General features: G+C 32.9%; 14 protein-coding genes and 3 long non-coding RNA genes across 31 annotated transcripts; 8 read left to right on the top strand and 9 right to left on the bottom strand.

The window, feature by feature from the left end:
• Positions 1-14,507: 14,507 nt before the first annotated feature.
• Positions 14,508-16,660, bottom strand: LOC123692043. Its single transcript, XR_006751471.1, has 3 exons — positions 16,361-16,660; positions 15,817-16,004; positions 14,508-15,157 (listed from the first exon to the last, which is right to left on the bottom strand). It is a non-coding gene; the product is annotated as an uncharacterized LOC123692043 (long non-coding RNA).
• A 6,240-nt stretch (positions 16,661-22,900) lies between these two features.
• On the top strand, positions 22,901-36,994 carry LOC123691898. The gene is made up of 4 exons (XM_045636484.1): positions 22,901-22,991; positions 32,081-32,204; positions 32,429-32,601; positions 36,694-36,994. Exons 2-4 carry the CDS (start codon positions 32,100-32,102, stop codon positions 36,992-36,994), a joined length of 579 nt encoding a protein of 192 aa, XP_045492440.1. The 5' UTR covers positions 22,901-22,991; positions 32,081-32,099.
• An 8,747-nt stretch (positions 36,995-45,741) lies between these two features.
• On the bottom strand, positions 45,742-57,810 carry LOC123692044. The gene is made up of 4 exons (XR_006751472.1): positions 57,715-57,810; positions 57,281-57,452; positions 53,137-53,345; positions 45,742-46,099 (listed from the first exon to the last, which is right to left on the bottom strand). It is a non-coding gene; the product is annotated as an uncharacterized LOC123692044 (long non-coding RNA).
• Positions 57,811-58,604: 794 nt separating this feature from the next.
• Positions 58,605-59,442, bottom strand: LOC123692039. Its single transcript, XR_006751469.1, has 2 exons — positions 59,214-59,442; positions 58,605-58,766 (listed from the first exon to the last, which is right to left on the bottom strand). It is a non-coding gene; the product is annotated as an uncharacterized LOC123692039 (long non-coding RNA).
• Positions 59,443-60,299: 857 nt separating this feature from the next.
• On the top strand, positions 60,300-90,865 carry LOC123692005 (gamma-tubulin complex component 2-like). Of its 2 annotated transcripts, XM_045636605.1 has the most exons (16): positions 60,300-60,477; positions 60,558-60,725; positions 60,799-60,943; positions 61,256-61,442; positions 61,777-62,072; positions 62,395-62,523; positions 63,083-63,256; positions 65,266-65,443; positions 65,813-66,101; positions 66,369-66,484; positions 66,810-66,981; positions 67,463-67,631; positions 81,396-81,539; positions 82,443-82,520; positions 88,621-88,784; positions 89,398-90,865. In XM_045636605.1, the coding sequence occupies exons 1-16, from the start codon at positions 60,407-60,409 to the stop codon at positions 89,486-89,488; spliced, it is 2,571 nt and encodes an 856-aa protein (XP_045492561.1). In that variant the 5' UTR covers positions 60,300-60,406; the 3' UTR covers positions 89,489-90,865. The 2 variants fall into 2 exon arrangements, with proteins under 2 accessions (XP_045492561.1, XP_045492562.1); XM_045636606.1 differs by lacking the exon at positions 82,443-82,520.
• On the bottom strand, positions 68,958-80,379 carry LOC123692003 (transient receptor potential cation channel protein painless). The gene is made up of 2 exons (XM_045636604.1): positions 80,222-80,379; positions 68,958-71,964 (listed from the first exon to the last, which is right to left on the bottom strand). The coding sequence occupies exon 2, from the start codon at positions 71,942-71,944 to the stop codon at positions 69,098-69,100; it is 2,847 nt and encodes a 948-aa protein (XP_045492560.1). The 5' UTR covers positions 71,945-71,964; positions 80,222-80,379; the 3' UTR covers positions 68,958-69,097.
• Positions 84,495-87,382, top strand: LOC123692018 (uncharacterized protein K02A2.6-like). The gene is made up of 2 exons (XM_045636641.1): positions 84,495-84,603; positions 85,773-87,382. Exon 2 carries the CDS (start codon positions 85,802-85,804, stop codon positions 87,185-87,187), a length of 1,386 nt encoding a protein of 461 aa, XP_045492597.1. The 5' UTR covers positions 84,495-84,603; positions 85,773-85,801; the 3' UTR covers positions 87,188-87,382.
• Positions 90,866-94,454: 3,589 nt separating the features above from the next.
• Positions 94,455-111,838, bottom strand: LOC123692007 (dynamin-1-like protein). Of its 13 annotated transcripts, none has more exons than XM_045636610.1 (17): positions 111,584-111,838; positions 111,192-111,336; positions 110,101-110,309; positions 109,752-109,962; positions 108,939-109,048; positions 108,518-108,655; positions 107,760-108,000; positions 107,383-107,528; positions 105,391-105,447; positions 105,016-105,246; positions 103,781-103,942; positions 101,313-101,387; positions 100,846-100,917; positions 98,866-98,989; positions 98,022-98,117; positions 96,377-96,588; positions 94,455-95,967 (listed from the first exon to the last, which is right to left on the bottom strand). In XM_045636610.1, the coding sequence occupies exons 1-17, from the start codon at positions 111,683-111,685 to the stop codon at positions 95,911-95,913; spliced, it is 2,388 nt and encodes a 795-aa protein (XP_045492566.1). In that variant the 5' UTR covers positions 111,686-111,838; the 3' UTR covers positions 94,455-95,910. The 13 variants fall into 13 exon arrangements, with proteins under 13 accessions (XP_045492566.1, XP_045492567.1, XP_045492568.1 ...); XM_045636611.1 differs by having other exon boundaries at positions 105,016-105,258; positions 105,403-105,447; XM_045636612.1 differs by lacking the exon at positions 100,846-100,917.
• Positions 111,839-112,245: 407 nt separating this feature from the next.
• LOC123692029 (TIP41-like protein) lies at positions 112,246-114,924 on the top strand. Its single transcript, XM_045636652.1, has 6 exons — positions 112,246-112,395; positions 112,475-112,632; positions 112,868-113,047; positions 113,379-113,592; positions 114,194-114,352; positions 114,742-114,924. The coding sequence occupies exons 1-6, from the start codon at positions 112,360-112,362 to the stop codon at positions 114,844-114,846; spliced, it is 852 nt and encodes a 283-aa protein (XP_045492608.1). The 5' UTR covers positions 112,246-112,359; the 3' UTR covers positions 114,847-114,924.
• Positions 114,925-115,281: 357 nt separating this feature from the next.
• Positions 115,282-128,786, top strand: LOC123692012. 2 transcript variants are annotated; one of them, XM_045636631.1, is made up of 10 exons: positions 115,282-115,352; positions 115,542-115,758; positions 118,218-118,348; positions 118,739-118,993; positions 119,562-119,727; positions 120,718-120,884; positions 121,713-121,893; positions 122,348-122,656; positions 124,441-124,613; positions 128,677-128,786. In XM_045636631.1, the coding sequence occupies exons 1-10, from the start codon at positions 115,322-115,324 to the stop codon at positions 128,691-128,693; spliced, it is 1,647 nt and encodes a 548-aa protein (XP_045492587.1). In that variant the 5' UTR covers positions 115,282-115,321; the 3' UTR covers positions 128,694-128,786. The 2 variants fall into 2 exon arrangements, with proteins under 2 accessions (XP_045492587.1, XP_045492586.1); XM_045636630.1 differs by lacking the exon at positions 128,677-128,786 and adding an exon at positions 125,614-125,924.
• LOC123692030 (circadian clock-controlled protein daywake-like) lies at positions 127,100-134,263 on the bottom strand. Its single transcript, XM_045636653.1, has 5 exons — positions 134,101-134,263; positions 129,562-129,790; positions 128,686-128,822; positions 128,081-128,230; positions 127,100-127,646 (listed from the first exon to the last, which is right to left on the bottom strand). The coding sequence occupies exons 1-5, from the start codon at positions 134,168-134,170 to the stop codon at positions 127,483-127,485; spliced, it is 750 nt and encodes a 249-aa protein (XP_045492609.1). The 5' UTR covers positions 134,171-134,263; the 3' UTR covers positions 127,100-127,482.
• Positions 134,264-144,332: 10,069 nt separating this feature from the next.
• On the top strand, positions 144,333-156,534 carry LOC123692023 (TWiK family of potassium channels protein 9). Its single transcript, XM_045636645.1, has 7 exons — positions 144,333-144,574; positions 151,196-151,369; positions 151,554-151,677; positions 151,801-151,959; positions 152,084-152,284; positions 152,390-152,607; positions 154,779-156,534. Exons 1-7 carry the CDS (start codon positions 144,419-144,421, stop codon positions 154,941-154,943), a joined length of 1,197 nt encoding a protein of 398 aa, XP_045492601.1. The 5' UTR covers positions 144,333-144,418; the 3' UTR covers positions 154,944-156,534.
• Positions 146,620-147,875, bottom strand: LOC123692024 (cAMP-dependent protein kinase catalytic subunit alpha-like). The gene has a single exon (XM_045636646.1). It carries the CDS (start codon positions 147,818-147,820, stop codon positions 146,738-146,740), a length of 1,083 nt encoding a protein of 360 aa, XP_045492602.1. The 5' UTR covers positions 147,821-147,875; the 3' UTR covers positions 146,620-146,737.
• On the top strand, positions 148,349-149,449 carry LOC123692027 (cAMP-dependent protein kinase catalytic subunit 1-like). The gene has a single exon (XM_045636650.1). The coding sequence runs from the start codon at positions 148,410-148,412 to the stop codon at positions 149,400-149,402; it is 993 nt and encodes a 330-aa protein (XP_045492606.1). The 5' UTR covers positions 148,349-148,409; the 3' UTR covers positions 149,403-149,449.
• LOC123691897 lies at positions 155,402-189,078 on the top strand. The gene is made up of 11 exons (XM_045636483.1): positions 155,402-155,488; positions 181,196-181,338; positions 182,436-182,647; positions 183,051-183,242; positions 183,313-183,380; positions 183,538-183,715; positions 184,062-184,239; positions 184,578-184,767; positions 187,146-187,281; positions 188,261-188,441; positions 188,913-189,078. The coding sequence occupies exons 2-11, from the start codon at positions 181,202-181,204 to the stop codon at positions 189,076-189,078; spliced, it is 1,638 nt and encodes a 545-aa protein (XP_045492439.1). The 5' UTR covers positions 155,402-155,488; positions 181,196-181,201.
• LOC123692015 (cytochrome P450 4g15) lies at positions 189,075-194,741 on the bottom strand. The gene is made up of 9 exons (XM_045636633.1): positions 194,643-194,741; positions 193,426-193,651; positions 192,842-193,042; positions 192,099-192,278; positions 190,650-190,846; positions 190,255-190,533; positions 189,935-190,172; positions 189,664-189,849; positions 189,075-189,575 (listed from the first exon to the last, which is right to left on the bottom strand). Exons 2-9 carry the CDS (start codon positions 193,634-193,636, stop codon positions 189,397-189,399), a joined length of 1,671 nt encoding a protein of 556 aa, XP_045492589.1. The 5' UTR covers positions 193,637-193,651; positions 194,643-194,741; the 3' UTR covers positions 189,075-189,396.
• A 32,009-nt stretch (positions 194,742-226,750) lies between these two features.
• Positions 226,751-257,513, bottom strand: LOC123691896. Its single transcript, XM_045636481.1, has 3 exons — positions 257,454-257,513; positions 228,345-229,418; positions 226,751-228,169 (listed from the first exon to the last, which is right to left on the bottom strand). Exons 1-3 carry the CDS (start codon positions 257,511-257,513, stop codon positions 226,751-226,753), a joined length of 2,553 nt encoding a protein of 850 aa, XP_045492437.1.
• Between the last annotated feature and the right edge of the window lie 4,273 nt (positions 257,514-261,786).

Genomic DNA, 261,786 nt, shown 5'->3' with positions numbered 1-261,786 from the left:
CGTAACGGGCTCGCGGGTAACGGCAGGCTAGGTCGCTAGCGGGATGAGCTACGCGGAAGTGGGATTGTGGACATTGATATACAAAAACCTAGATTCATACTACTCAAATGCTCTCAGTTTTGATTGTATGGAATTGTGTGTGTCGATTAGTATTTAAACGCGATTGTGGGTTTAAATGCGAGTAATATTGTTTTACAGTATGAATCAACGTATGAATAAATTTGTAAATTTTACACGATTTCTGCAAAATGATGAGGTACATTAAAACAAAATAATAATTAAGTACATATCTATTTTTTAATAAAATATTATACTTCTATGTGACTATGGACTGAAGGGATTTAGAACTCCTTTAAATTCAAAAACCTGGTTTTGATCGACATTAAGGATTGTAAAATCACTATGAACTATCTATTTGTAAAACACATACCTAACATGGTAACAAATAACAATGCGAAGTTTACTTTCATCTCAACGCAATGTGTATTTCAATAATAAAAACAAATGTAATTGTCAACACGCAACATCCAAGCCGTTATGTTTGATTACTTATTGGTGTTTCTATTTTTTTTTTTGTGTGGTGTCTCTCAATGTTAGCCAGAAGGGCTTCTACATTTTAACGCGGACGCGGGGGTGAACTGAAGGTTCACCCTGGTAGCGACATGCACAAGGGCGTCCCCCCTTGACGGGGACCACGAACCTCGGCTTGAGCTGTCGCTTGAGTGGAGGAGGCCAGAAGGGCCCTAATCGGACGGGCGCTCACCCGGGTGGGCGCGGGAACGCGGAACAAGGGACCTCGTCTTCGCCGGCGAAGACGGTGTACGCTTTCTGCTGTGGTGTGTGCGGTGTCGCGGTTTGTTCGACTTTGGGCTTCAATCGCCGAGTCTAGCCGTGCGTTAGCTTTGGTAATATCACAGTATTACCATATTTCCTACAGTATGGCGACGAATGTACTTGTGCAGAGAAACGGAGGGGAAATGGCGGGGGGTCGGGCGACGCGGGCCGCTTAATGCAATCACGCTGAGTTTGCATTAACTATCGCGAAAGGACGACGCAGTCGTATTTTTTGTGTAATAATTTTATTATACATAGGTACTTACATATTCTATTATGGCGCGCAAAAACTGTTCCGTTTTCGGATGTAAATCTACATTGAAATCCCAGAAGGAAACAATATTTCAGAAAGATTGTATTAATTGTATCTGTTGAATTAAAATCAAAGCTATGTATAATGTATATGTTGTCCTCATTATTTTCTAATCAGATTGTACATCCCAATGCGCATGCATTACTTAGTTAAATGGTATAATATACAATTAAGAACATCCAAAAATAAAGTGTCCACGTAAATAATATTTAGCAGTGCAATATCTGTAATTATATATTTATGAACAAATAATTACATCAGATTTAATAATCGCAATTATTTTGAATGTACATATGAATAAATGATTTCATCATAATATTAATAATCACAATTGTTTTATTTCCCATTTGTAGCAACCCTAGCGTATTTTCGTGTGGCAGCGTAAGTACCTACGCTGGCGGCGGCATCGCGCGACATCAAAGGCGTTTCCTTACTGTAGGAAATAATATTGTAATACTGTGGTAATATCATCGTCGGAGTCGTCCAAGACATGTCTCGGCCGCCTACGACGATGAGTGGGATCGGGTTTCGCGACGTATGCGATGGCCTTTGTCACCAATGGGTTAGGGTGGTTTTTAGCCTTGTCGAAGTAGCGCTTAGACGCTTGCTTCATCTATTGGGCTATGGTGGGGAGTTCTAGGTCCCTATGTAGGTCCACGTTACGCACGAACCAGGGCGCTCCAGTCGCTGTTCTCATGAACCGTGACTGAATCGTCTGGAGCTTGTGTATGGAGCTGGGAGCGCAATGCGCGAAAACTACACTACTATAAGTGAGGATTGGACGGACCACCGTTTTGTAAAGTGTCACCTTATTTCTAAGGGACATTTTACTGCGTCTGTTAATAAGGTAATAGAGCCGGCTAAGAACATAGCTGGCTTTCTTACGGACTGCCTTAATGTGGGCTTTAAATGACATGTGTGCGTCTAGAGTGACGCCTAAGAATTTAGTGTGCTTTTGCCACGGAATGGCTTGGCCATAGAGTTTGACATTATCTATGGCCTCGGGGCCGCCGCGCCTGAAGAGCACGGCGGCGCTCTTGTCGGGGTTCACAGTGATGCCCCATTTGCGAAACCATTTGCCTAATGCATCGGTCGCGGATTGTAGGAGTGGAGCTATTCTTTTGCGGTATGGACTCGACACGTAGAGTGCCGTGTCGTCCGCGAAGAGGGATAGTTGCACTTTATAGTGCTTTGGGATGTCGCTAGTGTATAGCGCGAATAGAAGGGGCATTGGTGTTTCTAGTTTCATCTACATTAGCTGCTTGTATGAGGCTTATTATCCAGTAAGCTAAGTTATATCGATGATTACATTACACATCGTTACTGTGGTTACGTCACACGCAGTTCCGAGTAACTAATATAATGTTGTGTTTATTAGTAAATATATGAGATACAAGTGTGGGTATCGTGTAAATTTCCTATTATATAAATTTAGGAATCGTTCATATTTTGTACCTATTTCTTATCTTTTTTTAAATCTAATTAAATAAAATGTCGATCGATAAATTGTTGTAAAATGGTCGTTGTCTCGATACATTTTCTTAAACGACGTTCTGGACGTATTGTTAAAAGTATACATCGACAACATTCGACTACTTATGTTTAACGAATAACCTTGGGCACATAACCTTTGCGATCCACGCAAGTAATTAATGTCAATACATAGGTACCTACTTAGTTTTTGCAGCATTTAAATACATCCGCACTGAAAATGCTACGGAATCAAACGAATGACAATAAGCAATTAATTATTGGAACAAAAAATTAGTTGTTATCGATACGATTTACGTTTTTCGTATGTACTCTGTAATATATTACTTCTCGATCGATACATTTTCCATTCTTACAATTAAACATTTACTAAATATGGACCTACATCTGCATCGATCGTTCGGTCTGGCACTTGTCTGGCAGAGTTATAAACAAACATCTTATTGTCACTGCAAACAACGGAAAAAAATATTTATGTTTTAAACCCGTCCACTTTATGCTTTATCTGTTTTTTTAATTTAATATTATTCACTAAACAAAAACTTTTTTACTCAAATTTATTTATCCGTGAATATCTAGTGTAGGAAGTAGGTAGTGCTCTAAGACAAGGAAGTAGAGCATTTATTTTTATTTCCGATAAAGTATATAATTAAAAATGGGTCTCCGTATTCTGTATCGAATGAACCCAGTTTGATAAATGAACCTGGAGTGAGTGTTTTGTTGTGTACAGCATATTATCGCTTTTGTAATTAAAAATAAGCCGTCTGACCGAATTGAACTGCTTTTCTTTAATTGTTAGTTCTGGGAAATAAATATAAAATCGTAACTCATTTCAACAATTCATGAATACACTTATGTGGATCTGATACATATATATAAAGTTCACTCCACTTCTCACAAAATCGATCGGAATTTAAATGCAAATATAATCTTATATTAACTACCTATATTGATTTTACTGAAAATATCTAAGTGTGGTAGTGTGTCAAATCCGGCACCATATTATGTAGTCGTAACACAATTAAATATACCTAACGACAGGGACCTATGACTTTCCTCATGCAACACTCTAATAACATAAAAAAATATCTAACTTGTAAATATGACTCAGAGATAAATGAATAGTGAGTAATCAGATAATAGATAATAACTTTTAAATTGATGTTGAAATGGTTTCACGGTTAGTGGGAGCGAGTCGCGGGAAGTAACATCGAAGAAAGCCAAGCCAAGTTCAGTGCCACGGCCGCCGGTGCGACAACCTTGCCCGTTTACCTTCGCCTCGCTAATGTCATTAAAACTTATCTAGTGCCAAACGATACTTTTACATTCATGTGAGATTTATTCGATCGCGAACGGAAATCGTTAAGAAAAATGTGTCTGGCTTTAAATTCTATTTAATATTGCATATTTTAAGTGTTTTGTAAATATGCTTTGAATAATATATCCGGTTAACCCGATCTTTATATTTAGTATTTTCTAGTTTTTAAATCTAGATGGTGAAAGTTGGATCATTGTTTCAATAATTCAGCACTTGCATGACACATATCTGGGAGCTCTATTCGATTCTTCTTATTATCGATTGTTATGTTTCATGATACGTAATTATAGTGAATTAATTAATTATACTCTTTTTTACGTCTACGTCAGATAATGTATTATTTCTAAAATCTTTTGCTTTTAGTAGTAAGTGTACCTAATATGTAATGTATGGCAGCTAGCTGATACTAAACTGAATTGTAGCGTCAAAATATATGTATATAAAAAATACCTGCTGTATTTGTCGCAAACCTGTTTCGATTGTTATTTACACTTTACACAGTTTAAATAGTAATTAATTCACCTACTTTGTTTGTATAAGGCAAGCAGCGTGCATATAAAAGGATTGCTACTTTATTGGCGCGGCTGCATCTTTGAAGACGTGTAAGTTGCTAATTAAGATAACTAGGTTGTCTAATAATTGTAGTCTTGTGTGTGTAATTGGATGTTTTTACCTAGCTGGTGTCTCGTCTCCACTTTTTGTATCTTGTGTTAAATTGTTTGTGTATTCTGCTGAAATATCTCATTTTTTTTATTAATGTTCTTAAAAGCTACTAGGCATTAGGTATGACGATCATTTGTATTAATCCTCTCGAAGATCATAAAAAACAAGTTTCTATGTAAGTTTTAGCTATATTTTAAGGAACATTATTATAAGCAGATACCTATATTTAAACATATTTGCGATGCTATTTAACACTTCTTCACAGCACTACATATTTAAAGATTTCTTATAATATTTATTTATCTTGTAACTACGGAAAAGTTTGGACGGTGCGCCGTGCGGTGTATAAACTGGTTTGTGTAAACTGTATAACGCGTATGTCTGCTAGATTCGGACAGACGAGCGGGCATCTGAAATCAACAACGGGACCTTGAGTTATTGCCAGACAACGAATTCCAAAACGCTTCGGTTGGTGGACACCTACAATCTACATGTTGCGTAAGGCTGAATCACGGCGCAGAAATGCAGTGAGTAAGCCAGAGTCAGCCATCACATGTAAAATCGGCACGGCCGGAAACTTCGCCATGTTGGCTCACCGACGCCATGTTTACTTGCGCTCCGGAAGTTGCGCGCGCGCCGACCGTCTTTAGCCATCATTTCCACGAGTAGATCGTAATACAAGTCGGAAATATTCTCCAGTTATTTTGGGTGTCGACGTTTTTCCGCTTCGTGCAGACATCGGTAGAGTTAATCATACGTTTGACGACAGAGTGTGTGGTATTTTTAGAGAAAACTGCCTCGGCACGTATTTATATACTCGTAACTTTGTCTAAGCGGTTGTTTGTGGCAATACGTGCGTAAATATCGCTCGTTTGTATTTTATTTTCTATATAAATTATAAGCTGAGCTTTAATTTTGACAATACCAATTAATTCATGTGATTTGTTGAAAAGTAATTTATTTTTAGGTACACATAGTCGACGTAGATAACAGGAAACAATTTTCAATAATAACGATATCGACGTAGGTAGTACCTTTAATTAGTATCCTGCAAGTGAGCCGTGATATATTATTTACATAACATATCTCGTGTGAATTACTTTACCAATAATCGTGACAAAACGGATCTATATATTTATTCCAAATACGCAAAAAACAGGGAAACGTTTTTAAACGACTGATGTTTTTGTCTTCCATCTTTAGATCTCATCGTATTACGGCTTTGCATAAAATACAAAAGGTAACTACTTCCGACTATAAACATGTAGTAAGTACGTGATATGCCTGTTAATAGCTTTAAAGAATAATCAATGGATTATAATTAGATTTTTAATATATTATTGTCGACATTTTTATGTTATCCTAGCCATCGTCTGCGACCTTGTCTGACTCAAATGTCGTGATCCTGTCTGAATGCAAAGATTTGCAATAATATAATTGTACCTACTTATATTACCAAATTTTCAGTGTTCAGCTTTATTGTGACCAAAATATCAATGTGAAGGTTTTTGTAAGCTTATTATTGTTGCTAGTTTTTTGAATTGAATATTATATTTAATTGAGGATTAAAATGTAACATAATAAATAGTTACACCTTATTCATGAAACGTGTGACGTTGTACATCTAAAAAATATACCGGCCGAATTGATAACCTCCTCCTTTTTTTTGAAGTCGGGGATTCGTAAGTATCAGCGCCAGCGCAGAGGTTGTGTTGGAATGTTGTTGGACTGGGAGTGCGGGATGCGACGGGAGGTTGAGGGACAAAGGCCCTGAAACTGGTTTCGCTTCCTGTACGTGTCGGATGTCCTGCGGCTTCCTGCCCCCGCCCGCTCGCGACGCAACGGGTTAAAAGAACATAGGGCTGTCGATGTTGGGAAAATAGTTATATAAATCATAATATGTAAAAAAAACGTGATTTGGAGGATAAGTTAAGTGATCAAGGCTAAATAGTATGAGAGTAGACGCGCGTGTAAAACTTTAAAAATTTCCATTTATATAAGCATACAGGTCACATTCACAAATCACAATATTAATGCTCCCATCGTTAAAGGAAAAGTTTCATCATCATAAAATCATTTAATGATGGAACTTGTATGTCGTAGAATCTTATAAAGTTTTTTTACAATGGACTGATTATCACAGATAGATGTTTTGTACAAACATAAAGACGTCGGTATTGTTTCCATTACACGTAACAAGTTACGTTGAATTATGGATTGAAACGATAACATATCGTTATCGAATATATTTATATTAACAAAACAAGCCAAGTTTAACTCAGTTCAAAGAGATGATTATAAGCAGCGTCATAATTTCTGATATTTATATTTAATTACTAGCTTCAGCCCGCGACTCAGTCCGCGCGAAAAAATTAAGAAAAATTAAGATTTTTTTTTCTTCGTATTTTTCCGGGATAAAAAGTATCCTATTTTATGCCCAGGATAATAAGGTATAATTATACCAAGTTTCATCGAAATCGAACCGTTAGTTTTCACGTGATGCCTTCACGTACATACACACAGACAGGAGACAAACAATTTTTTAATCACATAGGTTTGGTATCGATCCGGTAACAAATGCTATTTATTTTTTCAACATGAAGTTATTATACATTACAAAGGTAAAGGAATTCTTAGGATAATTATTGACTTGTTGATGGAAATTTCGTTTCCTATTATTAGGTAGGTATCTATACTCTATAGTATGCTTATGGCTAGATGCAGTAATGTGAAATAGCCGAGCATCTAAATCCTTGAATCCTTACCAACTTCTAAATCTAAAAATACACACTGCGTTCCAAAATCTACCATGTTATAATAATTGAAATAAATATACTGAAGCAAAGCCCTATGGCAGCAGGACACGCACGATTGAGGACATTCTCTCGGTTTGTTTTTGTTGCGTTGCGGTCACTGTAATACAAGACGAGCGCTGTCTTTAGGCCCGACTACTATATTACAATTTACTGACTCTATATAATATATAAAGACTATCCGATTTTAAACATGAAAGTTATATATCAAACAGGAACTTGAAGCAGTTTACAGTAAAAACCATTTATTATTGGACTTTCAGATTAGAAACGTTACGTCTATTAATATATTTACTTAACGAACTAAAGAACTTATATATTCAATACATACTTGTAACATATTTTATAGGAACATAATTCAAATAAAATTTCTATATTAGGTAAGTGAAATGAAACGTAAAATAAACCCACACTTATCATCGATAATATATTATTTTTTAAATAAATTATCTAATGGCCTCAAAAGACAAAGGAGGATAAATCTCAAGAAAAATCGTGTAAGTATCTAGAGATAGAGTTTTCTAGTTGATGATATCATGAACTCTTCGGTTAAATTACTCGAGTGGCGCAGTATATTGTGGGGCATTACTTGACCTACATGGTGATTAGTTGGATGCTTTTTATATGACATTTTGTACTCTATATGTGAAGATTACTTCAGAAAATAATGCGAGAAATTTTGAGGCATAAATTTTTTTAGTTTAATGAGATAGGTACTAATAATAATCTCCCCTAGTAACTAACACTTTTGTAATAAAAAATGCATTATTTATAGATTTCCAATGCCGTGTACGATCGAACGAAACATAGTTTTTGTGGCAATTTAACTGTTGTTATGCACAACAAAATTACTGATAGACTGCACATCGTTGTTATAGCATTTCTTTATAATTTCATTATTCTTGATCTTAACGTTTCCACTAACCGTGACTACAATTATCGCAAAAATTCAAAGCACGTGCAAACACAAACAGGTAACGATTACAAAATCAATAAATAACAATTTATTATGAAACCATTGTTATTGGAATCTGAGTAGTTATTTATTTATATATGCAAGTTATAACAATGCATTAATAATATAAAGATCACCTTACAGAATGCACAATCACTTTCATACTATCGCGATCGTAACGTTGCATTCTTTTATCAAAATGTATAGAAATATTGTAACATTTTGCTTTGTTTTTTAATTTTTCCTTTTGCTATGACCCCACCACATTCGCCTATAGTATAGTTACAATACATATTACCAATTACCATGTTTCCATATTATCTGAACTCTGTTATGCAATTAGAAAAATGTAAACACCGAATTAATCATTTCAACTGCATCAGCCTACTAAAGAAAAAATGGCTTTTGAGTGTCGACCCATGACATGCATCAGCAAACGGCTGTTGATTATTGTCATTGTTATTTTACTTATCACACGTACAAAAGCATTTTTCAAAATAAATGGACCACTGACTTCAGTATGTTCGAGCGCAGTAGAGCAGTAATTAATTCAGAGATATGAGCTGTTTCTTCATTTATCGAGCAACTTGTCGGACACCCCCTCTCCCCCGCCCCTCCCACAGTTCGCTGATCTACGCTAAAACAATGCGCGGGCGCTTCCTCATCGGCGCCCGCGCCGCTCATTTTCCATACACAAGGCTAATGCCAAGGTCTTTGCTTTCTACACGAAGATGCCGTATATATTTTATCTCACTGAATTGTCTTAATTGATTAAGAACCTGATATTTCTTAAGGAAGGCAAGATAAATAACTTGAATTTTTATAGATTTCCATTGTTAACATACTGATTTAAATATATTATCTTGACTTATGTTATAACTTATAACAAATGTTTTGTTAAAAAATTGTTGAAATGAAAAAGTGGTAATCAATTCCTGTTCGGATAACAATTAATAATTGAGGACATGAAACATCCGCGATTGCATCACGACATGAGAAAAACAACGAGTCGATGGAAAATGAATGGAATCGAAGCCGGACATGGCTCTTCACACAATTAATGCTATTGCTCCCTTCGCAACACAGACTCATTATTGCCCGTTTGACGGCTCGTGTACTTCCTTGTATTGCAAGTTGCGATCTCGTGTGACGGGACACGGTGTAATTAACATTATACGAACAGGTTTATATTGGACAATGCTATTCAATTGTGATCATCGTGTCCCTTCTTTGAAATGTCATTATTATTACGTTTTGAACAAAGAACGGATTTACGAACGCCTTATCTCGACTTTGTTTGCTGATAAACTCCTTAATCGTAATGTTGTTCTTAGGAAATAATTCCAATAACGGATGTCTTCATTTATCCTCAATTGAGCTATTTGTTTACAATGGATTGTTATCAGTATGTATTACTCAGTATATACGTGTGCATAGTTCCCTTATTACCTAATAAAAATAGGCTTATTTTTAGTTAGACCTCTCCAGACTATTTTTCTTTAGACCGTACTCAACTTTGTATTATGTTTTGAAATGCACTGAACTTCACCTGACCTGTTGAGTGTTTACCTATGTTATCTTTGTTTCACAATCTATTTCTTTCTATGATATTAAGTGTGATAGAACTAGTGTAAGTGGTGTTTCAAACAAATGTCTCCGAGTTCATTGTCACGAGTTTCGCAAGAGTCGCTCACGTGAAATTCCTGCCGCTCAGAAAGTGGTGTTATGAAGTGCGCCCATCCGACCGGAACGAGGTAAGAGCTGTGATTCATTGAAAACGTAATTATAGTCTTATTAAATGTCTATTAATATCAGACACAACGAAGAGTGAAAAGAGATTTATATTTATTGCATGAATCGACATTGCGTTCCAGAATAAATGCTAACCTAATCTTCACTTACCAATGTATCTTTTATGATGATAGCGATTAGGTGTATCGCAATTCTTGTTAATAAATATATTTATACTGTGATAATACTATCCATTTTCCAAACTTATCACATATAAATGATTATGAAACAAACGTTGGTACCATATTCAAGGAGATAGATAATTGCTACTGTATACGATCGGAATTTTTATAAAAAATAATTCGCAATCGGTTTATTATTTTTTATCTGAGCCGCAAAGCGCTACTCGATGCCTTCCACGATAAGGCACCGATAGAGAAGAAAAAGGAAAATAATTTATCGATTGTTACGATAAGTGGTATTATTGGCGGACATATTTAGTTAAGATAAGTGACATCCTGTGAACGTGAACGGAAATCGTTTATTTTGCCTTAATTTGCGATTATATTAAAACCAAAGGCATTGTTTAATCGGTCCGATTGAATGGTCACGCATGCTGGCTGTAGAAACCCGGGGGCGTCGACTGGCGCACGCGAGAACACTGTCACTCTCTTCTGTCCCGAGAGGAAAACAATGTAAATTTCATTGTAATTGTTCTGAATAAAGAGATCATGTGAGCCAGTTAAGATACACTAACACGCCAACAGCGTTCCATTTTATTCGTACTTTTTATTAAACGTGATAGATTCTTAACGAGACAACGTTAAATTAGAAGTTTCTACTCGCGTTCAAGATATTAATTTTATAGATCTTATTATTCATTTTATTATGAAAGCAAATGATGAATTCTTATATAGGTACGTAGTTACCTCTTTATATGGCGAAACGAAATAACGATTTATGTTAGGTAGGTACTTCTTTTAGATATTTTATTTATGTAAGATTGCTACAATCATTTTAAATCATCATCATAATTAATTATCATCATTACAGAATAATTAATTAATTGTTTCTTACTATCTCAAATCCTGGCTGATGACTATCTATTAAAACTTATATAATAAAGACGGCATAAGCACACAAACGTAATAACTGAAAATGATTTACTTAAATAGCCCACTGCCCAATCCGGATAAATATAATATTTTGTGAATCGATGGAACACTGTACTTTTAAATTAAGTAATTATCTAAATACTAATATATAATATCTGTGTTGCGGATATGCTGATAAAGTTGAATATTATTCATTTTAATTGCGTTGCTTGCAATTTTTCTTATCAAGCGCATGCAAACAAAGTTAACGCAATCGGAATATATTATGTAGACATTAATAGAGTGTTGAACTTTGTGTGTTCATAAATAAAGTAACCTAAGACCCTGCGTTTTGATCTTTGTCAAACAAGTACACGACAATTATTGAATACCTATCATCACAAGTGTGTCATACACTTGATACTATATTATGATTAAGTAGGTACCTATTTTATATACATTATAAAAAAATTAAATAATATACAACCAGAATCCTACTATGTAAATAGTTACTATGTCCCATAGTCAGGTACTCTATTTTTCTTTCTACTTGATTAAACCAACTTTATTTTTTCTATTAACAAAAATAAATAAATTACAATAAATAATTGCCACGTGTGGCTGTTGACGTATCTGTATCAGCGCATATCATTTACATAATTACGATATTGAACAAAATTTTACGGAACTATATCACGTGCTTGCTTTAATTCAATTCTTTGTCCTTTTTCACGTGTGGTTGACTCATTAGCTGAATATAATTAATATGTATGAAATAAATAATTTAAATTATTACTTTTAAAGTAGCTTTGACGATATGAAAATACATGTCCAACGTAATATCGATCATCCGACTGGGTGCCGATGTCGCATGGCGTTGTTGATAAGCGCTATCAGCACAGCCGGCTGTCCCGGAAATTGAGCGAATATTGCGCCTTGACGTCATCACACTTCGCAATTTGAGGAAAATTTGAATAGCATTATATCAGTGTTACATAATGCTTTACTTTTCCTTGTGTGATACGAGCAAACAGAAAATTTAATAACATTAAACCTGGTATATTAACATTTGTACGAGTATTCCTTATTTACCTACTACCTATTTTGTTTGTATATCTACGAAATCGTGCAATTTTTAAAGACTAACAATCATGATGAATAATAGTTTTAAAGTTAGTTTGTTATTTTTTCACACACACAGTTCTGTCTCAAGTTTTAATGTTATGTTTTCACTTTTCTATGATATTTGTACAATCTGTAATGTAGGTATTTAATTATTTATGAATTACGGGCAACTTGTGTCTTTTGTCTATCACAATAATTCACAAGAATTATACATTAAAAGGTTCTTTAGCAGGCTTCTTTTCTTTTTGATATTTTTTTTTCGACTGATAATTGTTATTTATTTCTTCTGCACATACCTATCTACCTACTACCTAGTGTATTATCTATAAAATAGATTATAGACCAGCAATAAACAAACAACTGATATACTTAATCATATTATCTGTTTCTGCTGAAAGGTCTGAATTATTCAAATAAAACAAATATTGAAATGAGAAAAGTAGTAAATATAAGTTACCTATAAACCGGAAAATTATGAGTCGTATTTTTCTTTAAAAATATACTTTATCGGTCGCAAGATAAGGTACGACCTTGGTATTAGTCATGCAACTTTACTAAATTGGAAAATATAAAACCTTAGTATAAAACTATTTTCACCTTCACCGTTCACATAGTGTTACAACCATTTTATACTTACATATTTCATATAAAATGTTGGGATGAAAAAAATAGAAAAATAAAATTTGAGTTGTGAATAATTACATCACTGGCCCCCCCCAAACAAAGCTAAACATGGCGCTTTTTTATAGGAGCCTACCTTCTGAGGGCATGGATTAATTTTACTGATCAGACACCGTACCTACTTTCTGCCTATTTCTTTATTAACAATAAAATAATATAAATACATCTTAGAGTAATAGGTTTTGTGTAACAACCATTATCGATCAAAACAGTGATCGATACTGACCGGATCTGTACAATTATGTGCTTTAGCCTGCATTATACGAATTTATTTCATACGTGTGGCTGTGGAATAAACAGAATTAGCGCGGCTAAATTCGAAGAACTTAATTATTAATATTTTTTAAAAATAAAAAAGGTACAAAAGTAGGTATATTTAAAATCAGTTATTTACACATGTGTTTTTAACAGAATTTTTAAAGAAGGTTTTTGGAACTGCTTTGACATAAATTATAATAATCGGTTAGCAAAAATTAAAATTAGTGTTGCCCAAATGCAAGAACAAGACCAGACTTAGCCAGTCTTGGTCTTGGTCTTGCGCCAATACACCTGGTCTTGGTCTTGCGCTCCCAGTCTTGGTCTTGGTCTTGGTCTTGCAGCAAGAGTCTCGCAAGTCTTGCAAGTCTTGCAATTACCTATTAGTCTATTACTATTTATTAAAGTTTACTTTAAATCTTAGAAAAACGTATTAGAATTGGAACATTGTGAGCTTGAATTAATATAGCCATAGTAAAGATCAAGCAGATTAATAAATAACTGAAGATTTGATAAGAAATTCGAAAAATCAACTGACCTATATGTCGTTTTCCATGGAAGTAACTGTTTCTTAATAAACATTTATGATTTATTTTTGGAACACCTGTAGGTACTCTTAAAAAAATTCGAAATTATTTTGCATGAGTATACCTACGCCCTATGGCGGCAATCAAATAGTGTCAAATGTTGTGATTTCGGCGTGGCGACAACTATTGTTTTAGATTTCAAAAGAAGCCGCCGGCGCGTGTATCATAACCATATACTTCCGAAAAGCGGCAAATTTCTTTGAGAAGCAAGTACAAAACCTTTGATGCCGGCATGCCGCATTATCAAAGTGCCGATGGTTAAAACATAACTATGCATGCACTCAGTTTGATTTTAATAGATATTTTTTATTCGCTATTAGTAGTAGCGGTATTAGTCGTAATGCGCATAGGTCCAGTTTTTCATATTCTTTGATACAGTTTTTTGCGTCTCATAGAATTCCTAAGCGTACCTACCTATACACCGAACTGTTTACACCTAACTACTCAGTGAAATAGCGCTAAGTCCTAGCTGCAAGACGCAAGAGTCTTGCAGGCTATGTCTTGTTCTTGCTCAAGTCTTGCACGGTCAGTCTTGGTCTTGGTCTTGCTAAAAATACGCGGTCTTGTTCTTGGTCTTGGTCTTGCAAAAACGCAAGAACAAGACCAAGACTGCAAGACCAAGACTGAATTTGGGCAACACTAATTAAAATAAACTCTATTTTAGAGACCAGATTGGGAATTAGGGCCCGGGACTTGAGGGGGAAGGGGGACGTGGGCAGATTGTGATAATTCCACAAAACATATATAGAGAGGTTCTTTTTTATTGGCTTACTTTTACGTCAACATGAAGTTTCTGAGAGAGACGTGGATAAACGTATACATAATATAATAAATACACTTAAAACTAAACAGTTATATGAGATCCAGCGATTCCAGCAGTATAACCATCTTCAAGAGTGTGTTTTTTTTCAATGAAACTGAAAAAATATATCCCCAGTAAACATAGCCAAAAAAAAGCTAAGAAAAGTTACTTCCATACGAAAGATTAGGTTAGTCTACTAAACAAACTTATGGCCTCTGGCTTCAAATTCAATTCAGCTAATTGTTGATCAGAAATTAATTTATTTTTCTTTAAAATGTTTAAAATGTTACCCATATTTTCTACTTTCTTTAATAGCCTATTGTTTTTTTTAATTAAAATGTTATTTTTATTGATAAGATTTTGTTTATCAATAATTAATTTTCGTACACGCAATTTAGGTGCTGATTTTCGTGGGTCCTCATGATGTTCTTCTTGGAGGCTGTTCGGACTTCCCCGTGATGGCGACGTATTTAGAGGTGAAAGGCGGCTTTCCTCCTAAAACAAAAGGTTATATTGATAACCTTTTAAGGAAAGTAAAGTAGCAAGTAGGTAGGTTACAGTAGTAAAAATAACTTCCTTCATACGACATTTCGTCAGCCACTAAAAGTGAACTACTGAATACGGGCCTCTCCTGAACAGGAGGTACTTGCCACCGCATCGCCACGCTGAGGAGACGGTTTGACCAGAGACCGGATTACCGGATAAATTACCCCTTCAGTTGATAGGGTATGACGTATATACGAATAACAATAATTAAAATAAATATGTTTATCATTTATTGATAGGGTTAAAATAATATTTTTATCATCTTCATAATAAGAGTACGAGATATCGTCTATCACAATCGTTAGGGCTCCGGTCCCTGGGTTTGTGTAGCGAGGAGCAGCATCATCCTGTGCAATTAATAAAAGCTGTTTTTGCCACGAGTCATTTAAGATGGATTATTAACAATCCCTCGAGTAATCTCAACATACCACTAAAATGTTAGGTAAGTCTTTGTTTTCAAATATTCGTGTCAAATTGATAACCTTCTTTTTCTTAATTAAAACTGTAGTAACTCAGGCCCCGGAACCACAGACACAATAGAAAATCTATTGTGTCTGGGACCGATCAGGCAGCTTGGGGCTCAATGGGTTAATATAAAAAAATATTACCTTAAGTATCGGCACTGCTCCTTTCTTTAAAACTGTGTAGCCCTTCTGTGATATATGTATCTTTATCTTTATTTTTAAAATGGTTAGAGCATATTTTGCTATATTTAGTGGGCATCCAATCATCTTCTCTTCTTTGTTGACGGACAATTTTCACCCATTTATCTCGTTTCAAATCGTTTAATGGAAACCTTTAAAAATAAAAGCAAATTATAACTATAGGTAAGTACCTATTTCTTTAAAAAAATCGTCCAAAAAACTGTCACCTAATGACGCACCCTGGAACTTCATATTATCTTTATATTTTTTTAGAGAACTACCTACTAATCAAACTTATCATTTGAGAAATTAACAATATTAGATACAAAACAATTGTTGTGTCGTGTCTGACGCAAGTTTAATATTCCTTGATAGCGAGCATTTCATTGTCTCTGTCGCACAGGTTAGTTAAAGCGTTTTTTGTCGCTTTCGGATAATTATAATAGTGATTTGACCTTGTTTTCGAAAGATATTCGATAAATATCAAAAAATAAACAATAATACTTACAGGTGATAAGTGATCCCTTGACTTTTAGACATCTTTGACGAATAGTTTGTACAGAATCTCATCACACAAGAAGGCATTTTTGATTGTTTTTACTTGTGCACACGAAACGAGAGTTGACACGACGCGACCGGGTACAAAGACGCTTCCGGAGCGACTGACTGAAATCGGGTCATTTGGCCCCATCTTCGTGAGCACGTTTACAGTGCATGGATCAAACCAAGATCAAACGAACACCATACTGCACCGTAATGGTGGCCATACACCATACTTCCTATCGTCTATTCGGCATGACGCTACCGATTGGATCAGTTAGAATTGACCATGTGTGGGAGTGGATTGGCATTATTTGGCATGATAGTTATACTTGACGGAACAATCGAATTTCGATTCTTTTGGCTTGATCATGGTGATTGGATCATGTCGATTGGACCGTGTGTGGCGGTATGCGATCTTCACTTCAGTCTGGTCAAGATTTTTCGTCTAAGCTGAAGCATAGGTTCTTCGCTTGCTTGGTCGATAAATATGAAAGTATATGGATGTTTAGATGTCAACGCGGTTACGGATTTGGATATGATTTGTTTGGGAGATAGATGAAGTATGTACCAGATTACTTAACACATTGGGTACTTCTCATTAAATAGGTGTATATATTATATATATAACAACAATCCTCCCGGCTTATAATCCTTTTTTTGTTTCATTTTTACGAATAAAACACCCAAAACGGCTAAAACATCGTCGTCTGTCACCGGTGACGCCATGGCTTCAACTGAACGTTGCTGCCGATTGGACAATTCAAACGTTGTGTGTGTGGTCTCTATGGACTAACTGCAGATTGGATCAAGCTGCAGCGTCATGCCGATTGGACGATAGAAAGTATGGTGTATGGCCAGCATAACGCATTTACGCCCTTTTATCTATTACATAGATATTATATCGTTGTTTCTTTTAATATGATTTCAATATCACGTTTTCCCTATATATAATTACCCATTTCGATTATAATCGAAATGCTCTATAGAGCAACATATTATTATGTGTATAAATTATGACATGTTAAACAACAAGCAAGTCATTTATAATAGCATGATAATGAACTTATACACGTGCACGGAAATACACGATTCTCTCGGACGATATCTATACCAGCGGATATTAAAATTATTACTCTTTATCGACTATTGTTAGCTAATTCGTGTTACATAAAGGCATTATGTTTAACGACGTAATTAATATGTAGTCATACTTTAATACATAACTTTCATATAAATTTTACTTTATCCTTGAAATGAAAACGTGCAATGGCTATTCAATTCTATTGTTTAGTGCGATTGTTTATTGTGCAAATAGACTTATGTTATAAGGTTTTTTCGTAAATGGATATGTCATTTCTAGATAATGTTTCACCGTGGTTTCACCACAATACAATCATATCCCTACAATAGGTATTATATTTTGTTTTTTTTAGTACCTACCTTTATAGTTTTGTAAGTAATTATGATTCACTATTTACGTAATTTTATCTTTTCTTATGATATTTTTTTTTACAATGTTTAAAATCACAGGCATGAATAGTTTTAAAAAACAGCGCCATCTATCGTTGAGTAACCGTCTATATTTATGTACAAATGTATATCCAGCGGTGCAAAGGCAAATGTATTTTTTGTTATATATTATAAATAATTTATGAAAATTTATTGATTCTTCTGGTATAGTAATAATGCATTGTTACAATAAAAAAAAGTTTTCAAATATGTATATTGAGCTTCGTCGTGTCAGCCACTGTTGGACCAAGGCTTCCCTCAAGGTATTGCACCACGACCGGTCACCGGCAGCCTATTTATTGAGCTTGTTATCATCTTATAATAAAGGTAATTGCAGGATTAAACTTACATTGAATGACAAAAGCTTTTTGAGTTTGTTAAAGAGTCACATATTTAAAACGGAAGGGTGTCGGACTGGTGACCGCAGTCAATTGAAGCAATTGCGAAAAGAAATCAAACGCTCAACTGTATTTGAGTGTGTGCGCTTGTGCTAGTTGAGCTTAATTTGTGATAGACAGCTGTTCAACTAATTTTAAAGATGTCGTCAGCCTATTAGTTTTACTAACATTTTAGATATGCACGAGGTCAAAACTCAGAATAGCGTACCTAAACTAGCTCACCATATAAGTACAGCTAGGTAGTTGGAGTCGCAATCTATCCTAGTGAATTATGCCTTTTAATGTCAAACACCACAATAATCTCTAGACATTCTTTAGATATATAACATTTTAATATGAATTCTGAATCTGCTTATTATCGCATTATTAACCTACCCAAGCAGGTGATCACTCCTTATACCTACCTACGTTCAGCTCAAAAGAAAAGAAGACTAACTAGGCTATTTACGAATTTACTTTTCTAATTTTCCTAATAAAGTCTGTCTCATTTATGAGGATTTATTACCGTGATTTAAAAAGACATCGGCCATACCTATCGTTTTAAATCTTGGTCCTTCTCTTCTGTGTATAAAAGATAATTAATGTATTTGTTCATTTTGTTTCGACTTGATCTTGCTAAACTTAATCAGAAAGCATTTTGCATTTTGTTTTCATTTTCAAAATGCAAAATGGGTTTTTCAAATAAAATACACAATGTTTTTTTGAAAAAGGTATTTAAAAATACAAAATAGGTATTTTGTATTTGTTTTTTAAATACAAGTATTTTCTTAAACACAAGTAATTCAATTAGGTCGAATCTCTGGATATATCAGCATATTTTTATAAAAAAAAAAATAAAAGAATGTAAAATATAAGTTACTAATAGCCAGACCGAACACGTAGGTATAGATTATATGCATGTAATATGTACACGCTGTATGCACAATATTACGAAGGGTAGCTCTCATCACTGCGCGCTACGCTTCAAACTGGACGTTAAAATAATCGATAACGAAATAAAAACTAGTTTGAATTGTGATAAGCGGCAGATGTTCGTATCGCGAGATGACGCCGATCGAAAGCGGAAGGGTGGCGGTGTTCAATTGGCACAATTGGGTGTAATTGTGGGCGGAATGTCCGGGCGAGCGCGACCCGACACATGCCCATATGAAACGAGATACAAATTGTGTTGTTCATTGCAACTTGTGGCTCTTTTATTTAGTGATTACTGATCACCTATGAGTGAGTTTTATATATGTACTTACATAATTATAATAAGATAGGTGGATATAAAGTACTAAGAAGAATAACAAAACAAGAGATTTTTTAAAAGCTTCCGACACATGCCCATATGAAACGAGATACAAATTGTGTTGTTCATTGCAACTTGTGGCTCTTTTATTTAGTGATCACTGATCACCTATGAGTGAGTTTTATATACTTACTTACATAATTATAATAATATAGGTGGATATAAAGTACTAAGAAGAATTACAAAACAAGAGATTTTTTAAAAGCTTGATTTCAGAGGTCCGTTTTTGAGGGAAATAAAATAGGTAAGTTTGACAAAGGTTGATGGAAAGCAGGTTTAATCTGTAAAACATCCAGCGTTTTGGTAACATTGGTTAAAAAATAAAGACGATTTTTTTTAAATAAACACGTAACTTTTGTATTACAATAATGATCTAGTACTCTCTTTAATTATAATTTTATTTGATAATATCAGAGAACAGGAAGCGAAGTCAGAGTCTAATGTTAGTATTAAATAAGATGTTAATGACAAACTTATAAGGCGGAGTAGGAGGAAGGAGACCAAGTTTATAATAAAAGGAAATACCTCATAAGTCATAGTCTACTTTTATTTACCCTTCAATGTTATAATCTGATTTATGTAATACATAATTATGTATTTCAATTATTATCCAGTATTGTTTTTATCTCTCTGCTCTGTTATTTCTGTAGAATTCTTAAATACGTATTATTTGTTATTACCATGATAGAAGTTGATTATTTGAGATTTTTATATTAAACTTCAGTTTGTTCTACTGTAGGTAGGTACCTACTTGTCTAGGATGTGTCCTACGCATTTAAAGTTCATAATTTGATAGATGTAATGCAGAAAATCTCCTGAACATCACCGCAATAATATAATATAGTACTTCATAATGTAATATAATCGGCAAATAATTAAGTAGAGCCTACACTTGAGACGATCTTGGTGACATTCTAAGCGATTGTATCATAAATCCTCCTTATAGGAAGGTAAGCATAGCGACATTTTACGTAGTTACATAAATATATCTAGTGCTTAATTCAATATCCTGGTACAATTTCTTCCTCAATACTAAATCTCTAAAAGTAAAACAAGCTAAATTCAAACCCAGGAACTCACGATTGTTAAGTAAACCTTTCACCTCTGTGCCAACTATGATAAGAAATAGTTGATACCCTTACTTACCACATACATACGTACCAGAAACTAAAATTATGTAAGCCAAACTAGTCTTTGTGCAAGTGTAAACTGGCTCTCAAAATTAAATTAACGCTAATCAATTATTTTTATCTCAGATTATAATTGGATCTTAAGCATTATGTAGCGTAGGTATACAATCTGTGTAGCGATAATTTTTCTTATCTCCATAAGCAGAAACAATAATATGAATGTATGGCGGTTTTCCCTATCTATTTATCCATTAAGTATGGCCTCAAAAACGGATGAACTTGATAGGTGTCATCAAGTCTATTCCCCTTCAGACGTAGGTACATACCTATAGGTAAAGCCATTATAATATTAGGTAGGTATATGTTAAAATAATTTTCTTTGCTACTGTGTCAGTCATTGCATAGATGTTATCGTATTTAAGATAATTTTTGTTATTTTAGGTGCTTGAGTAAACGCTCATTATTTTCTTTAGTTAATTTCTTATGTCTCATGATGTACCTACCTAACCTTGAACTACGCTTAAATCCTGGTGAGAAAAATATGGAGGCATCGTTATAAGCCCGATGCACAATTTGCAAAGTATCAACCGGTTAATAATGCATCATGTAGCAGTCACGAGTCGAACGCACGCAGCGCAGGGCGACGCGGAAGTCACACACACTTCCGCGTACCGCCATCTTGGCTTGCGAGATTCGCGCCTGATCTTGCTGTTGGACGTCCGATAATGCGTTAAACAGAACGAGTTATAATTATGGGATATGCTTGATTTATAGTAATGGATTTAACATTTCTTGACATATAAATTATTTTTGTAATAAACACATGCATCTTGCGTAGGTATTAATGATGATTTGTTTCCGTAGTAGTAATTAGGTATTAAAATGTGCAATCTTACATTACAATTTTCATGAATGCTTTTATGAGCTGATATTTTTGTTATGATTTTACGTTTTTATTTGCTATCTTTCTTGATCTAAACGGAAGAAATAAATAGGTACGTAATACTGAACAAAAAGTGTGCAATGTAGAGTCTATATCGCTAACAGCATAACGAAATTAACATAAATTAAGTAATTTACATTGATCGCAATAGGAACGTGCAATCGATAAAGAAATTTACATGCGTCGTAATACTCGCAAACGCATTGTATTGTGCGAACCGAACGTCGGCATCCTCACCCTTAGTTACGGAATACCGTGGTGGAACAAAAAGAGATGACCCACATTCGGGACCGGTTGTACGAGATCGGGTGCGCACCGTTGCACACATTACGTGTTAGAAGATGAGGTTATGCACAGACAGAACAAATGCGCTGTAACGGAATACAGCGATGTGAATTTTCTCGCCCTAAAAGCTTTTTTGTTCTGTTTTAACAATTTTACGCGCAACATGACGACTGTCGTGACTTGTGTAACTGTTGTCTCGGTTGCATTTTCGATTACTTTTCTAGAATACGTCCTCGATTTGAAAGATTGACATCGCACGTTGCATTCAACTTTTACATGAATATTCCCCCGCGTTATGTCAGGGATTTCATAATATTCTCGTTTAAAGCGCGAATCTATAGACTTAGGTAACGTTAACTTTGCATACTTCCGATAACGGACAACTAGGAACTTTATGAATACAATAAGTAATAAGATTTACAAAATGTACTTCTGATATCATTTGCATAGTATTATTGCAACAATTTACGGAAAGAATTTTTGGGTATTAGTGCTGATTTACACAGGGTCAGTAACTGACTACAAATTCGAGGCAAATCAGTGCTGACCCGAAAAAAAACCCTGTGTAAACAGATTTGAAGTCAGTACAGAGGCTTGAAGTCTATGGAAACAGTTTAGAGAACCGAATTTCGGCGTCGCGACTGACTTGTCTACTGACCCTGTGTAAATCAGCACTTATATTTTGTACATTTTACACCTGTTTTGAGACCACTTTTAGTTTTAGTTTTATCAAATCCAGCTAGTTGTTCTATGGTTAGGTAACAGATTACATAAAGAGGAATGCTTATTACAAACAATTGCGATACATGGAGCACCGGCAGGCAACAGATCCCGAAATGTCAAACAGGCGCGAGGAGAGGCAGAGCGGCGCGGGGGCAAGCCTCGCGGCTGCGTAATCCCTCTGCAACAGCACTCAGCACTTCCTGAAGGTGGCGCAAGCGTGCGAATGTCGGCCGTCGAGCATTTCGCGCTACTTTCGTAATTCGTTGCGTGGTGCGACCGGCCGCCTCGCCTGGCCCGCAGGAAGTAAAAGTTCGAAGGTAAGAAAGTAGGTCTCCGCTGTAATTGGCAGCGGGCCTGCATACTGATGTCTACGGTATAAATAGGCTGCGGGCACCTGCGCCCGTCTACCGACAGGACGTGAAAAATGACATTCTTGCAGTTTAAACAACAGGTAAAATAATATAATGCATAGGTATTTTATACGTTTTACATTTTAACCTTTCGCTTGCTATTTGTGGAAACGTTAATAGATACCAATACTGAGAGTATTTGTATCCAGTCTGCTGACACTTCCGCATAAGACAACATTCATTTAATGCTTACCATATTGTACCAGTTTATTCCTTCGTATTTTTATTTACTTATGAAGTGAATACGATTTACTCGGTATGGTAAGTTGAATATTATTACATGGATCATCAACATTTTGTACTTTGTTGATAGACGATACGGGATCTCGACCATCTTTATGAACGTCGAGAATGAAGAGTGAGGAGACGTTGCAGTGTTACACAAAACACCGTAACGTCTCAACAAAGACTTATTTCAATGTTAAAAAGTTGATCAAGACAATGTGTAATTTTGCTCCACTATATGGTGTGTACGTACACGTGTGTTACGCACACAGTATGACATAAGTTGCGTAGGCAGCGCAACTGACCCAATCCGCTTCATAACTCTTTATTATGCTCTGGCGCCATGAACTGGGTCGCCACTCGCCACTCGCGAGATGCTCTGTAACTAATTGTTTGCGCAATTTTACACTTTGGAAGGCAACGTTTATTTTATTGTTTCGAGTGAACTGTTTCTCATTAGACCAGGATGTTATATTGCTTACTCCGTAACTCGTATACATCAAAGTATAAATTCTGCATGCATTTTTGCAAGTATTTTTTTTCTTTTATTATCATTTACAAATAATACAAGCAAATGATGAACATAGTTATTTACATACACGGCATTTTCAATGGTCCATCAGCAATGATCTTACAATATAGAGAAAACTTCAAATGAATATGTGCAAATATTATCAGTGATGATGCCAGTTGATGAAATTGGGCGGCACTTCCCCGCAATAGAGGAAGTATTGCTATGATGAGTAACTCTTACGACAGCTCCCGCCAGCCTTATGAAACCTCCGCCGCTGTATGAAATTGTTTCTAACACAAATTCTTTCGAAAGGTACTCATTGGGTAGTGGGTTCCACGGTGTTGCAGAAACCGATGGAGTAGGTTATGAGGAGATTCTTTCTTAACTTTTGATTGACATAACTACAGTTGGCAGGTTTGATGTGCAGTGCAAATGAGAAGAATATTATGAATTCAGTCAAAATCCCCCACGAATGTTATCAGGAGTGATACCATATTCTATAGTGTTATGCGGAAGGAAGCTTTTACGAAATATCCGAAAATATGTTTTTGTGAAACAAATATTGTTGATATTAGCTTATATATTTGCAAAAATCACATTATTGAACATGTACTTACATATTGTAGGTATATTCAATACAATACATAATATTATGTTTTGCAGTTACATTGAAGCTTAAAACACACATCCTTCTGAAAGTTTGTTGTTTTTTTTTGTGAAGTCCCATGTCCCCTAGTGGGGTAAGGGCCAGATGCATTATACATCTGTTTCACTGATCGATTTTCTTTAGGGACAAGTAGGTGATCAGCCTTCTGTGTTCTGCCAGACCGAGACATTTTTTTTCTTCTTCGTCTCCACCGGGAATCGAACCCAGGACCCCTCGGTGCTACGCTCACGCGTCAATCACTGTACCAACGAGGCGGTCAATTCTGAAAGTTTGCTAGTGTGCAAGTTATTTTTTAGGTAAATTATAAATTGTTTTATTAAGGAAAAGTTGCGTATCTAATAAAAATTAAAAATTGTTTATCCAATATAAACAAGATGTTCAATGGGTAATTTACACTTTTGTTTTTTTTTTACTTCTTATCCTTATTTTTATGTTCAAGAAAATAGCGTTACTGAACTCTAAACTAGTAGGAAATTCGCTGACATCAAAGGAAATCGGAAACCGGAAACACGGTAAGGGTTAGACCGGAGACGAGGCCCGTTTCCGGCGGAAGTGCGGCGCCAGGAAGGTGGGTAGATAGAGAAAATAAATAAATCGACGCCATATTGCCGGTCGAGAATCAATAATTCCGTTTTGCATGTTTGTTACACTGCTTCCGTCTCCTGTTTACTAGATGTAGATAGGTTATTAATTATTATTTAAAATTATTTACTATTTATAAAACAAATACATGCATATTTTATAAATCTTCTTTGCGAATATTTAAATAAGAATGTTATAATTTTTAATTTCATGAATACCGAATATAAACTGGCTTCTTACCAAATGAAATGAAGAAGGAAAAACAAGTCATTAAATATAAACAATATCGTTTCATCTAGTTTATCGTAAATATAAATTACATAAGATATTTAATAATAAAATGTTCGTGACGTTGTTATTTAAAAATTATTTATAAGATTCCTGTTCCTGTTTATACACTTGAACTAACATAGGATTAAATTATAATTTAAAAAGATTGGTGCACGTTTTTTGTCGTATGATATGCCGTACGTACAATAAACGCGGAAGAGGAAACAAAAAAAACAGTATTTAATTACCAAACCCGAATTTAGTTAAAGAAATATATAAATGATAACATTAAAATACAACAAAGATGAGCATAACTATGCGATATCTAAAATTTAATACGTTACTAATGTGTATATTATCCATCTGTAGGTATACGAGGAAGGAAACAAGTTGATATTTGGCATCATACAAGTCGTGAACTGGTTCTGCAAGTGGTATTCCGAAAACGAGATGGCTCTGGACTTTCCGGCTTTGTTATTCTTACTTATGTTCACATTATCGCTACTTAAACGGCATGAGTCTTATACAGATATACTAGATAGGCCGATTTAATTTTGTCCTGATTTATTCAATTTCAATTCTTTTCATGTTAAATATTACATGTGAAATTAAGCTTGATGATCCTTTAATATCAAATCTACTATTTCTAGGCTTAAACCTATCTAAGTACTAAAGATTATACAAATGAAAGTGTATCTCATATCATCTCTCTTATAATATACAATATTCTAGTATCTTTATGTCCACGAAGATGAGCACTCACTGGAGGACAAACATGTTTCGGTGACGGACATATTATGTGAAGGTCACATCACAGCGACACGGAATGAACGAGAACTATTATGGAAGTTGAAGAAGATACTATAGCTTTATTAATTACGCTTGTTATTAACGCATGCGTTCTTAAAAAAGCTAGTAACATCATCAAGTTATTGTTGATAATATGATTATTCTTTAAGTTCCAATATTATTGATCAAGTTAACATGAAAGTTAGGTTTGGAGGGAATTGGTAAGAACTGTGATGGCGGGACTGTATACCGAATCGGTGGTTTAAAATGAGTCTTTCATAAATAAGTATCTCGTTGAAACATTTTAAATGTAAATGTAAGTTTTAAGTTAGAACTTGAGTTTGTGATGTACTCAAATAATTGACCTTTTTCCTTTATAATTTTAATAGGTCACTTAACAGGTAATGAAATACATAGTCAGTTCCCCCAACAGTTATAAATACATATATGTATCGTTATAATAACATCTAGGTATAAAGGTTTTCTACTATTTTAAAATTGCTTTAGTAGTTAGGTACATTTGAGTACATCGGTCAACAAACAAACAGAAATCAAATATGTCGTGGCCATATCGTAGATATGCTCATTCATCATCAGATCGTCGATCTGGCCAAACGTGGATGACCAAATTGTGAAACGTTGACGATTCAACGATAAGTATGGCCAAACTAAATTGGCCATTTCATGAAATGAACAATCGACATTTCATTTCAATAAAGAACAATCGTGAATCGACAAATAAAAGTAATCAACCCTCAATCAATAAAAGTAATCAATGTCATTAAAGCAGAATACATTTTATATATGGAAAGAGGTCGCGATGAACGCTCTAGGGGTCAATATCGAATAAAAGATGTCTGTTGGAATGTTTTAATATTTTATTGAATATTCTCACATAGGTATTGCTTTTCTTCTATTTTTTGTATAAAATTGTTGTTATGTTTAGAAGTATTTGTTGCACACACTAATCGAAGCAATTTTACTGAATGCTGTTACGCAATACGCGCAAAATGTGATCTAGACAGACCATGACATTGAATGAAATGTGAATCATTTCAATTTGAACTCAATTAATTTCTTGCGTCTCTTACTTTTTGTGATAGAATCCGAAGTAACCTTACTTACTCATTCACCATTTAAATAAACGCTTCCTCCTTTCAAAGTATAGGGAAATCTGTTTAATTATTCTGACGTCACTTATTCACTATAAAAAGGTACAATAATTATTTTCCTATACATATTTTTGCGCTATAAATATAGCATATCTCTACACTCGATAAGCATATCATTTGCTATCTATTTGATGGGAAACAGATCGTTCAGAAACTTCGCAAGGATTACTGATATTTCGATCAGCGACAGCTATCACGATTCCGCAATTGGGGAAAATGTAACATCGATTTATATCTATAAAGACTTACTTATCTTTTTTGCGTACGATAATCAAGCGAAATATACGAAGAATAATAAATGTAACAGTTAGCATGTGCATACAGCGTGAACGAGTTGTCCAATTGGTAGAGATTGCGCGTTTCCGCTGCGGACACTTCCTTCGATAACCAAGACCGAGGTACTCACATACCACCGCACTTAACGGTCAACGTACTCGTAACTAACAACCTCTGAGAAATAAATTCAGCCTAGGTCATAGACGCCGACGAAATAAGAAAATGATTAGTCTCAACTCTCAATGCACTCGTTTTCCGCTAAAGTTACTATACTTAAACGTTTATAAACTGTACTATTTATGTATGTTAAGAGAAAGAATGAGGAAGAGGAAAATACAATTGGTATTTCATGGTTGATATGATCATTATAGGTACTATTTTGCAATGATTTGCGAATATATCTTGCTTTATCGCCGTGAGGCAAATTTCCTTTGATTAAATTAATCAAATACTTTTAACCTCATTTTAACAGATATCTAATTGATGTCTCTGGATGTACTAAAACAGAAATAAAAACATGTCGTAAAATACCTATTTAAAACTATATGTTATAAAATGTGGTGGACATTAAAAACGGTTCTAGATTGCAATACAGACGTTCCGTTAATAAAACTAGAGGGACCAGAATACATGATATCACCGGCTGGATCGTCACTTTATCTTATTTTTAATAACCTTTTTAAATACCAATACTGCTCCGATGAAAAAATAAACTTACGGACATAGATCGATCTTATTATTTTCGAGGCGGATCCAAGATAACGAAAAACATGGAAAGGTCAAAGATTTCTGATAAATTATCTCAAGCATTTTATACCTGTCATAATATTATATTTGAATAAGAAAATCACGGTTGTACAGTTTGTGCAGGAATACTGATTTACAGTCTAGTTTATTGAGTGTTGAGTTATAGAAATATTTAACCAAGATATTACCAATGTAAAGTTTTTTATCAAGCCCATGTTTTATAATACCCGTTACTTCGATGCGTGGTTCGATTTAATAAACTTAATCTAATCTTTTATATTGAATTTGAAAGAAAACAAACGAAACACGTAATAAAATGCACTTATTCAGTTTATGTTAATTGGATAGCATACAAAGCCAAAACTATTTTATTAGACCTCAATAAGAATAGCATCAAATTTGTCTGTTTCGTCATTTTTTATGAATAATTACCTAATTTTTTCTTCCTACATTTTTGTTTTTCTTTTGTTGAGCAGTTAATTTACTATTGCACCTGTTTTTAAAAATACTACTCAAAAATGTATTGTTTGATATGAGAGATTTGAGTGTTAAATAAATCATTGGTACCCTACATAAAGGAAATAGCTGAGAGTGGCGAGGTGCGAGCCAACGAGCGGAAGTGGCGGCCGTTCCCACGACACTCATCCGTTACTTCACCTCGCCTGCATGTCTTGCACTGCTTGCATACCATGACTTCCCTCTGTCCAACATTCCGGAACAAATGTACGTTTATAATTGTACTAACTCTGCCCTATTTCGATTATAAATATCTACATCCAAGTTTTTCTCTTTGTATCTAATCTAATCCACAAACTTTCGTGCAATCTTCAGCTTACTATGTTGTGTCTGTTAATAAAACTATTTTTAAAAGTGGTTGCTTTATAATGAAACTTGATTAATAAAGGACTTTGAAATGAAGATGTTCTTATAATAAGTCATGCGGCATTGTTTCAACGAAAAATTTCGTTAGCTTCAGGGCTGATATGTGGTTATCGTTTCAATTTAGATTGTTTATAGTATGAATATTATCCGGTTCAATTGATGTCGTTGTTAGACTTTATGAACAGTGCCCACAAACCAACAGCTGATCTCATTGTTTAGTCTACATTCAATCGCAACAGTCCCGTCTGATTCAAATAATAAAGCAACATTGTGATTCCTGCTTGAGGAAATCATAATTCATAACGTTTTTGTGTCCATTAGGATTGAACTCAATCGCGTCGTCTTTCGATTAGTGCATGTATAAACCTGATTGATATAGATTACTTTTATTTCGGTATATAGATTTAATTTAATATCTTTATCTTCTTTTAGTTCTTATCTAGATTAAATTAAAGAGTCCACTTCCTTGTTTGCTGATTAATAAATTATGCCATTAAAATGAAATATTATTTATTTATTTATTTAACTTTCTTCGGATACGATCATTATTTAAATGGATAAGCCAATAAAAATGTTAATTAAATACTAAACGAACTTAATATTTTCACGTTTGCTCCACAATAAGATAGAGCTATCGCTTTGTATCTATAAATTACTTTTGTAAGGAATTTAACATACATAAAAGAACAGAGTATCTACTTACCTACATTTTACCAAAAGTTTACATAAAACATTTAACAATTACAAATAATTTGTCATTTACCTATCTATAGGTGTAAGTTCACCTTTGGGTGTAACCACAGGGTGTAACGAAATGGGTTGCAGAAATAGTTACTTAGTAGAAAATTTTATTTTGCAACTAGCTTCCGCCCGCGACTCCGTCCGCGCGGATGTCGGTCTTCGCGTGGATGGTTCTCCATTTTGAGTAGGTACCTCTGACAATAAAATCTTATAAATATCTATTGGACCCAATTCCCAAATACGGCTAGGCCTATAATAATACGCAACGTGTGTTCGCGGTTCTACGGAACAACGTCTATGGATAAAACTGAAAAATTAAGATTAATTTTTTTCTACGTATTTTTCCAGGATAAAAAGTATCCTATTTTACGCCCAGGATAATAAGGTATACCAAGGTATACCAAGTTTCATCGAAATCGAACCGCTAGTTTTCACGTGATGCCTTCACATACAGACAGACAGACAGACAAAAATTTTTTTAATCACATATTTGGGTTTGGTATCGATCCAGTAACACCCCCTGCTATTTATTTTTTCAATATTTTCAATGTACAGAATTGACCCTTCTACAGATTTATTATATGTACCTATAGATGACGAATAGAAGGCGATATGAATTAATTATAAAACTTCAGAAAAATGAACAAAATATTCAATATCAATAGACAATCTTATCAATTACCTTTTCAACATTATTGTATAAAATTATGAATACATTTTTATATAGATTTCCAATTGCCATTTCCCTTTACAATTAATCACGAATTACGGAAATTAGCTTTGAATGCAACTCTAATGAAGGCATCACGAGTTGATTTAAAACAATTGTAATAATCAGTGGAGGTGCCAGCGAAGCGTGACCGTTGTTCCCGAAGGAACGGAAGTCTTGCGCACTTCCGTAGCCACGACCCGGAGATCCGGCCGACGCTTGCCACCAGCCACTGCCCAACCGTTTCTTTTTAAATTATGTCGCTATTACAGTATCGTACGAATAAATATGTATTTCTAGATATCGCGTATGTTATGAAATTTTATTATTATCAGTATTCGGGTATTTCCACTATACATATCCATTGTTCTCTGTTTGAGCGAGAACCCGGTAAATTACGTCATGCATCTTGAATGAGATTTGGGTAGCATATACTTATAAGCTTTTTAACCGACTTCAAAAAAAAGGAGGAGGTTATCAATTCGGCCGGTATATTTTTTATTTTATTTTTATGTATGTACACCGATTACTCCGAGGTTTCTGAACCGATTTACGTGATTCTTTTTTTGTTCGATGCGGGATGGTGTCGAATTGGTCCCATAAAAATTTTATTCGGATAGGCCCAGTAGTTTTTATTTTATGAGCATTTTTGTCTGTAGGTTTTTGTAAATTTTGCAAGTGCAAGTTTGAAGTCGGTTGTTTCTAACGCAGTTATCACTTGTATTCTTCAAATCAACACAAGTTTCATATTACAATTATTTGTAACTAGCTTCCGCCCGCGACTCCGTCCGCGCGGATGTCGGTCTTTGCGTAGATGGTTTATTCATGTATTAGATAATAATTAATTACATCCACAGATTACATCGATAAATAAAATTGTAACACATTGAAAAACCTTTCAAATAGCTGTATAATAGGCAGTTCTATTTCAAAATATTTTTTTAATAGAGCCAACGCATATTCTAAAGTTAGCCAAAAAGCCGTCTTGAAATTGATTTACTTTTTCAGTACCTAGATTTTGATCTGCAAATATGTAAATAAAATCACAGATAAACAATACATGTACCCACCTTCTTGGTACCCACATACCCATTTGATATTTATGGATATTTTATAATTCTGTGAAAAAACTGTAACAATTATCAAAAAATCTATGTCAGTTTGATAGATCGAGAAAGGATCGAGATAGCAGGATAAAAAATATAAGGAAATAACCCTGATTCGAAATTATTATGTATTTTACCTACAATTGAATATCATTACACTACTAAACGCAATTTCCTTCCTCTTTAAGCGGGAAAAATCAAGATTAAGATAATTTCCTTTTTTAAATTATCATTTTGTGATTTATCACTGTAATTTCCGTAGTACCTAGTTGATTGAAAATTCTAATTGAATATTTGTATTTTTCTATATTTGTAGTGATCTTTGTCACGAGTGTATGGCGTCAGTAACGGATAACATTGCAGGTGCAGGGTCAGAAATATTTAACCCACTTCCACCAGTGTTATGTCATAATCCTCGACTTAAAGTGGAGCCAGAAAAGGTTTGCTGTTTGAATTGGTTTAATTTCTCTGAAACAACAAAATATTTTCTTTCTATTTAAAAACCGATGTATTACCACTTTTTTACTTTTCTATTCTTTAGTAATAAATACCATATCACTATTGTATCAAGTAAGGTAAAATGTGAGAGTGAATACGAGGTATATTATTAAAATTCTTAAAATAAATCAATTCATACCTGCAAGTTGCAACTGTATTGTTTCAGGTATCACTAAGAAATGTATTTGCTGAAAAGTTGCCACATCAACATAAATCAGAGATTGTTATCAAAGAAGAGACTAAAAAGGATCCTGTTCCAAAGTTTCCTTTACATATAAGTTGGTCACCTAGTCATTTTTGTTTTGACCTTAATGGCGAAGTAATGATATGTAAATTACGGTAGGTATATACGGTCTATGAGTGTGCATTATTTTGTAGTATGTACGAAAAAGATTTTTGAAACCAGCTCGTATAGAGTATATCAATATATCAATCACGTAATCGCAAAAATTATATTGACAATTCGCACATTTTTCAAATTAGGAAGAATTCTAGTTAAGACCGATACGAGTTTGTAATGCAAATTTGTGACCAATTCATTTATTTATTTATTTATTTATTTTATTCTTTATTGTACATAATATACCAACATAAATAAGCTAAACTAAAATTAAATACAATGAAAACACACGGCAAATACGTACTAAAAGGCGGCCTTATTGCTCAAAAGCAATCTCTTCCAGGCAACCCTGATTGGTAAGGAATGTATGCTAGAACGCGACTTGGCGCCAATTCTATAAATAAATTAAGCATTACATACAATATAAATAATAAAAATGATATATATACAATAATATACATATATAATATATATTTATATAAATATAATATATACTTACATATTCTATAAATATACATACACATAATAGTACATAATCTACTAAATACACTACAAAAATACAGTACGGAAAAAAAAAACAGACAAACTATTATATAATATAAAATAAATATAAGCAACACATTATAAAGACAGGAAATGATTTTTGACAAGAGCTTTAAAACTTTTGACATTTTGCGCCCGCCTAATGGATTCAGGCAGAGCGTTCCAAAGTTGAATAGAGCGAGCAGTAAATGAAGATCCATAGAAATTAGTGCGGCGAACCGGTGTAGAAAGAAGCAGAAGATTAGAAGAGCGAAGAGAGAGTGAGTTATTTGAACTAAGGTAATTAAATTGAGTTTTAAGATACCCTGGCGTTTTAGGATCAAACAGAACACAGTACAGAAGGTTAAGTATGTGGGCATCCCGGCGAAGACGGATGGGAAGCCAATTAAGTTTTTTGCGAAATTCGGTGACATGATCAAATTTACGTAAGCCAAAAATAAATCTGATGCAGAAATTTTGCACCCTCTCAAGGATGTCTAGCTGATACTCAAAAAGATCGGGAAATGAGGAATCGGCATAGTCAAGGAAAGGAAGTAGAAGGGATTGGGCTAACGCAATTTTGGTGGAAATCGGCAGAAAGTTTCGCAAACGGCGCAAATAGGATGCAGTAGCAAACACTTTTTTCCGAATTTGCTTGATGTGTTCTGTCCAGGATAAGTGCTGGTCGAGGTGCAATCCAAGACTTTTAACGGATTTGCAGATGGGGATGCGAGTACCATCGACCACTACATCCGGCAAACAATCCCAATTAACTTTGCTCATAAGCGGCTTGCTACCAATTATAATGACTTTAGTTTTTGAGGGGTTTACCTTTAAACCATGTTCCTTGCTCCAATTGACGATGGCTGCGAGTTCAGTGTTAGTACGAAAAATCGCTTCAGAAAGTTCAGGCAGGGCCACGTGCGAATATAGTTGGAAATCGTCTGCGTACATATGATAAGGAGAAGTAATGTTATTGGAGATAGAGTTAATAAAGATTGAGAATAAGAGAGGAGACAACACGCCACCTTGCGGAACCCCGGCATGAACATTGCTCCAGGAAGAGGTTAGGTTCTCCACCAGAACACGCTGCCGACGTCCCTGCAAGTAACTTTGAAACCAGTCAATAGCCGTTGGAGATATGTTAATAGAGCGTAGCATGGCCAACAATACCTCATGGTCGACGGTGTTAAAAGCATTGCTAAAGTCAAGCAATGAAAGGATTGTTAACTGCTTATTGTCAAAACCCAGGCGTATGTCATCAGTGATTTTAATAAGTGCAGTGGTCGTGCTATGACCTGGGTGGAATCCAGATTGATAGGGGTTAAGGAGATTATGGGAATTAAGGAAGCGACTTAACTGCTCCTGCACCAGCCGTTCTAACACTTTCGACAGGAAAGGAAGAATAGCAATGGGGCGGAAGTCAGAAGCAGAGACAGGATTCAAGGTTTTAGGAAGAGGTAAGATATGAGCATCTTTCCAAATAACAGGAAATGTACTCGAGGAAATAGAAAAGTTTAGGATGTGTGTGATGACAGGATTAACGATGGATAAAATAGGAATAATCATGCTCCGACCAATGCAATCACTACCAACAGCCTTCGAGGTTATAGACAATATGCTCTTCTTAACACCACACTCGGAAAATTGACTTAGAATAAACGGAGGATAGCCAGAAGAAGATAAAGAATTTAGAAAACTTAAGGTGCGAGCTTTAGAATTTGTGTTAAAATCCAAGAGAGGATTAGAAAAGTGAGAATTTAGTTCATCGATAGTAACCGTGTCTGGAATGGAATTTTGCGCAGCCTTTCCAATACCGAGGGATTTGAGAAATTTCCACGTTTTGCTTGGGTCGCCGTTTTCGACCGATGTAGAAATGTGACGTCGTTGTGCATCCCTACATAATGTATTGCAGCGATTTCGAATACTCTGATACTTTTCCCTGTTAACATCAGAATCATGCATCTTTAATTTAGTTTTCGCACGGGCTTTCTTTTTTAAAAGTGATTTCAGTTCAGCCGTCATCCAAGGCGCGGGCAAATGCTTCAACTTGACTGGGCGCAAGGGAGCATGTTTGTCAAATAGGTTCAGAAGTAAAGAGTTAAATAACGCAACCTTCTCATCAATGGAACCAGCAGAATAAATGGCCGACCAGTCGGTATCAGCGGCATCGTCACAAAGACGATCTACATCGATTTTACCAAAATTGCGCCGCATAATAATTCTAGGCTTGGCTTTAGGAGGCTTTAATTTATAGGAAAGGAAGATTAAATCGTGGAAGGAGAACAAATCAGCTGAGCACTGACCATGCTTAGCGACAAGTTCAGGAGAGGAAACTATGATAAGGTCAAGAAGAGAAGGAGTACAGTTGGGAAGGGAATGGGTAGCGCTGAGAGGAAGGATTTTTAGGTTAAAGGAATCAACGATAGACGTTAACTTTTTGCTACGTAGATCATCCTTGAGAAGGCAGGTGTTGAAGTCGCCCATAAATATTATATGTTTATAGGCAGGGGTATGAATATCAAGGAGGTGGTCAAAAGACGAAAAGTAGTTAACGGTTAAATTGGGAGAGTAGAAAACACCAAGAAGAATTTTCGTGTTCGATAAGGATACCTCAAGTAAAAGGTGCTCAGCCGCATCAGCAGGTGGTGGTTGAGGAGAGCTACTAATTATGGAAAAAGGAATATGCGAACGTAAATAGATAGCTACTCCACCCCCGGTCCTACCAATGCGGTCATTGCGAATTAATTGGAACCCTGGGAGAGTATAAGATAAAGAAGGTAAGCAAGGTTTTAGCCAGGATTCCGAAATTAAAATGGCATGAAGAGAATTACAATCAAAAGAAGCTAATAGTTCGGGAAAGTGAGCCGGGATACTTTGAGCATTGATGTGAACAACGTTAAAGTTCTTAAGACCATTGTCGAAAAGGGAGGGGACATTTAAAGGAGATGATGTACTGTGAAAGCTGTCTTCACCTGATTGCTCTTCGATCGACGAAACTGAAACAAATGTGTCGCTAGAAATGCTGATGTCTAAAGACATTTTTAGAAAAAATTAAATAAATAAAATATAAAATATAAAATACTACAAATATATGAATAAAATAATAAAATTACATAAATATACAAGAAAAATAAAATAAGCGTGACCAGTAAACACTCCATTACCACCAGTTTCGTAAAACGTGAGACACTTAAATTTGCTACAAAAGTAATCGAAACCAAAAGACAAGTATCCAAAACTAGAAAATTACAAACAACAATAATTCACAAAGACATTGCGTTGACATTTGACATTGCTATCACTTGTCATAATATTATTACAGTCAGAATTATTGTGATAGTGACGTGATAGAATAAAAATAATCGAGTACTATACTATTATTAATACCTACAATTACTGTTTACAAACTACTTACCAAGTAGACTAATTATTTAGTTACAACATATAACAATTTAGATATTAGCCACGGAAGAGAAATGAAAAATACATTAGGTATATATTGTATAAATATGATACTACAAGGGAAATTAAGATTGAAGTAAAAACAAAATACATATTCATTTCAGAATTTGGAATCCAGGCAACCGCACCATTTATACCCGATGTTGTGGTTTATGGGATGACTCAGCACGACTAGGAGCGAGCTGGAAAACTTATCCTCGAACGAGATTCCGCTTAGTTCCAGGTCAAGAGGGCATACTATACATAAAAGCCACACCTAGAGATCGTTCTCCGATACCATTAGCTCATATTGGCTTGCAAATAACTTCGGCTCATTTGAGGGATAATGTTGTCGGGTACTTTTTAGTACCCATACTGGTCAAATTTATGACGTACGTACCTCCCTGTCTTATGGCAGATGAATAAGGTTCAATTTTAGAAAGATATTAGTTGTTCATCTTCAGACTTTTACTTTTAATAAATTATATCTACTCATTATTGTTTAATTTCAAATATTTGATTATGTTATCTTAATACTTTTATATTTTAATTACCTACCTAAAATAGCTTGATATTTCTACGACGTTGTTCGACAACTTTTTTCTTTGCAGTCGACCGCGATGTCATTTTTTATCCGGTATATTATCGAGCGTCTCCTCGTTTTGTATTCAAGTTTCCTTAGGACTTACGTCATGTTTGGAAATATTTCTCAAATACCTACCCAGGAGAGTCGACGCTCGGAATAGCAATCAAGACAAATCACGAGTCGAGACCCTCGGCTTTGTGTGTTCATGTGTTATATTAGACTTAATAATCTGGTCGGTGACTCAGAGACCCGTCCGCCTTTGTTCACGTGTAGAAAGCTCCTGTAAGTGGCTGTGACTGATGAGGCGAAACGGATGTCTTCCACTGCACAGTTATTATGAAACTTCAAACAAAAACAAAGTTCGAATGAATTAAAATGGTGTCATTATTTTTATCTAGCATTCTATTTAGTATAAAACAATGGCTACGTATAAGTGAAATTGAACCACTATTTGATAACTTCATCACATACAAAAATAGTTCGATTATGTTTATACAAAAAAAAATCTCTTTCTTGTAGTAGGTTCTGGTGTGGTGCGAGAAATAGATTTTACGAGTGCGTGCGGCGCGATATTTACGCATGTTTACACTTTGGACATTTTATAGGCTCAACGACACCGTCACTGCATCGTAGTAACATTTTGAGAATGTTGATACACAGCTTACTTGCCTCAAGCTGCAGTCTATACTTAGGTACATACGCTAATTTTCACGGACTACATTATATTATGACCTCTGATTTGTTATTTGCTGTTCTTATAAACCTTTATAGCTGGACACAATATCAAGTACAAAGAACAAAATATTCTGATTACTAGTAAGTACCTATTTATTTTTGTCGTATATTTATTAACATGTAAAGTTTACCTACATTAAATCATTCCAAATAACCCACTCGTTCAAATGGGTTACTTCCAATTATTCCACTTACAAATATAAAACAAGTAAGGCAGTCTTGTTAAGAACAACATAAACTAATATAATCATGACCGCGAAGAACCGAGAAGGGACAATCACTCTGTCCAGCTATAAGGCTTCCGGGTGCAGATTGATGCTGATTGGTATTGATTCCTGTTATTATTAACCCGCCCCACCACTTGCCAACGAACACGATCAGATAGAGCACTGACCGCTTAAACTTAATTGGCATAAACCATTTATAAAACTACATTATGAAAATCAACAATAACGATGAACTCTCTTTGATCTATCCACTATCTGATGTCCAGATAAATTGAAAACTCTCCGAGACCGTTAATGAAAAAAAATGTCTTTGGACGTTTAGATTTACCACGTCGCCTCTGATGTTCTACCGTTCCACACAAATTATCGACTCAGTTTGATCCCACAGCTAAAATAAAATATCATATTTCCTGTCAGACGGGCGAGCTTCAGCATACGAGTGTCTTTTTTCTACATTTTTTCAGGTCGCCGCATTTTTTAAAGAACTGAGTCGCACATGTTTGTTCAACAAATGTGACGCCTCCTTTTGATTTGTATTTTTTACCGTCTAGGCGGGAGTAAGCGTCAGGATTACGAAATGATTGTTGCGAGAGCGACGTAACAAATCTCAGTGCAATTCTAATATAATTGGAAGGAACTAGTTAGTTAGTGATCAATATAGTATTGTTTATTGCCGTTACAACAAGCGTGCAAGCGCCGAGCGGGTGTGTAAGATATGTTGTATTGTGTGTTGCACTGCTTCTCACGGCGGGTTGCGCGTCGGTTCCGTGCGCCTTGCATAACGGCCGAAGCACGTAATACTCCGTAACACCGCGCATTATGCATGTAGGGCGCGTGTCTAGTACGCGTAAGCCCGCTATGAGGCGCTAATCTACCATCAAAACACCCACAGACGACTACTTGCTATGATAGTCTAATGTAATATTCGTATAACTTCCTTGTATTTCGACAAATTAGGAGTTGAATCAGATATACGACATTCGTAATAAAATTGAATGTGTGAATTTTATGTTGCCAAATTATATTAGTACCTATATACCTAAAACGAATGTTGCGATAGAGAATCTCATCTTTGTAACTAAGCAATATATTTATTTATTTATTTTATTATTTATTGCACACACAAAAGAAATAGAGACACAAGACGCAATAAAGTTGTTTTGATCATGCTTTTTAATGAATTATTTTTTTACTTTATATAAATTGACAACGAAAAATTACATTTGGTTGGTTTGTAACACGGGTTTTATATTCTTTCACATCCAATCTATATTTTCCATTCGATAAGGTGAGTAATATTAATTTATTTAATATGAACTTACCGATCTCTAGCAGATAGTGGCGATGACACTTTAGACAAGTTTATCTAGTCAGATGGCACATGCTGCTATTGTAAGCTACCACAATGGGCACCCCGTCTAGAGTTACGAAGATGACTAGCGCACGAGACACGTCAGATCAGCAGATAAATACCCAAATATCGCTTCTGACAACAAAAGATCGAATTGCGAGGTTGCAATCGAATCCGCAACCATTCCTCGGAAGCTACGGCGCCAGCTGCCGAGCTGGTATCAAGTTGCTTGCAGATAATAAAGGATTCTTTAATACGAAAAACGTTGAACGAATCGGAGGCATGTTCGAAACGTTTTTACGCTAAATCGAGTGCAAACAGAGGCCCAGTTGTAACGTACACCGGGTACGTCTTAAGTCAATTCGAAATTCTCTTTGCCTCTCAGAGCAATCTCATGTTACGCGTAACTAATTCACGTTTTAATCTTCGAATTCAAAGACTATTGCAGATACGAACATTTAAATGATTCGTTGTTATAGTGAAAAAAGTTTTGAATACCTACCATATTCGTTCAATCAAATAAACAATTAACATTCTAGTCTAGTCCAGAGACAAAAATATAGAAACAAAACATTATTAAATAGAAGCTAAAGCGAAATCAGGATTGATATTGCAATGAAAATAGGGTGCGGAAGTGTCGACCCGGATAACCGGGGGCGGATGAGTTCGGCAGGATCCGGTCTTCTCTCGCATCCGGACTGTTCGTAATTACAACCTTTTCACTGGCTTATTGCTAGGCGGGAATACCCGTTTAAATATATTCTATCTGTATTTAATCTATTTGTATTATTTGTATTAGCCTCCTACCGACACTGATTAACGTACTAGAGAGCCAATAGGATCCGGTAATGTGTTTATAAGACCACAGAATAAGACTGACAAAAGCTGCCCGGAAAACAATTTCTTTTTATGGAATATAAATAATATATTTTATTGCAAAAAGCAGTTATAACTTTTCGACTAAAATGCGAACAGCCGAAGTCGTTTCATGAAGTTCCTTTCCAGGAACTGTAGTTTCCCGCGGAGTAGGTATTCAATTGTTTACGCTTCGAGATTAATGTTGATATTAAGCAGTTCTCGCTCAATCTCATACATTTTTGAAACTATTTATAACTATTATAAATAAAATTTAATGCGAATTTACTATTTCTACTTTTATTATCAACTGCATAGATTTTTAATTGACTTTCACCAGGCGGGGGTTAAGAACTAAAGTGTGGTTATATAATACGTTATTGATATCATAAAGTCAGCATAAAAGTTCTTTAATAATCTTGTTACTCATCTAATATAATAACAGTATCTACTTACTTATAATTATAATCCATATAAATTTTATGGGAAGCCGCGGGAGGGCGCGTGTTTTATAAATATTATTACGGCCATTACGGCTGAAACGGAATGTATTGACTATTCGAAGATTCCTTACAGATGCTGATTGAACAAATTAGTAGCTAATAGAGTTCAATAAACTGAAGTAGTAAATGAGTAGCAATTACAATGAGATAAACAAAATGTGAGTGCCACTTGTTTAATTGGCGATTAATTGGGACATGAAGTGTGGAGTGTTAATAAATAAATGTTAAGAATATTTTAAATAAATGGATCATAATATACCGTATAAATCGAATGTAAAGATACTTTAATTTAAGTATTTAAAATATTTTCTTTATTAAATGTATTATTTAATTATTTTAAACGTATAAAAAAGTATTTTCAGCTATATTAATCTACAGTTTACAAATATGAAATAAGTAGATCCGATAAGGAATAAGCTAAGTGTCCACACGTGTGGCGGGTGGGCAGGACGACTGCACTAGCAGAATGTTTCTGTTCTCGGAATCGGTTTAATTCGGTACATGACGTCAGTTCCCTGTCGTCCGACCACTGCTGTTTCCTCAGTCTTCCGTATCTAATGATTATTATTGACTATTTAAGTCTTCCTGTAATTAGACGCCGGCCGGTTATAAGCTAATTATTGTTACTTAATAATAATTATAATGTGCTATGTCTATCACATTTTGATAAAAACTCCAAGTCGAATTTAAAAAAATTATAGAATTGACAGATTGTTTGTATTTTGCTAAAGATGAATGTTGCTCTTTCACGTAAAGTACCTACCTAAAAACCACTGATCATATTAATTAAAATTTTGTCTATAAATTGTTAAATATGCGGTAATACTTATACATTTTTCACATGTATAAGGATTACCGCAGTTATACCTATCTAGCTGCTAATGCAGATATTATGTTTTGAAATAGTTAATAATTCAATATGATTAATAGGTACCTATGCATACCTAATTTTTTTTTATAAATGCATAATCTCTACATTTTTATTGCTTCGTTTTACTATAAGAATAGCTTAACCATGTCTTAAACATTGCCTAATGTAGAAAATACTATAATCCGCGGTAAATCAATAATGCTCCATTGCTAAGATAAATATCGCCCGCAGTGCCATAATAAGCAACAAGGAACTAAACACAGGGCGATAATAAATAGCTGCTTCACGACACGACAGATGTAGGAACAATCGCACCGCGGGACGTCCGAGGTTATGACGCCTCATTGACTCTACAATCGATGTACATTCACTAACAACCCATTATTTTAGCCTTTAAAAGTAAACAAAGATACTTCATTCAATGCATAGATTTTTGACATTTCATTGATCAATACTTTTATGGAATTTTTAATGCTTAATGTTTCTATGATAATGACAATATCAAATACCTGTTGAGTTAACCCAGTAAATTCACACTTACCTATATCTACTGATGTTTGCGGAATGTATATTGGTATCTTAGAAATGTGTATGCATTTAAATACTTTTTTCTGAAATGCTTTTTATCCCTAATGCACTAATATAGCTGTAAAATATTGGTATAAAAACGCTAAAAGGCTTGTCGAGCTCTGATTGGAAACACATGTCGCCACCGAACTATGGAATAAATTAAAAAACAATCACCAGATCATTTGAGTAAACAGAAAAAAGGTTAGGCGTCGCTGCAAACGAGACATTTGCTGCCGTAAACAGACGTGGTTAAGTTTCAAAGCGAATCAGGTTGGAACGGAGTTTTCGGTAAGTCATATTATTGTAGAGCTACGTATACGTAAATGTTTTTGTTCCAAGGGCTTCGAGAATCTCAGCGTGGGAAAGTTCGGTAAGGTCAGGTGGCAGCACATGTGTTCCTTAAATGTTTGGAGGTTTAAAAATAATATTTAACAAAATACGAATGTAGGTGCTGAGCAGACATGAACATTTTATCTTCGCAGGGAGATAGGGCGCCTCACTCTCGCCTGGTGGTCCGTTAACAATAACAAAGCATTATTTTGTCTTAGTTATGATGAGCATGGTTTATTTTATATTTGAGCGTCTTTAAATGTGCGGTTGCGTCCTAATCAAATTACCTGCAATGTGCACACGCTTAATCGGCAATTCTGTGGTATTAACGCAATAATATCTACACGTAGGTAAGTAGGTACTTAACATCTGTATCGATGTTATAAATAAGCACATAAAGACTGTTCTTTATAGTTATTATATACAAAACCAAGATCCGTGTATGTATGATGTAGCCTGTAGGCCGTAGCCCGTAGGTATATTCGTAGAATACTATTAGGTATGTATTAAATAATGAAAGGTAATTTCGACTTCTAGGAATAATGCATAGATGCGGCATAGACGCTGTTCATTCTTGTCGAGTGATATATTAAGAAGAATGTCTTTTACACAAAAAGTTAATCTTCGCGTCCAGACAACGCCCAGTATTGGCTCCCGTTGGATACTCGAGCCCGTGGGATTGAACTTATAATGGACTGGAATTTGCAACGTGGGTGTTCGTTTTGCACGCATAATGCACAATTTTTTATATCCGCATACTCTTCATGCTTTTTAAACTCATTGATGCGTTATAATATTGGTTTTGTGAATGAAAGCTTAATGTAAACACGGTCAGTGCAGTGTAAACTGTAAGCTTACTTCTACAAGATGCAACGCGTGTACACTCTTTCATTCACCGCTGAAATGTTGGCGACATTTTTAATACGAAAATAATACAGGGCTGAATGGAAGAAGCTTTTTATATTTTGAAGAATGTGGATATATTTATATTTAATGTAACCGTTACGTACCTATAGTTATACACTAATAGCATTTAAGCAATTTTTACAACGGTTTAAAATTTAAATGTTATGGTTAATAAAATTTAATAGTGTCACTGCGGAAGACAAAATACCACGCGGCAGTGAGAGTGTTAGTCAGAATCTGACAACAATGATTAATACTTCCTATTGACATGTACTTGACGCCTACATAACATAAGCTTTAAATATAAAAGTTTATGCATAAAACTTGCATAAAACGACACATCACACAACTCAAATTTCCCAACAATTAAAAAAATATAGTGAGTTAGACTACATTTTTAATTAAATATTTAAGATATGTGCAATGCATGTACATACATAGGTAAAGTAGAGGGTAAAAAATTGATGTTCAGATTCTATTTTGAAAAAAAAAAATTTAGTAGGTAATCAATATTACTTTTAAAATTAATGCCATTCCATTTTTAAATCATCGGATATTATTTTTATTCTAATTTCAATAACAACTTTGATTTCCAAACAATTTTTACGCATACAAAATTACTATTGATAAATTGAATTTATCACCATAAAATACGGAAGCAATCGTCATTTTAAATTAAAGTTTAGGTCAAGAACAACAGCTTCATTCATATCTTATATTACCTCAACTACGGTTGACGGAAACCCTTTTAAAGTTTTTATTAATTACCTAATTTAAATAGGAAACTCTCCAAGGTCCATCTCTATTAAGCGCACGCTTATAATCGTCTAATAAATTACCGTTAACTAAGGTAAACTGGATATAAAGGGTATGAGACCTTCGTAGTAACCTTAAAGAATATAATCTATTCCTGAAATACACAATAACAGTTATAATCTTCCATAATCTGCGAAACAATGGTTCCAAAAACTTGTCGTAATACTTGTAGGTGATAATAACTGTAACGATATGGTTTTACAAAGCAGGACAGTAGTTGTCGGAATCGATATTCATTAAAGTGTTACATAAATGCGATAATAGTTACACAAGTTGAGAGCTGCGAGTTACGTGGAGAAAGCAAGGTGGCCTTGGCAGTGAAGCGAGCGGTTACGCGAGCTACGTCGCGCAACGGCCGCGCCCCGCCTCTATCCAGTAACAAGATTTTTTTTTTAAAGATACAATTAGATCCTGTTTTTGGCGCGTAACTGCAGCTACCTATTCTATGGAGTTGGTGATACGTCAGTTCTATATACAAATTTATAGTTGGAAAAATTTTTGATCAACGCACGATATCGTGATATGTATTTTATTTTGTCATTTTTAGGGTTTTGCTAACTCGGTATTATCCAACCATTTTAACCTGTAGTGTTAAATGAGCAAAATGACTTGTCAATTTATCGTTTTGCTTATAACTACGTTATTATAGCTTAATAAATCATTTAAATATACAAAATTCCAAAAGTAAATTTGAACGCAAATGAAAACCGAATCGTATAACAAACAAGCAATTTCGCGTAGCGACCAATACCTGAACAAATAAAGGCATATAATAATTATTTAGTTAGAATATTCACCTAGCAGAATAGCTATTACGTAATATACTTTGAAATTATTTTAATAAATAATAGACTATTACGCCTTACATCGTGATATCATCATCATAACTCAATCGGCGCGACCAAAATTTCATTCGCCCATATTAATATCGTTACTGCTAAAAGATGCTGCGATGTGCACTTGTTTTCACGCAAACAATACTTTCATTGTCAATGAACTTGGAAAGCGGGGATGTTCATTGTCATTAGATAGCTGAGAATGCACTCTCGCTCCGTTACGTGCAAAAGCATACACGCAAATGATGCAATTATCTCGTGTTATGTGGATTCTTATAACAAAATTATGTTAACGAATTCATTTTGTGTAGGTATATGGATTAAGTGATTCTTGGAAATCCATGCACGTGGTTTTATAATTATCCATCTTATGTCTAAATAATGCTCTAGATTGAACACTAATAATTTCGCAGAGCGCCGTTTAAGCCAGTATTTATTTAAATTTAAGAGCTATTTTTACATTAAAATATTCAATATATGTAGAATAGAAGCATAATTAAATACGAATTACAATAATAGCTCAAAAAATTTATTTCAAAACGCAGGAAAGAAACATGTTTTCAAATATTTTTTATTCTAAGGAAAATCTAGGTACTAATAGATTGTGAATAATCATCAACTTAGTTTAGTTTGATAGACCTTCACATAGTGTTTTGAAACTACTTATTACGTATTTTGATAAAATATAACGTACGCTCAAAATTCTCAAAAATGTGTTCAACGTAACGGGGAACATTTTTTGCAGCAAGCCTCATAATGCAGGCACTCAGCTTTAAAAATACACTTGTTCTTAGTTTTTTGCAAGATAGTGTGGATTAATTACCCTTTAATAAGGCTTCAGGTGACATGCTACTCCTTTGAACTGTGGGAAATCGTGGGTGTAGTACCCTTGGCTCTCTCGCTTGACGCTCCAATGACCACGAAAACTGCTTTGTGACGAGATTTCTAAAAAAACATAGAGTAGCTTTTATATCCACAATAAAAGTCATTATTATGGTGATTGTCATATTGTTATGATGTTAATATTTTGTAGTAGGTATGTCATTTTGGGCTAAAGTTACTCAATGGGTACAGGATTTTTAAAAAGTATTCTGAATAATTAAGTTATTAATTATTATTGTGTAATGTTAAAATTCTTAATGCATTATCCTAGAGTTATCTGTACTATATTATAAGTAAGTCCTTAATTAGCATAATATAGGTATTAGTTCTCCTTCAGAAATACAGTAACAGAATTTGCCTTGCCTTTGCATCATTATGATTTATGATTATGTTGCAGTTAGCTTCTAATTTTGTAAAAAAGTTACACAGTAAAACATCTCCACTCAGTCAACAGTTTTCCCTGTTCTCAAATCAGTGTTCACAATAAGAAAGGCTCAGGAAGCTCGCTCCATTGGCGTCGTCGTTACGCCAGCCCTTGAATGTAATCCGGACGCCATCTGACGACTTTAAGTGAACCTACTATTGTTTACATGTTTAAATTAACTAATAAACGTTTGTTTAACCTTAATACATGAATAGAAACTATTAAACAAAATTTAAAAGCAGCACTGTTGATATTTTTAACAATCCTTTATTTTATTATGTAGAGTTTAAAAAAAGCTCTATGTACACTTTATTAAAGTTTTACAAACTATAAATTAATCTGAAATATTTTCTCATATTTTTATCTTCCGTGTCAAATTTCGTCATGTTTTCGTGAAAAAAAAAAATATTTCCAGGTTTATTTTGAGTTCGATCACTGATGGGAGTTTCAAACGATTTAAAAGTGTATTTTTACCTTAAACTCTATAAGTAGAGTCATAAACTATTTACTTTTATTTACATTACTTAAATTAAATACAAAAAAGTTTTAATTATTTCCACCTTTAGCGCTACAATTTATACCTACAGCCTGCTTCCGCTCAGTTAAGTCATTTAAAAGTCAAGTCTATAAAAATAAAGCGATGTGGGTCAAATTACAGCGAATGTACAACTTCCAGTTATTACGTCAAATCTAAATACTTTTCAAGCGATTTCCGTACAACTTACAAGTCGAAATTAACTCCGCTCAGAGGCAATTAATCATGGACCTTGACAATCTCTTATCGTACAGGGAAATACGTTGAAAATTACTTAATCCGCTCACATCCGCACAACCCATCGATTAGGTTATTATTTTATTAAAAGTAATGGCTCATCTATACAAACAATACAGACAATGCACTAATATTGTAATACTATGTACAATGTCTTGAAAAATTCGTAGACGATAAAGGCACGGTATTCAAAATAGAAGCATGCAAATGAAGATGGTAGGTAGATATAGTTTGGTTACATATGTATTTACCAAGAGGTAAATGAACTATGTGAGATCCTGTAGATATAAATGTTATTCCAATTTTATTTAATTTTATTCCCAAACATCATTTAATTTAATTATTTTGATTTAACTATATTAAATTTTTTCAATTTTCAATAATTCATCTTCGCGTAATGCGTTTATAAGATTTTAACTATCTCATTTAATTTTGATAATGATAAATTGAGTTCAATATTTATTGAGCAATTATTATTATTTATTTAATTCCTACTTTGACATTGTAACAAAATTGCAGCCGGGAAACTAGCCATAATTATTTTTAATTGTAGTATGTATTTAAAAACATTTAAAGCTGCGTCATAACGAAATTATCCAGTACCTAGTTATCTAATAACTTATTATTATCAAATCTTAATACTAACGACATTATGATAACATTCAAAATATTAATCCAAAGAAATTGCTAATCTAATCAATTTACCTACAGGTAGGTACAATCTTCAATTCTTAAAAAAATATTTTGACTTTTACGTTTTTGTGTGATTTTCCGCATCAGTAGTGGACACTACCACGTTATTTGTATATTTCCATCGGGGAACTTTAATGGCAGTTGGCACAAGTACTGAGAAGCAGAGGAAGTGAGCGGACGCAACCTTGACATTTCCCGCCAACAATCGTAGACGCAGCCGTTACTAGGAAGTGGCAGTGAACAGATCATTGACCAAATTACTAGTTTAAATCCAAAACCTAAACATAAGACCTAAATTAGGATGTTGAAAAAAGAGTCCTAACTATGAACCAAAAGGTACCTACATTAAGTTAGTACATACTTATATTTTACCGATTGTACATAATGTTAATTTCTATCATTACTAATTTTATTTTCTTAATTTGGCACATGCAACCAGTACTTTTCGCCCAATAAATAAGCGTAGACGTGAGTCAGAACATTGAATCGTAAATTATTGTTGGCGGTGGCAGATGGAAGTGTAATTCCATACTTCCAATGATGTCTCAATAACAAAATAAAAAGTCAATCTACATCTGAGCTCGAGTGTATTAATGCGAAGCACAATGTGCCCGCAGACCGCAACCACTTGAATCGGAGTACGTTCACGTTGTATTGAAAAAACCCTTTATGTAAATTTAAAAACACATTTTACTTTCGGATATGGCCACTGAGGAAGATAAGGAAGACAAAATAATTTTTAGATTTTATTATTCATGCTCTTATTCTTTATTAAACTCAAAAATATTTATTTTGCTTTACGTAATAATTAGGCCCTCATAAAAAAATCTTAAGTATAAAATAAAATAATATTGATTTAAATGGATATGGAGTTATGGATCCTTTATGGTCTTAGTGATATATCCGGTAGTCTATAATATATGGTAGGTAGCAGACTAATGCGGTTAATATTGTTTCTCATATTTTGCAATATCTATTAGGATTATTATATCCATACTAATATTATAAATGCGAAAGTAACTCTGTCTGTCTGTCTGTTACTCAATCACGCCTAAACTACTGAACCAATTTGCATGAAATTTGGTATGGAGATATTTTGATACACGAGAAAGGCTACCTTTTATTGCGAAATATGTACCACGGGCGAAGCCGGGGCGGACCACTAGTACATATATAAAGTACATATAAAATAATAATAATATTTGCTTAATTTGTAGAGTAAAAAGTAATTTAAGGAAATATGAATGATACAGGAATTCAATTTATGTTGCGTTATAATCAAGTTTACGTGGTCATTACTTCTAGCGCCATCTACTATAATTATGAAGATAAACTTTGATTTTCCTACTCCTCAGCAGATGGCAATATTTCAAAAAACAAATGCAACATTAATCTTAACAATAATAATTTATTTGTATTGTCATCATTTTTGTGTTCATGTTATGGGAATATTATATTACTAAATGTTACCTTTCATAAGACCCCCTTATAACGTACAATATAATATCTTAAATTAATACATATTATAATATGTGAGTTTCGCATGTATAAACGCACTAGGTATATACGTTTCGTCACATAGTTAATGTAATTTTTATTTCCTATACTTAATTAAAAATTAAAAATTATATATACTATACGTAACGAAATAAGCTAAAAGCAAAACATACTCTAGAATTTATGTAACTATTTCAAACCACTTAAACTAAATGTCTTTTTCATAAGGGCTATCTTTATCAATCATTAATCCACCATCGAAGTGTATACTCAATAAAACATATTACTTATAGCTACTGCATACCTACACGTTCATACTGAAGTTAAGGCCGGAAGCAATTATGTTAGCGTTCTCAGTACCTACTAATTCCCATACAGTGATTTTCACATGGTCTACGTGACATATAGAATAAGTAACGTCACCGTGCGCTACGGTCATAAATTTTCTTAGGTGTTCTGTTGCTTTGACCGTCAAATATCATCATTTGTATTCATGAACCGTTCTTAACAACAAGTCCGCATAGTAAAACGCTACTTACATTTGCTTTTGTGTCATTTGAACAATTTCATTTTAATGTTTTCGATTGTCTAGCTGTAGCGGTTGATGGAGTTTTAATTTTAATTTTTGTAGAGCCACGAATAAAAGTTGTTTTTAAAACATAACAGATTAATCAATTGTATCAACTAAATGACTATAGTATTTGTTTTGACTTGGATCTTTATGGTTTGGTAAATTTTGCTACGAAAATGTGGCTACCTCATCATCATCATCATCATCAGCCCATATTATACGTTCCAACTGCTGGGACACGGGCCTCCTATGAGGTTACAGGCCATAATCCACCGCGCTGGCCAAGTGCGTGTTGGCGGATGACACATGTCGTCGAACTTTTTTATTCTTCGACATGTCGGTTTCCTCACGATGTTTTCCTTCACCGTTCGAGCAGTGGTGATGTTACAACATGCGCAGATAAATTGAAAAATCAATTTATTTCCTGCGCGCTCACCTGGTCTCGAACCTCGGACTTATCGATTCGAAGTCCGAGGTCTCACCACTGAGCCACCACACACACACACACACGAAAATGTGGCTACCTACATAATATTAATTGTAAACTAAACCGGCGAACAAGCAAGAAAAATAGGCAGGTAATGCAAAATTGCAAAACTGATTGTAGGTAATCTAGGTAGTTACGTTATTGATAGACAGAAATTTTTAGTTGATTCGATCCGTTTGGTACCTAATACTTAATATATTTAGTTTACTTTACAAGACGTGTTAACATCTTTTACCAATAGGAACTTCAATGAAAATAATGTCATGTAAACTTGAGATAAAATTAATTGCAGCAACTTTAAAAGATATGCATTTTAAATTTAAGAGTCATATTTCCTTATTTTTATTATTGTCTTTATTTATATAAATAATTTAAGAACGTTGAACAAGGAAGAAAATATGAAATATCTACCTACAAGAGCTTTCATGCGTTTTCATCGCGATAAAAATAATTGAATACATAGCTAGTTTGAATAACATCAACGAACAGGATTCTGAATACATTTCTTGTGACGTGTGAGGGTCTCTAGTCTCCTGCATAGTTATTATTCACATTTGGCATAGTATCGGCCGGTGTCATCGCCCCTGCGTAGGGCTCACGTACTTACACATACACAGCTACGGGGAAACCCAACAACTATTATTTTTTTAATTTTCTACTTAATTATAAGATTTATGGAATAAGATATCCATAAATAGGTATGTTAGTAGTAATATAAAATTTTGCTTCTTGGTGGCTAGAAATATCTTTTGTCCAGCACCTACTTATCACAAATTGACTTTGATTGAGATTTATTTGAATTGTGTAAAGCTTAACCGGTAACCCTGTTTATGCAATTTTAATAAGAAAAAATGGGAAGGAGAAGGGAGAACGGTTTTATTTAATTTTCTTGGCAATATAAAGCATATTCTTTCATAAAGAATAGCATAATAGTTTCTGGTTACAAATGTATAATATCCCCCATCTATAAGCGGGTAAGAAAAAGTATTTAGGTAAACATAATATTTCTAGACATAGAGTTGACACAACAAGAATTTAGGTTTTTATAGAGACGTTAAGATACATTCTCTACATTCCTTTTAGTGATGCGAAGAGTTCCGGGTTATATGTTTTTGTAACTGATTACGGTTGCCAAGCTCACGTCAAATTATACAATTAAATGACCATAGAAGCCGGGAACTCGGCCAGCAGGAAGCGACTCTGTCTGCCGCATACTGATACCAAGCCCTGTGCCTACTGTTTGCTGTTATCGCATCAGATATCATCTTTGTATACCCTCACCCCCCTACCCCTTTAATTTAACGGCCACCGTAACTAGCATTATATCACAAACTTTTGGAAATTCATGTCAAATAATACTTTGTTTACTTGTAAGTTTAATGTCACACTGTCTCACGTTACACAGTAGAGTCGCAATGCAGTCCATGCCCTATTTGGAATGTGCTTTATCGTATTCATACTATAATCCTCATTAATATTTAAAACCATTGTAATAGCAATCAAACAATTTTGGCGGTCGATTTCATTGTAATCATAAAAAATTCACAAAGGTGAGTGCCCCTCATTATTATGTCGATCGTAGAAAAATGACAATGGTAAAACATACACTAGTTGGTGTCGAAAATAGTTTCGCACCATTCCAGCTAGTTAGGAGTCCGTAGCCATACACGAATACAAAGGCGACTTGACAAGGCTCAATGCTTATGCAAGACGACGCTCGCGGTCACCGACTCTATCTACCGAGTAACCCTTCCCTCCTACCACGTGGTAACTGGCATACGAGCGCGCGTCCGCGGCTTGGTACCGCGAAAATGGGCATTTCCACGAACCAGCCGGAACTGGGAACGGTGACAAAAATACATTATGCTCGTGACAACTGTCTATTTGTGTTTGCTTCTCAGAATATAATATGTAGTCGTTGGTCTTTTGATATAGGTATAATGTACTCTGATTTTGAGACAAGTTCAAAATGAGCGCTGTTCATAGCCGTTATAATATAAATGAGTAGCTTCTACCAAGTGGGCATTAAAAATAAACTCTTTTGATCTTTTATATTGTTTTTTGTTTACAACTCAAATAATATCTCGAGTGCAAGACGATCGGCAGGCAGGTAGGTATTAAAAATGTTATGAATAATCTGTCAAACTGTCAAGCAAAACAGATTTATAACGAAGCGGAAGAGATCTTATTACCCAATATGGGAACAGGATTTCGCGTTTATCTCTGTGTTACTAGTGTTGTTGAGTAACTGGGAGGCGTTAGCAACACTTGATGTAACCACTAATGCCGCAACCTTTCCGCTGACGCAACGTTCAGCTGGTCCTACGGAGGTATTAAATAGTGTCAGTCTTACCGATGCGGAAATAATTAGACTATTACGTAATCGCTTTGAACAGGTTTCGTAAATCCGTACACTTTGAATACTTATACATTATACGAGATTACCAATTTCTTCCAGGTTTATTATATAGTTAATTATATGCATTGCATACAATGCATTCTTGTGCTGTCGTAAGTCGTTTAACGATTATTATGGATGTTTATCATAAAAAATATACTATAAAACATAAATAGACTTTAAAACACAAAGAGCTGGTTCCCATATAAAATAAACACTTCTAGAGCTCCTCAGTTGTTTAGTAAAAGCTACACTCACCCATTTAAAATGCAGGCAGCACACGATGCCTCCACAATTCTCGATACGAAGTAATGGTCATTATTTAAAAACAGTACGCACACGTTGACATAATCGCGCTTCCATATTGGGCGAAAATACTTTGTTCGTTGTATGTTCCCGAACAATAGTTAACAGTAAGGCTGTTTCTTATTCCGCTCGGATACGGACACAGAGGGACCGGTTGAAGTCTGTAAATTCCGTACATTGTAATTCAGATTGGATGTCGAAATGCACGAGTCGGCATGCGGCTATGCGGATGCCTCGACTAAGGGTTTAACGCACTTTGATGTGTTAACCACAAATAAATATTACTTTAAAGATATTTTACTTAGAGTACATAAATAATAAAGTGTATTTAAATAATTTTCTCTAACGTACCATAGGGGACAATACCAATAGGAACTCATGATCATCGTAATTCGTAAGTATAAGAAAGTTTAAAACAATTTAGTTACCCGATAAATAGTGGAAGTATCTAATATTGGAATTTGAAATAATGTTACATAATATTAACTCAGTTCAAACATACCCAAAAATTTAAAATATATATATTAGAAAGAAAATTGTATAAATACAATTCACGCATGTATAAAGCTCTATAAATCAAATTTATTCTAGGAAGCCGAGTCGTTACCATCTTCCGCATCTCCACCCACTTTATTAATCAGTAAATGTCTCGCTGCCAATAAAACTGAGGCATTTATAGACCTGGTATATAAAACACATAAATCTTTAGCAAAAGAATGGTCTGATCTCGTGAACCTAAACTAACATCACAGAAACTGATTTCAAAGGCGCGTCGTTTTTCATTCGATTAACGTTCAGGTGTTTAAAAAGGCGCCTGTCATTTTTATAGTGTTTATTTAATCCTCTTTGTAAAAAACAAACTACATACTATCAAAAATCACCAAACGTATAAATAGTTTAATTTTTTTTTATAATACTTGATTTCGATTGGAGTATTAACAAAGATTTCTAAGATGATCGAAAGAAAAGTAATAGGAGTACCCACTACCTAAGCTATGGAAGTATTAAAAAATGACATCGGCGTTATGTTGTGATTTTGTTGGGACTGAAAACTTCAACATATGTTTATTGTTTACCGACAAGGATCACGTTGATCATTTTGTTCGTGCTCTACAATGATTCGCACTTTTGTACAAGTGCAAAGTCTTTAGTTTTCCTATCAAACAATCACAACAGAACCTGATTCCCTTTATTACTTTTACAAACGGCTGCCGAACTTAAGCTTTTGTCAAAGATTTGCCGCATCGCCGACAAAGCTAGAAAAAACGGCGTAACGATTGTTATAATCTGACATAACATTTAGTGTGAGAAACCGCTTCTATACACCATTTCTACAAAATCTTTTATATTTTTTATTTTACTTTGTAAATTTAATGCTATCAAAAGTCTTCTATACATACTTTTGTCATTTTGAAGCTAAGTTTTTCTCATACTTATTGAGTGAAATTTTGCATTTGGATATTGTTTATTGTATATAGGTAGCTATTCCTAATACTAACCAATAATAAAACAGTCACAATCACATCACATACAAAATTTACTACTAGGTAATAACTCTAGGTACTTTTGAACTAATGTAAGTGATAGCTAACTAAAGGCCGCTGCATACGTGACGGGAAAATACCTCGGACGGGACGTGAGCGGGACGGGCACGTGATTGCCACGTTCAAAACGGGAACGTGGTGCTAACGCATACGTACCGTGGCATTGATTCGGATCTAACGTGCTAGTGTTGTGAACAACGAAAGATGGATTTTTCAATTCAAGAATTGGCTTTAATTATTATTTATTTTTTTATTAATTATTTATTTATTAATTTAAACTAAACAATACTGTTTTTGATTTATAAGCTTAAGATGTTTCATTTTTATATTTTTGGTAATAATGCCGCCATAAAACAAAAATATTATGCACTAAAATTATTTTGGCATTTTAAACATAAAATACGTAATTCAGAACACGATGAAGTGTCACAGGAATCATCATAGGTGAAAAGGACTAAGTATAGTTAGGAATACCACAATATATTCATTAAATAACACTAACCGTTTTCACTGTATGACAATTTCACAACAATTTTACGCCATAAATAATTTTTATACTTTGTGTCTAAATATTGTGGGTTCGCTATACTATACAACGCTGGATATGAGCGAACACATTCGATCAGTTTTTCGTCATCGATTTTCGATACTTGGAAGGCGTCACTATTAATCTCTCCGGCACGAACGGAGCGACTGTGCATACGTAGCGAAATCACGGACGGGACGGGGCACGTGCGGGACGGGACGTGCTAAACATCGTCGGCGACGATATTTTTCCCGTCCACGTTCCCGTCCCGTCGATGTTCCCGTGACATATGCGTATTTGGATACATTTTGTATGCAACGATGTTTCCAAAACTTCCCGTCACGTCCCGTCCGGGTAAAATCCCGTCACGTATGCAGCGGCCTTAAATGATAAAAGTTAACTTTTACGAAACTGATTGTTTGTGTTATGATAATCCATGTAAACCTAAGATGAAAACATTTTGTCGTTTATGTAGGTACAGGTAGGGTGACTAAATTATTAGGTACCACATTATTTGATTAGTTTAAAATAGGAATAGTTTTCCTCAATTATCTAAAAAATATTATATTCTTAATATGAATTGATTGAAGAAGTAAACCTACCTTCTAATATGTAATAGAAATTCGAAAATGTGGACGAGTGGGTACATGATTGGATAGCAGAAAGAACTAATTGCTACGTTCGTTTTTCAATCGTGCCAATACCTACATACCTACTTCGTTTAAAGGCCGCTGCATACGTGACGGGAAAATACCTCGGACGGGACGTGAGCGGGACGGGCACGTGATTGCCACGTTCAAAACGGGAACGTGGTGCTAACGCATACGTACCGTGGCATTGATTCGGATCTAACGTGCTAGTGTTGTGAACAACGAAAGATGGATTTTTCAATTCAAGAATTGGCTTTAATTATTATTTATTTTTTTATTAATTATTTATTTATTAATTTAAACTAAACAATACTGTTTTTGATTTATAAGCTTAAGATGTTTCATTTTTATATTTTTGGTAATAATGCCGCCATAAAACAAAAATATTATGCACTAAAATTATTTTGGCATTTTAAACATAAAATACGTAATTCAGAACACGATGAAGTGTCACAGGAATCATCATAGGTGAAAAGGACTAAGTATAGTTAGGAATACCACAATATATTCATTAAATAACACTAACCGTTTTCACTGTATGACAATTTCACAACAATTTTACGCCATAAATAATTTTTATACTTTGTGTCTAAATATTGTGGGTTCGCTATACTATACAACGCTGGATATGAGCGAACACATTCGATCAGTTTTTCGTCATCGATTTTCGATACTTGGAAGGCGTCACTATTAATCTCTCCGGCACGAACGGAGCGACTGTGCATACGTAGCGAAATCACGGACGGGACGGGGCACGTGCGGGACGGGACGTGCTAAACATCGTCGGCGACGATATTTTTCCCGTCCACGTTCCCGTCCCGTCGATGTTCCCGTGACATATGCGTATTTGGATACATTTTGTATGCAACGATGTTTCCAAAACTTCCCGTCACGTCCCGTCCGGGTAAAATCCCGTCACGTATGCAGCGGCCTTAAAATTCGTTATACATCCTTCAGTCCCCGGAATCACAGACACAATAGAAATTCTATTGTGTCGTGGTCTCATTGGGCCGCTCGGTGGTCAAGGGGAGATAATACCGATAACCGACAGTCTCTGCAGTGCAGAAGCCGTTGGAATTACTTTGAGTTGAATTTAAAATACCTACTTGTTTTTTTTTCTACTGACTAACTACCTACCTATAAGCTATACTTCTCGATACATCAACGTTTATCGTACTGTCGGTACTACACAGTAAACAGGTGACATATTACACAAACCAGGTAAGTTTAATATCACTGAAAGGTAATATTTTTACAAAGTAGACCTTGGCACAGAATAATAACTAGTACCTAGCTTAGTAGTAGTAGTACTCAATGACCTAGCTAGACCTTGGTGACAAGTGTAGGTAGGTATAAAAAGACAAATACAAACTTACATAGTTACGATGAATTTCTGTCTCTTCTTTCTTTATTTTGTGCTTCTTTCTTTAGTTTTCCGTTTCTTTACTTCCAATCAAAACACTATTTTTCAGAAAACTTGCTTAACTACGTTTAACACTTTTTGATAGGAGAAAATCTTATGGGTTTGCGTCAACGGCAATAGGCACGCTAAAAATTAAAATGATTAAAATTCAAATTTTAAATTTCGAAGTTATGAGTTTTCACATAACTACCTATTTCTTTTTTTTTAAGATATACCTACACAGCTGGGTAAAGTTTTGACTTCTATCGTGAATTTGTTTTTAAATTGTTAATTAAAAAATAGAAGTCAGTAATCAATAATCAATCAAAAATAAAAATAGAAGTCAGTCGACGGTCATCAATAATCAGTATATACAATTAATACAATTTATTAAAATTAAATACTTACTGCTATTAATTGCTTTTAGTTTTTCATAATTAAAACGTATTTTAATTAATTAAACAGGTGGACACTTGGCCAAAAAACCGTTTATAAAGTTTCTATTTAAATTTTAAAAGATTGCCAAGGTAAATAAAATCAAGAATATAATATCAGTAAGTAAGAGTTTTTATATTAAAAATTACTAATCGTGTATCTTTTATTCTCTTTGAAAAGAGATTATAATATTATATTATAATTTGTATGTAAAGTTCTTTTAAAATTTTAATGATTACAGGCCAAAATATACTCTTCTTCCTTATCATACTGGCAACTCCTTATCTCTATTAAAAGAAAACTAGGTATCAGCAATGAATAAGGAATCACATGGAAGTGACATACCTACAAAAAAAGTGTGGCCGGCGCCATATTGCTTGTAACAAAACATGGCGGTGTTTAGTGCCGAGAATATATCGATAAACATTATTATGTTTATCGATATAAAAATAATATTAATATATTTTTTTTGAAGTTATACTTCTTTTGGCGCGTAACTTGTAACGCGTGTACATAAACACACACTCTTTTTTATTTATTTTAACTTTATTGTACAAAACATAGAAGTAAAATTACAAATGGAAAAAATGACAATGCCAATTAATAAAATTAAGTATGACGATGGCTGCTCGTGACGGTAACACCTATACAGGGTTACTTGTAAAACACCAGCAACCTCGCCGGACAAGATAGCTAACCCTGTATAATTTGATAAATCCAGTTCAATTTTGACTTCGATATAAGGATTACGGTAGACTTACAATTTGGTAATTTCAGTTTTGAGGAATGTAATATAATGAAACAACATAATATATACTAATATAGGTATATAATAGTATTTTATTACGATGAACAACACAATATACAGTAATTGTATTTATTTATTTATAAATAATAGACAAAAAAAAAACAATAATATATAATAATAGAGAAAATTATAGAGCTAAACTATTTTGTGTAGCCTGGAATGCACTCAGATACACTCTGTTCATTTTTGAGTTCGGGATTTGAGGCTCAACTGGTACCTGGAAATGAAATGTCACAGTTTACATTAACTAGCATTGTTCACTTTACATTTAAACTAAAATGCAATACATTTTAATTAAAAGGGCAATGCTGATGGTTTGAAATTAATATCAACATTAGGGCTTACAATAGCGGAACTTGAATTTATATTTTTGGTTTTATGGCATTGAAATGCTTTATAAATATAAATTTATAAAGAATAGAAAAATAACTTAAAACACCCCATGTATTTAAAGTAAATTGCACTTTCCCTCAGTCAATAACATTTCAACAACCAAATATCACCCAAGTTTGTACTCAAAAAATCATATAAAACCATCTCAGTTTGTTCACAGGCCTCCTTCAAAATAGGAGAAACGTTAGATTATAAATGACAGCCCTAAATCTAAATAAAAAGACCAAAAGTAAATTGGAAGACATCACGTGTCTACAGATAAAAACCTCACCCTGTGTGAATGCAGCGGCAGACATACTGGTATAGCATCATCGTGCAGACTAATCACATCCATTGTTCTATTGAAAGCACTTTCGGGGAAATGTAGGGAACATACTATGATATTATATCCTTTACATTTGGCTTGATATTTTCATTTTCAATTGCTTCTAACCATTCTCCTTTTCTATTTTCACTTCTTGGTAACCTTCAAAAAATGAATTTTTAGGTTATTATAATTTTAGTCCTGACCTGACTTATTTATAAATACATTTTTAAAGTACCTACTATAAAAGCGATTAATCTTACTTAAGTTAAAATTCATATTAGGTAAATTTAAGTGTTTTATTTTTCCTTCTGCTGCTCTTGGCAAAATTAATTTGTTATTTTGGAAGTGTATTCACCAAAGCAACTATTCTTAAGATTAACGACACAGCCTTGGGAGACGCACGTCTTCATCGAACATTTTGCTGATGTCGATATTATAAGTCATCACTAGCACCCAAATTCATTATTTTACTAGAACGAAAATATACAAAATAAAGCTATATTTGGTAACAATTTTACACTGAACATAGTCTGTGAATACTCCTCAATTCAATATACATGAAAATAAGTAAATCAGCAAAGTAATAACTAATATTTCAGTCAAAACGTATACATACCGGTGTAAAGACAAACTTTTCTAGTTTTCATTCTTTCCGGAGCCACATCCCACAATACTGCGCTTTGGTATTATGCCACTATTTGTCCTTGACCACTCTATATGTTTTAGACACAAATGTTTGTCACAATCACAAAAATATTCAATATTTTTCAATGTTTACTACGGAGCAATGACAGAGCATGTACATCATAATAACGAGAACATAAAATGGCGCCCGGCCACAGTAGGTATTTGAGCTAACTTCAAATGTCAAACGGTATAGAATTAGCACTGACTGACGTATAGTCATATATTTTCACTTAGCAGAATATTCATTAGTTAGAAAGAGACAGTATTCGTTTTATTATTTCGGTATCGAAATGCATGATATTTGTATAATCAGTTGTTTGTATAGAACATTATGCCCTGTCCATAGGATTCCTTAGTCATTGGGTATCAGGGGGATGTCACGTATGACTTTGACATATCAAATGTCAAACAACTGAAAACAGTAAAACACGGTCGGATGAAGTGTTTTTGGAGACAATATTTAATTATTAATGTATCAAAACTGGATTTTGCCCAAAGATAAAATGCAAAGCACGATAAAGGAGCTTTTGGATGCTTTAGGGTACAACATAATCAAATATTTAATTTTATACTCGAAGATAACATAGGTATCGCGTTAATCGTTATTTTAAACGTTTTCAGGTGCAATTTAGAAGCTGATACCGTTTTGGACTACATACAAAATGATCCAAACTATGGAAATAGTACTCTTACACTTAAACAGGCCAATGAATATGCCCAAAGACTGGCGTTAAAAGCTTCCAATGCTAAAATATTTTTGAAAAAATATGAAGATCTTAAGAGTCGAAAGTAAGATTTTATAATAATGGATAGTTTAATTTAAAATACGACTATACAACTAAGCAATTTTCATATGTTTCAGTACTGACAATTTGGCGGATATTATAGCATTATTTTATAAATTGGTTTGCGAAGAAAAGAGGTCTAAGATATCTAAACCAAAAGTTGCACCAAAGCCTGTTTTAGGTGATAATAAACATCAAATTACTAAAGAAGATTTACCACAGGTGATTTTACTTCCCATATTGAATTTTACAAACATTACAAGATCTTGCAACTTTTATCTTGAGTTAATTTGGAAAAACATTACATATTATGGTTGTGGTGTTTATATTTTCCTTATAGTAACTTTGTCTGTCCCTTCTTTATGCCTAAACCATTGAAACAATGTTGATGAATTTTGTAACAAAATGCAAGCAAAGCCATGTGTAACAGATAGTATTGTTATATACAGGAGATGTAATGATGGACAGATTTTCAATGATATTGTTGAATCTTATTTTAACTTTTAAACCTCCATTTTTATTTCTTAATTTCAGATAAAAGACAAACTATTGAAAGCTGTTGATGAAAGCAAAAAATTAGTGATGAAATCATTTGAAGAGAAGGAAATGAAACTTCGGCCTAACTGGTATAACAGCTTGGAATTGCCAAACTGGCAAAAGGATCACCCATCCATGTCTTGGGACTTTCCTAAGGAACCTTTACCTGTTATTGCTTCATTAGGTATGAAGAATCTACTATGATAAAACTGTATATTAGTATTGTCTCACATTATACCTATATTAAGGTTCTTATGCTAGGTAGTTACTGATTACTGCCAACTTAGTTGTCGGTGTCCAATTGATTATATCTGATTAAACTAATTGTCTTTGATACACATGATATTGGATGTGGTTTAATACCATTAAGTCCATGTGATTATAACACTACTTATATATACAAGATCAGTTATTTTTTCATATTATATACACAAAGCAATGTGATGAATATATTGAAAAAAAAAATTTATTTGTATATTTAGTCAACTTTAAAATATCCATAATTTTTCATTCTACAGCTGGTATCCCAATTGCGTCACAGGAAAATATTATAATAGATGAACTGTTATATGTGTTCAGTGGAATCCCAGGCAATTATATAGTCCACCAGCCAGTTAAAGATATGTACGATCCTAGGCAGTTTATAATATCGGAAGACTTAGATGATGCATTGAAGCAAATAGTACAACAAATGTTGCCAATAGCGTCCAATTATTCTATTGTGAGGAGATTCATTGAGAACTGTAATATGTGGTCTGGACAAGTTTTGCATGCCTTGGTGGCCGCTATAGAAATCTTGTTAAAAGATTATTATGTGAGTAAATGCAGAATTTTTATAACACAACTTTGGTCCATTATCTAATATCCTGACTAAGAAGAAATTTGCTCTAAGACAGGATATATATTTACTAATTTGACATAATAACTTCAGCTGTTTGTACCTCAGACACCTTCTTTAGAAATCAATATTTCTATTTTCAATATACCCTTAAAGTGTAGTTTTAAAGTCAGATTATTATTTTTAAGTTGTCCTGCAAGTTAAAAAAATGTTTTATGATTATGATGAACTATGAATATATTATGATAACATTATTTGTTGAAAAATTCCTTATAATTATTCTGGTGTTGATTTTCAGACCATGATTGCACAATTGGAAACAGAACACATGTCAGGCAGTTTAAACCTACAAAAGTTGTGGTATTTTGTTTTACCAACTATGCATACCATGCAAGTCTTAGCTGCTATTGTCACTAGTATTGGAAAGGTAATGATTTGTTCTGTTCATACTAATATTGAATACAAGCCCAAGGATATAACTTTATTATGTCATGACTACATTTTTTTAATAATGTATATGAAAATGTGTGGCATATAAGATGAATACATATCCATGCAGATCACTTTTCTCTAAAAATGAAAGACTAGTTGCAAATAAGCACCAAGCATTTTTGAATTGAAACTTCTTTATCGGGGTTGGAAAAAACAGTGTAACATTTTTCGTTACGCATGACAATTTTCCGTTACGCGCCATCTTTTTCTTATCCCTACAACGCGTGATTCGTCGTATTTCTGTAAAGTTGTATATAGTAAATTATTTTTTTGAAAAATAAGGTCAGAAAGAAGTTTCACTTCTTACATATTGTGTACACTAGTACACGCACACATTTTTTATTTTTTTCCTTTTACAATAACAATTTTGAAAAATCTCACGTAAGATTGGGGGATGGGGCAGGGGGTTAAATAAAATTTAACGAAATCTCACCAAGGGAGAGAGGGGTGAGTTTGAGTTTACCTTCTTTGATATTTTGTATTTGTACTGACAGAGTGAACTACGCGGTGGCGCAGTTCTGACAGTACTTCACGATAAAACGAACACATTAATGGGAGATGCGCGTGCGCAGGAAATATCCTTGTTCCTCACGGAGCGAGCTTGCAGACCCTACCTATGTATATTAGATCAATGGATACATAAAGGATCTATCACTGATCCATTCCAGGTAAAGTATATGATGTATAATAACACTGGTCTGCAAAAAAATTTTTTTTCGCGCTCCTTCTTATTTTTGCACAAGATTATTATAGAAGTTATACTTCTGAACAGAAATTAAGTTTTAAAAAATTTGTATCACGTCTAGATTTTTTGTGGTTTAATTTGAAAGAAACCCCTTTTTTTGTTCTAAGAATACATCGTTATTTTGATAATTAGGTTTAAATATTACAAATAATGTCAAGAAAACTATTAAAAACTATAAGATAATATAATTACACATTATTTATATTGTTTCAATTAGTAGTTTTCTCTTCTTTTAATATTTTATAAGGAGTTTCGCGACGAATCGATCAAGTAAAATCAGCAAGCTTTGCTGTCAACTTATTATCTATATTTTACTATATTTTCAGTTAGCTTTTCCGTATCTCCTCTCAAACTTCTGGTGAAATGTTTCATAGTGGTCACCAGGGGCTTTAGACAAACGTACGTAACGCCATGGAATAGAAACTGCTAACGCTAATTATTGACATAAGCTCATGACATTTTGGTAATGGTTCGATCACACTACCAACGACGCAGACGACCACGACCAAAGTTCCAATCTTGCCGAAATTTGTTCAAAATCAATATTAAAATCTCCCGTCATTCTGGTATTCAGGAATAAAAAAATTCGAGGTCAATTAATAAAAAGAAATAGGGTTTTTTGCGATTTTCGCCGAGACGGTAAGTTTATCATACAATCACCTGAACCAAAATTGTATATAATCTAATTATCTATAAAAAAGGTTAAATACATTTTTTTCTAGGAGCCACCGTTTCTATGAAAAACCTGTTTGTTTATCCATTGATCTCAAAATTTTTTTTCCAAACACCAATACGACAGGAAATTCTTAAATTTCATTTTTAATTGTGTTTTGCACAATTTTATTTAATTGCGACTGGATGAAAATTTTGTTCGTGGTCGTCGTTGTCGTTGGTAGGGTGACCGAATCCTTATGCAAAACATCATACGCTTATGTCAATTTCTATCGATAGCGTATTCTATTCCTTGGCGTTTTGCCGTTTGGCTAAGGCCCCAGATACTCTTTTGACAGCTTTAGTCTGCTTAATTTCATAATTTAATTCTTATCTAAGCTCCCGCATTTGTAGTCCCTAGAGACCACACTAAAGACTAGCGCTTTCGATGTTGCGTCGTTTAAAAATTCATAACACGTGATTCAATTTTGCTTTATGGTTGAAATTATATACAAATTTTCATCAATATATCAGTACAATATAAAAATTTTACCAAATTATTAGGATAAAATCATCAACCTTCACCTTAAAACTTTACTTTGAACTGAGCGCAGCGGAGTCGTGATAAGAACTACGGAAGCCCATAAATTCCCTACAAATTAGTGTAAAAATAATGTCTTCAGTAGATATCGTTCTAGTTTTATAAATTCAAGTCGTTTTTGTGATGAAAAATATAATAAAGACCAAATAAAATAGCATTATTGCAAGAGAGACTACCAAACAATACAGAATTTTGAGGTATTTAAAAACAGCAATAAAAAAAATTTTTGACATGATACAAAAAAACTGAAAGCAGATCTAGATTCAGCATGTTGAGATCTCCATGTTTATCATATTTTTATTCAAAGGAGGATTTCTTTGCAGACCAGTGTAATTAAAAAAATAGTGATTGAAATTTTTTTTTTCAGTTATTAAGAGAACAATTTTATAGATAGGGCTCACTGTACATATATATTTATATTATTTTACCCAGATTTCGACGTATAGATTAAATTAATAATTATTGTTGCTATTGTTTCAGGTTTACATAAATTTATCTGTTTAACGTACCTATAAATCTTTCTACTTTTGTTTATTCCTGATTTGATGTTATTACACCCATGTTTATTTTACCCGGAACCTTAAATTATATGATAAACACCAGCATGCAATAAACCTTTTTTTTATTCCAATTGTTCATTGTAAATTGCACAATAATTTTACGTTTTCGTAATATTTCAGGAATTTATGATAGAAGACAACGAGTTAATAAACAAGGAAGAGTTACCTGTAGACTATTCAGCAGATTATTGGGAGAAGAGATATTGTATACAAAGAGATAGAGTTCCCAAGTTTCTTGAAAAGTTTACAGATATCATTTTGCGAACAGGGAAATATTTAAACGTTATTAGCCAGTGCGGTAAGTAGTTAAATGTACTACACATATTGTTTAGACATTATATAAACTGATGTTAATACAAAAAAAAGAAGTGGCATTACTGTTAAACATAATATATAAATATCCATTGGCTTCATACATAGACTACATTTAATCAGAGACCAGAGTACCTAAAAAATATTGTAAGAAAAATTTTTTCTATAAAAAAACCCGTCTTTTTAAATATAAAGGAGAAATACATATACTTATAAAAATATTTTTTCATGCTTGTATAATATTGCAGTATTACAAAATAAATTTCTTGACATAATTTAAACATGATAACAGAATTGTTACTAATTTAAAGTCAGAAGACACTTTTTATGAACGTACTCCTTATTTTCTTGGCAGGTAAATCAATAACGAAAACAAATACTGAAGAAATAAAATACTCACTACGGGAACAAAACTACGGTGCAATTATTCAAAAAGCGTACGCGTTCGCGAGTAAATCTTTGCTCGAATTATTGCTAAAGGAGTACGATTTAATGGGGCGTTTGAAATCTGTAAAGAATTATTTCCTCATGAGTCAAGGGGATTTTATTGTTCAATTCATGGATGCAACTGAACAGGAGCTGTCGAAGAAAATCGATGATATTATTCCGTCCAAGTTGGAGTCCCTTTTGGGACTTTGTTTGAGGTAAGATTTATGTATTTTATATATTTATAATTTAAATTCACAATATATTAGATTCACGTGAAATTTTAAATTACTATGCCCATTTGATAAAAAACAAATACATAAATCATTACAATTTGAGCATGATGCATTAAAAATTAGACATGTAAATGATTTTTGTTATTGTTATAACTAAATAGAAAGAATAGTCTTATTTATTTACCTTAAACTGCTGGTAAAATATGCAGTATGTATTTAATATTGTAATATTTTTTATCATTTTAATAGATTGTCAGCTGCTAGTCACGATCCCTATAATGAAGACATGAGAGTGGAACTTTTGCCTTACGACTTACAATTTCAAATGTTCAAAATTCTTTCTATTGAAACTGAAGAGGAAAAGGGTGTGTATATTTTTTTTATTCATTTGATAAAACAATCTGTGCCATTGCTTGAAAACCAATATTCAATCATAGAGCATAGTGTCTCTGCCATCTTAATATATATAAATCTCGTGTCAAAATGTTTGTCCTCAATGGACTCCTAAACCACTTAACCGATTATAATAAAATTCGCACACCATGTGCAGTTCAATCCAACTTGAGAGACAGGATAGTTTAAATCTCAAATCGTTTTAGAGAAAGCGAGCGAAGCCGCGGGTGGTAAGCTAGTATATAATAATATGTATAAGTATATAAATTATATAATTTGCTAATTATTTTCTTACAGAATACAAACAGAACAAAGATTGTCCACCATTAACAGGCATAGAGATTTTCTCATTTGGTATGGAAGTGAAATGGCCGGTATCGCTGATACTAAACCACAAAGCCATTGCTTGCTATCAGATGATATTCAGACATTTGTTTTACTGCAAACATGTGGAAAGGCTGTTATGCCGGTAAGTTTCCATTTTTTTTATTGGTAACTAGGTTTTATAAAAAAAAATAACACATGCGTGGGAATGTCCATGCAAAGTGCAAACAGTTAAGTATTTCACACACATAGGTATTCGTGTTTTCTTGAACGTTTTCTACATTCAATACAATAAAATACAATACAATAATAAATACAAACTTAACCCTTTGGCGAATTTTCAACCTTTGCGAAGCTGAGTGACAAAATTTTAAGTTTCTCATTTTAGTTATTATAAACTGTACAGTGTACCTACTTATAATGTCAGCCAGGCAAATATGTCATTTTCTAACTTACATGAAACAATAGTTAAATAAGTAAAATTTACCATTCAAATCCTTCTTCCGCTCCTCACGCTTCGTACGTATTTATTACTTTTTAAAATTGTAATGTTATTGCTGTGTGTGTTTAGTCAAATAAATTATTTCTTTATTTTCTTATGTTTCAAATATAGTCTTCTTATACAGGGTGTGGCTGTACAACAAGGTGGTGAAGCGTTTCTCGGAAGCGCGCTTATACGCAGATGCGTTCGCGTTGCGCCAGCGCATGCTGAGCTGTATACAGCACTTGCAGTACTACATGTGCGTGGAGGTGATTGAACCGTCCTGGTGTCAGCTTATACAGAGCCTGGATAAGGTATGTCGAACATTTTTAACGTTTTCATTGGTAGCCAATGTATTTTTTTTTATTTCTTACTCGCTTGTAGCACGCAGCTTCGCCCGCGTAGTCAAAGGAAAACCCGCATATTTCGCATCAACGTGGCGATATAAACTATTCTATGTGTTAAGCCTAGTGATCCTCTATGGGTGTGCCAAATTTCATAAAAATCGGTTTAGAGAATTTTTGTGTGAAGGAGTAACAAACATAAGAACTTTGGTATTTATAATATTACATAGTAATTAGAGTTAATAGGCAATATTACTCTAAAATCTAAATACTATTCATTATATTATATTCCTGTAAAGTTTCATCCAAATCTGTCCAGTACTTTTTGACCCAATTCATTACAAACATACTTCTCTTTATAATGGAAAGTATAGATGTATAAATTTATTATATTTAAATATATCTAAGAACAAACAATAATTACACTTACTCCTTTTGTGAAAGTAGTTGTTAGATGTATATTATATAAATGCAAAAAAGCCGCATCGCAATAGAGCGATTTTATATATTCAAGGGACTACATTTTGATATCTATTCTACTTTTACCCTGGTGAAATGATTGATGACCCATTCTAATTTTTTCTATTCTTTAAAAAATTGTAAGTATCTATAGTAGAGCCATTTTAATAGGCAACATTTGACAGTTCAACAAAATTCAACAACGTAACCTAGTAACGACGACATAGAATAACATGATATTTCGTTTTGATAGAACTGCACATTTGCTTAACTTTTTTCAATTATGATTACATATTTATAATAATAATCACCGATACAAGTAATTTTAAGATTTCATTTTACTGATAAACCATACTAAACATAATAAACAATTTCTGAATTGAAGAACTGACGTCGCTACAATTTTGTGTCAATAAACCTTTTTTCTTTTTAAATACCAGAGACGTTCCTCTGAAAATCGAAATCTGACATCTAGAATCGAATGCATTGATTACTTGTGAATAAAAATCATCATAAATTAATAAATTCGATTGACAAATGTTTCAAATCCGTATCGATTAATTCACTTTAATCGATGTTTTTAAGCAGGTTACCTCTCTTCGAAGATAAAATTGATAGACGTCAAATGTTGCCTATTAAATTGGCTCGACTATAAAAAGCATTTGAATGCCATAAAACCAAAATTTCAAATTTTGTAATAATTCAAACAATAGACTAACAAGATTATCCTTTTACATGATTAATATTTTGCTAATATTCTAGTATCCTATCCCTTTGTTGTTTGTCTAAAGCTAACTAAGCCATTAAATGTATTTGTAAATAAAACAAAGAAGTATATATATTTTAACTTTTAATATTAATTAGACAAACATAAAAATGTTATACATTAATACAGGCAGCTTTCATACGTTACTTTATAAAAATAAATTAATAAAACTTAAAATTATTTTAGTTTTGTTTGATTTGATGTAGATTGTTTAGTACTTATTTTCTAATGCTTGTAATACTTTTTTGAGTGTGCTTTCGATGTTTTCAATTTTAGCTCCACACTGCGAAAGTTTATCTTTTATTTCATCGAACTCAGATACATCTGTCCTTTTGCTTATGATTATTTTCGCATTTTTTACAATTTTACGATCTAACCTGTAAGTCTGACACCGCTCGAAACAACATTTTCCACCTTCAATATCTTCATAATCTTCTCCAAACTTACCTAAACTCTCAGCGTGAGGTATTTCTATCTTGTTATCTTGGTTCGGTTTAACAATTATGCGATATTTGGGCAAAAAGTTTGGAAATAAACTTATTCTCTTTGCAAACGGTTTCATGCACAGGGTTTTCGGTGTAATGACGTGCAAATCTTGTATAAATTGCGGGAACCAAGACCAACACTTCAAAGGTTTCGTATAAGATTTTCCGATGAGAACGCTTTCGAAATAAGATATTAGATTAACTCTTGAGATATGGCCAACTAATTCGGCGTCAGCTCTTATTTCTTGTGTATCACTAACTGCTAGACCATTTAACAAATTAAACAAAACAATTGGAACCATGAAAACGAACACAATAAAAATTATATGACTTGTAACTGGGAATGTACTGAACTTAATTGAACCAGCATCAAATTCGCCGGTCAACATAACAATAGTCTTGAATAGGGATGTGCCTGGATCTTCAAAGAAATCCTCGTCTTCTTCGTCTGCAGCTGCGTTTGGATTCGGTGCTATTTGATCTTCCTCAACATCTTTTCTAAATAATGTATAAAAACTTAATGAAAATGCAATAATTAATATGCAATACCAGAGAAGAAATTTAAAGAAATTCCAGGATACCGTTTTTAACATTACAATGTTTGTTGATAAGGTAGGAAACTGACCAATGAGAAGGACAAGCTCAGCTGAAGAAAGTAAAATTGCAACTGCTGATAATTGTTGTTTTGTTGATTCTTGTGCAGAATCGTAACAAACTATCCAAGCAGTAACAAAAATTAATGCAATTTCCATCCAGTTTTCTATACTTTGTAAATATCTCGTAGGTGATACAAGTAATTGAAATAGTTCTCGGATTATAAGTAATATTAATCCGATTGAGGCTCCTATGTGAGTGATAACGTTAAATGCTTCTATCGACTCCGGCTGCTTCTTTTCAACTCCGTAACCCAAAATAATGTATAGCATTAAACATAACCATAATAGCGAATAAAATGTAATATTAGCATAGAACAAGCAGCTTATTCTTTGCCATTTTAAATAAAGAAAACTTGTAATGACGGGATGTTTTAACAATGGGCGAAGCTCTGCGTTTCTTGTCATGTATAAAAGTGCTTCAGTTTCAGGAGCTAAAATAGCATCAAACTCTTTATCAGTGTTATTGTTTGATTTATCCATCAAAGGTTTGCTTAATTCGTTTTCCAATGAATTATTAGGATATACGAGAAAACTATATTTTACATGTATTTCGTAGTTTTCATCGCTCGGGCGTTCTCCGTTTGTCGTAATGCATTCGTCTAAATAGGATTCGAGAGTTTTTGCATTGATATCTGCCAATGGAGGTTCATCAAATTTGTTTCTTAGTCCCACACATGCTCCATTTCTCAATAAGTCTAAAACCGTCTCATTGTCACCATTTCGCGCCGCATAGTGCAGAGCTGTATTGCATTTGATATCTTGATGATTTACATCCATATTGATTTTGGGATGTTTTAATAACATATCCAAACAATTTTTAAAATCTACTTTTGAACTTTTGGAGCCTGAACGCATGCCTCTGATTGTAATCTGGAGAAGAGATTCACCGTTGACAGAATCAAATAAAGTGGATTCGTTTTCAATAAACATTTTCAAAATTCGATTGAAACCATTGTAACAAGCTATGGCTACTGGACGGCTAGTATTAGCCGAACATGTGGCATTAGGGTCAGCTCCATTATTCAATAATACCGTAACTACTTTTTCAAACCCTTTATCAGTGGCTTGTTGTAGCATAGTATTTATGCCGTTATTAGCTGCCAATACTGATCGATGATCATTTTTCCTGACAAGTTTATTGAAGTCGCGGATAAAATTGTCTTCCTCGTGCCTATTTAAATATGAAAATAATTTATCTGCATCTATGGCCTCGGCAATTTCAGATGTAGAGTTAAATCTCTCTACAAGATGAGGAAATGCTTCTTGTAAGTAATATCGAGCCGTTTTCCCACGAATATCTTTGTATGCGTCTAGATCTACAGGTTCTTTAGAATAATCTAAGATATAAGTAATTACTCTCTCAAGGCCTTGTTTTGCTGCGGAATAAACCGGTGTTACTCCTCTCATGTCTGGAGAATTTGCATTACATCCTGCCTTTAACAGTAACTCAACCATATCTTCACACACAACCAAATCATTGTCTCGATCATCGTCCAAGTCTTGTATTTTCTTAATCGCCATGAGCAGAGCAGTGTTTCCTTTGCATTTTAGATTCACGTCAATTCTGTCATCGTTCAAAAGTGCTGCCAGGGCGTCTTTATTTCCGCTTTCAACAGCGAAATGTATTGGTGCTGCGCCGTGAGTTTCATTTATCCGATTGACTTGCACTTCATGAGCTAATAAAAGTTTCACAAATTCTATTTTATTTGGTTCGGAAACAGCTAGCTCAAGGCATGTTTTATAATCAGGGTAAGGATAAACATATTCAAGATCAACCGCTCCATAGCCAACGAGTTTCTTGAAAGTAGCAAAATCATTACTGCGTAGAGCCGTTTTTAGCTGGGTTTGAGGATCACCCCCGAAGAGAGATCCACCTCGCGACAGCCGGTTGTTCATCTCGTAGGTATCGCGTGTCATTGCTTGTTACGAACTCGCATCTGAAAAGATAGTTTAACCAATTAGAAATTGAATCAATCTAAACAATAAAACTCTTGGGTGTCATTATTTTTGTCCAAATTGAGCGTTACAAACGATTACAATTATTCAATTGAAGTTAATTATTATTTCGAAAGACGTAACCATATGGTACTCCCAAGGGATAATAACTCGATTTGTGTGTTGCGCTTAATTCGTAAGACTATTTGTACTGTAGGTACTATGTGTCAATTTAATTAACGGGCTAAGCGCTAGTGCAAACGATCGTGTGAAGCTTCAGGTGACTGGCACAAAAAGTTATAATGTACCGGATAACCACTAATTTATAACGATTGTTTTAGTTTATATTGTCTAGTTTGCTTTTAGTAAATAACTATAGATATAGATAACAGTTAAAATTATACTGGTAAGACATCATAACATTATTAAGTCACACATGAACATTATAAATCTCAATTTTGTTACAATTTGTACTGTAAGTTCGATTGATACATTGTTTTCATAATTAAAATTAGGTATAATTATTATTAGCTGAAGCGTTTACTTCACTATAAGTCTATAAGATAGGTAACAAGATGTTTACTTGTCTTGAAATTTTGCTGTTAAATTTTAGCGCTTTAGTAAATGTGGTAAATCTAAAAAACGTTATACATTTTTGAACTTTATAAATGTTAATGAGCTCATTCGATATGGACCGTCGAAAGCTATAATGAAGGGGCAATTATTCCAAAATTCTTTTACCGCACGTGCTGCTAACATATGAGATGTGAGTAATTATTCTGATTTGCACTCTTCATCATTAATAATCGTAAACTCACATTTCCCGCTAAAATGAGTCTTATTGTGTTTGTGCTTGGTAACTTTTTATTTTAATTTGATAGCGTTCAATTAAGAGATAGGCATAGCGGAACGTTTGTTCGTCGAATTCAATTTCGAGTTTCATTATGTTCTGTCTGTAAATTTGTATATTGAATACCCGCATATTGTTTCGACTTTCATGATCGTGCCGCACTATATCGGTCGACGGCATACTTGTCTCTTCGGTCGAGGGTCGAGCGCAGTTCGGGTTGAACCATTGTTTCGTATAAAGTATATTTCGTCCTTAGCTACCTACATTTCAAGTAAACGAATTTTATTTTAACGCAATCACAATGAAAGGATTATGGAATCGAATCTCCTTTTCAATTTTAAAACTTATGAAGGACATACCCAAATAACATAACAAAACTTTATATATATTTTTTTCAATTCATCAACTTTTTTTCATACAAACGCATAAACTAAATGCGTTTTATCTGAATAATGGATATTATATTAATGTTTCACTTCCTTTCTTAAATTAGTTTAGAATCCTTGGGTGTATATCTGGCAAAAAAATTGCAGACATATCATCACGTCGAATAATATAATCAGAAGCCGTGTATCTAATACCTGTAGGAAATAAAAATAATTATGTATTTTATTCCTTTATACATATTCTACGATTGCGTCATTGGTACAGATCATCTCAACTAATAATCTCGTTATACGCATTACATAAACGTAAACACAGCAGTTTTAATGAGTCATAAACAAATATTTCACTTATCCAGTAGACCACTTGATTAAAAATAATTATCGTTTTTTACATTGATTAAATATTTATGTTTTTACTTCATACCTACATATATACAGATTAGATTAATTATTGAGACTTTAGACTTTAGAGGAACGCACGTATTTTGTGAGCTTTTAAGTGACTGTACTAGAGAAAAATTTATCTGTGATTTTTCTAGGTCGACTTTCTGTTGCCCGAACGTTATGTTATTTTTTTTTAAATTAGACGATTATTTTGTTAATATAATTTTTAATAATAACATTAACATAATAATTTACATTTCCTATCCTATGTTAAGTAACTTCCGCTATGTTGTTTGCAATTCTTAACTCTAGAAAAATTATAGCATTTATCAAGCATCTTGTTACACGTATGCTAAACCAATGCGTTATATGATATCCTGTTATGTTCGTATTACCTACAACCCGAGCTAATAAAAGGAAGTGTATCATTCATTGTCAGCGATGACCTTTTTTACTTTGTCGCTTATGTAAAGTATTTGATACTGACGTTAAAAATAATTTCAGAAAGGAAAACAATAAAGAGGTAAAGACTTTACTTGGTGATGTATCCCTGTAGATATTAAATAGCGGTAAAATTGTTAATGCGTTTGTTTATACATCTAGGCTAGCCTTTACCTCTGACAAGTGACACATACATTTTTATAGGACGAATGAATCTTATGATTATCGGCTTCATATTCGAACGATATTTTTTTTTCTTTTTACAATAGATAACTTTTACGTTTTACATAACAGTACCTATAGAATATCTACCGAAATCCAGCTTCACTTGTTTATGTTCACCCATTGGAACGGCGCGCACTGAGATACCCCATATGTTCCGTACCGGCTAAATGTGTTACAATGGATTTTGCGTCCGCTTTCGCCAGATAAAAATTCTATTGTTACTGTACACCTGTTTACAATCGAACTGAGGCATTTATAACCGCGGTGATTTATTGTCGAGCTGATCTCAAACTTTATTTGCGAGTAGTGGCAGTGAATTATTAAGCACTTTTTTCTCGTATCGATGTATTGCTTAGTAAGATTTAGTTTGATTTTTATCACAAAATTCATTGTTTACGCTCGTAGGTAGTTGAAGTAAGATGAACTCTTGAAAAATAGTTATTTTTGGTGAAGATCTTATTGCCTTATAAGCCTTAACGTTTTTAATAAGTTATTTTCATAGTCAATAAAAATCCGTCAAATTAAACTATTTTAAATACAATCTACTAATAAAGTGCTTCGTGTTATATTAATATGTTTGCTCTCATAAATGCAGTGAACGATTAATAAAAATATCTGCTAATATTAGCAACGTGATATGGTTTTGTACGGGTACATATTTGAACGAGGCGATATCTAATGGATTAAATGCAGTAATTGTTTAATCATGGCAGTTGCTATGTTTTGAATTTAAACAGTACCAAAAGATTTTCACATTTAAAATATTTATGTACCTACTTAAGTAATTTATTATTATCAGTACAAAATATAAAAAAGTCGCTCCCCCTATGTCGTCTGTTATATGCTTAAAACTTTAAAATTACGAAACTGATTTTGATGTTGTATGAAAATAGAGTGGTTCAGGAGAAAGGTTTTAGTACATAGTATCAAGTTTTCTTCAAAGCTTGCGTGAGTTGCGAAGCCGCGCGCAGAAAGCTCCTGAATCGACGTTCATCCTTTTAATTCAAACAGTTTTGATTTAAACACGTTTAAAAGTATTAATTAATACCTACCTACTCCACAACTTTTGTGTTGAAATGCAAATTAGCTAAAGTTTACAATGAAAATTACTTATGCATACATCTATCGGCAAAGACGATCGCCCCTGTTTGCACCTTATGTTTATTTTTAGTGTCGCGATATTTGATTCATACATATAAAGCTAACAGCGGTTTCTTGCTCAGATTTTAAACAATATATTATATTTTTTATATTGGGATTGTTCTCTTTTATTTTAATGTTCTATATATATAGTCTAATAAGGTTGCAGTACCTGATTGTAATTTTAATAGAATATAGTGAGTATTTTTATACGAGTTAAAATTGACACCCTTTTCAAAAATTAAAAAATACAGACAGTTATCAATCTTTAAATATTATAGAAAGGTCACTCACTAACAACTCTATTACCGGTTTTACCACATTTCTCAATAATCAATATATTTGGAATTTATCTAGATTCGTGAAGAATTCATATTATAGTATTATCCTATTATTAGGAAAAAATTCCTACTAATGTATAGTGTATAGTATCCTACGTGTATTGATGTATGGTTGTTTCTCATGTCTGGTATGAGTTATGACGAAAACAACTGAATAGATTTTGATGATACTGGGTTGTCATATAAGCTTATACTCCAGATGAACACTTAAAATATAGAAGTACTGCTTTTGTACACGGATTCATTCCAGGTGTAAAACCGAGCGCCAAAGCTTGTATATGACTGAGAGATGCATGTTTTGAAAGCAGATATTATTTAATAGATTAACTTAATATAACTCAAATTTTACAAAATAAAAAGATCAAAACTACTGAAGAGCGAGGAATTAATTAACAATTAATAAATAGTTAACAAAGATTTATCAAACTAAGAATTTTCTATACATTGAATAAGAGATAGAGCGAAACAACTTTCCACTTTAATTATTGTTGTTGCATCAATTACAGTTTCCGCTGTTCTCGTAACTAACTAGGTGCCGTACAATCGTTTGGTCTTTATTATTATGGTCGAAGCTTTACCAAATAGGACATAGAGAAAATCTGATATAAACAATATATAAATAGATAATTTATTAAAATTAAAAATAGTTACTCGATGCAATTAGGTCCAATGTCAAGTTTTTCAAATCGTATTCCAATAAATTGGAACCAAACAATTTTAATGGATGAGGTAAAATAGTTGATATCCAAATAATACTAATGTCCTCCTAGATTATTGTGGTTTGTGGTTTTCTAATTCTATTTTGTGTTTCGTCTAAGAGTCAAATTCTTCCTAAACAAATATCTATGTATCATATTATTTCCATGAAGAATTATTCTAATCTTTATCTTACATAGGTACATGTGTTAGTTTTCCTGTATTATCCCTCAGTAGCCGCCTACTTACGTATACGTATATTCAATAGCTGTAAATAACATCGGTTAAGAACGTCGGAAAACCGTTTTATCTTCTAAAAACATTTTTGGTTTAATATTAGTTATGGTAATTAGAATACTAAACTATCACACAAATTATTTTAACTACGAGTTTCTCTCGTAATTATAACGCTTAAAACTTGTTTTGGAAATTTCATAGAATTTTAGTCGTAGCGTAGCGCGATGCGATACATGATGTGATCAACATATTCCCAGAAAATTTAATAGGCTCAATTTATAAATGTAATGGCAATCGATATTTTGTTTTTAAAATACCTCTACTATGAGTGGCTCGCGTTTACGTTTTGTATTCATGGCTCCTCTGTATTAAAAAGCTACGCACCGTCGAAAATTTATTACGCAAAGAAACACATCATAAATGAACAAAACCACAACACCTAATCGAAACGAAATTACGACCGGATATAATCTCTCCGAAGAATTTCAAATAACAATTATATCTAATAAGTCAAGTCAAAAAAACATACGGTAAAAATAACCAAATTACCGCAGAGACTCGCTCTCCCAACATATCCGGTGCGTGTACAAGTAAAGACTTTAAAATAAAAGCCTTCCGTTCCGCACACATTACAATTTGGCCTCTCGTTACGACGACAACGGTAGCTGGCTTTTTGTCATCATTGTGCTTAATTTGTTTTGCCCTAAATACTATTACTTCTACTTTCTACAGATAAACACGTCAACGAATCACTAAAGGGTACTTAAGCTCACTTTAAGGCTGCAATGTCATTTATATTATTGTTATTTCAAAGCGAAATTATACGTATGATACCTACGATTTCAGAATATGTGTTATGTTTTATCTCAATGAACACCGTATCCATTAAAACTTATCTTTTTGAAAGATTTGCGTCATTGTTTCATTTTGTATCATTAATTTTTGATACCCAAAGTGATGAATGTTTATTTTGGAACCGATTCGTGCAATCGCATATGCCTGCTCCAGGTCGATTCTGCTGAACTCTCGAATCAAAGTACTTAATAGCCCATAAAGATTCATGCAAAATGTTGGATCATTTACGACACCCTGAAGTGCGATTAGTGTATACTGTTTTGAGTTTCTATTTCGGGCCGTTGGAGCGACGCGGACCCAGTTTTGTGATTAACAGTTTTTTTACGAAGATCATTGCTACATTTAAACCTACTTTTTAGACGTTTTCCATTTATCGTTACGCACGGCGGATCCTCAACATTTCGACTTGCTCGTATATTCTCTTGTATTGTTAACTGTTGAGTTTTGCTTTAAAGCTTGGTTAAGTAATATTTTTAATCTGCGATAATGTACTTCTGCGTTTAAATTAGCCAAAATATATTGGATGTCCGAGTGAGACATAGTAGACCATAGTACATAAAGCAAAGTTGATTTTATAATTATTATTCAATGCCAATGACACTTCCATATCTGGATAACATAGTAAAGTGATAAGTGTTTCGTAGCTATTTGTCCCCATATGGGCTATCGTTTATTGGTTACTGTGCCGGAAATTTATAATGTATTCGTAAAATAATCGAGAGCGTATTTTGCGTTTGACTGTGGTCCCTATTTGGTTTCACAAGGTATGTGGGTGAGGTGTAGTCATCGACCATCGGTCACAATTGCATCAATGTTTATGACTTACTGTGGTCATACCATAAACGATTTGCAAACACTTAATTCAAATGTTCCGTGTACTATAATATTTTGAATATAATATGTATATTATGTTACAGTCAGAACTTAATGATTTTGCAGTTATCAGTGGTTTTGACCGGTATAAGTTGTGACTGTAACATATACAGAACAAAGAACTCTCATAGGAGCCCTGTGTCCCTGCAGTGGGATATTCTATGGGCTGTTGATGGAGTGGTCCGCCCCGGATTTGTCCGCGGTACATAATATACAGCCAGCACTCAGGCATCACATCCAACCGTGACAGAATACTTGAAATCGGTCTAGTCGTTTCTTAGTTCGTTTAGATTATCCCGTTCAAAGAAACTATTCTGTTTTATGTTATTATTGAATTTAATGTTGCATATAGTATACCTACAGAGTACCCGAAAATTTGTGAAATGCAAGAAGAAAGTGAGATAAATCTTAACACTTAATTCAAGATTGTGGTACTTAAACAATTTAAGAAACTAATAATTATTGTAATGCTTTTTCGTCTCATGTTTACGAGAAATTTATTGATTCCTCGGTTCAAGGTGCTTACGAAATCTGTTGACACATCTACTTTATTGGATACGTTTTAAGAATATTCAAAGAAAACAAACGCATATTAAGCAAATCCGTCCTATTCGTTACGCGGAATAGTAAAGAGCGTTTTATACATAATTTACAAATTAAACTGCACAAACGGGTTCCAACTTCCAGTGGTCAGTTATGCGCTAACCGTGAGAAAACATCGGCCTATTTTTATGATATAATTATGTACTCAGATTATTGCTCGAATCAAATCGATTACTTTCCAATGCAGTAGAGCACCTTTTATGTCAGGTCGTGTCCATCATATTATGTATAGTTCCGTTCTTTTGTTGATGCAAATTGGTTGAGTGATTTGAATATGTATTTTAATATCTGAAACCAGGTTATTACAAAACATTTAGCATAATGTTCTTTACTGTTATTTAAGCGATAGTTTTAATTATGTAAAAACTATTCATTTGTTTAATTCGTAATTCAAACTTCAGTTATCTAAATCGATAATAAGTAGACAAGGTTGTCTATTTTTTGTCCAATTGCAATTTGCAAAGTTCAGTCTCTAAAATGCAATTGCAAACGCAATATCCTAACGCTAAGAAACAGTCGGTAAATCAATACGTTTTACCACACTGAGGCTAACCAGTTACAAGAACTTGACTTGATGGAAACACGACGTATATTCGATACTAACGAATGCATTGTCTGTAGTTTTAAACATTGACAGGATGTGTGGGAATATGACTATGTCGGACTCGCGCTTTATCAATTACCCCGCCTCATCCCAGTCTCGGGCCCGTATGTCCTGCATCATCATAAATGTAATGACGTCATCTTCGTCGACCTTGTTCGAGGGCTCAGTCAACACATGTATTGCTCCCAGTTCAATATTTACACCCACATATGTTAATGTCGTTGCCCAAGCTGGTAACCTTTATATTGGATTACGTTATTGTAAGGAATATGCAATTTTAGTGTTTGCGCGCAATTATCAAATAACGCTTGTTTGACTCGTTGGGCAGTATGAAAGACACAGGCGAAGGAAAAAAAAACATGTACTTTGTACTAATGGTAAAAACATGATTTACCCTATAACACTCTACCTAATCCCCAAAACATAGGCAGAAGTTTTCTGTTTAAAAATCTTAACACAACCATAGTTTTTATGAGTAATATGATAAAATCAAAGATAATCCTATTAATTAAATAAAAAAAATTGCGCATATGTACATCGCTTTACATAAAAACGCAATTTGTTTGTTTATGTAAATTTTGCGCTATTTAAAAAGGGGATCATATCCGGATAAAGTAAACCAACCTGAATATATTCACTAGAAAACACTGAAAACACACAGAATCACAATCACTCGTTCAACTTTGCTCACTGACTTTGTCTGCAATTGGTTCGCATGTCGTGCGGCCGCGCCACTCAGCCTCTGGTGTAGAGTGAGGAGTGAGGAGGCGCGCGCGCAGCCAATGAGTAGGCGCTCCAACTTGCTGATCCTGCGCTAATGGCAAACCCAATTACATCTATTGCCCTACTACGCTCGCTCCTTATATTATTATTACATTTACACCCGATGTTCTTGTTTACTTATAAGTGCATTTTGATATCGGAATGCGATGCAACCAATGTGAATGAAATACAATGACTGGAAACACGATACGACTTACCATGAAATGGTTCTTACAACAGATTAAAATGTCAAATGAATATCGATGTTTTTGTTATGCGGCAGATCACAATGCATTTTTTAACAAAATTTTGCAATTGTTTTTTTTCAGTGGGCGGAGCGGTTTTTTACTTATTGTAGGCGTTGCTTTTATTCTACGTCACAAGGCTACATTACTCATTGCTTTAGCAGACAAACGTTTCTTGTTTTGTGTTCGTACTGTATTTAAGACTTTATCCTTTTATTTTACTGTCTGAAAAGATCGAAAACGTTCTTAATAAAACTGATGATTCTGTTGCGTCACAGTATCATTAATCCGTTATTTAATAGGCTTGACCATTAATGACTCATTTTACCGAAGTGCATTAGGGGCCTTATCAGTAATGCTCCTTAATAAGGCATCATAACGCACAGGTTACATTTGCCTAATGAATGAGATCTTCGAAGAAATGCTTACTCGAATTTATTTAAGTAATTATATATTTGTGTAATTATTTAATTCAACGATTATTATGGACAGGAAATTAAGGGATTGATTAGTATAGATAATGAAATTGATAATCTGTAAACCAAATTTCATACAGTTCAGGTATTTTTCTATTAAAAAGTAACAAACATACTTTTTTCACAAACTTTTATATACGAGAAAACAATTATGCAAAAGGTAGTTGGATATTTACTAAACTAGACTAGACAATCTTCCTAGTTCTGACTCAAAAATTTTAAGTTTTCGTATCAAACTAACTACACCCCATTAGCTAATCTCAACATAATAATCAGGCAACTTCAACTTATTATTATTATGATTATGGTTTCCAGGTGAACAACGTGGACGAAGTGCTGGAGCGTCACAACGACTTCCTGGAGTCGTGTCTGGGCGACTGCATGCTGATGAGCCCCCAGCTCTTGAAGGCTGTCACCACGCTATGCCTGGTTTGCGTACAATTCTGCACATTTATACAGGTATAACTCATATAAATATAGTATCCAGGTATTATTGCATGATGCATTTATTGATATGGTGATTATTGTTGTTCAAATGAAGGGGATACGCATAGTGTATGTCATATATCTGCGATAATTTGTTATAAAAATGTTAAAATAACTTAATTATTGAAAAAAAGGTTCAACCAAATATCATTAGGAGGGAAGGTTTTGGAAAAAGGTTTTTATATGTCTTAGTATTAAGTACCTATTCTTTCAAATATTAAATGGTATTGCATGACATGGTTATAATTTTTATGTTAATTAATTGGTGTATGTTATAACCAGCTTGCATTTATTATGATTTACAACGCAGAGAAACATTATTGGCAGAGGAAGGTGATGATGATGTTTTAATATACATAATAACTATATTTATAACTTTTAAATATATTATATGTAAAGCAATAATATCTTATTTGGAGATAATATCCCTACAGCTGTAACACAAAATTGTGATGTAAATACAAAGATAAATTATTTTAATTTTTGCTTTCTATTTCTTGTTTTCAACTCTCTCCTTCTTTATTTATACTTAGTGACCATTTCTTCTATTTATCTGTGTTAGAATCTACAATAGTTGGTAATACTCATTACTTTGATCTAAAAGAGAAGATTCTATTAGAAAAATTGAGTGTCATCTGATGTCCAATATGGTAAATAATAAGACACATATATGTATTTAAAATGTTTACTCTCGAATACAGGATATTTAAAAAAATGATATTTAACTGTAAAAAAATAAGTGTTAATGAGTATAACCAACTATAACTGTATCTTATATACCGTGTCAAAACTAGATGCTTCTTATGGCTCCTAATTAAATATAATTTATTTTATTTTGTATCTTTTAACGCTACCAAAACACTTTAATTGGCTAAGGAGATGCACAAGTACTTCGTGGACGCTGAGCTTAACAGTATGCTTGGATCGACGTATGACAATACAGAGTATAGTGAGGTATATATACATACAAGCAATAATATCGTGTATGCACCCGCGTTGTGAACGCCACGTACGCACAGATCACGATCATTTGTGTGAACACGACCTATATTTTTTTCTGTATTTATTTTAATTCTACTTTTTTATATTTAATATACTATTATGTAGTATTTTTTGTGATATAGTGGTAGACAATTTTATTCAAGGGGACGGTGTTTAAGCCAACATATTTTTATTATTTGAAATAATGCAATCAAAAAAATTAAATCTGATACTAATAGAGTCAATTTTATTTTAGGTTTTTTTAAATGGTTTGTCTTTGCTGAAATTTTGTACCAGCATGTGAAGTAGCGGGCTAATCTTTATAATATATGTTGGCACCATAAATTGGATATTGATAATCTGTGGTACACACAGCGTCATCTGGCAACACTATATTTCGGGAAGACATCTTTGATTTTACATTGGTCTTATACACGGCATTCTATACAATCCTTTTCTGTTAATTACTATTTACAATTGTTACATGAAATAAAATATACATTGAGATTAATTGCTTTCTATTATACAACCCGACATACATAACAGATTGGCGACGAGGACGGAGGAAGTGGAAATTCAATACTAATAATCAAGTGAAGAACATCGTGCGTACGTCGACCCATGTGCTCCTAACACCTTTTCCTTTGTTCCAAGGGTTCCACATCCCGTGATGATAACCCGCTTCACAACCTCCTTTTTCCTTTACAATAATATACAATACATTACAAGTACGCAAAATGGAACAGCAATTGGGGCAAGTATTATCTCAAATGTTAGAAACTATTCGAGGAATTCAAGTACAACAAGCGCAATTACAACAACAATTACAAAATACGGATAAATCGGTGAGTGGAATTACATTACAACCATACGACGAAAACAATGAAAGTTTCGCATCGTATTTACAAAGGTTAGAAAATTACATTAATTTAAAAGGAGTCACAAATGATAAAACAAAATCACAGATTTTTCTGAACTGCATTGGTCCTAAATACTACCAAGTTTTACAAAATATTACAGCACCTGATTCTCCGAAAACTAAATCATATTATGACCTGATACAATTATTGAAAAACCATATCGCACCTGAACCCGGTGAAGTAGCCCAACAGCACAAATTTTGTTTAAGACAACAATACGAATGTGAAAGTATTTCGAATTATGTTGCTGGTTTAAAAGAACTAGGGGGAAAATGTAACTTTAAATGTGCGAGCTGTCAACACAGCACATTTGAAACTCATCTGCGAGTACAATTCATACGAGGTCTCCGGAGTACAGAAATAAAAGAAAGATTACTACAAGAAAGCTCATCTACAAAGGTTGATGATTTAATTAAGATTGCAATGGCGACTGAGACATCAAAAGCTGAAACAAAAGAAATGTGTTCTGGCCAAGTAAACATTAACAAAATTTCAACAAAATCAAATCATTTCAAAATTAAAACAAACATACAGCAACCTACAAAAATAAATACATACAAAAGAAAAAATATAAATAAATCATACAATTCATATCACAAGAAGAAGAGAGAAATAAAATGTTTTCGCTGTGGCAAAGAAAACCATACAGCAAGACAATGCCGTTTGAAAGATAAACTATTTTGCAAGAAATGTAAGATAAAGGGACATATACAATCGGTATGTTTCAAAGATCAAAAACAACTTGACTTAGTACAGGATCAATTCAACGAGGAAGATGAAATATATGAAATACATAAGATATTTAACAATAACATACACAGTGATAAATTTAACATAACCTTATTATTAAATGGAAAAATACATACTTTGGAACTGGATACAGGCGCTGCAGTTACTACATGCTCAACAAATTTTTATGAGAAATATTTTAGTAATCTGAAACTTAAAAATACATCAGTAAAGTTAAGAACATACACAGGAGAAATAATACACCCATTAGGAACTTGTAATTTAAATATTCAGTATAAGAACACAGTTATTGAAGGAAGAATCTTTGTAATTGACCGCGAAGTAGACACCGTAGTTGGAAGAGAATGGCTTAGAAAATTGAACTTAAATTTTGAATTAAATACAATATACAAAGAAGAACAAGACATAACAGAGAAAGAATTCAAATATAAATTACAAACATTATTAGAAGAATATAAAGAGTTATTTACAGAAGAAATAGGTGAAATTAAAGATTATCAAGCAGCATTTAAATTGAAAGAAGGTTCAGTTCCAGTTTACTTAAAGCCACGCCCAGTACCATTTGCATTGAAAAATCAAGTAGAGGCAGAAATTGACAGATTAGAAAAAGAAGGCATATTAGAAAAGGTTACATACTCACAGTGGGGTACACCAATTGTCCCCGTGTTGAAACATAATGGAAAGGTACGACTATGTGCCGACTACAGAGCTACATTAAATAAAAACCTAGAGAATGACAATTATCCAATTCCCCGAGTTGAAGAGATATTTTCAAAGCTCAGCGGTGGTAAATATTTTTGTACATTGGACATTAACCAAGCGTATTTACATATGAAGACAAGTGATGATACAGCAGAGATGCAAGCCATAAGTACATGTAAGGGCACATACAAAGTAAGAAGACTGATGTTCGGTGTGAAAATAGCACCAAATGTTTGGCAAAGATACATGGATCAGACACTACAAGGATTAGACGGTACAGCTTGCTTTTTCGATGATATCGCTTTACAAGGACATTCATACATACAATTACTACAAAGAATCCGAAAGGTATTTAATAAACTTAAAGAATGTGGATTACATCTAAACAGGAAGAAGTGTCAATTTTTTCAAAAATCAGTTACATATTTGGGACATAAAATAAATGAAAAAGGATTACACCCTACAGAAGAAAAGATAAATGATATAAAGAATAGCCCACGTCCCACAGATGTTACATCTCTACGTACTTTCTTAGGAATGATAAATTATTATCAACAATTTATATCTAAGATCTTTAACTAAAGCAGAAAAAGGTTACAGTCAGTTGGATAAAGAAGCAGCAGCTCTAGTATGGGGATTAAAGAAATTTTTTCAATATTGTACGGCAGGAAGATATTACTCATTGTAGATAATCAACCATTAGCTAGAATTTTACACCCAGAGAAAGTTACACCAGCTACAACAGCCATACGACTAGTACACTATGCAAACTTTTTAGCAGGATTTGACTATGAGATACGATTAAGGAAGACTACAGAACATGCGAATGCCGACTATTTTTCAAGAATACAATATACAGATACAACTGATAGGAATGAGACAATGACAGACGATGAAGCGTTTTACCTAAATCAAATTGCAGAAATGCCAGTTTCATTAAAGGAAATAAGAGAAGCTACAGCCACTGACCCTGAGTTACAAAAATTATACATAGATATACAGTCAGGAAGAGAAGATACAGGAAGACTATACGAATATTCGTTACAAAACAATTGCATATTTTATGGCATAAGAATTGTAATACCTAAAAAATTACAACCTCAAATATTAAAAGAACTACATACAGCTCACACCGGTATTGTGAAGATGAAGGCGTTAGCCAGAAGCTACGTCTGGTGGAAGAATATAGACATGGATATAGAGAACATGGTAAAGCAATGTAAAACATGCTGTTTAATGAAGAACAACCCTACTAAAGTACCTATACACATCTGGGAATATCCGAAAGAACCATGGAGTAGAATTCATATTGATTACGCAGGACCATTCATGAATCAATATTTTCTTATTGTGGTAGATGCCTACACAAAATGGTTAGAGGTAATACCTACTACTTCTATCACAGCTACAGCTACTATTAATATTTTAAAGAAAATCTATACTACGTTTGGCTTACCAGTTACCCAAGTATCTGATAATGGAAGACAATTTAGATCAGAGGAAATGTTAAGATTTTTAAAGGAAAATGGAATTCAAGCAAAGTTTACAGCACCATTTCACCCATCTACAAATGGTCAAGCAGAAAGATATGTACAAACGGTTAAAAATAAACTTAAAGCAATGATGAACGAAGAAGGATCTGTACAAGATAAGTTACAAAGATTTTTAATGATGTATAGAAAAACACCTAATAGCTCTACAGGGCAGAGTCCAGGAGAAATGATGTTTAAAAGAATATATAGAACAAGAATAGATTTAGTGAAAAGAAAACAAGAAGTTAGAGATTGCAACAATGAAGAATTAAAGGTAAACAAAGAGTTTAAACCAGGGGATAGAGTACAAATAAGGATGTATGATAGTAACAAATGGAAATTTGGAAGAATATTAGAGAGGAAAGGAAAATTACATTACGAGGTGGAAGTAGATGGAAAGATACATCACAGACATATTGATCAGATAATAAAGACATCTTGTTTGAGTGAGAACATTAATACACCAGATACTTACCGACCAACGTACCTGCAAGAGAATTCACCTACACCAGCTTCACCTGAAAAAGAATGCATACAACCTAGCCCTACAGTAATATTACATACAAGTCCTACTCGAAGAAGATCATCTACACAGCCAGTAGAAAGTCCAGGAAATTACCAACCAGAAAACCTTGTACCAGAAACAATTCCAGATACACATGAACCTACACCGTCCAGAATTGAAATCCGTCGTAGTACTAGGATGAGAAGACCTCCAAACAGATTGAACCTTTGAATTTATAACGAGGGAGAGTGTTGGCACCATAAATTGGATATTGATAATCTGTGGTACACACAGCGTCATCTGGCAACACTATATTTCGGGAAGACATCTTTGATTTTACATTGGTCTTATACACGGCATTCTATACAATCCTTTTCTGTTAATTACTATTTACAATTGTTACATGAAATAAAATATACATTGAGATTAATTGCTTTCTATTATACAACCCGACATACATAACAATATAAAAATGAATCGCAAAATGTGTTGGTAAGCGCATAACTGGAGAACAACTGAACCGATTTCGTTAATTCTTTTTTTATTACATTTCTTGAAGTACGAGGACGGTTCTTATGGAGAGAAAACGTAAAAATGTACCACGGGCGAAGCCGGGGCGGACCGCTAGTGCTCATTTATAAATGTTTAAAAAGCTGTTCGATTGCTTTAAGTAAAACTATTATCATGTTCTTTTCTATGAGTACTTTTATGTATTTACAATGAAACATGTTATGGTTGTTCCTCATTTTAAACCGAACTCTATACATTAAAACTAAGCTTTATTTCAAACCATATATATTTATTTATTCCTACAAAGATATGGAGATTTTTTATACATTAATTTAATTTAGAAATTTAGGCCGTGATCACACTAAGTATTGTAACAAAGTAATGTCTCCATGTAGTATTTGTGTACAAAATCATTGATGTCGTCTTTTATTTTTTCATGACTCTTCTTTTCTTAGAACTGCGCGGTAAGTGTCCATTTATTTAATTAAATTATGCGTTGTGTATGTAAATGTTGTTATTTTTATATATTCTAACCCTTTTCACTTCAGCTCACTATTAGTCAATTCGTATGTTGTATTCACGGTAGTTCTACATATACATATTATATTTAATGGTTTGTGGAAACTAATATTAACATTTATTAATAATTATAGTATAAGTATAATTTAAAACGGGTAGGATAATATACATTACTTAAGGACTCTGGATGAAACAGGGTCACTTCACTTCACTGATTGATATTTTATCACTAGTAAGTTATAAATATTTGCAAGTTAGATTTCTAGACTTGTTTTTTTTTTCATTTGAAGCTGGATCCTGAATGTTAAATTATCTTTTGATCCCTGTCTATAAGAGTTGCAACAGTTTTGCTAGTAGACAACCGGTATGCAAGCTTAATATTTTTTGTATTAAAACCCAGAAACGATCATTTAATAAATAATTGGTCAACTAACAATACCTATGTGGCGCATCGCCCAGAGAAACTTTTCGAATTAAAGTTAATAAACATCTTTAAAGGTAACAATCATAAGCTCATAATAATATTTTCTAGAAGATTACGCTTCTTACACATCTATAATTACATAATTGATTTAAAAAAAACCTTGTCCATTACATATTTTAACTTTTTATTACATAATATTCTAATACGACAGACTACGGGCTGCGGCACAACAACCAGCGGCTCGGCTGATTCCTTCTCCCGTTCCGTGTCTCGCTACGGACTACGATTCACCGCGGCTTTGCTCTCGGTTCTGGCGATTATTGAGAGGATGGCTAGAGACAATAATACAAACAAACTGCTTAATATATCTGCCAGGTAAGTTTGGTGATGACTGATGGAATAGATTTATAAAAATATGCGTGGTTACAGTATGTGCATTTGGCCGAAAAGTTTGTTGTTAACGTTAAAATTTACTTGAAATGAATACTATTAAAACCTTAAATGTTTTACATAAATAAAAAGGATTTAATCATCGACCTTAATTGTTAGTTAAATTAACTCTTAAAGAAATTATGAATTAAATCTACATTTTCGTGTACAGATACTTAAAAGTATTTTATTATAGAGAGAGAATATCGTTTTCATATGAAAAATGCAGCGTAAATGTTTAATATAAATCTTTACGCACACATCCTACTAATATTATAAATGTGAAAGTTTGTATGGATGTATGGATGTTTGTTACTCTTTCACGTAAAAACCACTGAACCGATTACAATGAAATTTAGCACACATATAGAGGGTAACTTGGATTAACACATAGGACAGTTTTTATCCCGGAAATCCCACGGGAACGGGAACTATGCGGGTTTTGCTTTGCAAACGCGGGCGAAGCCGCGGGCGGAAATTTAGTAATATGATAACTGGGAATATAATTCTTGATAGTCAGATCACAATTACACGTTTTTAATTATTATTATGTTTTCAGGTTAAACTTCAACACCTACTACGTAAAAGAATTGGAGAAGTTTTGCGCGGACGATAAGTTTCTCGAGGGCGAAAAGAAAACATCTTCCTAGCGCCGCGCCCGGCGTTCGCGCCATCTTGTCACTTCTGTGTGATATTTTATTGTTCAACACCAAATATAGCACACGCACTATAAACTTTTTTATAGAAATACAATGAAAAATCCTGTAACTGTATTTAACTGAAAATGGTTATAGAAATCGTAGCTAACTGGAGAATTCAATTGAAATTTTTAAAGTGAAACTTTTATTACATCGTCTCAAACTTTTTGGTCTGTGTAGCGCATGTCGCGTGACGCACGATACGTACGATAATTATCGTACAAATACGATAATTTTTAGTTAAATATCTACTTATAGTGTGAAAAAAAGTTTCTCTTTTACCGTGGTTTCATAAAACCACACAACATTTTTCTTCGTGTGACTACGTTTTCTATATACACGCATATAAACTTTAATGACCAATATAATAATAACCATATAACTGGATTTGTGAATAGCAACTGACTATATTCATGTGTGAAAATTTATTAATGAACACCATTAATTTAGCACTTTGCACTATAAACTTTTGTAATCAATAGATATAACTCGATTTAAAAATGGGGACTGGTTGTATTCATGTGTGTTTGATGAACACCAAAAACTACTCAACTATAAAATGTTGAAAGCAATGGAATTACAACGATTTATTAGAATTCGTAGATGGAATACGATCGAAGTACTGTATGTGGAAATTTATTAATAAACACTAAAATTTTGCACAAAACATAAAATTAAATAATGAAAACCAATTATTTATTACTAACTATTAGTTAAACACTATGTTAACCAATAGGGTGACAAAAATATTTCTTGTAATGTAGATATTGGCATATTAAATTAAAAATATTGAAGATACACAATAATTGCCCTTTGGAAATGACTTGATTTAAAATTTTCTTGTATTGAGAATTTACAAATTAATCGATATTATCATTCAGAATCTCGTCGAAGCCACAAATATCTCTCCAAAATTACTCATTAAATAAAATCTCAAGTATATGAATTGGAAGCTCGAATTTTAAAGCATTTATATAGTTTTCTAGGTTATCTTTATATGGAGCACCATGACAATATTTTAAGACAAAAATAATGTTAGTTCAAAATCAGCGCAAAATGCACTCAATTTATCGTATGTTTTAGCTGGACATATTCTCAAAATATAGGATTAGATTGTCCAATAACATAAGATAGACATATACAATCTTATGATTTAAACATTGCCGAAAGCAATAAATAGACTTTTAATTCACATTAATAATAATTCAAGTACAAAAATATTAACAAAATTATGGTAGTCATATTTTTACACAAGTATTTCTCATTTGAGATTTCCGCTTTAAAGGTATATTTTTTGAAATAGATTATAGATATTGAAATAAAGGATAAACTTCCTATGGTACGGGAGCTACCAACGTTTTAAAAAAAGTCATTTTAGTATAGTTGGGTTTTTGATATGCTGTTTCTCTTGCTATTTCGGGTAGAGTCCGGGCAGTCTGGCTGGCGGTAGTGGTTGCGTTTATTAGTGCGCATCTTATCTGCACAGGAAGATATACTTAACTTAAGTCATTTTTTAACGCGTAATTTTTAATCTTTTGCCTTTAGATAGATCCATCAGACATAATTTTTTTATTGCAAGACGTTTTATTCGTTGTTAAATGGGTGCCATACGCAATTTTATATTTAAAATAATTAAAATGTCATCGAAATGAGTGAAATTACATCCAGACAGCCCGGACTATAACCGAAATAGCAAGAGGAACAGCATATCAAAGAACCAACTATACTAGAATTCTCTCTTGTCAACGTTGATACCTCCTATTAGTTGGTTCAATAAAGAAACGAATCTTCAATGGCGGCCAAAGCTGACTTTGCCAGATGGTAGGATCAGCAAAAAAAAAGGTAATAAAAATAACGTAAATTGATAATTATTTTATTAATTATTTCAAATTGTTTGTTGACAAACTTTTTTGTTATTGTATTTGTGTATTTATATGAATTATCATATTTACGTATACAGAATGTAATAAAATCCCCATAATACTTGTAATAAGCCCATAAAACTGAACAACTTTTCCCAAAGAACATATTTTGTCAAATTCCAATAAAACATTATTTACTTTCGCAAATGCATAATTGTCATTGTAAATTTAGGATAAAAACTATTATAGGGAAAATCAAATACATTTTAGTGATTTAATTTTTCCCTTTTTTTTGCATACGGTACGGCCGTGTGTGAGCGAGAGGGAATGATAAGCGCCGCCATTGAAGATTCGTTTCTTTAATAAAACTGACTAATATACGACAAATAGATTACACTGAATTTAGTTTTAACGAAGAAATTAGTCATAGTACTCAAATTCATTACTTAATAGGCTTCTTGAAAGTAGTTATTCCATTAGTAATATAATATAATATGAAAACCGATATATTATATCAAGTAAAAAGCCGTCACTAAAAAGTACAATTATTTATTATGCATGCAAAATTAATAGACTTTAATAATATTGAACACAAATAATATACAAATAGATAATAGTAAAAGCAACTCCATTTTTATTTCTATCACAATTTGTATTGGATCTTAAAATTCAATAGTAAATAGAGTATTTTAGAATATGTATTTAGAATGCATGTCAATCAAAGATGAAATCTAGAATAAGGGCTGCTCGAATTGTTTTATACCATTCACACATTGGCAGTTGACATCATGCCGTCTCTCTTGCTCTTATTGTACATAGCTTATAATATTTTTGGAACATCATAATATATGAGTACAGATTAGTCTTCATTTTAGATTGATTCTTTATTGGCATTTGTATTAGGAATGTTGTAATGTGTCGTTTTTTGAGAACATGTGTTGTGTAATTGAAGCTTTCGTGTTAGTGTTAAATTAAACAAAATATGTGTAAGGAGCGAAATCTGTATCGATTTTAAAATTGTAATTGTGATATTTTAAAACGTGTCATATAACTTAGCCATTAGATGTAAAAAGACAAAGTATTGGAACTGTTGTATTTATATTTTCGTGCCATTGTAATAATATATATCGATTGAAAGTTGCCCAAGGATCTGTTATATTTTTAAACAATAATTGTGATGATATGTAACTGTATAACATAATTAATTTTTGTCACAAAGATAGCTGGTCACTGCTTAACATAGTAATGTTAGTTCACGATATTAATAAACCGCTTTTTTATACATATTATGTTTAAATTTTAATCTCATCCCAAATCTAATCTCAACCCGTCCTTTTAATAGTCACATATTTGTGGACATTTTAAACCACACTATTTTATAACGAATTTTCATCCACGTAATGTCTTGAAATGTTTAGATAAGTAATTTAAGCTGAAATTTATATTGAATACTCCTGTCTACGGTCCCTTGATGCTGTGAAAAAATCAAACATATAAGCCAACGCAATCAAAAGATACAGCCGTAATTGCTAAAAATTTTCGCAAATTTCGACTTTTGCACGGGAATCAAAACTCAAAACCTACAGGGTACTTCCCGTGAATTGAGAATCTTGAAATTCGGTACGAAGCAACATCATATAGCACAGATAGAGGAATGATTGCAAAAAATGGAAATTTTTTATAATACTTCAACTCTACCGTCCCTTGAAGCTGTGAAAAAGTCAAACTTATAAATCAACGCAATCAAGAGATGTTTATGCTATGGAATCAAAATCTTACACTGTACCTACTTCCCGTGAACACAGTCTTGAAATTTGGTTAAAAGCAATGTCTTAGCACAGATATAAGAAAAATTGCTAAAACATTTCACAGTTAAAAAGTAGGTTTGTTCGGAGCCCGCGAGTCCGACTCGAACTTGGCCGGTTTTATTTCCTATAATTCCTGTAAACTATATAGTAGCCTAACTGAGTTGACCTATATAATTTGGTCAAGTGTAATAAGATAATTAACGGCCAATTGACGACATATACATATTATGAGACATGCTTTCGCTGATGGGTGACATAATAGTAGAGAATATTGGGTGTTCGATATTCTAGAGGTATATAAGACATACTGAACGTTAAACAAAATGTACCTACGCTTTCATATTCAAAGCTCAAATAAAATGTTTTTACGAGTATTTATTTATGGACAGTATTTTTTTTTTACAACCACCATCTATTTTGAAAGTCGCTTTTACACAGAAGAATGAAATGATATGAAACTCGTTACCTACTGTTTAGAGCGTAGTTAAATATATCAGATGATTAATCATAATAAGCCTTGTTCTTTACAAATTTATAAGATACTGTATCCGTTGTCAATGATAGTAGTAGGAATACTTATGCAAAGGCTAACTCCAAAAATAGTATTGTTCATACGTTCGGAGCTACGACGCTACAAACAGGACACACACACGTAGTGACGCGTTTAACTTTTATCAGGGCGTAAGGGCCGACCGACGTAGATTTGGCGAAGCGCATACCCGCGCGGACGCTCGAGTTTCGCGAGTCCGAGGGCAGTTGCGCGGGCTTGCACTAGACTACGCTTACTAGACACACTCATCGTCATTCGTTTTGAAAATTTTCGGGAGATACACGTGTACATTCGCGAACAAAATGATGGACTGGCACATGATTACATTACGTCTTGTAAAAGAGTAAGAGGAAATAAATAAGAGTAAAGGAAAGAAGAAACAGAACATTTTGGGTGTCGGTGGCGCGCCCAGCAGGTGTGCTCCTCGGGAATAAATTGTTGTTATTAGATTTTGAATATTATTTTAATTAGGAAAATGTCGATAATAGTTTGATATTGAAAAATGCATTGCGCTGCGCCTCTCCATATCTCCGCCGGGCGTCAAATTAATTACTAGTGCGCACTCAGGTCTTAATAATTGAGGTTCTAAAGTACTTTATTGATTTTTAAGGAATATGCCTAAAAAATAAATAATGGCATAAATTATGTTAAGAGTTTGTAATTAAATAAAAAGGTATGAATGAAATAAAACTCAGTAATAAAGGTGACAATATTCTATTTAATTTATAACAGACTTTCAAATACAATCTTACGTTGCGTAACATTCAATTGGTTTCGGTACACATAGCATCACACTGCGGACTATAACAATAAATATATCGCATAACATTGGAATACTAATCTAATTTGAAGATAAAAATTATATTTGCAATATCGTAAATACATTTCGTTTCGACAATGACACAAGTATGACTTCAAACATGCATTATGTATAAAGGAACTCCATTATTATTAAAACATACTGTAAGTCTAAAAATAGCCAATATATGAAAGACAAAACGAGTATCTACTCTACAATACCAAGAGCCCTGTTTGCAATCAATTTATAATTCACTCATAATTTTAAGAACAAACACAACAATCGAACAGTTAACACAATTCCATTAACCGAACATTCATGTAAAAAAAAAATACCCAACAAATTCTACCGCTTTGGAAGGGGCATAAGAATCCTAAATAATATCACTGTTTTTCACTACAATGTAATAATGTTACACTTGATACGTAAATTACCTTAAAAGCGTTTAAAATACACTACAAGCGAAATGGTAACTGAAGTAACTAGGTTGTTTGTGCACATTGAGAAAATAATGAACAAATCAGTCCCATTAACATTTCATTTATTTTAATAATATAATGATAGTCATGAATCTTTCTTGCATGCAAAATCCGACTAAGTACAAAAGCATATAACCTTTTAACGAAATCAAAAGGTTATTTGAATAGGACTGATTTCGAAAAGCGTCATTATAATTATAGTAGCTAAACAATTTAATATTTTGCACTTGATGCAAATATTAAGACTAAACTGTCTTATGTTACAAACTACCTTTGTTTATATAAAATACACGAGTGCAGATGCCGCGTTAGTAAAATTAATGCATAAACAATAAAAAACTAAATTCCTAATTCATTCTCAACTCTCTAAAATCGTAACGTAAATTATTCCATTAATGAAACAAGAATCAAGTGTAACAGCTAACTAATATTATTAGCTTCGTTCCTATTTTCCTGACGAATTTCCAAATAACTGTCATGTGTCAAAAGGCGCTTACAAACAAGAAAAAAAAAAACTCTTGAACATAAATTTAATTATTTTCAATTATTAATATATTTCTATAGTCTATTTCATTTTTCGTTATTGTATAAGCATGAAAATATTTAACATTAAATATTTATTTTAATCATAAATCGAACAATCAATCCATTTTATCTTTGGGACAAATTTCATACATGCATAGATCACATTGATCATTAAAAATCAAATATATTTTTTCTTTTTCCAAGTTTGTACGCGCCCATAACGTCAGAAACAAGCAAGAACAAAGGGGATATAAGTAAATAACGCCTAACGCACATAATTCGCCTACGCTACACGAGTATGTACAGTACAAATTCACTAATTCACAGACTAGAGTCGTCTCGCGAGGAACATCACCACATGTGTGTCTCTCGGATCTCGCTTATGATTTGCCCGGCGCGCTGCAGAGCCTGGAAAAATAAAGAAAAATAAATTAGGACATTCATAATTAAAAAAAAACACGAATAATTTATAATGAAATAAAAAGATGTTAAAAGGACTTTTTAATTTACTGCAAAACTTTTAAAGAAATTGACTGACAAAATTTTATTTTGTATCAAAAAAACTACAAATAAAATAAATATAATTTGCATTGTTACTTATTTGATATGTCTTATATTGAATATAAAACAAATTACACACTTAAGAAACAAGTGAACCGACTTTTCTTCTGTTTTTATCGATGGAACAGAACTAACTAAGCTGCAGCTTACACAAACAATCCAATATACATTTATCATTTCTAACTATTATTGAGTTTTTGATTAAAAAAAGCCTCGCACATTTAATTTAATAACGCTATTTACTATTATTATCTACCTTAAGCATATCAGCCGCCTCCTTCCTCCTCTGCGCGATGTGCTCACTCTCATTGAGCAGACTCTCCGCTTGGTCCGACTTGTACAAGTGAGTCACTAACTCCGACTGCAAGTTATCTTTCACATAGTTCACTAGGAAGTGCATCACCGCCTTGGGCACTGAGTCTTGTATCGATTTACGCACTATGTAGAAGTACGATTTGATCAGTTTCTCTGGAAAATAAAAATAATATTAATATTTTAGGTAGTGCATTCTGTATGTAGTCCCGTGGAAGACGTGTTAGTTACGTGTACTATACGCGAGGTGTAAGTGCGTGTTAATAATTAGTTCAAGTGTAGAACTATGTGGTAGAATGCAATGCTTCCCTTGGCGAAAATTATCATATATAATGGATAAGTTATTTTCCAATTAAAATAATTGTAATGTAATATCATTGCTGGTGGAAATTAAGTACATCTGACGTCATCCGATTTTTGTAATTCATACCGAAAAACAATTATTTTCGTGAATAGAGGTGCTGAATGAAAAAAGTTGCATATTGAAGAAGGAATGAGAATTGTTACAATCTAGGAAATAAGAAGAAATAAAATTTGAACTAAAGAACGTTTAGCTAACAAGTAACAACGTCTATCTACTGACATCCAATATTGCACTCGATTATACCCGGCGCGGCCTAAGATGATCCCTATGACAGTTCGTCTTAGTGATTGCTCGTATGATGGATCGTGTCGATACTTTACTATTTTATAGGCAAAGGCGTGGTTTGCATTCAGCCACGTCGGTAAACATGTTTTTACAAATATTATAAAATGAATTTTTAACGTCTATTATGTAAACGAAACGGTAAGTAAAACGAAAGTTTTCCAAAACATAAAAATGCACCTTATCATTTTCTCGTAATTTTTAACCCGTTTAACACAGTGTATATTATTTTATCATGAAAATGGAATCCCCCATTTAATTTTTCTATAACTTATATTATCATAGGTAAGTAAATTAACGCGAACGGAAATTAATTAATTAATTATGCTGCGATCTTCTGTTCCATTCAATAGTGAATGAACTATAGCTTAAGCATGGAAAAAATGTGAACTCGTTTCCATTATCGAAATTTGTTTATCGATACTTTCCGCACTAGTCGATAAATGCCAACGATGTAAGTTTTGAAGGACGTAAACGTAAAGTCAGATTGATATAATTTCTCGTAAATGTTAAGAATTGTTATAATGCCAACGGAATATCATTGTAATAGCATAAAGCTACGTAAAAATTAATAAATGCCATTTTTAGATGCCTCCAATACGTTTCTAATTTAATGGTGACGCCATTACAAGTTTGTCTCTTGAGAATAACTGTCAGTGTCATAGGGATCATCTTAGGCCGCGCCGGGTATAAAAAAATATTAGTCATTTCGCTATCATTCAAAATTCATGCCCTACATTTTAAATTCGACTTTCAAAAAGTACGTCATATTCAAAGATTTAGAGAGCGAACTGACACCAAGAAAAAAAAAATACAAGTAGGTACATAGAAAAAGAACCCAAAATAGACAAGCAACAAGCACACAGCAATTCAGATGAAAGGTGGTCGGAAACCTAGTGAAATGAGTAAGCGTTATTTGCACATCGCCTCTATTAGTTCTCACCGACTAAATCACCCATATGATTCAAATGCATCATACTGATCCCGTCTATTGTCTTTTGATTAGCTTTTTGACAAGTTCCATTCTCGCTCCGTCCACCTACCATCACAAAATTTATGTTAAAGCCACTGACGTACGATAAACAACTAGACAGACAATCACCTTCAAAAATTGTCCGAAGCAAAACTATGCCTATTCTTATACAAGGCAGAGTTTTATAATGAGTGACATAATAGATTTTGAACATTACTGCCACGAAATAAGGTGTACATTTCCATGAATGTTTATACAACGCCGTTCGGACACTTGAAACAAGCGATCGTCAGTCTAGTTGCTTATAGTACGTTAATGGTTAAACCACGCCAATTGGGCAATGCAATATTTCTATATGTCTGGGTTAGGATGATTGGTTATGTGGGATTGCTGTGGTATTTTAGCAGGGAACATTTTAATATTTTTGGTACTTTTAAATTAATTTTAACTATCCATGCATTGTTATAAAATTATCATTAGAATATGAAGTTTCTTATAATAATAAATGCACAAAATTTACTAAAAGCTTTAAACTGTGTATCATTAGTTTAAATAGAATAACGTTTATTAGATCGTCAATTTAGTTCAAATAACTTTCATTGCTATTAAAATTCTCAGTGCACCTAAACATTTCACATACATATTTACGAGAAGAAAGAATTTCATACCACGAATATAACAAACAGAAGGCCAATGCATATTCATCACTTAATATTATAAAGATTTAAGACATTCTGACATCAATATTCAAGAGAAAAAGAGTCTTAGGACATTATTAATAAAGAAAGAAGTAATAAAAATAATTATTTCTTACCAATAACATCGCAATCATGCTGTTCTCTATCAGAGAGTTTTCGTGAAGTGTGGCTCGGCACTTCGGGCAGCAAATTCACTGGCTTTTGTGGAGTCAGCGCTTTGTTCTCGGGGCTTCCGTTCATCTATGGTTGTGGAAATATTGTTTATTTATAACACTTTATTGTACAAAACAAAGAAAATACACAGTTTCCATTATTTAAAACTTTCATATATTATACGATATTCTGCATCAGAGGTTGTTTTATTTGTTACTAGCGACCGACATCCGCCCGCGACTCCGTCCGCGCGGATGTCGGTCTTTGCGTGGATGGTTTATTTCTCCATTTTGAGTAACTCGGACAATGAAATCTTATAAATATCTATTGGACCCAAATACGGCTAGGTCTATAATAATACGCAACGTGTGTTCGCGGTACCTACTACAGAACAACGTCTATGGATAACTGAAAAATTGAGATTAATTTTTTTTCTACGTATTTTTCCAGGATAAAAAGTATCCTATTTTACGCCCAGGATAATAAGGTATAATTATACCAAGTTTCATCGAAATCGAACCGGTAGTTTTCACGTGATGTCTTCACATACAGACAGACAGACAGACAGACAGACAAAAATTTTTTTAATCACATATTTGGGTTTGGTATCGATCCAGTAACACTAGTTGCTAGTTATTTTTAGGGTTCCGTAGCCAAAATGGCAAAAACGGAACCCTTATAGTTTCGTCATGTCCGTCTGTCCGTCTGTCCGTCTGTCACAGCCGATTTACTCGGAAACTATAAGTACTACAGTGATGAAATTTGATGGGAATATGTGTTGTATGAACCGCTACAAAAATATGACACTAAATAGTAAAAAAAAGAATTGGGGGTGGGGCCCCCCATACATGTAACTGAGGGATGAAATTTTTTTTTTCGATGTACATACCCGTGTGGGGTATCAATGGAAAGGTCTTTTAAAATGATATAAAGTTTTCTAAAAAACATTTTTCTTAAAGTGAACGGTTTTTGAGATATCAGCTCTCAAAGTCGTAAAAAGTATGTCCCCCCCCCTCTATTTTTATAACTACGGGGTATAAAATTCTAAAAAAAATAGAGGTGATGCATGCTAATTAACTCTTTCAACGATTTTTGGTTTGATCAAAGTATCTCTTATAGTTTTTGAGATAGGTTGATTTAACTGTAAATAATAAGTTTATTATATTTGCTGCTACGGAACCCTTTGTGCGCGAGCCCGACTCGCACTTGGCCGGTTTTTTCAATATTTTCAATGTACAGAATTGACCCTTCTACAGATTTATTATATGTATAGATAAATCTCCTTCCCTGTTAATATTGTACACTCTGGTAACTATTGGTGTACAGAAATATGTAAGGTATTATAGTGTTCAATTAATCACATTTATCAGTATAGTAATATTTAAATATTCAATAAGAGTGGCCATGTAGTTATTATAATTTTAATTTTCATAAGTATAATTTTACATGCTTAAATTTCATTCGTCTCACGTCTAGTAGTTACTTCTTAAGACATAGGTTACTCTAGTTGATATGGATGTAATGAAATGAAGTTATAGTGCAATGTCCATACTATCAATATTCGAGCGAAGATAATCGCATATCCATAATGATTCTATTAATAAACTATTGGCTTGATTTTGATGTAATTCGATAAAATATATGGAATCATAGATGCTGAATCTAATCACTACATGGTATAAAACAATCGCTTTTTCTGTCTCTATCTCCTTTTGTTTGCTTAAATCTTTAAGTACGCAATGTATTTGCGGGTTTTTTAACAGATATAGTGATTGAAGAGGAAGGTTTATAGGTATGTGCTATTTATTAGGTTTTAGCTACAGCGGCCGAAGCCGCGGGTGGAAAGCTAGTTGCAAATATAACTTAATAACGATAAACGATGCCAATTAAAAAAGTGCAAGCAACGTCGCGGGCTAAACTAGCGCTCAAACAGTGAAATGTACCTGCGGCGTGTTAGGCGATTCGCGCGACTGCGGCGATCTGTTCTCGTGGCCGTCAGTGATCGCGGGCACTTGCTGAAATGTACCCAAGTGAAGTTAGTCTTGATGGTGGCAAGAAAAATTCAGTACGCAAAAAAAAAAAAACATAGAAAAGTTTACAGCAACAGATTTACAAATATTACAGCAATTGGTCTAAATGATAAAGAAAGGTTAATCGATGTTCTGTATGCTATATTATTCTGAATTTACAATTAAATAGTAATTTTTTAATAAAATAACCATCTATTTTTCTACACGTTTGATGAAAAATTATGCATCATTTCGCGATAAAATCTATTAGATGCACATTCGCTGTGATAATATCTGTAATGACATGAAAATCGTGATTAGAGTGAAAGAGAGCCCACATGGTACAAAGCAATGTCCAAATGGTGTATGTAAAGTTCACACAGAACGCTACAGATTATTACCTGAGAGTAGTTCTCCCATATATTCGCTAGGTATACCAGAGTGGACCCTCTTTCACCCATTTGTCGAAGAAATTGCTATACACAGAAATGGAAAGGCTGTTTAAAACTTATATATATTCCATACTAATATTATAAATGTGAAAGTAACTCTGTCTGTTTATCTGTTACTCAATCACGCCTTAACTACTGAACCAATTTGTATGAAATTTGGTTGAGAGATATTTTGATACCCGAGAAAGGACATAGGATAGATTTTATCCCGGAAATCCCACGGGAACGGGAACTATGCGGGTTCTTCTTTGACTGCGCGGGCGATGCCGCGGGTGGATAGCTAGTTTCTATATATTTTTCTTAGTTGAATTTTAAAATAATCAATATATCATACTATATTAATCAGCTCTCTAAATACGTAAATATCTTAAAATTAGTACTTGAAATCAAAACATGCTATCATATAATATTGTATAGGTTTCCTTACTTAATTCCTCATCAAATGCAGTTTAAAGACAAAGTTTATATAAGTATTTATATTTATAACAGTTAATCACATAATTACGCAATGTAATGTGTAAGTCATTTAGAGAGACAAGAATTAATAAATCAATCATGCACTCTTTATAATATGCAGTTGATTAGTATATATCTAAAAATAAACACATTATTTGCGACAGTGTCACTAGCAGACAACAATTCTTATATATGACTAGCTTACCGCCCGCGGCTCCGCCCGCTTTCTCTAAAACGATTTGAGATTTAAACTATCCTATCTCTCAAGTTGGATCGAACTGCACATGGTGTGCGAATTTTATTATAATCGGTTAAGTGGTTTAGGAGTCTATTGAGGACAAACATTGTGACACGAGATTTATATATATTAAGATAAATAAATATGATTTGTAACATTGTTATATATTAATTAGCCAGTAAAAACAGTTATTCAAGAAGTTAATTAATCAATACAGCCCAAATGATTAGTGACAGTGTTGAGTTAAATACTCTATGTTATTTAGAATCAGTGAAAGTTAGTTTAGTAACAGCAACCAAAACCAAAAGTTCTCTCGCAACCGCTATACAACTGTGAACTTTATTCTATCGCGCGAATCGCCTAACACACCGCAGGTACATTGCATTCTTTGTGGAACGCTATCTTTATTCCATCTATTCAATAGCCAAAACTTAGATTATGGATTGGTCTCCACGCGCGCGCTACGACTAGATACCGCTCCACCTAAAAACAATAGCTCCGTGAGTGCGGCAACTCAGTTCTGTAGTGTGTGTAAGGCGATTTGTAAGGACGCTAGTGTGTGTGAAGAATTGTACTGCCAGCTACATAAATTTTACCTCATAAATGGGAAATGGGCTATCTTGGAAAGAAATTTGAAAAATATGTTTACTTCATTTTGGCCTTGGCGGGAATCGAACCCATGAACATGCGACTCAAATCCACTTGCAATGCCACTATACTATAGTCACAAAGGTCGTTTAAAAGTAAAAAAGCGGTAATAAAAAAAAATATATATGAGTCAGTTAAACAAGGTTAAACAGAAATAAATTATTGTTATTATCATTTTTTAATATATGCGTTAGTAATAGTATTGAAAAAAAAAAAACATTATGAATAAAATTAGTTCAAATTAAAAGTGTGTTTTGGGGATATGCAGTACGGCAACACTAAATGGCGTCGTATTTTCGTAAGCAACATTTTCAAAGTACAGGTGAAATATCGAATAATACGATTATTCCTGATGGTACGTGATCCCAGTGTCTTTCTTATTTTTTGTTGTATTTTTTTATACAGTTTTATGGCACAAACAGGCATTTTACTTCAGGTTTTGTCCAAAATCTTTAGAAACTATCGGTACGCCCTCTCCACACAATGCTTGTGACACGACTGGCTCGGGTACGCCGAATTCGGCGTACTTTTAGTTGCCGCATTTTTCGAGTACGCCGGCGGTATCTAGTCGTAGCGCGCGCGGAGACCAATCCTTAATCTAAGAGCCAAAACTTACTTACGTTACTGCACTTCATCAGCATTTTCATCCGACCTGACAACCGCTTCTATATCGTTACGTTACTGAATACTTGATTAGTACCTATCCAAACCACCCAGAAATCATTAGACCAAGTAAGTAAATAAACAACGCGGCGTTAGTAGACCTCCAAGACATCCAACTAACCAGAAAAGCAAATTTCAATAGTAAATTATAACAATATTATTTTAACAACGTCGTTTTAGTACACCTCCAATATATAAATAAATAAATAATCATAATACTTTAACAACGCTGTGCTCTTCAGCAGACCCGACATGAGTTCGTAACTAACGTTATTTTACATCACATACTCGATTAGTACCTATCACACGAACCACCCATAAACCAGCAAACTGAGAAAATAAACAACGTCGTGTTAGTATACTTCCAAACCAACCACACATAAACAAATAAATAAATAAATAATCATAATACTTTAACAACGGCGTGTACCGGTGAGGGTGCAGGTCTCAGCGGCCTGCGGTCGTCCAGCCCGTCCGTGCTCTTCAGCAGACCCGACACGAGTGCGGCCTCGCGGTGGAAGTCCGGGTGCTTCGTGTTGATATACGCCAGCTCGATCGCCACTAAATTCTCCACCTGCAACCATTGAGATATACATATTATGGAGACGACACCGCCTACATCACTTATGTCCCGCTCAACATACGCCATATGGCGTAACTGCACGCTCATTTTTTATTTGTTTTAAAGTGAAACGCATCAAATATGCCTTCGTGTGTGTTACGATATTGCACAAATATTACGTAAAAGTGCAAAGAAATAACTGTCATTGGTAAGTATAAGTCGCGTCAAGTAAAAAGAACGCTGACGGTTAAGCTGCGCATTGGCGATTTATCGGTCTATTTGGTGTTATGAGGACCACCTCATTCTTATACCAATAAGAATAACAAATAGGTAGTTGAGAAGCCACAATTCGCGAGCCTAGTTAAAAAAAAAAAAAAAAAAAACAATCGGCACATAGCTTACGTGTAAAACTCGATCCATGCGCAAACACACCCCATCATTTTCATCCAGCGTTCTTTTTACGTGACGCGTACTGTACCTAACTAGATAATAATTTTTAAAACTTAGAGCAAAAAAATGGCGCACAGATTTTACGAACAAAATCTGTGTCTCCTCCATACGTAGTAATATTATCTCAAAGCCTGCAACATTTATTATCATCATCATCAGCCCATATACGTTCCCACTGCTGGGACTTGGGTCATAACCCACCACGCTGGCCAAGTGCAGGTTGGCGGATGACACTGTCGTCGAACTTTTGATTCTTCAGATTATGAATTCTTTTAGATTTGTATATGTTGAAAATTGTATCAAAAATGATATTCAAAACTTTTAGTTTGATATTCCGCTTAAGAATACAAATGCTGTATGAGATTTTTTTAAGAATAGATTTTTTAAAGGTTATCGAATCCGTGTCTAACGCCTTGCTGGGGTAAAAGACGTGGGTTTGAAAACCTTTCTTCTCTTTGTGGTCTAATTTTTTCATTTCTTTAAAAATTTATCAATAGTGTTAGTGATTTAATGGGTTCAACAAAATGGTGAAGTGTAGTATGTATAAAAAATAAGTGTGAAGTCCAGTTTCTTCGTATGTATGTACGCCACTCCGTGGCGCAGTGCACACAGACACACACACACACGGCGCTCACCATAGAGTTGGTGGCGGGCAGGCGCGTGCGCAGCAGCTGCGTGACCACGTCCACGATGCGCTGGTGCAGCCGCGGGAACCGCAGCATCTCCTGCTGCACCTCCGTGCCGCAGTGCACACAGACACACACACACACGGCGCTCACCATAGAGTTGGTGGCGGGCAGGCGCGTGCGCAGCAGCTGCGTGACCACGTCCACGATGCGCTGGTGCAGCCGCGGGAACCGCAGCATCTCCTGCTGCACCTCCGTGCCGCAGTGCACACAGACACACACACACACGGCGCTCACCATAGAGTTGGTGGCGGGCAGGCGCGTGCGCAGCAGCTGCGTGACCACGTCCACGATGCGCTGGTGCAGCCGCGGGAACCGCAGCATCTCCTGCTGCACCTCCGTGCCGCAGTGCTGCACGATGCGCTGCATCTCCTCGTGCACCTGAACACATGGTTATAATTAACCGACTTCAAAAAAAGGAGGAGGTTATCAATTCGGCCGGTATGTTTTTTTTTTATGTATGTACACCGATTACTCCGAGTTTTCTGAACCGATTTACGTGATTCTTTTTTTGTTCGATGCGGGATGGTGTCGAATTGGTCCCATAAAAATTTTATTCGGAAAGGCCCAATAGTTTTTATTTTATGAGCATTTTTGTCTGTATTTGTAAATGTTGCAAGTGCAAGTTTGAAGTCGGTTGTTTTTAACGCAGTTATCACTTGTTACATTAAATAAATAGAGATATATAAACCTAAACATAATAATTTTTAGGTTATGCACATAGACCGAAATCATTCATTGAATGTAAAATTATAACTCCACATGGTCATCGTTAGATCCACAATGCGAAATTCTTGTTACAGCCATAATGGAAATGCTTACGACATGATGTGATAGTCATTAATCATAAAAAAATAATATATAATGAATTTCGTATCATGGCCGACATGCTTTTTTGTTGGATTTATGTTAAAAAATTATAAACAAAAAAGTCTACAGGGCAGGAAGCATGACAATTTATTAATTGTATAAAACTTTTTTTTTGATAGTGTAATATTACGTCCATATGAGGTTCAGCCAATCACAAACCACTCCTTCCCCGCGGGCCCCAAGCCTGGCGCCTCCGCAAATCAAATGTTTTGTTTTTGGAGTAATTGTGAAACGATTCAAAAAGTTATAAAAGTTGTTAAAAAAACATCGTTAAAAAAAAGCGCTAAGTACACTACCTCATAGGTGGCGTGGAAACGTGTGCATATTATGACGATAACAACTTTTATAACTTTTTGAATCGTTATATCTCAGAAACGGTGGCTCGTAAGAAAAAAAGTATTGATACATTTTTTATAGATAATTTTATGATCTACAATTTTTGTCTGAAGTACTTTTATGATAAAACTTACCGTTTTGCTGAAAATAGCGAAAAACTCATTTTTTTGACCTTTGACCTTGAATAATTTTTTTTCTTTACAGGGGAATGATGGGGAACTTTTAGACATTGTTTATAATTATGTTTTGAACAACTTCACAGAAATTCAGCTTGTTGGGACTTTATGTAACTTCACCCTCATTTTTTGGTTTAAATTGACCGGGCTATGCGTATATTTTTTATCGCTTATGATTACAAACTGCTCAGGGGAACGTTCTTTTTCAAAATTAAAAATATTAAAAAATTAAAAAAGGACAAAGATGATACAAGAAAGGCTCGATAATTATTTATCGATATTGTACATAGAGTCCGATATGCTAAAAACGTTAGACGTTAATACTTACTATCTTGCGTGAATTCAATGCTCGGAAAAGCCGCAAGGCGCATTTTAATAAATAAATCAATTATGCTTTGGTTTTTATTATTGTCGCACCTACTCCACTTCTAAAGTACGTTACATCTCATCATCTTATTTTACAAAAAACTAATGTTTTTAGGCGGTAAAGGTTTAAAGACCGATTCTAGTTGACATACGGATAGGGGGGCCCACAGGCATGGATTGCTTAGGGCATCTAGTAGTCTTAATCCGTCACTGGCGCTGCCCATAATCATCCACTGTACGGTTGCAGGTGTGTTACCTGCCTTTTAGGGAAGAGTATGCTCTCTTAGTAAAACATCCCAAGTTGTATCTGTTGAACTTAGAGATTTTAGCCTATATGCATCAAACAGATCTTTAGTGCAATAAAGTAAATGCAAATTGTTTTAATAATAGAAGCAGGTAATGCTACAGGTTTATAAAATATAAGTATTATACTTCATTGTTTTTGATAAAACAATCGAAATATAAGACGACTTTATCACGCTCATGAGCACATCTCCACGCTTCACTGAATTTGAAATATCATGCTATGTATCATGTTTCGATAATATTTACACTTTTAATATCTTACCAATTCAACACAACGCAAAGAAGGATCTTCTAATCTCCTTATCTGCCTCTTGACTAGCAATTCGAATGACACTTCAGGCACAAACAGCGCCGGTCGAGGGCCGGTCGCGTTACGTATCGCAGTTAGAATATCCATACGAGATAAACCTTAAAAATATAACAAATATTAATCTTTCTTCGATTTTTTTTTTATTTAACTCATGATGAAACTATTGATAGAATACAATTTTGTTTTCTATCAACAAGTTTAGGATGTATAGTTTTTATTAGTTTTATGAGATGTCTTGCTTAATATTGATAATATAGAATGTCCACAAAAAGTTTAACATTATTCAATGATTTTAACTTTACTTTCATAAGTAATATAACTGTTCTTACCAACTAACGGATGAATGGAATCCAAAGTGCGTCCAAAGGTTTCATGGAAAATATAGCATATTCTAGCACCACCACACAGTTCAGTTGTTTCAATATTTCTCGCAGTACCCTCGATAGTGGAGCAATATGCACTCGCAAACTTGGTGATAATTTGTAGCAGAGTCTGGGACTTGTCTGATACGTCTTCTCCATATGAGTTGAGAAGAGATTGGAATTGAGATATCATCACATTTACTCTAACCTAGAAGCATATGTAATTATATTAATTAAAATTAAATACAGCTCTATAATTTAATAATTAAGATAACAGAACAGTTTTTAATTATAATGCCAAAAATATCTTTAGTAGTAAAAAAAACTTAAGATTAATATTCATTATACTTTGACTTTGCTACTTATTTAGTTTTTTACAGTTTGAACTGAATAATTAGTGAACCATTACTATTAAAAGTAAACCTGAATGTTACTAGTTTACATTACTTGAATATCAATTGATATATCAAGGTCACTGTTTAACTGTATTACTATGTGTAATATATACAGTAATCTATGGATTGTATTAATAACTAGCTGTGCTCCGCGGTTTTACCCGCAGTGCTCCGCTCCTGTTGGTCTTAGCGAGATGATATATAGCCTATAGTCTTCCTCGATAAATGGGCTATCTAACACCAAAAGAATTCAAAATCTGACAGGTAGTTCCCGAGATTACGCGTTCAAACATACAAGCTCTTCAGCTTTATAATATTAGTATAGATTACCTTCAGTTCCGGTAAACAGTCCCGTATATGGTGCATTAACAGCCTATTTAAGGTCTTCGCCAAATACGGCGTGCCGTTCCGAGTTGCAATAGTAGGATACTTTCTTTGGAGGTAGGTAGCTTCATCTTTCAATGAATCCTATCAAACAAAGAATGGGTAAGAAAATAATATAATGATAAAATACTAATTTCAGTCAACATTGTTTTAATTCTGTATTGTTATAAGATTTTTTTTCCAGCATTTTTATGGTATCTGAAAATTTACTTTCACTCAAACTTTTACTTGCAAAATAATGCTAGAAATTGCAATTATTGAGTATTTTTAGACAAAACTCAATAAAGATAAATGGAATTTAGATAAACTCTCAAATTTTTCTAAAAGATAAGCCACAATTCGGTAAAGATAGAAGCGAAAATACAACCGTAATAGTTTTCTTATCAATGATATCTTGCTGTGATCTATTGACAACACCAATAATTCCCAGTTTCACTGGTATCACACGCCCACACAGAATGTCTATAGCGTCAGTTCCTGAAATAGTAATTGTTGTGGTTAGAGGTTGATAAAAATTAAAATATTTAGATAAATAAACATGAATTGTAAAAGTATACCTGCTTATAAAACAAGGTCTCAAACTCAAAATGAAAAAATGTTAAGAATTATGTTCTTGAAAAAAAATTATACATTCTTATGTATAATTTACCAAATAAAATTGCTTAATTTGCCATTTATATGATCCTTATTACTTGATTCATGTGTATTTTCTCATATTCGTGTTAGATGTAAATGGGGCCTGGAGGATGTTACACTAGCCATTTTCGAAAGAATTGAGAATTAAATTTTAGAATAATTTTTCTTTTTTATCATTGAGTATAGCGTCAAGATATTTCTGTTTATATTCTATGTTAAGAAATATGTTTTGTTTGCAAACTATAATTTTCAACCTGTAAACACATGAATGACCAAAGATCCCATATAATCTCCTACTAATAGGCTTAACATAATTATGTAGAAAAAATTAAAATTTTATGGGCCTACACTAATAATGTTATAGAATTTACAAGGTAATATAATTATGCAAATAGATTATAATTACAATCATTTGACTGGACAACATTTTCTATAATAAAACTTTCATATTTAAAACTAAATGTGGGGTTACATAATAAACAATTATTTTTTGTAGTTTTGTTAAATTCTGATTTGTATCTAGTATTAATATTGATAATCATACCTGCGTCCATCAAGTCTAACTTAGTAACCACAGCCAAAGTTCGTCTTCCATCTGGATCAACTTCTTTAGCCATCTTTATGGCTTCACTTGTAGCCATATCAGTATTTGCGGCTGTTACAGCAAGTATTATTGAATTTGGATTAGCTATGTGTTTTATTATGAGATTTCTGATTTGATTCTCAATATCCTCCGGTTGATCACCTATTGGTACCTATAATAAATTCAAATAATCTTAAAATCTAGTTAATTGGTACAAATTATACAGCCACTTGTGCCATTTAAACTTTGATAAAACTTTTTTGCTTATTCACAAGCACAGTTGTAAATAAAAAAATCTATTAGAAATTACCTTTGTGATGCCAGGCAAATCTACAAGTGTAAGATTCACAACTTTGGTTGAATATATCTTTAAATTGATCGGTTCTGGACAAATTCCTTTGTTGCTTCCAGCCATGCGGTCCGTCTCTCTTTCTATTTCTTGTCTTATTTGATCGAAATCTGTGTAAATTTTCTCCTTGGTATGCAGAAATTTGCCCCATTCTTCCAAATTGATTGTACCTTAAACAATATTTTAATCTTAGCAAATAATTAAATAATACTAGTTATAATGCTCTTTATTAACAGGACAAGGACACATTGAGAAAACATAATATTAATTAACTACACAAATACAGCGTTAACAGGAAAATCTGACAGGATACTTGTCCACACTAACCTGAGGAAAAAACTGATTTAGATATTTGGGTAATTGGGTTCCACGATTCTGTCCCAGACTCCTGGCTTCTAATTACTGAAGTTATTATAAATAAAAATATTTTTTAATATATTACATTCTACTATGGAATAATCATGGTATGCATGATACAAACATGAAAATAAATGGCAGGAGATAATGCAGTAGTACAAATAAATAGTTTACTTATTAATCATAGAGATAAATAAAATATTTGCACCGATAGCATAAATGTATTCTAAAATTAGCAATCTATTAATGATATTTTAACATGACAATGAACTATTATCAAGTATATTGCACCTTTATAGCAATTTGAATTAAGTTTCTTAGCATAACTATATGCATAATGTGAAGGTTGCATTAAATGAGGATGTATTTATTGATCTAGTTAATACAAGTGTGGGATCAAGTTGCAATAATCGTTGTGTGAATGACATTGAGTTTGCTAACAATACATAACAAGACACAACAAAGCCTTGGATTTCTTTGTTAAAAAATGTAAACAAGCGTCTGATTCATTGATCTACTGATTTTTTAACCTTTAGTTTTGTTACCCAATTCCGAATAATAACATTTACTAAAAATTAAAATATGACTTTGTAATTTTTGGAAGGACTTATTTTGTTTTTGCTAACAATGTTTCAGACCATAGTTAATTTCTTTATTCAAAAAATTTTTAAGTCCAAAGTTTGAATTTATAATACCTTCTTCAGCTGACCGATGTTCCTTGCTTTCTTTTGGGCTGTATACTAATTGAAGAATAAGAGGACGGCGTGTTACAATTCCAGGTCCCCGAGGCAAGAAAGATTTTCCAACAAGACTTTCTATAACGGAACTCTTACCAGAACTCTAAACAAAGAAACATTTTTTAAAGCGAATATACATTTAGAATATGAGTATTCAATTAAAAGGCAAATAAAGATTTTCCTACAATTAGTTATTGACAGGAGATGAATTGATTTATTGAGGACAATGAATGGGATTGACATATTTACATAACCACCTTATTATATTTTTTTCAATTTTGCTTTCTTTAAAATCGAAATTAAATATTATCTTTTTTTATATAGTGAGTATCTATTTCTTAAAAAATTACCTGGGTTCCCAACACGACAATTTGAGGTAATTGAATGGCATCAGCTCCAACAGTATTGAAAACGTCTTGTAATTTGTTAATAACTGGTATAAGTGCTTCCATAATTATTGATTAAATCAAAATATGCTAAAATTTATTATTTATGAACAAATGACTATGCTCCTTTTTTATCTTTTCATGCAATTTATTAATTAATATCAAAACACAATAACTGACCGGTAAAAATCGGCCATATTGAATTTGAGGGTTACCATAATCCGAAATATTATTTTCTACCACTATTATAATATTCTACCACTATGTTGAAATTATACATAGCATAGATATAATACGTCCAAATTAGGTTTTATAAAATACACATACCAACAAAGATAGAGATATTATTTGAATTACAAGAATTATAGTTCATTCCAAGGTCCTAAAAAAACATTTTAATGACTTTTTTTTATTTTCAATAAAAAATATTAATTTGTCTCACCCACGTCTTACCAAAGTGTCCACCTAATTTTAAAAGGCTATCCAAGTGGCCTCAAGTGAAAAATCTTATTTAAAAATAAATTTTCATTTAGCTTAAAGGGCTCGTAACCAGGCGAATAAATCTTAAAAAAAATATATTTTTTATCTGTAGGCTGTCATTGTCATTTGTCAAACAAAAGCTTATTTGTCACATCATTATTAATTTCTTGTGTTGTGTGATTGTATTTTTTTTTGTAATAGGTACCTAGTTCTGAGACTAAATTTTATGGTCATTCGGGAAGTATTTTAAATATTCCGATATGGATTCATATGTCCCGAATTTATTCACTGCTGAGGTAACTTTAATGATTACTAATCAACAAATTTAAACATAGAAGTTATACATAACTTACATTTTTTACTAATTAATTTCAGGAAAGCCGGGTAGACTCAGGACGATACACTACCAACTCCAAATCAATAGAATTTGGTCCATGGCATATTTCTTTCGACATTAGTTGCATTTTACCCAGTGTATGCTCCACGAAAATTGTTTGTGAACGAGATGATGATCAGTTTTGTCAGTTTTGTATGTAAGTATTTACTCTCTTGTTAACTTATGATGAACAAGTTACAAACAAGTGTTTTGTTATAATTTAAGATCTGTAACATATAGTATACATTACAACAATCTGATTAAAAGCAGAAAAGTAGGGTTTATCATGTGTTTATAAAATTACATAATTAGTATATATTTTAGTTTACACAATACATATTTGAGTCTTGCCATAAGTGTAATAATAACGAGCTATATTTTTCTATAAACAGATACTGCAGAGAATTGAATATTCCACATTTTCCTGATATGGTTTTTCCCAAAAATATACTGATGCTGGAACATAGATCAGGTGCTAAAATAGAATTTAATCCTCTTGATGCCTTGAAGAGAGTATCTTCAAGGGTGGAAGCCATTGAAGTGGCTTGTGCTGAAGCTTGGCAAGAATCACGGTGAGAAATCTTGTATCTGTTTATGTTTATATTATTAACAAATAAGTCTTAATTTAAAGTATAATTAATGTACTCATAATTCGATAGATTCTTTTTTCAAATAAAACATAGAAAATAGAACTGCACAAAGGAACTGAAAATATTTTTGTCTAATATTGTGCAATGTGACCAATATTTTCAAATGAATTATTACTATAAAGATTAAGAATTGTTTTGTTAAACTTACCATAATGCAAAGCATTCCTACAAACATGTCTTAGAATTTAAATTAATAAGTCTGATGCTGTTACTACTAAAATCGGTTACTTATTTATTTTTTTATAACTTTCAGTCCAGAAGCAGAAAAACAGAAGAAGTCATTTGACTGGACTTTTTCAACAGATTACAAAGGAACTTTATTGGGTAATGTCACTGTTCAGGACACAGATGAAACTATAAACTTTGACCTTCTAAAGCGGAAAGAGCAAATCTTATTTTACCATGATCTAACTTTGTTTGAAGATGAACTCCATGATCATGGAATATCAAAATTGTCTGTCAAAATAGTAAGCATTATTTTTCATTTTTAATTATTAAGTAACTACATGATATAAAATGAAGTTGCTTTCTTTTGTCTGTATGTCTGTTTGCTTAAATCTATAAAACTTTACCTACTAATCCCTACTAATTATATAAATGCGAAAGTAACTCTATCTGTCTGTTATGCTTTCCCGCTTAAACCTCTCAACTGATTTTGATGAAATTTGGCACAAACAATCTTTAGACCCTGAGAAAGAACATAGGCTACCTTTTATTGGGAAATATGTACTACGGGCGAAGCCGGGGCGGACCGATAGTAGAAAATTAGAGTAATTCTTGAGGAAGGTTTCAGTATATATTATAATGTATAAGGTTACAGACAATGTGGTCAAAGCCACTGACGCAAATATTGTTTTTATAAAAAAAAAATATATTTGTTTCTCCATAATTTAGAATGTGTAGTAGTGTGATGCGTAATTTAGAATGTGTATAATAATTAATACAATAAAAGTATATTGTTTAAGTTAGGTTATAATGTGTGCAAGATACAAACAGCTTAAAGGAAAACAAGAAAACCTTATTAATAGGGTATTACTATTTGTATATTTTTATAACACTTTTTTGCAGAGGGTTATGCCGTCATATTGGTACGTGCTCTTACGATATTTTCTTAGAGTAGATGACGTGCTTGTGAGGTCTCATGAAACTAGAATGTTCCACCTGTTAAATACAGATTATGTGTTACGGGAGTTTACCGCTAAAGAAGCAAGAGCACAAGATTTAAATGTGAGTATAGTAGAATTTTAGAAGGTTATATTGATAAGAGTTTATAAACATAGATTTCCCTTAGATGATAAATAGCCTATAGCCTTCCTCGATAAATGGGCTATCTAACACCGAAATAATTTTTCAAATCGGACCAGTAGTTCCCGAGATTCGACTAACAAACAAACTTACAGACCTTTATAATATTAGTATAGATTAAGGTGTTATTTTCATCTGCATTAACGGTGGCATGCCACGGTGAACAGATGTGCCTTCGAATCCCGTTTCGCGATCGTGTATTTTCTATTCTTTGAAAAAAAAATGTGTTGCACAATATATTCATTTTTTTTATTTTTTTATTCCTTAACAGTTTTTCTGGTATAATTTATCATAAAATCACTCAATTTCAGATTCCAACAGTCTGCATGAAAGAAGCAGATGATGTTATACCCCACTTGCCTGTGAAACAAAAAGTAACAGATAAACTGGTTGTGAATATAAATAGCAATAAATAAGTTTTGATCTCAATTAAATTTAAGTAATGTGTTGTAAATGTGTATCAATAAATTTTCTATATAAATGTATTAGAATATTTTGATGTTTGTTTTACAATCCTCTATATTTTATAATATTATTGGAAACCCAGTCTTATATTCTTGCAATTATTTAAATGTATAATGAGGTCTAATGCTTGTTGAAATTGCCATAAATGAAAAAAATCTTATTCTTATTTAATTGTATAAAAATAGAACTTTAAAAATGCAGGCAGTCTACAGCCTAGACATAGTTGTTATCTTTTCGAATGAAGTATACTAATCCTATCAATTATGTAATGGAGATTATGATTATAATAGCAAAATATATGAATACATTATGTATCTACGTTGCCTGATAAGTTGATATGACCATTGTAATTAATTACTATATAAGAACAGCATACCCCGGCTTTATCAAATTTAGTGATAACATGTTCACCAGTGAGAAATTACCATGTTTTGGATAAAACTTATTGTTTTGACAGGTAAGTTTTATCGTAGTTAATATAGTGTTGGATATAACATATTTTCGAAGCCTTACAAAAGGTACCTAAATTTTATTATGGTGTGGATGTTATAACTTATAAAAATAATAAATTGTGCAGTGTATTGAAGTTGAATGATAAATATGCGATGTCTTATTCTGTCATCTTAATAATTTTTTTTTCTAACAGGGTTGCTTCATGTGAGTTTTGCTGTAGATAGTTTCAGTCTAAAGTTTGACGATGCGTTATTAGCGCAACGTGGTTTAGGATGGCCTCATAATCTGCAAGTAACGAAGGGTCATGAGGCTCTTATGAAATTATCAAAAACATTGGACAATGAACAGTCTTGCCATGTTACTACCCCCACTGGTGAACATTTCGATATATCCTCACCAAAAAATAGCAGGTAGACGGTTATTTTTAATATTAAATATAAATATTCACATGAAATTTCGCCATGAGATTATAGTACTTCCCGCTGCAGGGACACTAACTTACAATGAGAGTTTAGGCCATAATCCAACACATGAAAACATAAGTACAATGATTTTTTCTATCACATGCTTGGTCTCTTTTTTCGGTTTTTTTTACCGGCTGTTGAAGATTTTTGGTTTACATCTATACTAATATAAAGCTGAAGACTTTGTTTGTTTGTTTGAACGCGTTAATCTCGGGAACTAAAGATCCGATTTCAAAAAAAAAATTAAGCATACCTACAATTTCAAAATGCTCAGAACATTAATCTTTTTGCACTTTCGTGTGTTGCAATAACGGGCTCTAACGCAGTCATAGGTACCGACCAAAATAATTTATTCGAATATAAAATAGACCGCGAATTTTGCGGAGCTCCTTTTGCACAACCACGCACACCCAACTCTCCGCGCGGCAATAATTGTTGATGGAATTTCACTTATTTCGATGATATTTTAATTATTTTGAAATAAAAATTGCGTCTGGCACCTATTTAACAACGAAAAAAAACGTCTTGCAATAAAAAATGTATGTATAATGGATCTATCTAAAGGCAAACGATTAAAAATTACGCGTTAAAAAATGACTTTAAATTAAGGATATTTTCCTGTGCAGATAAGATGCGCACTAATAAACGCAACCACTGCGGCCAGCCAGACAGCCCGGACTGTAACCGAAATAGCAAGAGGAACAGCATATCAAAGAACCAACTATACTAAAATTAGTGTTGCCCAAATGCAAGAACAAGACGAGACTTAGCCAGTCTTGGTCTTGGTCTTGCGCCAATACACCTGGTCTTGGTCTTGGTCTTGGTCTTGCGCCAATACACCTGGTCTTGGTCTTGGTCTTGGTCTTGCGCTCCCAGTCTTGGTCTTGGTCTTGGTCTTGCAGCAAGAGTCTTGCAAGTCTTGCAAATTACCTATTAGTCTATTACTATTTATTAAAGTTTACTTTAAATCTTAGAAAAACGTATTAGAATTGGAACATTGTGAGCTTGAATTAACATAGCCATAGTAAAGATACTTGCGTGATCAGTATAATGTATTCATTTTCAGTCTAAGCACTCTGAAACTTATTTATTCTTTGGAACACCTGTAGGTACTCTTAAAAAAATTCGAAATTATTTTGCATGAGTATACCTACGCCCTATGGCGGCAATCAAATAGTGTCAAATGTTATGATTTCGGCGTGGCGGCAACGATTGTTTTTCTTTGAGAAGTAAGTACAAAACCTTTGATGCCGCATTATCAAAGTGCCGATGGTTAAAACATAACTATGCATGCACTCAGTTTGATTTTAATAGATATGTATTTTTTTAATCGCTATGTTTATGGTATTAGTCGTAATGCGCATAGGTCCAGTTTTTCATATTCTTTGATACAGTTTTTTGCGTCTCATAGAATTCCTAAGCGTACCTACCTATACACCGAACTGTTACACCTAACTACTCAGTGAAATAGCGCTAAGTCGTAGCTGCAAGACGCAAGAGTCTTGCAGGCTATGTCTTGTTCTTGCTCAAGTCTTGCACGGTCAGTCTTGGTCTTGGTCTTGCTAAAAATACGCGGTCTTGTTCTTGGTCTTGGTCTTGCAAAAACGCAAGAACAAGACCAAGACTGCAAGACCAAGACTGAGTTTGGGCAACACTAACTAAAATGCTCACTTGTCAACGTTGCTACCTCCTAGAATAAAATGTCCGTGTTATGTTACGACTTACTTACTCTGATAGAATTTACGCAATAATTTTCCTAAGTATCCATTATTATTGGAAAGGATATAATATGTTATTATAACATTGTTATAACTTATAAGGTATATTTGCTTAAAACTTGGAACGGAAATTTAGCGCGATAGGATCTTTTAATTTTAAATCTTAACTAACTAATCCTACACGATGATTTGTTTCCAATTGAGAAAATGAAACACACAAACACAATTAAACATCTTGAAATGATGTACTTGACATTGATTGTAGAAGGTCACTCGTGTAATGAGCAAATACCTTTGTTTATTGATAATCAATTACCTACCTAAGATCCATTATCTTATGACTGTGATTGTTAAACGCGATAGACGAATAAATAAGTTATCGAGTATTTATTAAAAAAAAAAAATCTTTAAATATACATATTCAAATATCCACCTTCTTTATGTGTACTTGTCATTAAACTCCTGGCTGGACTGATTTAGAAATTTTGGATTGGTGGATTCAAGAATGGTATGGATGATGGATCAAAGATCAAGTACATACTAAAGTGTCCCCTTTCGAATGATAAGGGTCGTTAACCCTTAATTTGTTTTTTCGTGATATTTCGCGAAGATTTTCTCAATATAATACAGCAGAAATACTATCACTGAAATACCTTACTTTATATAAGTTTATTAATATATTTTAAGGTTTGAACGTTGGGGTGATGAATGTAGTGTCCGAGTAAAAAATGTAGTGCCAAGCGATGAAGGAAGATGGCGCCTTATCGCTTCAGGCGGCAACGATAGCCTAGTGGGATGGATTGAACTTCTTGTTACGGGTAAATATTATAGTGATGTTATTATTGTCGGACTATTAGACAATTTGTTTTATTATAATAACCCTATTAACAAATCACCTCTAACGCTACCAGTGTAACAGTTTTACAATTAGTGTTTATTTTGTAATAATGCGGGAATTTTTATTTTTTACGCGAAGAAAACTGAACGGATTTTGGTAGTTATGTAGCTTATTTAGTTGAATAACACAAGTTGTAGAAACAGTTAATTACATTTTTCTGGGGATACGTCCGCGAATGAAACTGCTCAGCACGACTACTTACTAAATACCTATCATAAAGATATGGGGTATCTTATAACCCGGTTCATAGAACCTAACCAGGTAAACATATATTGCTACATAAAGATAAATAATCCAAATTATATTTTAGAGGAAACGTCGTCATACAGTGCACCTCCCATTGAACTATACGATGGGGCTAGTGACGTGAAAGTAGACCTTTCCAGTTTAGATAATTCCTACTGTTTGGTTGCAAAGCCTTTTTCGGAAAGTTCTTTAGTACCAGGACACTGTAGTGTTACCCTTGATAGAACAACTAGAGCTGTTCAAGGCAATTGGGAAGTACTTTTGGGAATACCTGGAATGGTTTCGGAACTCTCGATGAAGAGGCATGTTATTGTTGAAGGTAAGAAAATTTTTACTATACATACTTATGTTTATATAAAATGAGTGATATATAAGAAACGTTATATTGAATAATTTAAATATAATGTGCAAAAATTAAGGAATAAGAATTATGGGATTCTTTCTATTGTTATGTTAAGAATTATGGAAGAAGTTACGCCACTGTACCGACTCAATATGTCGTATATAGTAGTATTAGTGGATTAATTATTACAGTAGGTAAGTGTAGCTAGGTCAACTAATTGACCCTTATCAAGTTATCAAGTCTTCAATTTATGTAGATACTAGCATTTTTTATAAGCAGAATAAATTAATTAATCTTACCTAAATCAATGTTCGTAATTTTGAAGTGTAATTTCTGCGTGTTGAGAGTAAATATTTCAATGTCATGAAGAAAGGCGACGACTTTGTTATCTTTGAATCTTGCCAAAGAAGTTTCACTTCTTACACATGTGCTCGGCACACGCGCTCTTTATTTTTTTAAAGGTGTTTCTTTATTTTAATGTCCGTGTTCTTCTGATCACGTTGATACAATTTATTGATTCCATAGAAATGTTCTCCAATTTTAGCGGAGCATCTAGACGTTGGATACGTACATGATAGTAGTACTAATAAATTACACCTATACTGTAATATTCTGCATACGATGAAGAATATAACATTTTGTCGCTTTCAAAGGACTTCGCAGTCGTATGGTTATAATGTTATCGATGGATTGAGCGATGGAAGTCATAGGTATGTTTACATTTTTTAATTTAAGATTCAAATAATTGCGTTAACTTCTAATTCACAATTCACAATTCACATAATCCCTTGACTTGCTACTTATTTGCTAGCATATATTATTTACATTAATAAAAAATGGAGCATTGAAGAAAAGTTTCAAAAGATACCAATAACTATCGCAGAGACCCCTGGCAACTGTAAAACTATGTATTTCCTGGTAGGAAAACTACTGCAAACATGGTAGGTATATGTTTGCAGTAGTTTTCCTAATCCAGTAGTTAGCTTGTTATTTAATTTAAAAAATGCACTTCTCTAGAAAATTTTGGTAGGTATAGGGAAAAATATACTTATAGTGCTTTTTATACTTTTTCCTATCAAACTTGTTCTGTTTGGTTTCGAGAAGTTTTACTCAGTTTATATATATTTCCTTAAGATAAAATAGTGTAGGCACCTGTTAGTATTTTTCTTGCATTGTACAGATTATAATGTTTTCCTTAAGACGCTTATTTAACATTAATTAATTAATGAAATATTCTCAAACTTGGCATAAAAAGGTTTTAGACACACTAAGATTGATTGGTTTTGGGCTTGGGTTCTGCTTGGGTTAGATTAACTACGACAATGACTTGCGTTTTTCATATTGTATACGCATGATATACTTTTAAATTAAATAAGCATAACACAATGTTATCTTAGGAAGACCATAACTAAGAAATTATGATTATCCTTGCTCGATGTTTATGTCAAAATAATTACGGGCCATACGGTACCTATATATTTTGCGAATTAATGGTCAAAAGATTGTTTTCACGTTACAGATGCTAAAATCATCAGTATACGCATATTTCCGTACCTATAAATTTTCATTACCTAAATGGTGGTTGTTACAGTCAATTCATTAGTAAGATAGAAGTGAACACAAAGCCCGCAAATGATAAAAAAGAATACGTACTATACATACCTAATTTTATTATAAATTTTAATATGAATTATTTTTAGCTATTACGGAAAGGGCTTCGCATGGAAAGAATGTGGTATAACAGTTGAGAAACCAACACAAAGTGACTATGGGACATGGAGGTGTACTCTTGGAGTCCAGATGTGGGTCGGCAATCGTATTGAACCACAGCCACCTATGCAGGCTTTGATTAGTGTTGCTCCTAAAGGTTAGTTTTGTTTTATGGATAGGTTTTATTTATCTCTCTTTGCAATCGAGAGCGTTGGCCCTTTATATGATAGTTGATGTTTGCCGCCGGCATGGAGAAAACAAATTAGGATAACAGGGAAGAGTAGATGAAATATTATTATAGATAATTAAAATAATGTTTTTGTTAAAATATGATTGCATTTAAGACGATTAGATCTATTCCATTTTTTTGTTTATACTTATTAACTGCTTATTATTGATAGCTTAATACATAAAAATCTAGAAAAAAAAAAAGTAATGATAAAATATCACTCGATACTCGAGATCGAATTTGTAGAGTTTAAAAAAAATAAATAGGTATTTAATTTTGTAGATGTCTAATAAAATGTTTTATAATAAATTAAAATACGCATATCCTTTTTGATCCTTTTTGCGACAGGTAAAATTTATTCTAGGCAGTCTGGTAAAATACGCTCGTAGTAAGCTCGTAGTAATTTTTACTAGCACATAGCACATTATTATTTATTCGTTCGTAACAGGATTATTTGTTTTGTTTTGTGAACGATTATTATAAAGCTGGAGAGTTTGTTTGTTTGAACGCGCTAATCTCGGGAACTACTGAAAAATTGATTCGGTATTAGTTAGCCCATTTATCGAGGAAGGCTATATAGTATATAGACTATATATCATCTCGCTAAGACCAACAGGAGCACTGCGGGTAAAACCGCGGAGCACAGCTAGTAGGTATAATAATAACATATAGCCGCATGTCTAAGCTTCGCCCGGGTTGATCCAAAAAAAAAAAAGACTTGTAAATTGTAACTTGTAAATTTTTATATATTTTTAGCTGCATCACGTCGTAAGCGAGACACCGAACAGGGTGAAAGCAAAGCAGTATTTGTTCAAGAAGATGGTTCTCTTAAGATAATATGCCACGCTGACGTTTCTTTAGTCTATTGTTGGTTCCAACATCCGAATGGATCCCAATTCACACCTCTGCCCCTAACTAGCGAAAATCAAACGTTTTGGTAGGTATAACAAAATTGTCTTATTAGTATTCCAATCTTTGACACTCAAGGTGGACTCAAAATTAGGATATTAACATGCTTTTCCTGTTCTTCTATAAAAAATACAAGGTCAATGTCAGTTATCTTGTATCAATTTCAAAACAAATAAATTCTAATAATACCTCAAATTTATAGCTATTAATTTTTATTGGATTTGTATTTTATCGTTTAGATTACTCTGTACAAAAATAGATTGAATGTATTCTTTGGTAGGTATTATAAATAGAATGGTCAAAGACATACAGAAAACTACCTGCACCTACGTAGATAATTTTTCTTACAGCTAAACAGCGATTAGCATTTCTGATTTTAAGCGAAATTCTACGGTATAAACGGGGAGGATTCGAGGCTAAACTTAAAAAATCGTGAGTATTTTATAAAATGTTTATGTCAATTGCCCTTTTTTGTCCTACAGGTATACAGGAGAAGGTATGTCAGCCGGCCAATGTGGTATAACCTTCAACCACGTACGGAAAGAAGATTCTGGAACATGGAGATGCCATATGGGCCCTAGAGGACATTTGGGTGTCGAAATGACTGATGAAGTAGAAGTTCGAGTCACAGGGCCACTAGCTGCAAATAGAAAGGAAATAAAAGTGTCGAATGGTGAAACAGCTACTTTATACTGTCACACGTCAAATGGAAACAGACCTTTAGCGTATTGCCGGTTCTTGTCACCCACGTTTATGGGAATTAATATCGACTCATCTGTTACAGAGCAAAAGTAAGTTGATTTATTTATTTCTTTTTCTATAATGATGATTTATTTGGGAAACATTATTGTTAAGAAATTAACACATAGTAGAAATAAAACAATTCTTATATTTAACTACTTAACTAAATTTTATCCAATTATATTTTAAATGATTCACCATTTTTAACGTTAACATTGAGATTATTTAAATGTCATGTTTTACTCATTTATCACGCATATATTAAATATACTTACCTATACGTTTTTCAACACGTTTTATATAATTACTAGCAAAAAAATATACCTACGGTAGGTAGGTATTAATTTTAAGTAAATTAAAAGGTAATGCGAGTATAAATATAATATATATAAATAAAATATTATGTGTATAAATTTTACTCGGCTAATGTAGGTAAAAAATAAATTATAATCTAAAATCCATCCATCTAAAATAAGTGGACAAATAACAACAAAAGTTCGAGATTTCCATCTTATTAGAATGGAAAATTATTTTCTAAAGAACACGATATACGTCATAACTCGTAAAACAATGGTGGTTTCGCGGGTTTCCTGGCATGCATAAAATATCATAGTATGACAATCGCATGTTCAATAAGGCAAGTATAGTTTGATTCCAAAACTGATAAACTGTTTGCGCACAATGTCGTGAATGTGTGTACGTGTTAATTAGTAAGCGAAACGGCGACACACACCATGTAACTTTCCATAGAGCGTGTTCGATACGAAAGCTCTAATAAGATTTACATTTTACATAAACTATTTACCTACCTAGCTGGCCTACGCTTCATCTTCGAAAAGAATATTGTTTAGTTTTTTTTTCATGATTAAAGTCCTTTTTGGAAGACATTTATTCAAATTATATCCAAATTATATTAGTCGTAGGCGTAGCACCAAGTAGGTTCCAATGCTGTTAAAATGTTTACTCAAACATTACACTATCTTTACCCTGTGTCTCAATCTTATTTTATGATAATTAAGACTAACATTTGACCCGAGTGAAAAAATCAAGTACAGGACCTTTAATTACGAAAATCAGAGGTTATGTGGATGGAGTTTTCCAAGAATTGCAAGCATTCTTTTTTTCGTATAATTGAGTCGTAATTCTCTGCAGCATAAATCAAAGTAAAGCAATGATTATTATTAAATCAAGATATCTTCGATATTACAATTTACATCTGTTGTAATAGGCAAATATTATAATCTGTATTTTGGTTATTGTATAGTCTGTATAGTATCACTGTAAACTGCAATTATCTTTGCCCTCCTCCTGTCTCTTGGTTCGTGGTGTAATGTCGTGTGCGCACAATGTAGTTTGTAATAAAGTATTATAAAAATAAAGATAATTTATCAGCATCCATAAGTTGTGTTTCAATATACAATTATTTCAACAACATCCAATCACATAAAACAACTACGTATTTATATTATCATGCCAATTAACTCGTCTTGACTGGCTTTTTGGTTTTCAGTTATGAAAATAAGTATATCGTCTTTTAAAATACAAAGGCAATTTGGCATTGGCAAAGTATCAAAGACGGTTTCATATTATTTAATAGACGATTCTGGAACTTTTAAATTAATAGGTTATGATGGAAAAATTTATAGGAAATATAAAGTTCTACCTAATATACCATGTCGATTAAAATATGTAAACACTAATTGCACGGCAACGTAAGGAAATTATTTTGAAAGCACAGTGTTTAGGGATTCAGAACCCAAACATACTGACGTAAAGTTGTCGGTAACAGTAAGTAAAGAATGTGATATGAATATTAAGTTCACGTTTGTTTTAGTGCCATTTTGGGCCGTTACTATTTCACACCGGGCCGTAACCTTGACATTGGCGACTGTTCGTTGACGATAAGTTCCATTGAGGAGCAGGATATAGGAGAATGGACCTGTGCTGCGGTTGTTGATGACGAAATTGTGGAGTCTCGAGATGAAATACGACTTTTTGTTGCTGAGAGTAAGTGCTTATTACAATCGTTCTTTGTATTTGTCTTTATGAGTATTGTTCATTTGAGAATTTAGAGACTTTTTTAACATTGTCTTTAAGTCTGCCCATGCGAAGTCATGGTAAAGTGACGGACCACACACGGGCAGAATCACTTGATTGAAATGCCGAGATAAATACTAGAAGTAATAAATCGCGTTTACAATACCTACTTTTTATAGTTAGGTCTTTATATAAAAAAAATGTGTGCGTGTACTAGTGTACACACGTAAGAAGTGAAACTTCTTTATGACCTTTTTTAAAAATAAAAAATAATTTACTAAGTAAGTATATTATGTAACTTTACAGAAATACGTCGAATCACACGTGGTAGGGATAAGAAAAAGATGGCGCGTAACGGAAAAATGTCACGCTTAACGAAAAAATGTTACAATAAATTTTTTTCCAACCCCGATAAAGAAGTTTCACTTCAAAAATATAATTCAGATATTAGAGCCTATTTTAATTGTCACTAAGATTTATAGGATAGATTTCCATATTATCTTCATGTCGATCGGTGAGTGATCTACAATAACAAAAACTAGGTAATTATTTAGATGGATGGAACCTGAAATAAGAATCTAAGGCCGTCCCGATATCGACAGGCCACGCACTTGATTAATTGGGAACTAGTTTTTGTTAACTTGTAGGTACTAAATGATAAATTATGATGATACAGTATAATAAAGTCGTAAACTGGTTTCATATTGAATAGCTATGTTACATTTGGTTAGCGTTTTCAATTAATTAAAATTGTTGTTTTAAAACTTCAACTGTTTCTATAAGCAAAACAAATATACAAACATGAATACATAGCAGCAACGCTCGTTGCATATAAATAATTTAAACAACATCCTTTCCTGTAGTCGCTGCCAGCAACTGTACTTAGTTGAACTCTTTATTCTTACGTATTACGTTATTTATTTCGTATTATTTTGCAGACTTATACAGGCAACTAATATTTTTCTTTCAGCATTCATTCCTCGACGCCGAGCTGGAGTTATAGGGTTCAGCGTTGGATTAGGGGTCCTTGCCGTAATATTTATAGGTTATGTGGTGTATAAACGTGGGCCTTCCTTGCCGTTATTTAGGCGGCAAACAAACCCGCCAGCTTCAGATGGATTCTCTTTACGTGACGCATTTGCTAATGATGCGAGTTTAACAGGTAGTAGGTCCAGTCAAAGCAGTACGGAATCTGTATCCGTCGCACAATCAGCTCATTCACCAAGAACGTAGAGTTATTTGATCACAATTATAATTTATAACTAAACTATTTCTTTATTGTTTCTCTCTTCAATATTTAGTTGCAATAATATATAAGGATTGAAGAATGGTTTAATAAAAATTGGATAAATTATATTATTCGTGTCATCGTTATATTTAACCTTGTGTTAAATAAACTTGTTTAATAATGAGGAAATAATATTTAAGAAGACTTCCTAGGTTCAGCTATATTGTTTTTCTTAAATTAAATTTATCACAATATGTTCATTCATTTAATTAACTGTTGGGTGTTATTGACCTTCAAAAGATACAAAGGAGATTTAATTAAATGATAATGATAGCTGCTCCAACAGGACATGAGCAAATCGATATAGGTAATAATCATGTAATAGTTATCAGTTTTGATCGAAATTCGAAACCGTGTTGAGAGGGAAATGAGCCTTACCTGGGCCTTTAGACAAACGTACGTAACGCCATGGAATAGAAACTGCTAACGCTAATTATTGACATAAGCTCATGACATTTTGGTAATGGTTCGGTCACACTACCAAAGACGACGACGACCACGACCAAAATTCCAATCTTGCCGAAATTTGTTCAAAATCAATATTAAAATCTCCCGTCATTCTAGTACTCAGAAATAAAAAATTTCGAGGTCAATTAATAAAAAAATAGGGTTTTTTTGCGATTTTCGCCGAGATGGTAAGTTTATAATACAATCACCTGAACCAAAATTGTAGATCATCTTATTATCTATAAAAAAGGTTAAATACATTTTTTTCCAGGAGCCACCGTTTCTATGAAAAACCTTTTTGTTTATCCATTGATCTCAAAATTTTTTTTTCTAAACACCAATACGACAGGAAATTCCTAAATTTCATTTTTAATTGTGTTTTGCACAATTTTATGTAATTGCGACTGGATGAAAATTTTCTTGGTGGTCGTCGTTGTCGTTGGTAGGGTGACCGAATCCTTAGGCAAAACATCATACGCTTATGTCAATTTCTATCGATAGCGTATTCTATTCCTTGGCGTTTCGACGTTTGTCTCGGCGCTCTTAACTTGATTTTGTTACCAGTGTTTCTAACTTTGTGTCATTTGAGTTTAGTATAAAAAAGTATTTCAGGTATATTACAATTATTAATTAAAAAAATCATCATTTAAATTATTAATTAAAAAATTCAACATCCTTATTACAAATTATAAGATATGTAAATTTTAAATAAAAGAAAGTATTTAAGAATCATAATGTTTTATTCCCTTTTACAATTCGAATAATTTTATTACAAAACCTGCTTTATAATTGTAAGCAATAAATATTTAAAATATGCGAGACCCGTTTTTAAGTTAATTATCTTATTGGTTATAACAAAACGAAATAATATCAACTCCGAAATATTATTAAGAATGAGTATACGTCACGAGAGAAATATTAATTTATAACATTATCTTAATATCACATACAATGCTGGCTACTTTTTTCTTCACAATAAATAAAATGTTTATATAGGAGTGTTATTATTTTACAACCATCGCTAAAGTAAAATTATCTGACAAAATGTAAATAGGTATAATATATTCGTCAGATAATTTTACTGGGTTGTAGAAATATCACAGCTTAAGCTTCGGTGTAATCACGGACTATTCTCGAGATGGTGACCTTCGAGAAGAACTTGTTGATGGATTTGACAATGGTCTTTACGATTTGCTTGATGACCGGCGGCGCGAGATCGTCCATGAGTTGGCGCCAATTCTCGTTTGCGAATTGAAGTGTTGTCTCCGCTAAAAAAAAAATTCATTCAATTAAATTATTTGTACAAAACAATAGCATCACGGTAAATTAATAGATAGGTAGTACAGCTGATGATTTAATATTGCATTACGCGAAATGGAAAATAAAGTAAAATAATATGTGCGTTGGTAAAGTCCCTAAAAGTAGTTCTAGAGTTAATTAATTAATAATTATAAGAATGTGTTAATTTGGTATAATTTTTTTGTGTTCTATTGTATTTAAATGTTAATTTTACATGTGGATTGTCTAATCATTTATTCATTTATTCGATAAATCCTGCATTATCTACAATTTATACTCATGTGATTCATTCACGAAGTTCTGAATTATATTGACGTAAGCAAAGTAGGAGAGATAATATCAAATTGAAGTGTAAGGTCAATGTCAATAAGCGAGACAAACGTGAGGTAAACATAGCAATTACCGAGTTGTTTGTTGCCGTTGAACAGGTTCTTGAAGTCAAATTTGGTAGACTCGATGTCGTATTTGTAGTTTGGCGTGGTCAGCTTGAAGTGTTCGCCCTTGCTGTCCTTGAAGTGATTTAATTTACTGTTGATCTGGACTTTCACGTTTGCTGTAAATAATCATGAATTTGTATTTCCGATATGCACACAATTGTAGTTATTTCATCAGGAAATTTATTTATAAATAATAATAAATAATAAATAAATACACTTTATTCAGCACCAAGTAATATACACGTAAAGAAAAAGAAACAGACAATATGTTATAAAGCTAAAAAGGCGGCCTTATCGCTACTAAGCGATTTCTACCAGGCAACCTATGGGTAGGATTTTTAATTATAAGAAAGAGGTGAAAAACAATAGGTGGTGCAGCAATGAAAATGAGTTACACTATATTTAAACCATATAACTACTTATATTACAATATATTTATAAACATACGAGTAGGTATAGCGTTTTTAAAATAGGTATATTATGTACAGTTTTATGATTCTTGAACTGTTGTATTAACTATTAAGCAATTTTGTACTATCAAAATTAACTTTTATAATAATATGTTACTTACTGCAGTAGATGTTAGCATCTCCGTCTCCCTTGATAGGCAGGATCAAAATTTTACCATCAGCGTTATAGATAGAAGAAACGCTCAAGTTTCCAATTAAGTCCAATTTGAATTTCTCCTCTTTTTCGCCGATGTCGATACTACAAAAGAAAAAGGATTTAAAGCTCATATCTAAATAATATGACATTTAAATTTTAATATTCATGGTGAGAACATACATAAAAGTTTATAAACGTCATCGAATAATACGATTATTCCTGTTGTATATAGGTAAATCAAGAATGTTTTTAAATTATTTCCAAAGAACAACGAGTCGTATTTAATGGTAAATCGCCATGTTAATGCATCCGTCATTTGTTTACCTACAAATTGTTAGTGTACTTTGTATTGAGACAATGCTTCTGGAAATTGATCAATTTTGTGGAAAATTCTTTGGCGTTTTATGATTCACTTTACTTTACACAGTATATTCTCAAGCTTAAAAATCGTACAGAGATATAATAGAATCCAGCAATTATCTACGATTACATGAGGCGGATAGAATCATACTAGATTGTAACTAATCACTATTCAGATTACTGTGACGATTCGCAGCTGTTCCAGAATTAGAACGGAATCAGCTACCTACTAATATAGGACCTATATATACTAGCGGTTCGCCCCGGCTTTGCCCGTGGTACCTACATGTTTACGTTTTTTTTTTTCATAAAAACTATCCTATCTCTCAAGTTGGTCGCACATGGTGTGCGAATTTTATTATAATTGGTTAAGGAGTTCATATTATATCTAATATGCGTTATTGCAGAATAAATGTTAATTAACACTTAACGATCACCTTAATTTAATTAGATAAATAAAAAATATGGCTATCAAACTCACGTTAAATCGGTCAGTTGGATGTTACTAAGACCGTGCATTTTGGCTTTGGTGAAGGTCATCTTAAGACCGTTGCCGTCAATGTGGATGTCGTCCAAATCAGCTGGATCGATCGAAGGGACTCCCAATTCTGGAATTCCTTTTGCGAACAGGGGAAGACTTTTCACGATTTGTTCTCTGACACAGTTTTTGAAGTTGTCTTTCGAAAGTTCACACGGAGTGATGAACGATGCTGTAAAATTTAAAGAAAATACATATTATTAATTAAAGGTTTATTTTTATAAAAATAACGATATACCTTCCTTATTCCATATCCTCAACGATTTCGGTTAAATCAAACGTATTAAACGTATTTTTATAAAACTTGTAATATTTTTCAACATTGAGTTCCGCTTGGCCAGAAATAAAGTTCATTGTCAAAAGTTTAATGCACCCAGAAGTCGTATGTGTTGGAATTAAAACAAATTTACTTAATTAAGAAACGTTTCTTTTATAGGATTTTTCAATTAACTTTTATAGCTCTTACTAATAATTTCTAGCAAGATCTTTGACCTCTTTAAAAATATGAACAGGGTCAATATATATTTTTTGTTAAATATTTACTGATTGGCACAATATAATGGTTATATTTCTCAATTTATTAAGAAATGTTTGGCAAGTATGGTACTACTTACTTGTTTACATTTTATTCGTCTAACACACGTACTTACTTTTAATGTAAAATACTTTAAAAGTTTAATAAACTATTATAAAGTGCTTGGAAATTAAAATGGGAGGCTTAATTTATTACATAAAGACTCTCATTTAGATCAACAAGATAATTGATTATTTCCACGTGTAAAAGTATCAAGTTATGGACGAGAATTTTATAATAAGACAAATTACTTTATACAATAGGGGTATTTTAGTATTGTTTTTATTATATTATATTTACAAGTTGGTAGTAAAATCAATATTGTGTAAGTAGATACTATCTTGTTTTAAATAACAAATGACACTTAATTTTTCTTAATCTAGGAGAGCCACTGAGGTAGTGTTTGTATCCAGACTCCTCTGAAACGTCTTAATTTTTATGACGTTTTTCTTGTGTAAATTCAGTAAGACTGATAGGTCGTATATATACATTTTTATCTCTATTAGTGATAAGGGTGTGATATCGGGACAACGATTGCCGGGTAAGCTAATACCTACTCGTATAATTATACTTATACATATCCGAAATTAAAATGCAGGTAGGTACATAATACAGATTAACATCATTTTGCAACAATGTAAAACAGATAAATCAGTTAATTGATACCTATATCTGATATTTGCCTGCATTTGGTAGCTTATTGACATTTTATTACCCTTTTATAAGATATAATAACGATAAAAAATTAATTTATCACTTGGTAGATTATACGAGCTAATAGAAGAGATTAGATTACAGGTTCGTAAGTATCACTGTACAATAAATCTATGTTATAATATTCGTAATAATAGCACAGATTATAATCGTGACAATTTTTGACAGTAACTATTAAAAAAAAAATTCGTGACAATTTGCTGATTAGGTAAGGGTGGGTATGATAGGTTATACGATTAAAAACACTTGGCTTAAAAAGCGTAAAAAGACTACTTATAATCATTAATACTTACAGGCGAAGGTGAATACAAAAGCATCGATACTTAGCAAAAAATTTCCATAAAGTATGACAATAAGACTTACTGAATGACTTAACTTTAACATTAAGTTGATTGTATTTCCATGTCAATGTAAAGCGGACATTGTCTTGTTTCTTGAGTTGTTAATTGTTATTAATTAAAAATTAAATCTCACAAGGAAAAAGTATAAAAGGCTTATTAGACCTTACTTAATTCAGTCTTCTAAATGTGGATTCTAATTAGGTTCCTAAATAATTTAGTGAGTAAGCCGTACTTTTTACTAATTTTAGGAACTTACCTTCCTAAATGCGATTGCATTTGTCTGAATTTAGTGACTAAATCATTTAGACGACTGAATTTAGTGAAGTCTAATAAGCATTTAAGATTGACCTCTCCTTGAGAGAGTTGAGAGTTTTTTACCACAATATTTAAAATTAGTTGTTTTAGATCTTTTTGTGAGCGAGCTTCAAATTATTATCCGCTCTGATGCCTCGGTTTCCGCTCTTAAACATTTTAGTTCTAAAAACTTTGTTAATTTTCTACATACAATAATATAAGGTGGTGATTAGTTACAAATATATGACTTGCAAAACAGGACTAGGTTTTAAAAAGTAGTTAAAGACTTTAAAATAGGTGTGACTGAAGCAGTTGATGATGATTTTATAGTCAGTACATACCTCCTTGTCAAAGCTGGGTAACTCTTTATTTAATATGTTAAAAAGCTTGTTGTATCTTTTAAGTTTGACTTGCACTAAGCTTTAAGCTTACATCAAATTGTATCTATGACCTTAACTGTTTATAGATATTCTAGAACTTTTTAAAAATAACTGTCGCTATTGATTATGTACCTACACTAAACATTCTCAGAAAGAACGTATGACTAACGTTTTATGCAAATATTGATCAAGTGTAACTGAATCAATTTATAAGATAGTATAAAAACCGTTTGCATACAAATAAGCATAGATAATAATTGGTTCTGTTACGATGCTAGTCATGACTATTTTTACTATTTACTGACAGATTTTTTAAAAATATTATGTCAGCGAATCATAATTTAACGCAGGCAAATTTTGTTTAGGTCATGGGGATAAGTGAGTAAAAACACATATTAATTAATGTAAAAAAAAAATATTTTTTTAGGTACCTATTCTCTATCCACGTATAATTTATGTCAAAGAAGTATAAACAAATCAATCTGGAATGCTATAAACTTGTCATGTCTAGGTTTTTTCTTTTTTTAGACTTGTTTATTACGAACTTGGTTAATAACTAGCTAATTGGTATACAATAAGGAATTCTGTCTATTTAAGATTTTTATAATTCTTGAATTATGCACCTACTACAAGTTTGTAATATTACAAAGTAAACACGGAAGTCACACATATCATGGTTGTTTGTTTGTTTTACATTTTATTCTATGAGGCGTATGTATATTAAACACGACAGCTATATTGAAATAATAATAAACAATGGGCGGTCTTAAAGCTTTGCATTGTTTATTTACAATCAAAAAGCAATAACTGTGATAATAATTTCCCTCCATTACAATGTCTATTACAGAACCGATGTAATTAAATATAATTACAAACAAATACGAGTTATCTGAAGTCAATTTCTTTGTGTCTGTTGAATAGCGAGTGTGATTGCTATAATTCCAGAAATAAGAAGCAGAAGAACCTTAATTGCTTTATATAGCAATCGATAATAACTTTCGCATATATGCAAATTATATATGCATGGCGTCATGTAATTTTTATAATTACGAATAAACCCGGATTTTAGATAGATGACACAATATGTACTATTTGTGGTTGCTAATTATGAAATACACGTGAAGATTACGTTTTTATCTTGTTATAGCCTTCTAAATAATAATTGATTGGTAGTTTATTTCATTTGATGAGATTTATTTCGCTTTTTTTCGTTTAATGTACATATTATGTTAATTTTCTTAATGTGGCTTTGCAAATGAATCGATGTATCGTAACCTTCGACAGTGATAGCCCCTTTTATTTATACTGTTATGTTATAAATACTATTTTTACACTCGTAGTAATGTAAGATTTACGAGTACAAGTATAATGTTATTATAAAAAAAATACTAAGTAATTTAATTCCTTAACTTTATTTAATTAATTTTGGTCTAAAGTAGTGTTCTAAATATATTTTTAAAAGTTTCACGTAAGCTGGTATCGTTTATATCGTCTACCATCAAACACTTCATTTCTTGTTAAACCTATATAACTTAAACAATTTAGGGACCATGAAAATCTATACTAATATTATAAAGCTGAAGAGTTTCTTTGTTTGTGTTAACGCGCTAATCTCAGGAAATACTGGTACGATTTGAAAATTTCTTTCGATGTTAGATAGCCCATTTATCGAGGAAGGCTATAGATTATAATAAGACCAACAGGAGCGGAGCAATGCGGGTTAAACCGCGGAGCACAGCTAGTTTAATATATAATCGAATTTCCATGGATGTATTCACTCTATTGATGTATTCATATTTAGTCAACCAATATCAATAACAATTAGGTATTAATATCTATTACCTATCCAATAAGTTGTGGTCGTAAAAATAGTATTTTTAATAATAATTTTTAGTTATGTTATTATTTTTTTATATTACATGAACATATTATAGTTAGTGACAAAGGATAAAGGCCATGGTTCTAGAGAAAACTAAATAAATTAAGAATCATTGAGGGAACTTCAATATTATCTACTTAACTACATATATGTATTATTTAATTTTATTTAAATTCTCTCTACATATGTTTTTAGTTTATATTAAAAAGAAATAGAGAGACTTTTTCGTATAATCTGATAAATAAAAAATAATAATAGATGGTCGAATAAAATTGTTGTTTATAAAATAAAATAACTCACGTAAAAATCCATCTTCAGCGTTTGTGCAGAAAAATGCGGCGAGGAACACAAAAATTGATAACCGTTTCATTGTTATTGTTTAAATTAAACTATGTTAATATTATAGAGCCTTAAAGGACCTATGATTTTGGACAACAGCTGAACATCTACTGTTCGTGTTCAGGCAATGTGCTTTTATTTATGTGGAGTCGAGCCGACGCGTAGGTACCTTGGAGGCTCTCGTATAAAATTCACAAACACTCGGACGACAAGTTTTAAACAAATTGACTATTTTTTTAATTCGAGTATCTGTGTCCATATTTTATCACATCATGAATAAACATAAAAAGAGTTTTGTTTAATGTTAGCAATTTATAAAACGTAGTCAAATTTAAACAAACAAAATAATATTATAGTTGTTCAAAAATAATAATCGGTACCTTGTTTAGAGATCTACAATAAGTTTTATTCGAACTTATTTCTGTAATTAGGTTTAAAAACTTACACTTAAATTGTCATATTCAACAATTGAAAAAAATAAAGAATAAGACAGTATTTTTGCAGTTGATCTATTATTATGCGCGTGTTTCGAATATTAAGTCCATAATAAAGTATAATAAAGTAAGTCCATAATATTGAAATGCAACTATCATTCTTGTAATTATTCAAGAACAGAACAGTTAGTTTGTATTAGCAAAAAACTAACATAGAAGTTATTTTTATGTTATTGAACAAATCATAACAATGCAAATACTTTATGCAAAACATAGGTAACAGCCTTTTTTCAATGCATCATTACTGTCAAACCTCAAGATCTAATATATATAATTTTTAGAGCCTTTTATTAGAGTGGACTTTGAAACAAAAATAAGACAATATATTAGAAAAAATATTGCATGAAACACTTTATTTTACAGTAAATAAAATCATAACTAAGTTTGAAAAATACTAATCAGTTACTGATGCAATAAACTCTGCTTATGATTTACAATCACGTTAAGTTATTGTCAACGCTATATTGAAGTAATTATTATTCATACAATGCCTGCTTTACTATTGACCACACTAATACTAATGTAATAAAGCTAAAGAGTTTGTTTGGTTGTTTGTTTGTGTGAATGTGCTTATCTCAGGAACTACTGATTAAAAGTATGTCGGATAATCCATGTATGAAGGAAGGGTGTATTTAAACATAAATCATGCGTTTTGAAATAACTCTAAATAAAATAATTACAATAAATATAGAGTTTTTATGTTTGTTTATTTGTACGTGTTGTGTAGATTAGTAAAAGGATGAGGCTGGATACCTACTCTATCAACAAAGAATAGTGACGACTCATGTGCAGCTATATAAAAGGGTAGGTACATAATTTTTTATAACCTAATCGAAAAAGACCCAATTATATTTTTTAATTGTAGATAAGGAAGCGCTTGACCACGATCTCGCCTGATGGAAAGCTTAGATAATGAAAATATATGTGATGTGATCAGTAAAAAGAAATGAAAAACAAACAATTCCTAGAAAAGGAACTGTTTCTATGAACTCGATTAAATAGATATAAATGCACGTATATCATTATGCTAATATAATGTAGTTGCAAAGTCGATGTCAACGTATCCTCATAAAAAAGAAATAAATGGAAATTTGTGACTTTTATACGTGATTATTCGATGTATCTATTTATTTGATTTATTAAGGATTGTTGTATTGAAGAGATTCAGAATACTGTTAAAAATGCAAAATAGAGACCAATTATTTAATCATGCATCACATTTGATTTGCATATAATATGATTTTTAATATTCATACGATTTCCTTTTATAATATCTATATTATTGCGTTGTGAAGTTTGAAGATTCATTCTTATTGAATACTAGCTTCCGCCCGCGACTCCGTCCTCGCGGATGTCGGTCTTCGCGTGGATGGTTATTTCTCCATTTTGAGTACCTCTGTCAATAACATCTTATAAATATCTATTGGACCCTATTCCCAAATACGGCTAGGCCTATAATAATACGCAACGTGTGTTCGCGGTTCTACGGAACAACGTCTATGGATAAAACTGAAAAATTAAGATTAATTTTTTTCTACGTATTTTTCCAGGATAAAAAGTATCCTATTTTACGCCCAGGATAATAAGGTATAATTATACCAAGTTTCATCGAAATCGAACCGCTAGTTTTCACGTGATGCCTTCACATACAGACAGACAGACAGACAGACAGACAGACAAAAATTTTTTTAATCACATATTTGGGTTTGGTATCGATCCAGTAACACCCCCTGCTATTTATTTTTTCAATATTTTCAATGTACAGAATTGACCCTTCTACAGATTTATTATATGTATAGATAAATTTTCTTTTGGTAGGTAGGTTTTTATTTTATATTTGCTGAGGGTAAAAATTTTTTTTTGTAGCATAAATTAAATATCAATTTGAGTTTATTTAATTTTAATAGTTATTTTGCCGTGGATACAAATATTTTCCTGCAAACCAATACAATTACCTGCATTATTTATTGAGGAAACATTTGTAGTAGGTAGGTAGGTACCTATCGTAAAACCCTCCTAAATATTAATAAAGGGTAAACTGCCTTCTAAAAAAGTTTTAAAAAGTTTTATTATTGCATTGTATTAATCTTGATGAGGTCTGTACCTTTATTATTTTGGTGTGGTGATATTAAATGGTGGCGTAACCATTGCGGTTCTTACTTAGCTATCTTTGTGCCACTGCATGTTCATTTTCAATTTTTTTTATTTGTTAGGTATACTTAACGGCTGAATTGAAAACCTCCTCCATTTTTTTATATATATTTTTTTATATATAAAAAAAATATACAATCATTCTATTCCACGAGTGGTCGAAATCTTGGATTAGAACATTAAATCTCATAAAAAGTATTTAATATACTTCAAGTATGCATAGGTAATGCATATTCAAGTACTTATAATAAAACAGCATAAATATTTATAAACCTTTTAAGAGTTTTTTTTACAAAAAAATCATTAATATTTTCTTTGTTTCCTTAGCAACAAATAGGTATGTATAGAATTACTTCAGTAATATAAAAAAAAAAAACCATTATAACACAAATTATGCCAAGCAATAAACATTATAATAAATAAAACGCTCTACGCTCTAGTCATGCTCCATGATTTCAATGTAATTTTTGAACGATTACCATGTTTTGAGCATTGACTGCGAAGGTTTTTAGACATTAAAGGCGCATAAATTACACTTTTACAGATTTACCTTAAGTGGCTTTCTCACATAGCATATGTTTTCTTAGCTTCCTGGCGTAGGTATGTGACTCAGTATTCACGAGAAACCTTACAGAAAATCGACAAGTCATTGACATTTGAATCCAAAGCTGTTTTATTTCCTACTTTTCGGAAGTAGCTGTCACATTAATCGGTTAAATTGACCGAAATGTCCCTTTTATTTTATGAGAGTAATTACTCTGATTGAATTAAATAATAAAATAATAATGGAATTAATGAATTTCATGCTTTCACCCGTCAGGTTTAAATAGTCATCTAGAGCCAACCTAGAGCCTTCCTTTATTTTTTTTATTTTATATCAATATGTAATTCATTTTTCATTGACAGATTTTATAAGATTATGACCTCTTGTAACATCTGCTAAAATCGCTTAGTAATTTTTATATTTATTAGCAACTTTATTAGCTGTTTTTTTGTCATTTTGTGATTCGATATTATTCATGTACATATGGCCTTATTCTGATAAAAATATATAAAACTAGCTGCTCCGCGCGGTTTCACCCCTGTAGCTCCACTCCTATTGGCCGTAGGGTGATGATATATAGCCTATAACCTTCCTCGATAAATGGGCTATCTAACACCGAAATAATTTTTCAAATCGGACCAGTAGTACCCGAGATTAGCGCGTTCAAACAAACAAACAAACTCTTCAGCTTTATAATATTAGTATAGATAAAAAATAAAATAGCTCGATAGGTAGGTACGTAATTAAAATAAATCATAAATAAAAAAATCATAACTAATGTACTTTAAATATAGTAATAAGATGACATTTTTTATAGTTAGCTAATTGCATACCCCGGAATTATCCGGGTTGACCCGGTGTAACCATAGTAAATTCATTGTAGATATTAATCCCACCAAAAACATTTTCATGTAAAATGTTGCCAAGACGAGCCCATATGACTCGCACTGTCAAAAAGTTAGATCTCATGTAGAGCCAAGCTTCTAACACTACACGCCCTAACTCTACAAGGCCTAACTTCACAAACTCTACACCTTAGTCAAAATATGTGGCTTGGCCATTTCGCTACATTCACATCGGCGTAAGGTGAAAAATTAATTCACTGTTCATTACTTTTGTGTTATACAATAGTTCTTGTAGTAACGAACCACAAGCCACCGAAGCCACATATTTTGACTAAGGACTAACCCAATGATATTATATATGTATCGCCCGATTGTAGAGTTAATTTTTTATCAAGTTCCAGCAAAACTAGTACTTCCATTTTTAGCATTTATTTTAATTCGAAAAGGCTTGTTCCTGGTATCTTTATTTCGGTATTTTACTTGAAAGTTGAAGTTTTTGTACAACATTTCCTCAAATGTATATAACCTGAATTAAGTGGATATAAACTATAATTATTGATACATATTTGGTTTACATACTCATATAAATCATATAATAAACTTATTGATACCTACGTCCTACATGTATTTAAAGGAAAGAATAAGTATGTATTTATAATTTTAAAGTTACATTTATTGTTTATATTAGCGGTAGAATGTTAACAAGATTTAAAAATAGCTCTTAAAAATACTTTAAAAGAAAATGCTGAATATTAAATAAACACTATACAACATAACATTAGAATACACAATATGACGGTATAGGTTATGACATTTTGGAAGTGCACTGAACTGCAGGCTTAAATATTGGTGTGTTACTTTGTTTTATTTTTTTTAACCTCTGAACTTTACGTAAAAACCTACACGAAGAGTCATTGTTGTCAGTCTTCTATTGTTGAATTGAATATAAAAAACAATTTTGGAGATTCCTTTGTTACAGTAAATCTTTTTTTTATTATTCCTTGGTAAAATCACAGATATTTAATCTATACATATAATAAACTAGCTGCTCCGCGCGGTTTCACCCCCGTGGCTCCACTCCTGTTGCCCGTAGGCCGTAGCGTGATGAAATATAGCCTATAACCTTCCTCGATAAATGGGCTATCTAAAACCGAAAGAATTTTTCAAATCGGACCAGTAGTTCCCGAGATTAGTGCGTTCAAACAAGCAAACTTACAAACAAACAAACTCTTCAGCTTTATAATATTAGTATAGATCTGTAGAAGGGTCAATTCTGTAAATTGAAAATATTGAAAAAAAAGTGTTACTGGATCGATACCAAACCCAAATGTTATTAAAAAAATTTTTGTCTGTCTGTCTGTATATGTTGACATCACGTGAAAACTGACGGTTCGATTTCGATGAAACTTGGTATAATTATACCTTATTATCCTGGGCATAAAATAGGATAGGTACTTTTTATCCTGGAAAAATACGTGGAAAAAAAAATCTTAATTTTTCAGTTTTATCCATACACGTTGTTCTGTAGAACCGTGAACACACGTTGCGTTACCCGCAGTGTATTCTTTTTTTTAAATAGGATGTCATTGTCAGAGTTAATCAAAATTGAGAAATAAACCATCCACGCGAAGACGGACATCCGCGCGGACGGAGTCGTGGGCGGAAGCTAGTGTTTACATTATTTTCATAATGTCAAATTATTATTTTTACTATTAACTAGGAAGATATGTATACATTTTAAAGTTACTATTACTGAAATGAATATAAGTAGAATGGACTAAGTTTGGATACACCTTTTATGACATACCTAGGTACTTAGTAAAATCTTAAAGATAAAAATGAAATATAACTCAAGCTCTATATATTTTCCACTGAAACTAATGAAACTAAACTAATATACATACATATATACATTATAGAACGTGTTGATATGTATGGTCTACGTAGATAGAAATAATATTCGATTAATGAAAATAATTATTAAAGTTTTCTTAGATTAAGGGGAAACTTATTTGCTCTGTTTTTATGCGTTTATTTTTGTTCGCTAAATAAATGGTTGTAGAAAATGTGATGCATTAAAAAAACATGAAACATTTTAATTAATCAGATATTGGATGGAATAAAAAAATATTCATTAATTATACCTGCCTACAAATGTATTTTTTATAGTAAGTAACTGGAAAAGATAAGCTTCTCAATTCAATTTATTCTCTACACTGTTTATTTTTTTTAGTACCTACCTACGATTTACATAATATATAATATATTTTTTTATTATTTTGTCAGAATTGTATCATGTAGGTATATATATCAGCTTTCAACTAATATTACAATTAAGTTCTTCATATCGCGTAGTAAAAAGCTTTAGGTACTTGAAATGCGAGATAATAGAGCCATTTTGCTAGCAATGAGTTACCATTTACCAAGGCGTTTCTGCGAAATTATAAATAATAATTAATTCAAGCTGGTCTCAGTAGATAAATATGGTTTCTTAGACCCCGCTCCTAAAGTTTATGTTGGTAAAATATTAAATCCTATATCAACAAAACAAATGCCTGGAAGGTAAAATATTTGTTAAGTCTGAAATAATAATAGAAGATTAAGTATTAACTGTTTCATAAAAACATGATTCAAAGTTTTAAAGAAACTTATAACGAGATTTATAGTGAAATTGTTACTTTCGTCTTGTTAGTGCATATTGGGAAACTTTACGAGCATCAATTTTCCAAATATTGAATATTGTGCAAAATTTTAATAAACAAACTAAAGTTTTAAAATTGCCTATCGGTTGAAAACTATTTCGTAGACTTTTTAATAACTGGCATAAAATTAAATTATATTATCGTACGTTACAAAAGTAGTTCGAGCCTGTTACCAAAGCCAGGCAAACTTTAATAAGCCATCGTCATAATCAAAAGGAAATGATCAGGCGCTCGCGTGCCCTAATGAATTAGCTTTGCGAGGTCCGCAATAGTAGGTAATTAACTATGTACACGGTATACCTGAATCTATCGATATTAAAAACACTGTTTTACCATTAACGAGCTTATTGCAAAGCTTACGGTATGACCCAGGTCAGTTAAAAGCGTACGATTTTAAGCAGAGAGTGATTTTCCTAACATATTGGTACCGAATAAGCTTAGTAATGCTAAAACACACACCTATGTCACTGTGCTTTCATATACTTAGGTGTAATAGCGTACCTACATTCTTTAATTCGCCTTATTTGTATTGACGAAAAGAAATAGTGTAAATGTCCTTCGTCAAAGTTCAAGGTCAAATTCCCTTCATCACTTTTAGCAGACACAAAGAATTGGTGTCTCATGTATATTATTAGCAATGGATAGTAGATATAGGTCTACCAGAATCTGATGGCATATTTACTAAGGCATATTTATATTTAAGAAATAAAAGATTTTCATGTGGCAACTTATTTGACAACTATCAAATTGTTTGTCAAATTATTTGTCTTTTTTGCAGTTGATGAATAATTTTTAGGATTTTGTCTAAAAAATCTTCGAAAATGTCGAAAAAGCCGCTGCGATCACAAGAGGTCTTGTTTATAATGTCTATAGAAAAACATTCGATGAAGAAGGGTCAAACACATCACAATTTTCAATTTTGAAGATTTTATTGGTAAATTGGACTTACCCGTTTTGATACTTTAAATTACAAAATATTATATGTAGGTAACTATAATATTGTTTGTTGATTAGAATTTAATTTTATGAAAACTTATTACAGGAGTTTCCAATACGGCTATTCGTCAAGTCCAAGCTGTCCAAGTCAATTTTATAATGTGTGTATCTGTTAATACTTACGAAAATAAACATAGTTTTATTTTATTTTTATTTTATTTTATAAAAAAATTATAAGCAGTTTTGATCTACATTATCATTATATCGATATTTTCACATGGCATACTGGTAATGAATATACAAATATAGGTATGTGTAAAATATAATAATATGTATTACCTGTATAAAAGTAATATGTATAATTGTATATTATACATGTAAGTATGTACCTACATAATATTAAGTGGATATCTCATTATTAAGAACAGTATTGTCCACTTATGTAATGTGACTAATTATATTGAGATCAAAATAAAAAATAAGCAGTATCAAGATCGTTCAGTCCATTTTCCCCAGGGTTGCACACTCTAAATTTTGATTTCCCTAATTGCCATCAGATTCTGGTTTACCTATACAAGATAGCAGTTGATTAGTGTTGTATGATATGCAAATAAGTTCAAATTGTAAACAACGCGGTCCAAATTCGTGAATAATATATTTCTGGTGTTAAGAGCACTCACATGAAGTGTTTTGTTACGAATAAATACTCATCATACGTAATATATGTAAAGCTGATACTTTGCCAGCCTATCAGGTAAATACCTATACGTCTTTTTGGAACGGCTTAATGTAGTTCCCGAAAACCGATAATAGCAAATGTGGATGGATACGTGTACTCATATAATGATATAGGAATACCTACGTATTTTATATGTTTGGTAATATCAAAGTGCTTTATCACCTCAGATATAAACTATATCATAAATAATGAAATATATAACGTAGCATTGCAGGTTATGAATGTTTTAAATGTAAAGCTTCAATGCAGTATTGTTTATCACAATTTTACGTAATAGCTAGAGGACATGCTAAGGTATTATAAGAAATTAGGCCTACATTATTCCTTCATGTTTGGCTGACAAAAGAAAATCCCTAGAAGGATATAATAAGTTAATAACAAAAAAATGTATTTTAATTATTACATGGAGGCTGGGTACTCATTAAATAAATACACCGTTGTTAAAACAATGTAATGAATACCTACTACGCCAGAGCTGAGTGTCGTATTTCTTTTTAAAGGTATATACGTAGTATAATAAAAAGCCGCTTAATTCTAATTGATGATGTCCCAAAACAACTTAATTGCAGGGTAACATCAATCGCACATGACACATACTGGTATATGTAGGTAATTTAAATAAAACAAAATATCCTAAACCAGTTCTCATATTTTTTGAATAAAATTTTTAAGTTATAAATCTCATATGTAAACGTCCATATTCTGATAAGGAAACATAATAGACTTAATTATTTTCGTGTAATATTGATGTTCCTTATGCCTTGCCTATGATTCCGATACGGAAATAAGGCGTCAGTGTTTTGTTAATAAGATTCAATTTATGTAAATGATATACATTTAGGCAATCGAATTAAATACATTAAAGGAATTTAGAAACTAAACGCGTAGCGAAACTCGATTAATTGCAAGGGGTTAAGCTTTTCAAAGCTTGGACTTAGCGTTACTAGCCTGAAGTATTGAAACGGTTTTCAGTTTATCGCCTACCGCTGTCGGGATAGGATGTTCCCGTAAAACGCTATTTTCGTCTCATTCTCGAAAAGTTCGTTCTTAAGTCACGTGATTGTGGCCGGTATTTAAATTAGTTTTTTTTACATTATTAACGGTGAAACATTTGCACGTTTTATCTATGTATAATTATTATTACCAGTTTTTTTTTATTTGAGTTAATGTGAGTGTATTATAATTAATCAAAGGTCAGGTACGTTAAGTGGATATACTTAATATTATTTTGTAATTTAATGGAAAACTTTCTCTCGTAAACGTTTTATTTGAATTTGCTATTTTGTGTAGCACTAATTTACGAAGTTTTCTACATTGTCCGGTTTTCTTTCTTACATAATTTGACGCCATTGCAGGCTACGTTATCCTTAAAAAATGCTTTTAAATTATATTGTAATTTTCTAAATTACTGATACATCAGAAAGATAAGGTTAAATGGGGATAACGTAACCTACTTTTGGTAATCAGAAAAAGTTTATGGTAAAAGCCTGCAGAAATTCCTTATTCAAAGTAGGTCAGTTACATTTACAGTGTATATTGGTCATGTTTCTCTTGAACGTGATATTACATAATAAAGATTGTTTAGTTTACATTTGTTTTAATAAAGTTCGTTTATTAAGTACGTCCTAAAGTTATATATTATTTGTTGATAAATAAAATGTTCTTTATTTATTTATTTATTTTTAAATACACCCACCAATCTGTGTAATTTTGTTCTATCTTTTCATATTTTAAAGTTGCCTTTTATGTATAGCTTTAAAATAACGATTTAAATTTTCAGAGACTATTAATTATAAATATGGAACCCCAAAATCTTCGGTGAAAAATGGTTAAATTTATTTTAATGCTGGATCAAGTCTTTTGACACGATGTGTAAAGGAGTGAAGAATGTTAGTTGGGAGACAGAGACTTTGATGGGCGGTGCTCCTCCTCCGTCGAAATGGGAAAGATATTTTCCTAAAGCTGCCCTCTCTCATGTCGGATTGTTTGTCGCCCTCATGCTGTATACGGCCGGTGGTGGACTGGTACGTAAAAAATAGATAGATTAATACATAGTCCGATAGCCAATGTAATGATAATTTGTTCTAACAAATAATATTTAAAAGGTCAGAAAGATTGTAAAGTAGTAGCTGTAGTAATACAATATTATACGTTAAACTTGGAAGAAGCATGAGGTTTACCCAACTATGTGTGAATTAAGGCTTAACGAATAGTAATGAGTAAGGTACATAATTTCGACTAAAACTTATAAAAAACCCGTCTTCTGAGAATGTGTAATTTCACAAAGGTTTGATGAAATCCATCATTATTATAATATCCATTGTTATTCGAGTTTTGGACAGGAATATTATTATTTCAAAGAAGGAATAGTAATAACATAACTGTGGTAATAACTATTATTATTCTTCTGAATTGTTACTTTACTAAAAGTTACTTCTGTAACTACTGACTAAATGTCAACGTAAAGAGATTTTTTGACTCAGATGTGCGATTTTATATGTCGGTTTATGTATTGGTCCGGGAGCCAGAAGCAGATTTTATGACCAAGTTCCTCTCAAGCGGTAATTAGTAAAATGCATCAAAGTATAGTATTATGAAGCCTCGTGAACGTCAGCTGGAGCTCGGTTGGGGGGGTGAGCGGTTGTAGCCTCCCACGCACGTAAGAAAAAAAAGTATATTCATTCATTTCCTCTCAGCTAAAAATTTGTCAAATTGTAGCTAACCCAATATCTCAACGAAAAATAATAATCAGCTGGTTACAGCATGGTGTATTATACGTCAGCTGGTGTCTCGAATATAATGAGACATTAACAAAATCATCGAGGTACGTGGAATTCCATCAACATAAGTCCCTGTAAAAGATAAGTAATAACTTTATTAATTATATATTAACTATTATTTTTTTAATAATTATAGTTAACTAATGTTTTTAGTGGGTTATTTCATATTTGTTACACTTTTAGGTAATTATGTGAATTTGATGATATGATAGTTATTTTTAAATGCAGTTTATAATATTTGTAAAAACATGTTTACCGATGTGGCTGAATGTACGTAGTGCCCCGATCATGCGCACAACTAACCACCTCCAAGTACCTTATTACTGTCTATATTATGCTAGCGTGTGTTGCTTGAATTTTTAAAAATAACGATAATAATTAAAGATACGTCATTTCATCTCAGATGAAAATTTGTGAGCTGATTGTTAATATACTGATGCGATAAATAAAAAAAATCAGCTAGCAATAATTCGAGGAAAACCTAGTCAGTTGATGCATATAAATTGGCAATAGATGCTTCTGTCTAACTCCTATGTAATAACTTTCAAAGTATCAGCTGACGGTTTTTCCACCAAGATACAGCCAGCTGACCTATATATATATCCACAGTTACATATAAGCTATCATCAGGTAAATTTTTGTTTGAGAGGAAATCACGGAAAATAATTTTATTTTTTTCATGTTCGAGACACCAGCTGACGCATAATACACCATGTTGTAACCAGCTGATTATTTTTTTTCGTTGAGATATTGGGTTAGCTACAATTTGACAAATTTTTAGCTGAGAGGAAATGAATGAATGTATTTTTTTTTCCTACGTGCGTAGGAGGCTACAACCGCTCATCCCCCCAACCGAGCGCCAGCTGACGTTCACGAGGCTTTATAATACTATACTCTGATGCGTCTGACGAATTATCTCTTGAGAGGAAATAATTAACCAAATTTGCACCTGGCTCCCTAACCAATAATTTCAAGTTTAAATATTATATTTATAGCAGTGATGTTATCATAAATTTCTGATACTTCCTTTTCCCATAATGTATGTTACGTGTAGTTGGGTGATTATTTGTGTTAGCTAATTAGAACAAAACATAATGATGTCAGAACATGCATAGCGTCATTGTCTTCTAAAACTATTGACGTGTTGCCAAAAAATATAGAAGAAATTCAATAAATAAATTTTGTATTATTTTATCTTGTTGACCTCAACTTAAAAAATAACATTCTATTTTATTCAATTATTTAATTGTGTACATAACACAGCATTACATCGTGACTTACAAGTCAAAACGCACTTCAACACCATAGCCTACTAGTAAACCTTATTTCGTTAAAAGTGCTTGCTTAAACTAAAATCAGAACTCTTTAAGTAAATGAAAAATAGTACTAAAGTGAAAAATGAATATTTTAAAAGTCAGCAAACTCTTCTTCATATAAACAAACAGGACTCTCCTTTATTTTTTCATCTTCATAAGTTTCAAAGTAGGAAGTGTCACCGGGTGATCGTATTTTGGGAACAAATGGAGCCTGAATTCGACTATTGAGGAGACCATCCCAATCTATTTGTCGAAACCATTTATGATTTTTAAAGTCAAGGGCACCATCTTTTAAATTTCCGTAACGCTTCGTTATATCTACTTGCAAAATATGTGCGAGCAAATCTCGAAGTTCAGGGGTAAAATGGCTAGGACATCGATATTTTCCTGCTACGATTTTTTCATAAATTCTCATCGGATCGGATGCATAGAATGGTGGGTAGCCAGCGTTCATTTCAAATATTAATATGCCAAGTGACCACCAATCTACAGACATACCGTACCCTTTACTCAAAATGACTTCAGGTGCGAGATATTCGGGAGTTCCACACAATGTCCATGTTCTGCCGCGGACAAGTTTACAAAAGCCAAAGTCTGTGATTTTTATGTAACCAGTTCGTTCTATGAGTATATTTTCTGGTTTTAAGTCACGGTACACTAACTCACACGTATGTAAATATTCCAACGCTAAAACTACCTGGGCTCCATAAAATTTTGCAGTGCTCTCATCAAACTTTCCTAATTTCCTCAAATGCGTAAACATTTCGCCTCCTGCCACAAATGGAAGGACATAGTATAAATATACGTTGTCTTTAAAGAAATATTTCATATAGACCACAAAAGGGAAGTTCAGTCCACAAAGTATTTTCTTTTCATAGTAGCTATGTTCAATCTGCTTCATTTTTACAATTTTTTCTTTTTCCATCATTTTTATAGCATAGTATCTTCCTGTTTTTGTGTATTTAGAGAGATAAACAACTCCAAACGCTCCTGTACCTAAAACTTTAATTTTTTCGAAATCACCTAAGCTTGCATTACATTCCAATTTTTCGTTCCATGCTTCGATAAAATTGTGTTGCAATTTTTTGAGATATTGTTTGTACTGCTCTTGCTTAGATTGCGAGTATCCTTCAGGATGTGGCGAATAAATATGTCTTTTGGCATCTTCTGCCATAGCATCGATATCTCTTTTCGACAACAGTTTGAAAAATTATTCATAGGCTATTAAGATGAAAATAAGTAATTTTTTATATGGGGTTCTATTTCACGTCACATTGAAATTTCATACTAACCAATACCATAGATGCTTGTTTTATTCGAGGCAAAACTATTTTTTTTTTGCTAAAATAAAAATGTTATCGCAAATATTATCTAATCTATATTTCAATATTTTTAAATAATTATTTATAAAAACTTCTGTAAAAGTCTAATTTGAGTTTAAAGGATTAAGATTTATTTTCCCGGTGTTGAAGTTAAATTTATATAAATTCTAAAATTTACAATGGTAATTTGAAAATTATGATACTCTGTAGTACTTAGCAGTTTCCGATGAATGCCAAAGATGTGCCAAAGTCGTGATAGGATATATTATGACAAAATGATTTTTATACAATTATATTTTGGAGGTGATTTTATCATTTGATATATGAATTATGTAAAATATATACAGCCGTATAATAAAGAGTATGTATGCACATGATCGTAATGCTCCTACCGCTGGATACACTGATCAAAACCATAAAGATCACTTACGATACTTAGATATGCTGAAAGATGAATTCAAAAAGAGATATGAAGATCCACCCAATGCTGATAAAACACTAGACGACTTTGATAATATTAAAGCAATTGGAAGTGGTGCTTATGGAGAAGTATTTTTAGTAAGAGACAAAGGAACATTTACTTATCACGCTATGAAAGTTGTCGAGAAAAGAGTTGTAGTTGAAAGGAGGCACGTAAAACATTTAATATTGGAGAAAAAAATACTAGAAAGTGTGCATTTTGCAAATGTTATATCATTGGACGTTGCTTTTAAAGATAATTTATATTTATATTTCATATTACCTTATATTGCTGGAGGTGAACTTTTTACATATATTCAGAAATATGGGGGATTTTCGGAGCCATTATCAAAATTTTACGCTAGTCAAGTAACATTGGCCCTAGAATATATGCATCACTGTGGTATTGTTCATCGAGATATCAAACCGGAAAATATTTTAGTAGACACCAATGGATACATTAAGTTATGCGACTACGGATTTTGTAAAGTACTGAAGAAGAAAACGTGGACTTTATGTGGAACACCTGAGTATTTAGCGCCAGAAGTGATACTCTCAAAAGGATATTCATTTGGAGTGGATTGGTGGGCACTTGGTGTTTTAATTTTTGAAATGGGATCCGGCCATCCACCTTTTTTCGCATCAGAACCAAGCAAGTTGTACGAAAGAATATTAGAAGGGCAATATAAATGTCCAGATTCGCTACCGCCCGATTGTAAAAGTTTGGTTAAAGGGTTATTGCAAGTAGATCCGACGAAACGGCTAGGATCATTGAAAAACGGAGTATTTGACATAAAGAGTCATAATTGGTTCTTTGATATTTGCTGGCAATCAATACTCCACCAAAGATTACCCGCGCCATTTGTTCCAATATGTCCATCTCCAGGCGATACAAGTAATTTTCCTGAAATGGAACAACAGAAATTAAAAAAATCATCTAAATGTTTATATGAAAAAGAATTCGAAGATTTTTAATGAAAATCGTCAAAAAATTATCTAGAAATATAAGGACATTATGCGATATATTCACTGACTACTGAGACACATAGGGCGTATTCAGAAAGAAAGCTTGAAACTTATAAGCGCTTATCGGCGCTTGTCAATGCTCAAACCAGCTTGTCAAAACCAGCATTGACAAGCTTGTCAAAACCAGCATTGACAAGCACCGATAAGCGCTTATAAGTTTCAAGCTTTCTTTCTGAATACACCCATAAGTGAGACTGCATGAAATTTGAAACAACATGAGTATAATAATGATATTTTATAAAGAGTAGTCTCCACAGAATCGAGATATACTATGATTTGTTCTTTATTGCTTATGTCTATTCATGACATAATATCAATGTCATGATCATTACAGTGTGTGACATTTTCTTGAATTTGACCAAATATTATTACTTATGTATGTTGTGGAAATACATAATTCTTTACAACACTTAATTTACCTAATAATGTTGGAATATGACTTTTTCTAAGCAGGAAATTAAACCGTATACTTATGAGTTACAACTGAACCATAAGCGCTATTTGGACGTACTAAAGCAAGATTTTTTAGAACATTTTGCTAATCCTGTGAAGCGTGAGAAGTCCGCTGAGGATTATGATCTCATGGCAACTTTAGGAACAGGCGCATTTGGAACCGTTTTTCTAGTTCGAGATAAAATTTCACTCGAATATCTTGCCATGAAAGCATTGGAGAAGGTTCAAGTTATAAAAAAGAAGAATGTGAAGCAACTTTTGCTTGAAAAGAAAATTTTAGAAAGTGTCACTTTTCCATTTGTTCTTAATTTAGAATTTTGTTGCAAAGATAATTTTTATATATTCCTTATCACGCCTTTTGAACCTGGAGGAGAATTATTTTCTCTATTAAAAAGATTAGGAAATCTTTCAGAGCCTTTATCACAATTCTATGCTGCGCAAATGGTTCTTGCACTTGAATATTTACATCATTGTAGTGTTGTACATAGAGATCTTAAGCCAGAAAATATATTTCTTTCCGAATCTGGATACATTAAACTGGGTGACTTTGGTTTTTGTAAAATCATACGCAATAGAACATGGACAATATGTGGAACACCTGAATATATAGCACCGGAAATTATTTTATCAAAGGGCTATACATTTTCTGTGGATTGGTGGTCATTTGGTATTCTTGTATTTGAAATGATCGCTGGATACCCTCCATTTTACAGTTCAGACACGATGAAACTCTATGAAAAAATATTGGCTGGTTCTTTCAAAACCCCTAATTGCATGACGCCAGCTTGTAAATCATTGGTAAAGAATCTTTTAGAAGTGGATCCCATAAAACGTTTCGGATCTTTGAAAGCAGGTGTCTTTGACATAAAGAAACACATATGGTTCGAAGATATCGATTGGCATTCAATTCTACACCAAAGAACGTATCCACCATACAAACCAGTAATAAAGAATATTGGTGATACGAGTAATTTTTACGGCACTGATAACGCAAAGTTAAAAAAGTCTCCAGAGTGCCTTTTTGAAAAAGAGTTTGAACATTTCTAGGCTGTAATTGTACATATTATGTTTTATTATACAATCATATACTATAATTGTAATATTTTTTGTAAATAAAGCGATTTGAGATGATTACGGTTGACTTATTTTAAGATTAACGTGAAACAATTATTTTTTTTTGTTTTTATGAGATGCAGGATTTATTGATTTGTTTTTTTCTTCATTATTTATGTATTTTCATTGTTCATGTGTAGTGAATATTAAATAAAAGTTGTGTTTCTTAAATATAGGTATTTAGAGCATTAGAGTATCCAGCAGAAATGGCAAAACAGGAATATGTTCGAGACCGCTTACTCACTGAACGCTGGAATTTAATACGAGTGGTATCGGATTTCAATTTTAATGGCACTGAAGTTGTGAGCATGGAGAAACTGCTGAGCGCTCAACTATCCATTTACGAAAAAGTAAGTCAATTGACATGATGAAATATTTCTTTATGTTAAGCCAAAAGTATAAAATATATTTTCTTTAATTGAAATGTCTTTTTTTATTATATATTATGCCGAAGAGTTATGACAACAATGTGATTCTTTTAAATGATTTAAAAAAATACCTATTTGAGGTTATAGTGAATATATATTTTAATAGGTTTTAGAGGAAGCATCTGGTAGTGGATTGGCTTTAGAAATAGAAAGAAATTTTCCACCTTTAGAAGAGAAATGGAGTATATTACAAGCAGTTTTCTTTTCTTCCACTGTGCTCACTACAATAGGTGTGTAAAAACATGTAAGCATTCAATAAGTTTGTTTAAATTTTGTTTTTCTTTTTACTGTGGTTTAATAACTGTGCTAATAATATATTATATTCCATGTGTGTATTTTTAAATATTTTTTAGGATATGGAAACATAGTGCCTGAAACTTTTTGGGGACGGTTATTTTGTATAATATACGCACTTGTTGGGATACCGTTGACGCTCACAGTGATTGCTGATTTGGGAAGAGTGTTTGCAACATTTGTGTCCGTGATAGCTAAACATTTACCGGAGATGCCAAGTAAGTTTCACTACAAGGTGATTTATTTTGGCTATTAATATCAAATTGCTCATAAATCTCTCATCAAAGGCTTAAAAGAACTTATTTAAGCGTATCTTCATGAAGTTTGTTTTGTTATCTTTAGAATGGTGTAACCGGGTATCAGAAGCAAATCCAGCTGGACAACGCTCACTGTACGCGTTTTGGGCTGTCGGATTTTTATTCGTATATCTATCAGCTGGTGCTGGTTTATTTAAAATGTGGGAAGACGATTGGACTTTTTATGATGGATTTTACTTTTGTTTCATTACTATGACGACTATTGGATTCGGCGATCTTGTGCCAAGTAAGCATAAAAATTCCGATATTGTGGTTTTGCTTTATTTACGTCACCATTGCGGATTATGTACGATGCAGATGCAACTTTTCTCATTGTTTTTCCTACTTTCAGAGAGACCGAAGTATATGCTGCTATGTACGTTGTATATCCTAATCGGTTTGGCGCTCACGTCTACTATTATTGAGCTAGTTCGTAGACAATACGCTCGTTCTTGGCAACAATTGCGAGCGCTGTCAGGTCCACTGGCAGACACATTAAGGAGGCTCGGCGACGCCGGCAGAGGAGTCGACGTGTCTGCGCTCCACGACCTTCGGAAGGTTTTAACTATCGTGAGTACCCATTAACCAAGTATTTTAATTGTGTTTTGTACAAATTTACTGCTGGCTTAAAACTGTCTTGGAAATTAAAGCGTCCGATTTAAATTGTAGTTTTGTGGCTTATATTAATTTGGATAATTTATTTATTAATTAAAAATAAACAAGTAGGTAGTTAATATTGTAAAAAAATAAATTGTAAAAAAAGAAGCGGATCCTATCATCGCTTGAAATTAAAATGATCAATGTAACGACAACTCATGTGTAATTCATAACAAATCAAAATGATATCGATGGACATCAAGTTCAAAGAACCGTTCAATTTCGAGCTTCGCAAAGTCGACAGACGTCCGTCTTTATAAACAAGATTTTCGAGTAACGGACAGATCGCGATTGATCTTTTATAAGCAATAAATTACATAAAGATAAACTTCTTTGAACATGTATATTTGAAGCGTACTTTGGCTATTAGATGAAAACTTGATGGCAATCTTATCTTAATTTTATATAAGAGTTTTTATGAGCCGAAACTTGTAATAGTGCCTTAATTGAAAATGCTTGATACTACTATTAAGTACATTCAAACCAGGTCGATGAATGTTTCAATGGCGCAATAGCCACCCTTTTAGTTTTAGTATCCCATAAAATTCTTCGAATAACACTATTATGTTCGTAATTGACGCGATGGTATTTTTATGTCAAGCTTTTTTTGGCTTTTAATGCTTTGATTATTATTAAACACAAATAGTGAATTTCCTGAATGTATGTCCAACATATACAAACATTATTGGATAATTTTATATGTTTCCGATCCCGCGGTTGTAAAACATCGTGTTGTTATAAAAGTGCGTCAGCGGTCCGACAGACCGTCGACCTTCACAGAGATCCGACCATTACGTGTCAATGTTGTATGGATATTGCTGCAACCTATCGTTGCTGCGGATTTAAAGATAGTCATAAAATATATAAATATCGATGGATAAACCACATCGTTCCAAGTTTCAAATGTACCGCACTTTATTTGTGAAATTATGAGCCACAACATAAAAATTTCAAAAGAATCGACCGCGTACCGCCGCCTTTGCTTATTCTCGGGATCATACCAAAATTATTAAGGTTGGGCGAACATTATCATGTTCGATATTACTTGGATCCAGTAATCTCTGTTATTTACTCGACTCAGATTTAATAAGCTATTTTTCTGGTCGTCCATGTTATGTAAGTACTACCGAAAATACGGTATGCTCTTAGGTATAATATTAGTACAAGCTCAACGTTATTCTATGTTATATTACCTACATCCAAATATATAATGTGTGTATAATTTGATTGTAACTAAGCAATAGTTGCCAGGTAGCCCATTTAAAAGTAGGGACTAATCGAGATTGTGGTTCTGTTGTACAATATATTGTTAATTTTGTAAGTATTAATTGCAAAAAAATTATAAATAAGTGAAGTGTACGAAAACTTGTTCATGAAATATTGTTTTGCTTGATTTCGTCCAATTATTATTTTGATGGTAGATTGCATTCTACGTAAATTGTAAATTTATGATCGGAGTTAATTATTCAAAACGTTGAATATTAAATTTAACGGTAGGATTAGGGTCTCATATTTCGCAAACATGTTCAACGTTAGGACATAATCATAAAACAAAACATGTCCCACGTGACACATTCAGTTTTGCGTGATGAAATTATTGATACCGTCGTATTCGAATATTTACGTGACTCCGTCCATTCTGACACCAAGATTACGAGCATATAGACAAGTCCCTTGGTGGTCCCTTTGATATATTTGATTAGTTTCCATAATTGTAGATACAATGTGATAGATTTGGAAGTTAGATAGGGCCTTTTCAAAACGTAAGCATATATAATTTATTCCGATTTTAGAGTAGTATTATAAAAGTGTCGTGATATTAGGTAAGCTAAAGGGTCGGAAGTATAAAAATTCAAATTCGACGTTTTCATAAAACCAATAGTATTACAAAAAACAGAAAATGGAAAGTTTCATGGAGTTTTTTCTTACTTGTAAAGTTGAAATTTATTAAAAACCATTTAATATTTAAGCCTCCAAATTACTAAACAGGTTTAAACATAAAAAATAAAATACTAGTGGTTAACCGTTACATGTTCTCATAAATATTATAAATTATGTTAATTTATTAATTAATTTATCCGCAGGTAACAATGCCACGAATGAGCGGTGGTCGCGAAGCCCTAGCTGAGAAGCGCCAGCTCGAATGGGAAGCAGCTTTGGAGGCCGTCATAAGAAATATAAATTCTCCGTCACCTACTCAACAAAAACCACCAATAGTTCAAATTGTTATTTATGAATCATCCGTTTAAATGAATAGAATATCAATAAAATATCATTGATATTTTTCCGCTGAGCCGCAGATAAGCTTATTTTTGGAACGATTCATCTAGTCTCTTCTAGTCTTTTTTTAAAATCTAGTCACTATTTCAATCAAGCAGTTATTAAGCTCTCAATGTTGATCGCGTAAAGGCTTATGCTTTAAAGACCAAAGAGTTTGCAAACTATTTTAAGATTACAATGAGTCTAATTGTTACAATGTTCCATTTTCTAAACTGCCCTTCGATATACTTAATTATTATTAAAATTGTACATAATATCATAGCAATTTTATAATTAAGTAAATGATGTGGATATTTTTTGCATATTGATTACCTACTATTCAATATTAATTTATGGTAATTGCTGTAAATAAACCTCGATTAAAATTTAATTACGAACGGACGTTGTAATATAAATATAAACTTTGTTTTGTTCCCTTCCGCAATAAATAAGTTCTTGGACTTGAGCAGTTATTTTACTTCGCTATGTTATTGTATAACTCTGTGAATGTTCGGCCGGTTTTCATAAGGAGGAAGTAAGTACACTGCGGATTGCTACATTATAAAACTTATGAACGTTTTGCGTGACATTCTGATATTTTGTGAATCGGAAAAATGTTGCGACAAATTACTTTCAGCTACGTTAAATATTCGATGAATGTAATTAAATAAAGTAGCATAGATATTGTTTTCCCTTAGATGAATTACTTTTTATTTAAGACTGTCCTGTGTTAAAATAAAATAACATAGGCAATTGTTTTTGTATTCTGTTAAATAATTGAGGATAATTCTTGGTAACGTTTTTGAATGATTATAACACCATGAATGGGATTTTCTTTGTAAGCGTAAATAACGTAATTGCTCTAGACAAATAAAATGACGGATAGCGGCTTATTTTAATATTCTAGTCACAGATTCGGTCAAATAGACTGGGTAGCCGTAGTGTAAAGAAATTGGATCGATAGTAGCACCTTCGTCAGATATCACAAGGAGCACATTTGCTTATTATTACATATCCTCTGTCGAAATACTTTTCCAATACGTAAATGCTGACGTGTGTAAATAAATGTATGCATGATAAACGATTTCTATGTGGTTAATACTTCGTGCTAAGGCTAACCGCAAAACCGCAAACTATGCGTTTGTTTTAATAGATATTAGCTAAACAAAATTAAATTGTCTGCTTTAAAAATACTGTCTTCCATGTAATTAACGCACCAGTTAAACAGTGGTATTTTTTGTATAAAGGAATGTTTAACTAATTGTTTTGAAAATTTGGAATTCAATTTGTTGTTAAAATTTGACGCATGATGGCCATTGCTATGAAATTGGTTTTTGTTATTCACGCTGATACACGAATCTAATACAGTATACACAGTAAATCACATAAAGTGTTTCTATTTTATACTAAGTACCCGACATTAGAGCTTTTTACTACGTTTCTATACAATGACCGCATTATTGTGTATTACTGGGAACGTAAACACATTTCCTGAAATTGCGATTATAAAAGTACGCAAGGTACCTAATAAAATTGTGTAACAACATTCGCAACAATGTCTAATTAAAACTATTTGTATTACTGACTGGTTTTAATCCTCATTGTTAATACTCTCATACCTTTATAACGTTATCGTTAATTTATTAAGAAATTATAGATAACATTACATATTATATACATTATACAATGTATGGAGATTACAGCTACAAATTCTGTATATGAAAAAATGAATGGCTTTTGTGAAATATTATAGATTTTTTAAAAATATTGAGCATACGGCTCTAGGTACGTGATAGCTTTATCCATCTTAATGTCACAATGTTTGTCCTCAATGGACTCCTAAACCACTTAACCGATTATATAATAAAATTCGCACACCATATGCAGTTCGATCCAACTTGAGAGATAGGATATTTTAAATCTCAAATCGTTTTAGAGAAAGCGGGCGAAGCCGCGGGCGGCAAGCTAGTACTTTTATATTATTAACCACTCAAGTGCGGGAGCCATTTTGCAAAAATCGGGAAATGTGCGGAACCGGCTCCCGGTGCCGCCGCAAATGGGGTTTTTGGCGGTCCAATATTTTTATAAAGTCGATTAACTCAGATTCCTATAACGTAACCTGGTTTCAATTTTTCAGCCCGTATTAATAGTACGTAGTGTGTGTCTTTTAAAATTTACATTGATTAATTTATTTGTGGGAAGGAATTTATTTATGTTCAGGTATATTCTTTTAATCTATTTCAAATAGCCAAATATCAAACACATCACGAAAAGCTAAAACTTTTAATGAACGTGTATAAAAATTCCTTAACGTTTGCGGGACGATCTTCCATTTAGATACCTACTTGGTCTTAAATTTTATAGCGCAATAAAATATATCCCAATGTTTGTGTAATATCGGTAATTTATAATGCAAACATTGCCACGTTCTGTTGAATGCGTTTAAGTGGTGGGAATAGGTATTGTACTGAAATAAATTGTGTTTATAATAACTCATTTCTTGTTAATAAGCGCATCGCACTAGAATTCGAGGAAGAGATAGTAGTGGTATTTGGGATATGTAGAATTTGAATACTAAGTTTAATTTCAGTGTGTCTTTCTGTCAATTGGAAACAAAATAGTATCTATGACATGGGTAACTACCACTGTTTATTGAATCTTTGCTGTTGTGAATAATGTCAGCACGATTTTTTCTGAAACGTAGGTATTTTGCCATCGTTTTAAATTTATTTTGTAACTAGCTGCGCTTCGCGGTTTCACCCGCATGACTCAGTTCCTGTTGGTCTTAGCGTAATGACATACAGCCTATATATAGCCTTCCTCGATAAATGGGCTATCTAAAACCGAAAGAATTTTTCAAATCGGGCCAGTAGTTCCTGATATTAGCGCGTTCAAACAAACAAACAAACTCTTCAGCTTTATAATATTAGTATAGATAATATCAGACACGACATATAAGGGATAATAAAAAATACAGTACCAAAAAGCTTGTAAACCTGTGTTATGATTATGCTGTGAATTTGTCTGATTTATGAGTTACAATGTTATGACACACTTGTAATTTATTAAAGCGTGTTGTTAATCCGGTGATGTTCTAAAACTTCTTGTTTTTATCTTTAATGAATCATAGAGAAACTATTGAAGTTAAAAGTTGATTAATTATTTTCAACAAAAAACAAAAGACTAGATGCGGAAGGAACTAGCTTTCAAATAATAAGAGAATAATCAGAATCGATTCACCCAGTAATTGACAGTTCTGAACTAAGGAAACCAAAAAGTAAATATACAGTCGAATTGAAAACCACCATTTTTGAAGTCGGAATAAACGGAGTTAGTTGTTGAACATTTGTGTAGTCGATATATTTCCGCACACTGTTTATAGGTAACTAGCTAACTGCCCGCGGCTTCGCCCGCTTTGTCTAATAAATTAGGTATATGGTAAAACCTTCCTCTTGAATCACTCTATCTATTAAAAAAAACCGCATCAAAATACGTTGCGTAGTTTTAAAGATTTAAGCATACAAAGGGACATAGGGACAGAGAAAGCGACTTTGTTTATGGTACATTGGTGAAATTAAGATATAAATAATAGTTGATTTGATTTTAAATGTTATATCCCGTATCCCTTTACGGGTCATGGGATCTTAGCTTGGGATAAATGAATGACGAGAGTTTTATTGATCGATTTTCAAAGTTAGAAATAGTGTTCGACGAGGTCCTAAAAATGTTCGTTGTTTTCCTCATTTTACTTTTTGTTTAGTAAGAATGACTGAATGAAGTGTCTTTAAGGAAACTTTCAGACGAAGAATATACGAATATACGTAGATACAATGTACATACCTAACGACACTAAATACTTACTCAAATAACGGGACTTCTTTTTTTAGGAACAATAGATAACTGTATACAGATATAGTTATAACATATCCATGCGAAAGTAACTCTGTCTGTCTGTCTGTTACTCAATCTCGCCTTAACTACTGAACCAATTTGCATGAAATTTGGTATAGAGATATTTTGATACCCGAGAAAGGACATAGGCTACTTTTTACCCCGGGAAATAGGATAGGTTTTATCCCGGAAATCCCACGGGGACAGGAACTATGCGGGTTTTTCTTTGACTGCGCGGGCTGTTGCGGATGGAAAGCTAGTTATTTTATAACAGTGAAAAACATCGGTTATTTACTGCATTGGCAAAACTAAGATACCTACAGATAAAAAAATTGAACAAAACAGATCAGAAAAACATAACGATAAAACAATCGCCAAATCTGTCTGGGCTCCGCAATATATTTTTATCACTTGTTAGCAAAGCCGTATACTAATAATGAACCCCGGTACTTGCTCAATGTAGGACAAGGTTACTTCTTTCTTTTTAGTGGTGAATAAATACATCTTCTATTTATTGATTCTACATAAATTGTTCTATTCTTAGAGAGAGAATTTTGAATATAAAATCCTGGTTTAAGCGCTACTAATAAAATATGTAAAATATAGTTGAGGATTTAATGCTCGAAATTGGGTGATAAAGCCGAATTTATATAGGTCTTTACCAGACTGTTGAACACTGCGACAATCGATCCAGAATTCTGATTGAATAAAGAATACATAAATGTTATTATAAGGCTTTAGGAATTATGGAACTATGTAAGTTACAGAGGCTGTTTCCTTCTTTGACAAACTTTTATGAAACCACCATGGTACAAGGAAATTATGATCCTACTTTGGTAATAAAACTTGTTTGTTTCTCCAATACATTGAAGATGTCTTGACAAATAAAAGCTCAAAGTTAACCTTCGTTTATAAAGTAGGTATCTTTTATTAATGTAGTCAAAAACAAAGAATATAATAAATCATTATATTTCAATAAAAAAACTTTAGGTCCCTATAGTACTAGGAATTAAACGAAAAATCACTTAATGTGAATGACCTACAATCGTCTAAAACTGTCAACAAATTATTATTACATAATCTCTGCTAGGTACTATTTTTTATTATTGATATGCCTTCTAAACTGGATTGGTTTGGAAATTCTTCTCTTTTTTTAAAGAACTTGTACCTGATTTTCAACCGATATCCCATGCATGATAATAATATTACGAGATGATTAATTATTATTAGCCTGTCATCATTTAAATGATGTATTGGTAAGTAATTATGCAAATTTACCTACAGAATATATTGAAGAATTTTTTATCGTGTTGGACGGTATATGTTGGTATAAGTATATTGATAAGTATATGGCACTCTTATTATTATTTTATCTCTTGATCAATTGTTAATATGTTGATAATTAATTCAATGTAGGTATATTATTATACCTACTTAGGTTCCCCACACTCGACATGAAATACAGTACCTAATTTAAAGCATCTATCCTCCTGTTGATATCTTGATAATTTTTTATCACACCAACATTAATATTGTTTATTTTCGGAATTATTTTATATTGTGATTCATGATCACATATTCGCATTGCATGAGTACATACTGTTTTATTTGGTTCGTTTAAAATTTGTAATTTCGGGAATTCCTATATATAGAGACATGTCATGAAAAGTTGAACGTTTGCCCGACTCGAGTTTCCAATTTCAGAGAATACTTACTGAATGCTTCATTTCAGAGATATTTTCTTTGTGTAAAAATAACAAGGAATATGTCACTGAACGCGACAAAAGTTATTTACCTACTGGTAATATCTGTTTACAACGCATCTGCATGATGTTTATAAATATTATTTTGATAAACATAAACACATTTGAACATTAAATACATATTGTATTTATTTGTTAAAATAAAATGATTGAGTTTCTGATGTTAGGTTTATTAATATAATAATAGGCAATAGCAATCGGTAGCAAAAAAGGGACTGTAATTACAAGCTTTTTATATGTAAAACACATTATTATTATTATATATTATTATAACATGAATAATAACTGTGTAAGGAAAGGGAATCATTAAGGGATCATCATAAACTTCAGCAAGTTGTATAATATAATTTACAAGTACATATTCTAATCATGTGCCTGCATTACTCATATTTCAATATTACATTAAACCAGAATAGTACGAGATCCGGCTGCAGGATTAGTGCGTTCATCGGTTTTTTGCTGAAAACCGAATTTTTATGTATATTTATAATTAGGAGAATATATATCGACTAGGTTGCCAGTCAAAATTTGGCCGCAAGCATGTTTAATTAAAATTTTTCTAATCGATTTTTGGGAAAAAAATTCGTTCACTTGTTTTTTGAATAAAATGTAGTCTACATCACGGCAAATGATATAAAGATTCAAAAAAATCACGGTTGCCGCTTTTCACCTGGCCGCAACATCTTGGCAGCCTGGTGCAAACAGGTATGATTTCGATTAATTTTTACGTTCATAACGTACATTTATGAATCATATATCAAATTAAAGCTAATTTTTTTCTATTTATTATCATATATGGTTGCCTAATTAAATCCGGCCGCAAATAAGGGTTGCTGGCTGTTAAAAATTATAAATATTTACGCCTATTAGTACACCGACGCATTCGCGTGCGGCAGCGAAACAACGAGAAAAAGAGAGGATCGGCTGTTAATTATATTAAATCAATATTACTTTTTAAATTTGTCATTTTGAAAAGGACGACATATTTTCTTTCACTCAACCTTAAATATTCAACATCTTTAACAGCCGGCAACCCTTATTTGCGGCCGGATTTAATTAGGCAACCATATATGATAATAAATAGAAAAAAATTAGCTTTAATTTGATATATGATTCATAAATGTACGTTATGAACGTAAAAATTAATCGAAATCATACCTGTTTGCACCAGGCTGCCAAGATGTTGCGGCCAGGTGAAAAGCGGCAACCGTGATTTTTTTGAATCTTTATATCATTTGCCGTGATGTAGACTACATTTTATTCAAAAAACAAGTGAACGAATTTTTTTCCCAAAAATCGATTAGAAAAATGTTAATTAAACATGCTTGCGGCCAAATTTTGACTGGCAACCTAGTCGATATATATTCTCCTAATTATAAATATACATAAAAAGAATGCGTCGGTGTACTAATAGGCGTAAATATATATAATTTTTAACAGCCGGCAACCCTTATTTGCGGCCGGATTTAATTAGGCAACCATATATGATAATAAATAGAAAAAAATTAGCTTTAATTTGATATATGATTCATAAATGTACGTTATGAACGTAAAAATGAATCGAAATCATACCTGTCTGCACCAGGCTGCCAAGATGTTGCGGCCAGGTGAAAAGCGGCAACCGTGATTTTTTTGAATCTTTATATCATTTGCCGTGATGTAGACTACATTTTATTCAAAAAAACAAGTGAACGAATTTTTTTCCCAAAAATCGATTAGAAAATTTTTAATTAAACATGCTTGCGGCCAAATTTTGACTGGCAACCTAGTCGATATATATTCTCCTAATATACATAAAAATTCGGTTTTCAGCAAAAAACCGATGAGCGCACTAATCCTGCAGCCGGATCTTAGACTAGAAGTACCACAGAGTATCAAAACTCGCGGAATACGGAAATAGTCAGGAAGCCGAAAGGGTGCGACACGATTAATCAAATGTATTTCAATTTTCACGACCCCAAGGTGCGCCGCTAATGCAATCTCGTGATCTAAATAGTTCATTCTATCGCGTATAATCCACGCAACACGTAAATTCACATTCTTGCAAACACTTTAAATTCGAATGAGTGAAATAAAGCTGTGAGAACCGGATGATAAAGGCAGGTGTAAAAACATCAAAGCCTAAGTGAGTAACATTTAATGTACTGTTTACAAGAGAATAATGGGATTATTTTTAATATCTTGCAACACTTTCTTCTTATATTTGATACTAGCGGTCCGCCCCGGCTTCGCCCGTAGTACATATTAAGCAATAAAAGGTAGCCTATGTCCTTTCTCGGGTATCAAAATATCTCCATACCAAATGTCATGCAAATTGGTTCAGTAGTTTAGGCGTGATTGAGTAAAAGACAGACAGACAGAGTTACTTTCGCATTTATAATATTAGTATGGATTATTATGGTTGATATTATGTTATTTTTACACAAATATATTTTTGAAATAATATGAGTTAATAAAAAATTTCACGCATGAGTGTACCGTGTGACTTTAGACTGTGTGGTCTTATGTTGGTTTATTCATTAAAATTCTTTAAATACCATCTTTGGAATCTTAAAATACACAATTTATTATATTACAGTTTCAAACATGAAAACAATCTAATCTTCTAGGTTTATCATACGGGTTTAAATATAATTCAGTAAATAATATCCACCAAAGTAGAAAGTAGAAACAGTTGCTTGAGATTACTTGAACATTTCAAGCAGTTCAGTTAATTAAGTACGGACTAAGTCCAACCCTCTTATTAAGTTGTAGACTTATTATAATATTTGGGGCAAACAGATTTATTCATATTAGCCGCTGTTATTCATTTTGAGCATTAAATTAGATACATATTACGTAACGAGAAAACCGTTTTAATTATTTATTATCGACTTGTATTCTATAAAGAGTAGGTACCTATTATATGTGCAGTGACAAGAGTCCCTGTCTCCATTAATTTAAAAAGAAAATTACAAGCAGTTTCAAAATATAGATAAACACAGAATACGTAACAAAATGAGATGTGCTATGCATGTTTTCCATTTCTTTTAATATTATGTAATGTAATGGTACATAAAATAGTTAAATAAATAAATAAATGACCTACATTGTGCCTACAATCTACATGTCCTACAAAGACATTATTTTCTTCCAACCAGTAAAATCAATGACATACAATCAGCGAACTCTACATAAAAGTAATATTCTAATTATAGTTCAGAGATAATTAGAAGGTAATACTACGTTAGTTAACGTGTGCCAAATAGTGGAAATTCTCTGGGGATCGTTCATCTTGCACAGAGAGACACAGACTATAATAAAATAAACTAGGAATGACTATTGTTCCGCTCGTAAAGTTTGTGATTTACAGCACACTTTCGTGTATGGTAAACAACTAGAAACTAGTGAATTAGGATATATAATTATCACCCACGTTGCTGTGGCAATAAATTTGAGTTCAAGTTCACATTATTATTGAGGCGGCGCAAAATTTTTCCATATTCATAATTTATTAAAACGAAGATAGATAGAAATTAGAATATATTATTATCTTGTTTGGCACAAAAGTATTGAAGACATATCATTATGATAGTGGTTACAATTTTTATTATTTGATGAGATACTTTATTTATGAACTTATGAACTATTAAATGACCAGTCGCAACAAAAAAAAATGTGCATTGTACGTAGATATGCTCATTTTTCTGCCTTAGAGAGAGAAAAAAACACGTGGATTATGAATATAAACTAATTACCCAAAACCTGCAACTCCTGCAACCTAACATAGGTACTCACATTTAAAAATGTATCCTTGATATATTGTTATATGCGATTAAGTTAATTATGCTTAAGAAAATGTTTTCAAGAAGAACTCTATCTAACTTATAAATTGAAAGTCTTAAACAATTTTGCTATAATGCGATATGGAGAGAGCAAAGACAGCTTTATCGAATAGCCTGAGGTGAAATAGAACGTGAGTGTTAAAAATACATCACATAAACTAGGTACATTGTAGATAATGCGTACAGATTGCTTATGAAATTTGATAAAATATATACAAGTAGTTATTATATCAATGCAATTCCAAAGTAAATTTGGTTCGTGGGTTCCAAACATATTAGAATAACTGTACTATGCTAGTCCCTAGGCTCGAATCTCGTTGAAGGTAAAAAAGCTTATCCTCGGAAAGTTTGATTGCTTTTAAAGAAAATCTGATTAGTATGTTTTGAAATATCTCTACCTACTACAATTATATTTTATGTTATTTTTTAATATGAACCATGTTTTTATTTGCGGTCACTCATTTGAGGAACATGGGTATTATTTTTATTAGCAAAACGTATCTCAAACCTTTTTAAGCTTTTGAATAATGGACTTTTTGGGATTATGCAAAACAGTTTCTACTCAATAGAATATGGCATTATTCAAATAATATATTATCTTGTCAAATTTTAAATTAGCTTTATTAACAAATATTAAAAACGGAGATTAGTATAGCACATTGGTAGTCGTCACAGTAGTCGTATATATGTATTTTGTTCATTGAAAGGACAGAGATTCTGTGCCTAAATTGGTGTAATCGAGTAACATGTGAGACTAATGTATTTTTTGAACTGTGTTAGTAGTTATTTTGACAGGATCAAAATCAATAGTAATGCGATATACTCCAATCTATTAAATACTAGCGGTCCGCCCCGGCTTCGCCCGTGGTACATTTTTACGTTTTCTCTCCATAAGAACCATCCTCGTACTTCAAGAAATGTAATAAAAAAAGAATTAACGAAATCGGTTCAGTTGTTCTCGAGTTATGCGCTTACCAACACATTTTGCGATTCATTTTTATATTATAGATTTTTATAGGTAAATTAATATAGAGTAAGTCGCATAAATTTATTTGTAGAGCACAGCAAATTGCTCCATCAGAGTATCAACCATCTCCTGCAAAGGGCCCTGGAAATTTTCAAAATTAGGATTAACATAATATAGGGTTATACACTAGGTACCATCCGTATTTTATCCATTCATATAGAAAAACAGACAAATACACAAATTTTAAATTAGATTTAGCTACGGTAATGATTAATGATGTTTGTTGTTTCTAAAGCTAAAACAAAAATAGCCTGCAACACCACATGTGCAAATACTCGTGCATTTTGTATCAGAACTAATCTTTTTGTTCAATTGAAATAACTCCAACTCCTACACGATATTATTTATTGTGTTTTATTCAAAACTAGCTTTCCGCCCGCTGCTTCTCCCGCTTTGTCAAACCTAATACATAAATTATATACCGTCCTCTTCAATCACTCTATCTATCAAAAAAAGCATCAAAATCCGTTGTGTAGTTTTAAATATTAACGCATATTAATATACGGATATATGGACAGAGGAAGCGACTTTCGTTTATACTATGTAGTGATGAATGAATACAGTTAATTTTATGTTCTGTCAAGAAATATGTGTTGAGAAATTCCCAGTTTATATTCACAAGTGCACTTTGATATCGCATCGCGTCCTGTTCAATATCATGTGAGTGCATAAACGAACTGTCTTCGCAATGCTTTTGATAGAGTAAACAAATGAACATACCAATAGACGATAGCTGATATGATATTATAAGTAAATATATTTCTCATAGGTACGATTTCCGTCTCTGCTCTCTGCAGAATTGACAAATATGAGTCTCATTGCAGTGGAATGAAAAAGAGTTGTAATCAGAGATAGCATTTTTTTTAAATATATAAGAACCTGATCGTATCATAGAACCTTGAATATAATATATAAGCATTGCGAAAAGTTATATAATTTCCACGAAAACCTAATGTTTATATCAAACAATTATTTCAAGGTAACATAATAAATAAGAGAAAAATTTACGGTTCTGTTCTCAATCGCCTGCGTGTTTTTTAATCGCAATTATTCAATCTCACGAATGCTGAGTGTGTTGGGTGTTTATGTTTAATAAATAACTAATTTGTAATGCTTTGATGTAAATGAAAAAAAAAACACCTAATAATACTAACATTTATATGAACCTACCATTACACGATGTAATATAAGAATATATACAACAAAATGTGTACATTCGATGTGTATAGCTGACGTTGGCCGTAATTTTGGAAACGATGATAATATTATTATAACATGACAAGCTCATTACTTTACACCAAAGACTTTCCAAGTTTATCGCTGATTGCGTTTTAATGCGCCAAGTTAAATTAGCCTCAGAGTCAGTTTGACTTTGGCAAATAATCTACTTTAATACCTATAAGTCTGAACTCTGGAAATTCCCAATTCCTAATCTTTTCCACACAGTTCATACATTTTTATATTAATAGATTCATTCTTTAACCAATTTTATATGGAACCACATTTATTCAACAACTGATTACTTATCATATATAATTAAATAAGTGATTCGTTATAAACTGTCTCTATATGATATTAGTCAATATATAAAAGACTGAAGGACACGAAATATCAATTATCCTTTATAGTTTATACCACTATAAACAATAATCTATTAAATAATAAGTATATATTTTTTTAGAGAACCATAAATTGTAAAAACGTGAATCATAATTTATAATGATTAATTTATTGGCCTGGTCAGAGCGGCACCTCATAATTCAGGCTTGATCAATATGCGATAATACATGTCGGCGCAACGACAATAAACGACTACCGTCAAACTACTAAATAATTATAACTAGCTAAAGTTTACTTAAATCTTTTTAAATAAGTGGTTAAATTAACGAAATAATTAATGTTTGTTAAAAATGATAAAAATTCATTGCAAAAATTAGAGTGGCAACACTCTCAAACTAATTCTTGTGAGTCATGGTTTAATTTAAATACGAGCGTCCGACGGCACAGAGCACATTCACGCGCCGGCCGTTGGAGCGTTCGGAGCTCTCTCTGTAATTACGACGTGGAATAAAAGGGCAGTAAAAATACCTACAGGCGTTCAACTTCGAGTATGAGCGCCTGCCCTGATGATGGTGACGTCAGAATTGCTGACGTCACTCTTTTTAAAAATGGCCTTGGGCCTCTTCTTCCGTCATCAGAAGTTGGATAGAATTCAAGCTCACTCTTTTTAAATTTTAAACGTTTACGTAGTTTTGTAACGGCATACTGGCGTTTGTGTTTTTCTCGTGCGTTGTGTAAAGTAAAAGTTTGTTACGTGGATTATTGTAACGGGAGTGTGGTTCATCGAAGGAATTGTGCGTGCTATCTGCGCCTCTCTTTGTGATAAGCATAAATCTACGAGAACCTCCGAGAAATCTACGAGAACCTCCGAGAAATCTACGAGAACCTTCGAGAATCTGCCTATGTCACAAATGAGTAGGTGTTGGTCGCATGATACGCGAACGGACTGCTTCTGTCATGTGGAGTGTTTAGTGTTATGTAAGGTCAGTGTGGCCGAGGCAGTGTGTTTTTGAAATCCCGAGATGAACTACCGTAGTATTGTAATACGAGAAAAGGCGTACGAGGACGTACGATTGTCAATATGGCCGTGTTAGACGTAACTTTGGTTTAGTATTTTGTGGATGAATAGTTGTCATTATTTCATGTCAGAACATGATTAGCTTCTTAGATTAAATAATGTGAGTACAAAAAACTGATTTCTTAATAAAACAGTTAAAATCTACGAGAACCTTCGAGAACCTCCGAGAATCTACGAGAACCTTCGAGAACCTCCGAGAAATCTACGAGACCCTCCGAGAAATCTATGAGAACCAACCTCCGAGAAATCTACGAGAACCTTCGAGACTCTCCGAGAACCGACAAAAAACATGCCAAGATTATAACTTGACATTGTTACAGACTTTTACAACGAGGCTGGTGCAGAGCGCGCACCGCCTGTCAGTATGGCCGTGTCGGCGCAACGACAATAAACGACTACCGTCAAACTACTAAATAATTATAACTAGCTAAAGTTTACTTAAATTTTTTTAAATAAGTGGTTAAATTAACGAAATAATTAATGTTTGTTAAAAATGATAAAAATTCATTGCAAAAATTAGAGTGGCAACACTCTCAAACTAATTCTTGTGAGTCATGGTTTAATTTAAATACGAGCGTCCGACGGCACAGAGCACATTCGCTTTTTATAAGCCGCCGCAGAATCGACTCGCAGTGGCTGATGTCCGAACCTTGCTGGACTCGCCGCTGCCCACGATCCTCGCTGGCGACTTCAACGCTAAACACACGGCGTGGAACTCTAACATCGTGACCCCGGACGGCAGACGCCTGCTGGACGACGCAGACCGCCACGGCTACGAGGTGCTAGGACCAGAGGTCCCAACGCACTACCCGTACTGTACAGCCCACACTCCGGACGTCATCGATATAGCAGTTGCTCGAGGCCTCGTCGCCGCACCGTCGCTTGACGTCCTGGATGACCACCTCATCTCCGACCACCAAGCCGTCCTCTTGACGCTGACAATGACCCCGATGACAACATCACTGCCTTCTCCGAAACATCGCCAGGACTGGCGACACTTCGCTGAATACATGGCTGAACACTCGCCGTCCTTCAAAGTGGAGAGCCCTGCAGACGTCGACCGACTCGCTACGGACCTCAGCGCAGTCATGTCTAATGCGCTTCGAGAGTCCAGACTCGACGCTGCATCTACCCGGAAGAAACCTCAGCTTCCTGCCTACATACAAGCGATGTTAGAGGAGAAGAGGAAGCTGCGTAGACTGTGGCAAAACCTGAGATGTCCGACCATGAAGACGCGGCTGAACGCTCTGGCAGCCAAGATCTCAGACGCACTGGAAACGGTAGCAGTCGAATCTTGGCACACCGCCATCGAGCGAGCCGGTGACGACTGGTCCGGCATGCACCGCCTTTGCCGCCTGCTCTCGGGGAAACCGTCTCCGATTAGACCCCTCATGGCCGGTGACGGAACCCCACGCTACCGCGCTGAGGATCGAGCGGAGATATTTGCAGACCACCTGGAGACGCAGTTCATGCCTAACCCGACTACGAATGTGCAGCACGTAGAAACCATCGAGCGACATGTGAAGGATTACTTCGAACCGCCGATCCCGCCGACAGAAGACCCCGTCGTGTTCTCTCCTGGACGCGTTCAAAGGATGATTCGACGAACCAAACTACGCAAAGCCCCCGGTCCCGATCGGGTCACCAATGAAGCGCTGCGTCACCTTCCTCCGCGAGCCATCGCGACGCTGACGCGGCTCTTCAACGGAATCCTCCGTACCGGGCACTTTCCATCTCCGTGGAAGCTCGGCCGAGTCATCCTGATTCCCAAGCCAGGCAAGAATATAATGCTACCTGAGAGCTACCGACCCATCACTCTTCTGTCATCTACCTCGAAAGTCTTCGAAAAGCTACTGCTGCTGCACATTACGCCTCACCTTCAGCCACGCGACGAACAGTTCGGTTTCCGTGCCGAACACTCCACCACTTTACAAGTGACGAGAGTTCTGCACCACCTCGCTACCGCCTACAACAAGCGAGAACAGTCGGTCGCAGTATTTCTCGATATGGAGAAAGCATTCGACCGCGTCTGGCACACCGGACTCATCTACAAGCTGTCCACGTCTACTACTCCGCGTCGAGTAGTTAAGACTGTGGCCACCTTCTTGCAAGACAGGCGTTTTCAAGTGGCGGTTGAAGATGCACTGTCCACCGAGCGCCCCATCCGAGCCGGTGTGCCCCAGGGAAGCTGCCTATCGCCCGTCTGCTATAGCAGATATACGGACGACATTCCAGTCGCAGGCGGTGCCATTTTGGCGCTGTACGCAGATGACTCAGCTTTTATCACCACCTCGCTGAACGCCAAACATGCATCTGTAAAGATGCAGCGAGCACTGGACGCACTTCCCTCATGGCTGGAGGACTGGAGACTCAAGGTCAACGTGGGAAAAACTCAGGCGATTTCCATCGGTAGGGCGCGCATTTTGCCACCCCCGGTGTCTCTCATGGGCGAGAACGTCGAGTGGTCACCGAAGGCCAAGTACCTCGGTGTGACCATAGACAAGACCCTCTCGATGCGGCCCCATGTGAAAAACGTGGTCGCCCAGACGCGCGCCGTGCGGAACATACTCCGCCCCATGCTGGCGTCTCACCTGCCTCTCCGTACGAAGCTGTGCATCTACAAGGCGTACGTTCGCACGCGACTCACCTATGCGGCCCCTGCGTGGTTCGCGTTGACCAACGAGACGGACCGCAAGTCTCTGCGAGCGCAGCAGTCGCTAACGCTCCGCACCATCTCCGGAGCACCACGCTTCGTACGGAATCAGGTCATCTCCAGGGACCTGCGCATGGAGAGCCTGGACGACTTCGTTCGTCGCCTGAGTTCCTCTATGTTCGCGCGCGCCGACGGAGCACGATCCCAGCATTTGCAGGGCATCGCGCCATACCATCGACGACCGCCGGACATAAGAGGCCTACCACGTGACCTAGTCTCCTAGGACACGACCGCTTCCCCGCCGCTGGCTGATGGGCGCCCCCCGGCACCCTGCCGGCGGGCTCGACCTCGCTAAGCGGCGGTGAAGCACCCACGGACATTCTTCCCCGCTGCAGCTCGCAGATCGCCCGCGATACCTACGCGGGCTCGATCGCACTGCAGCAGGACACCTCCCGGATTCGACACCTCGGACCTTAGGCCCCACCCAGTGCCCCGCCTGTAGTTGCAGGCGGCGTTGCTACCACTGAAAGGGGCCGTCGCCCCGAACAGTTACCCCGAGGCCTGTGAAGGCTTGCGTGGAAGACCCGACGAGCGCACATTCACGCGCCGGCCGTTGGAGCGTTCGGAGCTCTCTCTGTAATTACGACGTGGAATAAAAGGGCAGTAAAAATACCTACAGGCGTTCAACTTCGAGTATGAGCGCCTGCCCTGATGATGGTGACGTCAGAATTGCTGACGTCACTCTTTTTAAAAATGGCCTTGGGCCTCTTCTTCCGTCATACACAATTGATCACTTCTAAAAATTAAAGATTGTATAGATATTGAACAAAACTTTCTGTGTATCTAATTGAAAGGTATATAAAATGATGATTTTTATCTTACATATTCTGTTATCGAAAAGTTATTTTTGAACAATCACAATCTTAAAAAGACTTAGAACAAAGAGTTAGTGGAGTGAGTTAGGAAAGAAGAAAAAGAAAACTATAGATTGCTAAAAAAATATAAAGTTTTCTTGTACGGAATCTTGAAGGAAGTACGTCGGCTCTTCTTTCCTAATTGAGTTGTAAATGAAAATTTCTCCAAAAACTTTGCCAGTTAATGTATTTAAGTCCTAAGAGTAAAGCCTTGTTCTTATATAAATGGGATTTCGTCCTCTGTGACCGTTCTTCTAAGTTAAAGAAAAAGCTCTTAATTTGAATACAAAGTAAATTGAAAGTTTAATTTCTCCTAGAAAATTTTCAACAATGATTTTGAAACTAGAAAAAGACGAGACTATTTTTATTCTCAAATTATAATTGGTGTACATAAAGATACCAACCAAAACTTCAGTATCTTACGCATAGCCGAATTAAATCTGCAAGCGCAGCAGTGGACTACCGAAAAAATTTAATGTTTTTTAATTTTAATGGAGCCGTTTTCGGTGACGGAATCGCTGTAGATATTGTTTAAGAATTCATCCGCGACCCCGTCGGCCAATCTCTCCTGTCTCCATGGTATGCAAGGATATTTTCTCGTTTTCAAAGGCCATCTGGGACTAAAGTGCTAAAACATTGAGACATTCTTTAATTAAAACAATATTGTTCCAATGTTCCAGGGAACTCACGTACCTACTTCTTTAAATTTGTTCTAGTTTCAAGTTAATTTTCTACTTTTGTTTTTCATTGTAAAATAATTTTTTCGTTACAAATAAAGTGGAAATTCATTACAATTAATATAATACCTAGTAGGATCAGGTCTTAAATTCCTATTAAGGTGTAGAAGACGTATAAAATGGTATTTTCTATACGTAAAATGCTAAGTAATTACGCTTTATTATGGCATTCACTTCAGAAAATAATAACACACGAAGATAAACTCTTCTGAGTGTGAATTAAAGTGATTGATGAGCGTTTTAGGTGGTTTTAGTGTGATATAAGATTTCAATAGGATTATAATGTCGTACGGAAAATGGATAGATATATATTCAATGTGCATAATACTTATACATTTTAAGTTAATGATTTTACAATTTCCATGACGTGAGCTTTTCATCAGAGGAATTAAAATATGAAAATATTTTTCTGAAGCATGAACATTAATTAATTCTGGTCATAATTTTATTTTGTCTGGACACATACCTAACCGTATTTAATGGTTCTATTAAATTCGTTTAGGTACTTCTCGTCTGTATCTTTTTAGTCTCTAAAGCCGAGAGATTAATGATCTTGAATACCCAAATTGGTACCTACTCTGGGATAATGAATGGTATTTATTTAATTTTATTGGCCACAATTCCAAAAGATCACTTCAATGTTATTAGTTCATTTATTACAGTTTATTGTCAATCACCATACATGTTTATTATAATACATATATTATTTTGTATGAACTCATAAGGGAAGACACTGTTTTCTGACGTACACACCTAATTCAGAAAACAGTGCAAAATTGTGAACCGAATTTTTTAAATTTTCTAATAGTTAAATATTATTATATTTTTTTTTAAATATTTTGATGCAATTTGTAATTTATACCTAGTGCTATTTAACAAAAATATAACATAAAAACCACTTTTACTTGGTTACACGTAATTGCCTAATGACTTATTCAGGCGCTGTAACAAACAATTAGTATATTTTATGGCGCCTGAGAAAATGCCCTATCCTTAATAATCAGTAAACTCATTTCATATTTTACTATAAAATACTGCTTATAATATTTTTATAAGCAGTATTTTATATTAAAGGACCAGTTAAATGTCTTCCACAGAGCGGATGTATTTCAGAACTAAATCTCATAAAGTTAAGGTAGGTACAACTACATAGTTCTAACCAGGGAAAGCAAGTTGTAACGGAAAATGTGTAACGGTAACATATATATCTACCTACTTTACGGGATAATAGGTCATTCTTTAGGTCTCAGACGTTTTTTATTTCGTCCTAACTAAATTATATTATTTATCAAGAATGGAGTCAATCTGGATTAACGTTAAAGAATGGAAATTAAATGGTAATTGTCTCATTGTTACTTCTATCGCTGCTGTGAGCTAGGATTCCAGTCTCAGATTATTTATTGTCTTTTACTATTTATACGACGACTGCCATCAATATATTGTTAAAAATTAAAATGAATTGAAATATATTATTAAATAAACGTTATTATTTCAATCGAAGTTAGAAAGTACATAGGTACCTACCTACTCACCATTATTTCTTGTATAGCCTATCTTTTCAAAGATAGATGGCAATGACCACAGACATAGATTTATTTATATAATCTATGCATTACCTACTCACAAGAATCTTATATCTACTCACGACTGTCGACAATGTCAGTGTCAGTATTAATTCGAGATGGAAGTGCAAGCTGATGCAAAAACGCAATAATCCCCTGTAGTACTAAAATGCCATTATCAGCTAAATTTAGACGTGGTTAGTTTTGGGTTTGTTACGCAGATAGTCCTTTGGGTCCTTTGAATTGAAATACATTTAACACTCTTCAACAGTCATTTCATTGAGTATTATTTGACAGCAAGGTCAAATCTGTGGGTCAAATGCTGTTCTTACAATATATAAGCAGTTAGATCGTTATAAATTCTTCGATAAGAAAAAAGAAAGAAATTCAAACTGCGTAGCAGTTAAAACAAACTGAGTTCTAAAATTTGTTAAAATAACATTTTAGTATAAATTTCCAGAAATGTTAACAGCAATAAAAGCAGCGAAGAAAAATAAAGAGCAACAAAATGAAACGGAAGGTTCTGAAAAAGAATCTGCGAACAACGAAGACGATGTAGTTAGAAGCGCGTCGATTTTATCCAAGCCAGTCAGTTCTACGCAAGGTCTTAAAATCGAAGATAGTTCTAATACGGATACTAGAAAACCAGACAAACAGAACCCAATAAAATAGTTTACATAATTTGTATATTTTAATTTAAGTACAATATAATTTTTTATTACTAATATAACATATCATAGATGCATAGTACGAAACCTTTTTTTACAATGGTTAGAAAACAATAACACTTTTCTAATGGTAGTGAGTTTTATAAAGGTAAACACATAGTTGGCTACATAATTTGATATCTTGTTATGTACTTCCAAAAATTAATAAAAACATTTAAGAAATACTACCATGCTCCATGCTCTACATTTTATAGTTTTTCATTGAAATAGAAAAGCTAGCTAGTTGGTACAGTATCATTTATCTTTATTATAAAAACCAGCTGAACAGATTTTTTGAATATCTGGTTAGATATTATAATCGGAGCGGAGACTCACAATTTTGAAATATTATTAAAAATAAAACTAATGCAGAGAAGACGAACATATTATGAGAATTCGTTTTAATATCATTTATGTGAAGAGACATTCATTTGTAAATGTCATTTTGAGTTTAACCTTCGAAAAGGGGAAGGTTGCGCACTTAGATTACAAAATAAAGTACAGATGGAGCGTTGCCGAACTAAACCGAATAATTTATCGTCATTTTCAATAAAGCTATGTGTGCTGTCATTTCGCCGCTGCACTGTACGTACACGGTGCTTCTGTGTGCGTGTAATGTTGCCAGATATTGAAAAATTTCCCAAAATTTTCCCCGACTACGGAAAAAAGAGGGTTATGTTTTTCGAGTTTATGTATGTATGTAAAATATTTCTTTGACACGCCCTGCAGTATAAACCGTTGGACCGATTTTGAGTTGTGTGGTTTCATTGCAATGATCTGAATTATTATGTTAGTGGCGGTAGTGACGTAGGCTATATACATAAATGAGAAGTCAAGTTTTAATTTTTATTTAAATTCTTTTATTACATAAAGACGTACCTGCCTACTAAAGTTATATATGGACAAAATAATTGTATTCAATTTTTTATTAAATAAATTACATAAAAAAAAGTTTCAATATTAACTATAATAATTATATTATTTTTTATTTTTCATAATATATGAATACGAATAGCGGTAGTTTTTAGTCGAGAATACGGGACATTTTATTTTCATCATATCCATCATGGAGTTCACATAAATTAAATCGCTAGCGAAAACGACTATGACGTTTTTAAGCTTTATAAAAGTAACAAAATAATGTATTATGCTTATTAAAATAATCTAATAATTATCAATTATCATGAACCTTTAGTGCACTATACAAATAATCACATTCACGATCGAAAAATCCAACAGCATTACCCTGAAGATCCTTTAACCATTTTACCGTTTTACAAATAAAAATGGCAAATTCATTTTCAAAATACTGGCAACATACGTTGAAGTTTTGTATTCCTTCATATCTGTAAAATTATTATTCGTATTAAAGAAATAAATCAGCCAAATAATCTACAGAAAACCTGTGAAACGATGTTTTATCTTTTTTTTTGTTTTCGGGAACAAATTTTACAGCGTTTTATTATCACAAGACGGCATTTTTTACTTAAATTGCAAACCCTTTTTGACGTATTGCATGACACTATATGCGCTATAGCACTGGTGCAGCGACGTATTTGTTTTTGATTTCGTATTTTCTTTGACAAGGGCGACGGGCGGTTGTCATGCTCCATCTGTACTTTATTTTGTAATCTAAGGTTGCGCACTTTATAAAAAGGGTTCGGTTCATAAGAGACACATCAGAATTTATATGTAGAGAGGTATAGAAACATAACTCAATTTTCAAAAGTAGATTATAATTAACATATAATTGATACAAATTACTTCTAATAACATGTACTCTAGTTAAAATAATATTCGTAACCACCCAATGTAATTTCTAAACTATTAATTTTGTCTCTATCACCATTAGTTCTTAAATGTTAACATTCAAACATCACTTTTGTATCAATTACCTGATAAATGTGTTTTTGCGTAATACAGAAGTAGGTTAGTTCCTTTCGGATTTCCTGTAAGTTTCAAAATATATGGAGTGCAGAGTAGAGGTCGACGTTGGCGGCGTATCGGCGCCACAACCGTACTCAGTGATTACGATGCTACACTACAAATAATATAAATCAAATGCTGATAGTAAAGCGAACGCGCAAATTTATGTAGCAATTCGACGCTGTAATGGTTAATAGTAAATAATGCGAATTGAGCTTCAGTGTAACAGTGGTATCTATTACTTTTAAAGAAGCTTGTTATTGATTTATACACTACAAGCTTTCTGCCTGTAGCTTCGCCGTTGTAGTTAAAGTAGGTAAACCCGCATTATTCCAGTTTTCGTGGGATTTATGAACCAAAAAATATTCTATATTATTTCTCGAGTCTCAAGATTTATATATTTGTACCAAAGGACAATGAGTAATGGTGGGCCCACCTCTCAATAGAAGTGAGAAACTCATGAATGAATTGGTATTTTTATACCGAATATAACTTAGTATTACATCAAAGGTTAAAAGTCAGTACTTTCGGAGTTATACTGTCATAAAAGTGATCCCAATCCCTGCAATTAATTATCGTAGTTTACTTCAATATATTACCGAATAGTGTTAGAACCGTATTACATGTAAATTATTAATTACCGTAATAATTATATTATAATTTACCGTATTAATTGTTCGAAACCAAGTTGGAGGAAACGCGATAACACAATATTATTGTACTTGCTTGACCGGACGGCTAACTGTAGGTACTTGCGCTCATATAATATCTTTGATTTGGTACCTAGGAGTTGGGAGATATCAACCATTCCTGGTCCCCGCGGCTTTTTTAAACGAAGTAATTGTTATCGATGTACAGGACGATGAATAAATCTTATTTAAAGTGAAATACGTGTATTATTACCATTGTACCTTATAAAAATCCATAAATAATAAGTTAGATTAAAATACTTTAAGACGCCGAAAGTACTAACATTTGACCATAGTTGTAATAATAAATAATGTTCCGCTTAAAAAGCCCTATGCAATGGTATATCACATGTTACTATTGCGGGTTGGGCCCAGACTCCATACATTTGTTTCCCATTGTCCTTTCATCCAAATCGGTTCAGTGTTTTGGACGTGAAGAAGATAGAAAGATATTGTTATTTTCGCATTTATAACATATATTAGTTATTCCTTAAACGATATTTTCACGTTGAGACATAAAACATTAGTATCGGATTATAGGGTAGGGCAATTCTATTAAAACCAGATATTGATGTGGGTGTTTAATATTTACTTTTCTCTCATTCGAGGGTGGACGATAAAGACCAAACAAATTGTTATTGTGGAAAGTCTTAAGCAAAGATTATTAAATACTCGGTCACGTATATACGTGGGTATACCACAAACCTCTGGTGAAAACAATAAAACTGCTATATTTTCGATCTATCCATACAAACACGCAGTGACATAAATAGCTTCACGGCTGATCGGTACTGAAAGACGAACTTAGGAATAATACTAGCTATCCCACTTGCCAAGAGATAAATCAATGCACAGGAATGCCATAAAACAACATTTTATTACATCTGATATAAAGAGTTTGAAGTCTTATCGACTGGTACTTAATTTTTATACATTTTAATAAAAATACCTCTTATACATTATAGACAGTAGAAAGCTCCCTAAAAATTATTGCGTCGTTATAACACAGTTGACAGATATATACTACGTACATATCCATAACTATAGTCCTTTTCAACTAGGATGATTCCTGTGACACTTCATCGTGTTCCGAATTACGTATTTTATGTTTAAAACGCCAAAATAATTTTAGTGCATAATATTTTTATTTTACGGCGGCATTATTACCAAAAATATAAAAATGAAACATCTTAAGCTTATAAATCAAAAACAGTATTGTTTAGTTTAATATAATGAAAAATAAAATAAAATAACACAAAAATATAATACCTAGGCAATTCGTGTACATGAAATGGATCGTTGAAAAATCATAGAGTTGGAAAATCAAATAATCGGCGCCCATCTTGTGATCGTTTGTCAATCGAGTCAATCGTCTGTACGAGTGCGACAGCCTTATATACAAGTTGCATTTTTATATTGAGACTTTACTGTTATTGTTACTAATTGCTATTGTTGAATTTTTGTTGCTGTTGTTTGCTAAGTTTCCTTAGTTAATTGTTGGCGAAATACCGAAAAAACTTTTTTTGGTACTTTATTCAAATCGATTTCATTTCCATATAAAATATTATCGATTATCGGAAACAATTGATACGATTTCAGTAAAGGACATCTCTACGCGTGTCAAAAATCGATGTGTCACAGAAATCATCTTAGGTGGAAAGGACTATATAAGCAATTATGTGCTTATCTCTCATAACTTCTCAAGATAGGATGTTTGGCTATAATATGCAAATTCTAAAATAATTTTACCTAGATATGTAATATTTACAATTTTGCATACGTAAATACTAGATTTTACAATCTCTGTTGAAGTGTAATCTGCTATTTTCAGTACGTTCACCACAAAGGGAATCTAAAACGTTGTGTTTATATAGCACAATAATGTGGTTTGCATTACAAGCATTCTCTAGCAGCATTTGCTAGCAATCCAAGCTACAATTACATATTTGAATGGAGTTCTATTCCGAGTCTATTTGTTTGTTGTATGCAACGAATTTTCTTCAAAACCACATTAAGTTTAGATACGTCTAGGGAGACATTGAGAGAGATATCGATAAAAAGAACAAATAGTTTGAAGTAAATATTATAACAACTACCATTTGTTTTTATGATCATTTTTTTTCAGTAGGTACCTATATCATAACAAAGCAAAATGTTCTTTCAAAACCACCCGGAATTAACTCGCATTAAAGCATATAATTAAAAAGTTCAGCTCAGGCTCAGCTATAATTTTATATAATAAAATACACATTTTGTTAAGTATTTCGTGACTCTATCTTTCTCGTAACTTTCTTTGTTCCCAATAGCTTTGTTATTTGTTACTCAACGCCTGTGTTATTTTAAGGAAATCTATCCATTATTTCAATGTTTTTCGTATCATTTCTAAAACCAGAATGTGTATCTACGCTATCCTTTTGGTTAAAAGTAATTGTTATGAGAATGAGACGTTTAACGGCGGAAAAGAAATCGGTACCTTTGACAATGAAAGAAAGACAAACACACAAAATAATGCATTTTCACCTTTATAATTTTATTTTTTATTTTTAGGGATTTGGACAAGTATAATACCTACTATTTTAATACTATTTCTCTGAAATGACACGAAAAATGATGTCGTTGGATCACTTGTATTATTCTATTATAGTTTTCAACGGAAATATTAAAGGAAAATATCTTAGAAAATATATAATATATATGTCTATAATCTAGGTATTCTCGCTTAGAACACGCAGCCAGCTAACGGTGCATTTACATCAAACGAATATAGAGCTAGAGCAAGAGCAAGAGCATTGTTTCGTGATCTTTTAGTGTAAACGAAAACCCGTATTCAGTGTTGTTCGGTATAAGATATTGCATAGAATCATTTCGAGCGCGCAAAGAACAAAGAAAGAACGCTCTACGTCTGTTTACACTAAAATAATTTGACATAGTGGGGTTAGAACGAGCCTTCGCTCGTTTGATGTAAATGCATCTTTACATGAACAAGTATACATTAATTGTTAAAGCGCCATCTTTGGAGCAGTAGCGAAACAACTAAATCATTAAAATTATGATGCTCATAAAATATTTTTAATATTGAACGTGAGATGGCGTTATTGATTTTTTAAATAATAGTTTAGCAAACTGCTTCAATTTACTATTAAACATATTACTACCGGTAATAATAAATAATCAGCGATTTCCCAAGTTTATTTAGGAATAAGAATCTGCTTACTTAGGAAAAAATAAATTAATTCGTATCGATAGCTTTTGAGTCTTCCTTCGTATGTACTTCTTATAATATAATAACCTGTATTTATTCACCTGTATTGACCTTAGCACGATATTTGGACGTGCTTTGCTTAAAACGTGGGTATAGGCATTATCCTATTATCAAATGAAAAACTGGTTTGCCAGTACATAAATTAGGTTATATGTAAGTACCACAGAGTACATATTTAATACTGGAACTTGTACTGGAATAACAAAGCAAGTTTTTGACGATGCGATATTAGAAAAAGTTTGTTCGTAAATATATTGCAAGTTTCTTATACCATATTAAGTTTTAGCCTGTGGTTTTAGCCCATCGTTGGTAACACATGTAGATAAACCACAGGATAAACTTTTGTTTCGGTATACCTACTCGCTTAATCACGTAGTAATGTGAATATAATAGATATTATATTATTTGTTTTAATATTAACTAATATAACTAACCAACTTAACTGAGTCGTTAATTTGTGTGTGATGAGTGATTTGATAAAATAAATTGTAAGATATTTTTATACTAATGATTTTAGTTATAATTAACATTTATATTAAAAACTCATTATAAAACATAAATTGACAGCAACAAAATTGTCATTATCATCGAGTATTTGTTTACATTTGTAAAATCTTGTTTTATTTATATTATATTTTCGTGAATCAAGAAAATCATGGATACCGAAGTGGAATTACCGAAAAAGCGACGTTTACCAAAGCTTATGGCATGCATGACTAAAACCAGTCTGGAAAATCTGCGAAATAGAGCTTTATTCAGTTTAGATGCTCTAGATGCGAAGGGAATACGAAGGTAAAAGTATAAAAAAAACTGGCTAGCCTACTCAACTTTGTTGCTCTCAAAATAGATTATGTACCTTGTTATATTATTTCTCATTGATGCGTCTCAGTCACAGCATGATGTTGCAGCTTTCCTCAATGAATGGACTACGAGTATCATAGGTATTTAGCATATAAAGAAATTCTCATTTCAAACCAGAAGAACCTAAAGTTAGCTCGTTCAAGCAAGCAATCAGACTACTTATATGAATTAAAAGGCTTAGAGAGAAAGATATAGGATTTACCTACTCTATTTAGTCCGATTAGACGTTATAACTTATAATATTGCTTTATCACTATAGAAAGAAACTATAAATCTCTATCGTAATTTCTATTTTCCACTCCCTTCTTGACCCAAAAGGAATCAGCATGTTGATTTAGTACCCAAATAATTATTGTTCTTTTATCTGCTTTTTTGTTTTCATAAAAAACATACATTTTCTCTACAACTCTTTGTTTTTACAAAAACTTTTGTTAACTTATTGAAAAAAATATGAGGTTCGAATAAAAACATCCTATGTTAGATAAAATACTTATAATGATACATTTTTGTGAGTAATTAAATGCGTGGGTAATGTGGGGGTAATTAAATTGTGATAACAAAAAGAAAAATTCACTCACAATTCACAAGCCACAAAAAACTAATTTACATAATAAGTAACGATTATATACCCTTTTTTTTGTAAAGCTCTGATTATGCTTAATTGAATCACGTTATACTTTTTGTTCAGCTTGTTTCTTTGTTTATTAGTATTGCGTTCATTTCACACTTACTTCATAAAGCAGTCATGATATTGTTTTCCTGTTTGATCGATCTGATCTCTGAAACATGTGAACCTTTCTTATTATTCACTAATAGTTCGAGGTAGTTATCAAAGCATATTAGGCCAAAATAATAATGAAAATTACAAAAATGGACTAATATGATAAGCGTAATATTTATAATCAAATTGATCTTGTATGTTAAAAAGTTAAAAGATACAACATCTTTTCAATATTTATTTACTATTTAATTGTAACAAATATACAATTTCTATAACCATTAAAACTTTGCTCACAATATTTGAACAGGAGAAAACGTCCACTACATCAATGTCTTATACTCGAACTGCGGGAGTCTGGTTTTTTTGAGTCATCCGATTATCTCCAAGATCTTATTTATGATAACATCCAGTTGGTTCAAAAGGACGACATAGGCATTGTCGTTGATTTGAGAAATAGAGAGGATTATCTGGAGCATATATCTGCAGGACTTATTCGGGCGGAAAAGTGCCGAGATAAAGGTAACTGTTCACTGAAATTACGTCCTTATTATTATCTTTATGTAACACCTTAAGAATAATTTTCCCCTCAGAATAAATCTTTATAAGTCGCTGTCACTCATATACTGAGGTAGGAATAAGGAAACAAATAATGAAAGTAACAATATTACTGACATTTTCTATATCTGTGCCTGAAGGGTTTCGTTTTTCGAGTATATTCGTAAGACTTCCTTCGGCTATTTCTGTACGGTTACCTAATAGCATGATGGATTTCTATTTCTGACGCATTTTTTATTTATTTGATTGTGAAAATCACAGGGCGTCAATCATAATAATAAAAATAGTGCATATCAGGTTTTTGGAACTTTCTCTTTTCTTATCGGCGAACTTTTTGGTTTTATAATAATAACCTGTTTTTTCTAAGGGGATACAAAAAAGGAAAGCTTGGAGTTGCTAGCATTAGCGTTGCAATATGCTGAAAAAGGAAAAGGAATATTGTGGCTTGCTGAGAAGTTTTTTCATGCTTCAATAGCTGTATCTAGTCAATTTCTTATTGACGGAGGTAGACAAAAGGGCTGCTGCAAATACCATTATGCTAAATTCTTGCTCGATAAATGTAAGTTATATTGTAAAATTAGTAATTGAGAAAGACAAATAATAATAATTAAAACATTTTTATTTTACAGTTCCTGGCGCAGATCCAGAAGAGCCTTTTGTAATTCTGACAGAAGTCAGGGATAGTGCTATTGGAAAGGTGTGTTTTGTTAAATATTATTCACATAGATAATTTTCATTTTTATATTGATGTATATTTTGTGTGTTAACATTATTGTTTTATTTAAAAGCTTTATTTGGATAGCTGCATAAAACGTGTGACTAACAAGTTTTAAGTTCTGTAAATATAATCACAGGATTGGCCTCTTTACGAAGCAACTGATGAAGAGGAACCGATCTCATCTGAATTGCTATTTTGTGCTACAGCAATACAACTACATAGAGTGCTTGTAAATAAATCAAGGTCATGTAGGAAAATGGATCCTGCGAAGTCTGAAAGACTAGCTCGCTTGGCTGAGAGGCGAGCTAAAGATGGTTAAACATATTTATATTGATAATATTCTTATTTACTAACTTAATTTTAGTGTAAACATAAGTCAATAACCCAAAATTTATCCACACATTTAAAATTCAATTAATGTTGTTTTGTATAACGGTTCTATATAATTAATGAATAAAACCAATGTCATATTATTAGTACTTGGACGAATTTAATGTATGTTTACAGAATAAACTTCTGCGACGATATTTTCCATTTGATTATAACAAGGTTGTTTACAACTGCTGATCTAATTCGTTGTCATGATCAAGGCCACATATCAAATAAATTTGATTGGATATCTTTATAACAACTAATTTTAATGATATAATATCTTCCTAGCAAATGATATACCGAAAACTGCGGAAGCTATCATTGAAATCGGGATTAGTCAACTGACGATGAATAATTTGAACAATGCTCAAAAAACATTTGACAAGGCATTTAAAATATATTCTGAACACAATGATATTAAGGGCTTATGTGAAACTAGAATGCATATGGCAGCTGTGATGCAAAGGTATTTATTACAATACCTACCATATTTTTACCACCGACCTTGCTTATTATGTCTTCTTAGATAGAATACGTAAATATTGTTCAACTAATAATGTGTTACTCTAAACAAGGTGCGTAGATAGGAATGCACGTTAACACTGGACTTTGCTTATCCCCAACCTTGGTACTTTCCTTAATGATCAAGGCAACCATGTACGTCTTTTAATGATAATCAGATAGAAGTTATATTGTTGTATTGTGGCTATAGCTTCTGGTTTAACTTGAAATAATCTTGGCACGTGATCACAAAAATGAGATCCATAACGTGGTATTTTAAAGTATTTTTAAAATTTTTACCAGGTTAGGGGAGCATGAAAAAGCGGCAAAGTTATTGACTGAGATGGGCGCATTAGCAATGGACCATGGTCTACGTCTTCAATTGGGACAAGCATTGCACCTGTTAGGAGAACTGCATCTCAGGAGAGAAAGGCCTGAACTGGGCACACAGCATCTTACTGAAGCTTTTCAATGTTTCTTGGGAATAAACTGGGTATGGTGCTAAAGAAGTGTATTGTATTACTGTATAATGTATTAGGTTAAGTTCTTTTATTGATAAAATTATAATTAACATTTTTTCAATAGAAAATTAACGCTACACTATAATTTAAACCTATCGAATCGAAATATTTATAATAGAAAAATTGTATAATTTACATCACCTATGATTCAATAACAATTCAACAGAGTGATTAAACTAATGGAAAATTAAAAAAAAAATAAAAAAAATACGGCATACGATGGTGCCGATAAAAATTGCTAATTTATTATATAGATCCTACAGAACGATTCAGAAGCATTTGATTTCTTATAATATTACTTTTATATATGTTTTGTTCTTCATTTGGATTTATACTGAATATATTTAAAAGCTCGTAGTTCTGATAGAGTTAACTTAAATCACTTGAATGAATCTCGCTTCGAAGTATATTATTATATGTGTAGGTACCTGTTTAAAATACGATTACATCGTAATTATGAACATACCTCGTTGATTATTTATTATTGGTCCGTTTGAACAAGTTTTTTTGAAGTGAAACTGGAAAAAATTCGGGGTTGGAAAAAATTTGGTGTAAGATTTTATCGTTACGCGTGACATTTTTCCGTTACGCGCCATCTTGATTCGACGTATTATTTTTTGAAAAATAAGGTCATAAAGAAGTTTCACTTCTTACGTGTGTACACTAGTGCACGCACACATTTTTTTTTTACGTTTGTCTAATTGTTTATTAAAGTTTTCCTTATTTTACTAAACTACTTCAGCTTCAAGGTATTAGTATTATTGTAATCCTTAGAGCAAACTGAACCACATTCTTTCGTTTTCAGTAATTATACGTCGTAAATATTCAACTTACCTATATTGCTAGTTTTTAATCATTATTAAAACCTCTTAAAAGTAATAATTATGTGCTCTTCTTTATAGTTCAGGATACATCGCCCATTTTTGAAAGTGACTACTATCAAGCTAATTTTCCGTTTGTAGCTTTATTTTGATGAGACGCCCAATAATTTCGTGTACGAAAGTCTCGATTGTGGTAGCTAACAGAGATAATAAGGATAAAAATTTTTGATTTGATGGTTCTCAAGTATTTATTACTAACTGAATTTTTTTTGTTCAATCTCAAGATAATTACCTAAATTATTCGAAAAAATATTTGTCCTACAAAATCTATGGTTGGTTCAAAGAGTCCCCCTTTCCAAAGTGTATCGATAACGAGGTCATCATAAATGATTACTAACAAGCTGATTTTTTTGTTTTCACTTAATTAATGTTTATATAATTCAACAGACATATTGTCCTACAAATTGCGTAATAAATATTTGAGAACCATCAAATCAAAAAATTTTATCCTTGTTATCTCTGTTAGCTACCACAAGTGTTTTAGTGGGAGTCGAGCATGCTTCGGCACGAACTGGGCCACGCTCGCACCGGGGAAGGTACCACACCCTCACAGAATATCGGCGCCATAGTGACAGTTTACTGTCGCGTTCCGTACGGTGAGTGAGGGGTCCGGAGGCCCACATCCCTTCCTATCCCCAACCCATCCTCTCCTCCCCTATCCTTAATCCCTCCCATCCTCGCCCCTTTCTCCCTAATTCCTTCCAAATCCCTTAATCCTTCCAATATCTCTCTGGTAGGCAACAACCATAACCTCTGTTATGGTCTATGGGTGACGCAACCTGCTTACCACCAGGCAGTGCGTCCGCTCGTTTGCCTCCCCATAACATAAAAAAAAAAAAAAAAAAAAAAAAACAATCGAGAGTTTTGTACACGAAATTATTCGGAGTCTCATCAAAATAAAGCTACAAACGGAAAATCAGCTTGATAGTAGTCACTTGCAAAAATGGGCGATGTATCCTGAACTATAAAATAGAGTTGGAACGAATACATATAAAATATTACATATTTGTAATTTTATAGTAATTATGTACATCAATTGATATCATCATATTTAAATAAATAGTTAGGAATATTATGTACATAATTAATTGACAAAATTCGTAGGTAGTTGAACTCGTATTGCAAAAAAATATAAAGCATAAAAATTAAATACTTATATTATAAATGATTGCTAAGTTCAAGGATATACCTACTTTTAACCGAGTTAATTATTTCCTTTTATTTTTAAAAGACTTTGTGGAAAGGTACTTCGTAATTTGTTTGCAAAATTATAAAACAGGTTAACGGATCTTTGTTTTGATTTTATAAAAATTTCAACTAAAATACCATTAAGTTATACCATATACAAAAAGCTTAATAATTTATGTAGGCAACAAATAGAGAAAAAAAATAAAAAGTTTTTTAATTGTTTGTAAACAATAGGGCCAATTATATTGAAATTCAGGTTTTAAGAGAGAGTTTTCTTTCAGAAAAATACATCAACAACTGATGAGCTGATGTCAACTGCTACAGAAAGAGAAATTGATGTTATTTATAAGCAAGGAATATTTGATGTTTATGTTGAAGAAGCGGAACAGTCAAGACTTATGATGGCGATTTCTGCAGGTCAGTTGATAAAATTTGAGTAAGTATTTCTTTGGGATGAATGTTTTGGATCCTTCCATTTCAATACTTTTATTTAATGCTGGAAGGCTTATAATGGCAAGGAACAAGGTGAAAACAGATGCATATATTATTAAATAAAAGATAAATCTTAGTATGAGTTGCCATAGATCCAAAAATAATGATATGTAAAGTTTTTTAACATTTATTTTATACTTACTGTGAGTAGTCGACATAGACAATAAAATGCCAATCGAACCCTAATTATGTATTCAATTTTTTAAGACGAAACAGTTATAAATTATTAGCATATATCTATGTTCATATGAAAAAGTCACGTTTTCAAACTGAATACATTCTTGTATTTCACGTGTTCAATAGTTGTTTTAAATAAATTAAAATTTTAATCTTATATAGAAAATCTATTATTTTTTAAACCTGTTCAAAATGGTCCAGGCCTAAAAGCTTTCAAAATTGAACGTGAGATAATATGTTGATTGATAATAATAAAACATTCTGTATTTTTTATTTCAATTATTCGCAATTGTATTCAATCTAACATTCAAGTTTATTTTGATCATACGCATAAGCTTATAGTACAATAATCGTTAACCAGTACTTTATAATTCTATTAATATTTTTTTGCTCTGTCCAAGAACTTGAAATTTTCGATAAAAACTTGGCTTGGTATTAACATTATGTTGTGGATTAACTAATTATCCATTTTATTATCTATAATATACACTACTGAACATATATCACATGAAATTACTGATTTAAACGACGCCCATGGCCCATCACCTAAATTTTAATCACATTTGTGCTCTGGTCAGAGCAGACTTGTATTGTTTTAAAAGTGTAGATGTAATGAAAAGGGAATACACCATTTTATGTTACATGTGAAAGAAACTTATATCATCTGGAATATTCATGAGTATGCTTTATAGTATTGTGTGTATTATAACTGTATCTGGCTAAATAGGACAAGAACTTATGGCGTCCTACTTCAATCTTCTACGAGAAGCCAGAAAGTGTTCAATTGCAAAGATAAAGACAATAGAATGGAAGCTTTCACAAACTGGTTGGTGGATAAAAAAGCAACATCACGATTTCTTACCATGCTTGTGTCCGTTGCACCAAAGATCACCGCTTGATATACTACGGTAATTCCTTATTGATTAATGATTTCTATTGCACGTCGCACGATTCAGGAAGTACTTAGGTATTTGAGCACGTGTTTCATGGCAATTATCATTTGATTATTTTACTCTTTTAATAGTCTCCTTTTTTTAGATATTTTATTACTGGCCATTAAGCCAAAAGATTATATTAATAGTCTATATCTATACTAATATTATAAAGCTGAAGAGTTTGTTTGTTTGTTAGTTAGTTTGTTTGTTTGTTTGAACGCACTAATCTCGGGAACTACTGGTCCGATTTGAAAAATTCTTTCGGTGTTAGATAGCCCATTTATCGAGGAAGTTATAGACTATATTTCATCACGCTACGGGCAACAGGAGTGGAGCCACGGGGGTGAAACCGCGCGGAGCAGCTAGTTAATAATAATCATTCAACTTTAGTTAATGCATTTGCTGATGTAAAAGCTTATTTATATAACACATGTCCTATTTTAGAATGCAACTGGAGAAAAAATCTATACCAACAAATTTATCTGGCGTCGAGACAGACTTAAATTTAGGCAGAACTGGTACGATTGAAGATATAAGAATATTAAGGAGCAGTTTTGCAAAGGAACGTTCTATACAAGGTGCGGTATTTATAAATAAAATATGCTATTAAGATTTTTCCTTTATTGCTTCATCACATTTATCCTATACGCATAGACAATGTTGACTATTTACAATGCATCATATGCATAATATTATAAAATATAATCCTAACACGATTGAGCAATATTGAAACGTTTGTACCTCTTCATCCCATTTAAAAATCTGCCACCCAGATTAATTGTTCATTCTTAACAATACAAAAATTAACAATAATTTAGTCAGTACTGGTATCACAAATGCATGTAACGATAAATACTGTATAAATGTGCACATTTTCTACAGTTAAATATATGTACTAAGTATTTATATATTAGAATCTATTTCTTGTTCAGCAAGCTTTGGTCATTCTTTTGCGTGGTTCCAAGCGTACTTTGAATCCTTCAGCTCGTTTGAGGATGATATCAGCCTGGAGTTTGAAGTCGGACTCCTTAAGGTCTGAGTAGACGCGGAAGTTCCTCAAAATTGTTGACAGAATTATCTTAAGCTTCAGCATGGCGTATTTACGACCTGTAAAAATTTATAGTTTTTATTAGAAAATAAGTTCCGTTTGTATTTAAAATATTGTGTCCATTTCTTTAAAATCTAGTTTACTTACCAACACAACTTCTAGGTCCCGCAGAGAATGGTACAAAGGCGTAGTAGTGGCGGTTAGCGGAGCGTTCCGGCAAGAAGTTGTCTGGATTGAATTTGTCAGGGTTAGGATAGATGTCCTCACGACGGTGCAATTTGTATGTAGCGATAATTACTGTAGAGCCGGCTGGGACTTTCTTTCCGTTGGATGCTATAAAATAAAATTATATTAAATATAAACATACAAAAGTTTATTAACAAGGATAATAATAAGATTATAATAGCATTCAACTTACGCATTGTAATGTCTTGTTTAAGGTGACGAGCAATAATTGGCACGGGAGGGAACATGCGGAGCGTTTCCATCAGACATCTTTCCAAGTATTTCATTTCCAATGTATCCTGGAAGGTGGCTGGACGGTCTGAGTCACCGAATATGCTGTCGAGCTCTTCGACTACTTTATCTTGAATATCTTGGTGGATACCCATAGCTGATAAGAAGAAACTGCTTCCAGCGGCTGTGGTGTCGTGTCCCTGAATAATAATTTAAATAATTAGGATCTATAATTTTAAACAATGTAATTTATATTATTTTGTGAAAAAGAAAGTAAAGTACCTCAAACATAATAGTGTCGACTTGTTCCTTGATTTCCTCGTCGGAAATAACAACACCACCCTGAGCGCTTTCCAAAAGAAGGTCAAGGAAGGCCAAACGTTTCTTTTGGCCGACGTCATCATCGACGTCCAAATCATCCTTTAAGCCAGATGATTGACCGAAGGAAAGTCCTTCGACTGATGTAGTCTTGGCAGGCTCTGTTTCCTTTTCAACAACTTCGGTCACGACAGCTGATGGTTTCTTGCCAGATTTGAATTCTTCCTTCTTCTTCTTAATGACCTATGAAAATAATAAAAATATTCGTTATTTTATAGTTGTAAAATGATAATAACAGTACGAAATCAAAAACGAATGATAATACCTCGGTCTATGTATAAATTTAAATAAATAGGTACCTTCTTAGTCAATCCGTGAATAATGTCGAGCAGTTTGTTTTGCAGCTTAGCGTATTGGGTAAAGCTGAACAAAAAGTCGGGTCTGAGCCAAATCTTGGTATGTCTCAAGTGAAGGATGTCGCACATCTTCATGACAGCCATAGCATATTCGAAACCACTGCGGTCTTGTGTGCTCTTGCTTACACCCATAGCGGTTTCTGTAAATAAATCGATATATATTCAGAAAACAATTCGTACTAGATCGCATCATTGACCCCGATTGTATTTAAAATCTTGCGTAACCAGAATTGTATTACTCCGTAATCCCGAGCCTGTTTTAGTGAATATTGGCCATTAACGTTACGTGTTTCGTGGGGGGTCGTCTGAGTCGACCTATTTAGTATCTTTGCATACTTTTCCTTATGCCATTATGAATTACATTATTGTTATGTACTAGAAGCACGTTCTAAAGCCTGTGGTCATGTTGACACTGACTTGTATATAAACAACGCAATTCCATAAAAGTCGCGGATGTTATGTGAACGCGATAGAATGCCCTATTTAATCGTTACTTCCTGCACATTATTTAAATAGTTATGCACAGTCATTCTTGTTCTTATACTTGTATATTTTTAGGATAAAAATATTCTTATTATACGTTTACTATAATATACTTGATACTTACCTAGTAAGTATATAATACATATTATATATCTAAGTATGTAGTTTTCCATTTAAATCAATTATTTATAGAAACCAATTGAATAATATCAACTCGCATTAACTATAATTATAACTTGTAGAAAACAGAATATACAATAATTAAAAAAAAACAGTCATTATTATAAATATTGCACTACAATTATTATTAGGTATAAAGAAATTAGAAAAATTGCAATGTCACGCTGTAAACAAATGTTGTGTGGGGATAGGTCTTGCCTTGAAGTTACAACCTGAGACCGATCTCAAGCTGACCTCAAGGCAATTTTATGACCACTGTCTTTGATGAAAACATAATAATATGTAGTATTGCTATTTATATTATTACGTGACAAGGCATTTTAATCGAGTAGTATTTTTACATATTTTTTTCTTTAATAAAGAACCAGATTTTAATGATCACATCCGTTAAGGAAATTCAATCGTAAATTTTGTAAGTTAATATTTATGCAAATTGTTATGAATAGAAAAAATATCTGCGTTTTTATGTGCAAGGTAAAAAATTAATATCTCATATAGCTCTTTGAATTTAATTAAGTTTTTGCGTTTGTTACAAGCATAATTATTAGTTTTTTGTGTGTTTTCAAATCATATTTATTTTTAATGCTCTATAAGTTTATTCTTTAATTTAATTAGATTTTTCGTTTAATAAGAGATCATAAATAATGAATAGCCTTGTCTTTTTTACTGTTAATATTCTTGAAATATGTAACGTAAATTACATCTCAAGCCCTTTCAGAATTAACTTACCTAATAAGATTTCCACGGTGCACTCGCTCATGTAGTCGTGGCAGTCGAATTCTCCTGTTTCCTTCTTCAGTTTTTCGACAACAGCCCTTGAGTTGGCATTGAAGAGGTCAATGAAACTCTTCAATACGTTTAAGTGGAAAGTGGGTGCAATAAGTTTTCGGTGGGAACGCCATTTTTGACCTAAAAATAAAAGTTTTATCAATTCCTACGACCTCCAAATGCTCTTTAAATGTAACTACCTCTTTAGTATTCAGCGGAGGTGCCGTGATATATTAGTTGGAGGTTCACCACCTTCAGGCATGTTTATGTTTATACGTGGCAGATTTGGTAGCACTGCTCGATTAATATAAATGAATAAGAAAAGATCCTAATAAACAAAGACTATTATTAACATTGAAAAGAATGAGATCTCATTAAAAACCTATTATTGTTTTCATTGGCATAATATATTTTACCGGATATCATACGTATAAGTAAAGTAAATATTTATAAGCGACAGGACTTTGCTTCATTTTCCCATAAAAATTTACAAGAAAAAACATCAAAGTTCTATTTTTACATCGACAATACGACACATTCTATGAATAAAAAATTGATCCGTTTATTATAAATTATTCTACCTATTGTTTGCGTCGAATACATCACTACTTATTTACATTCATGAAATCGAGTTTAAGAATGATTGCGACTGCTTTACATCCGTTGCATCTTCTTTACTTTCTCTGTTATAAACAAATACAAACCTGTGCTGATAAGGAGACCGTTTCCAAGCCAGGGCTTGAAGAATTTGTACTCGTCGGCCTTGTCGATGTGGACATGGCTGCTGAGGATCAGCTCCACATCACGAGGGTCGTACAGGAACACCAAAAGACGAGGTCCAATCCATACTTTGATCACGCTGTCATCAAACTCCTCACTACGCTTAATCATGGTTTGGAAAATTTCTGCAGAACAAAAATATTGAGACTTCAATATAAGGCTATTTTAAGGTTAATGTGTCTCATAACTATTTAATCAATTTATTTTAATCACATGAATATAAAACCACTCATTTACACATTAATTTGATACCGAATTGCTTTACACATTATTTATAGAATACCGATTTATTAATGAATTTAAAGATAATACAACGTATTATGAAGTGCCGTGCATTGTATAACTTTTATTTTTAATTGAACGGTTATTAATATCTTTCTTCTTTTTAATATTTAGTTTAACAGCATTCAAATGCTTTAAAAATGTCTCAATATTTTCCTTTATTAATTATTTTTATAGATCGTTAAATAATCGATGGTTGTAAAATAATGACATTGCTTTTGCTTACCGGCAGATCCTCCGGTGAATTCCAACGCATTTCCGATAAGGGGTAGTCCCTTTGGTCCCGAGATTTTATCAGCCAATTCGTACAGGTTCCTTCTGGACATGCGCCAGTATGTGTACCATAGGATGAGAGCTGGTACCAGAAGCACGTAGAACAGGTTGGTAGCCGCCCAGGTGCTGGACTGGGCAACTGTCTCAGCAGCCGCGTAACTCATTTTGCGGTCTTTTGCCTAAAGTTGAAGAAAGATGAAGCTATAATCCTTATGTTGGCTTCCACAATGTTGAGGTTTTAATTGATACGTTGCCGATTGTTATTAGCTGGATATTTTTTTATTATCCATACTTAATATTATAAATGCGAAAGTAACTCTGTCTGTCTGTCTGTTACTCAATCACGCCTGAACTACTGAACCAATTTGCATGAAATTTGGTATGGAGATATTTTGATACCCGAGAAAGGACATAGGCTACCTTTTATTGCGAAATATGTACCACGGGCGAAGCCGGGGTGGACCACTAGTTGAATATAAAAATAAGATTTTTTGATGATTGCTAGACGATGGATTTTATTATGAATCGTCACCTTATAAATAAATCCTAAATAACTAGATTACCTAATTAATATAAGTAAATGACTAATCGACCTTTTATTTAAAAATAAAACAAATAAACTGTTCACAAGGATATATATGGTATTTTCCAAGTTCTTAATCCAGTTCGAGAAACCGCAACGGAATTTTTCTGTTCAAGAAGGATTCATAGATCATCAATCAATCAATTCATAGATCTCAAGTTATAGAGAACCAATTATAATAGAAATTAAAAAATAATTATAGTAAAATTTACATTCAACAAGTGTTTTAATCGAAAAAAATTAAATTGTTGAAATTTGTTCCATATAATATTATTATTATCTTTTTTTATATTAGATAACACCGATTTTAATATTAAAAATATTTATAATATTATTTATGATAAACAATAAAAATTCAAAATAAAAATATATTTGAATCTTTTCATCCCGTAGCGATATTCAAACTATACCTGTTTTGAACAAGTTAGCACAATATTATGAACATTAAAACTTTAAAACTATATTTACTATTCTACGTGATAATCCTTCAAACACTTAAAATCACAATAGGCAGTCCTTTGATTGAACAAATTTATCTACGTCGAATTTAACACACATCACTGTAAAACTATATGGTAAAGCCCTACCTTCTTCCAGTAAGAACCGGCTCCTACAAGCCCCTACTGTTTCGAATAAACCTTGGCTGATGCTAAGGGGTGTCCAGCACGTCTTTATATCGACTATTTATGATTCTCACGCGCAACAACCTATATAGACGCTTATGACGTCACCAAACGACGCCGCTAAGCGCCGCGTGTTTATCGAACTATTATGCAAATGTTCTAAAACTTTTGATGCGATTTATTTTTCGAACTGAAAGCTCTAGATACTGAACAACGCTAGCTCTCAAAGCGTCAGCACGTATCTCTATCACGAAACGGGGTATGTAACCCTTAGGTTCTTTCTCTTCAATACTTTCTTCAATTTCCCATGATAAGTGAAGGTCGTATTAGTGACACACAAATATTTGCACATAGTTTGTAAGTCAAATTTATTTAGCGAATCTGTTTGATTTTGTGTTTATGGACATAAAAGTTGTAGTGATTTTACTGATTATTTAATTCTTGACGTAAATAAGAAGCACTCTGAAGTACAGGTAAACTAAAGTGTTTGTTTATAATTTTCGATTCTCAAATAAGAATTGGGATATTTTTGGCAATTGACGTGTACAATTTATTAATTACCTACTTATAACAACTTTTTGTGATCGACTCTACTAATAGTTAGTTACATGAAATTGCGCAATTATAAGTTATTTGTGTACAGTGTAGGTAATTTGTGGAGAGAGAACGCTTTTGTTTCACCAATACAATGCGAATACAATCTAGCCTCTGAAAACATGATATTTTTTTGTCGTATCGAAAATGGTTTTGCTCGTAAAAAATAAGTAGAATAGTATTCTATAACTAGGTACATTAGGCATTTCGTTTTATTCAATCGTAGAAAATAAATGATTTGTTGTAGGTATATGCTTAAATAAAAATATGCTGATATTGTTTGTTTACATTGCTTTAGATTCGACACAATTGAATGAATAATTTGTGGGATTTTGTTACAGACGAGGCTGTAACAAACGATATAGTTTTCTTGATCATAAAATGTAATTGTTTTGTTAATAAACCCACGCTATTTATCGTTCTGTTTGTAATATACTTATCGTCACGTTTTAAATACTTTTGCTTAGAATCCATATTAAACCAATTCTTTGTTGTCTCTACTATATACTACTATATGATTCTTTGAATTTAAAATTCTAATATTTGAAATTAAAATAGGTACGTTAAATAATTGAAACGTTATGGGGATTTGAACTAATTTAACATTTCAATAGCATATGATTAATAATTTTAATGTAATAAAAATAGATAAAACTACTAATTCTAGAATTCAAATCTACTTTTACGGATGCACTGAAATAGTTTTGTTGTTGCATTTTATCAAAAAATTAAAACAATAAAAATCTGTGAAACCTTGAAAATTAAAAGGATTTATTGTTGATTGTTACTAATGCGTTTATAACAATTATGCTAATTTATTGTAAATTGTAAATATTTAATAAAGCAGTATTACTTGTTATATACAATTTAATCCCTTAGTTACTCTGTATTACAGTTTTTTGACTTACCTACGTAAGAAAGTTATAAAATGATCATATTATCATAATAACATGTATTATCCCGTGTCCCGGCAGTGATGATGATAGGCTGATGATGATATTATAATATGTATTAGGTTATGTACATTAATATTCGATCAGATAAGTAAAGATTTATTTTATGAGTGTTTTTTTTAGTCTTGAAATTTAATTTCCTTGGGAGTTGTTCAAATATATTATATTGTTCTAATAATACTACATTTCATATACGTATATATATATATATAATTCAAAATATTGATAGGGTATAAGTTTATCTGACAATTTTATTTATAAATGAAATGAACGAATATCGTAATAAATACCTGCCTGTCGTACATTGATGAATTTTTCCAAATTTTTTATTGCACAATGATTTATTGTAAGTAAGTGTATTATTTTTATCATTTCATTCTAAATGCTACAACGACGTTGTTTTTACTATCTTTGTGCAAAGGCTAACAGGTTCTTAGTAGTAATATACCCATATTATTTTAATATTAATTATTGATCTGTGACTAGATCTGCATTAGTGACGCACTATCATGTGGATGTATTTAGTTACGTTGAACATTCGCGGCAATGGATAATAATTCTTGAGATTCCATGCACGGACTTCCTTTTATACTTCCCGAGTATAAAGGAAAGATTGCTTTACAAAACTCTTCATTGACAGCTGATGAGACGTGCATTACGGAAGGTCAATGGAGAAAATGTTAGTTTTAATATTTTGAACATTTTTAACAAAATTTTCAAAATCTTATGTATGTGAATTGTTAGTTTATGTCTTAGGTTTATGTATTATAAATAGGTATACAAACTTATGCCACAGTTTATGCTCTAGGTTCATTTTCTACTGTCCACGTATCTTGAGATTACTTAAATAAAGGAGTTAATATTAATCTTTTACGTCTTTCGTCGCAAACGTGTATTTTTTATTCTCATTTACTTTTATAGGTTGGACTTTCCATAATGGATCATGGCCACTCAGGGTACCTACGGCAAATTAGCTCGTGTAGAGCTTACCTTATATTCATAGTGTTCAATTGCGTCACAATATAATTGAAATTATACGAATATACGTAGGTGGCTAGGGTGGGTTAAAGTATCACATTATGTTTACCTGCAATGTATAACTTATCTTTGACATAAAAGTATTTATTTTGAAAATGTATAATCTATAAACTGAAGTACCGAATAAATTGTATTCGTTTGTATAATAATTTCAAAACAAAGATATAACTAGATCTGCATAGGTCTTCAATAAAAATGTTACTTAGGAACAATCAAAACGAAGTTCTAGAAAAATAGCCTTATGTTGCTTAGACGTAACCTTTAATTTTTCAATAAAATTTTAAGTTATGTTTTTTCACAAAGTGTGTTGTTCTTACAAAAAAGGTTATTAAGGTTGAACTTAGTGATTTCACTGATTATTTTCAATTATTTTTCGTCCTGTAACAATTTAAAAATAAGACGTGTGGCACTCGGGCACTGCCGCGGTAAAGCTATTGCATAGCATGCCTTCAAGCCACACCTCCGAGCCCGTCGGAGTGGGGAGCGTGAGGTTTTTTCGTTACGGAATTTCTCGATTCGGTCCCCGCGCTTAAGGCCCGCGATAGAAGCTATGCAATAGCTTAAAAGTCATCGTAATTTGACGTATTTTCCCGCCCAATCCGACCATAAACAGCTATTAACCATTACTTTAGAGAACTCAAGATCCTTTTAGGGTGATTCTTGTAATAGAAATAGTATAAAACCGCAACATTTGCTCATTACTTTGTTTCATTATTTTACATTAAAAGTGAGCAAACTTTATCTACATTCCACGTGCTTTATTGCAACAAGTGGATATACGTATTCAGAAGATACACGTGCCGGTAGCTTAATTCATATGCGAACTACTATAGTAGGTATGTTAAACTTCATAATATACAGGAACAGATTATAAAAAAAAGGAATTATGTAAATTTTTCTTAATAATAGGTGCCTATAATACTTTTTAATTAACTAAATTATAATAATAATTCGCGAATCCATAGTGTTAAATAGTTTGTGATCATATTCCTTCATAATCTCATTAGTATTGTTGCATTTTAGAGGTCACTAACTTATAAATGAGCAGAAACAAGGATAACCATGTACGTACATATAAAATAATGTAGAGCCTTCTCGACATTTTGTCCGTAAATTTTTTATTGGTATATGTATACTTTTTTATATTAAGAAAATCTAAAATATATTTACTACTTTCTACTTGTTTCTCTATTTTTACTAAATTAATTGGCATATACAAATATACAAACAGTTACAAATGACCCGAAATCTTGTGGGTCATTTGTAACAGGATGGCGGTTCTACAGGGGTCTTAGTACGCAATGACAAAAAGAAAAATGATGGTCAGAACGCTGATACCGGATACCCGTTTTATATTAGAGAATCTTAACATAAAATAACATAGTATCTTCATCGTGTGTGACGCGCTTTATGCTTTTACGGATGTCATCGTAATTTAAGTTTATGTACAATTTGTTATTATGTTCCAAATAAAGAATTTTTGATTTTTTTTTTATATTATACTCCCATGCCGAGTTTATGTCGGATTCCTACCGACTAAAACCCCACTCTGTTCCATCGCGCTGCTTTGGGTTGAACTACGGGAAGGATTACGACTCTACCGCGTGTTCCGCCCAGCAGATACCCGTTTCCAGGCCCACTTTATTTTGATATACACTTACTCTTACGACGTTTTTCAACGTGCATTCGTTCCAACCAAAGGAAATTATCGGTTTTTTAAAAACCTTTTTATAAAATAATATTTAATTTAATACCTAACTACTACAAATATTATATACAGTAGAATTTATGGTACTGACTTACAATAGATTATTTGTTATATAACATTTAATATATTCAATGCTAATTGATAATACGCAATATTTAGATTTTTTTACAAAGTCTAAATAAATAGTGATTCGTTAAACAGTCATCTCATTGACGTCATAATATTAATTAATATTTACAAGCATTTTACAATACTTATCCTTGTTCAGTGGTGTAAACATGGCATACATTAAATCCCAGCTAATACATTTTATGGCTTCGTTAAATCATAATTCACACAGATTTAATCAAAATCAACATTAATTTAAAAGACTAGGTAAGCGTCGGTATGTCACAAAGATCTTAAGTTTAATGATACAGGTAGGTATTTCATGTTTGTGTCAAGTTACATTAATTCCAAACAAACTGTGCAAACAAACGTAAAAACTATTTCAAACCAAAAACATAATAAAATAAAAAACGTCTTATACCTCTATGTTAATTCATAAGTTAGTATAAAATTGATAATAATTAAAGAAAGAAGCAAAAATAACACGTTTACGCCAACGAACAAACATATTATTATTATAGAAAATTAATCATAAAATGCTTAGCAAAAAAGTGGATTTACCAAAAATATTGCAAATATTGAAATTAAACCAACATCTGTATTATACATATTATACACATTAGTTTTTTTTGTATTTTTGTTAAACCTATTACAGATCCTGGCGGTATGGTTTTCGTGAGGCAGTTAAAGAGCCCAATGTTTTTTGTTCGTGGCAATTTGGATATTTTTTACGGATTAATGTACCTATACGATATTAGTTTTTATTTAACCTGAAAAAATAATACTTATTAAGGTATATGCTCATCTTTATATTTACGAAATAATTTTTTTATACTGACTTCGTTTCTCCTTATGTTTTAGATTTCAGGTAAATTTATATGCTGAGAAATCTACATAGAAACATAAGTGTTTTGTTTTAAGCATACTGAAATACTTATATGATGCGGCCTAATTAATAATGTTAGATGAACTGAAAGCAGATTATTCGGACCGTAACCATTTTTATTTATTTTAGACGTAAAAAACATCATTTTGATCACCGACAGGTTTCCATCCGTAAAATAATGATAACCTTGATATGATATACGAGTTTCTTTTTATCATGCTTTACATAAGGTTATTTTTTTAATAATGTATGTAACTATGTAGGTATATACATCCGATTAAACGTAATATCATATTAAAACTAGCTAAAATTGGTGCTTTGTAGCATGTATTTGCAGCACTCGTGAAGTTTTATATTGAAGCTGTCCGAAATTTCAATTTTTTATGTACATAAAATACAAAACCTATGAGTATCCCCTGTTAGTTCCTGATTAAAGCGTACGTTATTTTACTCTCAAGTATTACTCATAAATAGTAGATAAGTGGAATGCCTATCGGTATTCTACAGAATTAATTTTGGTGAATGTTTGCATGCACTACACCATCGTTTTCCATATTCTCCATTTTTTCACCGTAAATCCTGGCGAGGAATAGGATTATATTCCTGTCGAGTCGCTTTCACATGTACGCACACAACGGTCTGCAAATTCTTTTTTCGTCCGAACTGCGAAGGTATGGAAATGTCTTCCACCGTCGGTGTTCCCGTATGACTACAATATCCAGCTCTTCAAGTCTAGAATGAATAGGGTTCATTTAGGCAAATGTGCTCCTACATAGATCGCAATCACTGCATCATCAGGCAGGATAGCCGTCAAATGTCTGTTTATTAAATATATATAAAAATAAATAAATAAAAGTCATGTATTAACTGTTTAACCTATTTTTAGCCTTACACGTGTAAAAATAAGTAATTCTTAGCTTTTTGAACTATTCGTACAAAGAATTCAAACACAAATTTGACCCCCACTGAGTAACTGTGTTTAATAGCCTTATAGTTTGTAAGTTATTCAGAACTATTTATACGTGATTCCATCAACAACATGATTTTTCCGTAATAAATTTGGGCATGGCATTTATTCGTTCATCAGACCCTTTATTAAAAACCGGTTTAAGTTTTATCAAAAGCCTGAACAGAGAATGAAAACAATTATTTATCTGTGTCATAGATAATGGACTCATAAAGAAGACTAAACTGTTATTAGCACGTTAGGAAGAGTTTGTAAGTGCTTCTATTAAAAAAAAACTTCTTCGCGTCTCACACACGTGATCGACTGATCGAATAAAAATAACTTGTGGCCAAGTATATTATTCAAATGAATAAGGTCATTGTTACTGACCTGTATCTAAAGAAAGATTGAATAGTGAATACGTTACATAAATATTGCATATAATATTATCATATTATCAAAATATGTTCATTGCCTTCTTTAGTGGATGAACTTTGTAAAAAATGTATGGGATAGGTATTTTTAGGGGTCCTAAAATATCATAACATGTAGGCTATAAAACCAGATTTTTCGTATCCTTTCTGAACCAGTGATGCAACTGTGTCGTATTAAATGAGAACTGGATATTTTGTTACTTTATATAGTAAAGCCAATTATCGATTCGTAATCGGTCATTGACGCAGTAATATTTTTAGAATCTTTTTTAAGTACGAAAAGATGAAATTCTTTTGATTATCTCTTCAAAATGTATACCCTGCTATTATATTTCCTATAGTGTGTATAAAACCTTTAATTCACCCTTATTAATCGATAGGTGTTATTCAAGCTGCATCATATGGTGCTATTCAACTTCAATCTATTGTCATTTGAATATTAAGACCAAAATGTATTGTGGCAAATCCTCTCATGTAGGTTATATATATGTATAAGTTATTGGTGTAGGTTAGTTAGAATTAACACTAGATTCACCGAAAAATGTCCTTACAGTAAAATATGTAGGTACATATTAGCATTGAATATTCCGATAGACCTTCGTTATAATACGAGCTACAGTTCAGGACCTTCGAATTTAGTATTCAAGCGCAAGTTTTTTTTATTGAAATATAACGCTTATATTATCCGACTCAGAATTAGTAAAATAAGGACTAGAAAGAACCTTCTAGTCAAAGATCAAAGCTGATCGAAACAAACAACTTATAAACTATGAATATATTACGTAATCACCATAAAAAACAACAGATAGCCATCGAAATAATTTGGTTGTTTTCGTGCATTACTATGTAAAACCTGACGATGTGTTGATCCATGTGTACGCATCTAGAAATTTTAATATTGTAGCACATTTTTATTAATATTTACAATTTTTTTTCATATTTTTATTTTAAGAATTCGTTTATACCGTAATATACCTACTATCTTTTTCTCTAATTGATTTTATTTACAGGAAGACTTTCTGGCTTCGCGCTGTTTTTAATTAAGTATTTATTTATCAGCTTTAGATTTGTTTGTCAGGTTCGTACTCTGTACCCTGCGGTTAAAAACAATTGATTACTAACTACACTTATAATTATTATCCAAGAGGGTCATTGATCTAAATATTGATAATTGTTAATTTGTAGCATTTAAAAATCAATTTTTATTTAGCACATTAGTGTCAATCAGCTGACAAATAATAACTACCTCTATTAGTATCTAATAAAATTACCACAGTTGTTAAATGTAAGTTCATATTTATTTAAAAAAACCGGTGCTTACATTTTTTTTTTGATAAATGAAAATGAATTCTGTATTTAAAAAATCCATGTTATCATTTTTTATAGTTAGGTACCTGAGCTTGGGATTAATAATAATTATTAATAAAACATGTTTTTCATTGCTCGTATTATGTTCATAAAAATATATGTAACATCCGGTTCTTTAAAAATATAATTTTTCATATTAATTAGCATAAATTATACCTACTGAGATCGTCGTGAGTGCGAAGCCAAATTCCGTTCAACTATAAACCATAAATCATAACGTTCTATGAATATGTGATTATAAAATTATTATAGTAAAGATGAGGCGTACGTTTCCATTTGACGTCATACTTCTATTTCACTAATATGAATGCCTTAAACAAGTTTGTTCTTAATAAAATTAAAGGACTCGATAATATTTACGCGTTGTTTTTCTATCAATGAGAGGAAAATTTCGCCTTAACACACACACATTTTACACTCCCACAAAAATACTTTTTTTGTAACAAATGCTATAGACATTACAATACATGACTTGTTTTTAAATTCATTAAAAATATTAAGATCCAAAAGCTGTATCAATTAACAAAATCACATTACCGTAACACCCGTAATGTTTTTTGTTAAATTATAAGAATTATAAGGTTCTTTGTGATTTATGCGAAAATCAGCGCAAGCGCCTGTTTAGGTAGATAATAAACATAACATATTCTATAAAGGCAAACAGGTAAGTATATTTATTAAAATCCTCTTAAAAAATTTCAAATAATGTTATATTCTATAATAGACAATTACATTCTCTACTAAAATTTAGTAAAAGTCGCTTTACACAAATATCTTGATATTACCACGGACATCAGGGTACCTACAGAAAAATTACCTATCAAAGATGAATCAAAGCTACGTTTTCAAAGAGTCGTGACTTCTACAGTGAAGTGAAAATTATAAAATTCAATATTCATAAATATGCAGGGAATTATTTTCGACATTGTTATCAACAATTTGTACTAGTAAATACTTTAGGTACACTAGAAGTCTTAGTATGAAAGCCTCAATCATCGACTCCAATGGATGATTTTGTATAATTAACGGAATCAATTTTCATTATCTAACTAGACATATAATATTATTATACGATTATTAAATAAAAATGAAATTAAATCTAGCTCACATCGTTCTCGGAATTTGTTTCTTTATATTCAATATAAAATATAACACAATAAACTAAAATAATACCCATTCAGAGGCACAGAATATTCTGGTTTTCGTTTGAAGAGGTCAATAACCCCATGGATATTGAATATAGATTGGTCCATTGCTGTAAAATTAATACGTATTATTTTTATTACCAAACTAGCGGTCCGCCCCGGCTTCGCCCGTGGTAAATACATGTTTACGTTTTTACCATAAGAACCATCATAAGAACCAGAAGTACTTCAAGGAATAGATTCCGCAGCGCTCGCGATGACATAATTTTTATTAAGGAATTTTTTACACCTTGGGTTACATTATTGCAACCGCGATGGCATTCGCGATGGCATTCGCGGTGGCATTCGCGTTGCCATTCGCGATAGCATTCGCGATGTCATTCGCGATGGCATTCACGATGGCATTCACGATGGAATTCGCGATGGCATTCGCGATGGCATTTGCGATGGTATTCGCTATGGCATTCGCAATGGCATTCACGATGGCATTCATGATGGAATTCACGATGGCATTCGCGATGGCATTCACGATGGCATTCACTATGGAATTCGCGATGGCATTCGCGATGGTATTCGCAATGGCATTCGCGTTGGCATTCGCGATGGCATTAGCGTTGCCATTCGCGATGACATTCGCAATGGCATTCACGATGGCATTCGCGATGGCATTCACATCGTTTCACGTTGTTTAAATTTGGCTCCGCTATAGATAATTCAGTTTTAGATTTGTACTATAGTACCTAGATAATTCAGTTTTTAGATTTGGTTATGTATTAGGTCAAAGCCAGGGTTAGTCGAGTGATGTATATTCATTTATTTTATTTATTTCATAATTTATTATATTAATTGTATTTTTTAGTATTTTCCGTATTTATTATTCTGTACCTAGCTTATAAGTGATAAAATGCTTTTGTACGTATTATTATAAGCGTTGATCATACCGAGGACATCTAATTTTGTTTTTTTTTTTTTTTTTGGTAAAATCGTCTCAGTGCCCACGATACAGGCTTGCCTAGTGTGGGTACTATAGGGAATCCTTTTTAATAAACATAGATTAAGCCAATATGTGTAAAGCGAGCAACGTCAAACTAAGTGTATCTGTGTAAAAACATTTGGTTTATAAATAAATATATTTTTCATTTTTTTTCATTTTTTTTTTCATGTAAATGCACCGTTAGTAGTAATGGACGTCACAATGTATCTGTAAATGTCATGTACGTCTTTTGCTTTTCACAATAACTAGGCTTGGCTACTTTGCTATTTCTCTGACCTTTATTTATTTATACCAGACGTGAAAACCCTTACGTATCTATTAAATTTAGCTGCACTTTTTTATACTCGTTCCAATTATTATTTTTAATAAAACTGCATAGGTTGGGAATTACCTGTGGATTATCCACCGTGAAGATGTTTTAAACTAGTTTTAGTAAATATTGCTAGCAGCGTCTCAATTGCAGACCGATTTATGTATATTATTTATTTATCAAAGTTGACATTGATTTTATGCTTTTAAAATTAAGGTTATCGATACCTGTGTCCTATTAAAATTGTTATATATAAATTAATATTCTATAATATTATATTTATGTGTTATCCTTATATTGTTTCAAAACTACTGGAATGAGGCCATTTCTGTTTTCATCTTCTATTTATACGAAGTTGATGAATAATAAAGGATTAATAAAAATCGTTTCAGAAATAATTTAAAGTAAGTATACCTATACGTCATGTTATTTGTAATAAGTAAGGTAATAAGCTTGTAATAAGCATGTAAATTTTATTGAACGTCATCGCATTTTAAGTCTTTCGTGTCTATTACATATATGTACATGTATGGTACATGTACAACCATCGTACGATCTTTCGATACAGTTTTACTTGGAAATCATTTATCGTAATGAATATAGTCTGAATGGGTTTTTTGCAGTTGTAAGGTTGTTTGTGTAAACATTTTGTTATGAACACTGAACAGGGTCGGTAAACGAATGGAAAAATTTCTATCATATCCTTGGACGCTTTACTTAATGGCCGAAATATGTCTGAATCAGAGTGCATGAAAGACCTGGGAAATCCTGTGAATTTATTGAGCAACATTTGTGCAGTAATAAAATGTCAATGTCAAGTACTTTTATCATGATACTTTAGAGTTTATGTTGCATTTGTAATTTTAATTGTTGTTTATTGAAGTGAAACTTCCCTATCGGCGTTGGAAAAAAATTTAGTGTAACATTTTTTCGTTACGCGTAAGATTTTACCGTTACGCGCCATCTTTTTCTTATCACTACCACGCTCTAAGCTACCACGCGTGATTCGATGTATTTCTGTAAAGTTGCATATATACATAGTACCTAAATTATTTTTTGAAAAATAAGGTTATAAAAAAGTTTCACTTCTTACGTCGTGTGTACACTAGTACACGCACACATTTTTTTATATTAGCTTTTTATTACCTTGCAATGTTCGGGTGAAATCTTGCAACTTAATTTTGAAGCAGATATCTTTAGATATCGTTTGTTCTGAAATTTTGCATGAACGTTCAGTTTACTTGACAAGAACAATAATTATTTATTTTAATGCACTCCTATATTATGTAGATTATAGGTTTCAAGGTTTCAAACAAAAAAGGGCATACAAAGAATTAAGAATAACTGAGGAATTATGTGATGTCGTTCTAAATACGGTGGAGTAAGTCACTTTTATGCATAAAAGCTTGTTTTTAATAAAGGTTTTTACCTTAAATTAATTACATTATAATGATCGAATCGAAATCGAAAAGAGCTAATGCATGTTATGATTAATTTTGTAAATATAATATACTATAATATGTTAATCAACATGGATGTATTGAATGTGTATTATATAAATACCAATGTCGTTCAATTTTTCGGAAATAAAGCGCATTCAAGGTATAGATAATGATACATTAGCAGCTAGACTTCTAGACTAAGTGAACTGGTTTAGAATACCTGCAATATTATTATGCGAATATTTAATATGAGCTATACATATCAAGGTTTTATAAGTTACATTTATGCAGTAATAATTATAATAATATGATGTTATAATATGTATGTGTACGATTGCATAGATTTCTACACATGGTATAAAATAAGTAGTTAATTCACAAAATTATCCAACGCAGGTACTAGTAATAATTTTTAATTTGTTTTAAATCAATTATTATTTACTAGCTTTCCACCCCCAGCTTCGCCCGCGCAGTCAAAGAAAAATCCGCATAGTTCCCGTTCCCGTGGGATTTCCGGGATAAAAACTATCCTATGTGTTAATCCATGTTACCCTCTATATGTGTGCTAAATTTCATTGTAATCGGTTCAGTAGTTTTTAGGTACGTGAAAGAGTAACAAACATCCATACATCCATACAAACTTTCGCCTTTATAATATATATTAGATTGATTAATTATTATAATAAAATAAAAAATAAATAAATTATCAGGTTTTAACTAGAAAAATAAAGATCACGGTGGTCTTTGAAGCTCTTTTCAATAGTATGGATATTATAATAACATAATAATATTATATACCTCATTTATTTCCAAGAAACCATTGTACGATTGTGTTTATAAAAACAAAACGTATACCAATAAATTGAACTGCAGTTAATATTTTCCATAATTTATGCGTTTATTATTTACACATACTGAATTAAATTATCATTATGCATAAACGTGGGCTACTAATTACAATGACTAATGTCATCTGAAAGGGTGGGTACAGAGTGGGGACATTATATTTGTATAGTAGATAATCGATACCTAATATAATAGTAGATATACCGATGGGGCTAAAAGTGTATGGCACTATTATACTAGGCGTAGAACATTATTTTATTGTTCTTATACTGAAATACACTGAATACGAATTTTCGTTGAAAGTGCAGACGTAGTAAGTGCAGACAGTAAATCACCAAATCTTTTAAATCTTTATTTCTATCATAGCTCGTCACAAACACATTACAACAAAAAAAAACTACTGTAATACCTACTTACTATAATAACGAGCTCTTTGTTCTCACATCTGGTGTGTATTTAGCAGGATTTTTTTTATAGAAACCTACTTATCCTATAAATTTATCAATTATATCTAATTCATAGATTTATCCAATACGATGCACCAGTTAGGAAGTTTAGCGCGTGCAGACATTTCGATGATTCATTTTTAATTTTATTTATTTAAAGAGTACTTCGTTTAAAGAATTTGATAATCATTAGCAAATATATATTTATAATTTATGTCTTAATATAAATATTTGATTTAAGACTGGTTTTTATTACAGCTAAATAGACTAATAACGAGAGTATGAGAGAGGTAGTATTAGATAATAATTAATGATTTGATAAAGCTTTAAGAAGCTTTTTACTTAGCGGATGCCTACGCAAGTGTATCCATTGATATGACTTGAAATGTGTGAACCAAGTGAACTAATCAGACAGGTAATTTACAAACATTTTTATATAAGTGTTAAAATACATATTCTCTTTTTGCAATCGCTTTTGTCGTATTTTATTTGCAACGTTTTGTGTCATTCTTGTCAATACATAAACTTTGTGTCGTCGAGTTGTCATAAAGCAAGAAAATAAATTTAAAGTGACTAATGACTATATTTTATATAGACCAAATTAATGTAATTATATTTCATTAAATATGAATCAAAAAAGACGTATCAAATCGCCGCCTCTAAAAAAAGGCAATCCCATCACCACAACTTACAAAGTGACAAACGATAAATATACCGCAGATAATGCTAGTCGCAGCAGTTTGAAAACAGTTCAGGAGGAAACAAAAACCGATTTTATTGAAGACACACAAGAACATGATGAATCTAGCGAAGCATTCAAATCAGAAGTCGAGAGGTTTATAGAGATATCGAAATATTTTTCGAGCCCTCTTAGGAAAACGGCGTCATATGTTTGCGAAAATAGGCTAGTTTCGTATCCCAATCCTTTCCGACTGGAATATAAAAGAGGAGGCGTCACAACCTATCACATCAAGTTTTGTAATTTGATATTGGAACCGGTTTACCTAAAGCTTTACAAACTCGTTCCCGATTTAGAGGAAATTAAATTTATTAACCTTGCCTTATCGAGATGCAAAAGGATTCCACCAGGCCTCTCGTTTAGTTTAGGCTTCGTGTATGATGATGTCAATGAGAAGCCGGCGCGGAACGCGAAAATGATATTCGTCGCTTCAAGAAAATCGACAACGCCCTGTTATCAGATATGCGAGATCGATTTAAATATTGACGCTTTAAAAATCAGGCCATAAAGGCATTGTGTTGTGTGACTTTTTTGAAAAATACATAATGTCTATTCTACCTTGTTTTATTGATATCGAATAGAAATAAAACCAACAGCAACAATACATCCTTATCTTTTTGCTTAGGATTTAGTGTAAAAATTCATATCGTCTACGTTCGATAATAATATCCTAAACACAATGTTTACCAAACGGGTGGAACAATATTATTCACGGTTAATTATGTAATTAAAATACAGCAGACATACGTATGTCGGCGAATTATAATTTGATAAACTTGACCGTCATAAGAACGCGGCTCACTCGTGTAGATCCACTGGTCGGTAGAGTTCAACACTGCAAGGAAAACCGGTAGCTCGTGCAATACGGATACAACTCTCATAGCCGATGGAAACATTATTCCTTGGAAAAATACTAAGACATAGTAAATACTAACAGTTATTAGTACATTACGATACGTTATAATAAACCGGTATCTTCGATGACGTATTTAATGGGTATACTATTGCAAAAATATTTCTATTTCGAGAACGTGTTAGAAAAACAAGCGTAGCGATTAGATACGTAGATTGAAACGATCCTTTACAAAAAAACTACCAGAACATTATCGCTCGTTTTTATTTGAATGTACAGGGAAATAATAAAAAAATTGGAAGATTTTTAACTTCAACTAATTTTCAAGGCCAAATTCCCAATGATCTTCATAAAGATAATGTTGTTTATATTACAAGTGGAGCATTAAAGTATACAAATTATATAAATACTACTTATTTTCATTCTTCAGTAGGTAAGTATTATGTATACACCTAGATACTTTATCTATCACTATAACTATCCAAGAATTATAATAAAAAATGTTTAATTTCCTTTTTAAGGAGAGTGACTGCTGGATAAATTATACATTTAATGATATTAGCCACATATTATAATAATTAGTATCATTATATAAGTAGTAAGGTTAAGTATAAATTAATAATAAGTAAATGATTCGCATAATATAAAGCAAAATGCATTTTAAAAAAATAATTCTCATAGGTACAATCTATTTTTATATCAAATTTATACAACCTTTGAACTTCATATCTTTAAAATTCATCGTCATCATAATATACAGGGTGTACCTAATCGATAAGTCACAGGCGATTATTCCGTAACTATCGCAGATATAAAAAAAAACTTTTAGCTGATATCGAAAGTACTTAACCTAGTGAGTAAAATGGCCATAATAGATGTTTAAAAATAAAGTGAGATATATCGAAAAATGTTACATTAAACTCTTCCATATATTTTATTTCCCATACATATTGTATTCATAGCAGATTTTCAAAGTGACGTCCTCATTGTGCAATAAAATGAGGAACTCTATTTACAGTTTCTAAATGAACTTCCCATCAAATTTGCGAAATAATTAAAGCTGAAAACCAAAAAAAAAGAAAGAAAAAGCTAAAATCTTGCATATTAAATGTTACATGGGATGTTCATATCTCATACTACATGTATGGGAGGGTTTAAAGTTAATTTTTTAGATATTTCTCGTTTTATTAAAAAAAAAATTATGGTCATTTTACTCATTAGGCTAAGTACTTTCGATATCAGTTAAGTTTTTTGATATCTGTAATAGTTCCGAAATAATCGCCTGTGCACACTTAACGATTACACCCTGTATAGTAAAAGAAACAAGTGGAAAATGTATCACGGTATCACTATTGGTCTAACTAGTATACTTTTATTTTATCAGTGGCCTTACCTATTTTTTTCCAAACGTTTTGATCAAATTATCTCTAGAATTCATAAGAAAGACGTTTTTGTTATTTTGTAGCTTTTCTTTGTCATTTTCTTGTGAATTTTCCTTATTTTCTGAGCTATAATGTAACAGGCGATACGTGCTCTATCAAAAGTCTTATCAACTGAGACATGGAAAGAAGATATTGTATTTACGATTTATGTGAACCATTTTATAAAATAGAAAAAAATATTTTTTCGAACTCAACGTACGAATTAGGAAGTAATTAAATAAGAAATATAAATCAAAGAAATGTAGCGACGGTTGAAGAATTGTGCCCAAAATGCAGTGTGGCAGTGATTGAAAATAATAAAAATGGAATATTATTATCATACCTAGATCAATTATGTAAACATTAAAGTAACCAATAAATATTATAACAATTACTTAATTACATATACTTTCATGTTTTACATACATGTAATAAATACTAATAGTAAAATAAAGGGAATCATATACTTATATTTTTCTTTGCGGCGGAGCTCAAAAATATTACCTATAAGAACATGACATTAAACGCAGTCTAGGCACTAGATCACTATTGTTGCGTGAAAGCGTTTCCTCGATATTTAAGATCTAAAAATAACCTAAAACATAAGTTGTTAAAAAATAAAACTTGCGGATAATTTACTCAACGTAGGTAAATATTCTTTTTATATTATTTGGATTTCAACTGGATTGGATATGATATTACCACAGGTTGATGAGTTTGATCACAGGTCAATGCGTCAGGAATCTCATGTAAAGGCAATAATTAGTGAATCTGACGCAAATACACGTACCAAATATAGAATTGTAAATAATAAAGCTGCTCAAATACATTATTCTGTATGGTTCGTTTCGATGTGTTTGTCTGCATATTTAATACGTAAGTCACGGTAACTTTGATAAATGCAGTCATTATGGAATGTTTGTGTTCCTTCCTGATAACTTCGTACTATCATGGACCCAATAAATATCTAGTTATATTCGTCCATGGTACTATGTATCTTTTGTGAAATGATGAAAAAAATGTATACAAATCCAATATTTTAAGCAGAAAAATTACATATTTAATTATTTAACTAAAGAGTTGTTAATTTACATAATGATTGTTTGAACGAGCTAATTCAGGTATACATGATTTCATTCAGGAAGGAAGTAGGTAGGTATCACTCAAAAATGTTACAAAAATGGGAACAAATATTTATCTCACATTATGATTATTATCTTCTTTGTCGAAGTATCAAGTATGAATACTGCGGCTTATCTTTATTTAAAAATAAACTCATAACACCTATGTCTTCTAGATTGACAATAAATATCGTGAAATAATTATAATAATGGAAACTACACGTGTAGAGTAGTAAACGGTAGAGTCAAGAGTGGACTAGCATACTACTCTTGATAGAGTAGGCAGTTACTCTACAAAAGCTGGTGTTTTTGTAGAGTAACTGCCTACTCTACTCGTCTCTACCAATGGTGTCTATATTAGTATAGTAAGTAGGATAGTTAGTACTCTACCACTATACTCTACCGTTTACTCTCCTCGTGTACAGCAGCCATAAATGCTAACTCAGAAAATCCGCTCCCACACTCCGTTCGACCGTGCTCTGTAGTTTTACATGATGGCAGGACCGTAACGTAAATAAATAAATATGTACATACCTAGTTAGTAGTTACAAAAACAGCAGGATTTTTTATTTTCTGTATGACCTATGGGCTAATTATGGCGGCCTCATTTTTTCAGTTTGGCATGTATGATAATCTCTTCGGAGTCATTATAATCAAATTCCACTACATTATAAATACAAATCTGACTAACTGTCAGATTTTTCAAAAATTGAGTTTAGTCAATAGCACGGATCGTTGAACAAAATATGTTCAACAACGACGTGTCGTGGCTTTCCATTCGAAAATTATATCAGTACCTATATAAAAAAAATATTTCACTAGAGCGATTCAACTCGACTCAATAGCGTATAGCGACATCTATATTTTCACTGAACTAAGTTACTTGTTCATATAGCATTTTTCTCTACGTTATTTAATTATTATTGAGATGATTTCTGGAACAAAAACTATGTTCCTAAATTTTAATATGATAGAATAAGGCCAGGTAAGGCAACCTCAACATATAACTTAGACTTTAGAGCATATTTTTATTAATGTGTACTTTAAACTACGAAGGTATTTTTAATTTTATAATGAAATAAATAAAATTTTAATCACATATAACTATTATAGTCCTATTTAAATGGTTATCAAACATCACCGGAAATTCATCAGGCACAGGAACCACGCGGCACGACAAAGAGCTACATCGTTCTAGTATTTTCGGTTGAACGTCTTGAAATATTTTTTCAGGTCCACCTTGGACTATTGTGCCTGTAGTCAACTGTATTCATTTGTGATCTGTAAGATGTATAATTTAAATGACGGAAGATTTAAATGATTTTTTGTGTACGCAATATATTTATTATTTAAGTTAGCTTTTTTATCTTCCAATTGGTTATTTTTATATACCTAAACTTTGATTTTTTTCAGCTTTTGGTTACATGCCTCCTAGAAGAATCGTTTGAGTTATTTTTATTGTAAGAAAAAGAAATGCCTAAGTACTATCTCATCTTACTCATAGGTGTAACAATCTATAGATCAATAGTCAATACATAACAAAGTTTTGTATGTTGGCTCAGAACAGACGTTAATTAATTATCTATAATATAAAAATGAATCCCAAAATGTGTTGGTAAGCGCATAACTCGAGAACGGCTGAACCGATTTCGATAATTCTTTTTTTATTATATTCCTTGAAGTACGAGGATGGTTCTTATGTAGAGAAAATGTTAATATGTACCACGGGCGAAGCCGGGGCGGACCGCTAGTTATTTATAATAATATGCATTCCGTGTTTAGTGCAAATTGCAGAGGCGATGAAAAGTTTGCTAAAAACCCGTCTCCGTTGATTAACTAGACAATAATTTACATTTAAAATGTATTTATGAGTGAAGGTCAATGTTACAAAATTAGTTTAACCCTGCGAATGTTTAACTATTTCCTTGTAAAAAATATTTTTATATTAACAATTCATTAAATTACCTAAACGTAAATTATTATAAAGAGTCAAATATTGACAAAATGAACTCTTATTCAAAGAGGAGAGACAGGAATAAGCAAACAGTTTTTATAGTCTCGATTACAATAATACAATTATACCATACTAATAGTACCTATCTAGTATCTACGAGTATGCAGACACGTAGGCCATGAGAAACTATTATCACAGACTAATAATAATATACTACGTATACAACTATTATTATGCCAAGTACAGCTTTCTTTGATGTTGTGTGAAGCGTTTATATGAGTGATTAAAGTTTAATCTATAAGATAACTAGGTACAGCATAAATGCCATTCCATTTATTGAAATGTATGATGATATTATGTTATCTATTATATAAAGTCGGGTTTTCCTTCCTGACGCTATAACTCCAGAATGCACGAACCGATTTCCACGGTTTTGAATTCGTTGGAAAGGTCTCGGGCTCCGTGAGGTTTAAGGCAAAGAAAAGGTGTCTCTCACAGAACTTCTTTTATATGTTCTGTGTCTCTGGTGGCGAAAAGGAGTTAGCCCGTTTTGCTAGTAATCTATACTAATATTATAAAGCTGAAGAGTTTGTTTGTTTGTTTGAAAGCGCTAATCTCGGGAACTACTGGTCCGATTTGAAAAATTCTTTCGGTGTTAGATAGCCCATTTATCGAGGAAGGTTATAGGCTATATATATCATCACGCTACGACCAACAGGAATGGGGCCACGGGCATGTACCTAGGTACTTTATCAAGCCGATACATATTTATATTATTGGTATATTTTTTATAATAAAAATAAAACAGTGACCTCTATCGCACGCTTTGTAAAACAAATGAAAAACGTGAACTAAACAAAAATATAATTATTACGATGAACGTTCTTGAATATATTCGTTACAATGATGCGTGTATAAGAAACTAGATGGTGCTGTTTTCAAATTTAGAATTTTATATTTTCGAATATCAAGTAATTTAATTATAAAATCAGAATAGGTAATTTAAATATCTGTATAACCTCATTCAATGAATTAATAAGTTTGATAAAGTTCTTTGCTTTTTTTCAATTTACTAAGGTTTTTGTTAAATACAAACGCCTGTAGGAAGTCGCTGACAAAATATTACGAATGTGTTTTTGCCTATTTATGTGAGTAGGATTTGTGATTTATATTTTCATTATTTTTGTAAGGATACCATTTCAGTTATCTATTATATTTCAGATGACTATGATGATATATGAGTGTATGTGTAAAGATTTTATATCTAGTTTGCTTTGAATAATAAAAATTTGTTATTGATAATTTTTTGGCTTTTATTTTAGAACTAGCGGTCCGCCCCGGCTTCGCCCGTGGTACATATTTAAGCTTTCTCTACATATGAACCTTACTTCCACATAAATTAAAAAAAAATATCGAAATAACTGCTGAACCGCGGCCGTTCACACGTGATGCCATGACAACGCGAAATGGGTTTCATTTTTATATATATATACTAGCTGGTGCGTTGTGCGCGGGCTGCAAGCAGCCCGCGAGCCCCTTTTGCCCTTGGGTTGAAGCAATAGGGCAGTCATTAGAAAATGTGTTAGAATTCCCAGTCCATTTGTAATTTTCTGCTAACAGCGATTCTACAGTCAGTCGGTAATGCTTATAAATTCCCCATTCAAATATTTTCCACTCCGGGGGGCTGTCCACCTTCGAGGGAGCGTAGTGCGCGGGCTGCAAGCAGCCCGCGAGCCCCTTTTGCCCCTGGGTTGAAGCAATAGGGCAGTCATTAGAAAATGTGTTAAAATTCCCAGTCCATTTGTAATTTTCTGCTAACAGCGATTTCACAGTCAATCGGAAGTGCTTATAAATTCCCAATTCAAATATTTTCTATTCTGGAATGCTGTCGACCTTCGAAGGTAAGTTGTGCGCGGGCTGCAAGCAGCCCGCGAGCCCCTTTTGCCCCTGGGTTGAAGCAATAGGGCAGTCATTTGAAATTGCATTCGAATTTTCTGTCCATTTGTTACATCTGCTAACAGCGATTCTACAGTCAGTCGGTAATGGTTATATATCCCCATTCAAGTATTTTCCACTCCGGGAGGCTGTCCACCTTCGAGGGAGCGTAGTGCGCGGGCTGCAAGCAGCCCGCGAAGCATCCCAGGGCAGAAATCTTCAGTCATTTGAAAATGCGTTAAAATTCCCCGTCAATTTGCTTTTATCTGCTAACAGCGATTCCACAGTCAATCGGAAGTGCTTATAAATTTCAAATTCAAATATTTTCTATTCCGGGGGGCGGTTCACCTTCGAGGGTGCGTGGTGCGCGAGCTGCAAGCAGCTCGCGGATCATCCCAGGGCAGAAATCTTTAGTCATTTGAAAATGCATTCGAATTTGCTTTCCATTTGTAACATCTGCTAACAGCGACTCTATAGTCAGTCGAAACTGCTTATAAATTACTTATTTAAATATTGGTAAAATTTTTGAAACGTCTTATCGATAGCGGGCAGTGACTTTTTATAATAAACTGTTCAAGAGTTAACCTAACACGCTCGTCGCTTCGCTCCTCGCTACCTATTTGAATATTTACGGCGGTCGCTGACGTGACTTGCTCGCTTCGCTCGCTTGGCTAGTGCGGTAGTTCAAAAGTTAACCTAACTCGCTCGTCGCTTCGCTCCTCGCTACTTCTTTGAATATTTACGCCGGCCGCTGACGTGACTTGCTCGCTTCGCTCGCTTGGCTAGTGCGGTAGTTCAAAAGTTAACCTAACTCGCTCGTCACTTCGCTCCTCGCTACTTCTTTGAATATTTACGCCAGCCACTGACGTGACTTGCTCGCTTCGCTCGCTTGGCTAGTGCTGTAGTTCGAAATTTAACCTAACTCGCTCGTCGCTTCGCTCCTCGCTACTTCTTTCAATATTTACGCCGGCCGCTGCCGTGACTCGCTCGCTTCGCTCGCTTGGCTCGTGTGGTAGGTAGTTCATAAGTTAACCTTACACGCTCGTCGCTTCGCTCCTCGCTACCTATTTGAATATTTATGCCGGCCGCTGCCGTGACTCGCTCGCTTCGCTCGCTTGGTTCGTGCGGTAGTTCAAAAGTTAATAAATATTTTCTACTCCGGGAGGCTGTCGACCCTCGAAGTTGCGCGGTGCGCGGGCAGCAAGCAGCCCGCGGTGCCGTCTTTTGCCGATGCTATTCCTATTACCCTTTCTACTATGGAAATTTCCATACAAAATTTTCGAAAAAAAAAAATTTCGCGTTTTACCAAAACTTCCTATATCCCTGGAAGCGGACCAGGTTTTGAAGCATTTTTTACTTCGGCGACCCCGACCTAAGTGCCACCGGTTCAGAGAGCCGTTGAATTTCGTGATGTATGGAAAATGGAAACCAGGGGTCGGAGAGAGATTCTGAGTATGCAGTTTTGTGAATATGGCCGATAAAAGAACAAAAGTCAATTTTCAGACCGATCGTGAAGAAAACGGCGCCACCATCTTGCCTCAAAAAATTGGCCATTTTTGAAAAAAAAAATTGCGTCAAATTTGAAATTTCTCGATTGCCCTGGTAGCACCCCATCTTCCTGATCATTTTTTAGTTCTACACCCCCCACCTATCTCGCGCCGTTTCAGAGAGCCGTCGAATTTTGCGTTGTATGAAACTCAGAAACCAGCTATGGAAACTCGATTATGAGTATGCCACCTCAATGTGCGGCTCGATTAAAGCCCTTGTGCCAAGTTTCAGCGCGATCACACCAGCGATGGCCGTTTTAGAATTTGTATGGCGGCGGCCATTTTTTCCGCCATTTTGAATTTTTTTTGCACTCTGTGGTAATTGCTCGAGGTCTACTCCAAGTTTAGTTCGAGCACCCCAGATGTAGCTGCTACCGTTTGCGCGGGCCGTTGACCGTCTTCGAGAGATGAGGGAAAGTTTAAGATTTCGGATTTTTCTGGATATCCTGGGAGCTGGGCGAGTACGAATGCGTCATTGGTGTATTTCTCCATTGCACCACCTCGGCTAAATTTACGTTTTTATGTTTGCGCCAAAAATGGAAAAATTCCAAAATCGAGCGTCCCACTACGGCTCCCTGGTAGCGTCCCAGGGTGGTGATCATTTTTAGTTCCGGGACCCCCCACCCAACTCGCACCGTTTCCGCGGGCCGTTGGATTTTCCAATGTATGAAAGTCGGAAACCAGGGCCCGGAGCCACTCGAACGGGGCACCGATCGATTTGCCGGCTCGAACAGAGCACGTGTGCCAAATTTGAGACGTAAGGATTCATAAACGGCGATTTTAGCAAAGTACGGCGGCCATCTTGTTTTCGCGAAAATCCCCATTTTTCCACCACCCCTGGTAATCGCCACCAGTTCCGAGCATTTTTTGTTCAGACACCCCCCCTCCAAGTGGCACCGTTTTTGCGCACCTCCAGGGGTCCACTCTCTTGTCCAGGGTGTTGGAGATGTCAATATTTTTCCGGTGGTCACTCGGCGCACCTCTACACGATCACGTCGTTATCCCCCCCACTTTCCACGTAGTTTCCGAGAAAACCGATGTCAGTCAGTCAGTGAGTCAGTGGTAGTGTAGCTTTATATATTATAATAGATTATAAATAAAATTAAATTACAATATTCTTTGATAAAATTTAGCATTATGGTCCTCACAATAGTATACGGTCTACCAAATTACCACTGTATTTGTTGAATTTTTCAAATAGGTACCATTGAAGCTTTTGCTGTAGTGGAAAACTCATCTTTACCTCATTGTATACCTCATGATTATTATAAGTAGCTTTAGGTATACGCACCAGAATAGTAATTTTCAAGGAAGACGTAAGTGCTACAGCCTACATCGGCTACGCTGCGGCGCGCGTTGGCTGTGCACCACAAGGATTATCCCATGAGTCATTGTTTTGCGATCAACGTGCATAACGTTTTAACGGGAGCTTTCCATCTCAGTCCGTCAGGATAACGGGATTGCTCCCTTCGATTTCAGTTTCGTATGCCTTTCGATTTCGAGCTTTCTGTCGCCGTTAGCCGACCTCCAGCCCGCCTTGCGTCACCTCTGTGTAATCGGGTTTTAGAAAATGAAATTCAGCACGCTCGTGTCCTTCTTTATATGGTGATGTTATGTTCTTTTGAGTCTTCGTCCCGCTTACCGACGGTTACCGTTGTGTTGTGTCATGAACTCATGACACGGCTCAGAGCGTCCTTTGTCAACACGTTCGCTTTTAGTTACATAAGTGTTAGCATTTTTGGACTCCAATGATATAGGTAATCGGCGTCGTCGGTACCGTTACTTGCTCTCGATGCCACTCTGTGTACAAAAATATTTAGCACTTGATGACATTGTGAATATATAGAGAATATAGGTAGATAAATGTTAAAATTGTTAATGTGTCATATCCGTATGATAAATTTCAAAGGAAATAATTATTTTTATCGAAAATAGGTTTTAATAATACGTAGTACGTATATATGAATGTAGTAAAAGATTAAGTTTATAGCTAAATTGAAAACACTAAATTTATAATTCCACATTTTGCTGGAAAATTGCTTATTTTTTGCACGCCTACTGTAATTTATTAGCACTTTTTATAATTCAACAACCAGATTTACGTTAATTCAAAATTAAATTCTAGAAATTCTAGTGATGAAGTGAGAGAAAAATAAAAGTTTCTTCTGTTTGAATATAATAATCTCTTCTGCTTAACAAAAATGAGCGAAGGCAGCAAAAACCTAATAAATGAAGATGGCCTAGAACCCATGATTTAAGGCGTCATTGTGCTATGATAAATGTGAAGCCAGTCTTTCCGCTTCAAAATTTTAAAGTACTTAAGCTATTTTCCGAATATGCGTGCGAAAATGTTATAGAAAGGGATAGAGGTATTGTTTTGAATGTGTACGAGAGAGAGGTGGAACGCTACGCTAGGTTGCGGCGGAGGTCAGGGAACCACAAGTGGGTCGGCTCCATCCTTCGGCCGTGTCTAGATCGCGATTCTGGCTGTTGAACTTGGACGTGGTTGGCAAAAACACGGTTTCCGAAAATAGAACGTACATATTTCCAATTCCAACTATCGCTTGTTAAGATCTAAGGACACATTAGTTTAACTGCGTCATTAAATTATTGAGGTCTTTGTAAAGTACCTACCTACTAAGAAAATATTTCATATCATATTTAAGGGACTGGAAAATAGTCGACAAATTTGAAAAATTGTGCATACTCGTCTAACAAATGTGTAGGTACATGTACAAGAATGAAACATACTAATAAGCTGCTTAGGTAATTACATTAAATCAATTCGCGATTGTCGTTTTTATCCATCGTTTCAAAAAGGTTTCAAAATATTGGACTTGGATATAGTTATTTTAAGCAAGCTTTCAGCCATACACGGAAAGCAAGCAAACCAACGTTTTTTCAATGAAATGGGTCATATGCATGCATGAGATGTTCAACAATCACGGAAACATAAAAGATGAATTAAACTGTCATATTTAAAAATACTACATTATGTGTGAATCCTTCTAATATAATATTTTAACCCTTTTTCAAAACGTAGATAGAAAATTCACAATTAGTGGCAATGACGATATGATTGATGTTTATCAGCATGATTAGAGCTATTTCTCCTTACTTTTTTTAATTTCAATGATGAATATGGAAGCCAGGAAAGATAAATTAAACAGTCAAGAAGGTAAATATAAATTTATAAAGAATAGAAAAATTCGATCACGAGGCGGGACTCGAACCCGCATCGTCTTTCGCGCCATTCCGGGGCCATTCCGGGGCCGCCATTCTATTCTTTATAAATTTATATTTATTTATAAGTAAAGCATTTTGAATGCCATAAAACCAAAAATATAAATTCAGTCAGGTATCAGGTATCAGTTGTCTGTAAGTAAAACATCATATACTTTTAATAAAGATCATACATAACATAACATAATATTTTATTTTCCTTCGAATCCACCAGCAATCTTGGAGTAATATTTTACCACGTGCAAGACAATTAAACAATAAATATTACACTATACAATATACTCTCTCATAATATAACTAACATAATATAACCACAGACTAATAATAATATACTACGTATACAAATATAACTCTTCCAGGGAATATTTCCAACTCACACTTATTCAGTACTTCAGGAAAGTGAACATTCAACGTGTATTCCTGTAATAAGAACACTTTAAATTATAATCACACGAACTTAAACTTCAAATTCAAGAGGCGAACTTGATTACTTGAATGACGCAACCACCGCGGTGGTCACTAGCGGTCATTTCACTTTGGCCAACTTACAACCATCGCTCGAATATACTGAGTCCACACGACTAAAGCCGGTTTGCTTGAAATAGCCGCTGCTCTAGATGCTGGCTTCGAATTTAGTAAAAGTGTGTAATTATATTATAAAGGTACTTATTTGGCCTAGGTAATCTTATAAGGTAGGTAGCTAGCAGTCAAAGACTTATATAAGCTAGTGGTATAAGCTCTTACAAATTTCTTTGAAAAGATCTCTAATATTTTGTTGATTTATAGTAATGAAAATGTATAGTTAATTACAAATCAAAAAAAGAACTAGTAGCCAAATAAGTTAAAGCACACTTAAAAGCTCCTAACAGCCTAACTTCCTACGACCAGGCATTGCATAGCATTGATATAGAGACATTTTAAAAAGGAGTAAAACCTAACTTTTCCTTGTATTCCAAAAATTTCAGCAGCTATACAATCGTAATAAATAATAATTAATTAAATACTTACTCTGTTGTACGACATCAATTCCTGTCTGAATGATTTTTTTTTCCACAGGCAGCAAGAAATTTTATAGCATTGTCGGTATCCTGAATATCAATTTTATTGTTTTACTATGTTTCAGGAACATAAAAAACGACGTAGAAATAAAAGTTTATTATCTACTGAAACCGAAAATAACTATTAGGTATCTTTTTATTTTACTACAAGATATTATGTACAAATATTATTTAATTGAAATGTGATACCTATTAAATTTTTTAAATATAATCGTATATATTAAGGTATTTTATGTTATTTACGTTTTTTAATGATAAGTAAGATAAAAAAAAAATATTGCCTAACAACATAGATAAAAGAAAAACTGAAATCGTTTCGGTATTAAATTATTAATCACGAAGTCTTAAAACAATACACAAGTATTTACCCAGCAATAAGTTAATATTTTTAATTAAATACCACATCTTAATATATATAAATCTCGTGTCACAATGTTTGTCCTCAATGGACGCCTAAGCCACTTAACCGATTATAATAAAATTCGCACACCATGTGCAGTTCGATCCAACTTGAGAGATAGGATAGTTTAAATCTCAAATCGTTTTAGAGAAAGCGGGCGAAGCCGGGGGCGGTAAGCTAGTTTAAAATTTAAAAACATGTTAATTTTACTTTATTGTAATAACAATTTATTCTAAAACAGATAAGAATTTATTTCATTCAGTGAAAATAATTAATTACCTATTTTACATTTTCAAAATATGTAAATCGCATCATAATTGAAGTAAAACAGCATTAGAAATAAGATCGATCAAATAAGTAATTAGTAATACTTATAACTTTTTTTCAGTCATATTTAAATATCACCTGTATCTTATTATAAACTCCGATGAAATAAATATACAATGAAAACCCACACTATTTCTTTTATGCAACTCTTACAATTTACTTTCTTCGACCGTAGGAATTTGTCATTCCTTCAAACCAATCTCTTTGTGGAGCAACCATTATTGTGTCAACAATTGGATAAGCGGAATGAACATCTTTTGTTATGATAAAATGACTGTATACAGTATACCAGTAACTCGACCAGTAATAAATTATTTTGTACCCTAAGAAATGGAGAGTGCAGTTAAAACGAAAGTTAACTATTGTAAAGACCTTTGTTTCAAAAATTTTAAATGGAAAAACAATAAAACGAAACGGAGAAGGCAAAATCGGTAATTTCTGTTATGTAGATTTGTTCCCAAGTCGAAACGGTTGCACTTCATTGTTTATACGAAAGCTCGGAATTGATTCAATAAAACCATAACTTGGAAATATATTCTTCGAACATCGCGTTAACACTTTTACATTTTCTGCCATTTTAATGTTTCCTCTTTTTGTAAATTTCCTCTCATTAAACTTTCATATCTATCGCTAACAGCTGTGCATGGACATGTTTATTTGATCTAGTATTTTGCATCTTCGACACGGCGCTACGTCAAATTAAATGGGCATTAAGTAATAGTTGCTACATCAGTGATAATGCAGTTTTGGCAAACTTTTAGGTTTATATAATTTTGATAATTTCTTAAGACGTATGTTAACAAAGATGATAATTATACGTTCACCTCCAAAGTATTTTAATGGATATTTGAATAAGCCGTACGTACAAGAGTTCATGTTAAAAACAAATCAAAATTTGTATTTTAAAGTTATGTAAATATTTGTCCTTGTTCCGGTGTTGTCCTATATTTGATCTTTAGTTTGACGATAATTCTAAGCTCTTAGTTTCTTGCGCAACCGTTGGCTAGTTGGTAGTCTATGCAGTAGAAGACTTAAAGGGGTCAGGCCGATTTGAATATGAGTCACGTGGCGTGTTGTTCGTGTTAAAAAGCAATGGGTTTATAGGTCCGGAGCATCACGTTGAGACACATGCACAAATCCCGTGCAGTCCCACGTGTAATGGAACCTTGGGCGGCTATTGCCTGAAACAAATGCATTGGCGATTCATTTATTCCCGACTGGGTTTTTAGGCCGAGGGCCTAGGCGAGAGCTGTGACGTCAATCATGATTATGTTCAGATCAAGAAAGTACTTACACTTTCAATGAGTTTGAATAAAACTATCTTACTATTTTAACATTTTATAGACAATTCAAGGTATACATATGTAATTATAAAGAAAATATTCCTTAATTAAAATAACTGCTAAACCCTTTTTCTAGATATTTATTAAATTACCTGGAAAACTTAAATATATTCCCTAAATTTCACATCATACAAAAACTACGGAAAATTTTTCATGTTTACTTTTATCATTTTTGTCAGAAAAGGTATTCTCATTAACTGCTAATGAATTTGTTGTTTCACTAATTGAGTGTTCAAACGAAACACTTCATTATAATAGAGCTGTCTGAGGATTCTTAAAATTCATTCGTTTTGTTTTTTAATGTAACAAACAATAATATTATCAGTAGGTACGTTTTTTTGGGTTCCACATATTATTAATAAAACTTTATCGTGACATATAAAGACCAGACTTGATAGCAATCACATTAAAAACATTAAGACTGTTTGTCCTTGAAGCCTGCAGGAATATAAATTGGGTGGAATATTTTCTCATCCTACCGAATCATACCTACAGAATGAATAACGAGGTATTGGTAGAAAACCCATCATTTACATAGGTTTCTCGAAAACTAAATAATCGACCCGCATTCGAAATATTAAAATAAAAAGTTCTCTAGATTTTTCGCACGTTTCGCTGGCATATGTTCGATTGGGATAAGTAGGTATAGGAATGTTATCTTAGGTGTTATCAAATAGAATGATACGATGATCTGTATTGAATACCTCCATTACTTCATTCTGTCGGTTCTCACGAGCGTATCAATAAATTCGAAGCACGTGCGTGGTCGTGGAATCGCGAATGCCAGGACGGTACAATGTCGAATCGATAAGTAACTGTACTTGCTGCCAAACATCGCAGAGATCGTAACTGATTCGAAAAGGACACGGCCGTGTTATAAATAAGGACTTGTTAATGATACAGTTCCTTTGCGAGATGCGCAAGACCACAGTTGTATGACGAGGACATACCTATTACGTGACATTCATTTATGTATTATATTAGATGCGTATATAATATTTATGTGATAATTATTAAGTACAGTACTTGTTGCTTAATAATTAAAGTATTAAATTATACAGCCATGGTTTAAAAATACCTACTTCATCTAGGAACACTTATAACCAAAACGCTCTAGGCTCTACCATCATATGATAATTTATTTCGCGTAGTTATAAAATGTGTTTGGTTTTTTTTATGTTGCAGTAAAAGGATTTATGATGTGATTTTTTAGGTGATAGGAGGTTAGAGAGTGTCATAGACTTTTTTATCTCGGTGAAACATCTCATTCCCATGGGAATTCCCTTTGAATAAACGGGCGTCGCCGTGGGCAGAAAGCCTGTTGCAAATAATCCGTAGAATCCAAACACTTTATTGAAAATACTTAGTCTGTCAAACTATGAATACCTTGTGGTATTCATCATTGAATATGAATAAATTATCGGTCCTTTACATGCAAACGCCGGCTGCAAACAAATTTCGACAAGAATAAAAACAAGAATAAAAACAAGATGAAGAGCCGCTTCTAAAATGGACATTGAGTAACAGGATGTAGAGAGAACAAGCCACTGGTAACAGTGCTATATATTATGAGCCAGCCGACAAGAGGATGCACCTAGCCACTCAGACATTCCGGCTTGACTAGTTCTTAAGCAAAATCAACCGTAACTGTTACGCCACTATGCACGTATGCCATAAGTGTTTATTTAAATGTCAGTAATTCTAGCTTTAGCATTCGCTGAATCCCTGGAAAGAAGAGGATAAAAACTGTATAATGACGACGACGCATACTTACGTGATGCTATGTGTGGTCGTAAAATTTCTACATATACTTTTAAATTATAATATCCCAATCACATTATTGTCTATATAGGATATGAATAGGCAGAGCTTTTAGAATAAAATTTAGTCAAATTTTATACAGACCTAATTAACACATATATTGCGAATTAATTTTAACGGATTTTTTAAGTGTGCGACGTTATTATTAAAATATTTAATTCAAAGCAAAAAACAAAATGGAATTTATAAAAAAAAAAGTGGCAGATAGTCTATTTATTGAGGAAAACTATGGATCAATAATAATAACAGGTTTAGGGCTACATTGCAAAATTTTTGTAAATATGAGAAAAAATATTCACATCTATTACAGCGCCAACGAAATGGCATGGGACAGCTAGTATAGAGTATACTCTTGGTGTACACAAAAAAATTTATAAAGAAAAACGATTAGCTGATAAATTATTTTAAAACTAATCTTTGTAAACGTGACATTTTACGAAGACAAAAAGTGATATATTTTATATGTATAGGCATGTATAGTTAGAATGAAATATAGTATAGCGGTACATTTCCAGAAAGTCATACAAAAATAACTCATTTAATAAAATTTTATAGGCTTATATGTATTAAGGCTAGGCTAGGCTTAATAACTAGGTAATAATGAATAAGTGATCATTAGCCTGAAAAGTTTAAAAACAATCGATAACGAATTGGTTACTTAAATTATGCTTCTTATTTTTTATAATAATAAAATTGTAATTATCATGATTGATTAACTCCATCTCATTTACGAAGCTTATGCACGCACTAGAGTTAAAGTGAAGTAGCTACAGTTTTCCCGTTAACTAAGGGGAATTTTAATTATAAGGTAATTCCAATGCGCCTTGTGTATTTTTATTTTAAACTGATGTTTTTCTTCCTTAGTTTGTTTCTTTCTATGAAGCTATAAGGTATACTAACTTTTCAACCGCTGCTTCGCTCGCGTAGTCAAAGAGAACCCACATAGCTCCCGTTCCGGTAGGATTTACGGGATGAAACTATCCTGTCTGCCTATAATATTTTTTTTTTTTTTTTTTTTTAATGTAAGAGCAGGTAACTGAGCAGGTGGATCACCTAATGAAGTGACACCACCGCCCATGAGCACTGACAAAGTTACCCTTGTGAGGCTGTTACCGGCTGTCGAAGATGGATGTAGGCTCTCTTTTTAAAGGTATTTAAGTCATACACGTGCGGGAATACAGAAGGGGGTAGACTGTTCCACAAGATGGTAGTGCGGGGTAAAAAGTGTCGCGAGAAGCGTACGGTACTCGTTCGCCAGCGGTCCAAATGGTGTGGATGGAAGTTAGCTTTGTGACGGGCGGAGCGGTGGTGAAATTCCGCTGCTGGTATGAACTCGAATAACTCCTCTGAACACTCCCCATGGTATATGCGATAAAAGACACACAGTGAAGCAATGTCTCGTCGCAAAGCAAGAGGGTCAAGCCGATCGCTAAGTCTTGGGTCGCCAATCATTCTAACTGCTCTACGTTGAACGCGATCAAGTGGAAGGAGTTGGTATAACGGGGCGCCGGCCCAGAGATGTGAGCAGTATTCCATGTGTGGCCGTATCTGAGCTTTATATAGTAACAGAAGATGGTCAGGCCTGAAATACTGCTTCGCTCTGTAAAGGACGCCCAGTTTTTTTGAAGCTAGAGAAGCTTTGCCTTCCAAATGATCGCGAAACTGAACATCGTCAGAAATATTGACGCCAAGAATCGCGATGCTAGACTTGACGCTGAGGGGAGTGTTCATAAAAAGGGGAGCCGATTCAAATGGCTTTTTTTTGGCCGTGAATGCACATAGTTGTGTCTTAGTGGGGTTAAACTCTACGAGGTTTTTACGACCCCACTTTGAAACTTCTTCCAAAAGAGTTTCAATCTTGGACACCAAAGTGTTTCTGCACTCATCGACATTTTCTCTCGAGAAGTTAGCATGGCCAGTGTAAGAGGCGTCACCAGTACTATCATCTGCATAACAATGAATGTTACTAATTTGTAACATGTCATTGATATGCAGAAGAAATAGTGTGGGTGAAAGAACACAGCCTTGAGGGACGCCAGCGTTTACAGGCATAAGCTCCGAGCACGATCCGTCGACTAAGACCCGAATATTTCGTGCTGCAAGAAAGCTGGCTATCCATGTGCGTAACTTCTCGGGGAGTCCATATGATGTTAGCTTCGATAGTAGAGCCCGGTGCCACACCCGATCAAAGGCTTTTGCGACATCAAGACTAACGGCTAATGCTTCCCCTTTACTCTCAATAGCCGCAGCCCATCGGTGAGTTAGAAAGACCAAGAGATCACAAGCCGAACGTCCATGGCGAAAACCATACTGATGGTCACTGATCAGCTGGTTCTCCTCTAGGTAGCCTAAGAGCTGACGGTTGATTATGCTTTCCATGGCTTTTGAGAGCAAAGAGGTAATAGCAATGGGCCTGTAGTTAGAGGGGTCTGATTGATCGCCTTTCTTAGGGATCGGGTGCACGGCGGCGGTTTTCCACGAAGCTGGAGCAATGCCGACATCATAAGAGTGCTGAAACAAATGCGCAAAAACGGGAGCCAATTCTGGAGCGCACGTTCTCAAAACAATTGCAACAAGGGCCACTCGCTTTATGGGTGTCAAGAGAAAAAAGTACCTTACGCACTTCACGTTGAGTAAAGCGTACATCGGACATAAAGTACTGGCACCGCGAGATAGTAGGCGGTACCTTTCCCCTGTCGTCCAAGGTGGAATTGGACGCAAAGAGAGCGCCTAATAAATCGGCTTTCTCTTTGGGCGAGTGGGCTAAGGTATCATCTTCCCGGCGCAAGGGTGGGAACGTCGGCTGACAAAAGTTTCCTTGGATGGCTTTAGCGAGCGACCAGAAAGCTCGGCTACCGGATGGGAAACGTGTCAGTTTTTTGCCAATACCGCGTATAAACTCGGACTTTGCTATGCTCATTTTCCTTTTGTACTGCCTGCAGGCAAAGTTATATTGTTTTTTAAGAGCACTGGCATTCGGATCCTGTTTTAAAAATGCATCTGCCCAGTTACGGAAACAATCTTGCTTCTGGCGAAATGCCTCTTTGCAAAGATGACCGTACCAGGGCTGAGACTTGCCGCCGATGGGTACTACAGAACTCGGTATGAAAAGTTCCATTCCCTGCAGAACCACATCCGCGACAGAGTCAGCATAAGCACTAGGATCGTGTGCAAAACAAACTTGCTTCCAGGGATAGGATGAAAAGAACTCCCGCATTCCATCCCAATCAGCCGCTCTGTAGTGCCAAACGCGCCGGCAGCCACCAGATCGGGGCCGCCTTGAGCGCAAGATTGGCACCACACTGCGAACCAGGCAATGGTCTGATGTGCCTAAAGGGGCATCAGTATTGACCTGATAGTTATTTGGATGGGAGGTGAGCAGGAGGTCTAACATGGAAGGGGTATGGTCCACAACATCAGGCAGCCTCGTGATCGAAGACACCAGTTGTCTTAGACCATTAGCCAATGCAAAGTCGTAAACAGATCTCCCCGCATGGTCAGTAAGTCGTGACCCCAACCATTGAGTATGGTGGGCATTGAAATCGCCTAAGACGATAATTTCAGCAGAGGGGATCTGTTCGAGTGCTGCGTCGGCTGTGATTTGAAGGTGCTCCATAAGCCGATCGGTTTCAGCATCTCCACTGTGCAACCTGTACACGCACGCATAGACCCGTGGATGGTCATCGCAGTCTATACGAAGCCAGAGAGTTGACAGGTTGGAATTAACGAGGTTCTTGATGCGACGATAGCAAATATCCTCCTTTACAAAAACACACACACCAGCTTTAGGGATAAAAGTGTGCTCCAGTTTGTATCCTGGGTAGTGAAGGTGTGATGTGTCAGGTGTGAATATTCAGGCAGGCTGCAATTTTATACTGCGAAAAAAGTAATTTTTATGTAGAGCTGTGGCCCTATTTCCTTACAAGTAATATGCAATGGTGAATGGCAAAAATAACATGTAGTGTCTTAACATGGTCTTAACTATCTATAAATTTTCATAATACTACTATGTCAAAAATGTATTCAACAAAAATTAGACGAGAGTCAGTAAGACGTAATCGTTGTAATATTCGTCACACGTATCTCTCTGTCTTAGAATGTAGATTGGCAACAGCTAGTTCCACGTAGTCTCTGATTGGCAGTACCGTTGAATGACATCCCGGCGTCGTAAACACAGAAACTTAAAGCAAGGGATCATATTTAATTTATTTATTAGTCTAGTAGGTACAATACTGTTATTCCAGGAGTAAATAAACCGGGAGTGCAATATGTTACTTCAATTATAAGACAAAGTTAACTTTAAGCTTTAAAAAGATAAAGCTTATAGTAAATCAATTTGTTAAGTTATACGTTAATTAAGTTATAGCAGCTACTGAGTATCGTTGTTTAATTTTGTGATTTATCAAATATTATTATCACATATTTGTTAATAAATTATATTTCTATCATCCAGTAGATATATAACAACGTGAAGAAGCTTGCATTAGCAGTGTGTTGCCCTGCCAACATTTTTTACAAAACAATTTCCAGTATTCAGAGATAAAAAGACAACGAATCCGGCAAAACAAATTGACGATTACTTTTTAATTAGACACCGGATTCAGTCATTGAACTGAGAACCGATAGTGACTGTAACTTTTTAATTATCTTTCAACCTTGATAATTTAAAATTTTCCACATGATTCTTGAATAAATAATGTTAAAAAAATAAATAAACTAAATAAAGACAGGTAAGAATGTAGTAACTTACAATCCCGACCTTAATTGTGAAATAAGTCGTTGTAATTTGTTTTGCAAAAATGTTACTAACGTTCTTGTCACGTTAATCTTAAAAATAAGAACCCACGTACAAAAATTGTTTATCACCACTTGATGCTACGAAAAGTATGCTATAATAATGGAAAATTTTGTGAAATTTTATAGGTCGAAATACGCCAACATTTCTTTTTCTTGGCAATTTTCGCTCGATTACAATTAAAATTTCAAACTTTCATATCTATTATTTTCATAATGCAATCCCCAAATGAAAGACAATCTATAGACCTAACAAACTTTCAAACACGGATACCTCACAAGTCACAAGTGATGCATACAAGGATGCATTCATTTGATAATTATATGAAAATTAATAATCTAACCATTTAAATTGTATTTCTATAACATAATATCATCTAAATTGGTTTTGTGTGTATTTTTAATTTTTAAAAATATTTTAAATTGACGAAAGTTCGGTGTTATTTTAATGGATATTTCATTATCTTCATCTTTGGTGATCATTTGTCAGTTACATGATTATTACGAGCAGTATCTACCCATGTTATTTTTAATTTCCTGCCAAAAAATGCCGATAACAAATTGCAGTAGGTACTCAAGCAAAATCCTACATATTACGAAATTTTGTAAGAATTTATGAATTTATGAATGGCTTCACTCAAAATCTATTAATCAGAGATCTATGAAATTTGGTACAGGGATAGATGAATAATATTATAGGCGGCCTTAGCGCTAGCCACTAGGCTACCTTTTTGAATCATTTTTCTATAGAAACTGAAAAAAAATGCTGTTTAAAAAATTTGTAGAAAATTATCGAATATTCAATGTCATTTCTTTATCTACCAACATATTGTATTCATCGATTATTTAGGTGCTGTAAGGTGTTTGCAATTTATGTCATCCTTTCAATTCACGTGGGTATATATACAGCTATTTTTAACCGACTTCAAAAAAAAGGAGGAGGTTATATCAATTCGGCCGGTATGTTTTTTTTTATGTATGTACACCGATTACTCAGAGGTTTCTGAACCGATTTACGTGATTCTTTTTTTTGTTCGATGCGGGATGGTGTCAAATTAGTCCCATGAAAATTTTATTCGGATAGGCCTAGTAGTTTTTATTTTATGAGCATTTTTGTCTGTACATATTTGTAAATGTTGCAAGTGCAAGTTTGAAGTCGGTTGTTTTTAACGCTGATAACTGCGTTAAAAACAACCGACTTCAAACTTGTTGTAAAAAAAACCTCAGTTGTATGTGCTCGAAACTCGTTTACTTCCCTGTGACATAAGAAATATATACGACATGGTTAAAATGCCGTTAGTTGGACAACTCGATAGAAACTAAAATAAAAGTACAATTAATTAATTATGGGCGGAAATAATATTTTAAAGAAAACTTTGATTTTAACCCGATTCAATTCACAATTTCAATGTTCAGAATTAGGTCAGTAGCATTGTGCCTTGTAAGTTGTAACCTTGTTTTTTATGCCTTTATGCAATATGGGAAAGAAATATCAAGATGAGTTAGAATGCCTTATTATTATTCGAATACAGATGTAAAAAAAAAGGTATATCTTCAATCTTCATTCACAATGTTATATTATTTATTTTATAAGTTTACCATTTTATTCTTCCCACATATATTCCACACCCTTATTAATTTTTAAATCTTTAATATAACTATCTAATGCGCATTAAAGATAGTTTAAAATAACCCAAAAAATACATAATTTTTCTTAACTTCAGAACCTGCAAAACTATTTCCTATTACATATTATAAAATCAACATAAAGTTCAATTTTAACCTTCAAACTTCAAAACAAAAAAAAATTCCAACAATTGCATAAAAGTAAACATCAGCTGTAAAGTGCGCATTGCAATGATGAGCAAAGAAAGCAAGTTATCAGCGAGTAGCGGTGCGACTAACGGCGCGACGTAATACGTTATGTCACACGGCCTTGGCCTAGCGGGGGACCGTTCGCATCGACCGGAGCGAGTTACGTAGGCTATACTGTACCGGAGAATTAATTGTACCTATATATTGTATAGTATGAAATTTTACTATCATAGGGAGATTTTTGTGGCTGGCAGAAATTTTCCATTTGTGTGCTGATAATAAATGAAAGTTTATGTCCAAAGTGTAGAAATGCAAGTAAGTCTTAGTTGTATTCATAAACATGTTGTTATCGTTCCTGTATAAATAGAGATTAAGATTTAATGTGCATACATATTATTTTATACTAACCATTATAATATGTAAAATATGGAATAAATTGTGTCCGGTAGTGAATATTAAACAGCTCTACAGAATTCAGTGGAGCGAAACGACACTTTAATTTTCCGTTCTATGTGAGCAGCGCCCACAGCTAACAGTGAACATACTACGTGTTTCTTTGTATGGTTGAATACCTCAAGGCCATATATTTCATTTAAACCTAATTATATCGGGTCCCCACATAACATGTTGATAACCGTTCCATAAAACCAGTTCTAGTACCTACTTATGCTGTTTTTATTAATTAAAATTAGGATGGTTTTTGCCGCTCTCATTTATTTTTTTGTATCAGCAAGGTTAAATAGCACTTTATTTCACGTTTGCTCTATAATTATTTTTGCAAAGAATTAGAAATATGTGACATACGATATTGAATAAATAATTGTTTTTTAATTTTTTCTATCTTCCATAGCTTTAGGTTTCTTTTTGATTATATTTAGGTAGGTATTAAATATTTTTATTTTATTTAGGGGGTGAAAAAAACTATACTTAAGTCTTCATTACTTTTTCTATAGATATCCAATATACATATATGTACTTCTATACCAATAAAACCCTACTGCCAAGTAAAATGCAATTTTTTTATTTGTGGCTTTAAGCTCTTACCCGTTGTGTGTAACAGCTTATCTATGCCGGCAGCATAAGTACCTACATAAAAGCCCACTTCAATTATCATTCGTCACATATCTTGATGTTATCTTGATATTTTATGTATCTATACGTTTCTATAATGAGAAAATAGAAGCCCTAGGGGACGTATTGTAACACGTAGTGTTGCTTTTACTAGTTCATTTTTTACAATATAACATGTCTAGGGCGGGACGCTTTCTAAGCTTCGAAAGTAGACAGCAAGTAAGAGTATATAAAACTACGAAGTACGAAACAAGAGTATTATTCAAAACAAGTGACATTCATATATAGTAAATAATTACTTATCTTAAAGTACAGACTCTTCTTTAAATTGCAATAGCGCCTACTAATTTATTTCCCAACGGGAAATAGAACATCTGCATTTAATGACACGCATTTGTAATGTTTCCATACATTGTATATCGAGATACAGATAGCAGTAATCCAGTTTAAACGTGCCTCTACTTACATGGTTTGAAAATAAATGATAGCAGCTCGTAAATCGTGCAATCAATTCTACAAGTAATTACCGTTTAATGTTATGAAATATGTACGACATGAATCAGCGAGTCCAACGCAGATATTAATCTTGCTGTGATGATGCCATTTTGTACCATTACTCCTGAATATTTTACAAAGTATTCGGTGTTTACAGTCGTTGCAGCGTATAACTGAGTATACTGATTGTAGGCTCTCGTCTTTAAGATCCATTTTTAATATAAGGATGTATAATTTTATTGGAAATCATCGGTCATCAATTTGAATGGATATGCTTGAATGTACACGGTACAACAATAACACTTAAGGTATGTATAATGAAAAGCAACAAGGGTTTCGTAATTAATCTTCGCTCCTCATCGTACAAACAAGTTTAGATTTTTAAATTAATAACTTGATACTTGTTCGATCCAAATAAGATAGAAATATGAATTAAAATTTATATGAGAAATATTTTTATCTTATGTTAAGTAAAAACAATACTGACACGTATTTATAAAATCAATTCTAGTATGTGGTTAATGTTTAAAGTATCAGTTTTGCTTGCATCATCGACAGAAATTGAAAGACATGTATTATTGAAATTTATTCAAAAACCATAAATATCAATAAAAGATAGCGTAAATTATTCAGTATGGAGACAAGACACGAAATATGCTTTATAGTGTAGAGACAGCACAAATAACCTGTATAATCATAAACATCTCGTTTTAAGCTCAAGTTCACTTATTCATCTTAACAATATGTATCTTTTTTCATCTCCAAGGTTTAGTCATTGTGCAAGCAGTACACAATATACACCCACACATTACACATAAACGAACGAACAAAAATAAACGTGGAGCGGTGATGGATGAATCGCAAATTGCTTTTTTGTAGACACTCCATATTTGTCACATCAATAGACACGATATAGACAAAGAATATGATATTCTGGTATTAATCATCCTACGTAAAGATAAAAAGCTCTCAAAGTATGCGATTTAGTTATGTACCCGAGTATTCTTCTCAAGCGTTTCTATCTTTCAGTGAAGTAAAATTGTGAATTCATCGGTTGCTTTGAGGACCAATAATAGTTATTATGGAAACTCTAGTCAGATAATATAAAGAACTCTCTCAGAAAGAATGTGTTTATTACAGAAAATGAATTGTAAATATGTATAATGCATGAAGCTACCAAAACATACATTTGTTATAACAAATTATTCTGTTTTACGTAATATTTACGCATTCCCATAATTCAATAGACACAGCACAATTCATGACGGAAAAATTATGTAACGATTGATAAGTAGAAAAACATTGTTTAAATTTAAAATCATCTTATTTTTCGAGAACTTTCTTGTGAAAATATTTATGAGCCTCAAAATAAACAGATAAATGTGCAATAAGCGTCGATTGTGTACTTAATGCAGCAGGTACAAGACCCGATTCATCATTACAATTTCAAAATAAATGCATCTCTAGATGAACCTTTACAATACTCAAGGTGTGCCGATGACAAACTCGATATTATCATATTAGTCATTCTTTGAAATACTTTAAGTTGTTCATATCATAATAATATTACGTAGCAAAATATAATGTGCGAATTAATTAAATAAATTGATGTATTACTTTGTTTGTTATTATATTAATGCACATAATATTATAATTCATGATGCTTACTTACAAATAAAATACTCAATTCTTATTAAGTGATGAATATGTCATTTAGATGAACCCAACGTACGTTCATTTAGCGTTTGAAACGATACTATTTGTTATTTACAGAGACATCCTTAGCTATGCATCCTCGCACATCATTGGTGGAAAAGCACCCTAATTCCTAAAGCTGAAGAAATTCTTTTACTTTCGTAATATAATCAAAACTGTATAAGATACAATAATTGTGAAAAAAAAACGTATGTCTTTAATTAATTTCGCCTCATAAAGTTACATAATAAGAATAACACGGACTATTAAAATATTTTACAACCTTTGATATATTCTAAGACGATAAAGGATCTCGTAAAGATTATAATTCGATTGAATAACATAAACAAATATAAATCGTAAGTTAGCAATCGTGAATATAATGAAGTATAGCTGAGTCCTTGACCATGACTGCAGCGCAGCGGTGCGCTCCACTCCCGCGCACCTTAGCGACACGACATTAGGGCTGCTACAGAGCTTAGTTTAGAAATTGATTTTTTACTTACAACTTTTACTGTATTTTCAACAGCGCTATGGTATGTAGGGTATCAGTAAAAATTGACAGTAGAATAAGAAGTAGATAACAAAAATCTTACAAACGCTATCTTCCTTTCTTTGATAGCAAAAATAATAATAAATACCTAATAGTAATAACTGCAACAATATTTTCGCAATTTTCATTTTCACTCTAAAACGCATTCATTCGCGTTAATGTGACGAAAACAAAAATAGTTACCTCATTAATAGTACTCTATAAAATACTGGATAATTTCAATAGATTTATTCGTAATATTTATTTATAATGAGTATATCAGTGTTTTGATACTTTCATGTCTGAATGACCATGTAATCTCTGTGAGTCTAGAGATCGTGACACATATACATAGTTGATCATTCTATAAAGAGAGTAGTACAAACATAGTAAGTATGTAATATCATGTAATAAACTTTAAACATTTTGAGCAGCCCTAGCTGCTGGCTCTTACTTCGCACAAAGATTATGTAATACATGTTTACGTATATTAAAGTCTCCTCCAAGAGGACATGACGTTACATTAATTTGAATATGAATTTTAAGCGATCGAAATTTAGCATATATTTTATACGTATTGCAATTCTAAATTTGCATGTTATACGTGACTTATGAATTACAATTACATGAGGTTTAGAATATTCACTATAAAGATGACTATTCATAACGAATTGCATTTATATAATAGAATTCTTAAATGTAATTCGTAAGTTTAAACTTATATAAGATCAAATCGATGTCTTAATGAAATAAATATTATTCATAAATTCTAATAGTATCCACTCTCTACTCTATAGAGCCTAGAGGTACAAGCAATTTTACGTTTTGTTTTACTAATGTACACCAATCAAATTCAATATCCCTTACTTCATTACTAATCCCTTACTTATTTCATAAAATATCACATAATCACAGTGTAATTAAATTTGTCGTATAACTCCTGATAAAAATAGAGCAAATTCTAATTATGGTGATTCTGAAAACAAAAAAGGTACAAATATTCTTTGAATGTAAGGACAAACGTTGGGCACTTAGCCGTAACTCTATTACATTATGTTCAACGCTTGAATAATGGGACATAAACATAGTTAAGGTTCACTTGCTGTATTATTTTCGAATTTAAAGCCAATCATTTTCAAACTAAACTAACATTTCGCGCATTTATATCTTTTTACAGCTATTTCTTGAAGGTTTTTGTATCTATCAACTTTTTTAAATTATTCTATCACTAGATTTCCGCCCGCGGCTTCGCCCGCGTTTGCAAAGGAAAACCCGCATAGTTCCCGTTCCCGTGGGATTACCGGGATAAAAACTATCCTATGTGTTAATCCAAGTTACCCTCTATATGTGTGCTAAATTTCATTGTAATCGGTTCAGTAGTTTTTACGTGAAAGAGTAACAAACATCCATACATCCATACATCCATACTAACTTTCGCCTTTATAATATATATTAGATTAAGTAATAATAATATTGATGCTCTAAAGCACCTATTACGTCTTGAACAGTTTATAAAGGTTAATACAATAGATATTATCATATGTATGTTTAAAGTTCATTAACACTCTCATGTGAAAATTGGCACCCTACTAGCGAATCAAGCCGTCTATTAAAACTGGGTAACTTTATTTCGAATTATCTACCTACATACTACATACATAAACTAAACATGGTATTTGATAAACAATGTTTTCATACCGTTTCTGTAGAGGGGTCTAACCCCACTCTACGTGAAGTCATATAAAAATACAAAACAAACACCATGCTTCTATTGTTCCATTATTTTTTGTAATTTGGTTAAATAAAAACGTGAATATGATTCTAATATGCAGTGTAGTAAAAAGTATAAAGAACATAAATATGCTTCATAGGAAAAATTTGCCTTTCAAATATTGAATTTATTTTTATGTGTATTTCATACCTAAGCAAACAAAGTTTTTAATTTACACATCAGTGTATTCAGTATTCAGTAACTTAAGTACTTGTTGCAAATATGAAGAACTGGATTGCTTCATAGCTGTCTGGACACTAACGAATTAAAATTTTGTTCCTTTTAGATAGAGAAATCTCTTTTTCCACATCGCGATTGTGATTACCTAAACATCTTGAAAATTAAAGCACAATCATTTGAAATTTGTCATGGTCACCAGTAATGTTTTTAGTTCTTATCAAGTTCAGTACATCAGGAAGGTTACAATATCTAAACTCATGCCGCACTGTTTGTACAGAAAAGATAATTATTTTATAAATTAAAAACAAAGTATTACTAAAACGGCAAAATAACATCACCATGAAAAATAAATACAAACGTCGTAAAGAGTCTTTGATGATGTCTTTAAAAATAACTATCTACTGTCTTTTGCAACATATACATCGCTAAAAACAAATGAGTGCCATTTTTTAGGACTTCAATGTCCCTTTTTATTGGACAATAGTCAGTGGAGCACTATACTATATTACTTTCCAGCTAGATAAGATCTACCCCATATATCGATATATTTTGTATCGACAACACCTTGTTTTGCAATACCAATTTATTTTTATTTACAATATTTATATACCGATTCAATAATTTATAGGACCATCAAACAAACAACAAAAGTAATTGTTTATTTAAGGGTCCCTTACTTTACTTCGCCATCTCGTTGCTAGCAACAACATAATAAACCAATAAATAAATGGTGTGCATATAAAACCTACATCCATACGTGGTTTCTGATAGACGCCCAACCGGTCCCCATCCTGTTTGTCCCGTGCCAACGAGTGCGGCAACATTGTTCGAACACTTGCAAAATGCCAACATGAGCCATTTATCGAGTAATACATAAGCATATATATTTCATTCGAAAAAACTTGCATATAGTCAGATAATGTAAGACGTATAACGCTTCGCGCTGTTGAAATTGATTCTGGTTTATGGATTCGTCCTCATTTATATGGATATTTGAGGATAACGTCCGATAACGTTTGCTTAAAATATTTTAATGTTTTATTGCAATTTTAATGTCCTTGAATCTCTATATTGTTTACCTGTTTATTCGTTATTCGTTTATAGTACAGGTAGTACTTAGGTACATAATATAATAAAAACAGAAATGATAATGTGATCACTTTTCGAAAGCTCCCTGATTTCGAAGCCTTCGAAGAAGACCCAGAAATTATGTGTTTAGACGGGTAAAAATGTAATTCAAAACAAATTTCTACCTAACCAGCCACTCAAGTAGGCTTTTGAATTAATCTGGGATTATAATTTATAAATAAACAAAACACAAATAGATTAGTAATGTTAAGGATATCCCTATTTGAAAATAAAATAAAATCCAAAATTTACCATTCAGCTTAGAATTAAAATGCAAAAATATATAACAAAATTTCCTGATTTTAATATAAAATAAAGTTATTTATGCAGTACTCGTGTATTCATTTATGTTAAATTAACGATTAAAACTAAAAAAATGATATTATTCTTGATGTTTGTTGATGTGTAAGTTTTGTATAAAGTGATAGGATTTAATGTATCACCAACGAATTATGTATATATAAAATGTACAAAATATATTTATGTTTCAAAAATTTGAATCATCCAAAATCTCATCTAAAAATACCTCCTAAGAAATCATGAAAACTATTTCTAACATGAAAATGTAACGCTCTAATGAATAAGCAAACTGCCTGGAGTTTACAAGCTGAGCGTCACGACGACAGAGCCTTAAGTGTGCTAAATCTGTCGAAGCAAGTCAAACTCGACGTGACGAACCACTATCAAGTTGTTTGAACTATGAAATACTGACTTTGACAAATATTGCATGTCTTGTCAAATGCAGAAATACTCAAAAAGCGTTAACGCTGTATCAATTTAGATTTAGGTAGGTTCTATCTGAATAAATTGGTATATCCTATTATGATAATATTAAGGTGAATATAAATTCGTAAATTATGATTACTTAGCATTTTCAATTAATAAATTGAAACAAAGCGATAGTCAAATAATAAACATATTATCCACAAATGTTATTGCAAAGTAATTTGTATCGTTAGCAAATAAAATTTCAGCCTTGAATATAACTTACGCATCAAAAAAATGAATTTAGGACAGTCTCCACGAGCCGTAACTAGTTATTAACTACCAAAGTACAAAAGCTCTTTGTTTTAAGCTATGATTCCGCTGTATAATGCTCACTGATATAATAGGAAAATTATTACAGGCGGAATTTATACAAAGTACTGAGGTCATTACTCTTGTAAGAAGTAGGACAACACCCGTAGGCTTCACCATCCACTTTTATAGACCTTTCTTTAAATTCTCGTTAAATATTTGCGAACGTGTGAATAGACTTATTAAAGCATTAACTTTTATCTTGAATTACTTAATTATATGCTAAATTAATGTTTGGGAAATGAACTTTTTTTTTGTGTTTTCTTAATTATTTTAACTTATTTTTATACGTTTTATGAAATTGTATACTTATTTTATAAAAAGTCGCTTTTTGAAACTTCAGGTACATTCAACCTATTTAACTGTATTGAAACCTTTCCTGAAAATGTTAATAAATTAGTTACAAAGATTTACACATTTTTTTAAAGTAATTTTTGACTCTTATTTTACAAACATTTTACATTTCATACGTAGTTATTTATTTCATTATTTTAAAGTAAGATACAATATATGTACTTCAACTTAAACTCAAACTTAATTGATATGTGCTCTACATTTCTATCTCTATCATCCATACAACATATTATAATTTATTTTAAATATTAATAATAATATAAAAACGGCCTCAGATAATAGTATTCACTATCGTCATTGGTAATGAAATATGAAGAAAAGTGACAGAGCGTTGGGGTCAACAATCCGTCAGTAGGTCAGCTGTGGAGAGGAAGGTCCAAGCTTGCTCCTGGGTTTCCCCGTCACCTTTCAGGCTTTATATAAATTAAATTTAAAAACCGCCACTCTTATACAAATAATAACATACTTTGCTGGTATTGTTTATACAAATGCCATAGATAATAGAATACGATTCAATGTCATTATTAATTGCATTTTTAATCAGTTGTAATGGAAAAAAAAATTAACTCTAATAACTTACACAGGTCCATTTTGAAGGTGGTATCTTGTCAGCAGTCTTGCAAGTATGAGAAAATTCAATGAATATTCATTTCGATACGTTTCTGTGACCTAGTTTAATATACCTAATAGATATAATAAGAAAAACACACCAAAAACATATACTAAGCCACACGCTAAGCCACGATACAAGTCTAAAATAATAAGTATTTGTAGTTGTATATTAAACTGTAAAAATATAATAATATATCGTAAATAATAAAGCTCTGACGTGCTAATTAATTCTAGGCAATAAACATAGTCTACATTTTATTGCAAACCTCCAAACCACACATAACAGAAGTTTGTTTCAATTTAAAAACAAAATTTTACAAATACATTTATTATAAAAAAAAATGGTTTCCATTGTCACTTGGTACTTGAAAAAGATTGATACAATCTGAAATAAATCTCAAAACGAAGAATTTTGTATTGCAATATACCTGAATTTGCAAACATAAATGGTGAACGTAATAATCATTTCCTATCGACCCATTTGACCCATACATTCATACAATTGGTATACTCAAAGAAGTGTAAATTTTTAAAGTAAAGATATAAACCAATCTGCGAGGATTTCAGTGAGAGGCCTTTAAGAGATATAACTCTTGTAGAGGACAAGAGAGGACATTCACCTCGCTCTATCAACGTTAGAATAATACGGATTTATATTTTAAAAATAAAATAAATTCGGGCAATTTAGATATAGATTTCTAGTTTTAAAAATATATTTAAATATAAATGAATATTTTTTACATTTTAATAAACCAGCAACTAATAATAAAAGGTATCATTAAATTCAATGACAACATGTATAGCTACATTTAACCCCTAATCAAATCTGCATAACTAATAATATATTATTTTAGCACAATCAGGACTTGTTATTATTTATTTATTTATTTTATTTATTTATTTATTTCTTCGTAATCATACAGCATTACAGTAAATAACATTTCTTAATATATTGATACAGAACTATGAGCCAATTAAGATTACAAAACAAGGTACTTACAGCTAGATAAATGAGTTATTTTTTAAATGACATATCAGGAAGGAGTGTTTTCCATGTTTTGGTGAATTATATAATACAGTAAGAAAGGTTAATAAATAATTAAACAGTTAAATCTGAAATCTCCCTTTGTGTGAGTGTGTGTATGTGTGTGTGAGTGTTAGTGTGATGTGAATGTGTGGTTGTCTGGACTTGCGTGTTAGTACTAACTAATTATTACTTAAAGAATATTGTAATATTTCAATTAAGTTATAAAATATCATAATTCACATAATGTTGAAATTACAAATTTAGTTCTCTTTCAAACTTTTCTGTGAAAACACTATAATATAACAAATTCTTATAATATTTGACTTATCCACACAAAACTAGCGACCAATAGAATAACTTGTCAGCTAGGACTGGCTCGCGGAAATATAGCAAAAAACGTCATTGAAATTATAAGTCAACATAGACTTACTAACTGTATATATGTGGTTGAAAATATTATGTTTTATTGTTGTAACATAAATGTAAAGGACGTTTTAAAAACATTTGCCACTGCTGATAAAATCACTTGACATGACGTGTGCGAAAATAAATTAAGTAAATAATATTTTGTTAGAATTGCATCAACTTTAAAGTCCGTATGAATAAAAAACACTGTGATTGATTATGTCTCAAAAATATAAATAACCTATAACAGGCTGGCTTACGAGTTTATTTAATTTGGTTTGAGTTGCGATTACTGTTAAACGAGTAACGACGATGTTCGATTGTGTAGCAGTAGATTGATCCATGACTCATCTGATTCTTAGTTCGTTTCGTATCGTTTTCTGTTAAAAAGTTACTTATAAAACTTAAAACATATTACTATACTTACTAATGTGTATTGAGGTATCTGTTTCTAAGACATATCGTAAAAGTGCAGCTTTTTAATAGCCCTTATAAAGCTGCTAATTTACAATGTACTTTCAGTTCCTCCAAATCACTGTTTAAAAGTAGCGATTTGGACAATTTTTATATTTTTTCCATTAAGATATTCCATTAATCTTTAATGCACTCGTATGTTTTCAAATAAACAAAAGTTACATCTTTATAATGATTTTTTAAGCTATGATAAAATTCTGAAATAGTTTCTTACAGCTTCATGTAACCATATATTTACTAGTCACATAACGTACTACGGATTTACTTTAAGCATCTATTTGCTGTCATTTAATACCTCACAATAGTGAGTTCTGCAAATACAGCAGCGGGTTATTAAATATTTCGCAACACACGATCCGTATTGGTGAGACGAGTGTTTGCGCTGTAATTAAGGCTAAACACACATTCAGTCGGTCTTTCAACCAGCAGGACCTCAGTACATTTAAATTACGTACTTATTTGAGTGGACAAGATGATGTCATTAGGTAGCTGTGAATGAAAATCCATTGTATATTTATAGGCTAAAATCTTCTTCGTCTTGTGTGGCAATAGATGTTGGAAAGGTAAACATTTTGGAGGAAAAACAGTAGCGTCCGTCAAAGCTGTCGCTAAAATTTATTTGGATTAAAAGTATAGTTACAAAATATATTTTGTCTCATAGAAAATTAGATTACTTATTTCGACTAAAAAAGAGACCGCATTTTTTATTTGTAAACAGTTCATAATTTTATAATTTTATACTACATCATCGAGTCCTCATTTTGAAAAATATTACCTACTGAAAAAAATGATTACACAAACTTGAAAGCTGCAAAGTGATAGATCACTCAAAAATTATCTAGAAAGGAAAACATGATATTGTGCTTAATATTGTGCATACGTTAAACGAGTGTATTGCTGTCCATTATTATGATGGATAGTTCAAAGAAATCTATTCACACTGCAACACCTTGGGCAATGTGCAACTTTATGCAAAATGTATGCAACGCAATGTGCTCCCGACGATTGCATCTCTTTTATACTATCACAATAAAAACGCAAGTAGAAATGTTAAAGGAATTTATAAATTTCATAGCTTCGGTCATCTGGCTTGGAGTTAAAAGTGTCAAGGCAGATACTGAATATTGTTATGGTTCCGTATGAAATATTGGTATAATGATCACTATGTACACTTTTCAACGCATTTATGAATATGAATCAATTCTTAATACATACTAAAGTATTAATATTCTATTACTAAAATAATTATCCCATGAAATTGAAACGGAATCAAATTAACTTTTAATGCTAATAATAAATATTAAATGGTCTTATGATGATAATATTCACAATCCTTAGTTTAACTTGCGTTTTCCTAACTATAGGTACGTATAGTCATTACTTTTTAGAGCCGATAATAGATTTAATAATTATTATTTTATCCAAAGAAGTTCTCAGATTATTTAATAATTAATCAGAATATCTTTCAGGTAAATTATTGCTACATTAATAATTCACCGCATTTCAGTAATTTATTCGGTTTTAAATAGATATAGACACAAAATTTCCATTAAAATCGTAATATTATTGCTATTTTTATATAATTTATAACATTTATTTATATCTAAGTTGAAAATTGGATTTTTATTATTTATTTTTCGGTTATACGAATTTAAATTCATATTGCTTTTAAAATATATAAGTAGGTATACATGTTACCATGTGTATTTTGGTGAAGCTATTTTAACGTGGTTCGAGTCGAACCCTGAAATTGTCAATTGCATTGGGTTCGCAAATTGTGTTGCGGTTACGAAGATAATGCACATTGTGCAAGTCATTTGGTACACGTCTGAACATTGAAGGGTTATGGCATGTGTTAGCTTCACATGCCTTTGTTGCGGTGTAGGTGATAACCGACAATCTGGACTTTAGCGATGCATTGTGTGCTGAGGAAGATTGTTTGTAGAGGATTGTATTAAAAAGCAATATGCTGTTTATTTGTTAAAATGTTAGGCTCGTTACAACTGCTTTGGTCCAGGCGTTGTATGTTGAAGCAAATCGCATTCGTGACGTCTTGTTCTTGCCTTCGTTATATTTATAGATAACTAGGTTTCCGCCCGCGGCTTCGACCGCGCAGTCAAAGAAAAACCCGCAATGTTCCCCTTCCCGTGGGATTTCCGGGATTACGATTAAAATGATAAATACTAGCCGCTCGTCCCGGCTACGTCCAGACTAACCCGGTATAAAATTTTATAAAAGATGTTCGCAAGTAGTTTCCGAATTTTAATTAACATTATTGTGTGCTAAAGGCACCTCATTAGATGTAAATAACATAAACACCTTATAATAAAAATGTCAGACTCACTAGAATTCATTAATGTTCTATTTAAAACGACTACTTATATGTAAGGAAGATGCACCTTGTCTCATTATTCATCAATTTATTAAGAAACCTTTTTATAGAATGTTATTTCAACGACTTTGACTTTTAAATTATTTAATAATAAAATGAGGCACATGCGTCCACGTTATCATTATTAGAAAAAAACTATTAATTATTTTCTTTTACATTTTACTCTCTTCGTAACATAATTTTTTCTACTACATTACGATTTAAGCGTTTTTCTAACAGTGTGTTATTTCATAAGCTGTGGTTAAGTGTAATAAAGGCAATTTTTAGTGCAGTTTTCGTGCCATCCGCTATTTAAAAAGCAGATGCAAATCATTTTAGGAAGCCAACTTTGAAAGTATTGCTACTTTTTGCTTTCAATATGCTTTTAACTTCAATTTACCTAACAATAGTAATTGCTTGTTCATTGTTGTCCAGCCAAAATGAAAGAATGAGTTTCTGTTTGTTTTTCTTTGTTATTACAATAACAGATTGGGAATACCATATAAAAATAGTGCTACCTACTAATAAAGTGTGCTCAATTATTATAGTACTATTTTTTATATTTTTTATAGACAGAGTTCATAATATATTCCAAAGAGACACACGGGTTATAATTAAATGTATTATTTTAATATGCAATTTATTCAAAAAATGTATATATATTTAAATTAAATAGACGCTGTAGAGTTTTTAAGTTCCTGCAATGTCAAATAAAATTGTATGATGTTTTGAATATTGATTCAAATAAAGGACTTTAATTAACAGTGTTATGGCTGCTTAAATTATTTATACATAAAATTAGAGCAAAAAATTCATAAGCCAGTATTTAATTATTATTTTTTTTACCTTTCCGTGTCAAGTTGATAATTAATGCCCCAAAGAACCTGCTGCATATCAAAGGAAAATACTGCGGTGGAAAAACTGTCGCAACTTTGTTGGTAATGTTCTATACATGTATTAGACTTAGAAAAACAATGCTTTTTATTTATATCTATTTAAGGAGGCAACATAAGGCACCTCGCAATCCTTTCCGTGGGAATCGCAGCAGATGCGCTTCTAATCGAGATGGCTTTTTTCTAATGCCTTCGTGTGGAGTGGCCACGATTTAAGGCTTAGTGGAACTAAGCTCTTGTCCTTTTTTGACAGTACATTTTGTATAATTTAGATATGCACTATGCAGTGTACATTATGGTAAATAATGTTTGTTAAAAGAGTGTAACACGTTCAAAGAAATAAACATATTCATTATTATATTGGTATATAATAATTGGTTTATGAATATGTATATAAATACATATTCAAATTTTCAGACCCGATGTTTTTTCTACAATCAGAAAGGTAATTTTTCACAAAAATAATATTTAGTTTATTTACAAACGCTTTGTAATTAAAATAATGCAATCTTTTGTAAAGCTACAGTTTACTCCTTAGTCCCATAGTTCATAAAAATCTGAAATAATGGTCGTCACATCGATTAATATGAGCAATAATAATAGGACAGGAAATAAGTAACTACTTGTCATTATTCTCAATAAATATTGTGTTTTTAACAAAATTTTAAAGATTGGAGCATCCGGTTATGAGATATGTGTGAGAATTGTTATTTTTGAGAAGTTCACGACTTGGTATAAAATGCGAAATTGAAAATATTTAACTGTATTAAAATATGAACATTGAACATACACATTTTATTTAGATTGTGTAAAATTAAAGCTTTTTATGGTTGAAGGACAATGTATTAATGATTTTTGAAGTCAAACTTCTTAAAAAAGGAAGGTAAAGGTCGCGTCATGGAGTAAGACAACGATTTTGGTATCTTCGAACCTTGCTAAAGAAGTTTCACTTCTGACACCGTTGCTCGGCAAACACGCTCTTTTTTATCTGTAAAATATGTTCAAACGATACCAAATACCGGACAAAGTATTATTTGTACCAGACAAACTCAAACTCAAACTCAAACATTCATTTATTCAATTAGACTACAGACTATTTAGTAGCACTTTCGAATCGTCATTACATAATTTTTAACATTTACCACCGATTCGGAAAGCAGTATCTATGGAGAAGAATCGGCAAGAAACTCCATAGTTGCTCTTTTAAAATCATGTCAATATTACATAATATGTAACTTAAATCTAACTACATAATATATCATAATATGTAACTTATGTCTAACTACATAATATATCATAATATGCCAAAGAACTGTCCTGTGGTTTTTACGCGACAACCCTCCATGGGTCTTTATCGTCCATATATTCCTGAATACTGTAGTACGCTCTCTGAACTAGTACATTTTTTATATAAGCTTTAAATTTAGAACTACTAAACTCTTTAATATTGTGAGGAATTCTATTGTATAAGCGTATACCTTGACCCATAAATGAATTTTTAACTTTAGCTAATCGGAAAAATGGCATTTCAATTCTATTCCTGTTCCTTGTGCCATAATCGTGTCTATCTCCTACTCTTGTGTGTAAGTCGGCGTTTTTGTGTACATGCAAAATATTATTAAATATATACTGTGATGGTATAGTAAGGATACCAGTATTCTTAAAATGATCTCTTAGTGAGTCCCGAGCACGTAAATTATATATAGAGCGAATGGCTCTTTTCTGTAAGATAAATATAGTTTCTATATCTGCAGCCCTGCCCCATAGTAGAATTCCATAGGACATAATGCTATGAAAGTAGCTGAAATAAACCAATCTAGCCGTATCTTCATCGGTGAGATGCCTTATTTTTCGGACTGCATATGCAGCTGAACTGAGCTTACCTGCAGCGGTGTTGACATGGGCTCCCCACTGTAGTTTCTCGTCCAATGTTAACCCTAGAAATACAGTAGACTCAGTAGGATGCAATACCTCCCCGTTCAAGGTAATATCTCTGTTCAACTTTTTTACATTAGGAAGTAAAAATTCAACACAAGTGGTTTTTTTGGCATTTAATAATAAGTTATTGGCAGTAAACCATTCAGATATGTGTAAAAGAGCACTGTTCACTTCGTCAACATTTGGGTCATGCCTATCCAAACAAAGACAAAGTATATATTTTTAATAATATATTATTTGGGAAATATAAAAAAAAGTTTAATGATTCAGATTGCCGATAAACATTCGTAGCTATTGTGGATGTATGCACGAATGGTCTTGCAAAATTAATTAGAACTAATAATTTGTATAGGATTTCCCAGTGGTAGTGTAGGTACATTTTATTCATACAATTAGCTAAATAATAAACCAACAATTGATTTATTTTCGGCCTCTTTTATGTAATCCTTTATTTATAACGGTAAATTAACTGGGATATGTTCAAATAGAAGTCACGAAGATAAGAGATGAACCCTAGATAATACAACGGTAATTTTAAGACTGTTTACCTTTATTGGACCTTATTATAATCCAAAACATAAGGAGTAACATAATAATGCTTACTTTCTATGCACTAAATCTGAATGATCCCATTCTCCCTTATCTAAACAATTCTTTCTCAAAGGCTTTGCACAAAGAAAGTTACGCCCCTTTGTCGGCATTTAAACAAAAATGTTGACGCAAAACGCATATTGAAGGTTTCTGTTACATAAAACTATCTCCAAAATTGGAAAATAACCGATAACAATGAGAATAAAGGCAAAGTAAAACAGTTTAAGGATTAAATATTTTATCTTTACGGCTAAACTGTATTGATCTATTGTCCGTTATTTTTATGTTGTAGTAGTCAGTTAAATAATACCTTTACTCGTTTATTAGGCCAGTTATCTATTATATAATAGATAGCGGCATATACTGATAAATATTTTCAAGACGTTTAGAGTGTTGTGTTACAGGAAGTAAAAATGTATTTAAAATACACATATTTTACTCATTAAAAAGTTGCATACCTACTTGATTATTTCATAAAATTGGTCAACACTTTGTTGTTTTACACGCATAGGCAATATAATAAATTAATTCAAAGAACAATACGCTTTTTATATTTAATCCATAGACTAGCGGTTTCCGGTGAAATCCGGGCAAATTGAAAAAAACTGAACCAAAGGAACACATGACAAGAATAAAGGCAGATGGCGCCTGCGCCTGGACGGAAATCGAAAGGGATTTTTTGTACTTAATCAAACGCAAAAAATTCATGGGAATTACGTTTTTTTGGGAAGTGAAAGCATGAATTTGATTTAATTCGTGGGAACTTGGGGTTGTTTTCTAAATAAGGTTAATATTCTATGGTAATTATTATCTATGATTAGGTTGTGCATATAATTTTAAGCTCTATAACTGTGTTACATGTTGCATGATAATTATTTTTGTATTTCTTGTTTAAATTGAACTATTTATAAAATAATTAAATCTTAAAATGAATAACGCTATCTATTGTTTTCATCTATATTGTACAATCATTTCTTTAAAAAAAATAATCAGCATAAATATATCGGATATGGTCTTTCGTGACCACCTATTGATACGTATCAAACAAGTGTAGTCTATGATATTATATAGGAAGTGCCCTATATTGAGGTTGTTCTTTACAAAGCATTGATACATATCGAACAAGTGAAGACATTATTAAGGGAAGTGCCCCATATAGAAGTTACACTATACACAGTACAGACTACACAGTGCACAGAGCGAAGTACAACTATCGTGGGAGTCAGCCGCAGGTGCGTCAATAACTTAGATACAATGGACGCGTTTCCTACCAGCAGATGCACTTCCCATAGATCACTAGACTTGAGATTGTTTTATGAACTTATACTATGTGCATTTCCTTCATAAAAGCATGTGAAATTATCTGTGATTATTATTATTAAACACGGGATATGTACTTTCTACTCTGTTTGCGAATTAGATACATTTTGTCGCATATAAATTATTGAAATATAATCACAGTATAAAAACAGAATTGTATAACGTTAATATTGAAAAACAAGTCAACTTTAGCCTTTACTGCATGCTTGAAGTTGTATAATATTTAAATTAGCTTATACACGTGTCTGACGTTGAACTCTTTTGTACTGATCGAGCTCTATTGCAGAAAATACACCTTTTTATTTTATTATTAGCTCTTTCCGTACAGAATCATTTTAGAATTAGTATTATAGTTTTTTTATTTTATTTATTTTATTACAATAAAGTATTTATCGTATAATCATTGTTTTATTTATTTATTAGTACATACCTAGTATTAACACATGATATGAGACAAATACCTATATAAAAACATTTCATAATTGTATAATTAAAAAGTATAAAAATATACAAACTAAGGCTGGAACATATCATTCATTGTTTTTATAGAACCTCATCAAATACAGGTAAAAATTGTCAGCTAATTATTTTTAACGAGCTAATGTTTTCTTCTATAGCATTATTAAAGAGTCATACATCATACCAAAATAAAAGAGAAAACTCCACCTGTTCGTATAGTTTTTTCGTTCAAGGAAAAAGATTTGATAGCACAAGGTGCAAAACTGTGTACAGATCACCTTATTAGCATCCCTTGCCCGCAGCTACCCTCAAACAAAATGAATCAATATAGATAATAGCCACCTAAATTATGGCTTTAGCATTTCACTGACAGTCAGCTGCTATTTGGCTTTGAAAACTATAACGTTTTATAAATTAGATTTGTCAAAGTTGTGATTTTCATAAATGAAGCTTTTTGCCGACTGGTCCTCGGGATGCAAATGAAAATGAACTGGAGACTTATAGTACTCAATATCAATTGTAAAGGATTTATTATCTGCAAAATATACATCCATTACCTAAATGATTAAACTTATTACTCTAGCATTACTAATTGTATAAAAAGTAAAAATATTAAACGAAACATTTCTCAAAAGCTCAAGTTTGTGAACTTTTATGAAATTCATGTCTTTTTATTTAATACATTTGTACCTATGCATACCAATGTCTTCATAACCTAATTCACATAAATATACTTAGGTATATTTATATTATCCTTTTAATTAAAATGAGCACATCAGTTTCACGTTTGATCCAAAAAAATGAAACGCATCGGATGAAGATGATGAATACATTATGGTTATTATTTTTTTCCGGAAAGCACTGATTGCTGTGATATTATCTTAGGGAAATGACAGGTGATATTGCAGGTAGCTATTTGTTACAGTGCCGAAACGACATTGAATTATTGGACGTCATCAAAAAAGAAAGTCTATTATTTTGAGACTAATAAGAATCTGGCGTACTCGTTTGTTTCAAGGATTTTTGAATGTATTTGAATAACTGACAGGGTGTTTTATAGTATTTTTAAACATGGAAATAACTTCCTTGTTGTTAAAGCTGTTATAATTCCTATCTCACAGAAAACCAGAGTTGAGCATTGAGCGATTCTTAGCGTAGCATAGATTTTAGGTCACATTTGTCTATTACATTCTACTGTTTAAAGTTTTTTTTTTTAGTTTTATGGCATTGAAATGCTATATTTTATATTTAAACTAATAAATTAAAAAAATACTTAATTCTATCCTCGTATAAACTGTATGGAACAAATCTATATCAGTGGACTTTTCGCTACACTACAATTAATTATGCGTAGCCTACGCCTAGATTAAAAAAATAAAATTTATCACCTCGTGAAACTATTTCACATGTAAAATAACCACTTACCATTATACAACATTACGGTGCAATTTGCCACGTAAATTCTTAAGAGAATCATGTAATTACACACGCGGACTACTAAATAGGCAGAGTTCGCACGAATGTAAAAAAATAAATTGATACAAAGTTGGCAATTAACATTTTAAGAAGCAAAGTCGCGTACCCACGATATGATGGATAATACACAATGTGTTTCCCACGACATAACAGTGATAGAAGATATTTGTTGATAATATAGCTCATCAAAAGTTACTGTCTGCAGTGTCAAGAACGTGTCTACGTGTCCCATATTTATAATTTTATATTCATGCCATCGACTTGCATTCGTGGAAGACATTTTATGTATTTTTTATTGCTATGATTTTTAATGCATTAAAATACGATAATATTTCGGTTAGATTGATACTGACACATATACCGTTTCGTATCAAATTGCAGTTACATATATAAAATGTGTATTTTTTGATTAAAAAAAGGTCTAAAACATTGAAACAATTACCATATCATAGATATTGTTACAACAAATTCAAACGTATCGACGCGTTACTCCTAATTTAAATAATTTGTACATGAAATACCATATCTTTACAGATCTCCCCAAGACCATGAAACAAATGACCTTAACCGAGACGAATTTCATAAAAACGGCAAATATATTGAAAACGATGACTGCATCTTATGTAACTTAGTTACGCGGTATTCGCATAATAGCTATCCGACGGGCGACGTAACCGCGCTGTAATGGCCGCGCGCAATCTTCCGTGATAGTGAACTTGAGTTTTTTCGCGGCGCGCGCACCGTTAGCTTGCGCTACATTCCGCGGTTGTCGCGCGCCGCCGCGAGAGGGCACCACGGAAATATTTCATTACCAGCGCTCGGATTACGCGATTCAATTAATACGATAGATAATCTGCGGACGCATAAACATCCAATATAATTATTATGAACGCTAGTAAATAAAATTTGCATTACAATAAGACATTTACTGTATGACACATTAAATATTATGTTATGACATTTAACTTAGGTAGGTACTTTAATGTCAGCATGAATACACGGTTATCGCTATTTTGTTTTCAATATTTATAAATGTTAGAAAAGCATTAGGTACCTATTCTATTCTATGATTTTCGCTCGTTAGAAACAAATTTCATTTCAATAGGTATATAATATTTATTACTTTTGCATTCTCGTATTACAATAGAATAAGCCTATGTGATTATTATTTAGTTTCTCTTTAATTTAGTATAATATGATATAATATAATACCTACCTATATTTAAATTTATAAAGATGCAAAACAGTTCGTAGATCGCAGACTATGAAAAAAATTTGGGATGTAGTATAATTTATAAATAAATAAATATAAATATTATAGGGTAATTGCGCCAGTTCGCGTCCACTTAGTGCAGTTGGAAAGTTTGAAGGAGAAAAAAAAAATGTTCCAGAACAAATTTCAACGCAAAATTTATGTAACGTGTTCATTACATAGTCTATTATAAGATTTACTTTCAATTGTGTTGGAAATATCATGTGGTTTTTATTTATCTAGATAAATAGCAGAATTAGGCGTTTTACCCAGTTCGCGTCCAAAAATTCCAGTTTGCGTCCACCCGTGGACCAGTTCGCGTCCACCAGCTTAGAAAAAGAATTAAGAGTGTTTTGGGTGATATTTTATCAGATTAATGCAAATAAAAATTAGATTTTAATAAATTATTTATTTACGAATATAGTTATTTAATAAAAACCGGCCAAATTCGAGTGGAACTCGCACAACGAGGGTTCCGTATTAACCTGTTTTTTTTTCATATGTTTTAACTGTAAATGATTATTTTTTCAATATCTCCCTTATTCGTGCTATAAGACGTTGCTTCGTACCAAACTTCAAGTGTCTGTGTTCATGTAAAGTACCCTGTAGGTTTTGATTCCCTTGCGAATGTCGAAATTTGCGAAAATTTGCAGCATAAACGGCTGTATCTTTTGAATTCTTTGGCTTATAAGTTTGATTTTTTCACTGCTTCAAGGGACCGTAGACTTGAGTATTCAATATAAATTTCAGCTTTATACCTGAACGCGTTACTGAGAAAAAGCGTCTTGACAGAAAGACAGACCGGCAGACGGACATACAGACGGACGGATATCAAAGTGATCCTACAAGGATTCCGGTTTTTCCTTTTGAGGTTCGGAACCCTAAACTCAACATTATTATAAATATAATACACTGTAAGGAAACTGGAAAAACTTATTTATATTTATCTTTTCATCATAAATAGAACTAAAAAGTAACAAAAAACAACGTTACGTTATGTAAATAAATAATAATCAGTTCTATTAAGATTACCTACACCTCTACCCTATTTTTTAGTATCTAATGAATTAAATTTCTTTTTTGTTTATATTATTTTCTTAACCACAAACTTATTGACTCTCATTCTCAAAGATACTAGTCTCATTCTTGGAATACCCATTTTAAAATGAAAAAATAGCATAAAAATTTGCTAATTTGAATGAAAATTTAAATTATCAACTTGTGGTCTTAGTAAAAAATTTACAATCTATTATAATTTACATATTTTAACAAACAATTCATTGCTACGTAATGAAAAACAATGTGGACGCAATATGTTCTATTGTTATGCACTATAGGTATAGTTTGCGCCCACCGTGGACGCAAAATGGAAGTTGTACAAATTCGGTGTAGTAATTCGCGTCCACCTTATTTTAGCTATTAATTGTAAAAGAAATAAGCTGATTTATAATCCATAATATTCCATGTTTTGTTAGCAAAGTAAAGAAACAGTTACATATTCAAAAATTCACATTTAACAATAAGATACTTACCGTCAAACGCGACGCTGCGCACTATTTATTTTTTCAAAATCCCGCGCGTTTTAGCTCTCTCGTTTAATAGCCAAAATTAAATATTTTTTTTTAATAGGATAGGCGGTGCGCAGGCATATTTTGAATAAGTGTGCATGTCTCTTATACATTGAGGTATTATCGGAAATTTTTCTTATAACAATTTTACATAAAGTATACTTATTTTCGTGAATTTTCTAAAAGTTATCCGCAAAATGGACGCGAATAGGCAGGTGGACGCGAACAGGCGCAATGACCCTAGGACATTATTACACAAATCGACCTAGTCCCACAGTAAGCTCAATTAAGGCTTGTGTTGTGGGTACTAGGCGACGATAAATATAATATTTAATAAATACATATATAGATAATAACACCCAGACCCAAGAACAAATAATTGAGTTCATCACACAAATATTTGCTCTGACCGGGGATCGAACCCGGGACCGTCGGCTCAGTAGGCAGTTACTTTACCACTGCGCCAACCGCGTCGTCAAATTAATAAATTTAAAGCATGGTAAACATTCATTAGATACCTATTTAAGAAAAAATCCATATAATGTGCTTAATAATAGATAACTTAAAAATTATTCTTATAACTATTATTATCAAGCTGTGAATCGAGTCCAAAGATATATACCGTCACGAAAAGCAACAAAAGTGGTCGAAAAATAACAACCTCTCTAATGTTAGATCTAAGCTTTGAAGGCTGCGCGCGCTGGGTCAACGACCATTGCCAATGTCAGCCATCTTGAGTTCCGCAGTCGCTTACGTTCTTCACGTAAGAGGCTGTAACGCTTCGTTGGTGTGTGTATAATGTTCGTTTTTCTATGTCAATGTCGTATGTGTGCGTCTATGTTCACGTTCACATTCATCGTTCAACATTACAGTTTTATTTGTGTGTAAGACATTATTATTCTTTGGATGTTTGTGCTAGATGTCGCTTTTGATTTTATATCTATCAAAATAAATTTATAATGCTGTATTCACAAATGTGAAATGACTATACACACAGTTTTGAATGTAAATACAAAATAAAAACGTTTTACTAGCGAATTTTTTAAAACATATGTATTTGTATGTAATGACTTGATTACTGATTTATATATCAATTAATGAGATCATTATTTATAGTCTCTATAAATCAATAAATGTAAAAAAAAACCGAAATTGTATACCTATAATTTTAAATGTACTTTTTTATTTATGACTCAAATTGCAGACATGAGCAATAAAATTTTTTACACTTCACGCTAAGATTATCGTCATGGCAATTGAGTTTTTTAAGTCGAATTCACGAGAAGCTTACAAGCCAAAAGGTGTTATTTTTAACAATTTCTCGTTTTGATATAAAATTATATTATTCGTAATTATGTAGTAAATGCTGCATGAGAAAAGTTAATTTATTAATAACGGTTTCTGCGCTTGGTTTCTATAAATACCGAATCGTTACACATTGTGTAATATTGCTTAACAGAAAAAAACGCGCTGGTTTTTTGGCAAATACCTGAAAACTATAAACATATTTCAATTAAAATTTATTAAGTAATATGAAATGGAGCTGTAAAGCTTTAGCAAAAACATAACAAGACTCCAAATGGAATTTATAAAACTAGAATAAAAATAAATGGACAGATATAAATCTAGCTTCGACCTCGGACCCTGGGACCTTCACCGAAATGGTACTACAGTTCGATAACCCAACCCATTGTTCCGTGCGAATCATTCTATTTTATTTACCACAATCACGATTGAGTTCATGACTTCCGCATCATGGTGTTCGCAATTTAATTAAAATTATGATAAATGGAAATCATAATGGTTCAAATTAGATCATAATTTGGCCAGCGTTAACAGTATTTTAAGTACGTAGTCGACGTAATTGCTGTTTTAATACTACATAAAAAATTATAGTTCAATCAACAGAACTCTATTCACATGAAAAGTTTAAATTTTATACGTGCTTATTAACCAGAAAACTTGTGAATATTACAAATGGCATATAATATGATCAAGTTGTAAACAGGTAGATTAAACATATTGTCCGCACTGAATATTTTTGTGGGATAATTTACGATGTTGTTCTATTAATATGAACGAGGCGTAAATGACAAAACGTCCATTAAATGGTCAGCAAATATTAAAAAGTACATATTACGTCGACGTCGCCGATTATACGTAATTAAAACAACATACCAGAAGCCCGTAAATAACTGTATAATAGAAAATTTATGGAAGTGTTAATACTCATTTAATTATTCTGTAAACATACAACTATAAAAGACGCAACATAAATTAAATGACATCAAAGTCAAAACGATATTTGAATAAATTATCAAATCGTATATATATTAAAATAGAGTAATCCATCAACTTGTCTTCTTCGATGAGTTATAAATGATAGCGTCTATTCTTATAACAAAAAGATATATAAGTAGGATGTTCCAGGAAAACTGATGCAAATTATATAGCTATAGAGTTTTGAGGTCAGCTAGACAGTCCTTGCGCTACAAACTAGGCAGCGCAGGCGCATTGGTCGCTGCGAGCCCCGATTTGCTTCCGTTTCCTCCGCCATTGTTAAGGACTTCCTTATACTTACGCATAAAAACCACATCTATTTAATATTCTAAATACATTTTTTTAGTTCCTTTCTAAATTTATTGCCATCGAGCGATTTTTATTTAATTACACATTAAATCAATCAAACCATTGCCTTTTACATATTACGTTGATTTTTTAGCAGCGAACTTGATTTGTGATATTTACTACAGTTGTAAAAAAATATATAAAAAAAAATACGTAGAGTTACAAAAACTTACTGTATCTATAAGGTTAATAAGTATTTAATATTAATAATAATAAAATGTGTGTGTAATAATAACAATTTATTTTCAGTATATTTCATGAAATCTTAATAATCTGTTACAAGAATAATCATATTCAATATTTTTTTTCTAAACTAACCGTCGAAATAACCAACGGTCATAACGTATTTTATCACAATGTACTAAAAATTTTGATCTCAAACTTTACACCTGACAACACAAGTTTGCCTTATTCCGAAATAAACTTCACGGAATAATATACCTACACAACAAGTTGGGAAAACAGGTGAAAATCGTCTGTCTTACTTATGGAACAAGTGTCAACCTGTTGTACCTGTTGTACACCTACCTGTGTGAGATTCACCCTCAACCTTAAAAGGCATTCGAATAAGGGGTGGTTCACAAAGCATAAACGTAATATGACCGTGAGAAACTATTGTATGAATGGGAAAACGCTATGGCACCTGTAGTAGGCACAAAGATGTGGAGGCGGTTATACCTCCATTATGTTATGGTTTCACAAACTCATTGACAATTAATTCCAACGGTTTATGGGAATCTGATAACAATAGTTATGCCACGTTATGTAGTAGGTAGCGTTTACATTCGGTTTCATTGTTTCCCATGTTCACAGGTTTAAATCAATTTAATTAATTGATGTTATAAAATAAATATCAGCATTTATATTTTGTTTAAATTTTCAAAACTCTTTAGTACGTTTCTTTATTATAAGTCATAAAGAGTGATAAATCATAGGTTTATATACATCTTTTTCAAACTTTAATAACTCGCAGCCCTCGGAATCACAGACACAATAGAAAATCTATTGTGTCGTGGTCCGATCGGGCCGCTCGGGGCTCAATGGGTTAATACATTAATAAATAGCAATAGATCCAAAACAAAAACCTACTTCAAAGAAAAGATATAAACTTTCAAATGATATTTAAAGCTATGAATTTTCCTAGGCAGATGTTTATTATTCCATTTACCTACATCATATTATTTTTGTACAGATATTGTAGAGAAGATTAAGTTTTGTATAAATAAAATTAACTGCGTTAAAAACAACCGACTTCAAAAACGGAAAAGTAAAAAATAAAAAAAAAGATTTGATATTATTAATTACTACATATTATTTAGATGTGCTATTTATTAAATAGGTTTGATGTCGGTGCACGGGCTTAATACTAAGTGCTTAGTGTTTGGCACCGACTTCAAACCTATTTAATAAATAGCACATCTAAATAATATGTAGTAATTAATAATATCAAATCTTTTTTTTTATTTTTTACTTTTCCGTTTTTGAAGTCGGTTGTTTTTAACGCAGTTAATTTTATTTAATACTTTTTAGTGTAATTTTCAACACGAATCAAACGAGCCCAAACTCGATAAAGTTGAGTCAATATATTACTGAGTTCCTATGGCCACCTTCCGATTCCATCATCAAATCAGCTCTATGTCATGATAATGTTTCATCGCTATCCAATTTACATACGTATACAAAATTTCAGCTCAATCGGTTACCGGGAAGTGAATCAAAGTTACTTGCTACATTCCAATTAAGTCATCGAGTACAGACAAAAATGCTCATAAAATAAAAACTACTGGGCCTAGCCGAATAAAATTTTTATGGGACCAATTCGACACCATCCCGCATCGAACAAAAAAAGAATCACGTAAATCGGTTCAGAAACCTCGGAGTAATCGGTGTACATACATAAAAAAAAAAAAAAAAAAAAAAAAATATACCGGCCGAATTGATAACCTCCTCCTTTTTTTTGAAGTCGGTTAACAAAACCAACAAAATATGTAGGAAAACATCCTGTTCACTGGATTACCATTTAATTATAAACTTTTATATATGAATACTGGTAAATGAAAACGATACCTAAAACAATATTTATCGTTTCATAACTATGATTTGTATTTTGTACCTATATGATGTCCAATCTTGTATCGACTGCCGAGACCAATAATAAAATGTTAGATAAAATGTTTTATTGTTTTGATTTGACGCAAATATATTCTACTTTGTAAACGCAAAGTTTTCCTTCAATGACGGTCACGGGAAGAATTGATCCCACCAAAAACATAAATGTAAAAATTGGAGCCGAGTTCAATCGTTGACTTAATTTGCCAAAAAAAGAAATGAGATCTAAATGTGTGCCAAGTTCTGCAGACAGTCCAGAAATTTATTTACAAAGATGTATTAAGTTCTTAGGTTGACTGAAAACTCAATTGTTTTATTTTCCCTTAGAGAACAATGTTTATTCCAAAATATAACTTTTTTAATTTGAATAATATAATTATTTTCACAAAGCAAACAACTAATGACCTATTGAACCCCATAATTTGATGAGGCTAGTTTTTAGAACCTCACAAAATATAAACAGTATGTAAAACTAGCCTCATCAAATTATGGGGTTCAATAGGTCATTAGTTGTTTGCTTTGTGAAAATAATTATAGTATTCAAATTAAAAAAGTTATATTTTGGAATAAACATTGTTCTCTAAGGGAAAATAAAACAATTGAGTTTTCAGTCAACCTAAGAACTTAATACATCTTTGTAAATAAATTTCTGGACTGTCTGCAGAACTTGGCACACATTTAGATCTCATTTCTTTTTTTGGCAAATTAAGTCAACGATTGAACTCGGCTCCAATTTTTACATTTATGTTTTTGGTGGGATATCATTACTTTTTGTACAGAAAATTATTCTGCAAATTTGATTTACTTTATAAATATATATAATACTTTTTTTATACGATTTTTTTTTCTTGCGGTTTCTCTGTATGGTTTGTTTAGTATTATTTTCTATATTTTCTTGTATGTTATGAATGTCAGCGCACATTGCACCGTCATTATCTGCAATTTTTTAAACTCGTTTTCTGTTTAAAAGATTACATGATTTTCTAAACATCCAGCGTGAATTTGTACACACACTATTACCAAGATGCAAAGATCGTTGTAGAAGAATCGTCGCCTTACTCCATGACGTTACGGTATTGCCATGACGCGATCTTGAAATTTTACTCTAAACGCGCCTAAATATGTTTCACTCATATTAATATTACGCAAATTAAATCATTTAGACCTTCGACGAAGCCTTCTTCCATTACACCATTTATGGTAATTATTTTTGCATGCTTGTATTGGCTAAACATGTTTGTGCTTTATTAATATAATTGTATCACCATTGAATACCATGTTTAAAGCAAAATAAAGATTTTATTTATTTATTTATTTATTTACACTGAAATTAAAACTAAACTAAACACTCATAAATAAAGAATAAATAAATGTGAATATGTAAAATTATATATTATTTTTAACTGTATTAGCAATAAAGGCAATATTTTTATTACAATTTTCTTTTATTTTACGTTTAATAACAGTTTTGAATAAAGAAATCATGCAATCGAAGTAATCCGCCCTAGCGATACTAGCGCGAGTGAGTGTGATGTCAGAGGCGCTTCGAATCTACAGATGTTTCGTCCTAAAATATGTAAACTTCAATAATCTATATCTCAGTCATTTATTGATGGATTTCAAAATTTTTTTCGGCCACTGATTAGTTTTTATCTATTTTTTAAGACTAGTAAGTTGATTATACTATTTTCTTTTTTTTTAAACTTTTCCATTTTTCCATACAAACAAAATTTATGTCATTGAAAAAAAAAATTAAATAAAAAATAAATTAAAAAATTTTTTTAGTGGGAGTCGAGCATGCTTCGGCACGAATAGGGCCAGCTCGCACCGGGGAAGGTACCACACTCCCACAGAAAACCGGCGTGAAATAGCAGCATACAAATGCTGCTGTGTTTCGTACGGTGAGTGGGAGGTCCGGAGGCCCATCCTGTTCCCTTCCTATACCTATCCTTTCCTTTATTCCCATCATAAATCCTATCCCTACCTCTTTTTAATGAACAACATGGCAGCGGAATTAAATTACTTTTTACCCCAGGAGGGTACCAACCTTCACAGTGTTGGAGAATCCCTTCCTGAGCATTCATGCTCGGGCT

The sequence above is a fragment of the Colias croceus genome, chromosome 5, assembly GCF_905220415.1.
Source record: "Colias croceus chromosome 5, ilColCroc2.1".
NCBI lineage: Eukaryota > Metazoa > Arthropoda > Insecta > Lepidoptera > Pieridae > Colias > Colias croceus.
Note: the sequence above shows the minus strand (reverse complement) of the source record. Positions and strands in the feature narration are given on the sequence as shown.

Bases quoted from the DNA above. Each gene is read 5' to 3' on its own strand.
- LOC123691898 (XM_045636484.1), top strand. From the start codon at position 32,100: ATGGCGTCAGTAACGGATAACATTGCAGGTGCAGGGTCAGAAATATTT. The intron at 32,205-32,428 runs GTTTGCTGTTTG...GTATTGTTTCAG, and splicing joins TTAAAGTGGAGCCAGAAAAG to GTATCACTAAGAAATGTATT. The intron at 32,602-36,693 runs GTAGGTATATAC...TATTCATTTCAG, and splicing joins GTAATGATATGTAAATTACG to AATTTGGAATCCAGGCAACC.
- LOC123692005 (XM_045636605.1), top strand. From the start codon at position 60,407: ATGTATCAAAACTGGATTTTGCCCAAAGATAAAATGCAAAGCACGATA. The intron at 62,524-63,082 runs GTAATGATTTGT...TTGTACTGACAG, and splicing joins TTGTCACTAGTATTGGAAAG to AGTGAACTACGCGGTGGCGC. The intron at 88,785-89,397 runs GTAAGTTTGGTG...TTATGTTTTCAG, and splicing joins CTGCTTAATATATCTGCCAG to GTTAAACTTCAACACCTACT.
- LOC123692003 (XM_045636604.1), bottom strand. From the start codon at position 71,944: ATGACACGCGATACCTACGAGATGAACAACCGGCTGTCGCGAGGTGGA.
- LOC123692018 (XM_045636641.1), top strand. From the start codon at position 85,802: ATGACAGACGATGAAGCGTTTTACCTAAATCAAATTGCAGAAATGCCA.
- LOC123692007 (XM_045636610.1), bottom strand. From the start codon at position 111,685: ATGGAAGCACTTATACCAGTTATTAACAAATTACAAGACGTTTTCAAT. The intron at 108,001-108,517 runs GTAATCTATACT...ATATGCTTCTAG, and splicing joins ACTGTTTACCGGAACTGAAG to GTTAGAGTAAATGTGATGAT. The intron at 100,918-101,312 runs GTAATAATCTGT...GGTACATTTCAG, and splicing joins TATGGGAGAACTACTCTCAG to CAAGTGCCCGCGATCACTGA.
- LOC123692029 (XM_045636652.1), top strand. From the start codon at position 112,360: ATGGATTCATATGTCCCGAATTTATTCACTGCTGAG. The intron at 112,396-112,474 runs GTAACTTTAATG...AATTAATTTCAG, and splicing joins CGAATTTATTCACTGCTGAG to GAAAGCCGGGTAGACTCAGG. The intron at 114,353-114,741 runs GTGAGTATAGTA...ACTCAATTTCAG, and splicing joins CAAGAGCACAAGATTTAAAT to ATTCCAACAGTCTGCATGAA.
- LOC123692012 (XM_045636630.1), top strand. From the start codon at position 115,322: ATGTTTTGGATAAAACTTATTGTTTTGACAG. The intron at 115,353-115,541 runs GTAAGTTTTATC...TTTTTCTAACAG, and splicing joins AAAACTTATTGTTTTGACAG to GGTTGCTTCATGTGAGTTTT. The intron at 122,657-124,440 runs GTAAGTTGATTT...CGTTTGTTTTAG, and splicing joins TCATCTGTTACAGAGCAAAA to TGCCATTTTGGGCCGTTACT.
- LOC123692030 (XM_045636653.1), bottom strand. From the start codon at position 134,170: ATGAAACGGTTATCAATTTTTGTGTTCCTCGCCGCATTTTTCTGCACA. The intron at 128,823-129,561 runs GTGAGTTTGATA...TTTCTTTTGTAG, and splicing joins ATCCAACTGACCGATTTAAC to TATCGACATCGGCGAAAAAG. The intron at 128,231-128,685 runs GTAAGTAACATA...GATTATTTACAG, and splicing joins AGATGCTAACATCTACTGCA to CAAACGTGAAAGTCCAGATC.
- LOC123692023 (XM_045636645.1), top strand. From the start codon at position 144,419: ATGTGTAAAGGAGTGAAGAATGTTAGTTGGGAGACAGAGACTTTGATG. The intron at 151,960-152,083 runs GTAAGTTTCACT...TGTTATCTTTAG, and splicing joins ACATTTACCGGAGATGCCAA to AATGGTGTAACCGGGTATCA. The intron at 152,608-154,778 runs GTGAGTACCCAT...ATTTATCCGCAG, and splicing joins TTCGGAAGGTTTTAACTATC to GTAACAATGCCACGAATGAG.
- LOC123692024 (XM_045636646.1), bottom strand. From the start codon at position 147,820: ATGGCAGAAGATGCCAAAAGACATATTTATTCGCCACATCCTGAAGGA.
- LOC123692027 (XM_045636650.1), top strand. From the start codon at position 148,410: ATGCTGAAAGATGAATTCAAAAAGAGATATGAAGATCCACCCAATGCT.
- LOC123691897 (XM_045636483.1), top strand. From the start codon at position 181,202: ATGGATACCGAAGTGGAATTACCGAAAAAGCGACGTTTACCAAAGCTT. The intron at 182,648-183,050 runs GTAACTGTTCAC...GTTTTTTCTAAG, and splicing joins GGAAAAGTGCCGAGATAAAG to GGGATACAAAAAAGGAAAGC. The intron at 183,381-183,537 runs GTGTGTTTTGTT...ATATAATCACAG, and splicing joins GGGATAGTGCTATTGGAAAG to GATTGGCCTCTTTACGAAGC.
- LOC123692015 (XM_045636633.1), bottom strand. From the start codon at position 193,636: ATGAGTTACGCGGCTGCTGAGACAGTTGCCCAGTCCAGCACCTGGGCG. The intron at 190,847-192,098 runs GTAAGTTAATTC...ATTTATTTACAG, and splicing joins CACCGTGGAAATCTTATTAG to AAACCGCTATGGGTGTAAGC. The intron at 189,576-189,663 runs GTAAGTAAACTA...AAATTTTTACAG, and splicing joins GGGACCTAGAAGTTGTGTTG to GTCGTAAATACGCCATGCTG.
- LOC123691896 (XM_045636481.1), bottom strand. From the start codon at position 257,513: ATGGCGGAGGAAACGGAAGCAAATCGGGGCTCGCAGCGACCAATGCGC. The intron at 229,419-257,453 runs GTTTGTAGCGCA...GTTTTTGTAAAG, and splicing joins CAATGCGCCTGCGCTGCCTA to GAGGATATTTGCTATCGTCG. The intron at 228,170-228,344 runs GTACCGCCTACT...CATTTGTTTCAG, and splicing joins CCTTGGACGACAGGGGAAAG to CACTCTTATGATGTCGGCAT.